Source organism: Astatotilapia calliptera, chromosome 9, assembly GCF_964374335.1.
Source record: "Astatotilapia calliptera chromosome 9, fAstCal68.1, whole genome shotgun sequence".
Classification (NCBI taxonomy): Eukaryota; Metazoa; Chordata; class Actinopteri; order Cichliformes; family Cichlidae; genus Astatotilapia; species Astatotilapia calliptera.
In genome coordinates, this window is record NC_137430.1 from 23,340,105 (window position 1) to 23,626,886 (window position 286,782).

General features: G+C 41.0%; 8 protein-coding genes and 5 long non-coding RNA genes across 63 annotated transcripts in view; 8 read left to right on the top strand and 5 right to left on the bottom strand.

The window, feature by feature from the left end:
* The first annotated feature begins 8,188 nt into the window (after positions 1–8,188).
* Positions 8,189–50,775, top strand: nrbp2b (nuclear receptor binding protein 2b). Its single transcript, XM_026179925.2, has 18 exons — positions 8,189–8,926; positions 43,103–43,225; positions 43,792–43,893; positions 43,981–44,070; positions 44,444–44,484; positions 44,571–44,665; positions 45,349–45,372; positions 45,470–45,556; positions 46,138–46,193; positions 46,277–46,372; positions 46,623–46,755; positions 46,840–46,942; positions 47,041–47,091; positions 47,167–47,302; positions 48,090–48,143; positions 48,314–48,377; positions 48,870–48,925; positions 49,085–50,775. The coding sequence occupies exons 1-18, from the start codon at positions 8,807–8,809 to the stop codon at positions 49,169–49,171; spliced, it is 1,518 nt and encodes a 505-aa protein (XP_026035710.1). The 5' UTR covers positions 8,189–8,806; the 3' UTR covers positions 49,172–50,775.
* Positions 50,776–52,388: 1,613 nt separating this feature from the next.
* On the top strand, positions 52,389–54,089 carry LOC145431131 (uncharacterized). Its single transcript, XR_013911477.1, has 2 exons — positions 52,389–52,530; positions 53,410–54,089. It is a non-coding gene; the product is annotated as an uncharacterized LOC145431131 (long non-coding RNA).
* Positions 53,697–55,815, bottom strand: LOC145431130 (uncharacterized). Its single transcript, XR_013911476.1, has 2 exons — positions 54,984–55,815; positions 53,697–54,253 (listed from the first exon to the last, which is right to left on the bottom strand). It is a non-coding gene; the product is annotated as an uncharacterized LOC145431130 (long non-coding RNA).
* Positions 55,816–56,255: 440 nt separating this feature from the next.
* Positions 56,256–68,943, top strand: LOC113029199 (poly(U)-binding-splicing factor PUF60). 21 transcript variants are annotated; one of them, XM_080306558.1, is made up of 13 exons: positions 56,281–56,373; positions 56,575–56,669; positions 56,883–56,945; positions 59,555–59,650; positions 61,963–62,052; positions 62,595–62,645; positions 63,806–63,967; positions 64,055–64,147; positions 65,610–65,823; positions 65,909–66,141; positions 66,621–66,735; positions 67,878–68,125; positions 68,213–68,943. In XM_080306558.1, the coding sequence occupies exons 2-13, from the start codon at positions 56,610–56,612 to the stop codon at positions 68,510–68,512; spliced, it is 1,725 nt and encodes a 574-aa protein (XP_080162684.1). In that variant the 5' UTR covers positions 56,281–56,373; positions 56,575–56,609; the 3' UTR covers positions 68,513–68,943. The 21 variants fall into 21 exon arrangements, with proteins under 21 accessions (XP_080162683.1, XP_080162685.1, XP_080162686.1 ...); XM_080306557.1 differs by having other exon boundaries at positions 56,256–56,669; XM_080306559.1 differs by having other exon boundaries at positions 56,256–56,669; positions 65,909–66,099.
* A 4,940-nt stretch (positions 68,944–73,883) lies between these two features.
* On the top strand, positions 73,884–152,267 carry scrib (scribble planar cell polarity protein). Of its 21 annotated transcripts, XM_080306547.1 has the most exons (44): positions 73,884–74,920; positions 105,129–105,246; positions 110,846–110,924; positions 111,495–111,584; positions 113,391–113,447; positions 113,715–113,778; positions 115,666–115,740; positions 115,937–116,081; positions 116,761–116,879; positions 117,036–117,235; positions 118,028–118,194; positions 118,310–118,440; positions 118,556–118,678; positions 118,869–119,054; positions 119,144–119,500; positions 120,873–120,935; positions 123,260–123,349; positions 123,434–123,511; positions 123,610–123,927; positions 126,035–126,115; positions 127,643–127,882; positions 128,244–128,354; positions 128,453–128,746; positions 128,856–129,044; positions 129,257–129,376; positions 130,588–130,644; positions 131,197–131,253; positions 132,478–132,558; positions 136,840–136,911; positions 137,583–137,636; positions 138,120–138,242; positions 138,903–139,013; positions 140,287–140,337; positions 140,558–140,722; positions 142,346–142,505; positions 142,596–142,791; positions 142,874–142,963; positions 143,149–143,331; positions 144,695–144,834; positions 144,940–144,980; positions 145,498–145,572; positions 147,570–147,627; positions 149,358–149,387; positions 151,480–152,267. In XM_080306547.1, the coding sequence occupies exons 1-43, from the start codon at positions 74,762–74,764 to the stop codon at positions 149,372–149,374; spliced, it is 5,385 nt and encodes a 1,794-aa protein (XP_080162673.1). In that variant the 5' UTR covers positions 73,884–74,761; the 3' UTR covers positions 149,375–149,387; positions 151,480–152,267. The 21 variants fall into 21 exon arrangements, with proteins under 21 accessions (XP_080162673.1, XP_080162663.1, XP_080162679.1 ...); XM_080306537.1 differs by lacking the exon at positions 149,358–149,387; XM_080306553.1 differs by lacking the exon at positions 145,498–145,572.
* Positions 152,268–155,302: 3,035 nt separating this feature from the next.
* Positions 155,303–159,263, top strand: LOC145431128 (uncharacterized). The gene is made up of 8 exons (XM_080306571.1): positions 155,303–155,744; positions 156,235–156,294; positions 156,645–156,683; positions 156,812–156,898; positions 158,038–158,073; positions 158,172–158,216; positions 158,879–158,962; positions 159,161–159,263. The coding sequence occupies exons 1-7, from the start codon at positions 155,661–155,663 to the stop codon at positions 158,939–158,941; spliced, it is 414 nt and encodes a 137-aa protein (XP_080162697.1). The 5' UTR covers positions 155,303–155,660; the 3' UTR covers positions 158,942–158,962; positions 159,161–159,263.
* A 680-nt stretch (positions 159,264–159,943) lies between these two features.
* Positions 159,944–162,972, top strand: LOC145431129 (uncharacterized). Its single transcript, XR_013911475.1, has 6 exons — positions 159,944–159,975; positions 161,846–161,934; positions 162,299–162,331; positions 162,447–162,509; positions 162,684–162,734; positions 162,864–162,972. It is a non-coding gene; the product is annotated as an uncharacterized LOC145431129 (long non-coding RNA).
* Positions 162,973–166,026: 3,054 nt separating this feature from the next.
* Positions 166,027–167,979, top strand: LOC113029343 (uncharacterized). Its single transcript, XR_003273389.2, has 4 exons — positions 166,027–166,136; positions 166,991–167,047; positions 167,648–167,698; positions 167,828–167,979. It is a non-coding gene; the product is annotated as an uncharacterized LOC113029343 (long non-coding RNA).
* Positions 167,980–169,601: 1,622 nt separating this feature from the next.
* On the top strand, positions 169,602–173,401 carry LOC113029232 (uncharacterized). Its single transcript, XR_003273363.2, has 5 exons — positions 169,602–169,737; positions 170,846–170,869; positions 171,123–171,194; positions 171,319–171,425; positions 173,241–173,401. It is a non-coding gene; the product is annotated as an uncharacterized LOC113029232 (long non-coding RNA).
* Positions 173,402–173,597: 196 nt separating this feature from the next.
* Positions 173,598–180,387, bottom strand: cdv3 (carnitine deficiency-associated gene expressed in ventricle 3). 4 transcript variants are annotated; one of them, XM_026179999.2, is made up of 5 exons: positions 179,894–180,387; positions 179,201–179,274; positions 176,754–176,887; positions 176,413–176,581; positions 173,598–175,255 (listed from the first exon to the last, which is right to left on the bottom strand). In XM_026179999.2, exons 1-5 carry the CDS (start codon positions 180,077–180,079, stop codon positions 175,129–175,131), a joined length of 690 nt encoding a protein of 229 aa, XP_026035784.1. In that variant the 5' UTR covers positions 180,080–180,387; the 3' UTR covers positions 173,598–175,128. The 4 variants fall into 4 exon arrangements, with proteins under 4 accessions (XP_026035784.1, XP_080162698.1, XP_026035783.1 ...); XM_080306572.1 differs by having other exon boundaries at positions 176,413–176,578; positions 179,894–180,345; XM_026179998.2 differs by having other exon boundaries at positions 176,413–176,578; positions 179,201–179,277; positions 179,894–180,345.
* Positions 180,388–187,536: 7,149 nt separating this feature from the next.
* On the bottom strand, positions 187,537–242,825 carry tmem108 (transmembrane protein 108). 3 transcript variants are annotated; one of them, XM_080306576.1, is made up of 6 exons: positions 242,235–242,825; positions 210,192–210,275; positions 192,146–193,357; positions 190,960–191,111; positions 188,822–188,869; positions 188,115–188,241 (listed from the first exon to the last, which is right to left on the bottom strand). In XM_080306576.1, the coding sequence occupies exons 2-5, from the start codon at positions 210,229–210,231 to the stop codon at positions 188,843–188,845; spliced, it is 1,431 nt and encodes a 476-aa protein (XP_080162702.1). In that variant the 5' UTR covers positions 210,232–210,275; positions 242,235–242,825; the 3' UTR covers positions 188,115–188,241; positions 188,822–188,842. The 3 variants fall into 3 exon arrangements, with proteins under 3 accessions (XP_026035736.2, XP_080162703.1, XP_080162702.1); XM_026179951.2 differs by lacking the exon at positions 188,822–188,869 and having other exon boundaries at positions 187,537–188,241; XM_080306577.1 differs by lacking the exons at positions 188,822–188,869; positions 242,235–242,825 and adding an exon at positions 225,222–225,398 and having other exon boundaries at positions 187,537–188,241.
* A 1,676-nt stretch (positions 242,826–244,501) lies between these two features.
* On the bottom strand, positions 244,502–258,468 carry topbp1 (DNA topoisomerase II binding protein 1). 2 transcript variants are annotated; one of them, XM_026179956.2, is made up of 28 exons: positions 258,040–258,468; positions 257,768–257,861; positions 257,540–257,674; positions 257,305–257,448; positions 257,042–257,223; positions 256,718–256,911; positions 256,458–256,634; positions 256,194–256,363; positions 255,895–256,058; positions 253,432–253,676; positions 252,969–253,303; positions 252,718–252,890; positions 252,118–252,329; positions 251,438–251,754; positions 251,158–251,343; positions 250,868–250,983; positions 250,258–250,381; positions 249,504–249,662; positions 249,251–249,347; positions 248,841–249,033; positions 248,267–248,490; positions 247,827–247,969; positions 247,492–247,585; positions 246,353–246,516; positions 245,984–246,112; positions 245,812–245,901; positions 245,274–245,435; positions 244,502–245,118 (listed from the first exon to the last, which is right to left on the bottom strand). In XM_026179956.2, the coding sequence occupies exons 2-28, from the start codon at positions 257,852–257,854 to the stop codon at positions 244,990–244,992; spliced, it is 4,545 nt and encodes a 1,514-aa protein (XP_026035741.2). In that variant the 5' UTR covers positions 257,855–257,861; positions 258,040–258,468; the 3' UTR covers positions 244,502–244,989. The 2 variants fall into 2 exon arrangements, with proteins under 2 accessions (XP_026035741.2, XP_080162701.1); XM_080306575.1 differs by lacking the exon at positions 244,502–245,118 and having other exon boundaries at positions 245,296–245,435; positions 245,710–245,901.
* A 596-nt stretch (positions 258,469–259,064) lies between these two features.
* dnajc13 (dnaJ homolog subfamily C member 13) overlaps positions 259,065–286,782 on the bottom strand; it is a 31,678-nt gene continuing 3,960 nt past the window's right edge. The window contains exons 3-58 of one of the 5 annotated variants that reach the window (XM_026179955.2): positions 279,878–279,953; positions 279,397–279,546; positions 278,953–278,994; positions 278,134–278,334; positions 277,813–278,019; positions 277,539–277,634; positions 277,263–277,354; positions 276,068–276,234; positions 275,289–275,368; positions 275,021–275,190; positions 274,891–274,923; positions 274,090–274,189; positions 273,582–273,689; positions 273,277–273,432; positions 273,098–273,154; positions 272,883–273,004; positions 272,625–272,700; positions 272,355–272,450; positions 272,120–272,260; positions 271,137–271,154; positions 270,121–270,203; positions 269,577–269,730; positions 269,259–269,362; positions 269,003–269,162; positions 268,859–268,921; positions 268,667–268,768; positions 267,806–267,910; positions 267,259–267,461; positions 267,051–267,135; positions 266,805–266,959; positions 266,642–266,687; positions 266,397–266,551; positions 266,070–266,271; positions 265,864–265,979; positions 265,612–265,690; positions 265,379–265,514; positions 265,064–265,248; positions 264,844–264,918; positions 264,617–264,736; positions 264,123–264,518; positions 263,904–264,017; positions 263,694–263,810; positions 263,422–263,599; positions 263,241–263,332; positions 263,061–263,160; positions 262,886–262,960; positions 262,659–262,771; positions 262,365–262,534; positions 262,225–262,267; positions 261,967–262,140; positions 261,700–261,879; positions 261,438–261,578; positions 261,214–261,357; positions 261,021–261,120; positions 260,665–260,769; positions 259,065–260,213 (exon numbers count right to left, since the gene is read on the bottom strand). In XM_026179955.2, coding sequence (XP_026035740.2) covers positions 260,714–260,769; positions 261,021–261,120; positions 261,214–261,357; positions 261,438–261,578; positions 261,700–261,879; positions 261,967–262,140; positions 262,225–262,267; positions 262,365–262,534; positions 262,659–262,771; positions 262,886–262,960; positions 263,061–263,160; positions 263,241–263,332; positions 263,422–263,599; positions 263,694–263,810; positions 263,904–264,017; positions 264,123–264,518; positions 264,617–264,736; positions 264,844–264,918; positions 265,064–265,248; positions 265,379–265,514; positions 265,612–265,690; positions 265,864–265,979; positions 266,070–266,271; positions 266,397–266,551; positions 266,642–266,687; positions 266,805–266,959; positions 267,051–267,135; positions 267,259–267,461; positions 267,806–267,910; positions 268,667–268,768; positions 268,859–268,921; positions 269,003–269,162; positions 269,259–269,362; positions 269,577–269,730; positions 270,121–270,203; positions 271,137–271,154; positions 272,120–272,260; positions 272,355–272,450; positions 272,625–272,700; positions 272,883–273,004; positions 273,098–273,154; positions 273,277–273,432; positions 273,582–273,689; positions 274,090–274,189; positions 274,891–274,923; positions 275,021–275,190; positions 275,289–275,368; positions 276,068–276,234; positions 277,263–277,354; positions 277,539–277,634; positions 277,813–278,019; positions 278,134–278,334; positions 278,953–278,994; positions 279,397–279,546; positions 279,878–279,953 — 6,709 coding nt within the window. In that variant the 3' untranslated portion in view covers positions 259,065–260,213; positions 260,665–260,713. The remainder of the gene's footprint in view (positions 260,214–260,664; positions 260,770–261,020; positions 261,121–261,213; positions 261,358–261,437; positions 261,579–261,699; positions 261,880–261,966; positions 262,141–262,224; positions 262,268–262,364; positions 262,535–262,658; positions 262,772–262,885; positions 262,961–263,060; positions 263,161–263,240; positions 263,333–263,421; positions 263,600–263,693; positions 263,811–263,903; positions 264,018–264,122; positions 264,519–264,616; positions 264,737–264,843; positions 264,919–265,063; positions 265,249–265,378; positions 265,515–265,611; positions 265,691–265,863; positions 265,980–266,069; positions 266,272–266,396; positions 266,552–266,641; positions 266,688–266,804; positions 266,960–267,050; positions 267,136–267,258; positions 267,462–267,805; positions 267,911–268,666; positions 268,769–268,858; positions 268,922–269,002; positions 269,163–269,258; positions 269,363–269,576; positions 269,731–270,120; positions 270,204–271,136; positions 271,155–272,119; positions 272,261–272,354; positions 272,451–272,624; positions 272,701–272,882; positions 273,005–273,097; positions 273,155–273,276; positions 273,433–273,581; positions 273,690–274,089; positions 274,190–274,890; positions 274,924–275,020; positions 275,191–275,288; positions 275,369–276,067; positions 276,235–277,262; positions 277,355–277,538; positions 277,635–277,812; positions 278,020–278,133; positions 278,335–278,952; positions 278,995–279,396; positions 279,547–279,877; positions 279,954–286,782) is intronic. The other 4 variants (XM_026179953.2, XM_026179954.2, XM_080306573.1 and 1 more) reach the window with 4 other exon arrangements.

Sequence of the window (286,782 nt, forward strand, 5' to 3'; positions counted from 1 at the left end):
CCCATGCTTCACAGTAGGTATGGTGTTCTTGGGATGCAACTCAGTATTCGTCTTCCTCCAAACACGACGAGTTGAGTTTATACCAAAAAGTTCTACTTTGGTTTCATCTGACCACATGACATTCTCCCAATCCTCTGCTGTATCATCCATGTGCTCTCTGGCAAACTTCAGACGGGCCTGGACATGCACTGGCTTCAGCAGCGGAACACGTCTGGCACTGCGGGATTTGATTCCCTGCCGTTGTAGTGTGTTACTGATGGTGACCTTTGTTACTTTGGTCCCAGCTCTCTGCAGGTCATTCACCAGGTCCCCCCGTGTGGTTCTGGGATCTTTGCTCACCGTTCTCATGATCATTTTGACCCCACGGGATGAGATCTTGCGTGGAGCCCCAGATCGAGGGAGATTATCAGTGGTCTTGTATGTCTTCCATTTTCTGATGATTGCTCCCACAGTTGATTTTTTCACACCAAGCTGCTTGCCTATTGTAGATTCACTCTTCCCAGTCTGGTGCAGGTCTACAATACTTTTCCTGGTGTCCTTTGAAAGCTCTTTGGTCTTGGCCATGGCGGAGTTTGGAGTCTGACTGTTTGAGGCTGTGGACAGGTGTCTTTTATACAGATGATGAGTTCAAACAGGTGCCATTCATACAGGTAACGAGTGGGGGACAGAAAAGCTTCTTACAGAAGACGTTACAGGTCTGTGAGAGCCAGAGATTTTCCTTGTTTGAGGTGACCAAATACTTATTTTCCACCCTAATTTATGAATAAATTCTTTACAAATCCTACCATGTGAATTCATGGATTTTTTTTTCACATTCTGTCTCTCACAGTTGAAGTGTACCTCTGGTGCAAATTACTGACCTCTGTCATCATTTTAAGTGGGGGAACTTGCACAATCGGTGGCTGACTAAATACTTTTTTGCCCCACTGTAGAAACATCAGAAATCACCAGTCATGGCAGATGGCTGCCCCTCTCTGAGCCTGGCTCTGTTGGGAGTTTTTCCTTCCCTGGTTTCTGGTTGTGGTAGTGTTCTCTGGTCTCTCTCTACTCTGTGTGTCTAAGAAAGGCTACACTTTATCTGAAAGATTATCTTCTATAATAAACACCAACGCGGCAGGACAGTGTGCACTCAACTTGCAACTACTTTGTTGACTCTGCAACGCAAATCCCACAGATATAAATAAAAGTAAGTAAAATTGAACTGAATAATCAAGCTGTGGTAGAAAACCTGTTACATTTAAACCTCTTTTCCCCACTGACAGACTTCCACCCATTCACCTACAATTTTAATCAATCTGTTTAGACCATTTTAATTTGCAAGCCACAATTTTACCAGATAGTTTTGTCTCTTGCACCTCTTCTGAAGTCTTCAACTCCTCATTAACTCGTTTAACTTATCAATTGCATACCACAAGTCCAGAAATACAAAGTCCATAACCGCAAGGACTCCAGTAACAATCTTGAACAACCAGGAAACACACAAGTGTATGTTTACAGACACTGAGACAAAGAGTGAGGGGAAGGTAGAATTATTTATACAGTACTCGCACAGATACTAAGGAGAAGTGGACAAAGACAATGACACAGGAAAAGATACAAAACACAGAAGACAAATGACTACCAAAATAAAACAGGAAGTGAGGAACAATAACTAAACAGGGACATCCAGACACAGGACTAAACTAAACAAAGAGGAACTGATGCAAGAGGATAAGACAAGAATCGCCAAGACAACCAGACTAAATTATAACAAAAACTAAAGGCTACAAAAACACTTAAGAAAACATGAAGTTAAATAAACAAGCCTATGGGCACCAAACAAAGAACCTCAAATCTCAGAAAGCCACAGTCACACCCCGATTATGACAATGAATTTCCTCATAAACTTTATTTTGAGAAACAGAAACGTTTTTTTTTAAATTGCTGAACTCTTTGCCCACACAGTCTTTCACAGAGTGATGTACCCCTCCCTGTCCTTACTTCTGAAAGGCTCTGCCTTTCTGTGATGCTCTTTTTATTCCCCAGTTACTACTAACTGAGATCTTCCATTGTTTTGTTAGCATTACATTCTGTTGGCCCCAAGCTTTTAGTAATATGTTGCAAGCATCAAATTCATAACAAGCAAAAATATTTATCAGTTTTGACCCAAGCCTGAACCTGAAATAACTGGCAGAAAACTGAGCAACTTTTTTTTTCAATTTATTGCTCACACTAGCACTGCATGTATCTTATTTTATACATCAAGTTTTCCCATGAATAAAAATCACACTGATGATGCAGAGGTCTCAAAAACTCATACATTAAATATCAAACCTATACTTGGTGTTACAGGATTAGGTAATTTCTGCGAATAATTACATTTTTTCTTATTGTTTAATTATTGTTTAACCTTTTTTTGTTACTTTTGAATTTCAGATATGCACAAAAGAAAGAAGGGTAACTAACCAAACCAACAATAATTACATCAGCCTCGAATAGTCTGGATTGCTTTGTCTTTACAGTTTGTTTCGGTGACATCAGTATTTCTGTCCTCACTCTGTCATTGATACATAAACACAGTCCCATTCTTCCATTTTTCTTCTCATGAAAGTCTTTTCTCATGAGTCAGTTGCACCATAACAGAAATTACATTCACTGTTTTCAGTCATTCGTCTTGCGTCGGTGGGTAAAGTGTCACCCTATTTTTATTTGTTAGCTCAGGGCAATCACACAGAGACAAGCAAGCGTTCATGGTCACGTTCACACCTACAGGCAATTTAGAATAACCAGTTAACCTAACCCTACACTTGTCTCTGTACTGAAAGCCCATGCAGATGTTAAGAGAACATGCAAACTCCACATAAAAAGGACCTTATTGCTGTCAGGTGATAGCACTAACTCCTGCGCCACCATGCTGCCCTCATCATATTTTATTTTCATCAAAATGCAAACCTTGTAGCTTTTTTATGTTCCCTGATGATGCATTAAACAGTAATTACTTTCTCATAACTATAATAAAACGCCTTTCCAGACTTTAGAAAAGTGCAGAACCAGTCAAAAAGTAGGCCTCAAGATGTAGGACAGGGGGACAAGGAATAAAATCACTTTAGTCCTGAATATACAGGGGAGCAGAGACTAAGAAAAAACACATGAAGGCCCTTTGCAGCGAGGATATATTTAGAACAGATTTTCACAGTTGGTAAACAAGGCGAGCCGTTTAAATATTGCCGCATTCATGCTGGCGCTGCTCCTGCCCTTGTTGCTGCTGCCATTTATGAAAGACCATTTTGTGTCCTAGATGTGGTTGGTCTAGACATCTCCATTGTCTGCTCTACGCTGCTCCATGTGCCAAGAGTAAATCTCATTAAGAGTGAGAGGGACTGGCGGAACGGGGGCTCGCTCACAGGCTCGGCAGCTAAAAATAGAGAAAGAGGGTGATTATACTCCACAAATCTGTGATTACACATGAACTGGTAAGTGGTGATGCAAATCTACAGGACTGATCCCGTCCAAAAACTTGAGTATGCAGGCAATGAAGCAAACATTTGATATTTATTTTCCTCATTAAATGCAAACACTAAGAAGTGATGCAGACTTAACTGTGAAAATTTAACTCCTGCACAGACAGTGTCTCTGTGATTCAAATCAGGACCACTAGATGGCAAACTAGGTTTATACTAAAAAATGTTCCCATGAGGTAATAAGCAGCTCAGCTCCATACATAGAAACACAGACTGAGTACCGTATTCTTTCTGGATTTGGCTCAAAGGACGTAAAACTGCACAGCAGCACTGTTACAGGTTTAGTTTTGAGGGATGTGGTGATTTTAATTTGAAAGAGGAGTGCTGTCAGCTTCAATTCGTCCTGCTGTGTGTTTGGCATTTCCTATTGTGTGAGTTTTCATACTGTCAGTGGTGTTAAAAGGGCATGGATGTCATTTAAAATTAATGAATTCATAGCTTAAAAGAACTGGCGTTGCATACAACTGTAGAAATGCAGCCCTAATTGCAAAAAGGTTTGGATGCTGCGTAATAAAAACAGAATACAATGATTTTCAAATGTCATAAACCTGCATTTACAGTAGAATATACAAAACATATCAAACATTTTATTGTTTCATCAGAGAAAATTTTGATTTTGAATTTGATGACAGCAAAACATTTCAAAATTTGAAACAGGGGCAATGAAAAGCTAGAAAAATAGAAGCTGCTAATTGGAAACAGATTAGTAACATGATGGTTTAAAAGGGTCATCTTAGAGAGGCAAAGACTGATTAATCTGAAAACACTACATCTTTATAAATAACAGAACAATTTCAGAAATATGTTCCTCAGCATAAGATTGTGAAACCTTTAAAGATCTCATTATCTACAGTGTATATTATCAAAGGATCCTGAGAATCTGGAGAAATCTGTGTGCAAAGGCACAAGATGAAAAATCAGTAATGCATGCCTGAGATCTTCAGGCCCTCGAGTGGCAAAACATTAAAAACAAGCATGAATCTGTCGTGGAAATCAATGCATGGGCTCAGGAACACTTAAAGAAATCACTGTTTGAGAATCCAGTTCAATGTAAGTTCAAGCTCTTTCATATAAAGTAGAAACTACGTGTGAACATGCTCCAGAAATACAGTGTTTGAAAAACATGTCGTGAAGAGGAAGACTCAGAATATCAGGAGGGTGAGCAGTTTATTTAGGCTGAAGAGTAAAATCCAAACGGGAAGTGAAAATCTTTGATTGACAGAACATAATGCATGAGGCGAGAGACCATCAAAGTAAAACAGGAAGCATAAACACAGTCGGACTCTAAGACTCATGAACTTGACACAGACAACAACAGGGGACGCTAGGAAGGACCCACACAGACACTGGACTAAAATGAACAGGACACAAGAAGGAACTAATTAAGTCAAGAGATTAAGAACTAGAATCATGAATAACTAAACTAGGAAACGCTGGAAAAAAGCAATGAGATAAAAGAACTTAAACAAAAACGATTCAAGACCACAGAAGCTAGGACTACTGGGAAAAACCTAGAAAGCATGACACTGCCGTCTTCTCTGGGCCAAAGTTAGTTTATGATGGATTCAGAGAACGTGTAAAAGAGTTCGGTAGTCAGATCGTTCACTTTTCTGGACTGGAGAGGAAACGGACCATCTGACTCAGTTTATATATAGTTCATATGCTTCCATCCAGACAGCGTCTTTAACAGGGAAAGCCATGATATTGTTATGGTTTAGCCCCTGCAGGTGGGGACTGGTTGATCAATGGGCTAAATATGTTTTAAGGATCAATAAAGAGAGAATGTTTTATTAGATCTTTTAATGTTGACCTTTATCCACTTGTGTAGGATGCGATGCATAAACTTTGTGTTGGCTGTTGAAGTGGGACATGCCAGAGTTCAGAGGTTTATGCCGACAGTGCTTAAATTCAAAATCTCCTACTTTTCCTTTTCTTTCTGTTCTTTGATCCTAAAAAAAACCCCCAAGGTGGAAATAATCAAATAACCATCGTCTCCTACAGTTTCTATGCGTGCACGTTAATATGATGCAGTTTCATTTAACAAATCTTTCTCTGAGTGTGAGCCGTTTGTGCAGAGAGTAAACAAAAGAACAATCAACTCTTGAGACGGCTTTGACCCTCTGTAGCTGGAACAAGCCTCCTCACTAGATATGCATGACCAAAGATTACCCAGGAATCAGAATGTTATGGGGGCCCTATAGGGGTTAAAGCTGTGGTGCACTGCTAAGGAGTTTGATCATCTTGAGCAGGATCTTGAGCACTTGTGTTTATAAAAAAAAAAAAATCATCCCATTGCTGTAAATAATGATTTTCTTCTCCAGTTTCCTGTAATTTTCCTCAGATTCATTGTTCACATATTTCTCTTCTATGGGAAAGTCTGATATTTATTATCATTGTTTCGAAATAGTCTTGCATGCATCATCCTGCTGGTTCTGTCCCTCTGTGGTCTCTGCTGTACTGCACCGTCCTTCCTGTGGGAGGGTTTAATTGTAGCTTAGCCAAGAGCACCTTCTGCTTTCTAATTTCTGCCATATAAAACTACAGTCCACTCCCAACATTCAGGCCTTGCTTGATTACAAATAAGAAGAAAACAGCACCTCAGCCTCAGGCTGTAATTTAATAGAGAAATGTTCAAAGCCTGTAACTTTGCCGAGTCTTTAAACAGAAACTTTCCTTCTTATAGATCAAAAGCTTCATTCTCTTTTTTTTAAAATTAGGAAATAAAAGCACAACAAGCTGCGGGAGCTGCTGTGGTTTCTGGTTTTGTTTCATTTGTCTGGGGCTGAGTCCAAATTTAGTTTTGGTTGCTGGTTTAGGTTTAAGCTGTTAAAAAAACAAAAACAAAACCTGCATGAAGAAGATATATAAATTCAAACCGCAATGGGACTTGGCAAAACAAAGCAACATATCACACAAACAATGTGTTTGTTGAATTGATACACATGATAAAAACATGTTTCAAATATTTCCACAGTGAGTCTCGCTCACTCTGATTGGGCTTTCGACCAATCAGAAGGAAGCTGCGTGGATGGGTCATTGGACAGACCCACTGAGCAGAACATCTGTTGCTTGGAAAACAGCTACAAATATGTGCGGTGACAACAAAAGTGAAGCAAAACAATCACCAGCAGACAAAATCCTTTCTTTCTGTCTCTCTGAGATCATTTGGGGGAGCGCTTGCCTGTCACTGCCATCGAAAACTTCAGCATATGAATGTTTACAAAGAATTTGATAATGTTGATTGAAATGCACTGGCATTTAAATCATTTAAATTTTCAGACTTAATTATGCATGTTTGATTGTGAACAACAGATTCTCCTGCTATAAAATACAGCTGGGGGTCGATTTAATGATGTTTCAATCATTTCAAATTAAGACTGGCCCCAATCACAGCAAAGCTACAAAACAACATTGTGAATATGTTGCATTAAGTTATAAAAACATTACATGATGTAGAATAATAACTCTGCCCTGACTTACATTAGTCAAATACTTTGTACTTAGATCTTTCTGAGAAATTATTGTGGTTGCGTTGTTGCCATAGTTTTGTGTCCGTGGGGTTTTTGTGATATTTGGGGGATTTTCCAGTTTCATTGCCTTTCTGGAAGTTTGAGTTCTGTTTAAGGATTATAATTATCAGTTTACTAGCTTTAGAGTTGATTGATTTTTAATTTTTTGTATTTTATTTTGTGTGTGCGTGTGTGTTTTATTTGATTGCAGCCCTCCTTGTGTATCTCTAAATTGAGTATTAACGTCTTGTCTCAGTCAGATACTTCCTGTTTTAATGTTCGTTCTCTCTTAAGATCTTGGTCAGACTGCGTGTTTGTCTTATTTTTTTATTCTGTTTTGTTTTTTCGACTCTTGGATTTTTTGGGGGGGGATTTTTAATGAAAGGTTTGTCTTTTGGTTCCTTTTACCTGTGAATCTCACATTTCAGTTTTGTTTTTTTGTTTTTGCCAGCCCTGGACACATTCAGTGTTGGGCAATCAGCAGTATTCTCACAATGTCTGAAGCTACTGTTGCTTCCATCCAATAATTTTGTTAACTGTTTCTCCAGCCCCAGCTGTCAAAGGCTGTCGCCAGTTTGAACCTATCCTCTTTCTTGTACCCAACGGTGCTAGCCACTGCTCCACTGTGCCACCTTAATGCCATGTTTCAAACATGGCAAATTATGACCTAATGCAACATTACCATTAAGTGATGCTGAAAGGGGCCGCTCCCGCTTTGCTCTATTTATATCCTGTACAAAAAGCTGCCGTGTTGGAAGCTCATTTTAAATCTTGCAGAAGTTTCAGATAATGAAGGCAGCGTATGTACCAAAGCTCTGTGCTAAAAACTTAGGCTTGATACTGCTCTAAACCCTCAGTTTATGATAGTTTTTTCTGCTCTTGTGTCTGTTTGATGTCATAGTGAGCTTAGACACACAACCCCGCCCACCTGCTGTTTAAGCCTTTGTCAGGGGAAACCTATTAAAAGAGTCCAAGGTAAAATATGGAGCTGAAACGCGATAATAGCCCACCTTCTGTCACATGCACCTCACTCGGGCCTCTCAGTGCGACAGTCTTCAAACTGGCTGAAATATCATAGACTCGAGTAACTTTCGTGCATATCGATTCTAGAAGTTTGCTTCCGGCTACCGGTTTCCATGCATACATGAATATATAGTGCGCGCATAGCGGCCACTTTACGGTATTTTGCTCCATCCCTCTGCGCGCAGTGCCTGGCAGGAGCCCACAGCTTCAGATCCTGCAACGCCGACAATGACGCGTGTGGGAGATGGTCGACAAAACTGAGTCTCCTCCATAAAGCAGACGACGTCTGCGGTGGGAAATGAGTGCACTGGACTCAGAGGGAATTCTTTGGCTTCGCCGATCGAGCTTCGCTTGATTGTAAATGGACAGATTGGCAGGAGAGCATTTCGCAACCTCTTTTATATGCAGCCTATAGGGCGCATGAAGTCTGGGGATATATTTTCCACCCCGTTTAGTCCGGCCAGACGCTCATTGCATGCACTTGTGTTTTTTTTGTTTTTTTTTTTATCAAAGGAGGGTGTTGGATTCCTTTTAACTGTCTGAGGATTGCAAACACACCGGTTTGTTTCTGCAAGATGTTTTGAGCGCCAAGAGGGTTGAGAGAGAGAGAGGGAGAGACGTTGGCTGGCTGTTGGAGGGGGTTCTTACTGCGCACACAAGCGGCTCGCCTCCTCTACCCCACAACAACAACAAAAACACACAGAGGCGATAGTGAAGGAGCGAGGGAACGCGGAGAAGTGTTGGTGTTGAAATCTGGAAATATACGGCGCTAAAATGACGATGTCCGTCCCGGAGAGGAAGTCAGGATCGGAGGGAAAGGAGGAGGAGAGCGAGGATGAGAGCGAGATCCTGGAGGAGAGCCCCTGCGGCCGCTGGCAGAAACGGAAAGAGCAGGTTGGTCGGTGTGCATGAAGGATACGTGTGAGTGAGCACGTTTCTGCGCACAGCAAAGGATCTGCTCCCCGATCGGGCGGTAAATCAATTGAGCTGATCTCTCTGGCCATGCTGGACCCACCGTGTTATGCAATGTTTGAGCCCGGCCGAGGTGGTATTGCCCAATGCTGTTTGGCACCATCCCAGCAGCATAAATCTCACACAGTGACATATTTGTTGATCAGATTATAGTCCACAGAGTCCATTTGAGCCGGTCTGGGTGGCAGGAGGAGTTTCACAGAAAAACTGTAGCCAGATTTCTGCTCCTGTGCAGGATCTGCACAAACATTCAAATCCACATCTGGTTTTATTATTGCACACTTAGAAATATCGTTGACATCCATGTATTTGCAGATGTTTCACGAAGACGACAAACTGGAATTGCTTGTTCAATTAGACCCACTGATTAGTCAGCCCAAAGAGAATTACTGGACAAATTAGTTGCATGCTTAAATGTCAATAATTTTCTGGCCTCTTGTTTGTGAGAATCTGTTGCTTTTCTTTTAAATTGAATGTATTTGTGTTTTTGAGCTCTGAGCTATAGTCATCTCTAAATATAACGACTAAGGAAAAATTCTTACAAAGTTTATAAAGAATTCAATGGGCAGTTGTAGCCTCCAAAATCTTTTTTTAATACTTAGTATTATTTTCTGGTGTTTGTTCTGTGATATCTCCAAACGTATCTGCAACAGTGTCCACATAATTGGTGAGACTGGTCCTTTAATTCAGGCTCTGTTTCTGTGCAGTGGTGCGGGCGCTGAATTAAAGGAGCAATCTGACAGATTTGAGTATGCAGACTTTTTTGGCCCTTTGCCTGTAAAATGCTGATTTAGTTTATTCCAAAACAAAATGCTGCAACTAAGAGAGTTGCGTGCCAAAAACACGAATGGATTAAAAAAGTGGCTGCAGAGTAATTTTCAGTCAGTTAACCAATCTATGAATTATTACATTTTTAATATAAATTTAACAGTGGTGTCAAATTTAGCGCCTGGGGGCTGGAAATAGCCTGGCAAAGAGTCCAGTCGGAAAATGTGAGAATTGCAAAGGAGGGGAAAAATTCTGACTTTTAACTGCATTTTCAGACGCGTGGCCACTAAAGTTTACTAAGTAATATATAAACCATTAAATGACAGAAACTTTTATGGTTAGTATGTCATTAGATAACAGGAAGGTTCCTGTTTTGACAGTTGATGGCACATTTTCTGTGCTTTCACAGTAAATGTCTTTTAATTGCAGGAAAAACTCTGGATAATAAGCTGCCTGTGTGATTTTTATAATTATGCATTCATTTCTTAAAGTGTAATCCCAAAGAGGCGTGTTGACGGGTGTTTTACATTTACTACAACAACTCAGAGGCGTTGTTGAAAGTGCACTTCCTTTTCTTAAAATATCTCGGGGTGCTCGTCATTACCTACACATTTTATAACTGGATGGTTTGTAGCTCATTTACACTAAAAGGAAGGGAAACAATTTGCAGGTCATTTTTGTTTTTGTATTATGTGTTATTATGCAATCATTTTGATTGGGCTGGTCCTCTTGAGATCAGACTGGGCTGGATATTTGGCCACCCAGAAACCGCCCGGGTGGGTCAAACGTGTATTTTCCTGATTGCTGGAGGTTGCTGCTGGGTTGCAAACACAGAGTCCTGGACTGAAAACGTACTTGCAGTTGCTTTGGTTGCTAGCAGAAGTAGAAGTTGCACCTTTTGAAGCATTTTTGTCACTGTGGTAAAAGCCCAACTTTTACTTTAACTGTGACCAGTGTAAATTTCCACTTTGCAGCACTTTTTTTGCAGGTTCATTACTGCTTAAGTAAGTAGTTGGCAAGTGTTTGCATACGAGTCTGAGCGACTGGTCGACCAGCCTCGAGGCCTGTATGAGTGACTCCTCTAAGTGCTCTTTAATGAATGACATTAGTGTCATCATGTGTTCACTATATAACTGCTTCTGTTTAAAAATGTGACATGGGTGAAGGAGGGAGGTGCATAACTGTAACAGCATCGAGAGCAGATTCACAAATCCACGAGTCGTTCTTTAGCAGGAAAACTTTCGCTTAATTTACAGCAAGTTGGACAAGTTGAAGCTTATAGCAAATAGTCAGCTGCAACTTTGAACATTGTGAATTTTCATTCATTTGATCAAACAGGTGCTGATTCTCTGTGTTAAACATGCAGATTTGAATGTTTTTCTTAAATTTATGTTTCTGTGTTTGCTGTTTGAGGCTTCGTGCTGAAAAAATACCAATAAACCCAAAACCATTTAACCCATTTCTCCCAAGATGGCTTAAAAGATGATGACAGCTCTTAGCTGCAGTGTTCTTGTCCTTGTGAGCATCAGCACTTCAGCTTCATTAGCAAAAGTAAATAAACCGTTGGCCTCACTAGAAGCGCCCTCTCCCTCATGTGGTCTCCATGTTTGTTCCAGTATGTGTGACATTCCCAGCTCTCCACATCGGAAACGTGTCCGCACGCACGCTGTGTAAGCCAAACAACCGCCAAGATCCTCAGTCATTATCAGAGAGAAGAAACAGTTCAGCATCGTGAATCTGTGGGTGTCGCCTCTGCTAACGGCTCCAGATAAGACTCAGAATTTAAGTTGAAGGTTATCTCTGGTTCGCACACAGGCTCCTCGGCATGCACAAACCACCTGACCTCGCTGCATTCTCACTACCATCAAGTGTTTTTCATGCTAGAACACACACACATATACATAAACCCTACCCCACCCTAGTGATTTTCCACCCATTGATTACCCATCTGTGTGTTTTTCTGAGCCACCCCCACTGTCACTTTTTCATTTGCCCCACACTGAGAGCATCAGTCTCTCATGGCTGGTAGTAGAAACCCACATGAGAATACTTTTCTTATGTAGCTATGCATGCTAATAATGTAATGTATTATATCTTATCGATTGATTTGTTTTAATTGTAGATTACACTATCAATTTCTATTTATTTATTTCTGTTTTATCTCAGAAAAGTGGAAAAATACCAGACTGCATAAAACTCACAGTCTCCACCCACACTCCAGCCTTTGTTTAGTTTCTTTGTGCTATTCTGAACAGAAGAAAATTGGATCAACCCCAGATGTCTGTAAGTCTGGGACAGGATCTGCTCTGCTGCTGAGTTACACCTGAATCACCCAGTAAATACAGGACGACAGGCTTAAACACTTGAACTCGCTGGTGTCCGCGCATCTTCTGGTTCAGACAAATTAACACTTGTTGCTGCGGGAAAAAAAGAGATGTCGTCACATCCATTGATGCTATTTGCTCTGCTCCCTGTCACTTCTCTGCTGCTGAGCTCTTTGCTTTCCTCCCCTTCTCTCTATCACACACAAACACACACACACACACGGTAACAGCAGAGAGAAACTATAAGCCATGCACCTACTGGCTGCTTTATTAGTTACATTTTGCTAGTACATGGTTGCACTTCCCTTTTCCTTTCCTTTCAGAGCTGCTGTAATTCTCCATAGCACAGATTCAATATGGATTCAGAGACTTTGGTTCATGTTGGCATGACAGCATCACACAGTTGCTGTAGATTTGTTGGCGGCACATCTGTGACACGAGTCTCCATTTGCACCACTTCTATTAAATTGAGACTGGTGGCTGTTGAGGCTGTTTGAATGCAGTAAACGAACTGTGATGTGGAGCTTTGTGAAACAGCGTGTTATCCTCCTGGTCATAAAGAGATGGACATGGTCAGAAACAACGCACAGGTAGGCTGTTTTCTTTACCAAGGCAGGATGGTATGATGCTTTAGTGACGCTTACAGCAGATTCTGACTCTATCATCTGAATGAGAAATCGAGACTCATCAGACCAGGCAACAGTTATTTAAATTCTCAACTTCTGTAGTTTTCTACTCCTGTTTTGGTGAGCCTGTGTGAATTGTAGCCTCAGTTTCGTGCTCTTAGCTGACAGGAGTGGCACCAAGCATGGTTTCCTCTTACTGTAAGGTTTTACATCTTGTCATTCATAGATGTTCTGGCCATTCCCCTCTGACCTCTGACATCAACGAGGCTTTTTCACAAAGAGAGCTGCCGCTTCCTGGATATTTTCTCTCTTTCAGACCATTCTCTGTAAACCCTAGAGATGGTTGTGTGGGGGAAAATCCCAGCACATCAGCAGCTTCTGAAAACCCAGACCTGAAAACCCAATAATGCCATGCTCAGAGTCACTAAAATGACCTTTCTTCCTCATCCTGATGCTCAGTTTGAACTTCAGCAGGTTGTTTTGACCATGTCTACATACCTAAATGAACTATTTATCGCTGTGTGATTAGCTGATTGGATATTTATATTGACATTCAGTTGAATATATGTCCCTAATAAAGTGGCCTGTGAGAGTATATATATTTGCATAATGCAGTGGAGACTCACACTGCACTGAAAGGAAACAAAGGCAGTTAAATCAGGTAAACGCTGTAAATAAAGCCCAGGGTCTTTTGCTTATTTTTCCACTTTTGTATGCAAATTAATTTTTCATCTGTGTGAAAATCAGCACTAATGCTTCTGATATGCTTTTATTTGAAGTCGGTAAGCCAGGGCTTGATCTAGGAATTTTTATTTTTTATTAATTAATCTTTTTTTGCATGTGTAGTTCACTCTTATAGCGTTATCTCAAAAGGGACGCTTGAGCAACAAGCAGTTGCTTAAAGTCAGTTTGTCCTTCTTGACCCAACACAGAGTTGTGATATTCCTCTCGGACTCATCGCTGCTGTTGTGTTTGGAAAGCACAAAGTTGTGCGAGCAGAATCAAAACAGCCGTGACGTTTTCCAATGTGGTTCGTCGCTGAAAGTCTTTCCAGGCAGATTTTTTTTAAGTATTTCCATTTCAGTGTTCGTGTGAAAGGAAACCAGAATTGTTCCTTGAAGCAGCGCCACAATATGACACGAGAAATCAATCAAACTGAAGCCGGTGGCCTTGCTTATTATTGTCTTTGCAGGAACAGTTGAATTAAAATGGGTGGACAATTGTTGCAATTGTGCTGAGCTGCAATCCCGCCGCTCTTTATTAACACGCCTATAAAATCTGCACATCAGCAGCAAAATGATTTACGAGCTCGTGATTTACATTTCTGGCTGCTGCCACGTATCGTCTGATTGAGCCATCTCGAGATTCTCTGAATGGGAACCTTCGAGCTCACGCAGCACATTTAATTCCAGTTTATCTCAGATTTGTCACACGTTTGTTTTACGGATCTTTTTGTGAGGAAACGTGTTGCGTAAAATTTTGGCAATTGCACGCCGATTGCTCTAAAGCAGTGTGTTTTATCAATGAGGTGAAAGAGACAAAAAGACAAAGACTTGGCCTTCCTTTCAATGTTGCCCTGCATAAAAGTCAGTGAATAATCATATAATAATAAAAGTGTTCTCGTAAACCTGCAGAACTTGTCTTAAGATGATCCAGTGACAGCTGTATGAACATTAATGGGTTCATTTAACATAGTTTCAATGGTCGCAGGTGCAAAATTGAATCTAATATAAAACTAAGTTGTGATATCTGTACAGTAGGAGGCTCATCCACCCCATCACACTGGTTTATCACGGCTCTCCTGTGATCTCTGTTTGATAATGGAGCAGGCCGGTGCCTCATACCCTCTCCACCTCTCCTCCATAGTGCACCCGGCAGACTCGGTGCTCATTCCAGTAATTGCTCCATCTTCTATTTCCAGGATCTGCCTCCATCTGCAGACTGGTGTTAATTCATGTATGAGTGTTTGCTGATGCTGCTTTTTGTGTTCCCCCTGTTTGAAACTCACATGCATGTGTCAGGTTTGAGGAGCTAGAGGCCTGGTCAGATATGTGGAGCTATGGGTGAGGCAGAGGCAGTTGTTGGATAGAGCACAGCAATGGTTTTTATTACGCCTTTACTTTTTCTACAGTGAAAAGTCAAAGATGTCCGGAGTGAGACACCTGATTATTACATCTGTGGCGTAATTATGTGACGATATTCAGGGTTTTCCCAGAGAAATGTTAAGCAACTTGACACCACACCCAGATCTTGTCTCAGCTATCGGTTGTTTTTACTTGGTTAGTCAACGGTTGCTTAAATGAGAGTCACAATTTTACATCGTGTCAGTTTTGTGATCCACTTCCCTGAAGGTAAGTATACCTGAACATTAGTTAGCCCGTGTTTGCTGTACAGTATGTTCATCATAAATCGTGAAATGTACACAAATGATTGAGAAAAATATATTTCAGATGTTTGTTCAGGATAGTCTGGTTTCAACACTGAGGGGGATTTAATAACGCACCAAGAAAACTAGTTATACTAGTTGTAGGGTTACCAACCTGTGGGATTTGGGCAGACTTATCTGATTATTGTGAGTTGTCCAGTGTCTCAAATCACAGTTTTGGGGAAGAAGTGACGATGCCTTCATCCAACTAATCCCAAATGTCAGACACATCTGTAAGAATACCACGACAGGGGCAAGCCATCATCAGTGCAGATAGCGTTCACACTAATTATTAATTTTATGGGTTTTTTTGTCACTGATTAGATTTGGGTCAGGGGTGTCAAACATATGGCTCGGTGGCCAGAATCGGCCTGGCAGAGATTCTAATCCGGTCCACTGGGTGGCTTTGGAAAATATGAAGAAGGTCATCGATTTTGGACTTTTAACTGTACATTCAGTATTTAAATCTTTTCCTGCAGGTAAACCCGAGACCAAAATGACAATAAAGTTCCTGATTTTTTTCAGTCTGGGCACCTTTTTCTACCTTTTCTGTTATATTACACATTTATTACTTACAAATTAATCCCCCAAAAGCTGCACTGATAGAGTTCAACATGTAGAAAAATTGAGACATGCTGTTGAATCTGCACTTAATAACTGAAGGGTTTAATGTGTGGTTAAACTTACTTAGGCTTATGTGGCCCACGATGTAAAATGAGTTTAAAAACCTCCAGCATATTCATAAAAAGGTTATGAGAAGCAAAATATGAGCGTCATTCCCACACAACTCAAATTACAGTGAATTTACACATTAACGTAGCTTGTAGCTAAGAAGGTGGATATCAAGCTAATGTAATTATTAGTGGATAATAAGAGAAACTTGAGTTATTACTTGAAAGATGTGAGATACGTTAAAAAAGGAAGGAATCTCTGTAAATGTAAGCTCGTATCGTAACCGCGTGTCTGAAGTTGTGAAGCCCAAGTGCCTGTGTCGCCTTTGCTTTTCTCATCAAGTCCTCTTCACGCTTTGGGGGAGTGTTGCTAGAGATACAAAGAAAGTGAGTGTGAAGTCATTAGCAGGAGCATATCCTCATGTTTTGGTTGAAAGTAGTTAAAGTTTCATTACAGCATATCATTCGTCTAAAGGGATTGTCATTTAAAACGTTTACCACAGTTATAGCCGTTTCAGGACTGCTAAAGAAGAGACTTTTGGAAACACTCACCAAACCTTCAGTTGGATAACTCCGGGGTTATCATGTGCAGCACAGTGGTTTATACTAGTACATCACACATTGCTTGGGTTCAAATCCACCATCTGGCTGTGGTCTTTCTGTGTGGCGTTTGCATTTTCCCCCAGTGTCTGTGTGGTTTCTCCAGGTACCCCGACTTCCTACCACAGCCCAAAAACAGTTAGCGGGCTTATTTTAAGGTTAGTTAGTGATTCTCAATTGCCCGTAGGTGTAAATGCGAATGCGAATGGTTGTTTGTCTCTGTCTCCGTGTTAGCCCTGTGACAAACTGCTGATGTGTCCAGGATATTGGATGAATTGGAAAAGCAGGAGAGGATGGATGAATGGATGGACAGAAAATAAACTTCAATCCACAACATCAAATAATCCTTCCCTGATGTCATGTCTTCCTCTGGTGATGGACGCCACCTAGATTCAGCGCTGTATTCGCTTTCTTGGTTACTTCAGGTGTATCTTTTCTCCCACCATCACTGTCACCCAAGCAAAGAAGAATTTGTTTTCACTCTTCTGCCCTCGTACTATTTAAGCCTCTGTTTCCCAAAACATGCGTGCCTTAGTGGTCATGTGATGTTGGTATATACAGAGATTATTTCTGGGAGCTAACTGTGAACTTGTGTAAAAACACACATTTTCAGCAAAAGCACATTATGTGAATAGCCTCAGGCTCGCTTTGGGCAGGATGCAGACACAACAGGTCGGTTTTGAACAGCTCTGTTTTGACCAACTTAGAAGATTAACCTTTAGCACAGATCACTTCCCCTTCTAAGTCCACGTCAAGCTGTGGATTGCTGCCCGTCCTCGGGGGTCCTCCTATTAACTGACACCTTTAATCAGACATGCAGGCTGGTTTGACAGCTGTCCTCTGAGGAATGACTTCAGCTCGGGTTTCCTCTCACTGGAAATGGAGAGCAGGGGTAGCCGGCTTTTATAAACCTGTTAATAGCGGTACTCTCCTGCTGCCACTAAAGGCTTAAAGCCGTGCTGTGAAAAGCCATTTACACCCATCAATTCTTAGAAAAGAAAATCAGTTGTTGACTGTTTCATTCATGCTAGGAGAATGGCCTTAAAGAGTGCATTGCAGGTGTGCATGCCAGTTGGTCTGTTCACCACTTTGAGTCTGACCTAACCTAAATATCTCAGCATATAGGACAGCAACCACCTTGCAACCATGAAAAAAATGTGGTTTCCTGCTGACTGAATTTTCCTGAATTTGGTGACCAAATAATTGCAAGTAGTAGTGACAAATAACCTTGAGGCTGATATTTGGGGTGGGAACCATCGAAATATTACTCATTTAATGTGTCTAAATGCATTAAAAGACCTACAAAACAGGTAACACTTTGTGTTTCACACTTATTACATGTTAAACTAATATATTGTTGTCACATTAATACAGACCATAAGTGGACCAACTGTAGTGTCATCACACAAAGTAAAGCTGCACTGCTGCTGATCAACAGCTGTTCCAGTCTATTTCGCCTCCTTGTGTGGGAATAGAAAGAACCTGCAGCTCTGCCTTCTCTGAACACACGGGCTGATTTATGAATGACTCACTGACGCGCTGTAAATTACCTTTTTATGCGTGATGACATTTGTGTTTTACAGCTGTCTTTGACCCAGTATCCGAGATTGCGGCAGAGACGTGTGCTATTTTCATCTCTGCACTTTTTAGCCGCAAACCTTTACTGCACGTTTCTCAGTAAAGGTTGTTTAAAATCAAATCGCGACTCGATGTTTACCCACAGCGTTAGGTTCATTGGAGCCAGTTGTTTTTGTTTCAGTGGTGCCTGTGAATGGCGGAGGCCTGTTCGCACAAAATGTAGCACCTGCACGATGGATTACTCACCGGTCGGCATGTGGATGAGAAGGTTGGTGCTAATTCATCCACCCTCTCATATGCACAGACAGTCATCATCATCATGTTGAGTGCAGTCTTGCAGTTAATTAGAGAGTAAGTGTTGTGGCTGTCACTAACTTTTTTATGTCTGTTTTTTAAAGATGTCCATCTTCACTGCAGGCAGGCACAGTAACACAGTCTTTGAGGCCAGTCAGCAACCTCTGGCAAGCACAGATAGCTTGTACATGTGTTCCCCAACTGGTTGGCAAGTGGTTGCCTGCCGTTGCAAAGAGTTTACGCTGCTGCAGTGAAAAACCTCCTTGTGATTCCTGCGGTCACCTGTAGTTTGCACAAATACTGATCAAAGGGTATTAAAACAGTGAAAAGTATGATGCAAAGCAGAAACAGTGAAAGTAAAACTTGCCTCTTTTGAAATGTGATGATCGCAGCGGTAAGCCCCATCTTTCACTTTGAACTTTGTGCGTTTCTGGTTTGTGTTGCACTTTTTTGAGAAGAGTTGGGGAGCGTTTGCAGACAAGTCGGCGTCTTCCAAGCAAACTATGGGCGATCAAAACAATCACAGGGAGATTTCTTAGTTTTTGTTTGGGGAATACACGTTTTTCTGTACTAACTGGTGTCTGGGTCTGTGTTACTGTTGCCTTGTTTAGTTATTTATATTTTAAGTCTAAAAGGGAGAGAACATGATTTTAATTACATGATCAGCAGGACATAATCAAATGTTTAAAATCTGATTTTTTTTTTAAGTTTACTATATTTGTCCCAAAACAAGTAAAAAAAAAACAAAAACTTTTTTCCCCCAGAGTCAGACTCTGTAGTTCATCCAGTCATTGCATTAAGTAAACAAACAAACAGACTTTCAGCTAAGGCAGCTCACTCTCTGGGCAATATTCATTTTTAAGTAAATAGTATCTTATTTTGCGTACATTCATTTTATGTTGTAGTGCAGTAAAAATCAGATAAGGGAAACATGACAGATGTTTACTTTGATTACACAAACATTATGTAGGAGTAGGTAATGGATAACGGGTATTAATTTCCATGAACGCATAAATAACTTGAGCTTATTGTATAATATTATACTGCACTATATTTCCCCATAGGCAGCTTGCTCTATTTCGCTCTTTCTTTAAAGATATAACGCATTTTGAGTTCAACTTGGAAAAAAAGGCAGATGTGAAATTCAAAAGTGGGGTCAGAGGTCAAATGTGATGTGATATTTATAATTCCCAAATATCTATATTCTCAATATAAATAATAGGAGTAAGAAACAGATTTAAATACCCCTATATAGTGTGTAGTTTTGACTTTCAGATCAATCTGTTGACCTTGAGGTCAGAGGTCAAATATGACAGGATGTGACATGTTAAATCTTTATCCGGTATGTTGACGATATACACCACACTGTTTCTCGTTTCTAAGGCTTTTTCCGAATTTTTGACCAATGACTCATTAAGGTGACCTCGAAGACTTTGGTGGATGTGAGCCAAATTTGAACTGTTAACCCCACTCTGCATGCACACCCCTACAAAGTTTTATCAGAATTCGTTCGTAATTTGTTGAGTTGTTGTGTTTACAGACAGAACGATGACACAAGCGCAAACACGTCCAAAAACATGACCTCCTTGGCGGAGGTAACGACACGCTGATTCATGTGACGGATACAGAATGGAAAAAACAAAAAGGGAAAATTTGAAAACAAGAGTGAGCCAAGAAACATATTAAGTCCACTTACTGATAACTTTACTACTATAACAAGTCTTTCGGCTGCACTGTACAGACATTGGTAGATCAGGGGTTCCTTCAGATTAAAATGTCCTTAAAATACTTTCCTCATTTCCTCACACTGCTTCCAGGTACTTTGCACAAGTAACCAAATAGAAAAAAGCTTTTATGTTTACATTTACATCAAACTCTCAGTTTGTCCGTGAGCTTCACTATTAACACTAAAGATACCTGTAGTTTACACTGTGATTTGTCCTCTTAAAAAGACTTTACTACTCTGTAGCACTACAGAGCACTATTTTATGATGGGGTCTTGAGATGATTACACTACTCCAGTGATGGAAAGTTACTTGCAGTAACAAAGCCAAGGAAGCACACAAAGCAGCATTTGGAAGATTTCTGTGCAAGTGTTTTTACAGGGAGGAGGAAAACATTACGAGCCTGATTCAAAAATGTGCACATTTACACTTCCTGTGAGAAACACTGAATACAGCCTGGATGTAACGACACCATGTGGATTTTAAACCTTTAGAGAACGATTTATTGCAACCTTTATCCCTTGACCTTCACTCAATTTATTACAGCCACAGTCAGATGAGGCGAGTCGCCTGGCCTTCTTCTCATGGTTGGCATTTGTGCTTAAAGAGGCTCCTGCTTTTAGGGTCTCAGACATTAAAACTTGACTTTCTGCTGTTTTGAATCGTCTTGATGTAGAAAAATGCTGTGTAGCTGTGCTGAAAATGTCGGATCTGGACAGTTATGAATTAAAAACACACAACAAAACTACAAATTAGTTCCAGGGAAGTTTTAAATGAGGCATTTTTGTGCTCATTTCCAGCTTTGCTAGAGTAGCTTTGCATGACTTTTCTTATGCTGGGCCTCAGTGCGTGCACTGTTCTCATTTTCAGTTTACTTCCTTTTGGCTGCCCCTCGCAAAGGCAAGGTTTGAACATCAGCTTGAGTACTTCTACGTAGCCTGACCTCATTTTGTGAAACTCTAACCATAAGTAAGCACGTTTTTAAATCACTGCAGTCAGAACCACTGGAAACCTAAGAGAGGGTGCACTACATAATCGGGAATGTCAGATCTCTGCCGCTGGTTTTGTGAGAAGTGTCCCAGAAGACCAGAAACACTGTTTTCTTAAAACATTTTCAGGTTACAGTTTGCGAATCATGGGGTCATGTGATCCCGGGGATTCCTGTGACCTGGCTTTTGAAACACGAGCCAGCGAGGCCTCTCGGGGTCCCCGGGTCTCCGGGGATAGGCGGAGAGGTCGTTGTCAGCATTTTCCACTTCAGCTGTGTGAAACGGAGCTGCTCGGATGGGGAAAGCTGGCATGAAAAGGACTCTTCGAGGAATACCCGTCATGTCCCCTGGCTTCCACTGAGCTGTCAAAGCAGTTCAGCGTCACATGATATCCATACCTCCGAGGAGCGCTTTCTACCTCCTCGAGCATGCTCTGTACACAGTCGGCGAGATCTTTGAAACATGCGTGTAAAAGTCAAACAGACTTTCTTGCATTGATGGATTCAAAAGAGGAGAGCTTTTTGGCGTTTATCACTCAGAAACAGAAAGTCTCAACAGTTACCGGGGTCTTTCTGTGTGGAGTTTGCATGTTCTCCCCGTGTTTGCGTGGGTTCCCTCCGGGTACTCCGGTTTCCTCCCACCGTCCAAAGACATGCAGCTTGTGGGGATAGGTTAATTGGATAATCCAAATTGCCACTAGGTGTGAATGGTTGTCTGTCCCTGTGTGTTGGCCCTGCGACAGACTGGCGACCTGTCCAGGGTGTACCCCGCCTCTCGCCCTATGACAGCTGGGATAGGCTCCAGCGCCCCCTGTGACCCCGAAAATGGATAAGCGGAAGCGAATGGATGGATGGATAATTCGTACTGCATAATGCCGTCATTATTCAGCTCTCTTTTTCCCCCTTTTTTTATAAGAGACCGCTCAAGTCAGCTTTTCCGTCTTTTCCTCCTTTCGCAGGCTGGAGGACAAATCTCCATAAAGCCTGAGCTTTCTTTGTCTAAATCTTTTCATAGTAAATTGGCCAAATGGAGGCACTCTGACTTCACAAAGACATGAGTAAAGCATTTAACTAAATTTACTTGTTCTGGGTTTCAATCCTTCAGTCTTGCAGAGCATTTCTCCACACCAACCATTGCACAGAAAGAAAAGCTTGCAGCGAAGTGCCATCTTTCAAAGTTGCAGCTTATGTTCTCAAACACAGCCAAGAAATCTGCTTTCTCCATCTGAAATCTGCCTGCGCTTAGCCAGCTTTCTATAATCCCTCCACCCAGTTTAAGATAATAGGTTTCAGCAGTCTGACAGTGACTGGGATTTGACTTGTCAAGATCAGTTTACTGGTCACACACAGTATATAGTGTCCTCTGTAGCTGTAAAGAATGAGGAAATACCTCAGGTTGTGGTGTTGGGATTATCTCAGTGTGTTCACGCGTGTATGTGTGTAACCTTTTCTTTTGGAAATGCGCCTCTTGTGAGTCTTAAATTGAGTGGAACATTACATTGCTCGAGGTCTCCGTTAGCGCACGAGTAATGCAGATGTATCCACCCCTCAGATGACTTCCACACCGCTTCTTTTTGCTGCCCTTTTTTTAAAAAAAATAAGGCTTTCATTTAGAGCCATTTTCCACTGTTTATTTTAATAACACTTAATGTCAGCTTGAATAAATGTCATTCAAATAAATAAACGTAATCCACATTTACTTAGAACAAATGTGTATTGAGACCAAATAGTTGTTTTTTGCAAAGTATGAAAAGTCCCACAAAGTCATGACGAATTTATCCTTTTCTCGAGATTGCATCACTACTCCTGGTGTGTAGATGATGACACAGACATGGAAAATTAAGTCCTATTTGCTGTTCAGTTAGTGCACTACAGGTGAAGGTGAAGGTTGTGTGCCCCCCAAGGATCTGCAGTACAAATGAGAGATTGACTAAATGCAGAGTGACCCCACGGTTGCTATGAAGGGGAAATTGGCCATAGAGACAAAAACAACGTTGTTGCTGAGATCGGGCGTATTAGCACCGGAGTCAGTTGGGATTTAAGAAACTTGAGTTTTTCAAGTACAGATTTCGATGTTGGGAGGTTGTTAGCTCACTTGTTAGCACAATCGGCTAAAAAGCTAATGAACACGCACCATGTCACAGTGTCCGTCAGCTTCTCGGTCTGCAACACTGGCTGCTCCTCCGAAAGGGTTTGCGAAATGATCACCGAACGAGTCATCACCAAAATTACGCTCAAGGTCAAGGTCTAGTTGGTTGTTTAGGGTCTGTAACCTGTGACGAACTGCGATGAATCATGAGCGGATGAGCTGCTATGTCACTGACATTCTGGTTTTTTTTCTAAAGAAATTTCAGGCTGTTAATCATCTGTTTTGTAAATGGATGATTCAGGAAGTGTGAACATTCTCTGAAGGTGATTTTTCACACTAAGTATGAAGGGGAACATTCGGAAGTATTTCCTTTATGTTATTATGTCACAGTTTTCCTGTTCCACCACGGTGGAGATAACACGGGGCTGTTTGTTGAGCTGAACAGCAGTGCAGTAACTTTGTTGTGATTCAGTTGAAAAAGAAGCTGCCACCACTTTAATCATATAAAACAGTTGTGTTTACTGTAGTGTGTCCACCCTTGCTGCTGTGTAATTAGCAGCTTGCAGAAGTAGCCTTTGCTTCATTTAAACAGTTTAAAAGCCAAGCAGCCCTCATGGCTAAATGCATGTGGGCATGCTGCTGCAGCAAGTCCTAAAGCAAAGCTCAGACGTTTCTTTTCTTGTATGTTTTTGTTCTTCTCAACACACAGGCTGTGTCTTCGTGCACAGCTTAAATAATTTTATAGAGCTTTTATATCACCTAAATGTCTGTGCGAAAGTGGCCGTTCATAATGCACATAAAACACGATACATGGTGGAATTTTAATCTACACTTTGAGAGCTTTCTAAGTATAGCCTTATGGTTTTATAATACACTCACATACAGTGTTATAATAACAGCGTAAGAGTTTATTTCCTGCTATGTCCTGTAATGTGAATCCTTTAATAGATGTTTAGTCTTCCTGCTGCTTGCAGTCTGATTGGCATAATGGATCCTTTAGTACAAAGCAAAGAGCCTGTAAAGACATTAAAGACTCCTGCAGCCTGGTTGAAATTGCTTGTTTTTTTCACCCTCCCTTTGCTCTAAGGCAAAGGCCAAGCTTCTCACCTCCTCGCAGCTGGCCCAGTGCTGTATGTGGCTTTGATCAGTGAACATGCGCATGTGCATAAACCCTCCTGATGCTCCGAGGTTACCGAAATGCTCTATGAACAGGGTTTAAATCGACAGTAAAGCACATAAGGTTTCATATGCATTTGCTTTTACGACTTTAAATGACGCTCTCTTCACCGTGTTGACCAGCTAGTATGAAAACTCTGTTTACTCAGGTTTCATTCCTCCTGCATTTCAAAGCTAGCAGCTCATATCATGACCTTTGGAATCAAATATGCATATCCTTTTATGTGTGCCAAATGTGCACAGAATAAAGGACATGCACCGAGGCTTGTGCAGAAACACAAAATCTGCAAGATTTTCGTGATGAAATGTGAAGGATGATTTCAGAAATCTCACAGCCTGGAGAAAGAAACGGCTTTGAAGTTTGGAGCGGCAGTGACTACTTCTGGGTGAACAGGCTGTGGCTGAACTGGGTTCATGTGGAGAACAGTATTAGCGAGTGGTTGCTAATTAATTTATGTGACATAAAAGTGAAGCTGTGCATTTAAATCCAATATGATGGCTTTTTGGACACAGTAGATGCGATGAGAGGGTTCAAAAGCTGCACCTCGAGATCATCTTCTCATTCGTCTCCGTGGTTCTAGTTCAGCTGCTGTCTCCTGAGAAATCTCATGGTAGAGTCGTATAACCCTTTCACCTTTTACTCATGACTTTGCAATGGATTCTGGATCTCAAAACCGGGATCTTTTAACTCGATTTTCATTTTTAGGCAGTGGATGAAGTTGCAGGGAGCCAAATTTTATAACTAGCCAAGGTGTTGAAGATATGTTGGTGTGTCCGAACAGCATCTGTCGAAAACACAAACCTTGCTCTGTTTTCGAGGGAGTGATCTGAAAATAGCTGTCTGAGCATAACAACAAGGCTGCTTTTCAACAGGAAGTTGTCCATATTTCGACTCGGATATTATTTTTTTGTGTTTATGGACCAGTTCCTGGAATATTTTTCATTGATGGCGCCTCGCATATGGTGTGATGTTTTCCAGCTGCCGTGTCTTTTCTAAGTGGCAAAATTTAGCAGTGATTTTATTTTTCAGCACAAATAATTGACTTGTCGATCGCCCGTGTATTTATTTCTGTCTTCATTTGTTACTCCTGTTGTGATCACTTCATTTAATCAGTAACAGGGTCTCTGCAGAAAAACTGGAATCATTTTTATGCTTGCTTACACTCTCAGCCCTGATAATAACCCATCAATCAGTGCAAGCTAATTTAGTCATCTTGATGCCCTTCATTCAAATTAAATGAAAAGAAAAGCAAACAAAATCTGGCTAATACGCAGGTTTGGTCCAGAGATATTGATTGGGATCTCCTCCTCTTCTTCAGCTAAAATAACAGCTTCCTCGAGGTTGTGGAAAATCAGGTTACCACAACCTCAGCTGCTGTTTGTCCCTGTTTGGCAGACCAAAGTTAATTTGCATGCATAATATGTGTGTGTGTGTGTGTGTTTTGTTGTTTATGCAGCGCTCAGAGGGGGTGAAAGTAAAGCAGGTCAGTGTGAGGCAAGAGCTGCAGTAACTGAGGACACACAAGTTTACTGTAGGAGCAAAGGAATCTTTTGACACAGTGTTTATGATAGCTGTTCTCTGTTTGGGCCAGGGGTTATTTTAGGAGCGAGCGGAAGTTCATGTCTCATTTATTTTAGGAGCGAGGGAAGTTCGTGTCCCATTGATATAACTTTTAGTCAGCAGAAAAGCAGCGCGTGCAGTGGGTAGGAGGAAGTAATCCACCCTGGGTAGATCAAAGAAATGTATACATTTTTGAATTTATTTAAAACAGCCCTCCTGTTACTGCTTTTGGTGTTTCAGTTTCCGGTTAAGGCTCGGATTAAGATAGTTTGCTGGCCTATACAGAGGGATATTTTATTTGATTCTTTTTATTGAATGAGTTGCATTTAAATGTACATTTTAAATTAAATATTTATACTTCCACCTTCAGATTCACTAAATTCTATTTTTAGAGATAAGCTTTTTATTCGTAGGAAACTTTAGAGCACCCAGTTACTGTGCATTCAATGCAGAAGGATATATCAAAAATAAAAATCAGTGCCCACAGAGAAAAGTTAAATCTAGCTTTGCATCATGAATTTCCCTTTTGATTTGTTTGTGTGTTGTTTTTTTTTTACTTTATTATAAGGAATAAAGAGATTGGCTGAAAAAGGGTATTATAATTTTGATGGCCCCATATTGGGTCCCTTTTATAGTTCACTTACTGGACAGATTTAACCTTGAATATTTGCACTGGCACACTGTGAGTCTGGCTCCTTCACTTCCTCCTCAGGTCCATCCTGTTTAGGGCGACTCTGAGGTGTGCAGTGACATTTTGGCCAAATGACCACTTACCAGCTGAAAATGCCAAAAGTAGCCCAGATTATGTGCGAATGAGTCTGCTTTCTGGAAAAACAATGGCTAATTGTTTTGATGCCTGATAAAACCTCAGTTTCTTACCAGTTTGGGTAAGGAAGTCGTGCACCACTGCGGAAGCAGCTCGTGCGTGGCTGTTCTCAGTGTGAACAGCTTACTACTGCTTGTCCTATAGCCCTATAGTGATGACAGCGCACATTGCAATTGTTGATGCCTTGTGCAGGAACTGCGGACGGGTAGGTGAGGGTTAGATAAACATGCGCTAACCCTCACCCAGTGGTGCTTTCACAGACACTGCTATTGAGCTTTGCAATGTTTTGTAACAGGCCGTGCATGTGTGCCAACAAGCTTTTGTTTGAACACGTGCTGAAAAGCCAGCTCAGGTTGACTCTCACTTTCTCAGTTTAATCCCCCTGGATGATAGAAGCCACATGATAAACACAACTCTCTCTCTGCTTTGTCATCCGATTCAAGTCTACCTCGCCTTAGCCTTGCTCCTTTTCTCCACATGGGGCTTTCTTAACAAGCTCAACATCACCCACTTGACTAATTGAGGCCCGTAAACTCAACGGTAGCTGCGAGACAGAAACTTTTGCTTAAGTGAATCCTTGCATTCCTCTTAAGTGGTTTCTTCTGCCTGACGGTGTTGGGTGTGTTACGAGCTAACGTCTAAACCAACATGTGTGAGCACACCGCTGCTGTGCTCAATCCATGCTTGTAACTGTTGCTGGTTGGCTACTCTGGCAGGTACTCAGTAAGCCTTTGCGCTGCTTGCCAGTGCTTTTCGGCATTTAGCTTGAGTCACCCTTTTGGCCTGCTGGAAAGCCACACTGCAGTAACCCCTGCTGGAGATGTAGAGGAAGGTGTGAGGTAGCGGTCGGTGAAGCTCACTTTACGTGTTGCTGTTCCGCTGGTAGAAGTGTGCGCGGATTTACGAGCGTGAGTTGTGTAATCCAGTGGGCAGAAATTAGCCTGCTTTATGGAGAACTTTTAGTACTAGGACAGACTCAGCCAGACCCTGTTAAGCTTCTCCAGAGTCAACTGCAGATGGTTTTAAAGAAACAGGAAAGGGGCCAGTTTCAAGCTGCTGCGAAGACCCCACAGACCCACGCACAAACACACACACACACACACACACACACACACACACACACACACACAAATACTCTTTAGCAACAGAGTTAGGAAAAAGGAGCAACTGCAAAACAATCAGTCCTTGTTTTATAAAGCTTCTTCTGTCGTTATCAGTCTTTCTTAGGTGCCAAAACACTCTGGATGTGTGAGCAAGCGAGGTTGTGTTTGAAACAAGGTGCCTGTATTGTTAATACTGCGGTCTTTTCTGGAAGCCCAAGAGTCCGCTGTAGTCCAAAACTTGCAAACCTCCATCGACGTCGATTTGTATTTCTGTGCAGCTGCAGCTCAATTTAAACGTGCACTTCCAAAGCACAGATTTCCTCACCTTCTAAATGTAATTGAAACGAATTAAAATGCATCGAGATACCCGTGAACTAACTTAGTTTTTTTTTTTTTAAACATCACATGGCTTTGAATCCTCGGCATTTCCCTCATGCAAAGTCAGCTGCAGCACAAACACTGCTGGAAAATGTCCTCAGGCCATTTATTTAAAGAGAAGCAGAATGAAGGCATGCAGAAGCATATTCCATGAAAGTTTGAGTCTGTCGTAGTGTCTTCAGTAGTCTTGCAGTTAGCAGCTAAAGAGCAGCTATGTTGTGAGCTGGAGGAGACCAAAACAGAGCTTAAAGAGGAATTTAAATGTTACCCTTTAAATGGTTGTTATCATTCCCATAGGAGTCAGTAATAGGGCCACCCTGACCTACCCCCACCTAAGTAGGCTTACTGGGCCTAATAATGCTGCTCTGTGTCTTCTTTTGGTACTTTGATTAATTGATTTTTTTAAAACTCTATTAATGTTAAATTCTAAGTGCCAAAAAATGATATTTAAATGTGTCTGAAATGTAGTAGCCTAAAAAGTAAAAAGTGTCATAACATAGAAACTTTACTCGAGTACACGAGCAGTATTTAAGTAAATGCAGTTAGATATCACCAGAGATTGCAGACTTATGGAAAGTATTCAGACACTCCTCTGCCTGCAAGAGCGGCCTTAATAGTTTGCCATTTTCACCATGGGAAAACCAGGAGTTTGTTTTTGTTTGCGAGGCCGCACACTGTGGTCAGGCCAAGAGTGTAAAGAGCCTCTTCCTGTTCAGAACGGGACACTGGAAAAGCGACTTTATTCAGAGATTTATGTTTATGGATAAAAAAAAAAGCAATTCTAGCTGATGGAAGAGTTGGGAGATGTATTGACATGAAAAGCGAGCGTGCCAAGCAGTTGTAACAGCCATCAATCAGCCCCTGGGAGAAAACGGAGAACAGAGGAGCGGCTGATGATTCGCACAGATTCACACAATTATGACTCAGCATGAGTGTGTACCTCTGCAGGCGCCGTGAAATTAGAGAATGAGGCTTTTACTGATAGTTTATGCAAAGATGTTGGTCTGCAGGAATTTTCCTGCCTCTGCGAAACCGCTTGTTGTTGCTGCTACAGCACTGATAACAACAACTTATTTGAGTGAATACAGTAATTTAAAGAAATCAGAAAAATGCTTCAGGATCTGTACTAATCTATAAGATTCATCTACAGCTCTTATTCGGCGAACAAATAAACTTTCTTGAGCACCCACAGAGCTGGTTTGTCTCCTGGATTTCAAGACGTAATTTTGTAACTCCTCCAGAAAGACACTACTGTGGACAACTTAAAAAAAAAAGAGTTTTGTTACGAGAAATACAGACGTTTTGGCCACAGTCTTCCCAGGAGTGACATCCCAGGAAATTCACCCCAAGCTTAGACCATGCGGTGAACGCAGAAACTGCCAAGAGCTTTATCACAGACTCTACAGGCCTCAGCATGTTAAATGTTAAAGGTTATGACAGTACAGTTTAAAAAACTGAACAAGTATGGCTTTTTTGGAAGGGCTTTGTCTTTTCTAAAAAGAACTGCTTAGGTTTGCAAAGTTTTATCTGAACAAACCACAAGACTTCTGCAACAATGTGCTTTGGACACATGAGACCAGAGTGGAGATGTTTCACCATAATCCACAGCACCATGTTTTGAGAACAACCAAACACATCAGCACAAATATCTCATACCAGCTGTCAGGAACAGTGGTGGAGGGGTGATGGTTTGACCTTCTTTTGTAGCCACAGGACCTGGGCTGCAGTCACAGAGTCAACCATGAGCTCCTCTGTATATTCTATAGTCAAATGTGAGCACATTTGACTGACAAATCCACAACAGAACAGCTGAAAAAGAAAAGAATCAAGGTGTTGCAATGACCCAGTCAAAGTCCTGACATCCTGTGATGGGAATGTGCATAAACAAATGTCCACAAACCTCAGTGCACTGAAGCAACATTGTAAAGATGAGTCGGCCAAAGTCCCTCCACAATGATATGAGCGACTGATCAGTCATTTACTTCAAGTTATTGCTGTTAAAGGTGGTTCAGCGAGTTTCTGAATCATGGGGTGCACATGTGTATTCACAGAACTCTGTGGTTTTGTTTGCATGTTTAAAAAAGTGCAGCAATTGGTTTTAGACCCAGATAGGCTATACTAGTGGGTTTTAATCTTACATGTGGCTTTTTATCTTTTTCAGTGTAAAGTCATTTGAGAGCTCCTTCCATCCATCCTTTTTAAAAAAGGGTTTAAGAGTTTATCAGAACGACTGTGCACCCAAATATCCTGTTATAAAGTCTCCTAATCACAATACATAATAAAAAGCAGAAAAAGTCTGCTGGTGTGGCTGTGTTCCCCTCTTTCTCACCTGTTTCCTCTAAAATCTAAAATCATAGCTTCTTAAAACCACAAGTCAAAAGGCCGAGGAGCTTAGACGACGTGTTCCACTGCTGCAAAATCTGTGACGGAGATTTATCTTGTTACGTTACGCAGGCTTAATCTTTCACTTGAGGCAAGAGGCAAACAGAGACCCACGTGGTTACTGGAGGTGTGATAAGGCGGGGTGTTATTTATCCCACGTAGGCCTGTCCTCTTCTCTCCCAGCCCATAATAGTTGAGCCAAGATGCTAGCTCACATGCTTATCAGATTGCGCCTGCTACTCATATTCTTCATGCTAGATAAAGAGATAGAGAGGTGAATGCAGCATACAAACAAGATATACTTGTCATCACCTATTAAATTACTGTTTTGTTTTGTCTGAATACTAATGGGTTTTCTTAGCTGCATTTCACCTGATTACTGTTATAAATGTCAGTCAAGGCTTTTATCTTCTGCGTCTTAAAAGGATTAGCAGGAAACTGAGTAAACACACACTTGCAGGTTTGCCGATAAATTGTTCCCCGAGGGCTCCGACCTTGTAGGTTTTTCTCTTTCCATTTCAACACAGGAACATGTGATTGGTTGAAATAAATGGGTGTGTGTTTGGAGGTGAGTAGGGCCTTTCAGGAAAGTTCATGAAACATGACGTGAACGAAGTTTTGTTCAGAGCTCTCAGCAGACTGATTGGAGTGCACAGAGTCATCTGCTGCTGGCTGATTAATTGAAATTTTTGATTTTTCTGGTCTAGTCAGACAAAGTTATTAGAGGGCGTTTGTTTAGGCACGTTTCTCTGTTGGCTCACATTTTACAGATCTGCTCTTTAATCTGTTAAATGGCTACGATTTAGATGACAATTAAGACCAAGAGATAAACAAAAATAACACGGTTGTACAGGATACATTCTCACAGTTTTTGCTAAAACTGAAAAAAAACATTACTGTCATTACTGAACTTTTGACCGAGTATTTCCCCTCACTGATGCTTTTTTTAAACATTTTTAAATGTGATGTGAGATCTTTCATACTCTAAAATTGTGGTAGTCTAACTTTATCCTTAATCAGATTTACAGATTTTAACTCTGGCCCTTTATGGGTCATGATTATAGGCTATGAGTTGTCTAGTTGCAGCTGGGTGGATACTTTTCTCCTCCTATCACTGGTACAAGTTCAACTTGATTTTATGGGCCCAGAGACTTTTTGTGTGCGGGCTATTTTAGATGTTATCAAGTCTAATCTGGTCTTCCTGTCCTGAGTGTAACCAGTGGTTTGCACTTTGCTGTAAAACCTCTGTTTACATTCATGAAGGCGTCTCTTGATTGCTCAACACCAGTGTTTGTAGAGACAAAAGTACTAAAAATGTGGATTGTCTAAATCGGCTTTAGAAAAGTCTGCTTTTTTTGCCCCATAAGTCTAAAAATTAAAAAACCTTGTTGTGTGCAGGAACTGTCTTTACTTTAATTCAAGCAAAAAGAACAATTTTCTTTCTACTGTCTCCACCAATCGTAGAAACTCACAGCTCTCTTTGTTCTGTCTTCTTCCCCTCACCCCCAACTGGTCGAGCCAGATGCCTACGCCTGGTCTGCCCGAGGTTTCTTCCTGTTAAAAGGGAGTTTTTCCTTCCCACTGTCACCAAAGCTCTTGCTCATAGAGGATAAACTGATTCTTGGGATTTTCCCTGTTTTCTTTGTATTATTGTAGGTTCTCTACCTTACATTATAAAGCACATTGGGGATAGTGTTGTTGTGATTTGGCACTTTCTAAATAAAAGTGAATTGAATTGAACTGAATTGAGGCCATAAACACTGCGATCTGAGGTGAGAGTGATGTCATTCCCGAGTTGACTCTGTTCTACTAGTAGTAATAGTTGGAAAAACAACGCAGTGCTTACATTTTATGCATTTTATGCTTAAAAGCATGTTCATAATTAGAACTCAAAGAGAGTCACAAAGACTACAAGTCCTACAGTTTTACTCCTGCTTATGCTCCCTGCTACCATCTTGGATCGTGAAGTCAAGGTTGGTGCAACTTCCCCGAGTTTCTGAGTCAAAAGTCCAACCAGAGAGGGGGTTCCATGGAAAAAACCTGACTGAGACCCCGGGATTTCCCACTTCCCGTTCCAAATGGAATCCAGCGTGATGTTTGCATCCCGCTGTGCTGTCATGATCACAAGCCTCTAGTCACAGGTAGATGTGCGCTTCTCCCCTATTTTAAGTATGTGAGTTTTAGTAACATCTTTACTGAGTCATCATCCAGCACTCCCTGGGATACAAGAGGAAAACTGTGATTAATTAAAGCAGCCAAGCAAAGTGTTTGTCTGTATATTAGTGTCAACATTAGGAGCTGCTGGATCCATGGGGGGAATGATCAATTCTGAGTTTTAGTTGTTGCTTAAAATAGTTGGAAGATAAATTGGTAACACATTCATACGTACTTAAACCCGACCTTGGAGCCTGCCGTTGCTAAGTAACTAGCACATGCAGACACATATGTTCAGCAGTCACAAAACCAAACCACGTTCCCTGCTCCTGTCAAGTAAAACCTTATTTTCCAGGAATGACAGTCAAAATGTTAACGTGTTATGTAATAAAGCACTTCAGCGCTTCCCATGCTTATCATGTCCCAGTGAGAGCAGCTTCTTACTTCCTGAAATACAGCTGTGGTCTGCCATCTCTCCCCCACGCCGGCCCTATAAATGTGTGCTTTGTCACAGTGACAATGGGAGCGAGCACAGTGTGGACAGTGTAATCTCGAATTCCTGGTACAGACCGAAACACGCCACAGACGATTACCTCTGCAAAACACATCTGCAGAAATCAGACATTTTCTAATCTTTTATTTTTTCAAAACTTCCAGTTTAGACCTCTGTGAAGGCTGTCTGCCTTTATTGGTGCTTTATTTGGTTTTTATCCAGACCTTTTAAAGAAAATAGGTCCTGTTTTGAAGCACAGTAGTGCATTCATTTTTTCTTTTCTATTTTTCTGTCCTTACAAACGAGGCTGATGAACATTTCCGTCTGTGTCCTGTTGCAGTTTGTTTCAAGCAGCTCTCCCCACTGTGTTCATCTGCTCGGTTAACCCGCCTTGATCCTCTGCATTCCTCTTCATGGGGAAGCTTCAGCTGCTTTTATGAGAACATGAATAAGTGAGACGCGATGAGGGATGATTTGCCTAATATCTCTTTGTGAGCCCGTGTGACCTTGTGCGTATTTTGAAAAGAGGTCAAACCTTTTAGGCTCTGAAAATCCAAGATCACAGCTGCAGTTTAATTTAAATAATGTGGAGTATGACGGACGGTAATTTGAGCTTGCTCCAGATAAGTTAATGTGAATTTGCCTGATAGTTAGAAATGCCTCACATGCGCATAATCTGCCATCTAAATAGGAATCGAACCTGCTTGACCTGTAACTACTGGTGCCATCATGTTGCGCTTCACGCTGAGCAGACACACATGCTGTGTGCGACGATGACCTGATTGTGTGCTGCACATCTGACATCCGGATGCGAGGGAGAGCGATCTGGTGAGACAGCCTGCACGGCGGGGCGGGTAGAGGTCAGCAGACGGTCGTGGCTTAAAGACCTGACAGGAGGCAGGTGGAAAGCACAAGATCGCTTATGGAGCAGTCGGAGGGCTTGATGGCGGTAGTAGTGTTGAAGTTTCTGTGTTTTTTTTATGCAGATGTTAAGGGAAAAGAAATATTTTTTACTACAGAAACAAACAGGTTCAGTGTTGAAAAAGGATTTTTTTTACAAGCTGGATAAAGAGCTGTATAATATCTCCTGTTCCTTTCCAGTCTGGTTTGTTTGACTTGAGCAAACTTGCAAAATCATTATGAAACCATTAGTAAAGTATGCCAGTCTCTCAACTATGACGTCTCTTAAACCACAGCAGTCAAAACAAACACTAAACCTATTTTGCACACAGCTGGACAGAACCTATCCAAATATGGGTAAGATGTAACCAGGCCCAAAAGCCAAATTTAAATAGCATACAATATAGACAAGTACCTGTTTCCAGCAAAGGCAGGAGTGCTTGGTGGCAGCTCATCATAAGTCAAAGTGTTGCTTTCATCTGAGTGCACAGTTATGGCTAATACTCCAAATGTGACAGCACTCAGAAGTTTAGGCGATAAAATGTCTGTGAGAACATTCGTAAGAGACACATGTGCAAATTTCTTTGGCATCATGGTCGACCATAACCATGATTCTAATCACAAGTTGGGGAATGATGGTCGGATGAGGCCAACACGGGAAGAATTTCTGGAATTTTCAGGAGGGTGAAGCTCCTCAACGCGGTGGTCTTATGTTTATAAAAAGACTTCCAGTCCTATAGATGTCTACGGGAAAACCGTTCAAGCTCTATAAGCACTTTCCTACTGAGCGTATAGGCTCAGTCACTCGTGTTGTGTCATATAAACAAAAGAAATAACCCTGTTTTGCAAATCTTGGTGATCCATTGTGTTAAAATAGGCGATTATCTGTGATACGAAACCACACATTCATAAGTCGTTAGCCAATGAGCATGCAGTTTGACAATCTGACCCGCCCCTCCTCCTTTTGCAACCAAGGTAGTCTCTGCAGAAGTGCTCGTCTCGAACAAAGACTGTAGAAAACTGCAGTCATTGTTCTCAAAGCTTCAGAATGGGAGAAACTAGAGGAGGGCCAACACAGAGTCCACCCCAAGTGGCCACTAGGAGAACTGCAGTTTTTGGAAGCTTTTGGCTTCATTTACTCCTTCAGATGGTGCTGGTTGGTTCAAATGGTTTGGTTTTTTTTTGGCTTTGTTATTTGAACTTTATGCAACTTTTGTCTTGTCTAGGACCAGATCAGAGCGGGCAAAGATGTATGTGTGGGATAATTGTTAAATATAGAACATTTTTAATGTTGATCTCAGAAAACTTTGACGTTGGTTGCTGTCTCATCTAAAGTTACTTAAGCCTGTAAAAGTGTGTCAGTAAATAGGTGATAAATACAAATATCTGTAATCAGATAATATCATTTTAAGCTGGTAATGCTAAATGTCAGTGTGCTTAAAATTAAGGTGTGTCTGTTCAGTTTTCTCACATTCATATTTCATATTTTTCTCTACCTCTTCTTGCATTTCCTGCAACATTTCAGTCCACCTCCTTGATGTTGCTCCTCTTTGATGCCTCAGAGGGAGAGGGCACAAAGCGACAAAGAAAGATGCCTGAGCTCATTTACATACACCGGCACCGCAAGTATCTAGCATAGCTTGATTTCTTGGGTGTGTTGCCTTCGCTGTTCTAGATGTGGTTATTAAATATTAATGCGGTGCGGTGTAGCAGCTCATCGTTGAGGTATGAGGTGTGGGAAAACGCAAGATACCGAGGTGGTGGAGACAAAGCCCTTTGTAAGGCTTGGTCCCACACATTGTCAGACAAAGACCCCCTTTCATTGAAGAACCCTCTGCTGAAAGGGTTCTGCCGTACAGTAGCTTAGCCCTCTCGTTGCCTGTTCGTCTGCCGATGCTTCCTCAGTCCATTTTCCCTCCAGCTGACTCATCAGGCACCTCATTCCCATTTTTCGGATAATTCACTGGCCTCGAGCCAAAAAAAAGAGGAAAAAAAAGCTCAAACTGTCACTACAGATGCTCCAGCCGGCATTTGTAATCATGCTGTAGAGGAAAACACTTGCAGCTTTGATTTCAGCTGTGCACAGAAAGCCGGGTGTGTCTTTCACCAGGATACTTATGAATTATACTGTGAACCGCTCTCTCTGTACAGTTTACAGACATCCTGCAGCACTCACTCAATGACTGTACAGCTGAATCATCTGCTTTTCTCTAACAGTTTTAACAAAAACTGACAAACATTATAACCTTGAAGGTTTGAATTATTGTCTGTGTTAGACTGTCTCAGTTATTCACACTCTGAGCTTATGATGTACAATCTGAAAAAGGTCTATAAACCCAAATCTGTCAGAGTGCTCTTTTAAGTAACTCTTTAGTTTCTTTTTTGGGACATATAAGAAGCTGTTCCATCAAACTATAAGAGAATGGTGACCAAACAGCTAAAAGTATGTAAGGGTAAGGCTGTGTGAATCTCCACGTGTTATAGTTTGATCTTTAGTGCAACCTACTGTCCTTTTACTTATTATAATTTATTATTATAGAGCAGCTTTATGTTTCTTGGTTAAGACACATTTGTACTTACACCCATAATAAATCAGCTGTTCTAATTAATACACATCTGATCAGATCCAGCAGGCAATGAAGCCATCAGCGTGTTCTCTATAAGAGCACAACATGTCATTCTCAGAAAACAGTCGGGTCCACAATATGCGTCAGAGTAGCTTTAGGTGGCTTATAAAGTTATTGTGGTTTAGATTTGATGCCGTTCGCTGAAAAGCTCTGTTGTTGTTGTTGTTGTTTTTACTCAGAACTTCATGAAATGTTAGTAAGTGTTAGTTGATTCTGCTGGTAGTCCACCACACCCAGGATTTTAGCCATTTTTCAGTTTTTTTCTATCAGCAGTGAATTACTCTCAGCTCTCTTGTGGGCGGGATCTAAATACGCTCAGTCTCCATGAGATTTACTTTCGTGGAAATATGTTGGTTTGTTTGGTTTATTTAGCATATTAAAAACTGGCAGTCGATAAAGTTGTATTTTTCTCTTTAAAGAATGAAAAAAGGTGTTCGAATCAAGGAAGAGAATATCTGAAAACGTTACCATGTGTAAGTGAGATGTTTACACGTTGGCTAAAGTAGTAAGAGGTTTGTGTTACAGTCCTCCAGATCCGGTTTTAACTGGCTCACATGTAGGTTTAACAAACATCAGAATAGAAGCTGTTTTGACATGAACAGACGATCCTTAAATCCTTTTCCACACCCTATACCCACCTCCCTTAAGCCAGCCAATCAGAGCCCAGCATGTAAGGTACTGTTTATGAGTCTCACACTACCACGACCGAGCTGCATACCCCGCTTAAACCCCTGGGGCGTCGAAGCTGGGACAAGTGACGGAGTGTTTCACAACCATCAGAGAAAATTAACAACAGCTACACATTGATGGCAGAAGGGAAGGAATTCCCCCTGCTGTCTGCAGGTCAGAGTACTGCGCTCAAGTAATCAGATTATCATCTCTCACTGAGTAGTGAGATTATATGTTATGTCTCCTCCACTGCCCAACTCGAGTATAAAGAGAAGCTTTAAGAGAGCTCTACAGTTGCACTGCGTTTGAGGAGTAAACAAGCCACAGTGAGGCTCGCTCGTGTCGTGAAGATATTTGTGGAGTCTGAAATGTCAAAATGTGAAATCTTCATATTTACAGCATTGCTTCTCGTCTTCTGCCTGTGCGGTTCAGTTAACACACGTCCTCCTGTTAGACGCGGATACAGAAAGCTGTTTTGACTCCATTCACCGCGGAGTCAAAGACGATGAAGCACGGCACAAGCGGCGCTCTGTCGAATACATCAATGGTTAGCATTTAACAGTAATAAGCAGTAATTAAGGTGGAGAGACGGGCCTAAATAATAGTGGTTTAGTTGCTACCCTGTCATCTAGCTTTGTGTTGGTTCTCAGCTGTTCTCCAAAGACACCCAGATGAGATTTTAAGATGATGGTGCTGACAGGGAGGTATCAGGTTAGCTTTTTATTTTCTTTTAAATGTATAAAACTTGTTATCCCAGCTGTTAGAGAAGAGATGAGAAGAAGCAACATTAGATTAGTGGATGATTAAATTTGATTGAATTTGATGGCAGGAAATTGTCCATCCATCCATCCATCCATCTTTGCACTGATCCAGGGGAACACAGAGGAGTTTCCAGGCCAGTCAGGGGATATATGTATCCCCCCAGCATGTCTTGGGTGTGGCCTCACCTAGGAGGCATCCTAGTCAGATACCTGAATCACCTCTGCTGGCTGATTTCAATGTGGAGCAAGAGCGGCTCTACTCCAAGTCCCTCCCAATAGGGCTGGGCCATATCATACCGTTCACGGTAATACCGGTATAATTTTGGGCAACGATAGAAAAATGAAATATCTCGATAGAATATGGGTAAAATGCGCATGCAAAGTGCCTTTGTTTTCATACGCACACGTCGGAAAAAGCATGGCAGCGAAAGCAAATCGTTGAATGATACGAATGAACCAGAATTGGTTTGTAAAAATGCTGCAACTTCAATGGTGTGGAACTGGTTTAGCTTTTGTCTGTCAGATACACAACAAAGCACTATTTTTGGTAGAGCATGCTTTTTTGGAAAATACGGCACACTTAAAATCAATCCTTTGACTTTTCTGAAAATCGACAGTGCCCCTTATAATCTAATGGGCCTTATGTATGAATTCTGGTTGTGTTTACTGACCTCGAAACGATTTTATGTACACGGCGCTCGAAAATCTGTCAAATGTTTTAGTACGACTTTGCTAAGCTACGAACCAGCACTGCTTGATGGATTGTCGGAGCATTACGGCTATCGTAGGCAGGAGCCTGGCGGAGTGATACGTACTGTGCTTCAACATAATATTACCGTATTGTGTGTGTAATACCTCTTTTTAAGTTTTGTGGATATTCTACATGGTTATGCTGAGGATATGTCGGCCAATTTCCACTGGAAATGCCTTTCGGTTAAACTGTCAGCAAGGAATTTGCATTTGCACTGTTAAATTTGTATATAACTTTAATGCACTTAAAAAACAGCTGCTTGTTTAAGTGAAAATACATTGATGTTTTGTTTTGTTTTTTTTCCACTAATAAAGTTGTGGAGTTGTAAAGTATTTTGTCTAGTGTCAATTACATCGTCAGTTATATCGTTATCGCAAATTTTCAAATGTATATCGTGATAAATATTTTTGGTCGTATCGCCCTGCTCTACCTCCCAAATGACTGAACTCCTCACCCTATAGCTAAAGGAGAGGTCAGCCACCCTTTGGAGAAAGCTCATTTCCGCCGCTCAGCACTTGAGGACAACTTCATAGTAAAGAGGTTGAAGCCCCCAAATCTGTTCAGAATTCATCCTGCCGTCATGTAAAAGACCCCAAACATTCAGCCAGAGTCGTGTATTCAGCAGTAATAAGAAACAGGAGTCCTCGTAGGCCAGCACGGCTGTAATGATATCTCGAGGGCAGCAATAGGAATTCACTACCACATGCGGTCTTGTTGATTCAATCCATATGCTCATTAATTATGATTTGAGTCCAGAGTTCTCTCTGTTTGAACAGATCTCAGCAACACTGTGAAGACTGTTTAAGCCCTTCACTTTTCTTTTTATTTACTGTGGTACCGTTAAATCAAAGTAAAGAGAAACAGACCGTCAGCTGAATTGGTAAACTGTAAAAGAGCTGAAATCTCTGGCTCGTCTTGAGTCCACATTCCAGTTTTATGCAGTTTTTTCTTGACTTTATGTAATTGTGAGAGCCAACGGCCAATCAAATTGTCACTGTGATGACATAATAAAATCTATAATTGTGCAGTTTTAGCACATTTAACCAAATAAGTGTCATCACATCAATAAGAGCCTACACATGGTTCTGTTTGGGCTCTTGAGGAACCACAGCAGTGGAAACGGACTGAATCAGGAGATGTGCAATTCCGGGAAGGACAGGGCACAAAAGAGTATAAGTAGCAAATAAAATCTAAAAACTAAAAAACAAAAAACAAAACCCTTTTGCAAGAATTTTATGAATAGACCTCTCAGCTGAAGGCCTCAAGTAGATGCTGAGTATATTGCAGTTTGCTGACAGTACTGATTTACTGATAACTGTGTAATGAAAAACTCAGTGCTTAGACTGTGCTTCTGAAGTTCAAGGTACAATATAATAGGATAAATTATAAATATAGACTATAGAGAACTAAAAACCTACTAATATAGTTTATTGATCCTCATGAGGAAATCTGAAAGAGGTCAGAGGTTCAAATATCTGCTCGATTTATCAAGATATCATATATTTCCAAACGCGCTCCGACGTTTTCGGAGACGTCTGTGACCCGCCAGCTCCATAGCAGACAGCAAGGTCGAGGATTATTAGAGCCGGCGAGAACAGCGGACTCCCGGCACATCGTTTTTTGTATTGGGTGTCCACTAAAATAAAAATAAAAGCGTTCTAACATCTCACCTGCTTGTTTTTATTAAGGTATGTACACGTATGTACATGTACACTATTTTTATTAATAGAGATTTCACTACTGAGGTTAAACATGATATATAAGTCACTTAGATCACTTCTAAATGTTAATGTTTGGTTTATTTCAGTGTTTTATTTGTTCCTGAGTAAACCGGTTTGGCTGTGATTAAAGTTAAGCTTCATAACATATTACTCGCAGTTAAATTAAGAGGGGATGGCAGTAAAAACTCTGGACCTGTGACATCATCAAGTACGCTGGTGTTCCAATTGTACAAATCGCAAGTCCCTACTCGCGTTCTCGGCGAGTCTGTACTCCCGTGTGCCGAGAACGCGAGTACGTACTCGCGTACTTGAGAATTGACAAAGGGCCATTGTTTTATACTGTGCTGCTGATGAGCCACACATTGCTAATAACATGCCAGGGGTGTATTCTGTATTTCCCAACATGCAATTTAGCCAAGTAACATTTTTCCATATTAGAAACTATTATACTATATGCTATATATACTATTATAAAAACCTTTACCAACACCACATATAAATGTTGCATTTCTATTAAAACAACATAACCCTGAAATCCTTATTAAAACACCCCCCCAAAAAAACCCAGAAGCAATTCAGCGTACCCAATTCATCCCTGTTTTCTTCTAACCCTCTAACCCTCATTCAAACCTCCCGGGGACACATTTGCCCAAACACCCTAGAGAGGACAAAGTAGAAAACAAGTTAGTGCTTCACCACAAATCCACAAAAAAACACACAAATACCTTTTGTAATCAGTTATATTTGTGGCTAATATTGTCTCTTTAGCTTATAGCCACCATGTCCACCGCACACAGAGTAGCTGCTCAAGTGCCTGCCAGACAGAATCACACCAATCAATAAAAAAGCATGAAATATTTATTGTTATTTATATAGTGCTTTTCTACTCTAAGCACTGGCCAGACGCGGGATTAGCAGGAACTGTGGATCCTGCATTGTGCTTGTTGCACTGGACTTTGAACCCAGTGCAGCCTTTCCACTCCCTGCACCAGCACAGCTGCTGCATTAAAAACATAGCAGGAGGTTAAATCAGGTCTTCCCAGCCGAGGCAGCAATATCCTGTGATGAACCCTTTGCCTCCGTTGCCACCTCATGCAGTGACAGAGCTGCAGGCTGTCTGCTTCTGCCAGTCTCTGCCTCCTCTTTCCATTCCACTCCCCTTCATTTTTTTCCCCCTGTGTATTTCTTGGAGCTTTGATGCCACCTCCTCCATCTTGTGGCATGCGTCTCATCTCTGTAAATCCCTCGTGCACAATCCCTTCACTTCTTTCCGTCTGTCTACCTTTAATCCATCTCTTCTCTTTTCGCACAAGCTGCTCCGCATCCTCTCGGATGTCTATACCGTTCATCACGTTATAGCCGGCCTGTCTGCATTTATCTTGGCCTCAGTAGAGTGAATTAACTCCCATCTGTCCTGACTGATGGATGCATTAATGGAATGAAAACTGAATTTGCTTAGTACTGCACTCTCTTTAACCCAGACACCCCGATTTGCCGTTTTATCAATGGAGCTGTCAGTGACATAATTCTGCGACTGTGTTATGGGGCTTTTAGTAGATATTATAGACTCAGCAGGGGGTGAAGTCTAATCATTTCAGCCCTGCTTTTCTGTAGCTGAATGTTTTAGGGAGGGCTTGATAACGCTCTGCTCCTTTGTTTTTTTTTTATATTACAGAGAATAATAAGCTGTGCATCGCTCAGGGACGCCAGCATGATCTCATGCTCGTCTAACATTGGGTTTTTTTGTGTATTGGAAACAATAGCACAGAATGTGAATTCCCACCTGGCAGCTATAGCGATTGTCTGTTTTATCAATGGCTACAAATCTGTAAAAGAGTATTTTTATTCTTTTTATTGATAGCTTTTATTGCCAAATTTTAACAAAAACTTTTTTTTCATGGTATTTGTTCAGCAAACAATAGCAGAGAGAAAAAGTTAAGCTCAGTTAAACACACTGGAGTTGGTAGAGACCAAAAGCGGTGAAAAAAATTTATTCTTGATTTAAATATAATATTTTAATTTTCTTACATTTTGTTCTTACAGTATGACAAAGATTTACCAAATAGACCTAAAATAAATGAAAAAACCTCGCAGGAGAGTGTTTACAGAGGTCAGGAGAGAAAGCCAGCGTTCCTTTAGACGTCTACTGAACTGGAAGTCTTTTTTTCCACAACTATCGCCACCTAGAGATCTTCGGATAGATTTAAGAGACTTGCCTTCATTGTTCCAACCTTCAAGCTACGTCCTTGTTTCATGCAGTCTGTGGTTTCGGTGATGTTTACTTGGATGTCTTCCTGTTGTGTAAACAGGCAGCTGTTTGTTATCTATTCACTTTCCATAATAACTTTATAGTTTGACAGTATATTCATGTTGTGTTTACAGCTTTTTCTTCTGTTCCAAGTGTCAAAAAAACTTAGTTATTGTCGTGGTAAATTGTGTAGAACGATAAATTAATATTAGCTGTTGCGTTACATTAAGTCCCGTATGTGTTTCTGTTTGCCCCCTGCAGGTCAGTCAAGGTAATGTTCCAGGTGTGGAAAGTGCCTCTTTGGCCATGGACACGGAGGAAGGAGTGGAGGTGGTGTGGAATGAAGTACTCTTCTTAGACAAGAAAGTCTTTAAGGCACAAGAGGTACCCAAACTCATATAAACCTTTAACTACGAGATCTGCAAATTAAATTCTGGTTCTATTTATTGATTTGTCAACTAAAAAGCCTGGATGAAGCTGGAAGATTTACTGTTATATATAGACACCGGTCATATATCTTTAAGCTCTTACCTTCCTTTTATCACTGCTTGCGGGTTTTTTTTCCTCACATTGATGTAGCAAGACTGACGTTGAACTCATGGCAGTGGACCTTTTGGCTTTTTTTCTACAGTTTTTTGCTGTTTCTTAGGGGGTCAACACTTAAACAGCTGGACTGGTGCTGACAAAGCTGTGTAGGCCTTTTTTTCCATTCAGAAAACTGATCAAGGGAATTGATAAAGTCATATTTATCCTCACAAGAGACCTATTCCAACAGATAAACACCAGCAAATATAAAAATTGCTGAACTTTAAACCACTCGGGTGATTTTCGTTATTACTGCTTACAAACCACTTGAATTATAAATTGTTAAAGTGTCCCTGATTGATTTTCTAATAGTGTGATAGACTAACGTTTTTAGATGTGAACCATCTCTGATGTGTGATGTTTAGGAGAAGATCAAGGAGATGTTTGAGAACCTGATGCAGGTCGAACACCCCAACATTGTCAAGTTCCACAAGTACTGGCTGGACATGAAGGAGAGCCAGGCTCGAGTAAGGTTTTCAACTTGCTTCCTCTTTTTCACGCACACAAACGCTGGTGCATGAACAGGTTTTCTCTCCTCTGTCTGTGGCACACAGGTTATATTCATCACTGAATACATGTCGTCAGGCAGCCTCAAGCAGTTCCTGAAGAAAACCAAGAAAAACCACAAGACTATGAATGTGAAGGTCAGTGTTTTACTCTGGTCACATACTGAGTCTCACGGTGGCAGCTCAGGGTACTGCAGTCCCATCGCTATTCAGATCCATTTTTCCAGCAGGATTTGAGATTACGTAACACGACACCGCTCAGTCTGCTCAGACATGCATCTTATCCTAACCTGGTGGATTTCAAATATTCATGAGGTTTATTCACAATATCTTCCTTCTTTAAAATAAATTGTAGATAAAGTTAATGTTATTTAACTTTAATTAGCTTTTGGTATTTTCATGCACATATCAAATTAGTGCATTTTATGACAGTGCATATGTTTCCATATTACTCGTGTCTGTTAGTTTAGAGGTGTAGCTCTTCATCTTTCTCTGTTCCCCTTCGTTTCAGGCCTGGAAGAGATGGTGCACACAGATTCTCTCTGCGCTTAGGTACTGACTTATTTGTTCTGTGTGATGTAATCGTGTCTGTTATCTCAGTGTGAGCATTAATAACATGCTTTATTGTTTGCTGGCAGTTATCTGCACTCTTGCGATCCACCGATAATCCATGGAAACCTGACTTGTGACACCATCTTCATCCAGCACAACGGCCTCATCAAGATTGGCTCAGGTCTGCTCCCAGCAGGGACTTTAATGTTACTGCAAGTAGTCGATCAGCTGGTTTTCTTTTTTTGTACAATAACTTTATTATGACTAATGAAGCCTCTAAAGTGAATTTTCCTCCTTAATATTCGTGCTATTTTTTTCCAGCTAAACCCTCATAACTTCTAAAGCACAGAAGATATGAACATTTGATTTTTAGGACTGAAAAACACCAAACTTTGAGGTTTAGTGTCATGCAGGGCTGTAACCAGGTCGAATCTTTCCCACATTTTAATACCAGATTCTTCTTAACTATAACTTTCTTCTGTGTCAAAACCATTTCCAGCGTAAGTACATTTTAATACTTGTGGTACAGCTCATGGCTTTGAAATCTCCTCGATCTCCACGTGTTCTTTAAGTTAGATTGGTCATACCACAATAATCAAACAACTTTAGGTACAGAAAAGGTTTTTCAAGGTCCTTACAGGGTCTGAATCAGCGAGTTTCAGTGGATAATCAGGAGGGCACTGCTCTAAACACAAGTCACAGCAGTTATTCCTGTATTATGTTTTAGCATAGTCAGTCAAAGGGACACATACACCTTATCTTACACTAAATAACAGTACAGTAAAGTACAAAATCAATTAAAATTTTATTTTCATGGCATTAAGCAGAATGAATATCTAAATTGTATTAACTCTCCTCCCACAGTGTGGCATCGGCTATTTGTTAATGGTAAGGGACCTTTTTTGTTTAGTGGTTTAATATCAATTCATTAGTTTTATCTAATATTTAATATCTAATATATTTGTGCTCTGCCTTCTCTTGCCAGTTTTCCCAGATGCAAGTGTTCACAGCAAAGCGAGGCAACATCGCGACGAGCAGAGAAATCTTCATTTCTTTGCTCCAGAATACGGAGGTAAGTGGCATTTCCATCCAGCTTTCTGTGACGTTGCTTTTATTTAATCGGTCTACATTGATTCCTACCTGACTGTTTGACCTGCAGAGTAAAAATTCAGTCTTTATGTTCACAGTTTAATGTAGCTCCAGACCTCAGTTACTACACATGAAGATATTTGCACGTTGTATGAAATGGGAACCGCTGAGAAAAAGACTAGTTGTCAGTAATCTGTATGCCAGAAGCACCAAACGGGGCCTTCTATCAGATAGTTCTGGGTATTTTGTGACCTGTTGTCTGTAATTATTGTAGATAATGAGGTAAACGTTGGAATTAGTACTGCCAAAGTGAAATGGATGAGACACAAATTACTTCAAGACATTTAGTAGATTGTTTGTACCTATTTTGCAGCTGCCAAAAAGACAAAAGGATAGATTAATCCCTTTGTAATGAGGATAAACTGTTTACCTTCTTCCCCTTTTCAAATTGATTTTTTTTTTTTTGATGGCACATTGCTACCTTTTTAATTTGGGGTAAGCTTTTTCGTTAAGTTTTCCTATTTTTACCCTCCTCTCACCCTGCTTCTCTTCAATCGTTTCCAGCTGGCGAAGATGGTTACGCCATAGACATTTTCTCCTTTGGAATCTGTGCTCTGGAGGTAAAAGAGAAGTAAATCTGCTGGATTTCCATCTTTCTGTGTGTGTGGCTGTTTTTCTTGACAGATTATTTGTACCCTTATAGATGGCTGTGCTGGAGATCCAGGCCAATGGAGATAGTGCTGTGTCCAAGGAGGCCATAGTCAATGCAGGTCAATCTCTGGAAGACCCTCTCATGAGAGTAAGTCTCAAAAATACTTTATGCCCTGAAATGCAAGAACAGCTGCAGAAACATGTAGAAAAGACAAACTGTCCTGCACTACTCTAGCAACGCTTACTCACACTGCCGTCCCTCTAGGCTTATTCAGACCGCACAGCAGGGCTCCGTCAGTTAAATATGCCAGAAAGAACAAAGTGATGCTCAGGAAACTGGGTCACACTTTACAGTTGCATGGTTATGTGTTGGATTTACTTCCTTATTGCTCCTGCAGGAGTTCACCCAGTCTTGTTTGCATCACGACTCCAAGCTCCGTCCTACAGCTCACGACCTCTTGTTCCACCGAGTCTTGTTCGAGGTCCACTCGCTCAAACTGCTCGCCGCCCATTGCCTCATCAACAACCAGTGTGAGTTTCTCTCTTATGTGCACTGCAGCTACTTGTGTGCATCAGATTTCTTTAGTAACGGCCACACTTGTGATGCATCTACAGACTTGCTTCCAGAGAACTGTGTGGAGGAGAAAACCAAGTCATTTGACCCCAATGCTGTCATGGCAGAGATTAAACATGAAGACAGACAGGGAGTTCAGCTCAAGTAAAATCTTATACCCACCTCGAATCTTCCGCTGTCTGCCAGAAAGCATGACAAGTCAAGATCATTGCTCTCTGTTCTCTTTTGTGTCCCCTCTGCAGGTATTCCCACGTGTCCCCATTGGAACTTGACAAGTTTCTAGAGGATGTCAAGTAAGTGTTACTGCAGTGCTTTACTTTCTCAGTTTACTTTCTCAAGTTTAACATCTTGGCCTTTTCTCTCTTCAGGAATGGAATCTACCCATTGATGAATTTTGCCTCAACGCGGCCTCACCCCGTCCCCCGAGCGCTCTCCTTGTCTCAGGAGCAGGTTGAAACGGTCAAGACGCCGACTCCTGAACCCCAGGAGACGGAGACAAGGAAGGTCGGCACCTTAGATTGAACAACAGTAGTGTTAAATGCACAGACTTGCTGGCTACATCTCTAGAGAATGACTCTGTGTTTACAGTAGACTTTCAGCAGTATGTCTGGGATGTTGCAACACGTGAGATATTTACACATGGAAATCTCCTCATATTTGTTGTTGCCCGCATCTGATTTCAGTGAGACCGTCTCCATGCAGTCAGCTTTGAAGGGGAACAAATTTTGGACTGAGAGGTCTCACTGTGAATCAGAGCTGACTGCTTGCATTTAAATCCAATACTAGGAATGCATCAGGAGCAACTTTTTAAATTAACCAAATTAAGCAACAGGGCAGTGTTAGACATTGCGCTTATGTGAACAGCAGCTCAGACCTGCAAAACACTGTCACATCACAGTGTGACAGTATCACCTTGTGTGTCTTTGATTAAGATTACTTTTCATTATTTCAGAGCACAGCATATGAGCATGAGCCTATCTGAATATCAATGATAAATGTCTAGTTTATTATGTTTTAGGTTATTACCTTAGATGGTGTCCCTGCTTAGCATCACGTGTATCAGTGCCAGATATGTTGGGAAAGTGTTAGCAAAAGTTGGATTACAAAAGCTTTCTGCTGCCCTTTAAGTTGTTGTGTGTGTCACTTGTGTAGGATAAGCACATGCACGTGTCTATGCATGTCTCTCTATTATTGTAATAATAACTATTTATTATCACTCCAAACACTTTAAATATTTAATACTTTGCTTTGCCTTCATGTTTCAGTGCTTCTTACTCTGTTGTCATTGCAGGTAGTTCAGATGCACTGTAATTTGGAGTCAAATGAAGAAGGGACCAAAACTCATGTGAGTCACATAGTGTTACAGGTACTTTGCCCATTTCAGTGTAAAAACCTGGGCTCCTTAAAGATGAATCCTACTGCAGCGTTGCTTTAGCAGCTCTGCATTTCAGTCAGTCAGAATGAATACATATGAATTCAGTCTGACTTTAATTGAGCCTTTTGGTGTCTCCTTAGCTCTCTTTGTTTCTGAAGATGGATGATAAACTTCACAGGCAGCTCAGCTGCGACATCCTTCCAAGTAAGTTGACATTTCTGAAATATCACAACAATGTGAGTGTTCCTAGATCATCATCCAGATTGATTCAAGCCCAAACTTCACATCTGGTTGCAGTTTTCATGCAAATTTGTCCATTACTTTCAGAGTGATCCAACTAACAAACATAAACAAATGTAATAGCCAGATCAACTTCATAACTCACTCTAATGAATTTCCATGTGAGGCAGTGAATCAGTTTGACATATTTATTTATGTTTTATTTTTGTTTTTTTTGTTTGTTTTAACCCATCAGACATAAATTGCTGATGGGTTATTGTCATGATTTGTGAATACGATAACTTAAGAACAAGGCGACGTGGGACTTTTAAATTGATACTATAAGTCCATTTAAAGCACTTGTTTGTATAGATTGATCTGGATAACCGTTTTGTCTTTTTATTTGAAAAAAGACACCTGTTGTTTTATTTTTCTTGTATATTTTTCTAACTGAATTATTTTGTATGAAACTTTCAGCTGACACCTCCAAAGACCTCGCCAGTGAACTTGTTCACTACGCCTTCATAAATGAGGTAGACGGAAAAGCTTCTTTGTTTTTACATTTTAATGATCTGGGAACAAGTACAGCAGTAATTTATTCTTTTTTTCTTTTCTTTTATCTTTTGTTTTTTGAAGAGTTTTAACACTTTTTTTCCCAAATAAACTTTGACCGCATCTTGGTGGCTTTGTAGGAGGACAGTGAGAAGGTGGCGGGGTTCCTGGAGAATGCCATCAAACAACACCGGGTCCGAGCACTCGCTTCTGGGAGCACGCAATGAGGAGGGGTCCCGACAGGCTCTGGCCCAGATGGAGGGTCCCGGGGCATTGATCACTCAGATGGAGAGAGAGCAAGAGAGGGCAGCGGGTAGGACGAGACAGCCGTGGACCTGAGGAAGCACAGGGAGCTGACCCAATGGGGAATAAAAAAAAAGGGACAAACACAGATGGATGCTGCACCTTGACAGACAGTAAATCATCTCAGTGAGAAGGCGCCTCTGGCTGGAGGACCAGAGGAATCACGGCTGCGTCCAGCAACCCCACAGAGCAGAGGAAGATTGACAAACTCCCTGCCTAAAAGGGCTATCATGCCTTAAGATATCTTACAATCTTAGGTTTTCCATAATGCCACTATCCAGAGCAGATATGTTATACTCACAGATGCAGCAACTACATACTACTACATACAAACAGACATTTTGTTCCTCAAAGCCTCATTTGCACACTTTTATTGCTGATTAAACCTCCCTCTCCCTCACAAGCCAGAACCTTCAGTTCACAAGAGTTTTAGGGAATTTAAGATTCCGTCTTATGTGCACTGTTGATACCCATTCAGCTGACTTTTTTTTTCTTCTGTTTAACTGTGAACAGGACATGCATTGCACAAATGTTTATTTTTCTTTGTTCTACACCTTCAAAGTGACACACCTCACTGCACTCTCCGACTGAATGCTATCTCCACACAGCTAAACATGCTACGCCTGAATGAGGTGATAAGTAATGAGATGATGCCTCTCTGTTTTAGCCTGTAGTGCTCTTACAGGTTTTCCACCGTGAAAGCCAAAGACTTGCAAAGTGCCTGTTATGGCAGTGAAATGGCATCACCCACAACTTAGCAATTAACACGTTCAGGTTGACTTTAGTCTTAAAACAAGATCAACTTTGCAATTCTTTATTATTAGTCCACAAATTCAGCCTGTGTGGAAGTGAAGAGGAAGTCGAGGCTGAGTAATGGAAGCTTGATTAAGAGCTGCAGCCTTTTTTATTGGACTTATGGATAAGATGGTTATGGTCTCTGCTGCCGTCAATATTAGTAGCCTGTGTACAAAAATTGGAATAAATCTACGTGTGATTTGAAAGCGTAGTCTTACTTAAACATGAGCAAAGCTGTGACTATCTGATGTTAAAATTAATTATTAAAAAATTGCCATTTTGTTTATTAATATTCCTGCTATAGTTACTATTATTGTATTTCCCAAACCATTTGAAAATATTAGTACATGAATTTTGTTTTGTAAATATTTCCGTAGATCTTTCAAAGGTGAAATCCACCCAAATCATTAGAATTTGTTTTTCCTGTGAGGTTTTCATGGACTCCAGATGTTACAGCAGGTGATGAGAAACTGAATTATTTTCCTTTGCATGTTTTTATTTCCCAGAACCCCATCTACTCTAGTTTTATTTCACACAGTTCTGGTGTGAAATGTGAAAACGATGGCACTGCAACCCACACAAAGACAAAAATAGAGCTGGCTGTGCATCAGTGCCTGATTTTTTTTTATTTTTTTTATCAAGAACCTGGTCTCTGAAACATAAAAAGCTGCCATTTGGGTGGATTACTCCTTAATAAAACTGTAGTAAAAAACAGTAGTGATCATCAGCAAAATACTGTTGTCACGTTTTACATAGCTCTGCGTCATTTGTTTTATGGGTTTGTGAGGTTGCAGTTTCATAACAGTTACACTGCTGTACAGTCATTGCCTACAATACTTACTATACTCTGTGTCGAGCCTACTTATCAGTATGTCTCTGAAGACAGGAGCCCTGAAGCCTCCCAGACAGTCACCTGCTACAGGCTGTGGTGTACATATTTGTTTGTGGCTATCAAAAGAGGCGTATGTTGGACAACACAAAGCAGTGCCACTATTGCTCTTGTTTGATCCTAGTAAGCTGCATGTCTTAAAAGCCTGCAACCGTCCAGAACTGCATTTTGCCTTTGTCAGTCACAGTTCAGTTCCAGAGAGGACCTGACCATGAAAATGAATGTTTAGACTGTGCAAACATGGAAAAAAAACAAACCCTTCCATATCAGTCTTATTTTACGTCAAATGACTTCTTCTTTTTTTATTTCTGTGACTCTGTTGAATAAAACTTGCCTTCGGATGTGTTCTACTTAAACCTTTGGTAAATATTGTAGCTACTGCAATTAAATACATGACAATAAACAAGATGTAATATGCTGCGTGTGTTTTGATGTTTCCATGCATGCATTACCAAAAAATTATTTAAATAAGAAACGAGGAATGGTGAATTTAATTTAGTATTTATGTAGTGTCTTGGGTTGACATGACACGTTAAGACAGAGTACAAAACATTTTATATGCATAATATCAGGATGCAATATGATTTATTAAGAATAACAGATTTGTGATAGTGACGTTTTTAACATTGTTGCTAAATTCAATCATGTTACTCTAATTTTAACTCATTCAGTATATAATTTTTGACTAAAGTAATTACAAATGTTTTTAGCTGTTAGGTTGCAAGGGTTTTATCTGTTGTCTGTTTAATAGTTAAAGTTTTTATATGAATAGTGAGCAAAGATTAGAAAATAAATGCTGAAATTCAGTGACCCAAATGACTCAAAAAATCGATTCACTTTGGTGAGTGACTCATTAAAACTCGATTCAGTAAAAAGAATCAAATTTACCATCACTAAGCTACACTGATCTACGGATATATCCCTAGTGAAACCTAAAGGCAGGGCGAGTTTAGCAAAATCAAAGCACCCCCAAAGATTTCTTACTTTTTTTGACAATATTTGCTGTTTGTGTGACACACTACTAAAAATATAAAAAAGTGTTATTGATGACTTATTTATGACGACGTTTTTGACGTGAAAACGCCTATTGCTCGTGTTCACACCGAACGCGATAGAGGCAGGCAGAGCGTCAGGCTTACATGTAAAGTCAATGGAAAGGCGCGCTGACCCGCGATTGCGGCTCACGCGAAAATTCGGAAGCAGATTTGCGTCGCGAAAACGTCAAAACATAATAACGCCTGAAACGCGCGTGAGTGTAGCGCGTTTCAGGCGTTTGACTCGCGAAAAAAAACACGCGCGTGAGTTTATGTGTTGCATTTTGTGCATACACGCGTTTCGCGTCCCCGGCTCGAGTTGGAAAAATCTGAACTCCAGCGTCAAATCGCGCCGCGACAACCAATCAGGAGCCTGGTGACGTGGCTGTTACCTAGTTCAAAGGGGCAGATCCAGCCAAAGCCCTTTATTCTTCAATAGAAGGAAGGCTAATCAATGCCGTAGCAAACAACCCGGAGCCGTACGACACCAGCTGCTTTCTGTACCGAGACAGGAATATAAAGGACCGAGCTTGGAGGAAGATATGTAAAGAGATCGGGCAACCTGGTAAGTTCATTCATTTTTCTCAAGTTTTCTCTAAAGTTTTCACTGACCCGGGGAAGCCGCACAAAAGCTAGCAAGCCACCGCTATTTTCCCACTGACATACAAATACCGTTCTGCTTTTAGGCATGTTGTCATTTAAGAATATATTTTATTGCCTCTTTTTTCTTAATTTTCATTTTCATACCGGACAGCATTGCATTCTGCAGCCTGATTGACAAATCTGCTCCGTGCCGTGTCTCCTGCGCTTGCCAAATTTATCATGTTTGGTTTTGATAACCATCACGTCCAATAGAAAAAACAGCACAAAAACACCCATAACTATGAGCCTCATTCGGAAATACACACCTGCACCGCGAGGGAAAAAGGCGCACGAAAGTGGCAGGCAGATGAAGACAAAACACGGCATAATAATACTTTTACGTTTTGCAATCTACAAAGGTTTGCACTTTGAGAATCAATTGTGAGAACTGTGACCAATGTTCGTGTGTGTGGAAAAAAGTGTATAAAGTGCGTGGCCAGGGGCTAGTTATTCTGAGAACCCCTGCTGCAATAAATGAGGGACCACTGTCTACTCTATGATTATTATATTCAACCTGTTAACATTTAATACTGTATTGATAGAACCAACTGATTCTGAAGCAGAGCATCCCCTGTTGCTTCTCCTGGCTCCCCAGTCCCTGAGCTCCTGCTGCTGCACCCACAGATATGTACAGCAAGCACCGATACCTTTTTAGTCGGTGGGATTGCCTGTGATGACCTTTACTAAATATCTACAACCAATCTGATTATATCCTGTTTTTAGTTTGTTTGTTTTTTTCAATGTTGAAATTAAAATCTAGTAGCAGCCTTCTCATTTCTTTGTGTTTTGTGCTGTTTTACAGGCCCACAGGGGAGGACGGCTCCGAGGCAGATGAGGGACGGGTCCCAGGACGGTCCATCGGTGGTGGAGCTGGAGCCACACCAGTCTCCAATGGAGCATTTCCTCCTCAGCCTGGTTCCTGCTCTGGAGAGCAGCTGGTCCTTTTTATTCCTGTCTCTCTGTAAATTCTTATATTTTATATATTTATGTTTAATGTATTTCTGTGTGAGAATTTTAATATTATTTCAAATAAATTTTTATAATGACTAATGTCTCAGTTCTACTACACAGCAAATGTTGGCACACGACTTGACACATGTAGAATTTATTTCATATTATACTAATGACAAAATATACTAATACAGTGGGATGTAGAAGTTTGGGCAACCTTGTTAATAGACATCATTTTCCTGTATAAATCGTTGGTTGTTACAATAAAAAAATGTCAGTTAAATATATCATACAGGAGACTCACACAGTGATATTTGAGAAGTGAAAAGAAGTTTACTGGATTTACAAAAAGTGTGCAATAATTATTTAAACAAAATCAAGCAGGTGCATAAATTTGGGCACCACAAAAAAGAAATGAAATGAATATTTAGTGTATATCAATGTGTGTGTCTCCTATATGATATATGGGGTGCCTTTGTCTGGACGTGCTTCCCATCCAGAGCTGCACAGCACAGAGGAAAGTTCCAGCGCTCCTGGAGTCCCTCTGTGATGGACCGCCAGTCTCCAGGTGAAGGCACAGCCATGAAGTCGTCCACTAGACAGTCCCAGATGGCCGTCGCTGCCTGGGGGTGATCTGACACACCGACTCTGTAACTGAACGCTTGGTGCTGAAGGAGTCCGCGGTGACAAGGAACCTGGACAAAATTGTTCAAAATCAGTATTATGTGTACTGCAGTTACAAAATACATTATTCAAATTCCAAAATACTTTTGTGATGTCAGATTTAATCACAAAACTTAAATCTTACATAAAACCTTTTGTAATTATAAGGATAATTACAAAATGTATATTAGATAATATCTAAAACAGTTGTGTTTTGTTTTAACTTTAACATATTATAATTTGATTGGTAGCAACTTTCACAACTACAGTGAGCCAATCACTCATAATTCCTAAACATGTCAATCAGGTAGGAATGAAGTGAGACATTAATAGAAATAAAGAGTTGTATGTTGACATGTAGCCCTTTCCTTGCTTAAATCATTAATATTTTTGAAAAATTAATCTGTGATAAAACAGCTTATCAAGATAGAACCATGTAACTAGAGATGAACCAAACTGTTCACAGTTTTATCTAACTCTGTTTTAATAAAGGCTGTGACCCCTGCTATAGAGTCTGACAGCTGCAGGGATTATATACAAATATTCAACTATCCCAGAATTAAACCAGGTCTAAATAAAAAGGAGTGAGTATCACTACAAAGGTTAACTCAGTGGTCCTAATGCTACAGTTTGATATCAGCAAACACCGAGGGCATTCACTGTTAGCATAGCACATCCATGTTAGCAGTGTATAAATGGATGGTTTAGCATATATTAGCACAGGTATCAATAAAGGACTACGTATTAAACACTTTTACTAACCTCAGGCAGACGGACAGGCGCTCTGCAGGTGGGATTGAGCGCCTGTAGTCGGTGTCTAGGCGGGCGATTCTGGGACCGACGCGGGACAGCAGGTCCTCAAACTGGCCGAGTGAATGACGGTGATAGCGCTGGAATCGGCCGTCATCCAGGCGCAGCTCCTGGAGCAAGTGGTGAAACTCACCAAACTGCTCACGCCTCTGGAGGACCTGATGGACCCAGGTACGGCAAGGATGTCCTTTACGCCGCTACTCTGCTCTCCACAGTAAATAGAGAAGGGAGACTCTCTCTTCAAGCGCTAGCTCGACAGCTGCCATCTTGCAAAGATACCGGTCTTGCAAAACTTCCTCCCACATCCCTCCCACATTTCCGGTTCACGCGGTTAAAATATGATATTTTGGGGCGCGATGGATTTTTCTTGGACACGCGTAGAGGTGCGAATGTGCACGCGTCAAGTTAGGGGCGTTTGGGGCTTTTTTCACGCGCCCATCGCGTTCGGTGTGAACACACCCTTAACAAGCAGCGGTGCTGCCATAGGCACCTCACCCGTGCCAAAGTGCTCACAGGCGGAGGATAGTCCTCCCCCAGCTGCGAGGTACCCACGGCAGCACCCGCTGCTTTTTGAGAGTAAAAGCGATACCCGCTTTCACGTCAAAAAGTCGTCATAAATAAGTCTCCAATAACACCAGAAAAAGTCGCCAGATTTGTCGCTAGTCGCTTTTTAGAAAAAAAAGTCGCTAAGGGGGTCTGAAAACTCGCTAAATATAGCGACAAAGTCGCTAAGTTGGCAACACTGCAGCAGACGTTCGCACCTATGCGTCCGAACTGCAAATGACTCGCGCATGAGCGAAGCCGCTGCTCCCGCACTGTCTGTAACCAGTCAGTTCTTCTTTTACTGTTATGCTGTTTTGTGGATCACAAGGTTTAAAGCTACTTATAAACACACACCCACACACACAAAGTAACTACACCAGAGTGCCAATTTCGGGTCACTTTTGCCGGTCCAAGCCCGGATAAAGGAGCAGGGTTGGAATTGTGACATTATAAAACAATAATTGCTAAAACAAATTTAATTTGTACTTCTAAATAAATTCTAAATGCATTTAGGACATTTTTTACTCACTTTATGTCTCTTCCACGCTGTTATTTCTCTCTCCAACAACGTAGGTTACAATTACATTTGCATGTCCAATTATGCCAATTAGGCGATGACGTAATTTATCGACTTTTAGTACAACCAATGGCGATTTTCCTTACTGAGGAGTTGGCAACACTGCTTTAGCGCCCTTTCTGCCATGGTGGCTGAGACACAGCGGAGCGGAGGTGGAAGTGCCTGGCTTAAAACAGGACATATTAGCTGCATATAACCTTCAGTTACTCTTTATATAGTTAGGTAGGAGTCAGACCATGTTTCTTTTTAGCTGAAAAACATTACACCCAGGTAACCTGCAGTGTTGAAAACGTGTTCTCCGACGATGTTTGCTACAATACAATTCGTCCTCGTGTAGTAAAATCAGCGACATTTGACCGTCCTGTTGCTCCCATTGAAATTTATATAGCTTATTTAAAATCTAAAACTTAAAATTGTCCGTAGGCTGCTGTTGTTGCCACTGTCCTGTTTGAAATGGAATGAGAGAAGCTGGTTATTTTGTCATATGTGCCGATATTAAACCCCGGAGCAACATTCAGGTAAAAGTGTAAGATCAAATGATCCGTCAATAAAGTATAATGTTGGATCAGTGTTTCAATATTTATATCTTTTATTAGATGTACATGTGGTTTGGTTATTTGCCTTTTGTTTGAAAGTACACTGAGAGAGGAGAGTGATCTTAATAGTTTTTTTTCATATCAATGTAATTTTTTCATCCAACTGAATACAATCTATTTGTGTATGATTGTCAGACCAAAGAGGGAGAGAGGAAAGAGGGGAACGTGAGGAGAAAGAACAAGGTCAGGAAGAACCAGGTAAGGAAACTGTTACAGGAAAAATGATTCTATGTTTCTTTACCTTCTTTTAAATGTACAAAGATGCCTTTTGTCTGCCCTCTCCCTATGGTTAGATTAGTTTAGAATTATCTTTTTAGACTTTCCCAGCAAACACATCTTGTTTCTGGGACATATTGTTTTAGATTGTTTTATCTTCCCTAGCTCTCTGCTGACGAGACTAGCACCATATATGGAGTTGTTTTATTTTATCTGTTTATTATTTGTTATCCTGTTCTCACTGTCTCTGTGCTCTGTGCCTATAAAAATTACCAAGCCACTGTGCATGGTGTGAGTTGTTCTTAGCAGCTCACCCGTGTACACGTTTGATAAAGAAAGTAACTTTGTCTCATTGTGTCTTTATTTCTCCTGGGTTTTTTACAGAGTTTTCCCCCAACAGAAACAGAGAGGGAATAGTGACAGGCAAAACAGAAACTGTAAACTGCTTGAGAGAGTTGACCACCAAAATTGATTTGCCAATCTCAAGGTGAGGCGACATAGGTTAAAATAAAAGAAAAAAAAAATCTGCAGAGCCATAGTAGTATCTGCAGTAAAGATCTTTTCATACATTGTATACATTGTACCATAGGCAAAGTTGCCTCCATTTTTATAATTATTTTTTATCAATATTTTGTTCATTTCAAGGACTCTATTTTTGGAGTGAATTTTTATGTATCTATTGTATTATACATACATATTAAAAGTGAATCTCTGTCCAAAATATGCACTCGGTTTACTTCTTACTCACTATGATCATCATTCATCATTTTCCAGTAATTAAGGTTACGATGTGTTTTTTTTTAAAATTCCAATCCATTCTTCTTTTGCAGCATTTAAATAACCTTTAGCAGATTTGATGGTTTTGTTACAGACTTTAAAAAAAGTGTTTTGCTTTTCTTTCACAAATGTGGGGAATGTACAAAACAATGATGTCATGTTTTGTGACGAGGACCCAGACAGAGAGAGACTTTAATTTAAGAATCTTATGATTTAATAAAGAAATCTGCAGACTTGCACAGAGATGGTAAAATGATGATGACTGATAACGGAGATGAAGACAACAGATGACGAGGACAGGGAGGAACAGGGGTTTAAATGCACCAAGGAGACAGTCAGAGGGAACTCAGGACAACTGGAGACATTTAAGGATGCAGGGACTCACAGAGACAGGGAAGAAGTCTCGCTGTGACGAGTTAAGTTTATCTTGCCTGGCTGGCCAGCTCTCTGGGTGCTCCTGCTAAAGGTTTACCGGATAGATCATCGGACAGAGAAGCAACTGATGTAACAGTTAGTGTAATATAAATGCAGGAGAATATTTTTTTTAAAAATAAAATAAAATTACAAATTATGTTTATTGTGTTTAATTTAAGGAGATAGTGATTTGACCCTTACACATTGAATGTCAGTCCTCTAACCTGGATATACAGGACTGGCAAAATAGTGTTCATTCTTTAGGTTTTCTGGGATCTGGTCATTCTAGTGCTATCTAGCTAGAGTAATTGATTAAAAACAACACAATTGGAATGATATGATACATTAAATTATGAATAATGTCACAGAATAATAAATATAGCCTGAAGGTTGCATGGATAAAAGTGCGCATTAACTCCCGCCCTCCAACATCGCGAGAAATAGTGTTCTCGCGATATCTTTCATTGAAAATATGCAATTCTCGCGAGCGTTGACGTGTGCGGGCCTCTCCGAGAAGGTGTGCTTCATGGCAGTTACGGACACTGCGGTAAATAATTTCCTTGATAAAGAGGCACATTAACAGATTTCAGCTGTAGCGGTCGCTACGTAAGTAAAATGCGATGTATCTTAGTATTTAGGTGCACCGTGTGTTCTTTAAATTTGACGGCGTATCCTTGTGGAGAACGTGCAGATTAATTCACGCGCCATAGCAATGAATGCCTAGCATTAGCTAATATCAGCTAGCAGCAAAGATAACGCTATCTGAATAGAGACCAGGCCTTGCTAATCAATGCGGAGCTTCTTGTACTGATTGTGCCGTTGTAAGGTCATCCAAGTGCAACAAAGAGGTTGCAGTTAAGATTTATATATTCCTCAGTTAAAAAAGTTCTTAGGGAAAGGTTGAACTTTAGCCCACTTACTACTACTTCACTCAGCTAACGTATACACAACGCGAGGCTAGCGTTCATGCGCATTACCCTGGCTCACTAAAGATCTGATCAAAGACGGCTGCTTATAGATGGAGTTCATTGTAAAATGATGCTAGCGCCCTGCTTTTGTTATTGTTAGTCTGAAGACGTTTTTTATTTCCCCTAGAAATTGTTGACTTGTTAAAGCTTCCCCATCAGTGCTCATCCCCTTGGGGGCTTTTCCGCCTCAGTCTGGTGGACCCAGCGATTAGCGGGTTGCGTAGGTAAGGAGCCCATCCAGTCCCGCCTGCTTTAAAAAAAAATCCGGGTGTATGTCCTTTAAATGTTGACCCATTTAGCGATATCCTGTTCATTTTGAGATGATGTAATTTCTCATTGAAATTAAGTGCGAATGAACAGTGTGCACGTGCAGGGGTTTACGCTCTTGTTTCTCAGTGTTTTGTTTAAAGTGCTCTGTTCTCTCGACTGCAGGGTGGTGAAGCTCTGACGATGGAGAATGGACAGGGCACGGGCTCCAAGCTTGGCCTGCCGCCTCTCACCCCAGAGCAGCAGGAGGCACTTCAGAGGGTAAGACGTTAAACTATCTGCTAGTGATCATGTTATAAACAAATGTCCGATGTAGGGGTGGGCGCTAGAGCCTCAAAATTAAATCACAATTTTTTGCAGTACTGGTTCTTATGATGAAAGAAACAAAAGCTGTGTATTTTTCATTCTTCTTTTCCAATGAAGCTGCAGTCACTGATGACACACTTCCTCATTTGAAGCGTGAATCTATTGAAACAAGGTGCCAGTGGCAGCATTATAGTGCAACAGTAATGACACAGCATAAGTCAAATGTAAGCACAAAAGTAGAAAATAAAATAACTGCTGAACTCCATATTTTAACAATAACTAAAGGAACTTAATCTTGTAACTCATCAGGAGCTGCACAATATTGGCACATAATAAAAGTGAAAAATATTTTCTGTCTGGGGTGTATCTTTGGTCGAGCTTTTTAACCAGCTGTTTAAAGCTATCCTTTTCCGCAATGGAACTGCATCAGTAATTTCCATTTTTCAATTTCCATATTCACAAGGGGTCAAACAGCAGATAGTGCTGCATGTTTGATTTGTCAGATTGTTACATTGCGAGGCGCATAAATGAATGACATTTGTACAGCAATCATATTGCGATATGACACTCTTTTTTTCTTTTTTTTCTTTTTTTAAATATTGTGGAAAATTTTAAACCCGTGTTATCCCAGATCATATACTATGGAAAAGGCCTAGTCCAATGTTGTTTTTCCTTTTCCACTACTCGCCCCCTGAACTAGATTTACTGGCCCTTTAAATATATTTTTACAGGCACAAAAGGAAACAAAACCTCATCTGCAAAGTAATCAATCACTTCAGCTTTTAAATAGTTCATTACACCCCCTAGACTCATTGCTGCATGGTGCCGTCGCTGCGACATAGAGATGAGGTCGCTGCTGTCAGCTTGCATCAGAGTTTTATTTTCATCTTGTTCTTAATTCATCATCTTTATCACTTTGTCAAATAAAAGTTAGTGGACGGGAGTAGCAGAAAATACTATAATTAATTTTTAACTTAATTCTTTACTGCTGTTGTGTTATCATTTTTATTGAGGAAGAACACGTCATTCTTGGCCTTAATCTTCTAATGTTTAACAGCCTCTTTACTTCTGTAATGTTTCTTTTCATGTGAAACTTGCCATAAACCAGTTATTAAACCAAACCAGTAACTTGCAGTTAGCAACAGGTAATGTGCTATTAATTTGAAATTTATTAACACTGGTTATGAAAATTTTAGATTTTTGTTTTTAAAGTTACCTCAACTATACCACATTAAGCACAGGGATATGTCTACTTGCAATACTTTTATTTCTTTTATGTCACATAAAACCCAACTTTCATAACTTTTAGTAGGAGATTAGAAGCCCCTTTCAGATGTTGAATGCGTTACCATGTGGGCTTCATCTGTCTGTTAACATGACTGAATTCAGACAGTGCTACAAACTTTATGGGACAAACCACAATACACCAAAAGACCTGTAATGAATTAGGTTTTAGTTTAATGACTCAAGTCAGATCCTGTTGGTTCTTAAAGGAATGTCAGTCTTCTTCTTTTGGCTAATTTTAAATAAGATATTAATGAAGTTACAGCTGTTGTTCTTCATGGTTAAACATGTGCCAATCTACCTGAAATCTTAAGGCACATCAGATAGGAGCCATTGATTTTGCTGCGGTTTCAAGATCAAGCAGTATGCAGTCAGACTTTAAGTGATACACCTGTTATTGGCTCTCTTTTACTAAGGGTTCCTGTAGTTACTTATAGGAAATAGTGGCTGTAATGTAAAGGTGTGTCTGAAAGAGCTACAGATGGCCGATACCAAAGTGTTTAATGTGCTTTTTAACTGTATGCATATTAATATCCAAGACTGAAAGTAGAAAAAGTAGCTTTTATGTGGGTGGATGAAACTATTACATCCCCGTATTTAAAATGATTTATCCCCAAATCTGACTAAAATTTGCAAAAAGAAGTTTCTAGAAGTCAAATATGCCAATGAACAATGAAACATCAAGAACAACCAGACTTTCCAGCATTTCAAGTATTTATCTTAACTGCACCATCTGCAAATATCTCCCAAAACCTGCAGTTATTCAACTGTTTCTAAACTGCAAATAATTAGTTTATTATTATATGGGAAATCCTGTTTTGTTTTGGGGTTTTTTGTTTTTTCCTCTTATTATACTTTTTAAAAATGTAGGATTAAATGAAAGTTTGGATTTTAGCCTAGTTTTTGCATGCCGTGTCACATAGATGAACTGATCTTTTATTCATCTGTGGAATTTACATGTAATTTCGCTTCTCCTCTCCCAGGCTAAGAAGTATGCCATGGAGCAAAGTATTAAGAGTGTGTTGGTGAAGCAGACCATCGCCCATCAGCAGCAACAGCTCACCAACCTCCAGGTGAGATGTGTGAAACTATCTGGTAATGTGCCAAACAAAATCTTTGTTGTGCATGTGTCACCTGTGAGTCTTGACTGTAGACAGAATATCATAGTCTTTTCTCGCACTGGTAATTCAGCCATCTCTACTGTCACAAGTCGGTTTGGGCTTAGCTCTTTGGGAAGTCTTGCCTTTCTTCTACCACGTGCTGTGAAAAAGAACGCATGTGTAGACCTTTTGCCCTTTGCTTTTGCCTTTTGTTCTCTTTCAGATGGAGACGATCATCATGAAGGCTTTGGTTATCATGTTAAATGCTTTGCACTTTTAAAGGGAACTTGCTTGTATTTGTTTATTGCTGTGTGGTGAGCTATAATTTAGCTAAAGGAGGTAAATCCTCTCTGTATATTGTTTAGAGGGAGGGTCTGATTATAGTGTAAGCCTTACTGCTTTTGTCTATTTAGCAAAGCAATGACCTTTTAAAAAAAAAAAGAAAGAAAGAAAAGCAAAGCTAAGGGATATCTAACCTACTTTTCAGCACTTTTTTCATCTTTACTGTCTTTCAGATGGCAGCAGTGACAATGGGCTTTGGAGATCCTCTCTCACCTTTACAATCGGTCAATAGATTATTAAATTTTTTTTTTTCTGTGCGCATTCCCAATGGAAAGGACTGTTACCCTTCTTTTACTGTTGCAATAGCAACAGTCCCTGCCTTTTTTCCTAACCAAAGAATGCATATTTTATAAGAAAACATGGCTTTCAACACCTAACGTACCTGCGACTTTACTGCAATCTCTTCTGAGATGACTGACTGTTGTTAATTGTCGAAGCGCTTCCTTTGCTTTCTTGCGTTGCAGTGGGATATTTTGTTTGTGTATTTTTTATTATTTTTTTAAAAGAAGAAGATAGAAAAAAGGCTGTTTAAAACACTTTAAATGGCTTTTATAGGACTTTATTGGAGGTTTGTAAATGTGAGAAAAGTCACGTCTTTTTGAAAAATATGCATTTGCTCATTTTACAAAACAAAAAAAGCAAAGCTCTTGGCATGGGACAAAAGAGGGATAGCAATCCCTTTAATGGACCAAAATGAGAGAAATTGTGGGACAGGGCTATTTTTTGGCCATCTCAAAGTCAAGCTCTTTTTTTCTGTTAAATGAACAAGTCATCTTCCCTCGATGTTATACTTTACGAACTTATTTTTGTTGGTGACACAGTGAAAGTTAAGAGAAGCAGTAAAGGCGTCAGTAAAACAGAGCAGCTTTCAGGGATTAAAGCGCCCCTCACCTTAGACTTGAGAAGAAAGTTTCAAATGCTTTCATCAAGACTTTGTATGGATTTCGTTTGAACTCCACGATTACTTTTGTTACCTTACTTGCATCCCCGGACTACAGGTCAGTTACTGAAGCCAAAATTTTTGTGAGGGCTGTGCATGTCAATCACATCAATGTGTTTTCCTCCATATGTCTGTTCAGTAGTAACAGAATAGAGGACATACTGTAATCGCCTCTGATGACATCAGTGTTTTTTTGTTTTTGTTTTCTTTTTATAAATGTTAATATTTTTCCCACAAAGTTCTGTCCATTGCAGTATCCCATTATTACCCTATTTACCTGTCCAGACCCCCCTTTACTTGGAATTGGCCTCTAACAATTTTGGGGAAAGCAAGCACAGTAGAAAATACACATATATTCTTTCTGTGTGTGTGTATGTGTGTTTGTTTCTCCTCCTTTCTTTTACTCTCTAATGCTTATTATGTCTTGTTTCCCTTGGTTGGTAGGTGGCAGCTCAGAGGCAGCGCGCTCTAGCGATCATGTGTCGGGTGTATGTGGGCTCCATATACTATGAGCTTGGTGAGGACACCATCAGACAGGCTTTTGCCCCGTTTGGTCCAATCAAGAGCATTGACATGTCTTGGGATTCGGTTACAATGAAACACAAGGTCAGTGCTGAACTTTGACTTGAGACGTGGCGTAGATTGCAAAGAAAGTGTGTGCAGGTTATTCTTGACCTTTGTCTGACAATGCAGGGATTTGCCTTTGTGGAGTATGATGTACCAGAGGCTGCTCAGCTGGCCCTGGAGCAGATGAACTCAGTCATGCTGGGAGGACGAAACATTAAGGTATGTTGGTGTGGAGAAAAACATCTTTTAAGTGCTTAAGATCATGTGGACAGAGTTTGAATAGTTGGATACACCTGGGCAGGATTTCTGTCATAAAAGCTGTTAAGATCCAGTAGCTATACAGCAGTATCATTATGAATATTTTAAAACATTCAGAAAGCAAGACAAGAAATACTGCTCCTCTTATCGATACACATGGTTATCCATATCCAGACTTTTATTTTATTTTAATGCATATATATGTTGCAGTTAAGCAAAAAAAACTTGCAGGGAAAGAAGGGTGTTTGGCTTTACTGTTAGCTTCCTTTATGAAGAACAGGTCTGGAACAGACCAATGTCTGATTGTATTGTTGCAACCCTAGTTATAAGTGAACAGGTAAAAGTGTATCGAGACTCAACATTTCCATGTGTTTATTTTATTTTTTTATTCTTTCATAACTTCATAGTTTTTTCCCAAGCTGTTTTTAGGACTGATGGCCCGCCGGTCGGGTAATACACTGGTGGGAACCCTACTGGTATTTAGATTACTTCCTGCCATTAGGAATATGAAGTCCTGATATGCAAAATTGCTTAAATGTATAATCTCAGTCACTTTATTTAAGTGAAAACACTAATTTGTGATTGTGCTTGTGTTTTTGTTAATTTTCAGGTGCGTGTTGTATGAATGAAGATGCGTGTGTAGTTTTTTTGTTTGTTTGTTTTTTTGTGTGTGTCAGTGCGCAAGTGTGTGTTGGCCTTCCATGATGCCATCAAGGCTTGTGTTAGTGACCAAGTGACCAGTGGGATGCCTAGCAGCAAATAACATCGCTCTGTGCCCATGGACTGCTGATGATGGGTTGCGTCTGGTTGGTGTTACTTGGCCGCCCCATCTGTAGTACAGATCCTAGTCTCCCTCAGACGCTCGTCTTACTCGGGGAGCTCAGTTCTTTTGCAAAGGAGAGTCTGTGCAGCGCTAGCACCAAATATTCAATGCGTTCCTTTAGCCACTAGTTCAGACTGCAGAAATGTTGTGTTTTTAATACAAAGTGTAGTTTCTCTATAATAGTATTACAGCTATTTACAGGACCGGATTTGCATTGTAAATGAGTTGATATTTGACACCCTTATAGTCAGGTTCTTTTTAATTATTGATCCTCAGCTAGTAGATGTCTTTTTGTAATATCTGGCTTTTAAAGAAAGAAAGAAAGGGAGAGAGAGAGAGTTAAGTTTGATTTGGTTATTCTTTTGTCTAATGATTAATGTAATCAGTATTTTATCCTTGAAATTTTCTCCTGTTGGGAAAATGCTATAGTGTTTTGTAATTTAAAAAAACACTTATTAGAGGAGACGAGTGGCTTTGACTGAGCTTGGTGGCTGGTGAAAGTAAGCCTTGCAGGGACATAGAGCTTTGTGGTAGGTGCGTTCTCAGGTAATGCAGTAAAGGCTTTACTCAGTAGCCCTGGTGGTTTGATCTGTGCTATAGGTTGGGCGGCCAAGTAACATCGGTCAGGCGCAACCCATCATCGACCAGCTGGCAGAAGAGGCGCGTGCTTATAACAGGATCTACGTGGCGTCCGTCCACCCTGATCTGTCAGATGACGACATCAAGAGTGTGTTTGAGGCCTTTGGAAGGATCAAGTCATGCACGTTAGCCAGAGACCCCACCACAGGGCGACACAGAGGCTTTGGCTTCATTGGTGAGCTTGGGGGGGTGTCGCATTCTCTCGTACCTTCGTGTTGCTATAAATCTGCTACTAACTGCGGTTTTTATTTCCTTTACAGAGTATGAAAAGCCTCAGTCAGCCCTGGACGCCGTGTCTTCTATGAACCTGTTTGACCTGGGTGGTCAGTACCTGCGGGTGGGCAAAGCAGTAACGCCTCCCATGCCCTTACTGACCCCCACGACCCCAGGTGGTTTGCCACCTGCTGCAGCTGTGGCTGCAGCGGCAGCCACTGCTAAAATAACAGCCCAGGCAAGTATGAATCCCTTCCAAAGGGATTTAATGGCCTTCCAGGTAAATATGACACAGAACTAGCTAGCTATGACACCAGTACAGATAACATTAGCATTTGTACTTAGAGAAGGCCACTTTGTTGTCAGTTTATTATTGGTATTATTAAAAATTAAAAATGTAACCTTATTTTAATGCAGTTTGACGTCTTCAAAACTCAAACAGAACCTATAAACACGGTGAAAGACTCATTTGTTTTTATATGCTGTATATATGTTAACCTGAGTGGTAAAAGTTCCTCACCTTTACTGATTAGCAAAGCTCTTCCTTGTATAATGTCATAATTTTAAAAGTTTAGCATCACTGCTTAGATATTTTTGACTTGCTAAGAATACTTAATTACTTTTTAACCTCGATTCTCATTGAAGAGAGGCAATGTTGAGTTGATTGTTTGCCATGTTGTGTGATTGTTGACTGTGCTGCCTTGTGTTGTGTTCTGTGTGTTTCCTTTGCCTAATGTCTTCGGCCCCCCCTCTTTTAAGGAGGCTGTAGCTGGCGCGTCAGTCTTAGGAGCGTTAACTGCACCTCAACTTCTCAGTCAGCAAATGGGAATACCTCAGGCTGTTATGGCTGCCCAGGCACCAGGGGTCATCACAGGTATGCACCAAGACATGAGCAAGTCCTCTTTTTGTGCTAAAGAAATGGTTTTAATTTAACTTAGTTGTGCTGTTAAAAACATACAGCTTTAAAGACAGTGAACACACTGTTAGTTTGAACACTTTTAACTGCATGGCATCTGGAAAATGAGAAAATCAGAAGTGGCTGTAAACTTGCTTTCCTGTGAGAGTTATCTTAGTGACTTCATGTCTCACCTACACTTGAACTTCAAGTGACCCAGTGGCATCAGCCTTGTTTATTTGTGCCGTTGTAATATTTTTAGTCATGACAGTATTTCCTGCCATGAATTTATTAATCTGTTTCTCCTATAACTTTTTATACTTTACAGGAATTGGCTCATTGGTGTAATATGGATAATGGAAAATTGTGTGAGGTTGTTTGTGACCTCCTAATTGGGCATTTTAAGTATTTTGAGCTCTGAACTTTTCCGCATAAAATATTTTAAAACAGATGGATGAAAGGGTGAAACGGCTATAATAATTCATAGGGTTTTTGTTTTCTTTAACAGATGATCTAATACATTTCATAATACAAATAAGACCCTAATTTAAACAGGAAGTATTCCTGTATAAATGACTCTGTTACAGCAGTCACAAAAATAAGGGGTTGAAGCTCCTTCAATCAAGTGGACTAAAGGAGAACGGCGCGTTAAATTTTCAAATGATGGATTTTGTGTAGTGATGTCAGCATTAATCTCATTAAAATGATGTTAACACCATAACCGCATTAACGCAGCAAATCTCCGTTAGCGGGTTAGCGTCAACGTGTTAGCGCGGTTAGCTCATTGACGCCGTCCAGCCCCACGCACGGGGTGATCTGCCCTAACTCGCTTACTGAAATTTATGGCATTAACTTCATTTTAACGAGATTAACGCCGACAGCACTAATTTTGTGGTAGAAATTTCAATAAATGAACCACATTTTCATTAGTCAAATTCAATTAGTCTGACATCTACCCTGGTGACTTGGTACTGTGTGTAATTTTTTGTTTGTGAGTTTTTCTGGTTGATATTTTTGACGTTGAGTTGATGTTATAGATGATGGGATTGTCTTATCCAGGACTAATAGTTGTACTGTGGACCTGCCCATTGTCACTGACTGTGTCTGCCTTCCCTGGAAAGGTGTGACTCCAGTGCGTCCTACCATACCAATGGTTCCCCAGGTCGGTCTTGTGAACCCCGTGCTCGCGTCACCGCCAGTGCTGTCTAATCAGGCTGGTGGCTCCAACCAACAAGAGAAGAAAGAGGAGAAAGAAGAGACGCTTCAGGATGGTACAGGGCAGGAGATGCTGAGTGATCAGGAGCACATGAGCATCTCAGGCAGCAGTGCGAGACACATGGTGATGCAGAAACTGCTTCGAAAATCAGAGGTGATTTAATTTTTTTAATCTAGGAACACTTATTTACTTCCTTATCATCACTTGTGTTTACTTTATTCCTGTCCTTCTACTCTGCAGTCCACAGTGATGGTGCTTCGAAATATGGTCGGACCAGAGGACATTGATGATGACCTGGAGGGCGAGGTGACGGAAGAGTGCGGGAAGTTCGGCTCCGTGAACAGAGTCATCATATACCAGGAAAAGCAAGGAGAAGAGGAGGATGCAGATATCATTGTCAAAATCTTTGTAGAGTTTTCCATGGCCTCTGAGATGAACAAAGCTATCCAGGCACTCAACGACCGCTGGTTCGGGGGTCGCAAAGTTGTCGCCGAAGTGTATGACCAAGACCGTTTCAACAGCAGTGACCTCTCTGCATAAAGTGTCGGAAATGGCTCACCAGCACCCATCTCCCATAACTGTCGCCCCAAACCCATCTCAGCCACAGTCACTGCAGCTAAAGATGCGGGCCTCTGAAACCTATTATGGTCTCCTCTTTGTTTTTGTTTTTTTGTTTTTTAAAATTGCTCTTGATATTAATGTTAAAAGCTCCATTTGGGAGATTCATTAAGATATTTCTGTGTCAGATTTTGTTTTTCTTTTTTTTTTTCTTTATTTTTGCTTTGTGATCTGTGAAGACTCCCTTTTGGTGCAAGTTTTGAATTTTTGTAATCCAATCTGGTAAAAGTTTAAAAGAAAAAATTAGTTTTTGTTTTCTTGCTTTTAGTCCCTTTTATTTTCTTTCCTGAAATTGCCGAACATGTAAAACACTTTTTCTTTGTACAATAAAGGTTATTGTTTGTCCACAAAAAGTGTGGCGTTTATAATCTTGTAGCAGCGTAACTCTTCAATTTATTTAGATGTATGAATAATTTCTTATTCAGTTGCTCATTAAGCCATTAAGTACAAAAAGGCAGCTACAACTGCTGGTCTAAACGAAGCAAGATTACTTATGTAATTATGTAATTATATATTAATTATTAGCAAGATACATTATGTCAGCTAAGTCAAGTTCAAAGCTGGAAGGTGCCTTTGTTTTCAAGGGCTCGATCACTATGGTAACCCATGCTGACCATATAACCTGGTTCAGAGTAGGTTATGTTCAGATTTGGGTCTAAAATTTGATTCAAATGCCACATTTACATTAATTTTATTTACAATACACTAAAAGTAATGTGTAGGGTTTTTGTTTTTTTTTTGTTTTTTATTTGGGGGTTCTGTCAAGCTAGCTAAGCTTTAGCTGGATTGACTTTTTTCCCCATTCATATTATGTTTTGAGCCACATGCTGCCTAAACTGATCTCGATAAAACCACTGCACAAGATATTTTCTGCTCTCTTTAGTATAAAGAAGTATTCATAGTCAGGCCTACATCAGTAAAAAGCCATATAAATATGTGCAGAGATTTTGCAAGTAAGCAAAAACTATTTAAAATTTTAAGATTCAAAAACCTTTTCTAGGTCTAGAAATACTTTTAACTCTACTAGACTTTTTCACTCGTGTAGTGAGACTGGCATCTGTGCAAAAGGAATAACATTTTATATTTATTTATTGAATTTTAAACTGGAGTAGTTAGTGACTTTGTGCAATTTTCTCCCATTGAAAAACCATCCAGTGGGCTGAACTGAACTTTGGCAGGCTGGTTGTGGCCCCTGGTGGCATCGTGGGCCTACAATAGTGGTTGGTTTTCAGACCTGAAACACACAGGATCAGAGAGTAGTAAAATCTTTTTGGTGTTTTCAGGAAAGAGTGTGTGATTTCACATGATGCCATGGTTAAATTGTTTGGGGATAGAAATAAGACTCATTGGTTGTAAAATTGCGCAATATTAACATTTTATTGCTCAGAATTGCCCTCAGGCAGCCCCATGTCCAGTAAACGTTTCATGAATGAGGGCGTGGAAGTCACTGCCAGGCATCAGTTTAAGGTTAGGCTTCCTTTTCTAACACATAGTTTCAAGAGCACATGATGGAAAACGGAAGCAAGATTATTAGCTTTAGAAATCTTGTGTATAAAGGTGTGCAGAAGTCTTTCATTATGACAGCGATAAGTGGTTTGGACAAAAGGTTTTGAGCATGAAGTGAAAAAAAGGGGGTCTTTAAAGATTACTTCTTTGGTTATTGAAACTGTACATATCTACATCTGCGTGATAGTCAAATGATATCTTGATAGGTAGTCCTCAATCTAAATCACTATGCAGATATATTTCAAGTCTTTTTCTTCTTCTTTCAGCTGTTTCCTTTAGAGTCACCAAAGCAGGTATTGTCAGTTCTGCGATATGTACAGAACAAACACAGGATCAAAATATGATCTAGTTGTACTGTGTGCAACTAGAAAGAATTAATAATAAAATAAAATAGAAAGCTGTAACAATATGACATAAAACACAGTGGGATGCAAAAGTTTGGGCAACCTTGTTAATAGTCATTTTCCTGTATAAATCGTTGGTTGTTACAATAAAAAATGTCAGTTAAATATATCATATAGGAGACACACACAGTGATATTTGAGAAGTGAAATTAAGTTTATTGGATTTACAGAAAGTGTGCAATAATTGTTTAAACAAAATCAGGCAGGTTCATAAATTTGGGCACTGCTGTCATTTTATTGATTCCAAAACCTTTAGAACTAATTATTGGAACTCAAATTGGCTTGGTAAGCTCAGTGACCCCTGACCTACATACACAGGTCAATCCAATAATGAGAAAGAGTATTTAAGGGGGTCAATTGTAAGTTTACCTCCTCTTTTAATTTTCTCTGAAGAGTAGCAACATGGGGGTCTCAAAGCAACTCTCAAATGACCTGAAGACAAAGATTGTTCACCATCATGGTTCAGGGGAAGGATACAGGAAGCAGTCTCAGAGATTTAAGCTGTCTGTTTCCACAGTTAGGAACATATTAAGAAAATGGAAGACCACTCAGTTCAAGTTAAGGCTCGAAGTGGCAGACCAAGAAAAATCTCAGATAGACAGAAGCGATGACTGGTGAGAACAGTCAGAGTCAACCCACAGACCAGCAGCAAAGATCTACAACATCATCTTGCAGCAGATGGAGTCACTGTGCATTGTTCAACCATTCGGCGCACTTTACACAAGGAGATGCTGTGTATGAGAGTGATGCAGAGGAAGCTTTTTCTCCGCCCACAGCACAAACAGAGCCGCTTGAGGTATGCTAAAGCACATTTGGACAACCCAGCTTCATTCTGGAATAAGGTGCTGTGGACTGATCAAACTAAAACTGAGTTATTTGGGCATAACAAGGGGCGTTATGTCATTCCAAGAAAAACACCTGCTACCTACAGTAAAATATGGTGCTGGTTCCATCATGCTGTGGGGCTGTGTGGCCACTGCAGGGACTGGGAATCTTGTCAAAGTTGAGGGACACATGGATTCCACTCAGTATCAGCAGATTCTGGAGACCAATGTCCAGGAATCAGTGACAAAGCTGAAGCTGCGCCGGGGCTGGATCTTTCAACAAGACAACGACCCGAAACACTGCTCAAAATCCACTAAGGCATTCATGCAGAGGAACAAGTACAACGCTCTGGAACGGCCATCTCAGTCCCCAGACCTGAATGTTATTGAAAATCTGTGGTGTGAGTTAAAGAGAGCTGTCCATGCTCGGAAGCCATCAACCTGAATGAACTAGAGATGTTTTGTAAAGAGGAATGGTCCAAAATACCTTCAACCACAATCCAGACTCTCATTGGAACATACAGGAAGCGTTTAGAGGCTGTAATTTCTGCAAAAGGCGGACCTACTAAATATTGATTTCATTTCCTTTTTTTTTTTTTTTTTTTGTGGTGCCTAAATTTATGCACCTGCCTGATTTTGTAGCATGGGAGATGGGTGGTCTCGTAGGGTGTCTTGCATTGAAATCTGCTGCAGTGACCCGGTTACTGAGTTCACCAGATATCAACACAATTTCGATCCGCTCCTCACGTGTTAACTTCTTCGACATGTCAATGGCTGTGAACAAAGAGAAACTTGTAAATAACTCACGAAAGAATAAAGTTACATTGAAACCAAGCACACCATTGTTTTTCTTGTGACATTACCAATAAGTCTGATGTGTCACATGGCCCTCTTCCTATTGAAAAAAACAAAAGTTATGTCCAAGATGGCTGACTTCTAAATGGTCACCATGGTCACCACCCATCTTGAGGAGTTTGCCCCCTCACATATACTAATGTGCCACAAACAGGACTTTAATATCACCAACCATTCCCATTTTATTACGATGTATCCATATAAATGGCCCACCCTGTATATTACTTTCAATGCTGATCATGACATTTTAATTCAAATGCTCTGTGATTTGGTTGGTTTTCATCACACCTAAAAGATAGAAGTGTTTATGGTCCAGTTAGTACCTTCAGTTAGATCTGGAGAAATAGAGATTCAGTCAGGGGTTCCTCAGGGATCAGCTCTTGGTCCAGTACTCTTTAACCTTTACATGTTTTGCATGGTACTATCAGAAAGAAGTTAATGGCCATTAACTTAGAAGTTTCTAAGTTAATGGCATTAACTTAGAAAAAAAACCCCAAACTTAGATAATTCATATCTCTAACTGACTTCCGAGAAACTGTTTAATTTGGAGGACTATCCAAATCATCAGTAGGATGACTTCAACTCGTTTGGAATGCAGCAGCCACAGTCCTTACACACACATGGAAAAGTTACCATCCAGTTAAAAGATCTGCTCTTGAAGACCTGACAGGTTTAGTAGGGTTTTAGACACTGAGCAAGTCATAGACGATAGGTGCACCCATCCATTTTCTTCCACTTTTCCAGTTCAGGGTCACAGGGAGACAGCACTGCAGCCTATCCCAGCTGTCACGGGGCAGGGTATACCCTGGACAGGTTACCAGTCTATCACAGGGCTAACAGAGAGAGACAGGCAAATATTCACACATTCACACCTAGTTTAGAGTTGGTAGTTAACCTAACCCCACTACCCAGATGTCTTTGGGGTGTGGGAGGAAGCCGGAGAACCCAAACAGACTGATATTTGACAGTATTATCTGTTTGATCCCAGTTCAACACAAAATTACCTTTAAAATCCTTCTACTAGTTCATTAAGCACTCAGTGATTTGGCCCAATAGTACATCGATGACTTGCTCAGTGTCCATAACCCTACTAGACCTTTCAGGTCACCAAGTCCGATCTTTTAACTGCTGCCAGAATTAGATCTAAGTGTGCTGATGATGCTTTTAGTTATTGTGGTCCTGTTTACTGGAACAATCTGAACTGATCTCTGCATACATTTAAACACAGACTCAGACTTATGTTAAAAGCTCTACATTTAACTCTCTTTGTGTGTGTGTGTTTTAACTTATATTTTACTTCTTTGTAAAAATGTGCTATATCAGTTTTATGGTATAAAAATTGTATATTCGTTGTATATTCCTGTTTATGCTTTATGTGTAAAAATCTGAGCCATACAAGGATTCTTGCAGATATATGCATTATTGCAGTTTAAAATAAAACTAAAGCCTAAGTTAAATAGTAAAAAGCCTATAAGCATTATGACCATTTTGACCATTAGATGAAAATATAATTTTCTTTTCTTTTACTAGCATGTGTTTGAAAAGCTTTTCTCCTTAACCTTGCTGAGAAATACCGCTAGGTGGCGTAATAAAGCAAGTCGTGGCCTCCGTTACAGAGGCGCAAAGCGGCGATGCTCCAGCTCAACCGAGCCCAGCCCCCCACACGGCAAACCGGCCTGCCTCGGTGCAACAGGGGAGGTAAGCGCGGCTGCGCACGGAGCTCCAGCACTTGCTACTGGCATTTTCACGCACGTCGGACTAAAAGAAAACTAACTGGGAAGTTTATTTGGATAATTTTGAGATGTCGCTAATATACCCCAAAGGCCGGCGTTTTCCATAGGTTTTATTATATCAGTATTAGCTAACGGCAGCTAGGCACAAAGACGTGCAGTCATCTATACTAGCCGATGCTGGCTAACTAACTAGCTTGAGGACATCCTACTATCATACTCGGGTTAATCTCTGCTGACTCGCTCTCTGTGCTGCGTTAGCTGTTTCGTTGTAGCCGTTTTATCTGTACCACAAGTCAAGTGGCTGTGTGTGTTTTTTGCAGTCGCCACTCATGAGTGCGACACTTGGAGCAGCCTTTCTGCGTAGCGGGCTTGTTTCGTGGTGCATGTTTTCCAGCTAGCCGCGGCAGAGCTCGGGTCTGATTCGGGGGATGTGGTGGCAGTAGAAAAACAAGCTAACGATACTCTCGTCAGTACGAAGAAGTGAGGAAACACTTGATCCGAGTGGGAGTTCTCGTTTTCTTTTTTTCGTTCATTCTTTCTTTTTTTTCGTTGTTGTTTACGTTGATCGTGATCCCGGGCTGGATGACGCTGACGCGGACCTGACAATCACTGGACACGGCTGAACTGAAACGGGGAATATCGCTAACAGATCGAAAGGATTATTTTGTGTCCCTTAAGTGGATTTCGGCCTCTTGTTAAGGATCTTCGTGTGAACACAGCAAGTGTTTGACCCTCCAGCAAAAATACCCTCTCTCCTAGAGCGACCTTTTACCCCCACAGCTTCACCCTCCGATGCGGAGATTGCAGTAGCACCGGCAACCAGACCCCCCTCCCCTCCGGCGGCCGGACATGCTGAAGTGTATCCCCCTGTGGCGCTGCAACCGCCACGTCGAGTCGGTGGACAAGCGGCATTGCAACTTGCAGACGGTTCCTGATGAAATATTTCGATACAGCCGCAGTTTGGAGGAGCTTCTCCTTGATGCCAATCAACTCAAAGAGCTACCAAAGGTATGCAGAGAATTTAAAACACCCATATACCAATACCCAGAGGGTGAGTCAGTACATGTCACTGCGCCAAATCCACATTTGCTAACAGTTGAGAATCACTCACCTGTTGTAGAGAAAAAAGGTGACATAACCAATAAAGCAGTTTGCATAATGTCAGCTGCTCAGGTACTTCCTCCTTATCAGTGCTGCCTCATTCCTTGCTTGGAAATGAGTTGCAGTGTTGTAACAACACATTCATTACAAAGTTGTGCTGCACATATGTTAGTGGATAGTGGGGCCAGTAATCAGTCCTTCTACAGTCAAAGCCATTAGTTGGTGTTACCTTATTTGCAATGGATTTATCTTGGCTTTTCTATTTTTTAAGTATATAAGTGAATTAAATCCTAAGTAAAAAAAAACAAAAAAACCCCAATCCAGTATCATTTGTGTGTTTTTTGTCAAGAACAGTAGAGTGCTGATAAGCCAGAGTTTATCAATAGAAGAAAAAGTAGAGTATGGCGTAAATACTGGGGTGTTATTGTCTGTTAAGAAGAGTATAGAGGGTAGATGGACTAGCTCGGATCAAAACAGCTGGCATGCACAGTGTTGCCTGTAGCATTGGCCAGTTGGATTGGATGCAGCCTCTTGAAGGCATGCGTGGAATGACTTGCAAAGCCATCCCCACCCACACTCCCACAGTTTGAAATATGACAAAAGTTCTCTTTGCACTGCTCAGTTTATTTTAAGGGGAGCAGGACTGCTGTCGGTATGATTTCTTCAGACTTGCGGAACAAAACATTTGCTTCTTGCCTCTCAAGTGTTTAGTTGAAAACATTGTTCATCGGTAAGACCAGTGATTATCGTGATCGTCATGTTGCTGGGAGTATGTATGAATAGACATTGTCTGTCTTTATTTCACAACTTTAGCTTTAGTGGTGAAAGGGACGAGTGGCATATTCACCGATAAAGATTGTTAACAACTCAAGGTCAGCCGAGGCTGAAGTGTTGGCACCGGACCACCTGGGAATCAAAACACAATAGAGCTTTTTGTTATTTTCTCAGAGCAGTAGATACACATTCATTGCAGGAACCACTGTTGACCATTTATCCTACAGTCTTTTGGTAAATAAAACTGATATTCAAGACAAGAAAAAGGGGACAACCATTATCATATTTTCATATAAAGTAGCTTTGCATGATTGAAAGTTTAAAATAATCCACATTTATCTTACACTGTGCATTGGTGCAGCCCTTGAGATTGTAACCGTTTGAAATAAGCCGCTTTAGTTTCCTTTACTATCCAGTCAGAGCCAGGTTTTTGTGATTGGCTGTCTCTTGCAAACAGAGAGACAGCCTATCACTGTCTCGCTGTAATCAGTCATCAAGGATCCAAGTTAAACTTTACATAAATAAGGTAAAAAAAAAAAAACCTTAAAATTTTTCTGTTCCACCCCACAGTCTGAGAACTACAGGTGTAGACTTATTTGGGCAATTTTTGTATTTTATTTCCTTTTCTTCCCTTAGTTTTTTTTAAACTACACTCTTACTGCCTTAGGAATTAAAATCTTGTAGGTTTTCTATTGTGCATGGAGAAAAAAATCAGCTGAACTATCTTAGCCTAGTTTGCCTGATCAGGTTCACTGGCAGACAGAGTGCTTTTCCTCAACTTCGTACCTGACAGACATCCACGGTGTACCTGGTTCCTGTCCTCTGAAACACAGAGTGACAGGCTTTAATCGAGAGACATAAATGTGTGGTGACAGAATGTCTCCTGTGGTCACGGTGAATGCGTAGCGTGCAGACACGAAGCATCTGGGTGCTCTGTGGTCCTCAGAATCAGCGGGGCTTCAGCGAGGAAGCGGCACGAGGGGGTCAGGTCAATACAGGGTTGGAAACAAGGACACTGACTGTATGATGAATGGCATTGCCACTATGAGCTCACAGCTGAGTGCCTCTGTGCAGTTCTGTGCTCCTGCCCTGTCACTATGTATTCAAGTCAGAGATGACTCTCTGGACCTACTAGTCAGTCTTCAGCTATTTTTAGACTCAGTCTCACATCCTAGTTGTTTGTTTGTTTTTTCTTCTGTTGCTCATCAGTTCATCATGTGCGTCTGTGAACGAGCCAACCTTTCATATGACAAACAGCCTGGACAGCCTGGCCTGCTTTTTTCCTGCACCACCATGTACAACATGTGCCATAGATGGAGAATAATTGGCTCAGGGGGTGACACCTCTGCAAACTGTCACTTCTTTTAAATTAGCAAAGACGCGCTGGCCAGGTGTGTGTGTGTATGTGATAGGTAACGTATTGAAAAAGATTCAAGCACCTTTTCACAAACTATAGATGCTGAAATGCAGTTAACTGCTTTTAAATTGGTAGTGAAGAATAAAGCAGTCAAGATGTAGCAGTAATTAGTGTCACGCTGGGTGTGCATGGGTCTGGATGCTGTTGGTAGGGGTTTAACGGCGTGAACAGATGGGAGATTTGCACGGCCCATCCTGACAGTTTCTTAAGTTTGCTATGACTCGGCCCCAACCGCACTGCTCGCTGTTATCTCTGGTGATGATGTCTCCCATTTCCTAATTCAACAGCATCTTATCCGGGCACTGATTATTTTATGTAGAACAGTAATAGCATTAAGTTTGACTTATGTGTGTGGACTGGGTTTAGAGAGCCTTTAAGTCAACCACTGGATGGGGATTCCCCACATGTTCATACATCCTTAGTTGTTAATGCCACTCTCTTTCTCATGACAGGGAGTCCTTAATCATGCATTTGTTTTGCTGCTGGGTTCCTTATTGTGTAAATTACCATGTAGTTTGACTGTCAGGGTTTTCCTGACTTAAGACGGGCCTTTGGTGGGTGACTACACATGTAAGCTGGATTTGTCTGCAGAAAACTTCTAGGAAAACCCCGAGTATAAAAGGCCAAATTCTCCTGAATCCAAAGCAATGCTAGAGAAATCATTGATCTTAATTAAAGTTTAATAAAAGTCATAAATTGTAAAATGAAATTTAGTAGTCTCTCTACTTTCAGCTCTGTATTCTCAGCAAGGATGTTTGCTGTCTGAATTTCTTTTTAGCCGCTTTGAAAAACTAGCCTAGGCTGGAATATCATATGGAGGAAGAGGGAATAATCTTTTTAGCCACTCTCAAGTCCCATGACAGGTTACAAAGAAGTCCATTCACCCATCTGATTTCCTCCCATATCCAATGTCATAGCTCTTCATGTTTCCTGTGTGCTCTGTGTTGGCCTTCACCAGGCTTACACTAAATTTGCAGGCATATCATGATTCAAATGATCAATTTTAAGATTGTGTATGTGTGTGTGTATCAGTTACACCTGCCAAAATCAAACAGCAGGTTGCTGCTGTTTGCAGCTTTTCAATATATGCACTTGCTCTTGCTCTTGCTCTTGCTCTTCTATTGTTGAACTAGGGAACAAATCCTAACTGGGTGTGCCCCGGTAAGACTTTGCCAAACAGGTTTTATGCATGTCACTGCCGGTGTTGTTGCCTAATAGGGCCTTCCAGGTACAACTGAAGGTAAATGTTACAATAATTTATATGATTTGCTGTCTCAACACTGCTCAAAACCAGTTGTATGACGAATATGTTATTAAATAAGTGCATTATTTAGTTGTCTGTCATAGCTGTGAATGCACTGCTTTCTTGTTTATCTCCTTGACTGAATAAACTTGTAAGGTTTTATTTTAACTTGGTAAAGTTATGAGTGCAGATATTTAGTTTTGAATGGAGACAGGATGTAAACATGCTTGTTAAATAGGATGGGGGACGTTGTAGTCTTTTAAATCCTCAGCTGTCACCCTCTCTGTATGTGCTGACAGATCTGTGGCTAAAGGGCAGATTAGGGCTTCACCCGGCCATGAAAAAGCCCCGCAGCGCAACAGTTGTGACCCCTGCATGCAAGCCAGCTCGCCTCTGCGCACACTTCCTGTGGTATCTGCTTCTTTGCCACTTTGCGAATGTAAAATGCATTGATAAACATCTTGAGCGCCATTCTCCTGACTCCCTTGTGTTTATTCGGCCTTCGGTCAAATGAAACCCAAAGTGGCCTATTCACTTAACCTTGACTAAATGTGAATCAGTTTACACGAGTTTGAATGGGCAAGTGTATCTTATGGAAAAGCGATTGTACCCATCTTCTGTGTAATCCTTAATAAAGGTGTAAGAGAACATCACCCTGACTGGAATTTATAGCCTGAAGTGGGATGCTCACTAAGTTTTAGTGTCATAATCTAGGACGTGTATATTTCACCCTGTGTCCTCTTGAGTTATGCATTCTGTCTTGCCTCCCCGAGTTTCCAGTTAACTTTACAGTGGAGTCCTGGTTTGTCTCTCCCCTGCGACTAGCTGAAGTAGGCTAGGGCCAAAGATAAATTGCACCTGCCGGTGGCCTCTCTGCGGTAAAACGAAATCTGGCTTTTCTGCTTTCCTGCTGTTCATAACGTAGGGTAAAGCCGTTGTCCACACAGTGTAAACGTGTCCACATCTTAAGACAAACAGTAATATCTCCTCTTTGTGAAATTGACCCACCCCACTGTGGTTGTGAGAAAGCAGAAGTAATATTTTGCAATCACCGTTATCGTCATCATAATCACCACCCCGCTTAAAATTGAAAACACATCCAGAGCTGGTGAGACTATGAAGAAAGAGCAATGTGAGAGGTTGGTTTCTTTTCGATGCACAAGCTCATTCAGCAGGTTTCTTTGTCTGAGCTGATGACCAGCTGGTCTCACATCCTGCCTGCCCCTCCCCCTCAATCTAGTGGGACAGAGGGGTAATGGGAGGTGTATGTCTGAGCGAGAGAGTGAGTATATAGTGGTGATTGGAGGGGGTTATTCCGGAGATGGATTAACAGTAGTAGGGGGGTTCTGTGAGTTGAGCTGAGCTCCACTCATCCTCACTCCTCTGGGGGTCTGGTGGGGTCATTCATCAGTCCATGACGTGCAGTGTCAGGTGGGAAAGAAGAAGTCTGCGAAGTGGTCACAGATCCCAGATCTGCATTACACAGCTACAGGTGTGCATTCTCCTTCCCGCCCCCATTTCAAGCCCAGTATCAGAAAAATCTTAAAAAGGGATGGTAAAGTAATTTTTTTTTGTTTGCAGTCATGATCAGGGTATATTATGCACCAATCTTATAAGTAAAATGCATTCAGATTGAAATATAATATTGGTTATGTTATTAACAGAGTTGTTTTTCATGGCTAAACCAATTTTTTTTCTTTGCCTATACCTGTCCAAATCAGATTATGTATTTTCAATTAATAGTGGGGTTAGGCTAATTTTATTCATACATCATATTTTAAAAAGCAGCTCTCGCCTCCAAATCTGGACTTTTTTTTTGCCCTTTATTAAAGTGGAACTGAGACAGAAGGAACATGGAAAAAACATTAGATTTGAGGTTGTGAGGATTCCACGAGCCGGCATGAGACCGTTTGGCATTTTAAAACCTTCTTTCTGGGAAGTGGCAGCGTTTAACTATGTAAAAGGAATCATAGAGTGCAACACGTTGCTTCTGTAAGGCATGCATAAACACACATCTGACTCGGTGCATGTTACTGCTGCTCAATTATGGCAAAAGTCCCAATGAGAATTTCTTTTTTTTTATATGATTACTTAGTCTCATTAATGCTAGATTCATGAGTGAAACTTAATTAAACAAAAACCCAAACAAATGCTAACTAAAATGGGAGGGACAGTATTTGGAAGAGGTGTGCCTAAAGACAAAAGAGCACCATCATAGTGAAACAGGTTGTAGTGTGATAAGTGTTTCATCTTGTTTTTACTTATGAAGAGAAGGCAAAATGGTAACTGAAATTAACGTTTGAAGTACACAGCCTAGTTATATATCTAAAGTATATGTGGACCAACAGCCAACATGTACTTGGAAAGGGTATATACCTCTCATATTGCTCTGTGCCAAGAGAGATTATATCTGTTTTGACCTGAATGAGTGTTTCATCTCAGGTTATTTCTCAGAAAACAATGCTGAACGTTTTCTGAATCCAGCAGCTGAAATGCTTGACTTGTGAGTTGCTCTTCAAATTTAGCAATTACTAACAGATGATAATTGATAATCTGAATGAGTATTGCTTGCAAGTCACCTTGATATGGAGAATAAACGCAATCTACAACTCGTAGCCTCGTTATAATACGATCCGAGTCCGATCCTGTGTGTTTAAATTGACTTTGAGCACAGTAGCACATTGCTCATCAAATGATCCTGTGTCTTCAGTGTGATTCGGACTAGATGCTGGTCTGTGTGTTGCTGTCTCACACCACTCTCCCGTGCACTCTGGCCTCTGCCTCAAAGGTAAACACAGAGGCAAAGCTCTGGTGAATAATTGATGGCTGTGGTGGCAGTGGCAGCTGTTTGCAGTAGGGGAGAGTCTGTAGCTGCTGGTGCAATGAGATAGGAAGGATACCTGGTGTTGGCTAAAGACAGACATGATGTAAGGTGACACCATTTTTTTTTGTCCCTCTGTATTTATGTGTTGATCTTATCCTGTAAACAGTTGGTTTAGAAACATCAGAAAGGCATAGGGCTACTTGTCTCTAGGAATGATGTTTATTCTGCATGAGTAAACTGTCTATGGCATTTGCACATCTTCATCAGGTTATGTTTAGGCTACAGACTCCAAAAGGAGGAAGAAAATCACTGCTGTCAATGAGCATATGAAGTTTGGAGCGTTTCAATTCAGCTGTGACATTTCTTCATGAAAGGATGCTGTTTCTGAACTTTCTGATCGTACAGAAGCTCAGGGGCAGCACTCCCAGTCACACAAGTGGCCCTTTGAGGCTAATCTGTCAGGGTGTCGATGTCCCCGTGGGGGGAATAGGTCATCCAGGATGGCATTAAAAACCAACCACAAACAAACGCTGCCCTTTATCTGTAGGCCACACACAATCACTGAGGGCCTATCACTCTGAAAAGTGATAGGCCTCACATCCTCTGTCCAGTGTACTGTCTGTACCAGTGGTTTGTGAATGGATTGCCGCCCTTTATCTTAAGCCTCCTTATCTCAGTCTAATTTAATTTTAATAGTTGAAGAAACCTGGCAGATTTGCATAAAAACTGTAGTTGTGATGCATGCAGAATTAGGCTCAGGCATGAGTGATCTCTGTGGTGACAATATGATGAGTAGATACATTTTGTAATCTTATGGAGCAGCCTAGGTCAGTTCACCTGACCTCGAGTCATTTATAAGAGAAGTTCATTGTTCATTAATTTCCTCAGTCATCTTACCCGCTCCACTCCCAGGTTAAACCAGGTTAAGTTCAATATTGCAGAGTATTTACAGCCACGGTGTGAATGAGGGGAAGAGAAAGAGCATGAACTGTGTGGATTTATTCCCTAACATTCCCTAACAGCTGTGCCGTTATCAGACTGATGGAGCCATTTATACCCGCCGTTAAGGAGCAAGAAACTGCTGTGCTCTCCTTAACAATAGATGTCGCCACTTAGACAGCATCATGGAATAAGTGTTGATATGGAGGAGAAGAAGTCAAAATTGAAAGGCAAGACTTTGTCAAGTGTTTTTTGGGGGGGGGTTTTTGCAAAATTTTTTCCACAAACTCACATTTTCAAACATTTGGAACATCTCTGTGAGCTTCTGTGCAACATTATTGTTAAAAATGCGGTTGAAAACTGGCGCGATCGTACACTAGTATCTTTGACCCAACCACGACGGCCGCTCGCAAAGCACCAGGTTACAAAACTCAAGAGTGACATGACTGGTCGGTGTCACAGGATGTGATGTGAAAATCATCATCAGACACAATCGACACGTCGAGCATAAAAGCGCCTCAAGTTCAGGCCGGTCAGATCTGTTAACGGCTGTGTTTTTTCTTGTTGATTGCTTTATGTTGGGAGCGTCTCTGTGAGCAGGAAGTGGGATTAATTAAGTTAGTCCTGGAATGGACTGTTTTTGTGTGACCATCTTGAATCTGGACCTTGTTTTTTAGAGCATTTAGAAAACGCAGCGTTTTAGAAAAATTGGGTTATGTTTTAATGCTGTTTGTTCCAGTACTCCTCCAAGCACAGCATTGTTTCTGTTTGTTTCTTGCCCCTGCTCCTCCCGCTCTCGCTCTCCCTCTGTCTTCCATATACATGCTCACAGTGCATAACTGATGGTGTTTCTGATAAAGGACGTTAAGCACCTTGTTTCTTTGTAATCCTAAACGATGTAGCATGAACCATGAAGGAATGTTAAGCTTGAGATCTCAAAGGTAACGATAAAGAAGCATAAATAACACAGCCACAGCAGTGCTTACTACTTTGATAGCATTGTCTGCACACCAGTTTAACTCTTCATCAATTGATGTTACTGCCATCCAGCCACACTGGTTCAAAACCAATACTTTTCACCTTAACCCAAATTTTGAGTAAATATTGTTTCCAAGCCATAGACTGAGCCTTGCATATTTTTACCTTCCCATTGGAGATGTTGATGAAACCCTTGCATTTTCCCTCCCATCTGCTATGTTCAGCCCTGACAGTATTACAACTACAGCAGTGTTTTTTACTATGATGCCCATGTCTACATACTACTTCAGTGCTCTTTACCTAATGTTAGACACTCACTGATGTCACACACATTCTGCACTGTAGACTGTATATAAGTGGGCGAGCAGCTACGTCCGTCCTTTATACAGTCCGTATGTGGTTTAGCTGCTTTTGCTCTGTGAAACACAGAAAATAAAATCTTTCATTCCCGAAGCAAATTAGTGTCGGTGCATGCAGATTTATTAAAACAAACCATTTGTGTACTTTTGTTCAATATCAAGTATGTTCTCAGAGTTCAGGATTTCCTTAACATTAAAGCTATCACTGACTGAACAATCATTAACAACTTATCTAAATTGCCTGCTTCTCTTCCTTATTGATCACAGTATTGATTTTCCCTCCCATTAGCTGGTATCATGAGTGGGTTTTGCAGCCAGTGTTCTGACCATCTACTGATCCTTAGATAAATCAGCTAATACATCTTTATTTACCATTTGCAGTTTTGTATGGCATTTATCATATTTATTTTACCCATGTTTGCACAGCATCTTCCGTTTTTCTGCACTGATGAGCTCTTTAACTAATATATTACAAAACTTTCTGGAAGTGCAAACTTTCTACTTTTGAGTAGAGGGTGGAAGGAGCATATGGATGTTTCCTTTGGTGGATTGTTTTCCGTTGTTGTATTGACTTGAATTGACTTTTTTTGTCCATTTTTGTGTAGGATTGGTAGTATTTACTATTTCTATGTGTGCTTTGGCACAGAGAAAAAACATTCAAACAAAGAAGATATATTTATTGTTCTCTCTAAAAATGTAAGGCCCATCTGTGTGGAAATGGTTTTGTTACTGTGTTCATGGTTGGTTTATTAGTTTTTAAGCAAACACAATGTAGCACAGGCTGGGTGATGCCACACTTTCAGGCCTCTAATAGAGAGGTGCTGATGGGTAAATGTTTGTGTGTAATACAGGAAGAATGAGTGCAAGAGGTCAATAGAAAAAAGCACAGCAGGGATCTTTGGAGATGACAAAGCGGCATGCACGCATATATGTGCCATGCTCATGCCGCTGATGAATAATGAACGAGGCTGTGCCGGGTTTGTGTAGGACGCGGTGACGCTTTGTCCTCTATGGGTGCGTGCACATCAGCAGCCCCTCCGAGCACATATCTGTTCATCTCCAGTGCTACTTTTTCTAAAGAAATGCGTTTGTCTCAGCACTTAAGCCTTTCCTTTCCTTTTTCTTGTGTTGACCTCTTAGCTTTGAAGTGACTTGATGTGGTCACAACAGAGCTGCCAAATCTGATGACTGATGCAGTAAGTGTTGATAGACATGGCATTGTTTACAGTAAAAGGTCAGTTATTTTAACTTGAGCCGTCGCAGCATTTCACAATACAACTCTTTGTGCTCATTTTCTCAGAGGGTGGCTTTCTAATAATACTTCTCCCACCAGGCAAACTTGACAAATCATTTATAGACTTCTGCAGCTTTCCAGAAAATGGGAATCTTTTGAACTCAGGGTGCCCTTTTACATCTTTTCTTATAAAAGGCTGGACCATTTACTCCTGTTTTAATACAGTTTTATGATTAGGGGTAGGGCTGCTCGATTAAGGCAAAAATGATAATCACGATTATTTTCACTGAAATTGAGATCACGATTATTTGACGATATTTATTTCGTCCACCAGAGCTTATATTATTTTTTTACATGCTGTAGTGCCATTTGTGGGAGCATTTCAAGTTGCTATACATCAATACAACTGTTATAGCCCATATTTTAAAAATGTGTATGCATTAAGTCCATAGTAACTACATTAATTGCAAAAAAGTGCAATAAACTACAAAAAAAATTGAAAATCGTTTTTGTTTTTACATATATTTCTACTTGGAGAAATTTAAGAGGTTTATCCCTCAAAACTTTAAATACAAAAAAGTTGCAAAAAATAGTTTACAACAACAGGAAATTTATTTTGAGTGTCTTCATAGTTTTATTTTTGGAGATACAGCAATTTTTATATACTGCAGGAAAAACAAAAAAACAATCCTATGATGCAAATTTGCAAAGAATGTGCATCAAAATAAACTATTTCCAGCAGTGCAATTCGAGTTCTAAGGCCTACAAGTAAAAAACTAAATTTTCCGCAAAAACGACGTCACTTGCGATAGTTCACGTTGACGTCTTTTTCAATGTGGGAAGTGTTAAGAACAGCTGATCGGATCGGCAAAGCGTGTTTCTGGAATATTATGTTTTTGTTCCTGCAAGCTCTTTTTATGCAATTTTTGCAAAGCTATATGTGGAAGGAAACCGTGACCGAGGACAAGCTGATGGCATAAGATGTAAGTACAACTCCTCCGGTTTCATATGGAAAAAAATTTATTGTGCTAGCTTAGCGTTCAGGTTCTACAGGGATTTAAAAATAGTTACACAAAACGAGCATGCTGCTCTGACCGGCTTTAAAGGTTTAACAATAACAATGTATTGAATAATGACTTTAAAAAATAATATAAAATAGTGTGCAAATACTGATAACAGTGCAAATGTTTGCAATATAAGAAATAAATGAAAAATGTGAACTTTGCAGTGTTGCTCTGTGGTGCAGCTACGACACCATAGCAAAGTTTACACACTGTGTCTACTTGATCCACGTCTGACTCCGCGAAGCCATAATGTTTCCACACCACTGAAGTTTTTTGTTTTTAACCTCTCTTTTCAACCAACGGCAGTCCACTCCTCTCCAAATAACTTCTGCTTAGCTTTCCGAGCTTCCCTCGGGTCCTCTTAATTGTTGTGACGCGTGTTCGAAATGCAGAGCAGTGCGCTTGATTTGCCACATGGAGCAGCGCGAGAGTAAAGCATGAGGGAGGGGCTAATAATCGGCTCAGTCATTTTTAATGATCGTTGAAAGCCCAGATCGTAATCGTGATTAAAATTCGATTAATTGAGCAGCCCTAATTAGGGGTCATTTTTAAGCAGATTTGCCTCAGCTCTCCCATAATAATGGTTTTGCTGAGACGTTGTGAGTAGCTCGATGTGTTCTGTGTAATTAACGGAGCGTAGCTGTGTTTGCACTGCAGAACGTGACTTCCTAGGAAATTCAGGCATGTCTGGAATCTTCAGGAGTTTGCCCTACCCTCTGGAAGCTGAACGGACTCTCCCCTCACTCTCACACACACTTGAACTCACTGATTTCACATTCCTGCTGGAAAAGCCCACACACAGACACTTCGCTCAGCGCTGCAGCTTGGCTGATACGCATAACATGCTTCAGTTCAATTCTCAAGCTAATCAAGCTTAATTTTAGTCTCCTTGTTAACTGTGAGCTTCCTTTAATCGAGTAGAGTTTTAATTAACCTAGCCTATGTTCTTCTGGGACTTGAAACACAACTGGGAGCACTGTGCAGAAGCTGAACTTGAAGAATAAGATGAAAATTCAGTTTCAGCTGGTCATTTTTTTCAGATTAAAGCCCAACAAGTGACAGTGATGTCTGCAGATGGATAGATATGTTTTTTGTTATAGGTTGTGTAAGAAATGCTAAAATAAAAAGGTTGCACCAATGTAGAGTGATCTGACGGATCATCATCTGTGAGTGATTGCCGATAAGATTCCAGTCAAGGTCTAAATTTACTCTTAGACTCATAATGGTTAACAAAAAAGTTACCGTAATGGTAGCACCTCTTCCCTCTTGATATGAGTGTGCATGTATGCCATAGCTGCATTGATTCGTAGTTGTCTGTTGACTTAATGGAAGCCTAGTGTAATTTCCTTTCTGGATGTGTGTGTTAAGATTCTTTGTGGAGAGCCATTTTTACATGCAAACACTGAACTAGTTAATGTTATTCTAGGTGCAAGGAGGAGAAAAAGAACCATTCCAATGTTAATATTTAATATCATTTTAGTAGTCCAGATTATGGTCAACAATTACGGTATGCTAAAACATCCATCGCCTATGCTCGTTCTCTTCAGGCTGAAAATCGGAAATAAACTCATAGGGTGAACATGCTGTGATAACCTGCTGCATTGAGCATTGACTGCTAGCGAGGACTTAAGAACTGCAGAAGGAAGGATGGTGCTGAGTATAATTAGCCGAGTTTATACTAAAAGTCCCCGGAGTGTTTAGTTCCAGGAATTGAAGCCATGGAGCTTTCAGAGAAACTAAAAGGTCCCTCAGCAATTTATTTGTTTTTGCTGTAATCTAAAGAAGCTCTAAAGAAGGTGTTGTCATTGTTCTTGTTGTTATTTTATGATTTGTATATTTAAAAGCGATGGCTGTTTTACTATGTGAGTTTTGCATGCACTAAAATAGAATGATAACCTTAACAAAAAAAAGCCAAACCTTTTGGGGATTGGTTAGTGGGTGGATGTGTTTTAACAGCAGAATTTGGCATCTTTCTGTACCTACTCCAGGGACGGTAAATCTGAGAGACCCCTGGAAAAACTACAGCGCAAAGTTTGATGCATTGGTTCAATTTGATGAGGACCATTTAAATTTTTTTTATTTTTTACCAATATATAAGTTGGAAAACAAACAAACAAACAAATAAAAAAAAAATAGTGGACTGTTGCTCTCCCAAAAGTCACCATCAGCAGCTAAAAATTTGCTATCCCGATCTCAAATTAACGATTAAAACTTTCATTGTTCTGCTATGTTTGGAGTTGACATCTTGGTTAAAGTTAGTAAACCCTGTGGATCCTGCGTTGCCGCTAATGAGGCAGCGGTTATGGTCAACAAGTATAACCAAATATACTTTTCCTTCAGCTACGTGTACCTTGCTGCAGCTTTCTCCTAAACGATAGGTGTTGCAAATAAGAAAAAATAGTGCTCGTTGCAGGAATGTGAATTAAAACTGATTACATTTCTTGGCCAGCTTGGGAATGCCGGTGATCTCACAGAAGAGACGGAGATGTTGCCCTGGCAGTACGAGTTCTGGGCTTCAACTGCTGCCCACATTACCCAGATAAACATAAAGTGATTGGATGGATGGGTGGATGGAAGCAGTGGGAAGGATTTCTGTCGAATGTATCATCTTTACACATTGCTGCAATACTTAACCTCTGTGCCACCAAAGAATTTATATTGATGGATCATAGGAATGCCTGCGGTGAGTCGCCTGCTCGCACAATCTAATCTGCAGCCTCTCCGTTTGGTGCACACCAGTTTAAAAAGTAAGAAAAAGCACAACAGTAGGTGGTTCATTCTAGCAACCTCGTGCCTGCTCCAAGTTCCTTTGGTGGATAGAAAGATGATGGTTAACAAGCTCTGAGCCTTGATGCTGGTCCATATATCATTGGATTTTAAAAATACTTAGTCTTTAGAGCAAGTTCCCCTGTTGACACAGGAGCATTTTTGTTTGTAAAGTGTGTGTGTGCACGCGCCACTAGATGCCTCTGGTTTGACACAAAAACATGTCAGATAAGATCAAGCACATACTGATACTTGTACCCTTGTTGGCTGAACTCATACTTCATAAGACACAGCTCATTGGCGACAGCACAATTCAATCAGTGCTCTAAAGAATGATGTGTCTTGCTTTTTTTCCCTTCTTTTTCTATTAATCTTTCTTACATGCATCATCGGGTCCGCCAGTATTGTATTTTTAGATCGGTTATTATAATCAAAGTTCACAACACGGGACGTGTAGAGGAGCGTGTTTCAGGCAGCCAATGGGAGTCGGCGTGTGAGTGCCTGCGGGCTTAGAGCTCATGTTTTGGTCGCTCCTGGCGTTGATCCTCTCTGGAGTCATGTGGGAGTGGATTGTAGACAACTCTGTAATTACACTGTCTACATGACATACTAATAGGGTTTGGCTTGTAATCCTATGTAACGACATCCTTTTCTTGCATCTTGTATGGAAGGTAACAACTGCGGCTGTGGCTTAATGTATATGGAGAAAAATCTGTAATAAAATTGTAATTAGTATGAAGTCTTCACAGCGATGTTTGTCCTGCTTAAGTGGTGCAGAGGTTCACATGCTGCCATCTTTGGGCAGATAATGTGTCTGAATGAAGCGGTGCTCTGTTTTCATTTTATCGTCACTAGGGAGGTTTCTGCTTCCTCGATTCCCCCGGGCTTTTTCGCTGAACAAACGCTGGTCTCCAAGGTGATGGATCTCCCAGGCCAGCGGCTTGCCTGATGCGGGGGCACATTTATCCTGTGTTGTCAGGGAGAGCCACCAGATTGGCTGGGGCGTCCCAGGCACTGCAGACCTACTCTAGCTGCGTGTGCACACAGAGGCCGTCGATAGTCCAAAACTGCTTTTATCAGAGAAACCTTGACCTCTGTTTGCCCGAGCTAAAACTGTCAAACAGAAGAAGAGCGAGAGAGAGAAAACAAATGGGCTTGTTTCAGAGCCGCATTTGGTCTTTGGGTCTGTGAAGAAGCTACAGCAGCAAGTCAGAGACACGTTACAGCAACACCTAAAGTGGAGCAGTTATTTTTCCACTGGGGGTTGAACGCTAGATGGGCGAACGACATAGAAATGACTTTGTGCTGCTCTTGTAAACCACTTTTTGAACTTTTGTACCTTTTCTGAATATCTACACAATCACATGATGTTGTGCAAACTAGATTTCTTTTTAGATATCTGATTAAATTTGGCTGCTGGGTTTCAAAGTCCTTTTACTTGATTCCAGGAAACTGAGCGATACTGCAGTGTTTCCCACAGATTTAGACTATTTGTGGCCAGTGAGGGACATGTGCATGCATGTATGTGCAGCTGAGGTTTTGTTATATTCATTTATAGAATAATTCCTTTCATAAGTTTCTACTCTGGAAATATTTTATAAGCCAAGTACTTTGTGACGGTGAATAACTGTACAATAAATCAGCTGCTTCTCCAGTGAGTCTCTAATCCTGCGGTTGTCTGACAGAACCGCAATGTGTGAAATTGTCTCAGGATGTGGGATGGGTGGACAAGGGATAAAAATGCCTGGCCAGCAAGCTGGGCTGGAATTCACTGGCTGGTAGCGACTGAACTTTCAAAATAAGAGCAAAGTGACTGTACACGAGGAAAACTGTGGTTTGGGTCATTCGGTCACTGTCATGGACTGCAGGTCCTTGTTCTGTGCTGCAGCCTCAGTGAGCTCAGTGCAGTGGCACATGGATTAGTTCTCCAGGTGCTGCAGGTTCTGATTCAAAGTTGATTTTCAGGACAGGTGGAGCACAGAGAAGTGGAGAGTGTACAACCATGAGATGAGATAGGATCTAAGCAACCCCTAACTAAATTTGGGACTTTGAGGGACATTTGTCTAATGCTTAGAGGTTGTCTGAAATTTTGGTACTTTAAAAAACTGCTGCCCTTGTGACCCAGCCTTGAATAAGCACAATAAAATGGTGATGGATGGATAGGAAAAACTGGTTTGCATGTAAGTTTGATATTAGAGGGTTAGGGATGTTCGTGTAAGATAAATATAAGCTGTTGTGTTTTATATGAAGCCAATTTCCCTGGCTCCCTCACTAAGTAAATACAGTTGACATAAATTAAAAGTAAACCTTTTTTTATGATCTTACCAAGTAAGCTGTGTACACTTTATTTCACTTTGCTGTCTGCTAATCATCTTTGGCTTTCAGTAGGCAAGAAATCTAGAGATAAGCACATCTTTTTGAGGCACAGTTGTTGTGAGACTTATGTTAACTTTTGCATTTTAAACTCGATCAAAATGTGGGAGATTGACTTGATATGTAGGACAGAGTAAAAAGAGTATAAATGTGAACTCTCACATAAAATAGGACACTTGGACACCATAGATGAGAAACTCGCTGTGGAAACTGACATCAATGACTGCAGCTTTATCAACCCAGCAAGCAAGCAAGTGGGGCCTGGGCTAGCTGGTTAGCAGCAACTGCACTTTCAAAATAAGGGCAAGGCAATGGCTACGAGGAGACTAATGGCAAATGGGGCTTGTCTCTCCGAAAGATGAAATATGAAAGTGAAATGAAGGTGATCTCTTTTTAGTGTGTACATATAGGGCATCTCTGTGCATGGGTGAGGACTCCAATTTCTTTCCACAGTCTAAAGAGATGCACGTTAGGTTAAGTGGTTATACTTAAATGTGTGTGAATGTGGGCACGAGGGATTGTCCATCTTTCTGTGTTAGTGCTGTGATACACTGGTGACCTCACTAGGTTGTACCCCACCTTTTGCTCCATGACAGCTGGAATAGGATCAAACATCCCAACTGGACGAACAGTTGAAAATGGATGTTTACATATAATTTTTAGTGCCTTATTTACACATTGTTTGCTAGTAGTGGCTGTTTTGATGGAAAACTCTTGTTTCGTCAACTAAATTAAAATAAGAGAACATTTTCAAGGGTTAAAAATCTGAATTGCTAATTAGTCCAAAACAAAAACGGTGAGAATTGATCCCAATCTAGTGGATGAGCTTAAACATTGTCAGTACAAGTACTGTGTGTTTTGCATGTGTGTATATTTAAAAGCTAGCTGAAATGTGTGGCTCTTTGCACTTTGTAACGCTGCACATGCAATATTGCATGCAATATGTGGCTAAAATTAGCAGTGGTGGTAGAATCAGGTTAACACACAGGCCACTGCAGAATGTGGTTATGCATTGCTCTGGTCGAGTGGTTAATGTCTGCTCTGATGCGAGAAACTTGCAAACAATTTACAAAATTACTTGTTCACAACTTTCTGTCACAAAGAGAGAGGTGCTGCCGTCTGTCAGGGCTGTAGCCCTAGTACGTTGCAGGCATCAGAGACAGCAGCTAACTGGGGTTGCATGTTAGTAAAAGCCGAATAGTCTAATTTTTTATTTGGTTTTTTTTTTTGCATGCCAACTAGCAATGGCAGTAGCAACTTGTAAAGCCGGGCAACTAGATATACAGAACAATAAATTAACACTGTTTGAAATGCTCAGGGAACATTCCTGAAAGAGATGTGTTGAGAGAGGGAGACTAGCCAGACTGTTACCGGAAAACGATAGACGCCGAGCCACATGATACTGTCAGGGAGGCCACAACCTGGACACACACAATGAGTCAATTGTACCGAAGCTGTTCCTACACACTGACACTAAGTTTTTAAAGGAGTAGTACTCTTTGTTATCCCAGTCGCAGTAATCTTAAGGAGCTGCTTGTAGTTACTGAGTGTTGAGGAAGTATTTTTCATTGTCCTGTTTTCCAGTAACTTGTTACGCTACATAAGTCAGGCATTTTCTTCCTGAACAGGTTTCTTTTTCTGTTTCCACCGATCTTCCACTGTGAATCAATCAGCTACAGGAAGTTTTCTTTTGAGATACATTTAAGATATGAGGGTTAGCTCGTGACAAGTATTGACAGTATACTAACAAGCCAGAACATTACTTGTATACACAACACCTCGACCGTGCAGGACCGGAGATGCCGGCTGTCTTGATGCTCGCCGCTGAAGCACAGCTCCACTGTGAGACAAGCTGAGAGCTGGCATGCAGACAGGCAGCGCATACCGGATCCTGCCCATCCAGGAAAGACCCAAACGTCCTCTGTGGGCTATAAACAATAGGGCTTCTGGTTTTTTCGTGTCATGTTTGTGGGAACACAGAGAAAATGAGAGAGCATGTGACGAAGTCAGGGAAAGGGGAGTGGAGGTGGTGGCTCTACTGATCTGCTTGTGTGCTCATTCATTCCTACAGTGTGAGAGCATAGCGGAGGATCTCAGACCATTACTTAAAGTGAGAATCAAAATGCTGACAATAATTCACCCAATATTCTTTGGAGAAAAGTCTTGTTGAGGTTAAAAAAAAGAACCTTTTCAAGAGTGATTTGAAAATGTGATGAAGGGAGTGAACGCAGCATCTAAAACGAGTGCAATAGCAAATTGGGAACATAAGAGTACAGATTCAGATGAGTTTAATTGCAAATTTAAGATGACTTTCTCTCAGATGTGACCAAATCTGACACTTTCATTCTCTACTATAAATTAATCGAGGAAGAAGCAGCATATGAATAAGGTGTTGTTTTTTTTGTTTTGTTTTGTTTTTCCCCCAAATGTCTTCGTAAGATATTGGGAGAGCAAGATCATCATCCAGCTTCTTTGAGTGCTGGTCAGTTAGGCCCATCCCAGGATCAAAACCTTGGATGGATCTAACATGGAGATGTTACTGGAGATGATGATGGAGAATGCTCAGAATATCAGAGGGAGTCCACACAGGTTTACTTGAACAAAAGAGAATTCATTTAAAAACGAGGTGGAGGGGGCCAGAGAGTGTGAGTGCTTCATCTTTGCCAGCTTTTATAGCCTGGACGTCGAGTGAACTGCATCATCTCACAGCCCTCTCTCATCAGTCATCATGAAGAACAGCCTGCGACTAGACAGAGGAAGGGATGTCAGAAAAAGTTGTTTTGATTGAAATATATCTCTAAACTTCACAAATTCGTACCTGACATCTTATAATAATTAGGAAGACTATGACTACATGAATTCAAATTAAACAAATTGGAAAATACAAAATGGTAGCAACCCACTTAGCTTTGCTTTGACTCTGTCGTGATTTGCTCTGACCTCTCCGGGAACCGGCGCTACCAGCCGTCATTTACATTTCTAGGCTGTCGTGGTGCTGACGGAGCCACACCCTTTAGTTTTGTCTCATCATTAGAGGAGCTGTTTCCTCATTCCCTCTGGCACATAGCACTTTATACTTTAAAGGTGTGGTATTGCTTCCTGCTTTCTGTAATGTAGAAGTGGGATGTTGTCGATAAGGTTATTGACTGTTCTGCATTTGTGGGATGATTGATTGGTTCAGTCGGGTAGAAGAGGAGCTGTATGAAGCCTCTAATGAAAGCAAGCTGTAGCACTTGAAGCTTTCAGGCTGGCTGCTGCTTTGAATTTGAGTTTGGGTTGCAAATCTGCACCGGGACTCTTGTTCCTTCTATTTCTGTGTTTGTTTTAATAAAGTTGTGCACATGTTGTTCCAGAGCTGCTGGTGGAAGCTTTTCTATCACTGCGACACTTTTAGCAACCAAAGCGGTAATTAGCCCACCAATACAGCAACACTGGAGGGATTACTTGTCTATTTTTAAAAATACTGCCGACTGGAAATCGCTTTGCTACACCAAGCAATCATGACCAAGAGAGCCGCATGCCACATTGTTTCCCATCATTATACATGTGTCTTTGGAAAAAAGATGAAATGGTACTAGAGTGCCCCCCACCTCTTCACTTTATTTGTAATTCCTTACAAACATGGTATAAAACTACTTTTAAATGAGTTTCTCTACAGTTAAAACAAGAATATAGTCCGAGTGAAGTGTATTCGTGTGGAGGAGCCTCTTAGTCACACAATGTCACATCCACCTGTTCCTCCTTTAGTTCTGTGTCTACATCAGTTGACAGAAGCTGTTACAAGATAAAGATGAGATATAGGCTATATTTATCCTGGGAGTTGAGGAAATTACTAGTTTGAAAAGTCAAATATAGTATCACAAATCAAAATTTACATGAGAAAAGGCTCATTAAAATCTATGCACTCTTTTTAATTTTTGTAAAGTTGTCCCGTGAACCAGATTGCAGTCTTTGACTTCATGTTTTTTTTTTTATAGCTGCAATTTACAGATGACTCTGAATCTGTAAATTGCATCACATGCAGGCAGTCATACAGTTGCTATAAAAGGCTATGAGGATGTACTGAATAAAACGTCTGTGTTTGCATGATAGTGAATGCTGTGTAGAATGGGCACATTGTGGGTTGCAACTTCCTTGAGAAATGCTCGTCTGTACAAATATGACTTTAAGCCACTAGTCACAGGAAACCAAACATTACAAAATACAAGAGATTAAATAAAAATCTGCTGATCTGTTGGTTGGTATGTTCAATTCAAGGCCATGCTTATGTAGCACGGATCCAGAAAATAGCAAAGTGGTAACCGCTTGGAAGTATTTCATGTGAGCTACAAGAACATCTTTTCTTTGTAGGTTTGCAAAAGAATAGACTTGACTTCAAACTGTGGGCAAGTGAGTTGGCAGTGACCACTGAAAGCCATATGCTGTCTTTTTAATATTGTTAATATTTAAGTTTAAGACCTTGCTTTATAGTTTAGCTTATAGTTAGAATAAGGTTTATGATATGCTTTGTGACTTAGTTGAAATGGTTAAATTTGGGCGTAAGAGGCTTAGGAATGCATTATTGCGATTGAATATGCTTACAAAGATAGCCAAACAAACTCTGAGTGCGTGTCTTTTTCATACACGCAGAGGTCTGATAAGAGAATGACTTTTAGCTAAAGTATGAGAAGAGTTTATCCCTGCGACGTCAAACTACACTGTACTTGTGCATGTCCCCAGCAATACAAATGTCAAGTTAGAGTGCTGTTGAGCTACACATACGGACAGATTTCTCAGATTACCAGTTGATGCTATGAGATGGCAGAAACAGCTGGCTAATAGGAAACTTAAGTGCTGAACATTTGGTCCTCTCCAGGCCAATCCTCACAGACGTAAGTCCTGTGTAAACTCTGCAAAACTGAACCGCTCTCCCCAGAGGCAAAGGGGGGAAAGCTCCTGTCGTCACTGTTATTTATTACCATGTAAACTGTGGAGAATCCTTTGCACTCACAGTAGCTTTGTAGAAACCTCATCAGGCTGCGCAGTTACTACGCTGAGGGGTTGAGCTCTTACGTTGGGCCACATGATCATTGTTTCAGTTGAGGGTTCCTCTTTCCTCCTGAGCTGCTCCCTCCTGTTTGTACAGGCAAAGGAAGCAGTGACTCAGAAAGCATAAATACACAACTTTACTTGTATACACGCAACGAAACGCACTTGCATAAACTGTGTACATGCACTACCTCCGAGCCCTAACCCCGGCAGCTGCGCCCATCCGTCCATCTCTCACTGAGTCTGTGCTGACTCGTACTCACTGAAGAAAGCATGGCAGCAAAAGGAGCAGAACTTTTTGTCTACAGGACAGATGGAAGAAGAGAGAAATTACTATCAATGCCAGGATATTAGTTTGGGACATAGAGTTAGTAGTTTGGGGGTCTTGCAGAATTTATAAAGAAAGCTTAAGGATTCAGAAAGTAAAGGCGACAAGTAAATATTTCTGACCTTGTTGGCAGGCACCAGAAATAGTAGTTAGTTTAAATTAATAAATCTTTTAACATCCTTTTAACCTGTTAAAGGATTAATAAACAGGATAATCTGTTAAAATGTCACCTGAGACTGCAGTGTCACTCTCTCTGCTATGAGAAGTAAACAAACCAGGTCAAAATCAGGGCAGTTGAAATTTGTACTTTTAATGGGGAACTGTGACATACAGCCGCTTGACTGTGGTGATGTGTGACACCAGGAAAGACGGCTGCACATGTCAAAATTGGAAACGGATTCAAATAGAAATACATACTCCTTTTTCTACGGCCAGTATTTAACATTGACCATTAAATTGTGCTCGGTTTTGACTCGTTTTCTCTTGTATTTTTTTTTATCTTGAGGCTAAGCAGCTCCATTTTTGTTTTCTCTCTTATTAAATGCCTAGAAAACTGATCGCCAAAACCTTCCCTGGTGTCCGCTGAGCTTTAAATGAAGTGGAACAGAATACGCCTAGGAGCAGCTTTTTAAAAAGACATTTTAAATAATTTTAAAGTTTTAAAATTGCCTGCTTTTAATTTGAAGCATATCACGCTCTTATTACATAATAAATATTTGGCATTTGTGACTGAAAACATCGTTTTCTTTTGGATACTACACATGCGAGAGCAAACGTCCTCAATTCAGACGTCTTTAAGCTGCCTGATGTTAGTTCAGAGTCCGATTGCTCCCTTGTGATAATAACACAGGTGATTGTCATGTGAACTCACGGTGAGGGCGTGGGTGCCATTTCTTGTTCTGTCCAGGCAGCGCCCTCCTCTAAATCAAAAGGAGCGTTTCCACTAAGGAGAACACATCTGAGGCAAACTTTCTTCTGCTGAAAGAGCAACCATGTCCCAATCTCATTATTATGGCATTATCTGGGGTTGATGTGTGAAAACGGCTTAAGCACCCAGCATGGTTGGTAGTCCACAGTGACTATGGAGACCTTTACACAGCTTTACAGGCCTTTGTATTAAACAGGGGCGGGGGGGTAAATCTAGGTTTGTTCCATGTTAGTAATCAACAGCACATAAATAAGATGCAAGACAAATAAGAGATTATGAAATACAGATTACAGCAATGTTTAAACAGCTTTAATGGGCCCAGCACAGAAAAAAGAATGAACATTGATGCGAATAAGAAAAAATTTATTGGCCTTATTTGTATATTTGATCCAGGACATCCCAGATACCGTCACTATATTGACCAAGCAGTTTTTATTGAGAGGAATTTTTACCTGTTTATTTATGACTAATGCAGAGCTGCTGGTAAGTGGCGACAGGCTCAGGTATGTCTTGCCCTGGCTTTCAGTTGTGTTTGCGCTCCACACTGATCAAAGTCACTTAGACAGGTGTAAGCGCTGTAGATGGCAGTCATGCTGTCAGCCACACCACCGTCACCACGCCCTTCTATCTGTGTGGCCTTTTCAGCCCTCCCGGGGGAGCTGCTGGAACCGGATAAGGGTAGTCATGGCTCAAAGTACCACTTAAGTGGAGCACAAACACTCAGGCGCATATGTGGACCGTTTTTAAAATTACGCCAAACAAAGGCGTATGTATACATGCGCCTGCTTTTCTCTGTGCTTCCTGCAGATTCTGTGAGAGTTAATAGAATTAGATGTACCGTCTTAAATGAAATGCACATGACCATTCATAGATGAAATTTGCAGCATAGTGCTGGTGTGTTTGTGTATTTTGCTTCAGTCTCTCACACACGCAGACACGCAAAGTGGGAGATGGCGGGTGAGAGCAGAGGAAGTGGAATGATAGTTTATAGTTGTGAGTAGGTGGATGGTTGTATTGTTGGCTGATGCGTGTGTGGGTTTTCTGGTGAGGCCACTGGGAGCATTAAACTCCACACTGTGTTTAGACCGGAGTGGACTAGTCTAAACTGCATAATAAATACCATTACTCATTTGTGAGATAAAGGATGCGTGTCTGTAGTTCGTTGGAATTATGTTTTTGGTCAGTAGCTGAAGTCTTTGTCCCACTTAGTTGTGCAGGCTGTCCGGAGCACTGTGGGGCTCTATTGTTTACCCTCCATTCTTCATTAATAATCCACCGTCACCCCCTTTCTCTCGGCTCTCTCCTCTCCACTTTGCACACAATCTTCCTTTTCTCCTTGTGCTGTTCTCCCCACACGCCTTCTCTATCCTTCTTAGTCATTCCTTTCTTTTGTTATCTTTCAGCACTTTCTCCTTTAAAGTCTTGACCCCCTCCTCTTCTTCTCTGTGGTGCCCTCTCGGACAATGAAGGAATCCCCAGGCTGGGTCGGAGGAAGAGGGGAGAGCAGCTAGAGCTGGACTGTGACTGACAGCCCTGTGTGGGACTGGCTGTTTGGCCTTTGTCCCTCTGCCAAGGAAAATGGAGGGAACCCAGAGAGGTGGAACAGTGGGAAGGCGGAGGGAAGAAAGACCAGTTAGGGCATCATTCATGTGTAGAAGTTTTGGCCAAAGCCTCGCCTCCCCCTTCTCCTGCAGAGTAGCCCAAACATTGCTCCATGTGCTCCATTAGCACTGGCCTTGAAATGACCGAGATTGAAATCCTGCTGGTGTTGGTGCTTTTAGCTTCATATAGCTCTACACATACGAGGAGGACGAGAGCTAGGGAGCGGCCTTCTGTCTGTAGCCACTCATGTACTGACTGAGTTTATACCACAACAATGGCCACCGCTGTCTGTAGAGACAAGCGTCCAGTAATGAGCCTCTCTCGGGTGACCGACCAAGTTACTCAGTCAACCAGATCCTCTCAGCTTTTTATTTCCCCGGACACTGAAAGAGTTCAGGAAAGCACAAAAGCATGGGCTTTCCCCTCCCTTCTCTTTGAGCCCCTCACCCGATTGTGTGTGTGTATGTTTGTGTGTTGAGAGGGAATGGCTGTTTGGAAGAGTGGGGACATAAGGACTAGGCTGACAGGGCAGATTTGGCATGAGATTAAGGGGCCCAGGAATGTTTGGATAGGAATTTCAGTTGTGCATTAAAGAGAATTTTAATGACCGTATGTAATTTCCCTCTTTCTGGCACACTTGGGTTGATTTCATATGTGCATCCATTGATTAAGTGCTTTTTTAAAGCAAGCTAAGACCTGAACCAGTGGGTTCAGTTGCATAGTTTTTGTTTTAGTTAGAACTAAGCCAGAAAAAGTTTATTCGTATATCAAGCACAATGAGCTACCACAAAGCTTTAGCATTACACTGTATAGTACTTTTGCAAAATGCTTCATACTGATGGAAAAAAAACAACACAAAAGGAACAATAGTGTAGTAAAAATAATGAAAGTAAAAGTTAAATCCATTAAAGAAACAGAGACTCAGTAAGAGAGTTATTAAAAGCAAACATTAAAATGATTACTTAAGACCAGCAACTTGGTTACAGAAAGACTAAACAAGTATGCTTTTATTTTTGAATTAAATAGTCATAATGTTATAAGTTTAACAGGATTCAGAAGATTAAAAAGGGGCTCAAAACCAGGCGGCCGGGTTCAGATAATCTGATGGGTCGAGTTGCTGATGGGTCGAGTTGCTTCATAGCTTAAGAACATATTGACGTCCTCAACCACGCAGAGCCTAAAAAACTGATAATAAAGTTTTGAACTAAGTCAAAAACTAATTGGAAGCCAATTTAATGACCTCAGCACAGCTTTGAAGACTTGGATTGTTACTTAACTTTTCTTCAGTCTGAATTACAATTAATTTCTTGAAATATGTTTTTAAAAAGTAGCTTTTAGTCAACAAACCGACATTTTTTTTAGATTGAAGTTTCTCCCTGATCCAGTGCAAATACCCTTTGTTTTAAAAAAAAAAAAAAAGAAGAAGAAGGTTGAATTAAGTTTTTGTGTGCGTGCTTGTAGATTGGCTTGCTCCGTCTCTAGTCAGATGGCAGGATTGGAGGGAAACTAAAAGCTAACTGGAATCACTTGATTGGAACACTGCAGCCTCTGTAAACATCAGGCCTGGTCTAACGGTCGAACGTCACTAATACAAAGCACGTACAGTCCACCCAGATTTCCTCATGGTATAAGTAGCCACATTTTAATTGGAGTTAAGTGAGGTTGACATGTATTTCCAGTGTATGTAGAAATACATGTAGATTTAAGACTTCTTCAGTGCACATGGCTGCTGCCTTAATGCCCAGACAGTCTTACTACTGTAGCCGGAGTTCTGAAGCTGGAATATGCAACACATTTTTGACAGTATTAGACAAAAGAAATTCATAATAACCTTTAAGCATGTTGTAATTGGAGTGATCTGAGAGTGAAGTGGACTCCTGGACTCTCAGGATTTAGAAAATATAGCTTGGAATGGGAGACTTCACCAATTGCAGGTGTTTCCTCAGATCGCATCATAGCTGTGTAGACAGAGTCTGTGCAGTGGTGCGTGGGTTAAGCAGAGGACTTTAACTTGGGAGTGTGAGGTGTTTCAGTGGATTTAGGGCACTGTGGCAATGGGGCTATTCCTTCTTAAATAAATTATGTAATTATTTTTCCCCTGCAAAGAAGTTATTTGCCAAGTACTTTGTGACTGAACAAATAAAGGATCAAACTAATTAGCTCCACCATCCTGGACAGTAGCTGGAGTGGCCCTCCAGATGAGGACAATGACTATCGTTGCCATTTGCAGTGCAGTATGGTGGAGTGCAGTTTGGGACAAGACACTGAAGCAGCTGAATGATAGAGAAGACCACCAGGGCACTGACTTGCTGGAACTGAACTTTTAAAAACTTTAAAAAGAAGTGAAATTTAAAAATGCTAAAATTAGTTGCCAAATAATCCTGGGTGACTCGCCCATGTAGAGTCTGTGCGAACAACACCGGTGTTGAAGACTATAATACTCTGCATACTCATGTGCTCTGAGTTAAAGACCTACAAAGCAGGATCTCCTTTGGTATGCCTAAATGATGACTGTGATGAACAAGCATGCGTGCAAACACATCCTGAGGCACATAGCCCTCGTCTGAGTGCAATGCAGCCTAAACAGGACGAAGCATCTAGGGAGTTTCCATGCACTTAAAGGTAGCATGCCTTTAGCTTAGTGTTTGTTTTTGTTAGATGCATTGCTCTCTATAGCAGGCAGGGTGATCGGGCTTGATTTTACTCTATACAATGAGGAATTTCCTGAATAAGTACACACTGCACACAAAACATTTCACCCAAGTTAAACAGACCCAGTCCTCCCACTAGTGAAATCTTACCAGAATCCAACTGCATCTGTGCAGCTGTGTCAATTCTCATAACTAACTTGCATGCAGTTGGGTCACTGACCAAACGTGCAAAGTTGGTGCAAAAATATAAATGCAAAGCATAAAACCCACAAAAGGGAAAAACAAAACAAACCATGACAGAGAGGAACCTCGCCTTCAGGTTTTAGGTGAAGGGGGAGGCAAGAGGTTTTATTTTTTATTTTTTATTTTTTTAAGGCTGATCCAAAGTCAATTAAACCTAAACACATCCATGTGTTTGTTTCATAACTGATGAAGTCCAGCATGTGTAGCTTACCTTCTGTTCCTGTTTCAGTTACCTTCTATTTTGTGTTTGTGACATCGTGCCTCCAATAAAAACTGGCCCGTCTGCTGAACGAGACGTCCTGATCAAACAAATATTTAACCGTCTGCGTTTCTAGGGCTTGGCTACTGTTTCTAGTTTGAATGTTTTTCTGTAGGCACAAGTGAAACTTGAAAGTGGGCTGTATTGACTGATATGCTGCATATTACTATAAGTGTTCTGACACCCCGCACTGCCACACTGCCCTCTGCTGACGCCTGTGGTCTGCCCCCTTCACTCCCTGCTGCTATGCAGTAAAACATCCTCCTGTTCACAGCTTCGCTCTCTTCCTTGTACAAACAGCTCTTGTCGGAGCCTCATTAAAACACTCTGGTTGCAAAGTCGTAAAAGAAAAGCATCACACTGGTCTCGTTGTCACCAGTGTGTCATCTCGCTCCAGAAATAGTTACCATCACGTACATATTTGCAGTCCTGCAAATCCCACTGAAGTGACTGAACAGACTGCCACGCTGCGCTGAAGAGACAACAGTGTGGGTACACAACTTGTAATTCCTGATGACCCATTGACCAGTATGACACTGCTTGTTTTCCAGTGTTTGATTTGAAAATAGATCAGTCATGGTGGAAGCGTCAAAGACATCAGACCCGGGTCTCATTGAAGGAGCTGACATTTATTAGCCGTTCTGAAATTAGATGCATTCAAGAGCAGATTTTATTGTTGTTCTTGTTCTTGTTTTTGTTTACAACATTTTATTTAGTTATTCACCCTGATGTGGTTGCAGTGACAGATGGGGTAATATTGCACGGAGGGTATGGACTGTGTATGTAGACTGGATTCATCTGGTAACTTAGGTAATGTGAGGTAAATGCACGAGACCTGTTGATGCGTGTGTTCCAATTATTCAAAATAAACACTGAGACCAATGCAAATTCCAGGAGTTTGCTGGGAGTAATGGCAAAACAGGAGGGCGTTGGAGTGTTGGCACTTACGCTCTCCTTATTGATCAAATTCTGGGTAACAAGTGTGCAGAAAAAAGCTCCCTGTAACCAGTAGTCGTAGTGTCGTCTCCCTCCAGGAGCTTAAAAACTCTGGTTCAAGTGTGGGGGTTCTAACACCACCCTGAGGGGTTTTTCATCTTTAAGTTTTTCCTGTTCTGCCCAGTAAGGTTTCCTCCTCCCCTCCCAGAGGCTGGTTCCCACCTGGCTCCTGCACATGGTTACCTGTTCACATGATCACCTCTCAGCTCCTGTTTCTCGTTTCTGCCATTTGATCCCTCTCACCTGCTCCTCAATGAGCCAACGCCCACTCTCTGTTTATTTTCTCTGTTTATGTTCTCCTCCCATTTCACTCGCCATCAGGTGGGGAACTTCCAATCAGAATTTTGGAAAGTACCGGCGAGCCCGTCATTGCGCTGCCAGCAAAAGACGAGCCAAATTTTTGGGGTATAAATGCCTTTTAACCCCTGCCAAACGAAACGCATCGCTAGTTATCAGGAAATGTCTGTCATTGAGGAAACCAGTGGAGCTGAACACAAGCTTAAACACAGAGCTTTCTCTCGGGATGTTTGTTTTTACCCTTATGTCAGACAAAATCCTCATAATACACATGAAAGAAGATTTGGCGCTATCTGATTTATTTCATATTTATGCAACGGTTCGGAAGCTGTAGCGTAAGCAGGTTTTTTAAAATCTTTAATCCACAGTGGAGGAGGAAGAGCTTAGAAATTGTTTGGATTTTTCAGTTTAGTAAACGAATCATTGGTGATTGAAACACAAAAGTTGTTTTCAGCAGAAGATGCTGCTGATGGCTTGAGGTTTAATTTGAATTAAGGTCGAGGCTCCAAGCTTGCGGACGTGAGGGCACTCTATGTTCAGAAAAACAACCCGAAGAATAACTTTATACAAATTCCTTTTCCAGAATGCTTTAGTCTGCAAGTTCCTGAAGGCTGTTCCTCCCTGTCCGAGCAGTTGATGGGACTGTTGACAGGGTGGACAGTGGATCCTCTGTGGGCAGTACAATCCGGGTCTGATTGAGGGGTTAATAACTGCATAGTTCTGTCCTGTTACTCTTGCTGCTCCTTGCCAGCTTGTCTTGTCTGTCCATCTGAGCAGCAGATGACACGCACACAGTGCGGCTGGCGGAGGAATGTTTCTGAACGCTCGCCTCGCCAACAACCGGGCTCTTGTGAAAGCACTTGGCACGGCCACAGCCGCAGCACTCTTCCCAGCTCTGCGAACGAAAGCCACTTTGTTTGGCTGCCGTTGCCATGGTGTGGAGGAATTTTTTATTTTTTTTTTGGGAGAATATAAGGATGGATTTTAATCCCCCCCCCCTTTTTTAAACCAGTTGTTTAGATGCTGCCCTCTTTTGCACATAAAGGATGTTTCATGTTGAATTTATGGTTGGGCAGAGAGGAATGTCAACAACACTTGAGAAACACAACTGAAATCGTTTGTAGGACTTTTGACCAAAACAATGAACTAATTTATCTATTAGGTGTTTGTTGGAGTCATTTACTTATCTTGTGTGTCAATTTTTGTGCCACAAAAACACTAATCTGCTTATCTTTTGTTTTGTATCACCACACACGGTTTTTCCTTTCTCATAATGTGCCGTTGTGGGGGTATAGTTAAATTAAAGAGTCTGTGTTACCTTATTTTACAGAAGTTTCTGCATTTTCCTGTAATTTGATAATAATAACAAAAACTGGTTGGAAAATATTTTTATTACCGTCCTTCAGGGAAGGTTAACACTTCCTTGAAGAGAGGCAGTATTATTTTTGGGATTGCTGCCAGACCTTTGACCTTGTTTCAAGTTTGCTGTTGATATAATCAGTAGAATTAATCAATAAGGAAAGGAATCATTAATTGCGCCCTGTAATCATAACTAAATTGTGGATATGCCTGAGGCTGCATGTGGACCATCATCAGCTCTTAATTTTATGTGAGATCGCATTGCTCTTACTACTCCTGGTCTAAAAAGGAACATTAATAAAGCTGAAACAACTAGTACATCAGTTAATCCAGGGACTGAAATCATGAGATTTTTTTGATCATTAATTCTCAAATGCTATCATCCTGCTGCTTGTGCATTGAGCCTGATTGAAAGAGTTATTCTGACTAATGTTGTTTAATGTGTGTTTACAGCCTTTCTTCAGACTACTGAACCTCCGGAAACTCGGCCTGAGCGACAATGAGATCCAGAGACTCCCGCCTGAGGTGGCTAACTTCATGCAACTGGTGGAACTGGACATCTCCAGGAACGGTACAAGCTCACTGCGAACCATCTGTCATAACTCTCATAAAACCACCCTTTGACACATTTTTTTTAAAAGTATGTCCTCATATGGGGATAGTGACTTTAGTTTACAGCATAAAACAATAAAGTCACCACTGTTTAGCAAAGTATAGAAAACATTATGAAGTAAAAGGACTCAGGAGGACATAACCAGTGTCTTGATCGCCCAGGACCAGTAAGAACTGCATATTGGGCAAGTTCATTGGCCAACTTTGTAATGAAGTTTCCACCAGTGACAGTTGTGTTCACCCGTGAAACCCCTCTCTAACAAACATTTATCTTTTTATGCTGCCACCCACTTATTTTCACATTAAATGAAGTGACTTTGACTTAAAAGGTCCAAATCTGATGGTTTTAAACAACTAAACTCATCTTCATATCAATGGGACTGACAGTTTTTACCCGTCACTGAATGTAGCTTCCAGAGTATGACACGATGTGTGCTCTTTATACATGCAGAAAGTACTGATGCAGGGGTCACATTGGCTTCAGTTAAGTTAAGCTTTATGTTATAAAATTGGGGTCAGGGTGTATGAGATTAGTGAAATAAAGCGGTTAGTCTTATTGGGGTTGAAAGACAACATGAAGCCAACGCTGTTCATGGCCAGACAGCACAAGTGCTTCATTCGCAACGGTGACTAAAAATCGATGCATGACTACGGTAAAACGTACCACAAGTATGTGTAGAAATAAAAAGAATACAAGGTTAAAGCCCAGAAACATCTATTTTTCATATCAGCGGTCCAGCCTCGTGCCGAAGCCTCGTTTCTCTGACACACACAATGAGCTGTGAGGAGCTGCCTCTGTGCCTGAGACGGCGAACCCAGGTGAAGTCAAAGAAAACACTTTTCTAGACTTCACAACAGCAGCCCTTGTTACTCTAATCACAATAATCATAATAAAACCAGTGAGGGTAAAAAGCCAGTAGTAGCACTTTATCAAATCACCTGTTCCACAAGGTTAGACATGAAGCTTCAGCTTCTCCCATAAACCATCACTTTATTTAACACCATGATGAAGATTTTAGAAATGAAACCTGCCTGTATGCAGATTAATTGCTGGAGTAGTTTTCTATGATCTTTATATTTGCATTTTACATCTTTCGTTGTCACTGCAATACCTGCAGCATGCAGTGGAAACAAATTTTTGCACCCCAGTGTAAGGAGAGCATGGTCAGATCAGTTAAATATTAGCTAGCCCTCTGTGCCAGATTCAGATAGCCATCTGTAAATGTACGCCTAAATGACAAAACCATCCAAATCAAACTGATGATTCTGCCCTCGGTCAGAAAGGTAAGGTGAAACCCACGTCTGAGTTTGCCCAGCGATATTATTTTCTGCTGTAATGCGCACAAATATCTTGCCCTTTCCACGTCCTTGAATACTTCACATACACAAACGCCGTGGTAGTGGCAGAAAGGTCTCTGTGTTAGATAGGAGACATCTGCCCTGCTACACACTGCATCAAGTGCTGGGGGAGGCAGTGTGCAGTGGCCTGTGAGGGCCTTTCCCATCTGTCTGCCTGTCTGCTTCCCCACTCCTGCTGCAGGACAGTGCTGAGCCAGATAAATGTGATTGGCTGCTTGGCTCTGTAGGGATTTCTGAGTGTGCACCTGCAGCATCCAGTAGTGAAAATACACTTTGCAATGATGCCACTAGGTCATATTTCCTCCCCTGCCTTTTTATATGTGCACTAGACTAAGCAACCAAGAGTAAAGTAAACATTTAAGCTGTTTGGCACTGTACAAACTATTTTGCTACCTCTTAATATCAAGGTAAGGTGGCGTCGTTGACCTGCCTTCTGGATAGGACTAATTTCAGCAGGGCTGTGACGTACTCTCAGGGTGCCAGGCAACTACAGTGCCCAGGAGATGAGACTTTCTGCTCGTCCCATGTAAAGTTTTAATCATTGGCCCCAAAATTAATATGATTATATACTTCTAACTGAGTTTATAATATCACAGCATAGTTATTAGTAGACTTATATTTTAGCTTACGACAACAAATCTGCAAAAGGTTTAGTAACTGAAACCTTAAAACTAGAGCTGGGCGATAGAACGATAACGATATGTATCGCGATATATCGCGATAGAACCAATCACAGCCGCAGCGTCACGTAGCGTGACTTGTTACGTACAGCACAAGTGCCAAGCCGCACGTGTGTTTGTTTGGGAAGCAGCCAGCGGGTAATGGAGCCAGCGCGTAATGGAGGAAATGAGTGTGCCGACTAGAAAAATCAACCGAGCGTGACCGAAGAGAAAACAGATGATGGTTCCAACGCCGGAGAGATTGTCGAACGGAAGAGCCATAGAAGTTCCGTAGTGTGAAGGTATTTCGGCTATTTCAAGTCTGACAAAAACAGAGTAGCGTGCACTGTAAATTGTGCCGAAAGCAAGTCTGGAAATACAATAAACTGGTGCATGCGTCACACTGTGCGCCACGTTATTGTTTCGGTGAAATGAATTTCTACAATACTGTTACTGTTAATTCTACTCTCTGCAGTGTTTAAATGCTTACATATACACACAGTTACTGTCCCTCCACACATACGACCCGGTTCTGCTTCTATGCCCCAGCTTTGTTTACTTTTTCCCACCGAGGCTTCTAGACTTCTGATTGGCCAACATTTCGGCACGGTTAGGAATCTAGCGCCACCTGCTGCTTTGGCATGTTCATAGCAGCGTTTTCCTTCATTTCTGCCTTTATGTGTGGACGGGATTATTTTTTAAAACGAAAACGGAAAATCTCCGTTTTCAAAAATACCCGTGTACGTGTGGACGTAGCCTCAGTCTCTGACTGGAAGCGCTAATTCGTCATTCGGCTTTTGTCAGACTAAAGTAACTGTTAAAACTGTTTGAAAAGCTCAGCTATACAACAAGGAGAGATTGAGAATTTCCTTTTAGTTCTCAGTTTATTTGATATTGACAAAAGTTAGTCAGTTTTGTCTGTTCTTCTGTAAAACAAACTAAGATTTATTTTTAGAATTAATATTTTGTTTCTAAGTGGAATTGACAATTTAGTCTGTTTCGTTTGTTCTATTTTGAAACTTAAACGCTTTAGCGGCTGCCTTTTGTGTAGTTTGCAATATTTGCCTTTATTTATCTGAAAAAGTCTCATGTTCCTTAAGTACATCTACCCTGTTGAACTTATTATGGGAAATAAATATTTAAATAAAAACAAGCTGCTGATTATTTCACATTTTACTTGTGAGCAACGGCACATTTAAATCTTACAAATATAGTTATTTGGCTTATATCGTGATAGATATCGTTATCGCCTGAAATGAAAAAAACATATCGTGATATGAAAAAATCTCATATCGCCCAGCTCTACTTAAAACAACTATTGATGGAGTCTTGCTGCAGGTATCGACAGAGGTGGTCAGCTGTGTAAGACCTCGGGTGGATGGGAGCAGGTGGATGGGAGCAGGTGAACGGCTCGCTTTCATTCACATTTAAACTGTGAAGAGTCTGTTTGATGACTCATAACTGAATAGCCAGTTTGCTGCACACGTCGACTCCGAAGGTGGACATGCTCTGTGTTGGTATGAAACATGTCATGCTTTTTGGCATCTGTTGAACATAGTATTTACACGAAGAAGCATTGTTTTAATCATAAAACTACTATTATTTACTCATTTTTTTTCATTTTTTGCCTAATCCCTTAGATCTATAATACCTTAGGTCTATATACAGCAATAGAAGCGTGCACACCATCTGGCTGCAACTTTATTTTATATAATTTTGTCTGTCTTTAATTCCTTCTTTATCTTTAGCCATGAATTTTACTAGAGAGACGGGCTGCAATCAAGTCCCACCTACCCACCCACACCCCAGGGGAAAAAGTTTGTGGCTTTCCACTGACTGTATTGTACTAAACATAGGCTACTAAAATAATCCTCTGACTTAATGTTTTCAGTCAGCTTAAGGCGTTTTGTTAGTGTTTCAGCCCATAGTTGCATGTTGATTGTTTTCCCTTGTTGGGGGTGTGGTTTTCATAGTATTACACAATGCTCTCTGTCTTTATACTCAGGAAATGTAATGCAGTTAGATTCAGATGTATGTATCAAATGTAACTGATGTGGCCATGCACAGTCAGTTGCCTTCTTCAGAGCTGGTGTGTTTGGACAGATAAAATGAAAGAAAGAGTCAGTCTGCGATTAAATGGGACCAACTCGGCAGTTACATGTAAATTGTTCAATATGGCGAGTAAGTGTAATAAACTGGTGAAAACTGCAAATCTGTTGCTCTCTGCACACACAAAAACTCATAGTTACGTCTTACAGTCTTGCCAGAATCTCATAGGTTTGAAACTAATTCAAAAAAGGCACTCGGCAGTCTTGTTTTTATATAGGAATATAATAAGAATACACCAGTTTCAATCAGCTGACCAAAGTCTCAATCACACAGAGATGTCCCAGACAAGTTGCACTGATTGGCGGAGACTGGCTCGGATTGATTACACCACGCTGCTGACCTGTCTGCGTTTATGAATTAGACAAAAATCATTTGCAAACCCTCAGCAATCTATGAGTGATTGCAGTTAGTCTGAAGACGATCGCAAACACCTGTGTATCAAAAGTGTTCGCCCAGAATCTGCTCGTGGGTGTCGCACACTCAACTTGTGGGCAACCAGTTGGTCACCGCAACTCCTTAGACACAATCTCAAACGTTAAATGCAGTCTTTGGACAACCACAGATTTTTACCCTAGCCACAAAGAGGTCTTTTAGTGTGACTGAACCATAACTGATATGGTATTGTGTGCTCACCTTAGTTTTAATTTATGTTCATTTGGTTATTTTTGCCACCATAAGAAGTGTTTGTGATTTTCTTGAGACTGAGATCTCTGTGTAAACATAAGTCACTTGCTTTGAAAAGGTGTTTCCTTTGACAAGTGCTTATTATATCAAAATCATAAAAACTTTAATAAAAGAATAAAGGCTAAATATTAAGCAATAAAACATGACTAAAAACTGAAACAAGCAAATGTAGTTTTGAAACCTAATGAAACTAAATTGAATTGAAAAAAGGAACATGAAAACAAAATGCTAATGTAAATATTAAAATTATACCACACTATTAGAACTGGCACTGATATCAGCCCTGTTGAATGAGCTGGTTAAATTAATTTTGTACTAAATTTTCAAAGCTCATGCGATGAAGAGCTGCAAGATTTTGAAAAAGGATAGATATTATTTCATAATGAATAATTATTTGGTTCCTGACTCTAAATGGTCATTAATAAGAACAAAAATCACGTGAATTAGCTGAAACACATATGTACATGTGTCTTTAATCACCACTATTGGCCTAGATCTTCACAATCAGTGCATCCCTGAGAAAATCAAGATGTACTGCTACACTTTGACCTCTGCAAAAAAAAAAAAAAAAAAAGTCTCATTTTTCTCTCATTTTCTTTTCTCGGACTTCTCTGCTCTTTGGCATCTGGTTGTGGTTATGAGGAACTTTTTAAAATCATTCGCTCTATAGCATCAGCTCGTTTCACGATCCACATCTGTGCATCCACAACGCTGACTCCTCCTCCTTCTTCTCTTTTTCTCCTGCAGATATTTCTGAGATCCCAGAGAGCATTAAGTTTTGCAGGGCCTTGGAGATTGCAGACTTCAGTGGAAACCCCCTCTCCAGGTAAGTGCATTTCAACAGCCCATCATTTTTTATGATCAGTGTGGGGAAAATATAAGAACGGGGTATTCCCAGATACAGTAACGAGAGCAGAGTTGTGGGGGCAACACTGTTTTGACAGACGAAATGAAGCGCGAGTGTCATTTTCTTTGCTCTAATTACTTTGCTAAGTGTGCAGTGAACTGAACTTTTAAATATTGTAGTTGTTCGTGTGTGTGCATGTAAACAGTATATCGAGTTTGTGGAGTGTGACCCTCATTTCACTGCTAAGTAAGGATTAGGAACAGTAAATGAACACATGTCTGGAGCTGATCATTGTTTTGCGTGCTTACTACCGCTTGGCTTAACCAGGATACCAGTTAATTCCCATTATAGCCCCTTTCACCTTCATCACCTTCTTACCCCCTGTCATCAATATCTCTCCGCTCCTACTATGGAAAAGTGATTGAACAGCTGGCAGAAACTTTGATCCTGATTTCTTTAACAGATGTGGAGGGCTAGTAGTCAGTGTGTGAGTTGGCTGTTGCCATTAAAATCTAACAGACACCATTTTCCTCTTTCTCTCTGCCTCAGATTGCCGGATGGTTTCACTCAACTCCGAGCGCTCGCTCACCTGGCCCTCAATGATGTGTCATTACAGATGTTGCCCAACGACATTGGAAAGTATGTACACGCTCATTATGGCTCATAGAAGACAATCTGATAAGTTAAAAGGATTGTTTTTGTTTATTTTTTCAGTTTTTCCTCTTGGTTAGATTAAGAAAAAAATAAAAGCAACACTGACGCAAGTGGGAGCATTGGCTATCTTTTATCTCATTGTAAATGAAAAACCTTGCTCCTGGTCTGGGACGTCGTGAAAGGCCCCTTTGTCCTCTTTCCAGCACTGTGCCGATGCCGGTGCCTAATCTAGAGCCAGGTTCATTCCTTTTTTTACTGAAGAACAACCGGTGCCAACAAGCTGGTAGTTGGCAAAGCACAAAAAAACTCATGAATGGAAAGTTGGAACCACAGATCAGGGTATTTCCTGGCTTAAAATTGGCTTTTGGGAATGAGGGGTGGCTGTGAATGTATGCATGATTGGTTGCGCCAATAGTTGACAGTGAGTGCTGTGTTACTGTACTTCATGTAAGTGCGCATTTTTCTGCCATTGCTGGTTATTAGATGAAGAAAAATTAATTTTATGCAAAAAAAAAATGAAACCGAACTTAAAAGATCACAATAGTTATAGTATTATTACAAGCCTGGAGAGACTAAACTAAATTGAAACCAAAGCCAAATATTCTTGTGTTCAGGATGAACCGGGGCCATGTCAGTGGCAACAGGAAGGGTTCCCCAAGAAATGACTGAAGCCTGAAGGATCTGTTCACAATTACTTTCTTACAATATTACCCCAAATTTTGCTGTATCACATTTAGTTCTCAGACCTGCTGCAATGTGGGACCAGTTCTCAGAAGTCAGGCCGAACTGGCTTCGCACAGGCAGAGAAAGTGTTTCCATGTTGGAAAATGACAATCCCACGAGGGGCCAGACATGTACACTTTACTGACACGCTTTAATTTGACGTTAAATACAGCGCATTCTTACTATGATCCATTTAGGCCCTAAGGCGACCAAACAGTTTTACTGACTAAAATGACAGAGAGGTTAATTTATTATACATGAATACTCTTTGAGCATAAACCATCCACCTCAAGGCTTCTGCAGTTATAAATCTTGTTAAAGCAATGCTAGCCATGGTTCACTGCAAAACATTACAGTGGTAGTAATTAGAATTGGGACAATTGGGTAACGAGATGAAGAACAAAACACTGTAAAAAGTTGTAGGAAAAGTAGACTCGGACATTTTTATCATTAAAATATTGCCTATATTCTACCGTAAAGCCAGCTTAATGATCCATTTCTAAACAAAAGAAGGAGGAAAGAAATCCTGATGTTTCAGCAAAGTAATGAGTCTTCATATCTTTTATATTTGGACTTGCACAGTTTTTTTTTTTTTTTTTTAAGATTTGAGGCGCCTCACACATCTCTACTGATATCTGTCTTTGGCATCAGATTTCCTTATTTTGTGCCAAAAGCAGAGGGTGCAGCAGTCGCTGTGCACACTTTAGTGACAATTCACAGGCGTAAGATTGAGAACCTAAGTGCTTAAAGGTTGCAAAAACTGTAACCTGTGGCCACTGAGATTTACAGATGTGCATGAATAAAGCGAGCGTGCAGGTTCTCGAGGAGTACCGATGTGCTCTGAGGAGGCTGCGGGCCACTGCTGTTCTCAGACAGATGGAAGAGTCCCTCACCACGCCTGGCAGCCCAGACGAACAGACCCGCCATCTGACTAACCAGCCTGCCTCTCCTCTCCCTTCTTTTCCTCCCCCATCCTTTATTCTCTTCACCTGCCAACTCCTGCCCCTCATATTTTTTGTTTCTCTTCATTTATGTGCCTCGTGTTCTCTGTCATTCCTGCTTTTGTAGTTTGGCCAACCTGGTGACGTTGGAGCTCAGGGAGAACCTGTTGAAGTCTCTGCCCACGTAAGTTTTTCATCTCTGCTCATACCACACATACATATTTCACTCTCCGCATTTTTCATTGGGGTGTTTTGTCACTGCTACTTTTACCTGTCAATTACTGTAGACGTTTCGGGAAAGGCACACACCACGAGTTACTTGTAACAGCAGGTTTATGAACGTACATCACTACATGTGAATGAATGGTATGCTGTTACCAGTTGGAGCCGGAGCTCTTTGTTCTTTGAGTGCACATATTTGTGTGACGTAACCGGTTGTGCTTTGATACAGGTCGCTCTCTTTCCTGGTGAAACTGGAACAGCTGGACCTGGGCAGCAATGAACTGGAAGTTTTGGTAAGTCAGCGTCTCATCCCCTTAAATGATCATCATCGTGCTCAGACAACACCCTTGATTGTGTCTTAAAATAATATTTTTCATTTTCGCACAACCAGTAGACCAGACATACACACACGCACACACTCTCAAATTGACACGTATCACAAATATCCCTCTCACAGTCCCACCACAGTAATTATGATCCAGACCACATGTTTACTTCACCAAACGCGGCCCAGCCAGTCTGAAAGAAGTGAAGCCCTGCCTGCACTACCCCAGAGTGAGTGCCGGTTTTAGCCCGGGAACACCCACCTGTCTGTGTAGGACAGAGCAAACAATGTCTCATGTCCTGACGAGGGCGGAGGCTGAACAAACAGTTGACATCATGATGAAACCTTGCCTGCATGCCTGTCATAGACCATCGCTCAGCCAGCTTAGATGCTAATTAATTATTTCATATTTTAAATTTGAGCTCATTTCAAGATCCTTCAGTTGACTTTTTTTCCTAAAATCAGAATCTGATTTACCAACATTAGATTAAGAAATCTGTGTCAGACTAGAAGTCTCTGAAAGTCCTGAAGTTTCTGTTTCAGTACACTAATACACGGGAAAGATCATATGCATATTTAAAGGAGAGCTTTTGTGCTGATTCTTGTACTCACCTGTCATACTTGAATGGTTCAATCCGTATTTATCTTATGTTGGATTTTTGTGCAGCCCCTGTGCATCTATGAGATCTGAGGTTTACTTGTACATTTACTGACCTCATTATTACCATTGTAAAATTACATACTTGATATAAACCAAGGAACAGCATAATAGGGTCACCTTTAATTTTTATTTATCTTCTGTTTCAAAGTTTGAATTGTCCTCTACAGGTTTGTGGGGATTGTTGCCTGAAGTATCAAAGGCATATTTTTCCAACTCGGGAAAAGTGTAGAGTTGGAGATTTGAAGTAATTTTACTGGTGTAGCTGGTGAAAACAGAAGTAAAGGCAAAGCTGAAGCAGTACTTTAGCTAATTGAGCCTACCGGTTAAATACCCTCAACTATATCCAAGGGCTGTGGGTGGATTCCTCTGAAGGGTTTCTGGGCTTACCCTTAGGGATAAGTCTTTAGGAGAGACTCGGAGTAGAGCCTTTACTCTTCTGTATCCAAAGCAGCCAGTTGAGGTGTTACAAACATCTGACTGGGATGTCTTCTGGAAGTTGATAAGGCACTTTTGACTGGGAGGAGACCAGATTATGCTTCTTAGCTGTCTTGGGAACACCACACAATTCCCCAGGGAGAACTGGAGGAGGTGCCTGGCGAGAGGGAGGTTTATGGGAATGTTTTTTATACGATTGCCCATGTGACGTGGACAACACGGGACAACAGAACTTCTTGAGCTAGTGAACTTTTTTGACAACCTGCCAGATGGCCAGGACTCAAGTGAAGTGCAAAAATGATCAAATAAAACAAAAGTGATGAGTGACAAGAAGAAGACGGCACTGTTGGTGAGGCGAGGGTGTGTGTGTGTGTGTGTGTGTGTGTGTGTGTGTGTGTGTGTGTGTGTGTGTGTGTGTGTGTGTGTGTGTGTGTGTGTGTGTCAGCTGCCAGAGAAGAGAGATGGTAAGAAAGCACACCTGGTACTGATGTGTCAGAAAAGTCAAACTGGGAGTCGTGCTAGTCAGCGCTGATTTCAGCTTCAAGCATCTGAAGCGGTCTGTGGTATAACTGAGGCTGACATCAGATCTTTCTGTAACAGTCATCCACAGATGTCACATGATTTTTCTTTTCCAAATTCTCAGCCCCTCTAACAGATTTCAAATGAAGCACGATCTGCACAACGTGCCGTTTTAACACAAATTAGATTTTACATAAAAATATGGCCACTCACTCTCTTTTCTCCCCTACTTTCCTTTAGCCGGATACCCTCGGCGCTCTCCCCAACCTAAGGGAGCTGTGGCTGGACCGTAACCAATTGTCCTCATTACCACCAGTAAGTACAGCTTTTTCGTTTTTTTGTTTGTTTGTTTAAATGTCCTGATTTTCATGAAGTTCCAAACTGTTGCGTTCATGCAGAATTTACTCCCACTAGCAGTTTTCTTCTTTTTGTGTTTGCTGGATTGTATTGTGTCTCTATAGCTCACTGTAAGTGGTAATTTATGTGTTTGTGTGTGTGTGTGTGTGTGTAGGAGCTGGGAAACCTTCGTAGGTTGGTGTGTCTGGATGTGTCGGAGAATCGTCTGGAGGAGCTCCCGTCAGAGCTGAATGGCCTCCTGGCTCTCACAGACCTGCTGCTCACACAGAACCTGCTGGAGGTCGTCCCGGACAGCATAGGTGAGAAACACCAGGGGAAGGGACAGGCTTGTTTTCTGTGTTGGTGTTGGTGTTTATTACCTTTGTTTTGTAACTAACTCAGTAATTCAATAATAATTCAATAATGTTCTTCCTGTAAACTGTGTGTTATCTTGTCAGTGAAAGTTTTTGCACCTAATCATGAAGCCATATTAAGTATACACTGGGATATGGCTCTAGTGTGATCTTAAACAAGAACAGCACTGCCCCCTACTGGAAAAATAATGCCAATGAAGCACAGATATGTGTTTAATTGCAAGGACTAATTAGATTAACATATTTTACAGTATGTTGTCCGTGAGTCTTGCAAACTCACGTCTACATATTGCAGCTTAGATGGTGCATCATAAATAAGCTGTAATGTGGGCTAAGTCTGTGCTTCTGCTGTTCCTTCTTCTTTGCCCTTGCTGTGGAAAGAATACAAATAATTTCTTAGTAGTGAAGTAAAACAGATTTTAAGAATCGTGAGAACTGCCCACTGCAGCCTCTGTCTTTGTTTTTCATTTACGCTTTTCTGCATAAAACTCTTGCTCAAAATCACACACATCCACACACAGATATATTAAGAAACACGTATGTGATCTGAATGAAAAATAGTGCAGCCCAGTAGTGAAGTGTACAATGTTGTGTATTGCTAAATGTTACCGTGATTTGTCTGCAGGGTCTCTGAAACAGCTGTCCATCCTGAAGGTGGACCAGAACAGACTGACCCATCTGACTGATTCAATAGGCGAGTGTGAAAACCTCACAGAACTTGTCCTGACGGAGAACCTGCTACAGGTAGGGACGCACAGTATAAACTGCTTCCTGCAGCCCTGCATTTGATCTATTAGGGGTTCATGCACACCCATTAATAACTAAGTCCCATTAACAATAATTATGTTGAATCACTGATTCCATTAATGGCTTTCGTCTCCCTCCCTTTCGCTTTCAAAGTCGCTTCCTCGCTCGCTGGGCAAGCTGAAGAAGCTGACCAACCTGAATGTAGACCGCAACCGGCTGGGCAGCGTGCCCAAAGAGCTCGGCGGCTGTGCCAGCCTCAACGTCCTCTCACTGAGAGACAATCGCCTGGGCAAACTGCCTGCTGAGCTTGCAGATGCCACGGAGCTGCATGTGCTGGATGTGGCTGGAAACAGGTACCCTTACTTAACACCGTAGACCGTTAATAATGCACAGCAGCTTTCACAGCAAAGGTTGAAGACCTGAAGAGAATGTCTTTGCCAAAATAGATAAAACAAAGACGTTGCACCGACACTTTTGCCCTTGTAGTTCGTAATTTCATCACAGGTATGACTTTGTGCAAATTGTTTGTTACTAGAATGATCTGAAGCATAATTATCGCTGTCAAAGTGTTATTTCAGAGACTTTTATTCTTACATTCTCCTACAGTCTCTTTGCAAGTCAAAATAATCCCAGCTAGTCTTGTACTGGTGCGTGCTGCCCCCTCATTTCACTGTTTTAACGAGAGAGTGGCCTTACAGCAAGGGTTGTCAAACTGGGGTGGGGTGTGAACAACCGGTCACCAGGAGGTAATTTACTAATCAGAAGGTTGGTGGTTTGATCCCTGGCTGTTCAAGTCTGCATCCCAAAGTATCCTCGGGCAAGTTGCTTTCTGAATGCATGCGAGTAGGTGAATGAGGCATGTTGTGTGCTTAAGAGGAGTAGGAAAGTGCCATTTAACCATGACAGTGGTCCTGTAGACCACAGTATGTGAGGAAAAGTGCAAATGTCTCCCATGCCTGCTGCAGTCTCATTGGCTCTGACAGGCATGTTGAAAGAAATTCAGGTTTGTCTCACAAAGACGCCAGCCCAGCTGATGTGCTCTTCTGAGTGTACTGACAGGAAAGAAGGAAATAAATAATAGATCCACCTTAAAAATCTTAGAAATTTTAAGCTCATCTATCTGTCCTGACCTTACGTTTATCCAGATTACAAAACTTGCCTTTCGCCCTGACAAACCTCAACCTGAAGGCCATGTGGCTCGCAGAGAACCAGTCTCAGCCAATGCTCAAGTTCCAGACAGAGGACGATGAGCGAACAGGAGAGAAAGTGTTAACCTGCTATTTGCTACCCCAGCAGCCTTCCCCAAGCCTAGGTAAGCAACATGCTTTAAATAAGCATTTGAGTATTCAGACCTGTTAGACGCATGTATAGATGATGTTTATTTTAACTGGCACACTCTTTCTTCTGCCCTCTCTCTTTATCTGCAGAGAACCTGCTGCAGAACAGTGTAGATGGTAGCTGGACAGACAGCAACCTGAACAGAGTGTCGGTCATCCAGTTCCAGGAGGAGACCAAGGCTGAGGTGGATGAGGATGATGAGGCTGCTGCAGAGCGTAGAGTGAGTAAAAACTAAACAAAGCAAACCTGACCCATCAGCACAAAAGCTAAAAAAAAAGAATAATGTCGTGCTTAAAGGAAAATCAGATAAAATGCCTTTTTTTTTTCTTCTTCAGGGCCTTCAGCGCAGAGCCACACCACATCCCAGTGAGCTGAAGGAGATGAAGAAAGGGATTGAAGAGAGGAGGAATGAAGCCTACACATCCAGACAGGACGAGGATCAGTCCCTGGACCCACAGGTACATAACGTCAGAAATATGGTCACCACCAAATTAAAAAAAAAAAAAAAAATAAGCAAATAGCATTTCATTTCTTGCTGCTCAGCTCCAGTATTACAAACAACTAAACTCAAAATTTGCTCTAATACTGCCTGACTAGCTGCTGCTGTGGTACATGCTGATATAATAAAAATGATGTCATTGTTTTTAGGGAAAAAGGCTCAGTGACCTCTCCAATCAGAGCCATGACTCACAGGTGTCTAACAGCACGCTGTCGGCCACCTCCCACGAGGACAGACAAAATGTGACTGAGGCCTCTCACATGGAGAACCGTGTGGACGGCCCTTCCCCTCAGGATGAGGATGACCTTGATGAGATGGAGGTGGAGTACATTGAGGTAAATGGTGGATAGGTTTTCTCCTCATTTCATGGATTCAGTCTTTGTTTCTGTTACACTCTAAAATCCTCTCCCTTTCTTTTCTCCAGCCCACTGTGCACTTTGCAGAAGAACCCATCATCCGAGGTGGGGACGAGGACCACGAAGAGGACGGCGAGGACGGCGAGAGGAGTGACGAGGAAGACAAGAGGCCCATGGAGAAGCGTCTGATACGAAAGGACACGCCACACTACAAGAAGCACTTCAAAATCACCAAGCTGCCCAAACCCGAGGCTGTGGCCGCTCTGCTGCAGGGCTTCAGTCCCGACGCCCTCAACTCTTCTGCTCAGGCTGCCGAGGACGAGGAGGATGAGGAGGAAGAGCAGAGTGATGGCACTCCTCAGCACCGCCACAGAGTGGAGGAGGCAGAGGACAGCCGGCATCAGGTCAACTCCAGCCAAGTAAAGGTAAAAGAGAGATCCAAACACTGGCAGGGTGCAGTTCAGGAATGTAGAAAGTGTTATATATCATCACAGCAGGACATGCAGTACACACCAAGTCAGCATATTTTAGGATTTAAAACTTTACATATATATTTTTCCTTGTTTGTTGCCTCTTTGCAAACATTTGATATTGTATGCATGGAGAGCCTTTGCCACCTTGCAAGCTGCATTCACTTAAGATGGATGTGGCGTTGCATGCAGGGTCATTCCTGAGATGAAGCCGCCCTGCCCTTGTGCTATAAATCCAGGGTGATGCATTACATTCATCGCAAACTCACCAACAGCCTCATCTGGCCCCCTCAGATTTTGCCTCTCCTAGCCTGTTCCCCCACAGAAAGCATGCAGACATGTCGGCATAAATCAGCCACAGGCCATTGTGATCCCTTGTTTCCATACAAGACTGCATTCAGATCTTTGTCTAAACCTTTTTTTTTTTCTTTGTGGATAAATTCAGCCTTTCTTGCTCAACACTGGCGCGCCTTATCATCAGTTACCTGCTGATTTAATTGAATATTGACACTTGCACACTGCTTTTGTAACATTGTATGCTTGTAAAGTATGAATGAAACGAGTGAAGGATGCTCGGGAGCTGCTTATCAATGAATGTCCTTGTTGATCATTAGACTTATTAAATTGAGATCTGTTAATTTGTGTCACGCTAATTGTAGAAATCCTTTTTAACCTAATGATCAAACATCATCATGAATCTGTTTGGTGTGTGGGTATGGATGTGTGCGTGCGTGTGGGTGACTGAACTCGGACCAACCAGAACATGTACTGGCAGAGCTGGAACACAACATCGAATGAGCCTGGCTTGCGTCACATGGTCGTATTTTCTTTCACTGGATTTTTGTAGGGACTTTGTTCTTCTAGTAAATCAGTTTCTGTATCATTTCTTTTGTACTTTCTGTGAATCGTTTAGCTATGTTTATATTTTTTTTAGCTTGAAACTGACTTCTTCACCTAAATTTAAGTCTTGCTCCTGGAGGAAATTGCTCTTGATGGTGTGGAGGCTGGGCTTGTTGTGGTTTGGGAGCTTTTGCCTTCTTTTGTCCACTCTCTCTGCACTGTATTTTTTGCATTCTGGCTCAGCTCCTTGGTCTTGTCTTTCCACCTCTGCCTGTATTTTGCTTTTGGTGGCTGGGGAGTGAGTGTGGATTCGCTTCTGCTTCACAACCTGCAAGCAGACAGTGGCGTGTTGAGTGTCTGGTGTGTCTGGAGGTTTTTATATTTTTTTTGTTCTGTTTTGGTTTTTTTTGGGTGTGTCTGTCTGTGTGCATATTTTTATTTTGGCCTGACTAATCCGCATGCCTCTTGCTGGTTCCTGTCCTAACAGGGGGTGTCATTTGATCAAGTCAATAATCTGCTGATTGAACCTGCTCGAATTGAGGAGGAAGAGGTCTGTACCTACTCTTTCCCATCCACTCTTGTCTTTCCGTCCCTCACTCACCCATTCATTTGTCCACCCATACTCAGAAATGGAGAAAACTTCCCACAGAAATCCACGGTTAATCCGAGCCGATCACTAGGGAACCCCTCTAATCCCAGCTCATTCATAGGAGGGGCCAGTGTGGCAGAACCTGAATACAGGACTGAAACTGACACTATTTATTTCTTCCTTCTTCTTACTGGACAGCTGGAGTGTGGACACTTTAACCCTGTGATAGTAAACATGTAGTGAGAGTTTCATTCTCAGCATTTTGTGCTTTTTGGAGTCTAAAGCAGAGAGCCAGGCACTTGATAACATTTAACTTTTAATTTAATTTTTGGCCTTTTAAACGCAACATTTGTGGTTTTCCATTGATCCTTCCCTTCTGGGTTTTATAATAAACCAATCACAGGTCATACCTGAAAAACAGCATTTGTTTAATAAATTGCCTGAACTCAGTGAATGAATTAAGTTTTTTTTTCTTTGTAATCATAGTAAGATTGTTACTTCCACCTCAAAACAAGGTAGTCATCATTAACTGGTGATTAATTAACCCCGCCCCCTCAGTATTTGAACATACACACCAAAGAGGAAAAAATATATACCACCAGTTCCTCTGTTAAATAAACAGTGTGAGGAAAACACGGAGAGCAGGTTCTCAGCGAGGAGTCGGTATTCTTATCATTGCACGTGCTGCAGATTGATCAACCATATCTGATGTTTTTGCATATAGATTAAACATGTAGGTTAATTTCAGTGCATTTACAGCAGTTTTGCACAGCTTGCACATATTGCTATTTTGAAGGAAACTCTGGCCTTTCCAGTTATTGAGTAGTTGAATTCTCCTCTTCAGGCTGAACCAGATCTTTTTCTTTTCCTTCTATAAAAGGGTTAGTGCCATAAGGATTGAAGTTTGCAGATATTCAGTCAGTCCAGGTTCTGGCACACTCTGCCTCTCCCCTGCCTCTCCTCTGCTTCTGCTGCTTTGCTCCTTTTTCATCCCGTCCAGTGCCTTGTCACCCTGGAATGAATGGGCTGGTTACACTCTGATGAGGCAAACCCACTTTCCCAACTTCCTCCAGGTTTTAATCCAGCTTCCAAACAGGATAACCGGTGGATGGATGACAAAGTCGATTTTTGATTGTGTAAATCTGTAACACATGGCTGTTATTTCAAGTGCAAGAAAGAGCTTGTTTCAGATTTGCTTTTGTTTTTGTTTATTCCCTCCATCTACATTTTATTTTTTGCATGATTCACTGTATATCGGTACATTTAGTATGTTTAGTGTGGGTGATGAAAATTTGCAAGAAACATTTGTTCTCGCTCTTGTCACACTGAGCAACACTGGAGTCTCAAAGCAAGGACTCCACCTTTAGGGCACTTAAAACTGTTGTCTGTTACTTCCTTCCATCTGTACCTCATTTGTCTCCATTCCTCCCCTTTTTGCATGGCCTGCAAGTATGCATAATGTACACAAGTCTACACTCCAATTCATACATAATACACTTTGTTTTGGGAAAAATGTTGGTCTCACTGAGTCCAGCCGAAGCATTTTTACACAGTGTGTTAGAATTCATGTCCCATGTCAGTTCATTGGTTAATTGGTGGATGATTTGGGTCAAACTTTTTGTTCGTGCTTTAAATCAAATTCAGGCAAACACAAAGCCATCTGCCTCCCATTTAAACTGGCATAGGCCCATAAACTGACACTGAAGTCAGCGTTTATCCATCAGCAAAAACAAAGGGTGCAGCACTGATTGACGCCACCTTCTTGCTGAAAGAGGTTACCCACGACTTAAAATACAGGGTTCATCAAAAAGAATCATCCGATTTTAAAGTGCTTTAAACCTGCAGCTGTTCACCGATCAACTATCGAAACACGTACCGTGAGTAAGAGCACATTCGTGAGTTTCATGTGGTTGCCGGTAGGTAGCATAACAACAGCACTGACTCCAGACAATGCTCACTAAAGTATGGAAGGAGTTTGGCTATGTCATGGACATTTACCATGCGTCCGGAGGGAGGCACATTGAGCACTTGACACTGCAAGCTTTGCATAAAACTTTATATTCATGCATTTTAAAAATTTACCACATGGTTCTTTCTCTGTCCATTACTTAAAAAATCTAGCCTTTCAAAATCAGATAATTCTTTTTGATACACCCTGTATAAACCCAAACAAAACAAAGTAAATCGCCGTGGGCTCGTTTTCCTCTTAATCTGCCCTAAGATGAGTAGGCTTTTTATGGGTTTTCACTCCCAGTATTGTTGACTCCCCCGTCCTCAACTTGCAGCACACCCTCACCATCGTGCGACAAACAGGCGGCCTGGGCATCAGCATTGCTGGTGGAAAAGGATCCACGCCTTACAAAGGAGATGACGAGGTAGGGCTGGGTACCTGGGGTTTGTTTAGGTTTGGAAGTATTTGAGGTCACAGACTGACTGTGTTAATGTTTGGTTGCTTTTAGGGAATCTTCATCTCCAGAGTGTCTGAAGAGGGTCCTGCAGCCAGAGCTGGAGTTAAAGTGGGAGACAAACTGCTGGAGGTAAACATCTGCATGTCTGTGTGTGTGACAGGGAGGGTGACTAGAAGAGTGTTTTGTTTGTTTTGTTAAACAGAAAACAAACAATCTCCTTGTCTCAGGTAAATGGAGTGGACCTCCACGAAGCTGAGCATCACACAGCAGTGGAAGCTCTCCGCAGCTCCGGTGCTACAGTTTCCATGACAGTGCTGCGGGAGCGCATGGTGGAACCAGAGAACGCCATCACCACCACACCGCTTAGGCCCGAGGATGACTACTTCCCACGGGAGAGGCGGAGCAGCGGCCTTGCCTTTAACTTGGAGAACAGTCCAAGCGGGCCGAGGCAGCGGTTCTCCACCTGCCTCATCCGTAATGACAAGGGGCTGGGATTCAGCATCGCAGGGGGGAAAGGCTCCACGGCGTACCGCACAGGGGACACGGTGAGGAAAGAAAAGAAAAGAAATAAAAGAGCCTCAGCTGGCTCCTTTCGATGTGGAGGAGCCGCGGCTCGACTCTGAGCCCCTCCCAAATGACTGAACTCCTCACCCTATCACTAAGGGAAAGCCTATCCACCTTTTTCTCATCCTCTGAAGATCACTTCTTATATTGAGCTGTCAGATACACATCATAAAGTTCATAGTGCTGACATCAGAGGCAGAGAGGTGTCGGTTGTGACAGTACAGACATTAAATTCATTATGTGACAGATGAGGCAGAATTTATTCGCAAATGGAATAAAAATGTTGATATGTAGAAAAACAGGCTGCGGTTACGTTAATCTGTCTTTGTGGATTGACCATCATGTTGCCGTCTGCTTACAACCATTTATTGATCAACTGCTGTACGTGGAAAAGGCATCTGTCCGTCTATGGTGCACTTTTTGTTGTCATACTACAACCAGTTCTGAGCGGGTAAATGATTTAGCTGTTTCAAGTGTGTTTGCCGTGTATTTCTCTGTTGATATGCATGAATGCCAGCTAAATTATTGAGAACATAACTGATAGATTAATCCATACTTAGAATAATGGTTGTGGATTGTTCCCAACACCTGGTAAGCCCTGTCTGCATGTGAAGCGATTGATTTGCTTTGCTTCTGTAGCTGAAACTTGGGCACTACTGTAAGAGTCCAGGCCTCTTGTTGCCAAGGTGACCCTCTTATGTATTTACCATCCCATCATTTTCCACCCAGCAGCATCTTTTGCTCCCATATCAAACACCTCCCTCGTAGTTGACCTGCCCACTGAAATTATAGTTAAGTAAACCTTAAAAGTAAGAGTAATTTATATTTAACTGAGTTTTATTTAGCCTGATAGGAGACTATCAGATCACAGTGTCATGTCTGATGTTAAAATAAGCAGCACAAGGGACAGATGTTTGTCTGAGATCTGTATCATGTTGTAGTTCATTATGCAAGTTTGTGTAAACATCCAAGCAGAGCGTCCTCTGTTTGAATCAGTTAAATGGCATTACAGAAGTATTCCTGTCATTCATCTTTAGATGATTTAACACAATACTTCATTGAACTGACTCAGTTCTTTGAGGGAGTTGTTTGGTTCCTCAGATTGAGATGTGATGGCTGCTTTATTTTACTCGTGTGATGTATGCAACCTTCTGTCAATGTCCAAATCTGGGGAATGAAGAAGGGAATAGAGGAAAAAGACATTTTAAAAAAACATCCAAAACTGCAGACAGTGCCTCATACTATCAATAAAAGGGTTTTCAAAAAGTGTGGTTTGAAAGTTAGGAAGTGAAGTCACATGTTTGCAGTAACAGTCTCAGTCAGAGCGAATCTGTCTTTTAACGCCGTCTATTCTGGCCACAGCGCTTACAGTCATCTCCTGGGAGACGCCGATATGAATAGCCAGCCTTGACACTCGATAGGCCTGCTGTAATTTGGATATGTATATTTGGGCCAGCACACTGCTGCTCTGCAGCTCGAGCAGCTCCAGGAGCCCACAAAGAGGGAAGGAGTCATAAACATAAGGTTTAAGCGGGTCTGACTGTAAGTCTTTCCTCCCTTTCAAAAAGCCTTTTGAAGTGGATGCAGTGACTCACCTGGTGGATGTGAATTGGTGCACTAGACTTTGCACATGCATTTGTTTACACATTCTGTTCATGTGGGACAGGCTAGCAGCTAGGCTGGGTTTTTATTGGTGTACAAACGGTGTAATGTGTCTGAGCAAAGGGGACAGCGTTTCAGCGCTCGTACTTTGTAACGAGCTGCTGGCAGTCGAGGCTTTTAATGCGTTTTAACTATTTGGCGCTGACCTGTTAATCAGTTATATGTAGAGGTTGTTTGTGTGTTGTCTGGCAGTGTGGGCTGCTAATGTGTCGAACTATGTCAATTTTGCAGCAGTCATGAAAACAAATTCAGTTTTTCTTTCAGTGCGAGCGTTTACATATAGGTCTGTGGTTTGTTGTAGCCATCTTTCGGAATGATGCCGTTGTTAGTTGCAGTATATGAGAATGTTTGAGTAAAAAATAAGTTGCCTACAAATGTGCAGAAATGTTTTAAATCAGTAGTCGTCCTTGTCTTGTTTTGTTTTAGGGAATCTACATCTCTCGAATCGCAGAGGGCGGAGCGGCACACAAAGACAGCACGCTGCGTGTGGGCGACAGGGTGATCTCTGTGAGTACTACCATCCTTCTCCATCTGGACACTGTAGTGTTGACTGTGATCAAAGCAGGGCTTTCTTTACAAACAGGAATAAGTTTAGACATGAATCCCAAACAATTAGGTATCGTTTTTGTGTTGTGAGAATAACAGCGATACAACATTTTTCCTACATCTGGTAAATGCGGCATTTACTTTTTGACATTTTTGTTGCATTTTGTTCCATTTTTGTTGTGAAACTGTGTCATTTGTGCCAGCATCACTGCTTTCATAAGTCAGTTTTAGGCTTTGTGTGACTGACATGGTGTTTCCATCCTTAAGGTTATCTCATCAAAATCTCACACATCACGTCCATGAGTTAGTGATACGGTCCTCATATAAAGTCATTCTCTATTTGGATTCGATGAAGATTTTTTATTTGCTTTAGTTAAATATTAAAACATTTAGCCTTTGCATGATCTTTCTTTTCATCCCACTCCAAGCTTTGCTTTGTGCTCCCGTATCTTTCTGCGTATTAGCAACTCTTCTGTCGCATGTTTTTGTCTGGTCACATGCACATTTGCACACTTTGTTATTTACTGTAAATGAACTGATGATGATCAGATCTGTTTCTTTACTGCACTTCCTGCTCTCTGTAATCACAGAAAAGCTTCCTGAATGGTCCTCTTTGCCTTCTTTCTGGGTTTCCTCTTTTCTTTCATTGGCTTCTCTTTGGTTCTCTTTTCCTCTCTCACGCTCTCCTGTTGTGCATGCTCACTAATGCATTGAGTACATCTCCTTGCCTGCTTGGTGGTGGGTATGGTGTTGGGGGTGGAGTGGGCTGAGCCTGTTGCTCTGCTGATTTTGTGGAACACGAGTTACCACAACAGCAGGGGCTGCAGTGTGTCAGCCCGTGGTAAGAGCTGGTACTGTCGGGTCTGTGCCGACCTCTGCTTGTCACTTTGGACTAGACTGCATGCCTAAAAGCTACCCCTATTTATTTGATCCTAAAACACACATAAACAGTAATGAAATGGTTAATCTGTGGTGTCTGACGACTTCTTGTTGCCTTTGTGGACTTAAGATCAATTTTGGAGAAGCTACACACTTCCACTGAAGTTTTAAGTAAACAAAGGCAAGAAGTGCTGAACTGATTACATGAAAAGATAGCAGCATGGGCATTCATGAGCTCACTTCAGGCAGTTTGACGAAAAATAGTTCTGCTTGCTTGCAGCTTTTCTCCCTCAGGGACCCTCTGCCATCTTAAATTGCCTGCAGCACCCCTCACTTTCCGTATAAGATCCTGCTGCTTTGTGTAGGTGTTTGGTTCTTCTTTAAATAACTCGCTTTGGTGCACTTGAAAAATCTCAGAATTACAAATCAGATCGGTTTAGAACTTAAACATTCAGTTTTCATTTTGGGTAATGAATGGAGAGAGCGATGAGAAACGACTGTTGGCAGGCTGGGTTTGTTGTCAAATATTCATCCTATGAGTAGCAAATGACCAGTGGGAGCGTCCTGGTGGGCTGACACCCTCCGCGGTTGGTTTTACTGTGAATCCAGATCAATGGTGTAGACATGACAGAGGCCAGGCATGACCAGGCAGTAGCGCTCCTTACCGGCACCTCCCCCACCATCGCCCTCCTGGTGGAGCGTGACTTGAATGCACCAGGGGGCTCTCCAGGTCAGACCCGGGCACGAGCCCACTCCCCTCCACCCCCAGAACCATCAGATTCTCCAGACCAGGACGAGGAAAGCCTCGGGAACCATCTGAGCCGGATGGAGGACGAGTATCCCATCGAGGTGAGAATTCGAGGACTGACTTGTGTGTCGAATAGTTTTGGTTTTTGTTTAGTCGTTTTAGTAGCCATTGCTGTAGAAACGTCATTGAAGCACTCAGTGTTAATGCTTGTTTATGTGGCCTCGCCTTATCCTTATTGCTGTCCAGTTCCAGAGAAGATGGTGTATGGTATGAAGGCTTGAGTAGTTAGTAGCTGTCAATAAAGCACTAATGGTGTTGTTAAATAGAAAGTTGTTTTTGATATTTATTAGACTATAACAGATGTAGATTTGACTTGTGATGTTTGAGTCGTCGTCTTTACATTCAGGCTTTAAATTATTTTTCAAATCTTCTGCTAAAGCCAATCTAACCTAATCCTAACAGGAAGTTACCCTGGTGAAGTCTGGAGGCCCTCTAGGCCTGAGTATTGTAGGAGGCAGCGACCATGCCAGCCACCCTTTTGGTATCAATGAACCTGGGGTGTTCATCTCAAAGGTATTACTGTAAAACAGGTGTATTCTTACACTTTCATCTCCTGAAAGTGACTGACATCTCCTGTTGCATGACTCCGTGACTTCACCTCATTTCTTCAGGTGATTCCTCATGGGTTGGCAAGTCAATGTGGGCTCCGTGTTGGCGACCGGATATTAGAGGTGAACAGCATTGACCTGCGACATGCCACACACCAGGAAGCTGTGCGGGCCTTGCTGGCCAACAAGCAGGAGATCCGTATGTTGGTACGGCGGGACCCTTCACCGCCGGGAATGCAGGAAATCATGATCCAGAAGCAGCCTGGAGAGAAACTTGGTATCAGCATTCGCGGAGGGGCCAAGGGTCATGCTGGAAATCCTTTCGACCCCACAGATGAGGGCATCTTCATCTCAAAGGTTCTTTAGCAATCCAAAGCAACACATCTTGGCACGACTCAGCTTTAATTGAGGTTATTATCAACATGAGAAATGTGAACATGCTCACATTTTTGACTGTTTTCTGCAGGTAAGTTCGACCGGCGCAGCGGCAAGGGACGGGCGACTGCAGGTTGGCATGCGAATTCTCGAGGTGAACAACCACAGCCTGCTGGGGATGACGCACACGGAGGCGGTGCGAGTGCTCCGTGCTGTCGGGGACTCTCTGGTCATGCTGGTTTGTGATGGCTTTGACCCTGGCAAAGTGGCTGCAGTGGAGGTGAGATGGCATGAACAGTCAGATTTGGATATGTACAGTTTATTATGTACAGCAGGAACTTACCAAACCTCTGATCGTTCTGTCTTTATATCAGCTAATGTATATTCCCTTTTATCATGTACCTGGCTTGAGTGTTTAAGTAGAACTATAGCTTTCAGTTAAAAACATCTCCATTTTCAAAGGTTTAAACTGTACTCTGTGTTGGTTTTCAGGCATCTCCGGGTATCATTGCCAACCCATTTGCAACCGGTATTGTGCGAAAGAACAGTATGGAGAGCATCTCTTCTATAGACCGAGACCTGAGCCCAGAGGAGATGGAAATAATACAGAAGGTGTGTTTTTACTACAAGTGTACATTTTAACTTCTATACATAAACTATATATAAAAGATGGCCACTGCAACATTGATTTTTGCACTCCTTACGCTCAAAGTTTAGCGGTTTAGCTGGTGAATCTAAAAGTGAACTTATATGGATGAGAGGGCAGAGTGTTATCTGCTAAGACCACAGTCGCTCAGATCTAGAGTTGGTAGATCTGAGCGAGGTTACTGGCTTATGCCATGTGAAATCGATTTCAAAGAGGGCATTGAACAAAACCTTTAACCTTGTTGTTATCGTTTTAGTCACTACCAGATTGGTGTGGTTGCCTCTAGTTTGCATAGAAGACACACACTTGTCTCCAAATACTCCGTGATGAATAAACAGGCAATGGCGCATAATGCGCACCTACCAAATTATGCTTCCAATAGAATCATAAATTAGGATAATGAAGCAGGACATGCTTCAGATGCATTGCTACGTTATAACCATGCAGTGTCCCTCAGTTTCGACTCACTCTTTAACTCCAGCTTCCAAACATCCTGCGCCTTCACAGCAGGATTCACTAACCATCTGGTGGCAACACAGTGGCATCATTCTTTAATATATGGTCTATGATTTGAAGTTCATTTTGCTGCTTGAGAAGCTGCAGATTTTTTCACTTGTGCATGAGCTTCATTTTTTCATTACATTGCTATCACTGATGTACTTAAGGTCAGGTACTGATGGTGTTGATTTTAACATGCAGAATGCACTTTTGAGGCTCCTTAAAGATCCAGCAGATCCACATAAGTGCAGTGCAAAGCTGGTGTACTGACCAAAGCCGCTGCCATTCAGCGCAACCTGTGAATCGGATGTTTTATTCAGCAATTCTGCCACACCAGCACAGTGCTTCCACAGCAGTTTGGTGTTAGCAAGTGGAGTTGTACAGATTTACTCATTCTGGGCATGCACGCCGCACGTACCCATCTTTCTATCGGAGCGGCCAGAATGCGCCAGCCCAGTTGTTTATTTTGTCCAGATTAGTTTTTGGGAGGCTGCCCGTTCTAAAGGAATGCAGGGTCTGCTGGTTTATTGAATGCCATGTTTCTGCTGTTTCTCTGCACACGTTTAGCCGTAACCACGTTTGCCAGGGCTTATTTACAGAAACTGAATTGCCTCTGCTGAGCTTTACATGATGAACAGTAGCTTTTAGCATTGTAAGGTTAAATGTTGGTCTTCGTCAGGAGTCTGAGATGGTGAGAGAGACATCACAGTGGGAGCGAGAAGAGATGGAGAAAGTGGTAAGTGAAATTGAAAATCATTTGTTTTGGGAAAGGTAGAGAGCAGATTGATGAAGATGAATCAATGCAAGAAAACTCCGTTTTTCTGTGGCAGTATAGCTGAAAAGAAATTATACTGGGTCTGCAGGGTGGAGTTAGAGTCACATCCTCACGTTTGCCTGTTACCGGGTGAATGAAGCTTCCCCTCTGCACCCTGTGTGGGCATCATGTTTGACAGAACTGTTCCTGCAATGTCCCACCTTGCATGCTTTTTCTGCTCCTATAGCCGATGAATAGAATACTTTTTAATGTGTGTGGGTTCTATCCTTTCTTTCCCTTCTGTTTCTTTTTTTCCACCTATCCTCTACCTTTGGTGCGTTATGTATGATCCAAAATCATCCAATCATTCCATCTCCATACCACTTTCCTCACTGTTGTTTCTCTTCTCTCTAACACTACTTTCCTCGTCTTCCTCTTTATTTCAACCCTCATCGCATTACTGTGTGGCTGTGTGTGACTGTGTGTCTTCCCCTCTGTACTTCTCCTCTTCCTCCCCTTCCTCTCTTGGTGAAGGAGCGAATGCGCTTGGAGCGTGAGGAGGCAACTCGCCTGCTAGAAGAGGAGACTGAGGTGAGATACTCCTCATCAGCAGGTCCTCGGGTGAACTTCCTGTCTGCAGTTTAGACACAAATGCTAAATAAATGTGTCTTAAACTTTTATACATTTTCTTTTTTTAAGGGACCCACTTTAAATTGGAATAGTTGTGCTGGAGGTGCCCTGATAAGTGTCCACCTGCAAATGTAACCAAACAAAGGGTACAAACACTTAAATCATAATTGAAGCAGCTCCTAAAGGAAAAAAGAGGAAATTCCCAGTCTTCTTTTTGACTTTTAGTTTCAATTTTTAAAAAATTTAAATCCTTAAAAACAACTCAATCTCATGGAAAAACCACCCTTAGATTTATGAAACGTTCACATTTATACATTTAGAGTCAGGAGTTCCAGATCAGTGCAGGTGATTTAAAAACCCTGGAATTAGGCTTATTAAACCTCATCTGAGTTCTGGATTTCTCTTTGCTCTTCAGCATCTTTAAAAAAGCGCTTTAAAAAAAGATCTCTAAACATTTAAACTAAAGCGTTTCACTTTAAGGAAAATCTACTGTGAGTGAGGTCAAATACTGACTGTGAAGCACTTTTTGGTATGAGGGACTGAGCAGCCGTTGCCCACTCATTAAATTGAACTCTAGGTAAGGTAAATGACTTTAATCACACTGAAATTCCAACAAGAAATGTCTCAGAAAGAAGAGATGTAGTGTTATGAAAGGAAAAAAAAAAAGTATTGCTATAAAAAAAGCAAATTTAATGGAAATAAAACTCCTATACGAAGCTGTTTCAGCTCTAAAAGGCTGATGCTAGTCTGAGGCTTGCTACCTTTTTCCGCAGAAGGATATTATAGCTGTTAACATTATTTGTGGAGCTGTGCTATTTCACGTACTGATCAAACAATAACCCAATCCACAGATTTGAAGGCTTATTTAAGCTTTATAAAACTTTTACAGCTGCTATTTCAGCTGAACATATTTGATCGTCTAGTCTACATATAATGATAGATTATGCAACAACCCTGAGGTTTCCTTTGATATTAGACATCAATTACATGTGTTTAAATTGTCATGCACAGCTGGAAAACTTTTAAGACTATAGAGTAGGAAAATCACTCACAGTGAGACATACAGAAAGTGCCAGTATTGATCTTTCGCTTGATTTCTTGTATTTGTTATGTGACCACCTGCTCTTTGTAAACTAAACTTCAGTGCAGACCGTCTTACCTCTGGGTCTGTTTATTTCCCATCAGAGCATTGGCACTGGACCGCTAAAGCTCGACTACAAAACGCTAGCTGCGCTGCCCACCACGAGTCTGCAGAAGGTCAGCAGGGTGAGTTTTACTTCATGTTTGTCTGATTTTTACTTTTCAGAGTTTGTAAAAAGAAAGCAGTCTTCTTGAGTCAGCATTTTGGGAGCGGCCCATGCAGGAAGTCTCTTTAAAAGCTCAGAATAGACCCAGCGTCAGTCAGCTGGACCTCTATGAGAACTTAACACCTCCATGATCTTCACCGCAAGTCAACATTGCTGAAGACTAAACCTTGACTGCACAACACACAACAAGAGCAGAAGTAAATGAAGAGTCTTACGGGAAGGCTAAAGTAATCCGGGAAGAATCACAAACGAAAGACTAAAAGAAAAAAGTGCAGAAGATTTTGGGAATGGAAGAAGGCAAAGCCCGAAGTCAGTCTTTGTATTCTGCAAGTGCGAGAGGGGGAGCTGGTGAGATACTGGAAAGGGGACAGCTGTCCACTATCAACTGGCCTATCTGTGATATTTTAAACCAGCATCTGGTTCTGAATTGGATGGAGTCTCCCGGGTGGGTGGGATGCTGGCGGACGGGGGGTGTCGCCTAAGAGGAAAAGACAAGTGTTTCGGTTTGAGTTCCCAGTCTTAAGGGGAATACGTTTGAGTGAACATAGAGCTCTGTGCTTTTACCGTCCTACAGTGAGTATAACAAGTTTAACTGGAGGAAGTTTAAAGATTTAAAGCGACTCTGTTTTCTGTTTTTTCTGAGTCTTTCTGTCCTGTCTGTTCTCTCGTCAGTCTTATTTTAATCCAATTTTGTCTGTAATATGATTGTTTAAAAACATTTTTTAAACAGCAAATGTTAAATAATTTGCATTAATAATGCAGCTATGTGTGAAAGTTGTAAATTAGCAGCAGTACAGGCTTTTTCTCAGTAACCTGTGAGAGTAGAACTTAACCTACATATTGTCTGCAGCTGTTCCTGCTCTGTGTGCTAGAGCTGCTCTGCACACGTGGTCCTGTTCAGACTGTACTGTAAGAACAGCTTGTTGGTTAGTTACACTCATAGTGGACCAATATTTTAAATTGAAGGGGTTAGCATCTCATAAGCCCTGATTTTGATGGTGAAACACAAGTGGGTGTGCTTCATAGCACCGCTTTGTTGTAAAAATGTTTCAACAAAAGAACAGGTGCTGCTTAAATATTAGTGATACAAGATGTGATTTATAAGAAGTTGAGATTCAGACCTGAGAGCAACCTGCTAAACTGCCAATAGATAAATGTATAGAGGGCCTTGTTTTATTGGAACTGAGTGTGAAGACAGGGTTGTATTTCCCATTTGTTGGTGTTTAAATCAACCTCTCTCTACTGTTCCTTCATAATAAAACCTTTCTAAAATAAAAATAAAAAGGGTGGTTTAACCAAATTCCTAGAATTTTCCAAGAAGTTCATCCCGATTTTTAACTCAGGTTTACAAAGGTTGAATTTTGACGTTTATATTTGACATCAATTTTTTGTGATGTTGCCTAACGTATCCTATTAACGGCCCTAACCGATCCAAATTTTTAGAGTAGGGAAAACTAGTAGTGTTGTACTCCAGAAATTCCTGACTAAAAATGTGTTAGACCCATTCAGATGTCATTTAAGATAATCTGATACTTTCTGTTAGTAAAACTTTTTATTGGTAAATATGTATTTGGTTTTTAAGGACATCCCAAATCCTGATTAATGGAGCTATCATTTAATTTTACACAGAAAACATTTTCCATAAATTTTGTTCTGGCACTTCAGACTCTGCTTTCTGTTACTGATTCATGGCATTCACTTAAAGCCGTGACTGAAGTGTTTAAACGCTTCAGTTCCCAGGTTGCTTTGGACTTCCCAGACAGCTCAGCGCGTTGGCATGCCGGCGAACGAGCAGCCTGACTTTGCTCTGTCACAGCCGGGCCCCAGCTGTCCCTCGCAGTCGGTGTCAGTGCCAAAAGGGCACTCGTTCACATTCCACCTCGCTGATCCTCATCGCAGCGCCGACTCTGACAGTACAGAGCTGCCTTGCTGCTTCACAATGCTCGCTGTATTCTTAGTGTGGCTATTTCGATTATCACCAGACATGTCAAGGCCATGTGGGATAAATTCCACTGCAGTTTGTCTGAACTGACCAGAAGATTTTTAACGATTTTAAGGTCTTAAGTATGTGAAACAGAACATGGCCGAGATTCAGTTTCAGAGTGAACGTTGGTTTAAAAGCTGCGTATTCTCTCAGCTGTGACACGAGCAGTAGTCGTCACTGTTAAGTACAGGAGGAGCTGAAGGTGTGCTGGAGCCCGAATGTCTCACTGGTCTGATAATGTTTATTTAAAGCACATGCTAGGAGTGTGGGCTGCGGCGAGTCTTGAATGATGGCCGCTGGGAAACGTATCTTAAAGGCTTCGGGAAAGATTTAGTGAGGCGAGGGACTCTTTTTTTTTTAGCACCAAGACGCTTCTCTGTCGAGCTCATCTCACGTTTTAGAGAATGTATCAGATACTACATGAATGTACGTATTCAGTGTCCACATATTGTATTGATTGTACTTAATTAGTTTCAAGCTGACCCTAAAAAGCGAGTTTTTGTGGTCATAATGTTAAAATATTTTGATGACAAATGAGTCATTCATGCAACCTTCTATTTAAGCACAATGAATATAATATATATCTCATTACACAAGCAGAAAATTATGTGTTTCTTTGTGTTTTCATTCAGTTTAATCTTCTAACGACTGGCCCGTTGGGTCATTCACCATAAACAGCATCTTCATCCACTTCTTTCTAACAATGAGTTCAGGATCAAAAGCAGGGCTTAAATGACTAAGCCCTAATCCAAAGTCCTTTTAGGGTTTAGTAGCAAATATTTAATAGAAAAATCTATTTGATTGGCGGCTTTAAGGGTTAGAATTGATCAATATAAGTGCATCTTATCCTGTAAGTTTAATCCTATCAAAAGTTACGCATTTAAAATTTAAAAAACTGGCATTTTTATTATTGTTTATAAACCAGTCATGACCCATCTGGTGTACCTGTAACTGGGAGATTAAGCTGTAATATTTTGAAAATAATAGTTGAAGTCCTACAAACAGGCCACTAATGTTTTTTATGGAGCTGTTAAGTTGGCACTTCTATTGGAGGGAAATTAAAGATGAAGAGAAGATCATTGCACTTCCAGTACCTGCAAAAACCAGTTAGCCTGGGGGGGGGGGGGGGGGTGTTCAGTGAGTGTACCTGAGATCACATACAGTTAAAGTTTTAGAGTTACAAATTTAGTTTTCTGCTGTTGAAATTGGTGCCCCTTGGTCTCTGCAGTAACTTTAGTGAGAACAGCCAAACCTGTGAGGAGGGAATTGAGGTGGTAATCAACTTGTTTTGTCGTTTAATCTAACTGAGAGCAGCTTCCTTTCTTCTCTGTATTCTGGAGTTCCTGTCACTGGTTTACTGTCTGTCTGTCCCCCTCTTTCCTCTGCTGCTGTGCAGTTTTCTGTCACTCTGACTGATCCTATGGAGGCCCCCGTGCAGGCCCAGTACACAGCTCCTTTAAAGCCCCTAGGCTTTGGTTTAGATGAACCCTCTAAGTCCCTCAGCCACTTGGACCCTGAGTCCAGCTCCAGTCTGAACTCAGACCCCAGCTATCTTCAAGGATCCCATTTCTCCCCTGATGGGACCTCCACCCCCCAGAGTACTGGCTCCACGACACCTCTTAATTCATCCCTTGCACCTGAAGAAGAGGAGTGCCTGGTGGACTCTCAGTCGATTTGCTTCAGCGAGAACCCTTTCTTGGTGGCTAATCGCAGAGGAAAAGGTCTTCCTCCTGGAGAGCAGATCCTGTCGGGGCCTCCGGTGGGCTACGGCAGACAGGGGCAGCTGCAGCCCTGGCTGTTCAGCAAGGCAAGAGAGACGCCCGCCTGAGTGTGGTGTGGAGGCAGCATGGTGTGTTAACAGAAAGCTGCACTCTGAGATAAATACTCTCAGTTGGATGATTCATGTGAAAGAATTTTTTTTCTCTCTAGGACGCTCTTTGGCAAATTCATTCATATTAATCCTGTTTTAATAATAACCAGCTGAACAGTTGCATGTTTTTACTGTGAGCACAGAGCTTGTGGCACCTCGTGAGGTATTTGTGAGTCTGTGATGAGGATCGACTGAAATGTCTGAGCCGACAGCTGTGAGGAGGAGGAGGGTCACGAAGGAGCACGGCACAGAAAAGCGCATGTTTAGGGAGGCGTAAATTCACAGCTGGACTAAACAGTTTTTTGTTTTTGTTTTGTTTTCTGCTCTGTGTTTTCAGTGAAACTGAGCGGCTGTTAAATTTGTGTCCTTACTTTTTGTTTTTCCAGGCGCCTTCCTCTGATTTCACCAGGACGGAAAGCCCAATCAGGGAAGCCCCTTACTCTCCTACTATCCAACCGGTAAGCGGCTCTTAAACCCAGCTCTTCTATTATTTATCGCCTGCTCTCATACCAATTTTTTTAATTTATTTATTTTTTTATCCCTTTTCCATGAGTCACTTGTAGCTCTTTAGAGGAGGTATTTGACACTTTGACCTCTCCTCCCACCCTTAGCCCAGCCACCACTCCTCCAACAGCTCCCTGTGTGCAGGCAGGGAGACCCGCTTCGTAAGTGGGGCATGCGGCCCTTTCAGCGCTGGCCTGGATTTCTTTTTTAGCTCACGCTGCTCTGAGCTCTCTGACAGTAAAACATAACTAGCTGAGTGGTCTGAAAAGCATGTGACTGCTTCTCCGCAGCCAGCTGATTACTCATGGTTTGCCTCATGCAGACTGGAGAAATAGATCTACTGACCAGCTATGGCTTAATATCTTCTCACTGGGTGATCGTTTTTGTTCCCCCCTTGAGCTTTATCAATCTGCGTTGCATATTACGACCGCTGTCCCACATTTGGTGATCATATTAGCTCAAGGTAAACTCTGGTAGCTTCGAGTTTTCTGAAGAGTGTCTTTATGTGGCCTGGCATCATCCTAAAAAAGCCCCTTAAGTTTACATTTAGTGATTTTATTCACTGTGCTGCTGATCCATGCATTTCTGTGTCATTGTCATGGCTTTGTTTTAATTTTCGTTGCAGGCAAATATTCATTACACCTCCACTCCCACTGTCAAGGACAACCCCTCATCATCAGTGAGTGTCTCCAGAGCTCAGAAATAGCTGTTTTAGGATGATGTATTTTGCAGTATAAGAGTAGAGTCCAGTTTGTGTCCGTTTAACCACATATATGAAGCTATTTATGGTCTTGTATTTGATAGCCTACTGGTTACTATACAGGTGGGTGCTAAAGTGATGGAATTATTTCCCAGGAACAGTTAAATAAAGTCTAAAATCTAAACATATATATTTCATACATACAGTCTAGCCAGTATAGTAATGCATGCTAAAGTGCTAAACAGACCCTTAAAGTCTCTTTAGGTGCTCAGAATTGCCATGCCTGAAGTAGCTCTGGAGGAGGCGGAGCTTGATGTTAATTATGTTCTATAAAATCTGCAGACATGCTCAGATGTATTTCACTCATCAACTCCACCCACTTTTCATTCATTCTAATTAAACTTCATCAACTCAAGCAACAGTTCACTTATATTTTACTATCAATATTTGTTTTCCTTCCAGACGCGACCAGGTGCCATCCAGCCAGTGGGGCGTGTTCGGCCCAGCAACTCGCCCGCCACACCAGACGGCCACAGCCCCAACCCCTTTCAGCATGGCCCCTCCCCCTTCAACTCCCAGACCTCTGTAAGACCCCTCACCACCACGTAGGGCTGTTCTCTCTCTCTCTCTGCTGTTGGCGTCCGTGCCACATGCTGTGACTATACAGCCTAAAAAATAATGATAGTAATAATACTAAAAAAGTGCAGCAGTTACAGGTAATTATGGCACACAAATGAGGTTCCAAAGAAGTTAAAACCAAATCTGAAGTGTTTGAGTGCACAGGGGGGCTGAGTGTGTTCAGCCTTGGGCACATCTTGAGCTTGTAATTATTTGAGCTCTACCTGAAGACTCGACCCAGGATAACTCCTAAAAGTTAACCGCCTCGCTCATTTCATTCTATCGGCAAGTAGCTCAAGTGGATCAGAAAATACTGATGAACCTATGATTTCATCTCACGTCTTCCTGATTGTTTTATAAAGTTGCTCATTGACGGGAGAAATCTTCCATTGCTTTGAACTCTCCAAGCCCTACTGTCTGTCTTTTTTGGCATACTCCCTCCTCTCTCACATGAAACCAGCTGCCATGCTCTTCACCTGTTCTCCTCCACAGTCTTCTTCAACGTTGCTGGTTTTTTTCATAGTCTGTCCTCTCGTCCATGTCTCCGTCTGTCTGTCCTCCCCCCCGCCTCCTTTACCATATCGACCTCTCCCACCCTCCCTCCGTGACCCCCTCCCCACGCTGCAGCCTCGCGCCCCCTCCCCCTCCTCGCCCGACGAGTTTCCCATGAATGTCAAGCAGGCATACAAGGCGTTTGCCGCCGTGCCTCGCTCACTGGCAGTGCTGGAGCCGCCGCAGGTAGGCCGTGCTGTCCGGACTCAACCGGGTCACTACAACAACACAAGCATGCTGTGCTGCCTGGTTGGTCTCGTGCCGCATCCTCCTGACTGGAGCAGGCTGCGCTAAGTGAAGCCTGCGCCTTGTTGGGGGGGGCCTGTGACGTGCTGTGACGTGTGGAATGCCTTCGTTGCCATCATCTGTCATATTGGTGTTGACTCTCGATCCATCCATCCGTTCATGTGTGGCTCGTGTACCAATATTCAGTCACATTTATTTAAAAATATATTACACCCCTGTGCAATATCGCTTAAATGTCAAATGATTAAAAAGTGCATTGTCTCTGTCCTTTAGCAAAGTAGTTTTTCATCCCTGACTGATTGCCTCCCTGAGCCTGGTTGTGCTGGAAATTTCTCCGCTTGCTCATAGGTGGTCTATCAGCGCCTTATAGGTCATATGATTGTTGGGGTTTTGTCTGTTTTCTTTGTATTATTGGAGGGTCTTTAACACCTTGAGGCAACTATTGTTGTGATGTGATGCTATATAAATTAAATTGAAATTAACTGAATAGTTTTTGCCAGTTGTGGTTTGCAAACTAAATTAATATAAATATATATTGTAACATTAGTGATGAATTGTACATAGAGATGGTTTATTACCCAGCAGGGTGCTTCATAAAGTGCCTCATGGGATGAAGGTCACCCAAACTTGGTCTTCTTGAAACTATGTAGCATAATTAACCTAACATGCAAACACTAAATGTCAACAAAAGAGCACACATTGAACGCAGTTATAAGGCTGCTGTTCAGTACTCAGTTGAACTGTTAAATGTACAAATGTACATGATCGTGGGATTTTTATAAAACATTTTCTGTAGTTTCTGTCTGTATTTAGAAATCGGCTGACAGTTATTTGCAAACCTTCACCAGACTTTGTGACTATAGCAATTGTTCTGGAGACAAGTTGCCTCCCACCAGGGCCTAGTGGGAGGCAACCTGTGGCATCACCTTGTGATCAAAGTGGACAACAAGGTTTTCACTTCCTTAAAAATCCCAGGTGTGCTGAGTTCTGTCTCAGCGATCACACTCTACTGTGTTTGTTTTTCATTGTTCATCTTATTAGCAATGTAGTTACACTTTTCAATCATTTGACGTGATATTGCAGGGGGGTGTGCTGACTCCTGTACGTCCTGTGTATCTGTTAATCGGTCTGCCTGTCCTCTGTAGTCATTTCAGTCCTGAGTCATTTTTGTGTCCTTCATGTTGCTAACACTCATTTCTTGCACTACCAACAGGACCTTTATGGCACAAGGAACAACTTCCAACCAAAGCAACCTTCTCCAGAGGTGAGTAAACATATCACAGGTGTCTGCTGTACCACGTTGACCAGAAAATAAAGACAGCAGTTGTTTCTAGACATTTAGTTTCTAAAAGTCCCCCTCTACAGTTTCATTATATTTGGGTCAATATGGTGTTTAAGATGTGAGTATTGAAGCTGTAGCTTTGCACATCTGCTCAAAGCGTGCTGCACTGATCATCTGGTGATGACCTGTGTGGCCTTTTCAGCCTGATTTGAACAACGAGGTGTTTGATGACACCGATGGTCGGGAGGGAGCTGGCGAGGGTCTGACCGGCAAGGTCTCCCCTCGGCAACCCCTCTTATCAGACCGTCGTGAGTATATGAGCTTTGCAGCAGTGCCGCGCCGCTCCACGCCTTCCATGGACCTGCAGGTACCCACCGCCTCCAACACAGCTAGAGCATCCCTGTGCTCATGTGCTTGGCTTGACCGGTGGTGGGGTCTGTGCTCCTACAGGTTGGAGACAACTATGCTACTTCTGTCAGGAATTGGGAGCGTCAGTTATTTGATGTGATGCAGCTTAATGGTGCTGGGTAATATTTTATGGCTGTTCTTTTTTCGTCCTCCTTGGTCTGAGATGCTTTTCTTGCATCTTTAACGACATCTTTTGACCTTCTTGCGAATGTCTCTGCAGCTTTAATTAGTCGGAATTAGTGCTGCGAGGACTTTCTATGTGTAGATGATCCTGCATTTAACATCTTCCCAGACACCAGAGTTGTTTTTTTTTTTGTTTGTTTTGTTTTCCTTGTGCTTTTGCGTTATCACAGAAAACGAACTCTAACATTTGTTCTGTTCAGCAGTAGGGCTGTGCGATATGACCAAAATCTCATATCCCGATATAAGAATTCTGTCGTCTGATAACGATATAAATCACAAAAATTTAACATTTTCTGTAAATTCTGTGAATCTCGGGCAGCTCGACTTGCGGGAAGTGTTTCCAGCTGCGCGTCATGTAGCTGGAGTCGAGTGTTTTAACCGATGCATGAAACTATACATTTTTTGACATAAGTTGTAACGGCCGCCGTTTTCTTTGTGAGTATTTATTACACGGCGTGCTGCGGGGAAAAGCCTGTTCTAACGTTTGAGTCTAAGGTCTAATTTTTAGCACCTGGCGGCTTTTTTAAAATTCTCATCCGTAAATAATCTGCTCTTTCACGTGATTTAGTTTATTTTGAAAAGCCTCAACGGGATCTTGAGCTTTATTGTGAAAGGTTTATGTGGAACATAAACAAGCGGACACGCGATGCTGTTACCGTCGTTGTTGCTAACGACAACGCATAAAAACAGGCGCTTGTCTGTCCGTAGTGTGGTTATATTAAATATAAGAGAAAGAGAGAACTTTAAGAAATTAATATAGCCACTACAGTGACCATCAAAACGATGAAAAAATATTGCCGTAAAAAGTTTATTTTGCGACACCACCAAACAAACGATAGCGTAAAATGAAACGATAGATGTTTTTATATCGTCATCCGATATATATCGTTATATCGAACAGCCCTATTCAGCAGGATAATTTTCCACAAGTTGACACCACTGTTATGATTTTGAAGCATAAATGCAATTGCAACAACTTAAAGTGCCAACACGGGGTGGAAGAGAACTAAACCACAGCTGCATGACCTGAATTTCACCACAATCACTAACCTCCTGTGTTCATTGTAATAACTTTAAAAGTTCTTGTCGTCTCATTTAGCCACTTCTCTGTGGGATATTTACTGGGGTGTTGTATATTTTAGAATAAAATCTGTGGAACTGTGACGTTAACCAGACATCTTATTTCAAGCATCTAACCAAAAACCTTTATAGATTTAGAGACGAAGGAACCTGATGTGCAACAATGCTGACTCGTGCAGACTTCAGCATTCAATCTGCAGCACTATACGAATGTTATTATAATATAATTGCTTTTTCAGTAGGGAAAAATGCAAGCGCTCTAATTTCAGCATTTATCGCTTCTAATTTTGTTCATTTTGTCCTGATTTTGATGCCACAGAGCCCAGTATTTGGTGGTAAGCACAGCCCAGAGCAGCGCTCTTTCAGGGATAGACAGAAGTACTTTGAGATCGACGTGAAGCAACAGACGCCAGAAAAACCCAAGCCTCGAGTCTCCCTCGTCGGGGAGGATGACCTCAAGAAGATGAGGGAGGAAGAAGGTTTGTTTCCTGAGTGTCCTTCTTAGCCACATGCAGCTAAGGAATGTGTTCAAATCAGTGGAGTGTGTTTACATGATAATCTGTTACCAGAGAGGAAGTTTGAGCAGCGAGCGCGGGAGTACTTACTGGATGATGACGACGAGGATGAGGATGAGGAGGACCTGGCCAAGCAGGTGGCACAGATGAAGGCCACCGGAAAGGTGTTGCTGGATGGAGTGGAGTACAAAGTGGAGCCGGTGTCCACCCCATCGCAGCACTGCTCCACACCGCCAAACTACAGCTCAGGGTGAGAAGCTGTGTTAGACGAATCTATTTTTCTTTACACTTTCTTCCGCACACTGAAGACTAATTGTTCGTTTTGCATGAAGGCCTTCTTCAGTAGATGGCAAGGGAGACTCTCAGAGGAATTCATTGGAGGACAGCTTCAGGCTGGAGCAGAGGCCCAACTCAATGACTGGGTAATTACAACACACAGGACAACATGTTTACCTGCTGTTAGCCACTGATCACACTCCTCGCATCATCCTCCCAGTGCGGTGGTCAGTTTAAGCTGCAGAATTTTCAATTTCTCCCTCTGATGACTGAGTGGGTTCAGAGTTCAAAGCCTAGAAACCAAACTAACTGCACCCATCTATCCCATCAGTCTCGTCCCAGCCTACCCCGGGGAGTCAGCAGCTCCCATCCGAACAGCCAAAGCAGAGCGCAGACACCAAGAGAGACTTCGTATGCAGAGCCCCGAGCTGGCCGTGGCACCTGACAAGGACCTGTCCCCTGCAGAGAAACGAGCCCTGGAAGCCGAGAAGAGAGCAATGTGGAGGGCAGCACGGTAATACAACCATGCCACACGTTAAGCAAGGATAATAAAATAAGTAGAATGTAATGCTTTCAGGGCTAAACCTCGATTTGTGGATTTATTTCAGCAGTTTTTGAGTAACAGGAGACTTAACTTGGATGGTAACTTTGGAAGACGGCAGCATCCACACGCAAAGAAAAATGCGTACCGAAGGAAACCAAGGATCAGACCAGACTTTTATAGTTGCAAATTCTTTAGGGTTAGAGACACTTCTGTCCCACGTTTCCTGTTACAGTTTGTCAAGCTAGTAAATAAAAGGCTTCAAGAAGTTACTTTATGTCAAAGCAAACGTAAATTCTCGGTAGATTTAGTTTAGTGACTATCCTGCGTGTGTGGTCTGTCTCTGTCTCACTGTTACTGTGTCTAAAAATTGTCTTATTTATCATTTCTGGCTCTCCTACTTATATTGGTGTTTTACCTTCCATTCTTTGGTTTTCTTCTCTTTGTCTGTGTGCCTTTCTTCCTGTCCTCCACATTCCTCCGTCATCCTGGTGTACACTTTTTTTTATTCCACTCCCTCCCTCTCTCTGTGACCTTGTGGGGCACAGGCCCTATGGCCTAGAGGAGGATGTTAGGCAGTATGAGCAGGACCTGGCTAAGAGGCTCTACCAGGCCCGAGTGAGGGCATCTCAGGGCACGGCCGCGGCACCCCAGCCCCCCACTTCCTCCTCTACCTCCTCCTCTGCAGCCTCCCAGCTCAGGTCTGCTCCTCGGCCCCGGCCGCCAGGGCCAGATGCACGGCATCGTGGGGTTGTGCTGGGGTGCTTTGATATTTGGGGTACTTTGCTAGAGGCCGAGTTCGGAAAGGTCCAAGCAAGCACTCGCAGCAACACTGACAGTGCTTCCGCTGCCTTTCCAGTGCCGTACTGCTTCTGCACGTCTCTGCTGTTTCCCATCTCCAGCTCCTTTTGGTTCCCGCCTCTCTTTTCTTTTCTCTGTCTTGTCTTCCACCCTCGTTCTGCAGAACTCTTCGTTTTCATTTGTGCCTTGCTGTTCTTTTTGTACTGTTACTAACACGCGATCCGCAGTAAGTACGCAAGCTTTCTGTGAGCTGAGGGTACGCCTACTAGCAGTAGGTGGTCCCTTTTCCTGGAGTGCATCCTTAATTTTTGCTTTGAAATTACATTTATTTTATTTTATTTTTTTTAATCCCAGCAAACCAGGACAAGGAACACCCCAAAAATAGCAGTGATTGGCCTGCACCCACCCGTAGTGGTGTGCATATATGTGTGTGAGAGAGAGACGGTGTCAGTTTTTTGTCTCCCTATTTCTGTAAAAGTTGGACTTTATTAAATGCCTTTGAATATTTTTTTGATTGCGGTCGTTCCTCCTGCAGAATGAAGTCTCTGGAGCAGGATGCACTGAAGGCTCAGATGGTCATCGCCAAGTCTCGGGACGGGAAGAAACGTGGGACACTAGATCAACTGACAGAGTCACCCTCGCCTGCACCAACACCCTCTCCCACTCCTATGGAGGGTAAGAAGCTGCTGCTAAAGGAAACTGTGTTTGTCTTTTCACCTAAAAAGCTCATTTTCCACCCTTTTTTTCTACCTGCTCAAGTACATTTCTTTGTCTGTTTAGCAGAGCTCAGTCCTCGAGGATTAACCTCGCCCGGCAGGCTGGTAAGATTTAATCCTGAATTTCAGTTTCTTATTGACTGATTTAATTGTTGTTTTTTCCCCCACTTGCTAGTTTGTACTGACTTGGAGAGCTTGAGTCATCATAATATTTTTAAAAAAAAAAGCTGTAACACTTACTTTACAGTGTGATTTAATTGAATAAAGGAAACCGTCAGGCTCGTTTGTTCACAAGCTGGAAGAGGTACATTTGCATCAAAATACATTGACATGAATCCACCATCTTGCTCATTGCCACTCTATCCAATCAGAGCTGAAAACACACACACTGCTCTCCCATCAATGCCACAGCTGGCTGTTTAAATCACCCATTTGCCTCTCTGCCCTCCACTCTCCCTCTTCCATTTTATTCTGTCTTTTCCTCTTATTCCCTGACTTTTTCCCCTCTTCCGCTGTGTTTTCTCCTTTCTATACTTTGTCCCACTTCCTCCATTTTCCTCTCTTTTGTTTCCCTTATTTCCCCTCTTCTCCCTCTGCTCATTCCTGTTTGCTATCCTTCTAGTCCGTGTCAACAAAGAAGTTTGACTACCGACAGTTTGCTGCCATTCCTTCTTCCAAACCCGTATACGACATCCAGGTATTGGCTGCATGCCGATCTCCGGAGGCATCAAGCCTCCTCCTCCTCCCTCCCTCCCTTCCCTGGCTTTCCCGTGCTGCCTCTTCCGTCTAGTTTCTGTTAATCCGGAGGCCTCCCTGTGACTGCAGTCTAGGTTGTCGCTCAGTCATCGATCCGTGCTCTCTCTCCTATTCGTGGTGTGGCTCACTAACTCTCACCTGCACAATGAAGGCGGACTTTTAATCTAAATAACAGCACACCACATCAGCCTCCCTCCCTCCCTTCCTGCCTCACACCTGTGACTCACAAATGTAACAGCATCTTTAGCTGTATCCATTCACATCTATCTATCTCGCAGCCAACTAATCGGTTGCAAACATTAACGCTCAGCAGCTGCTGGGATGCAGAGAGGTCTTTGATCCCACTAACCTGGGTGGAAAACTCTGTATCTTATTCACTCTCACACTCACTGCCATCAGTTGTCTTGTTCCACGCATGGGTTGAACATCATGCAGAAGAATGACATGTCCTTCTTGACATTTCCTCTCATCTGCGCTCATCTCATCTCATCCGCTGATCTTCTGTGCTCTCAAGAGGATAACGGTTCCGTTTGTATCCGTCTGTTTGGGGAAGAGTTAATTTCCTCCCGTGTGGAGGAAGAGAGGGGAGAAGCAGGGGAATCTTGGTGTAGAGGTGGAGCAGCAGCGCTTGTTTGCAAGTGGTCGTTTATTTCTGAGTCGAATATCCGTCGTCTGTGACACCGCTGTCTGGGATTCTGGGATATTTATGGATATTACAAAAATTTTCAGTTTGTTTGTTTCCTGCACGGTCGTTTAAGCCTTCGGGGGTTTCCAAACCTATCTTCAATCTTCACAGAGAACAAATTATTCGCAGTTGTAGTTATTCCTTGACTTTATAGTGGCTGTGAACTGAACCCTCCACTGCAGTATATAATATATATATATACTTAATATAAAGCAAATTCCAATTTTGAAGTGTCAGGCAATGATTTTTACCTTTTTTGAAACAAGATGTCACAGATGAGGGTTGGATCTGACAGGCCTATGCTCCCCACGTGCTCAGTGAGACTTTGCTGCCCACGACCTTGCAGACTGGGAACACCCGACAATAGCTGCAGTTTTAGAGATCCTCTGACCCAGTCGGTTAGCCAGCAAAATTTTGTCCTTTCAAACTCAAATCCTTACATTTGCCCATCTTTCCTGCTTCTATATCATAATGTTATCTCTGATCAGTGTATACTGTCTTCGATCCCTGCAGACAAATTCAGTAGCTTTTAAAATGAAATTTACATGATGTCTACGTCGCAGCTGTATTTAAGTCAAGCGTATTATCCGGCCGAACAGAAGAATGCGTTGTACACTGATTGGTTGAGTCCCCCGCCTCCTAAAGTGGAGTGGAGATATAAAGGGAAGCCTTCACAGCTCGTATCATGGAATAACTCCAACCACAGCTAAGTCTGTGTTTGTGCATCATCTGAAAAACGTCTGAGCCTGTCATGTGTGTCGGCTTCAGTTGAGTGACACATTAAATTCTTTGTGTAGAGTGAATAAATAGATAATTCACTTCCAAGCATGATCAATTTAATTCAAATTAAGCAACAGATGACTCCTTACAGTTCTGCTTGTTTTTTTTCTTTGTTTTTTCCCCGTTGTGCATCGATGCATTAGTGCTGTTTCTCTGTTTGTCCTCTCTTTTGTGGGTGTGTCCACCTGACACAAGAAACCTCGACGCCAATGACTTAATCGGCGCCCTCTTCTTTAACACGCCCGTTTCTCCTGGGGGGAGTAGTTGAGTAGATGTACTCTGGCTTTGTGGCTCTGACAGATTAGGAGCTTCAGTGCTGCCTGCTAAACTGCAGAGAGCAGCTGACATGTTTCCTGACAGTCTCCTACCTTGCCAGCCCCACTACTCACCTGGTGAAGGCTTCCCCTGGGCTACACGCTATTAAACCCCAGAGTCAGTCCCTGTTAATAAGAGTCTCTTTTTATTTCTTTCAGTCCCCAGACACAACTGACACAGACTTAAAGTTCATCGATGACGGCTCCAGTAACCCAGGTACGTGGTGCTGATTGTTATGCCCTGAACTGTACCAGAAACCTCATTTATTTGTATGCATGGGCTTCTTCCTGTTTCTGACTTTCAAAATAAGTCTTTGACACAGAGTGCAACTACTGTAGTAGCGGGAATTCTTGCTGATAAACAATGAAAAAAAGAGCTTATGTCAAAAAAATTTGGCAGATAACAAGATTTTAAAAAGTCTCGTCTTTGGATTTACTTCTAAGAAGAAAACTAAAATTTTAGAAAATAACTTCAAATAAGTAAAAATATTGAAACAATAACTCCAAACTTTTACTTATGAAACACAAAATGATTGTTTTCAGTGTCAGAAACAAGCTGCCTAACCAGTGTATTGAGCCACAGTAAGAAATCAGCTGTAAGATAAAAGCAGACTTCTTTGAGGTATCAAGCAAAATATATAGTTTTTATTTCTGTATAACAAAGATATTGATGTGACAAGGGATGGGTACCGGTGTTCTGACATAAACGGTAGTAACCAGACCGAAAAGCAGCGCACATTTTGGTGCTTTTTTTTTCCTGAGCTGTGATACACTTTAGATTCTAGCCAATCATTTTACGTTTCCGAGGATAGTGGGCGGGGCCAGGTACGTACGTTCTTTTAGAGCAGAGCTACAGATTAAAAATGTCCAAGGCGAAGCGGTCAAAAGTCTGGCTGTACTTCACAGCAAAATATGCAAACTCAGCAGCCTGCAACAAGTGCTTTAAGCTGATACTGTGATACTGTCAAAGGAGGTAACACCTCAAATCTGATGAAACACCTGGCGACGCATAGCGTTTTTTTTTGTTTTTTTTTAAAGCCGAGAAATGCGCCGTATTTGATAGCTTGCAGCAAGACCTCACACCGAGCACATCTACTGTGCGTGGGTTGCCTGTTATCTGACCCGGAGTTAGCAACATCCCCTAAAAACCCGAAGAGGAGAGTCCTGGCCCCTAGCCCTGCCAGTGTAGCAGAAATGATGACGGATGATGATGCAGCAGCAGCCGTTCTTTTCTGCGTGAGTAGCTTAATGTTGTTCGTGTGTAATTTACGTTGAGTAGGCTAACCACGTTATTACATTAATGCATGTAAGGTGAACTAGCAAACATCATCATAGCTACATGCGGCTGTCTTCTTGTTTGATGGCAGATACTCCCTTCACCCTGGCCTAAAAGACTAAAATGACCAAAGAAAAAGTGGAAAACAGTTAAACATGAGAGGTTTTTGGACAAAGTTTGTGTTTTTTCCATTGTTTAAGCACTGCTTCCAGCCAAGAGTGATACCATATATGCCCCATAGCTGCAGAAAAGGCTAGCATTGTTATCTTTTTACAAAAAAACAGCTGAACATGAGAGGTTTTTGGACCAATTTTTGTGTTCTCCATTCTTTAAGCACCGGCACCGTTTCAAAAGTACCGGTTTGGCACCGGTATCGGATAAAACCTAAACTATACCCATCCCTAGATGTGACCGTAATATTCTGATGTCACATAATGATAGTACAGTCATTTTAATCCAACACCGCCAAGAAAACGTGGCAGGAAACTTCTCACATGTGTAGAACAAATAATGGTTTCTGGTACAGATGGAGTATACACTCCTGCTTTTATTTTATTTTATTTTATTTTTTGGTTTCACTTTAAAATCAAAATTAAAAAAAGCTTCACAAACAGGTGAAGTGATAGGAAAAGGAAGTTGTACCTCAACCTCTTCTATCCCCTTTGATTCAGGTGCCTACCTGGGATAAGCGGCTCCTATTGGTAGGATCCTGTGTGCATGTGTTTGTCGCTCTGTGTGTGTGTGTGTGTGTGTGTGTGTGTGTGTGTATGCGAGGAGCGTTTGTCGGGGTGTGTGTCGGGTTGTACATTTACACTCTAACCTGCTGTTTGTGTGGCACAGTTGGGGGTTTGGGTATAAGATGGGTGTGTCCACCTGGGTTTGCTTTGCCATCTGCTCCCCACCAGACAGGAAGCAGCTACTGATTCAAAGGGACGTTTTATGTGTAAAGGATCAGTTTAACCACAGTCCTTTGATTTGTGCATGGATTTGTTTTAAATATAAAGACGTGCACCAGAGAAACCACATGTGTGCGCTAAAATCTAATCAGAAACTTATTCGCTTTATTTTGAAAGCATGATTTGCTTATTAAAACTGAGTAAGTACAGTTGTGGTCAGAAGTTTACGGTCATCATGGCCATGAGTGTCTTGGTAATTTAGGTTTATAATTATTTCTTTGAACTGTTTTTTTTTTTTTCTGGGGTGGAATGATCGCATCTATCTTTAATTACTTTAAAAAACAAGAACCGGGTGCATAAGTTTGAATATATTCAGCCTTTTTTCTAGTCCACACAGGGTGAAATGTATACATAGATATAATATAACCACTAATATTTGGTTAAATGTCCCTTATTTGACCACTCTTTGAATTGTTTGGTAAATTGGTTTGTTTCTGGCTTTAACCTGGCTTTAAAAGCAGGATTGCGGTCAGGTCTTTGGGTAGGCCAGTGGTGTCCAAACCCAGGCCTCGGGGGCCGGTGTCCTGCAGGTTTTAGATGTGTCCTTAATTCATCACAGCTGATTTAAATGGCTAAATTACCTCCTCAACATGTCTTAAAGTTCTCCAGAGGCCTGGTAATGAAATACTCATTTGATTCAGGTGTGTAGACCCAGGGTGAGATCTAAAACCTGCAGGACACCGTCCCTCGAGGCCTGGCGTTGGCCGAGCCTGGGTTAGGCCGTTTCGAGAAATTTAATGTTAGCTGCCTTTATCCACTCCTAAATCAGTTGTGGATCGGGATCATTGTCCTGCTGGAACATCCAAGTTTTATCCTATTCCATCCACTTTGTGCAATGTACCAGTACCACCAGTAGCAAAACAGCCCCAGAGCATAATGCTACCACCACCATACTCGACGGCTGAAAGCTGCACATTTACTCCTCTTATTATTGTGGACAAATAGCTCAGTCTTTGTCTCGACTGGCCATCAAACTTTTCTCCAGAAGGCATTTGGTTTGTCCAAGAGGGCAACTCCAAATTTGAGTCGAGTTTGAAGGTGTCAATTTTGGAGCAGGGGCTTCTTTCGCGGTCGGCACCCACTCGGTCCATGGCGATTTAAAACCGGCTTCACTGTGGACACTGGTGCTGGTTTGGGTCTCCAGTGTTAGTATGTGTCAATCCAATGAGTGCTGTCAAACAAGCTTTTTATTCTGCAAAGAGAAACTACCAGCAGCACTTAGTCATGATGACTAACTAGAAGTGACCCTGCCTTGTCAATTTAAAAGACTAATTGTTGGACCTATACGATCATTCCACCTTGCAAAAAAAGAAGTTCAAAGAAACCACCTGAAACTACTACGACATTTACGCCCACGACGAGTGTACGTAAACATCTCACCACAACTGTGTTCATTGCTTTTATTCTCCTGCTCAGCTGGCTCAGCAAAGCTTTGGCCTACCTCTTTGCCCTGCAGATGCACACATGTAAAAACTCAGCTACATGATGGTTATGTGCTTCCTTTGTTTGTTTGTTTTTAATTTACATGATCAGCAGGACCAGTCACTATAGTAGAGAAGTGAAGGGATGTTTAAAACAAGGACTTGGCAGTGAAAACACTTAAGAAATACTGAAGTCATTGGTTTGAGTTTAGCACAGAAACTGGACGCATCTGTTTCCTGCTCGTTTCCAGCTGCTGCTCTAAATGTGGGGTGTCTCTCGCAGGGTCACGGGATTCACAGGGATCTTCTGTCCTGTCGCTCTGATCTTTTCTGCAGCAGATACTGTCACAAGAAAAGATGAGAAATTGCAGCAGCTCAAATGCATTTTCTCTCTCTTTTCTTTTTTCCCCTCCCAGGAACCACCGCGAGCCCCGACGTCACCCCGCTGCCTGCCACCTCCGCCCTGGAGGAGATGGCTCTGTACAGCAACAAGCGCAAACTGAGGCAGGGCCGCCGCAGCCTGGAAACCGCTGTGCCCACATAACACCTCACCCACTGAAGAAAAACCCTGCAGACGTCACGCAAACATACACAACTTCACAAACACTGTGGAGCACTGGCCTCAGAGGGGCGTGCGTCCACAGGAGGTGCAGATTCACCAAACACTACACATGCTGTCAGTAGAGCGAGATTTACTCTGCCGTATGTAACCACTGTAAAGTCTGCGACGCTGATAGTTGCCACACAGACACTTAGAGCCCGCGTGCCAGTCTTGCCTTTCCAGTCTGAGGGCCAGTTGCTCGACGGCCCCTCAGCGGCAAGAAAGCGCTAGCGTTGTTAGCTAGGGTTGCTACTTATTTTTTTATTTCTTTCCATTTAGCATTCAGTTTGCCTCGTAGAATCAGATCTATTTTAACTAGAGATCAAAGCTTTTAGGGGTTTTTTAAATTTTAATTTCTAAGCCTTCAGTGATTTTTGATGCTTTTAAACAAAACATACTGGAAGACAAACGCAGAAAAGAAATGGGTCATAGCTATACTAACTTCTTGAGAGACATTCATAGGCTTTCAGTGTTTTCTTCGGCCGACAGGAGTGTGTATGTGTATATATATACATACACACATATATGTATATTAAACGAGTAGGGAACATCCTGCTACCTTCACTGTCACAAAATGTGGTGAGCTTTTTTTTTAAATTTTTTTTTAAAGAGTACATATCATTTTTGCACTGCCACTGGTCCGCCTTTTAAAGAACTTATTCCTTCACCCTATCCCGGCCTGGAGGCCAGCTGATAATGCGACTCGCCATCTGTTAATGAGTCACAAAATCACAGCTTTCAGCCCATTATTTGCATATCACTTCATTTTATGTTCGCTTTTAACTCATCAGTTTTGTTCGCGACAGCCATATTTACAAATTCAATTGCCTAAGTTGTTTCAAATCCACTTCACAGGGCCTTTAGCAATGTCACATTCCTCTGTAGAGAGTATGACTGACTACAATGGAGGAAGCAGCATGGAGCAGGCAGTTTGGGAGCATGCATTTTGGCATCATTTTAATATTAATGGTACTTATCCTGCCCTGTTAAGGGTAATAGTTGTTTGTTTTTTTTTAAATCAATGTGAATCACCACTTTCCTTGCGTTATGAGGTTTGCCACAGTGATGTGAAGGTAGCAGGTGTGTGTTTTTGTTGTTTTTATTTTTTTGTTGTTTGTTTTTTTTCTGTCTATGGTTAATTTAAATCTGACGCCACTGAAAATCATTTATCGTGTGAATAATGTACAAATACTGAGAGGAAAAGCAAAATTTGGGGTGTGAAACTGAGCCAGTCTTGGACCTACACTAAACACGTGGACTGCTGATGCATCTGGGTTCAGGCAGGCTTGGCGCTGGGATGCTCTCTGCATGTATATTGGTTTGCTAATGGGAGAGGCCTGAGAGGCAGAACCGGTTAGTCCCTCTCAAGACATGGATCTCACTCAGACTCTTCAGCTTACAGCTCGACACAGTGTCAGTGACGGGTATTTCTGCAGAATCACAGCATCGTAGCATTTTGTGTTAATTTAATGTAGTGTCTTCTAATTAAAGCTTTCCGTGTTGCTCTCACTGACTGAAATTCAGTTTGATAACATTCGCAACAGCTAATATCTTTAAAAAAAATCTTTTAGTAGATAAAACTTTTTTTCCAGATGGGGTTCACTACATTTTTGATGCAGTGTTTCGAGTTTCTGTGTTTAATTCTTTTCGTCTTGAGTTCTCTTCGGGGGCTTTTACTTGCCAATAGGCTGGAGGGGAAAAGGGTCTCATGTCCTAGGGTTGAGGGTTATAGCTCATACAAGACTGTAACTAGTGAATTTGTACAACCAAAGAAGTCTATTTTGTGGTTCAGGAATAATAAATTTTACTTTCCATGTAAAAAGCTGACTGACTCTGTCGTGTGTTGTGTGCTGGGTTAACATACAAGAAGAACAAAGAACAGGCAAGAGGCTGCAAGACACTAAAATGTGTAATGATGTTAGGAAAACATATGAGACATGAGCAGAACCATAAAGTAGAGGGCACGGCTTGTGAGAGATGATGGCCAAATTTTCAGCTTTATTTATATATCACCAAACTACAACAGCAGTGATATCAAGGTGCTTTATATTGTAAGGTAAAGACCTTGCAATAATCCAGAGAAAACCTTAAAAATCAACGCTCCCCTATGACCAAACAATTGGTGATAACGTGAAGAAAAAACTCCATTTTAACAGGAAGACACCTCTGCCAGAACCTGGCTCAGGGAGGGGCCATGACCAGCTGGGGTGATGGGAGGAAGACGGGATAAAGATGGCTGTGGCAGACAGCCAGAGATTAATAATAACTAATGATAAAATCAGTGGTGTAGTTAGTGAAGAAGAAACGGTGCATGATGGGAAGTCCCCAGCACTCTAGACCTATTGCATCATAACTAAGGGACGGTTTAGGGTCACCTGATCCAGCCCTAACTATATGCTTTATCTGAAAGGAAAGTCTTGAGTCTAATCTTAAAAGTGGAGGGTGTCTGACTCCCTAATCCGAACTGGGAGCTGGGCCCACAGAAGAAGGGACTGAAAGCTCAGCGTCCCATTCTACTTTTAAAAACTCTACGAACTACAAGTAAACCAGCAGCCTGAGAGCGAAGTGCTCTGCTGGGGTGATACGGGACTAAAAGGCCTATAAGATGAGATTGGGCCTGATTATTTAACACCTTGTATGTGATTAGAGAGATTTTACATTTACTTTGGGATTTAACAGGGAGCTGATGAAGAGAAGCCAGATTGGGAGAAATACGGTAAGTGTGCTTATTTGCACAGAACTGGCAGATGGATGCTGCCTGCCGAACAGTCTTGTGAAAGCTTGCAAAGAGTGCAGTAATGTTAATGGGTTCATATCACTAACTATATGAACAAAATGACTAAAGGCTGCAAGTTTAGCTCGCCCAGTTGAGCAGGTGGTTCACCACATGGCTCGATGCAGAGACCAGGTGTCAAGTCTGACCACAGGCCCTTTGCTGTGTCTCTCTTCCTGCAAATGCTTTTTTTGTGTGTATTTGTCACTATTCTGTCTAAAGATGGACATGTGTGTAATTGGATAAGAATCTGGCTGTCAGATGGATGCAGATCCAGAGTTCAGGTCTCTGGAGAAGACATCAGAGTCTAGCTCCACTTTACTCAGGTTTATCATTAGGCTAGCTTACATGAACAGATCATATCAAGTTAAATATCAATTTTCATGTTATTTGAAAACATAAGTGCCTGGTTGAGCCTCCTGTGGTGGGTTAAAGGGAAGAACAAATTCCCCAGTGGTGAAATCTCTCTCAAATCAGTATTGCAAGAAAAAGAATCATTCATTGTTGCTTTATTAATGTTTCATTATACATGAAGCTGAATTTTTTTTTTTATCTTTTAGCATTTTTAATGTAATTAGAATTTTAGTTTCCAGTCCTGAATCTTCAGTTTTTATTGTAATCCAGCTGTGACTGTAACAACGCATTTAAGTGCATTTTTCTGTGTTTGATATAAAGTTGCTATCACTTTTTTCTTCTCTTTAAACTCTACTTCCCATCCTGTTAGTCCTACTTTTGCACATGAAAAATGTTAAATATAAGTAATTCAATAATTATAATTTTCAGTTGTTCTGTGGAAGAGGTTAGCTTTTTGATTATTTGTAGGAATAATCAATCACTGGTATGAGTTTTCTTATTAAAGTGCACCCTCCTCTTACTTCAGGTGCCGAACCAAAGCAGTGAAAATGCTGTTGAGCAAGTAGGTGGACTAAAATTTCAGAAAGCAAACTAATGATTAATATACGTCGGAGTTTTGTGGGAGAAAAATATGTTAACGTACAAGAGACTGAAGATTAATCAGCTGCAGAAAAAGATACAGAAGACAACCAGCTGTCAAAACAGGAAAGCAGTTTGACTAACAAACTCAAACTTGACATAGAGAGCGTCACGAGGGAAGGCGAGGAAAGTTGAGACTTTAACCTACAAGTGAAACCATAAATTCAAATTCCTCTTACTGGGACTGCAAAGCCGACATCGTGCACACAGGTGGCTGACTTGTTTTTAAGATGAGGGGACTCACACTGCTTATGGTGGGAATTATTCTGGCTGCACTGACAGATCTGCCTTTGACAGACTTTTCATTTGCAGAGGTAAGAAAAAAAAAAGTACTAAATGCCACCGTTCTGTAAGGTAGTGCAAATACAATCATTTTTATATCATTGCAAAATCAATTATGCTCATTCAAAGTTTTTACTCAGTTTAAATGTCTATTAAGATAAATATTAATTAAGTATTGTTGCTCAATACTGCAAACAAATACACAGCGAACTAATGCATTTAATCACTCCTGCAAGCTTAATAATGAAAATATATAAATAATTAAACAAATGTGTAATCGCTGCTTGGTTTTGGGTCTAAATATTTTCTAAATAATATGTTTTTAGATCTAAATATTTTCTGTTTTTTAGATGATAAATGTGTGCTTGATCACATTATGTCAGTTAAGTGACAGAAATCGATTTTTTAAGGCTCATTCTGTTATGCATTGAAATGTTTAAGACAAAAAAAGTCCTTTACATGATCTGCCAAATGGAAGTGAACATGTTATAACTAAAGCTGCTTTAAATATATATTTTTTAGGCTGGATATTTATCTATGAGGCCAATGGAAGGTACAAACGGGACGTCCAACTCAACAGAGGTGTGTGAACTTTGAGTGTTTCATGTTTTAATCTGTTTAGGTGAGACTTAAAATCAAATTAGATTTTGACAAATATAAGCAGTGCTGCTCAAATATGAGTAGAATTCTTACTTTAATTATTCTCAGTAAAAATGTCTTTGTTATGGGATTTTTTTTTCAATTATATAATCATAGTTTTCAATTGTAAAGTGTGCTAATTGCTGCTATTTCTAAGGGACGGGTTAGGTTTTGATTATTTTTCTGTTTTATTTGAAGTCCAAAGTCGACGACCTTGCAGGAATAAACAAACACATGATTACAAGCATTGGAACCTGTTTCCTCATTAAAGTTCAAATGTGCTCTTATTTTAGCCACAAGAGGAAACCACAGAAAATAAAGCTGTTGTGCAGGTAGGTTTCATAAAGCAAAGTAAGGACTGACACGTGAAAAGTGTTGAAATGCAAGAGGATGAAGATGCATTTATCATCTTACTCACATTAACCTAAAGTTTGGCTGACTTCCTTTTTAATCCCATCAGTGGAACGGCACCATTAGGCCAGTGGAAAGTGATTTTGGGTTCCCTCCTACAGAGCCCCTCGAACAAAGCCCCCAGAAGGACACCAAAGTAAGAAACTGCAGCAAAATAAAGACCTTTAAGTCATGTTAAAGTTTGAAAAACTTTATTTTATTTAGTCTTTTGAAAAACATTATTTTAATTAAAAAACAAACAAACAAAAGCTTTAATGTTTACCACAGAAATGTGAAGGCAGTTTCTCCAGCTCCAAAGTCCAAAATCCAAATGAAGCCTTTTTATTTTTGTTCCTGTTAAACAGGAGTTTTTCCCAATGTCGCCAAAGCACTTGCTCATAGGGGGTCGTGTAATTGTTGGGGTTTTCTCTGTTGTATTATTGTAGGGACTACCTTACAATATAAAATGCCCTGAGGTGACTGTTATTGTGATTTGGTGCTGTATAAATAAACTAAATTGACTTTGCTTTGAACAACAACAACTGACAATCTAAAGACGTTCACACAGAGCAGTTTATTTTGTGTTTTTCCTTGTCATTGTCCTTTACAGTAAATCTTAACATACATACACTACTACGTACTATGAATACAAGACAATGTACTGTTTTCAAACAAAGGAATATAATATTTACAGAAACTTAAACTTAAAAAAGTCATTATTGGAGGGGACGCCCATGACAGCAACCAGCCTCACCAAATTAACATCTGCCCTGTTGTTGAGAATAAAACAGACTTTGGGCAGGTAAGCAAACAAATCTGAACAAATTTGAACTTTGATGTTAAACAAGAGCTGAAGTAAAACAGCCTCCACCTACAAACACATGCATCATAAAACAGGCGTAAGCGCTCACTGGAAGCTGATTACAAAATGAGAGGACTCACACTGCTCTGTTTGGTGGGACTTATTCTCACAGCTTCGGTAAGAAAATATATCACTGTTTGATGTTCACAGATATGTTGAAAGCTTATAACAAATGACAGTCTACATAAATATTTATTTAGACATATTTATCATCACGAATCAGCTGAAGTGTGTCTCATGCTGCTGCTGACTCACTGAGATTAACTGTATCATTATTTTGCTGTGTTGTTTGATTTGAAATGATCTTCAAACATGGAGTGAAAAACATTATTTTAAAAAAGAGGCAGAAATTAAAACCTCCAGCGCTGCGTTTTGGCTTCATATTGTAGGATTTTATGAAAGTGTTCTGAAAGTTTTATCCATTCTAATTTCAGCTGCATGAAGGAAGCACAGCACCAGCAAAGAATAATGTAAGTCAAAATAAATACATAAAAAAAAAGAATTACTGATTATATATTAAATTTTGAGCTTTATATGTTATTATTAATGTCACACACTTTCATTTCAGGTCCGTCATGAAAGCAACTCAAAAAAGCCTCCAAAAAAGCCATCGGTACGGTAAAAATTAAATAAAATCTTTAAAAAACTACCAAACTATATTCAACTTTCTCAACAAAGACTTAATATTTTTCACTATTAAAGAGGTCAATCTGGACTTTATTAACTAACATATAAGTGAGACATAATTCTTATCATCATGAGATTTTTGTTGTTTTTTTTTAATTGAAAAAAACAACAACCCAACAATAAATATCAATTGCCCCACGTGTGTGGAATTATATCTGTGACCCCTTTTACAGATATAATCTTTGCCCCGGGCCTTGAAATACCAAGAAAATAAACAGATCTATGACTTGCTTCAGAGTTGATCATCTATTACTAAGTAAAATTAGACTAATATTCATTTTTAATATTTTGTAATATTTATATTTAAGATCATTCAATCATCCGCATCAACATTTACTTTGTGTCGGCAAATATCTACACAAATTGTGTGAATTCTGTTTTATGTTGACTCCTAAAAGCATTTTTACTAACACAACAAGCTCAAACTGCTTATTTCAATTTTATGCTACAGTGACACAGATGTGCTGTATATTAGTGTAACCTTAAAACTTGACTTAGAATTTCTTTGTCTTTACATAATTATTTATATGCATATTTCATGTATAAATGTATATTATTGTAGATTATATTTTATTTCAATGTTGATAGCAAACTGAGTTGTGCCATGGGTGCTGGAGTCCCCTTGAAGGTACACGTGATGAAACTGAATAAGCCGAGGGAAATGACACACAGGTAAAAAACCATTGACAACACTATATTTACACATCTATAATTTGTCATAATTTCACGTAAAAGAAAATTATCAAAGTGCCTTGAAAAATTGTATTTTAAAACAAATGTCTTAAAAAAAGATAGAAACCTGTCCATAGGTGTGATTTTGTGACAGTTAAGTGAAATCATTAGATTTTTTCCCCTCTGTGTAATTTACAGACCCTTCATCAGAACATTTCAGTGGAAGCAACAGTGGACGACCGTGATTCTGCTCATGTTACTGTCTTACCTAAATAATCATTAAAAGTCTGTTGTGAGAAAAGTTTCCTTTATTTGTTAAGTGTCTCTTATTTGTTGTTATGTGCTTTATCCAAGGTCATTTAGAAACGTAGAGCTGGAACTTTTGACAAATTATCTGCCAGACACACAAAAAAACACCTATTCTGACAAAATGAGACAACACGGGAATTAATTATCGAGGGGAGACACAAATGAAGACAAAAAGAACATTTTCTTTAAAGAGACGGTAAATTTACAAAACTAACTTCATCACGTTTTACTAACACAAAGGCAGTGGCTGCTTATTTCAGGCCTGTTATAACAAATGCACGTGAGCTGACGTGTGCCATCGTTGCTATGAACTCCTAACTGTATTTAATGATCATACTTTGTCCTGCTGCTTTTTTAATAAACAAATAAAAACAGTTCCTGATAAACTAACTCGACATCCTGTTACGGGCATTTTTCTTAATAATTAACATTGAGAAAAATTACAAATAAAATAAGCTTTTTCTTTTAAATATGGCATTTTACGAAAGAGAGAACAGCGGATTCATAAGTATGTGGAAGAGTCTGAATTACATTAATAACAAATTCAGTTTTGAAGAGAATAAAGCAGACTTTTTTTTTCATTTGCTAACAAACAAAGTTGAACTTTGATGTTAAACAAGAGTTGAAGTCAAAGAGGCTTCACCTACAAACACTTGGATTATAAAACAGTTTGAAGTGCAGACAGGAGGCCGATCACATCCGAGGTGAGACGACTCGCACTGCGCTGTTAGGTGGGATTTACTCTCACAGCTTCAGTTAAACAAAACAAAACATCATACTGGCAAATTAGCCAAATTTTTAAAACCTTTTCTACTGGTTTCAATAAAACTTCTATCATACAAAGTGTGAATATGTGTAATGAGTGTAGGGAAATTTTAGCTTCACAGATCAAATACTATAGCTTGAAATTTTCACTGGTCTTATCAGGATCTTTCATTTGGGACAGATACATTAAAACTAGTGAACTAGTTTACTAGTTAATTCTTAACTAGTTTTTGACTTGTTAAGTCCAGCAAGTCCTACAAACTCCCATTTTTGAGCAAACACTAATAAAAAAAACTGTCATTTATTGTCTTTTTAAATTTCTTAATGGTTTCTGGTTGAATTTTACAACTGCAAAACAAAGCATACTTAGTCATAAAAAGTAAGAAAACACCAAATTCATTCAACTTTCATGTTGGATTGATCAAATTTGAGCCGTTGCACCACAAAACAAAAACATCAGTATAAAGTTTAATCCGATGGTACTCTAATATGTGAAGCTAAAATCTTCCAGCAATCATTATATATGTATTTATTTCTTCGCGGTTTCATTGTAGGACTGTTGTTTAACTACCAGATAAACGAGACTGCAGATTTAAACTTAGGCTTGATATAAATGTATTTTTCTACCATAAATCAGCTGGAGTGTTTCTCACACACTGTTGTTAAAAAACAAAAAAACCCAGCACTGAACTTGAATTTGTATATCTTTATTACATTTGAGGGTTAGCACCTGAGTACTGCATCTAAAATGAGCAAATTCAACAAAATAGAGTAACTTTGACTGTATCTGTGTAAAGTAACCAGTTCTTGAAACATTATGATCTATAACATCCATCACAGGTTTCCACTTTCCACTTTTCTCTATGTAAATGTGATTAAAATGTATCATTTGACAGGGATTAGGCAGTTTTACATAAGTCAAGTACTAATGAAACAGATGTACAGAGAGGTTATAGCAGTGAGGTCAAACTCGTTTCACACTGACGGCCACGAACAGTCCACCATGACTTGAGTGGGCCAGACGAGTGAAACTCCACTTTCTGTCCGTGTAAAGGTGTTTAACTCCACATTTAATCCCTGAGATATCGTACAATAAGATAAAGATCTGCAAGTTCAACACCACATCTCAGTGTTTCTATGATAAATGTGTAAAATTACAGTTGTGGTGCAGCTCACTGCCCAGAGTGTCTGATGTTTGTACAACATAGAGTTTCATGGATGAAAATTTTCTTTCTTTTTTTATGTCATAATGGTAGACAGTGAAAAACACTGTCTACACTTTTCTGTCATTTAACTATTTATCTATTACTTAACTTCTTTGGTGTAGAATGAACGGCTGTTATCAGCAGGAAAAGCTGTCCAACGATTTATGCACTTCCTCATATTTTCTGCAGTGTTTGCCTGGCCGATTCTGGCCCCCGGGCCTTATTTTTGACACCTTTGGGTTATAGCAGAATATATAAGGTGTCTGTCTCCCTGCTTGTTACAAAATGACACCTTCAATACAAAATAAACCGACTGGGTCCACGAGGACAGGGTGAGGCAATCAGGAAGTAAGAATACATTTTTAAAAATGCATAAATATTATCAGCCTTTTCTTGTAAACGTCAGGTGTCACAGGGGATGTTTAAATCTTCACTGCTGTTGAAACGTCTAAATTAAACTAAAAATGTTGTTTTCTGAAGAATAAAGCAGACTTTGTGAGCGCAAACATATTTACATTTGCTAACAAACACAGTTGAACTTTGATGTTAAACAAGCGCTGAAGTGAAAGAGTCTCCACCTACAAACACTTGCATTATAAAACAGGAGGTCTGTGTGCAGACAGGAGGCTGATCACATCCACGATGAGAGGACTCGCACTGCTCTGTTTGGTGGGATTTATTCTCACAGCTTCGGTAAGAAAATATCATGCACCTGTTTGATGTTCATGGATTTCCTGAAAGAATTAACAGTCTCACTGAGTTTATAACAAGTGATAATCTACATAAATGTTTAGATTTCATCTTTAACATTGTAGGACTGTTGTTAGTTAGTTAGTCCAGTATGTTTTTAATTTCTGTTTATTTATTTTGACCAAGAATCAGCTGGAGTGTGTCTCATGCTGCTGACTCGCTGAGATTAATTGATTAATGCTGCTTTGTTTGCTTTGAAATGTCAATGACCTTCCAGCACTGAGGGGAAAAAGGCAAAAATAAAAACCTCCAACACTTAAATCTGTATATTGTTATTCTATTAAAGCGTTTTCCATTTTCTTTTCAGCTGCATGAAGGAGGCGCAGCACCATCATCGGATGTAAGTTAGAAAAACAAAAAAACAACCTGTTGACACGAGTGGCATTATTCACCAGTAATTATAACATTATAATATTATATATAAATGTGTGTGTGTTTATTTTTTTTTACTTTAGGATGCTGGCAGCTGGCATCCTCTTGAAAGCACTGGCAATTTTCCAACTGCTCCAACTCGTGTAGTAAGTAACGCCACAAAAATAAGCAATATTTATATGTCCGTGCGTGTCCTGCAAGGTGTAAAATGATAAAAAGTATCAAATTATTTGTTTATTTGTGCAGGTTATATTTTATTTAGATGTTGGGGAAGGGTTGGGTTTAAAGATCTGTAACTAATGTAATCCAACATATTTCAGAACGAGACCTTGCATCCAAATAATTCTACTCATGCTGGAAATGCCACAGAGGTAAAACACCATCAGCACAGCTTTTATAAAGTCGGACAACAGCATTTAATTTGAAATAGCACTGACGAGAGAACAGAGAATATGTGGCAATTTATTTAAAATCTTTTTATTTCTCTTTACACTTTATAGGTTGTTCATCACAACAATACAGCTGCAGCAACAGTGAAAGAAGACGTGTGATGCTAAAAATGTGGAAACAAGAATCTTACTGTCTTCTCTGAATAAACACTAAAATTATGGTGTGAGAAAAAGATTTTCTTATTGTATAGGATTTAAAGTGTGTTTTTAAACACATTTAAGATCTTGAAAGGTCGTGTCCAAACACACATAAAACACCAAATCCACAAAAAAAAAGTTTGAAGGAAGCACCAGCAACAAATAAGTTAATTTAAAAAAAAAGAAAAAAGAGCGAGGGCAAAAAAGTGTGTATGATAACTTTTGAGACAAGTGCCGTTATTCACCACTAAAATAAAACAGTTAAGGTTGTGTACCTCAACTTGGGGGTGAAAATCAAACAATTATAAAATCTAAAATAATCGAAACAAAACTAAATACAATAACGTTTTTGACTATCTTGTTTCACGCTCAGTCATCCAGGTAAGTAAAGGTTGATTCTGTAGTTTTCAGTGGGAGAAACGTTTCGTCACTCATCCAAGTGACTTCTTCAGTCTCAGCTGACGGCAGGTTTCCTCAACCTTATAAACAGTAGATTTGCATAATGACTGAAACTAGCACCACTGATGAACAGGCTGTGAGGTCAGTTCCTTGATCAGAGTCTTGGGTCGATTTGTGGCTATTTTCAAATTTCGATTACATGCCATTTGCACAGTGTTGAATGGAATATAGCGAAAGTCGGCAAAAAAAAGTTCGGTCACATTTACTGTTAAAATTTCAGTATGACTTCCGGAAATTAGCTTCAGTGGCTAAGCTAGCGATAAACTTACACTATCGGTCCTAGTGGTCGATTTGTGCCCCATTGAAACCCATTATAAACGCTATTTTTCACGGCAAAAAAATTACGGTCAAATCGATCGTGATCGGTTATGTTTCCGCTTCCGCTTGCAGTACTGGCCTTAGAGTTGTAATTTTTTTATTTGTCCACCGGGTGGCGCCCTTGCTCCACATGTGACGCCTGCTGGAACATACACATGTTCTCCAGCGGCCTGCTCGAGACAGATACCCGGAAAAGGCAGACTAATTTCCCGCGTACAGCAGCAGCTTGGACCGCTGCTCGTTTCGGACCATTTTCTGACCTTAGGATCGTTTGAGGGTGCATTAATTTTTTTTTAATCAACAGGAAATGACGTATTTGTTTTCACGTGGTAGCGGAAGTGTGTGCTGCAGACACGGGAACCGAACCATATGCTCCGGCGCTGCGCGAAACACACCCGCGGCAGAGGCACTCCTCCCCGGGGGAGCAGGAGCAGCAGTGCCGCCTGGGGATATTTTTGGCTTCTGAAAAAAAAATTAAAACCGGATCGAAATTAATGTTGGTGCCAATCTTTTGTCCATCTAAAGGCCTAATTATAATAACAATAAAATATTACTTCAAATGTTTTTTTTGGAAAATATTTTATGTTTTATGTTTTATGTTTTTGGGGCAAAAAAAGCAGTGCGCTCATGTGACGAAACCGGGATATAAAGGGTTAAAATCCGCGAAATGTAATTAAAACTTGACATGAATATTTCAAGGAGAAGTAGGTCTAAAAGATTGGCTAATTTAAAGTGGAATAAAATATTAATATATAAATTTTTTATAGCACTTTTTGGGCGTGGTCGATAGTGTGCATTTTATGAAATGCGCTCCTGGAAAAAAAATAAAAGGCGATCGAAATGACTGTTGGTGCCAATCTTTAGTCCATCTAAAGGCCTAATTATAATAACAATTGAATATTACCTCAAATGTTTTTTTTGGAAAATATTCAAGTTTTTTGTTTTTTGGGGCAAAAAAAGCAGTGCGCTCATGTGACGAAACCGGGATATAAAGGGTTAAAATCCACAAAATGTAATTAAAACTTGACATGAATATTTCAAGGAGAAGTAGGTCTAAAAGATTGGCTAATTTAAAGTGGAAAAAAATATTAATATATAAATTTTTTATAGCACTTTTTGGGCGTGGTCGATAGTGTGCATTTTATGAAATGCGCTCCTGGAAAAAAAATAAAAGGCGATCGAAATGACTGTTGGTGCCAATCTTTAGTCCATCTAAAGGCCTAATTATAATAACAATTGAATATTACCTCAAATGTTTTTTTTGGAAAATATTCAAGTTTTTTGTTTTTTGGGGCAAAAAAAGCAGTGCGCTCATGTGACGAAACCGGGATATAAAGGGTTAAAATCCACAAAATGTAATTAAAACTTGACATGAATATTTCAAGGAGAAGTGTACAGAAGACCTAAGCGAAAACCCTTAGTGATCTCTTATGTGTCAGGAGTATCTCTGAATCGAGGAGGGGGCCTAAGGGTACATCTGTCACCATCTTACAATGCTGTGATTGCAGCCATTCCCCAACTCTCTGGGAATGGTACTCATGGCCATTGATCAGTGGTCTTTGATCAATGGTCATGACAATTTGCATATTCCCCTGGAGGGTCTTAGAAAAATGCATACACTATCGGTCTTAGAGCCACAAATCGACCACGCCCAAAAAAGTGCTATAAAAAATTTATATATTAATATTTTTTTCCACTTTAAATTAGCCAATCTTTTAGACCTACTTCTCCTATTTAAAAGTTGATGTGTACCATAAATCAACAAATACAGATCAGTATTTAAGGTTTGAGTCTCATCATCCACTGGAGCACAAACTGGGTGATGCCAGGACGTTACAGCACAGAGCGAACACCATCCCCACTGACACAGCGGCCAGAACATCACATCAAGAAGGCCCTGAGTTAATGTGGTTATCCCAGACGGGAAGGCACCCAAAGAAAGCTCCAGGCGATCCAGGAGAGGACAACTGCCTGAAGGTCTCCACAGAACCTGCACATTCAGCCCCTGACAAACTAACATGACAACATCTGTCTGAACAAAGACTAAAGCTGGTTTTGGTCTTTTTAACACTATTAGTTTATATTTGGATTATTCAATTTCAATAATTCATTAATAAAATGTTTTTCACCAAACATAACACTTCAGAAATAAACAAGAAAGAAAGGCCTGAACTAAACTAGTACAAAATGTTGTAGAGAATAAAGAAAAGTAAAGAATGCAAACATATTTACATTTGCTAACAAACGAACAAAGCTGAACTTTGATATTAAACAAGGGCTGAAAGAGTCTCCACCTACAAACACTTGCATTATAAAACAGGAGGTCTGTGTGCAGACAGGAGGCTGATCACATCCACGATGAGAGGACTCGCACTGCTCTGTTTGGTGGGATTTATTCTCACAGCTTCGGTAAGAAAATATCATGCACCTGTTTGAGCTTCCTTTAATGAACTGATTTCCTGCCTAACAGTTAAGTTAGACTTCAGATTTAAACACAAGTTGGACTTAAATGTGATTTTTTTCACCACGAATCAGCTGGAGTGTGTCTCATGCTGCTGCTGATCTGAGATTTACTGATTAATTATTTGCTTTGAAATGTCAATGACCTTCCAGCACTGAGGTAATAAAATAAAAATAATTAAAAACCTCCATCTTTTAACTTTGGTTTATCATTATTTTGATTATCATTATGTATAAAATTGATCCATTTTCATTACAGTTGCATGAAGGAAGCCCAGGAAGCACAAGCAAAAAGTGTTTTTGTAACTTTTAAAACAAGTACTATTATGCACGACTAAAGAAGCCGTAAATAAACAAGTTATTTTGTGTACCTTAGCTTGGTTGTAAAAATCACCTATGTTTTGATCATTGAGATAATGATCAAAACATAAGCAAATATAATGACTTTTTTGGCTGTGTTAACATGTGCAACTGTGTAATTTACGTTTCTGTCTGTGTTAAAATGATGTGAAGTCATTATTTGACAGAAACAATTCAGTTTTACAAAGTTAGAGTACAGATAATGAAACAGTTGCACACAGAGGTTACAGCTATTGTTAGTTTTAAACCTTTGTCTCATAATTTACATATTCAGTTTCAGTTCTCAGAATCCAAAGAGAAGAAGCAAAATGTTATAATTTCTTTCTTTTTTGTGTCAACTTCTGTCTGCACTTATTTTTGTCTCTTTTCACACTTGAAAGGATTTTTGTAAAAGAGCAAGCTCAAGCTTCTTATTAGCTTATTGTATATATTTTCTATTTTAGGCCACACACTGGCACCCTCTTGAAAATCCTCTTTCTTTTCCAACTGAACCAACAAGTGTAAGTACTGCAGAGGTACAACACCAGAAACATGACCAGTATTTATGTCTTATAATTTTATATTTTTAATTTGGTCGCAGGTGTGAATGCTAGCATGTTTGGTTGTCTGTGACAGGCTGGTGATGTATTGAGATCATGCTCTGCCCTTTGCTTCATGACTGCTAAGATAGACTCTGAATCCACTCTCAGTTAGCCGATGAACCTGCTCTACCTCCTGAGCTACAGCCACCACGAGTCGAGCTACAGTTTCTAGACTCTGTAAAGTTTTTGTTCAGTCAAAAAAACCCATTTGAATAGTTTTTATTATCAGTGTAGTGTCACTCAGAGAAAAACGTACGAACAATAAAGCTGATAGTCCCAGCCACAGATGAGCTGATAGGTTTTTTAAAAAAAGATCTGTGCAACTGCTCAACCCGACTGCCTGGAGCAACAGAGCTGTACAGTAACATGACTTTAAAAAAAATGGAGAACAATTTTAATTAGCACTGCCCTTTCTTTAAATATGTTCATACACCAATGATGTATAAAATCATTTGAGCAAGTCATATTCCATTAATTCAGTTTAAAGATCTGTAACTGATGTAATCCAACACATTTCAGAACGGGACCTCGCATCCAAATAATTCTACTCATGCTGGAAATGCCACAGAGGTAAAACACCATCCGCACAGCTTTTATAATGTCGGACAACAGCATTTAATTTGGAATAGCACTGACGAGAGAACAGAGAATATGTGGCAATTTATTGAAATCCTTTTATTTTCTCTTTACACTTTACAGGTTCATCACAATAATACAGCTGCAGCAACAGTGAAAGAAGACGCGTGATGCTAAAAATGTTGAAGCGTGAATCTTCACAGAGACAGACGACCGTGATTCTGCTGGTGTTACCGCCTTCTCTGAATAAACACTAAAATTATGTTGTGGGAAAAGTTTTCTTTATTTATTAAACTTAATAAAAGGTCTTTTAAAATGTGTTTTTCAAGAGATGGAAAAAAAGACCTACTCTAACATAGGGATTAATAACTGACGTTAAATTTTCACGTTAATCATATTTCATTAACAATTAAGCACTGCCTGGTTATTTAAGGTCTAAGAAACTGAATGCATCACATCAGAGTCGGAGCTGTAGGGGCGTTTCTAGGACTTTCTTAACAAGGTGGCAGAGAGGGGGGCAATAATCATGTGTGATCTCAAATTTAATGTCCTCAGCTTGTAATGTTTAGACTTTGAAATGCAGTTACTTTGATTACAGTGCTTTGTTCTCTCACAAACCACAAGCTTTACATAAAAGTACATACAAATTTAACCTATTAACAGTTAGACAATTACAAATCAAAAATAAAGTAAGCTAGTCACACGCAGTAATGTAACAGCTACACATTTTAAAATCAATATTAGCTCATAGCTTTAAAAGTCATTTTAAATGTAAGAGTGTTTTTTCTGCACATTACTTGCAGAAACGTGCAGATCGAATCACCGGTGTTGTCAAAACGCGACTGTGATTCTGCGGAGTGATTGACAGTACTGTGATCCAATAAGATAAGGCAGTTTCAGATGGACAGTTTTCTAAACCAATGACGGTGGGAGTTAGAGGGTAGGCGATCAGATTCCAAGAGGGGTCTAGAAGGGTGGGTCTAGAAAGGGCGGTGCCACCCCATGCCACCCTTTTAGACTCACCCCTGCTGAGCTGAGCATCAGCCAAGTCGCAATCAGCCAAGGTTTCGGGTGAACCCATTGCCCCACCCTATGTGATTTCCTGAGGTCAGATGGCCCAGGATGTGAGTGGGCGTTAAGGCGTCTGGGGAGGGAACTCAAAACTGGATTATAGATGGCAGACAGTTGGTGTCGTAAACCACCGCCTCTGTTCAAAGATGGTCATTCACAGTGGACATAGATGGCTTCTTTCACTCCTCTTTCAAACCATCTGTCCTCTCTGTCCAAAATATGAACACTGGCATCCTCAAAAGAGTGACCTTTGTCCTTTAGATGCAGATGGACAGCTGAGTCTTGTCCCGTGGAGGTGGCTCTTCTATGTTGTGCCATGCGTTTATGAAGTAGCTGTTTGGTCTCTCCAGTGTAAAGTTTTGTTTAGGAGGCAAAACTCCTAAACACAAACTTAACAACTGCATGCGGTACAGTGTAGAGAGGAATGTCCAGACCTCTACATTTTGGTTTTAGAGCTGAGAACCTGCAAATTCAGCCCAATACAAACTAACTCGACATGACAACACCCGTCTGAACAAAGACCAAAGCTGGTTTTGTTCTTTTTTTAACACTATTAGTTTACATTTGGATTATTCCAGTTCAAAAAATCATTAATAAAATGGATAAAAAAATGAATAAAATTAATAAAATGAGCATTTTTAACCAAACATAACACTTAAGAAAGAAGCAAAAAAAATTTTTAAAAATAAAACGAAAGAAAGAAACAGTAAGTAAAAAGGGCCTGAATTATATTAAACTAAAAATGTTGTTTTCTGAAGAATAAAGCAGACTTTGTGAGTGCAAACATGTTTGCATTTGCTAACAAAGTTGAACTTTGATGTTAAACAAGAGCTGAAAGAGTCTCCACCTACAAACACTTGCATTATAAAACAGGAGGTCTGTGCGCAGACGGGACGCTGATCACATCCACGATGAGAGGACTCGCACTGCTCTGTTTGGTGGGATTTATTCTCACAGCTTCGGTAAGAACATTCATATCCCTGTTTGATCTTCATGGATTTACTGAAAGGAAGAAATTTAAATGGTTGAAAGGAACTAACGGTCTCACTGAGCCAATAGCAAATTATAGTCTTCATAAATATTTAGATGTCATTTTATATTTTTGTAGTTTTGTAAAGCTATTGTTTAACTGGTAAGTTCGACTCCAGATGTAAACATGAGTTTGAATTAAATATATTTTTTCACCAAGAATCAGCTGGAGTGATTCATGCTGCTTTGCTTGCTTTGAAATGTCAATGACCTTTCAGCACTGAGGGAAAAGAAAGAGGCAAAAAAAACCCTCTAGCACTGAATTTTGTATCTGTCTAACATTATTCTGTTTTTAAGTTTTATCAGGTAGTAAATACAAACACTTGTCATTACATCTTAACCTCCTAGGACCTGGCGTCCACATATGTGGACATCACATTTTGGGTTATTTAGGCCAAAATACTCAATTTTGCTCTACATGGGCCTGATATCCACTTACGAGGACATTATGCTGCTACTGTTCTATCAAAATTTTAAACGAATATCCTCATATGTGGCTCTTATTTTTCTTAAAAACAAAAATAAGGTAAAAAAAAACTTTGTTTTTACATTCATCGGGCCCCAAACAGCCCAAATATCAAAGAGAAATTAAAAATGCATGCCGTTTAAGAGTTCGGGTCTTAGGAGGTTAATCCAATCTTTAAGAAACAACATCACCCAATCACAGCCTCTAAAACGAGAAAACAAAAGTAGATAAACTCAACACAAAAATAAGGAATTTTTGCAGCTTAAAGTCATCTTAATTTATTATTTGACATGGATGGTGTGATCTTATATAGGTCATATACAGATCATGAAAAACATATTCTATAGCTATTTTAATATTAAATCTTTGTCCCTTTAGTTTTTGCAACTTACATTTCCAACTTCAGTGTCATCAATGTCCAGAAAGAGAGAAAATATGAAATCTTTTTATTTCCACCTTTTTTGTGCAGCTTCCATAATTACTTTTTTTTGTTTCGTTTTATTAAAATGTTTCTTCTTCTTAAACATCAAATGGTTTATTTTAAGAAGACTTAAAGTTGTTCTTTGTCATTCTAGCATTCAGCTAGAGCTACAACTACCGTAAGTACTACATTAATAAAACACCAGAAACATCAACCAGTATTTCTAATGTTTTATATTTTCATGTTTATCGGTTTAAGTAAAGATTACCAAAGGTACCCTGACGAATTGTTAAAATATTACAAAACTTGACATATCTTTCATTTCTTGGTTTGATGGTGTGTAAAACTATTTGTAGATTAGATTTGATTTAGATGTCGGGGGAAAGGTTAAGTTTAAAAGCCTGTAACTAATGTAATCCAATGCATTTCAGAGAATACCCACCTCTATCTGGCATGCTCTATCCTCTAATAATACTCGTTCATCACCTAGAAATGGTACACAGGTAAAACACCTTCAACACAGCTTTCATAATGTCTTACAACAATATTTAATCTGAAATAACACTGACAAGACAGCTGAGAACGTATGGCAAATAATTTTTTATTTTCCTCCTGTACATTATATAGGCCATTCATCACAACAATACAGTGGAAGCAACAGTTGAACCAACAGTGAAAGAAGACGCACCAAATGTGCTCTAAAAACTTCAAAGAAAGACACCGTTCGACTGATGGTATAGTCTTCTCTGAATACACATTAGAAACCTATAATTAAAAAGTTCCTCTTATTTGTTATTATGCTTTGTATAAGGTCATTTAAAATCTATTTGTTACTTAGGAGATGAAACAACAACAAAAAAAACACCTACACTGACCAAATTCAGTTTTATTTATTTTTCTGTTATTTAATCCTCACAATGTTACTGGAGGCCAAAGTAATACTATCCAGAGTAACTTTCTGGTTAGATACCATAACCAGAAAGTTACAATAACGTCTGTTTTAACTGGATTTAGAAGCAGGAAATTAGAGGACATCCAGATCTTTATGTTATGTTATGTTAATAGAAATTCCTGCAGTTTAACTAATTGGTGTGTGTTACGTGGCTCCAGGGATAAATAAAGTTGGGTGTCACCTGAATAGAAGTGAAAATGTACGCTATGCCTTCAGATGCTGCTGCCTAAGGGAAGCATGTAAATGGTAAACAGAAATGGCCCGCGCAGGGAACCCTGTGGTACTCCATAATTAACCTTAGTGTGTGAAGAGGACTCCTCATTTACATGAACAAATTGGAGCCTATTAGATAGAAATGATTCTAATCACTGCAGCGCAGTACCTGTAATACCGACTGCATGTTCTAATCTGTGTAATAACATATTACGGTTGACAGTATCGAACGCTGCGCTGAGGTCTAGCAGGACAAGCAGAGAGGAGTCACTGTCAGAGGCCATAAGAAGATCATTTGTAACCTTCACTAAAGCTGTTTCTGTGCTGTGATGAGCTCTGAAACCTGACTGAAACTCTTCAAATAAGCCATTCCTCTGCAGATGATCTGTTAGCTGTTTGACAACTACTCTTTCAAGGATGTTTGATATGAAAGGAAGGTTGGAGATTGGCCTATAATTACCTAAAACAGCTGAGGCAAGTGATGGCTTTTTAAGTAGTGGCTTAATTACTGTGAGCTTGAAGGGCTGTGGTACATAGCCGATTATTAGAGATAGGTTGATCATATTTAAGATTGAAGAATTAATTAATGGCAGGACTTCTTTGCGGAGTCTTGCAGGAATTAGGTCTAAAAAACACGTTGATGGTTTGGAGGAATAATTACTGAAGTTAAGATCAATTGGAGAAATAGACTAAATAAATATTAATGGTATTGAAAGTAGCTGTAGATAATAATTTTTTCTATAAACATTTTCTTTTAGAATTTTATTTGCAAATAAATTCATCAAGTTATTAATAGTTAAGGTTAAATGAATGCCCCGCTCAGAGTTGTTTTTATTTTCTTCAATCGGTGATGAGTAGCTTTACGGGGCTTTTTACAAAAATACAAATAAAACAAATTAATGACACGCCAGTTCCACAGCAGCTTACGAGTCATCTGCTTTAAAATGCAAATTTAAGAGTCAAGTATGTCTGATTTATGGTTTTGCTTTGTTTTATTTTTTTCCTTTCAGAGTCATACGCAGTGTAGATGTAAAAGTATTAAGACAATCAACCTCTGTGGGAGGAGACTTGGGAGTAAAATGTTCGAGTTGTACGTCAAATCCAGACCCTGAGTGTGTTGGGTGGGGGTTCTTTTAAATTTTGAGTCAGTTGAGTCATTTGGCTGTCAGCGGATGCACGATCCTATGAGGCGTTTCCTCATAGGATCGTGCATCCGCTTTAAAAGTAATTCTACTCCCTCAACAGAGGTAACAGACCATCAGCACAGATTTCATGTCTTACAACTGCATTTTATCTGAAATAACATGGACAAGACAGCTGAGACTGTGTGGCAATTAACTGAAATCATTTTATTTATTTATTTTTTCCTCTGTATACTTTATAGACTGTTCATCACAACATGTCATTGGAAGCAACAGCGAAAGAAGACGTATCCAAGAGACGCTAAAAAGATGAAAACATGAAACCTCCCAGAGACAGACCACAAAATCTGTTAGTTTCACTGCCTTCTCTGAATAAACATTAAAAGGCTGTATTTAAAACAAAGAAGACGTTTCTCTTATTTGTTGTTATGCATGTATAAGGTCATTTAAAATGTGTTTTTCACCCAAGAGCTGGAACTTTTGTGTCGGGACAAAAAACATCTACTCTGACAAAATGAGACAATATAGGAATCGATAATCGAGGGGACATCAGATTAACACAAGTCAGGCGTTTACAGCTTCAAGGATTCAGACAAGACTAAATTCACAAGGATCACTTTATTTTTTTTCCTGTGTTGAGGGTCTTTTTCATCACAAATATTACCCAGCAGGATGTCCCAGCAGGTATCAATGCTCCCTAACATATTCATGGGAAGAACATACACAACATAACTTCATTTCTTTATGTTTCTAAACACACTGCTTTAAAGCCCACTGGATATTAACTGGGTGTCGCACAGCTGCACAAGCTACCTGTTTTACATGAGGACTGCGATTTTTGGATTACCTGTGAGGAAAAAACACAAAAGCCTTAAAAATCGGGGGGGTTTAGTCAGTATGGTCAAACATCATCAAGAAATCAGCATTTGAAAGTGGTTTCCAATCACTCAGACCACAGGAAAGCATTTGTTACCAAAAGGCTGGTTTCAGATTAGAAACAAGCTTTAATGACTCGTCTGATGTTCAATGAGAAAAAGGGCAGCAGAATCAAACAGTGGATATGAAAGACAGTTAGTAGTTGTAATCATCAGGCAAACTAAAACAGCACTACATTCTTGAGTTTGTTTTTCTTTTGCATGTTTTTTGTGTCTTTTTTTTAGCAAAGTGGTGAGATCCGGAGGCAGGCAACAGCCCGTTGAGACAGCACTTCACTTCAGATGACAATGCAGTTTCTTTCTACCAGTAAGGCCACTTTATAAAGAAACATCTAAATGAGGACCGCAACCTATCGCTTCTTGTCCATTGCTCTCTGCAGAGTGTTGTCATCGTGAATTTAAAAGGAAAAGAGAAGAAGAAAAAGAACAATGTTTCAAGTTTCTAAATTAAAGAGCCTGATGGTCAGCTTGTAAGCAGAGGGAGGGGAAGGGGGTGGGGGGAGGTTGGTGTTCGCCCCTCCCCCCTTCCCATCTCCACCACAGTGAGGGTAGGAAAAAAAAAGAAAAAAGAAGAAGCTCAGTCCACATGGTCACCACCAGCTATGCTGCTGAGGTAGTATCCCCGCTCTCAAAGTCCCAACCGCAACTCAAGAAAAAAAGAACAAAAATACACCTCAAAATAACCGCGGGTTATAGCGATCTTGCAAAAAAATAGATATTCTCACATAAGTTTGTAAAATCATCTTGCCTAAAGTCATCTTCGATCCTCTGTGGCTTTTCTCAAAGCAAGTCCAGAGAGAAGTTGCGCCACACAACCGCTGCTCTGAGTACAATCCACAAAGGACACCTGTGTCGCCTTTTTGTTGCTGCTGCAGTGTCGTACGTTTGGGTGTATTTCCTAATTCCGTTTCGGTGGTTCCCTCTTTCAGCCCCTTCAGATGCAGTCCTTCAGTTTTGCCAACCAAACGTATGTGAAGTGTGTTTACTGATCTTTTTAAAGGGCGTGTCACTGTATGTGCTGCAGTGGTGGGGTGTTGTGTGTGTGTGTGTGTGAATGGGGCTGTGTGTTGTGTGTGGTGATGGTGGCATCGTGAGCTCTGTCAGGACTGCAGTCCACACAGCTTTGGGATCAGCTTCCTTCAAAGGGGCTGGGCAGGACCGTGCTGGAGGGGCCAGGGGACAGAGGGACGCCGCTCTACTTATCCCCCAGGATGGCGTACTGGTTGTCGAGCTGCAAGTGCTGCATAGAAGCGCCACCGGTCTCCTCTCTGCCACGGTTCCTGTGTTTCACAACCTCGAAGGTCTTCTCCATTTCTCTGTCCCTGAAACAAAAACATCAGGTCATTCAAGGAGCGAAAGCAGCATTACTTACTGTAATTATGGTGGCACCACAGTATAATCATTCCTGCATAACTGAGCCTTTAGACACTTTATGTCCAGTGAAAAACTAAGTACCCCCTTACTACTTTCGTAGCTATCGAGAAGATCAGTAGCAGCCGGCTGCTGCTAATCAAATGACTTTGATCAACTGAGCATCAGTAAGTGTGAGCACCTCTATAACATGAGAAGCTTTGGCAGTTTGCTGGTCTGGAGCATTCAGGTGTGTGTTAACACAAAGCCAAGGACGAAAGACATCAGCAATGATCTCAGAGAAGCAACTGTTGCTGCCCATCAATCTGGGAAGGTTTACGAACAATATGAAGTCCATCACTCTGCAGTTAGAATGATTATTAACAAGTGGAAAATATTCAGTTGCTAATATGGCAACTTTTCACTCAAAGGTCACCACACACCACACCTCAGACTCTACAGGCCTCACTTAGCTTGTTAAAAGTTCAAAGTTCATGAGAGCACAAAGACTGAACACGTTTGGCTTGTTTGGAAGGTTGCAAGTGAACAAACCACAAGACTTCTGGAACAATGTTGTTATGACAAAGTGCACAGAGCCACATTTGGCTAATCAGCACAAATGGCTCACGCACAGTGGTGAAGGGGTGATGATTTGGGCTTGTTTTTCAGACTGTGAGTAACCATGAACTTGTCTAAATACCAGAGTATTCTAAACATGAGGCCATGTGTCCAATAATGAAAGCATCAGGACAATGATAACAAGCCTAAGAACAAAGTTTAGTACATATTTAAATACCATATTGGAAATAAAAATTACAAATAAAATAAAGCCAGAAAATCAAAACAACTACTGTTAACAAAAATGGATTATGTGGCACACAAAGGCTAGATGCTACAGCACAAACAGGAGAAAATAAGGATGTGATGACTACAGCGCTAACATCATTGTGAGACAAGAATACACTGCCACGTAAAACTAGCATGGCAGAAGTCAACCCTAACACAGATGCGAGAGTGAAATAAGTGAACTACAAAGAATCGCCAAGCAGTTCCCAGAGCTGAAGAATATTTTGCCCATAGGCTCATCCAGATACGTTATTATAACGGTTTTCCTGTAAACTCTGCTTACTTGCGTGTCTCAACGTGCTTGGCGGTGGCCAGTAGAGAGGGGAACTGTGTGTCACTGAAGATTTCAGGAGGGCCCTGGGTCGGGCCTCGTTTGGTGGTGGTAAGTCGAGCTCCCGGAGGGCGATATACACCAGCGGGCTTCGCCTCAGGTACCTCTACATTCTCTACTGCTGAAATGAAATGCATCAAAAAACAAAAATCACTGTGCTGCTCAAAAAAAACAATGGAAAAGCTGAATTTAGATGACTGAAACAAAAAAGGTTTTGAGGGTTTCCTTAACAAATAAAGGCCCTCAGGTCCCCCAGGAAGAAAAAAAGGTCGATTTTACATCGGTTTACTCACCCACAGGAGCAGGAGGAGGCGCGGCACCAGACTTGTTCCAGGGACCTTTTTCACCTCGTTCTCCACTGACGAGAATGATCTCTCCATCCTCACCAACCTCCTCCTTCTCGTACTCCTCTTCCTCTTTCTCGTCACTACAAACAACCAGGAGGCAGTAAAGCATAGGTGAACACATGCCCAGGTGCCCTGCTGCTGATACAACTGAATGCATCAAAGCTGATAAGGTTAGGACAGAAACCTCCATGTCCTGTGTGTCCCTGTACATTTACTACACAGCAAAACAAAGATGCTTCCTTTTATTTCCATCACCAGAATGACAGCATTCAAATATGGCTGATTTAGAGTTTTGGGTTCAGAGCCAAAGACTCACAAAAAAAACAGATTTGGCTTCCATCCCCACTGCAGTGCACCTCCACGCTGTTTTAATACTATGGATATTGATACTTCTTGATCACTCTGTGAAAGTCCTGTTCTGGGCCATCTGGCTTGGGCCCTTCAGTGTGCAGAAACCTCCACCTCTGTGTCAAACTGACCTGTCATATTTAATCGCTGGTGATGCTGGACCTCCAGCTACATATCAACAAGCAACAAGTAGTGTCGACCGTGCCCAGGCCCAAAAGCGTTACATCGGATGCCTGTTCTGTGAAGTAGGACCAACCCAATCACTGCTTACGACCAACTCTACTCACCAGACTTTGTCTTCTTCCTCAAAATGAAACAGAAGATTAACAGTTGCTGTTTTAATACAGTGGAGGAGACATAGTGTGCATTGCTGCAAGAACAGGACTTCCAGGGAATGATCTAAAAATAGCAGGAACACTGGAAGAGGTCCAGAGGTGCACAAGGACATTGCCTGCTATCCCCTTTTAAGGTCAACTTAAATTGGGCATGATTTTTGGATCTTGAGGTTAAAGTTGCACCTTGCGAAATGTTCGGAACTGTTTGTGTGGACAAATTCGTCCATCCTATTTTAGGGAAGTCCGATTGTGAAATTCTAAGTCGGTACCAATAAATAACAATCAGGATGGCAGTGGAGAGGTTTTTTTGTGTGTTTGTTCTGTTTCTAATCAGCCACTGACAGTGGCGCATGTCAGCTGATTAGCATTTCTTTCACCACTCCCTCTGTTTAACCTCACAGCTAAAACAGCTGTTCTTTTATTTATTCACTCAAGGGTTCAAATTATTTATACTGTGGAGGTTCAGAACAGAAACTCTTAAAAAAATAAAACCAAGGCCCGGAGCCCAGAAACAGCCCGGCGGGGCTTCAGTCCACCCCGCAGGATGCCTTAACTCTTTACTCCTTGAAAATGTTCTAGGAGAAAACCTTGAGGCTCTTTTCTGAATTGAGTGGTTACTGGCATTTTTTCAGACCTTCTTGTAGAACAAAACTGCCTGTGAATCAGAAGTTAGAGAGGGTGGTCTCTGTCTATGCAGTTACCCCTGGAAAGACCCGAAAACTATTCCAGTGGTCGTCAAACCACGCCTTTAATGATATATACTGAGGTGTCAAAACTCGCCATTGAGGGTACAGGTGAGGTCGTCAGATGTCGCCTTTACATCTCGTTGTGATCCAAAGTGATGATCTAACCTGAGCCAGAGGTCTGACTCAGAATTGGTTTTACTACCAAACACCAGCCATTGCCCGCTATACTACACCAATGTATATGAGTAACAGATTCGGCTCTTCACCTGTCACAGATTTATTATCGTTTCTATTTATTAAAAAAAATAAATAAATAGGATGTTTTTGACAGTTTAGCACAATATTTCTGTTTTCACCTGCAGAACAAACTCCAGGTAACGAGTTTCTGATGGATTTCTTGGTGTTACCACAGTAGCATTTTTCTGTAATAACATTTGACTGAATGTTGAAACGGCACTAATTTTTCTTAGGACATAATGTTTTATGAATTAACAGTTATTATGAAATGTCTGAACTATTTTAAATCAAACTGAGCTGTTTGTGGCTTAGTAATAAAATAGTATGACATCTGTTCTACAGAGGCAATTTATTATAAGTTCAATTAAATTGTATTTATCTAGCAGCAAAAAACCCCCCACAAAACGGCTGTCTTAAGGGGTTTTATAATGTAAAGTACAGACCCTACAATAATACATAGAAAAACAACAATCAGATGAGTAAGCAGTTGGCGACAGTGGGGAGAAAAAAAACAACCCTTTTAACAGGAAGAAATCTCCAGCTCAACCAGGTTCAGAGAGGGGCAGCCATCTCCTGCGACCAGTTGTGGGTCTGCTGAGGGGGTCAACTTGTGTTTCCCAGCATTTAATCCATGAATTAATTCATTGAAAACAGGAAGGATGCGCTGTTGCTGTTTGAAAATTTGACTTCTCTTTCCACCCTCTGTCCCAAAAACATCTGTATGGGAGTGTTATCTCCTGCAAGCTTCTGCTGAAGCACAGCTTAACCAAACATGTTTTAACCTCACCTTATCTGCAAAGCCTGGAGTCGAAGCCCGCTGTAGTCCACTTCTTTGTGCTCAAATTCTTTCCACTCCTCGTCCTCCTGGGCAGAGGAAAACATTAATTCGTGCACCTCACAGTGAAATCACACTTTAACAGGCCTCTAAGATCACTGTAGTCCAGTCATCATTGTGTGTGTGACAAGTCGTCAAAGCTAATCGATAACACAGCTGTATCACCTGATCATATCCTGATGTTATTAAGTGCTAAAAAGATGCTGATCTGCTAACAACTTATAACAAATGGCGGCTCGGCCTTGTTGAGAAACCACGATACAAAGAGGAGGGCTGTCAGCTTTACCTCCTGCCGGAACATGATTAACATGTGGATTTAAAATGTTTACATCTAATCTTATAAGTCAGAACATATTTAAAAGATCGCACTCGAAGTCAGAGATCGTGAAAAAAAAAAGCTCAAAACGTGCGTCGTGGCACATTGTTGTGCCACTGGAAACCATATGCCGGCTTTTCCTTACATCATCCTAGAAAATAAACTCACGTTATTACCCCGACCTTATAAAACAACGTACGGGGGGGGAGGCTGCCGCCAAGCAGGGCTTCTCTCCCAGAGGCTCTAATTCTGATCCGGGAGCAAACACCCGGCCGGACACCGGTGTGTGGTAGCGATGTGAAAAGTTATCGCAGAGCAGCGCCGGTTACCTTATCGATCTGAGCGTCCTGGTTCTCGTTTTTAGTCGATTTCTCCTTCTCCTTCTTGGTCTTCTTCAGTGCCGCCGATGTGGGCCCCGCGGCGGACTCCTTCCCCTTCCCCTTCTCTTTCTTCTTCTTTTTATCCCTCTTGGCAAAGAAATCGTCCAGGCTCTTCTCAGTTGGTACATCCGCCATTTTCAAAGAGCAGCGTTAACTAGCTTCAGTCAGACAACCGAGCAATGACAAACGTGAAAATAAGCACTCAGACCGAGAGGACAGCGGGTGAAGCGAGCAGAGGAGATGGAGTTACTCTGGAGTCCTTTCACTTCTTAGCTTCTGTTACAAGCTGACTTTAAAAAAAAAAGGTTCACTCCGGTCCTCTGCCCGAATCGTTAGCTATCCTGTCAACCATGCCATGCAGAGGCTATTTGACAAATCTGTACCGTCAACCGGAAGCACTTCTCCTCGCTTCCGCTTTCTTCTTCTTCGCGGTTAACAGCAACAAGGTGAATTAGCGCCACCTACTTGCCCAGCAACTTGCCTGGGAACGTTTAAGATCAAACAAAACGCAGTTTTAAAAGTAAAATTGTGTTGATTTATTATTAATGGAACCTACTTGGCCCTATGTGGAAAAGTAAACGTCCCTTAAACCTAATAACTGGCTGTGCCACCAATGGCAGTAGGAACTGCAATTAAGAATTTGCAGTGAGTCTTTCACATCACTGTGGAGGAATTTTGTAATAATAATAATAATAATAATAATAATAATAATAATAATGATAATAATAATGCATTTTATTTGAGGGTGCCTTTCTTAATCTCAAGGTCACCTTACAAAGAGAAAAGAAATCAATAAAACAGTAGATTAAAATAGATTCTAATAAATTAAAATACAGAAACCAGCAAAATACAACCACAAACAACAAATAAAAATAAACCCCCCCCAACAAAAACAGCAAGCAAAATCTGTATTAAAGCGAGTAAGCCAGTTTAAACAAGTAGGTTTTGAGTTGTGACTTAAACAAGGGAAGGGAATCTATATTTCTTAAGGCTGAAAGAAGTGAGTTCCCGAGCTGAGGAGCAGAGCGACTGAAAGCTCTGTGCCCCATAGTGGTAAGGCGAGCAGGTGTGGCAGATGAAGATCTGAGAGAGCGGGAAACTGTGGTGATATGAAGCAGATCACAGAGATAAGGAGGGGTAAATCTTTTTTGCAGAGTTGTTTTAATTTATCTACAATGGAAGGTTTTCCAGCATGAACAGCCTGTTTAAGGTCATGCCAAAGCAAGAAGTCCCAGACCATCACACTGCCACCACCACGTTTGACTGTTGGTATGAATTTCTTTTTATGAAATGCTGTGTTAGTTTTACTCCAGATGCAACGGGGTGAAAACCTTGTAAAAGGTTCAGCTTTTGCCTTGTCGGTCCACATATTTTTTTGGAAAACGTGAAATGACTCTTTGTGTTCTTTTTTGGTCAGCAGTGGTTTTCTCCTTTGGACTTTCCCATGGATACCCAGTCTCTTTCTTATTCTTGAATAAAACTATTGTTGTATTGTTGAATGCTGCATGGTCTTTAGACGTCTTTTGCAATCTCCTGGATGGGTCATCAGTGTACTCTTAGAGTAATTTTGGTAGAGCGTTCACTCCTGGGAAGGTTTACCACTGTTCCCCTAATTATAAAAAGCAGAGCTGGGCTCATATGTCAGCACATGTTATCCAGAAGCAAGGAAAGAGCTTAAACTAACCACAAGGTGTGTAACAAATGCGATCACTGGTGTAAATAAGTGCATGGGTGAAGAAATGATGTATGCAATGTTGTTTATTTGCACCAAAATCCAAAAGATGTCTCAGGGAGGGGAGCCACACAGCATCTGAGCACTGAGGGCGTTTATAAAGAACAATGGCTCACTGAGCCCTGGTTTAACCATTGTCACCAACTGGAAATGAGCCACACCACCTCTGCAGATGAGACCAGCCACACAAACAGGCCAATAGGAAAGCAGGGTGGAGTGTGGCATCACAATAGTTGGAAAAAACGCTTTAATTGCTTTTATTTGTCCTTCATTTGAGTGATGTAGAACCTGTAACCACAATAGTTTACCTCTTTTTTTTCTTAAAGTTAGGTATATCAAAATGTCATGATTTAAACAAACTCAGGGCTCGACATTTAATTTGGTGGGATCTGGTCACCCCACAAAGTCTGTCGAGCGCAGCTTTTATTTGCAGTACCCTCACTTGCACTGTCTGCAACCCATAAAACAGAGGCCTGTCCTCTAGAAGCAAGTCTCAATACTGCTATCTTGGTAAAAGCTCGGGTTAAATATTTGGCAATTATTTTGAACTCCGTCTAAATTATCTTTAATTCAGTTGGTTAACAGAACATAAAATCTGCATATCTGGAATAAAATTTGAACAAGTTTGATGATTTTGTTCTATGGTAAGGTTTAAAAGCTTTTTTTTCCCTCCACCAAATTTCAATGCCAACTCCTTGCTGTATTTTCCTTCCTTCCATCCTTCTTGGGTATTATGTCTCTTTCTTATAATGTCTTTGGCTCTAATAGCTTGTATGGGTTGGTTTCTATTATATAAAAATAATGTTTATATTTTTGCTGTACTGTATCCACATAATAGTAATTATAACTTGCTTGGATAAACTGATTGGCCAATTTATTCCTGGAAAATTGAAAGTGGCAAAATTAGAAATGAAAATAAAATAATGAAACAAGTAGTGCTGTGATTCCACTGGGACGACATCACAATGGATCGTATATTTTAACATTTTGTATTTTTTTTTTCTTCCAGAATAATAATTTGGACAAAATAAAAGTGTGTGTTTTTGTCAAGGACCAAACCAGATCTGGACTCAAATACAGGAATAAAAGTTTAACAGGTTTATTGAACTCACAAAAAAGTCAATTGTTTGGTGTCTTCTGAGTGAAGCAGGTGGGTGATATCTGGAGAGTTTCTCCTACACAGACTTCCCCTACATGTGGCGAGGGAGTATCTGCACAGCAGAGAATCATTTAAGCTCAAAGATAAAGCTGAATTTCTCACAAAATCTAACGCACTACCCATGCTGCACCTCATGTGCTCCCACTACCACAGCAAGTGCAACACCCCAGCAATTTCTTCTGGGAACTGTTCCACCTTAAGTAGTCGCTGAGTAATCATCAGATTGCACCCAGGTGAGTGATTGCTCAACAGCTTGCAGGTGTGGCCTGCCAGCAGAGGACACACAAGAAGGCTCAGCCTCTGAAGCCGACAAGCAGAATTACAAACACACACCCCCACGTGCACACAGCGAGATAGAGGGAAATGTAGGTTGGCACAGGAGGACGAGGGGACCATGACAGTTCCTTTGTTATGAAGATTTAATCGTTCTGAAAATTACTGCATTTTCAAGCACGTCCTGAATGCAGATAACATGTTGTCGTGTCCCTTTTAGTTATAGATAATTCAGATAAGAGAACTGTTCTGGAAGTTGTCAGAGTGTTTTTAAGAAAGAGGCTATTCCAGCTTCACAGAACAACTCAAACTGGCTCCAACCAAACCAACCAACAAAACAACAAACAGGCCCTAAAGAAGTACACAACTGGCTTTGTTAAGTGCTACCTTCAAAATGCATGCAGTCACTGGCATATTTAAAAAGACAAAGCCCAACCAGACTGACCAACAAAAGGAAGAGATTACGGTGGGCAAAAAAGACAAACCCAAGAGGCCTTTACTCCAGAAACTAAACTAGCCAACAGTTTTCAGCTGGCCTGACATGAGCGGTGAATGATTGATTAGTCTTTTAATGTGCTGAGCCTGCATTAGGTAACACAGTCTACTGCTGGAAAACAGTAATGACCGTTTCTGGGTCTCTGATATGCCTACGCAGAATAATTATTAATGAGTATGATTCATATCTACAGTTATTGTTATGGTAATTTGGGGGCTTTGAAATGTTCTCTTTCCTTTCACGTCAGTGTTTTTTTTTAAGGTTTTTGTGTGTTTCTATTTGATGTGACTACTAAGAAAAGCTGGGATGCAGTTCAAGATACGAATAAATCAGAACGCAGAATTAGTTAAAGCTTGTGTTAAAAAATGAAAAATGTTGCAAGGACAAAATATCAACCTATAAGTTTGCTTGTTTGTTTTAAATAAATTGGCTCATTTCGAATTTGTTGCCAACAACAAGCTGCAAAAAAGTCACATTGTGTCTTATTCTAACATTTTAGTTAAAAGTTTTCAAATTCTTGCTTGATATAAGATTTCAGCTTCTCAACGGATGAGAAAGATGAGAAGAAATGTCCTCCTGTGACTCACTTTTTGTTTTATATTAAGTCAGATGGGTGATTGTGGTCCATTGTTACCTGGACTTCTTTACATTAACGCAAAGAAAAGCTGTATTGTTTTAATTCAAGCAGAAAAGGTGTTATTAAATATTTTTGAGCCCTTGATTTGAGGTTGATTTCTTGATTTTTGGTCAGCTATCTAGGTGTGCCGAGGACACAACAGAAGCTCAGAAGGAACAGAGCTTTTGCCTGTGACAGTGGTGGATCTTAGACGGGCTTCTTCACTCTCCACTTCTTAAAACCCGTCTCTTTTCATTGGCAAGAGTGTGAGAGCTGATTTTTAATTGTCCCTTTGGTCAGTACTTGCTGTTTTAAAGCCCTTTATGAATAAAGTTAGCTTGACTTTGCTCTTCTTGGCAGAATTGGTTCATTTAAATTGATTGCTTTTCTGGCACAGACCTGGCTTTTAAAAATAGCCCACACATTTTAATAGTGTTGAGGCTGGGGCTTTGGGGAGGCTATTCCAGAAGCTTAATGTTAGCCTGCTTTATCCATTGCAAAACCAGTTTTTATGTGTGGTTCACTCAACAGTGTCCACGTTTCAACTGTTTAACTGCTGTTTGGGGTGAAGTTGAAGAATTTGGAGGTAGTACTACTCCCAACATCCAGTACAACCGGTAGCAAAACAGCCCAGGAGCATGATGTTACCACCACCATGCTCAAGAGCTGAAAGCCTCACCTTTAATCCTCCAAACATACATTCTTGCCATTGTGGACAAATAGCTCCATCTTTGCTTTATCTGTTCATGAGGGCAGCTGCAAATTTCAGCCAAGTTTGAGGGTGATGATTTTGGAACAGGGGCTTCTTTCTTGGTTGGACAGTGACGCTGGTATTCCAGCAGCTCCCAGTTCATGGCAGACTTGTGCTTTGATGGTTCATGGGTTGTTCTTGAACATCCCAACCAGTTTCCTCTTATCTAAGGATGACGGTTTGGGTCTTCTTCCAGACTTCGGCAAAGTTGTGACACATCCAAATAACTTGCACTTACATACTTGGCTCCAGGAGACCGTCCCAAGTTGTGTAAATATATAATTCGCCTTTTAAATGTTTCTCCGAGTTCTTTGGACTTTCCCATTAATCTCAGTATTGCTCAAACCAGTGAGTGCTGTCAAACAAATCCTTTTTATTTGGCCAAGAGAAAGTACCAGCTGTAGTAAATAATGCCTATGTGTATGTGTGTGTGAACTTCTAACCCCAATTTTATATTAAATATCAGTAATGATGGTTAAAGTTAGAATGTGTTTTCCTTTCAAAAATAAGGATATTGAAAAAAAACTAGCAAAACAATTAGTCATTAATTAATTTACAAAGACTTTCTACAAAGCCAACAAATGGGTGAATAACACTGACTTTAAAATAAGCTTCCTCTCAGCAGTAAAGCAGGCTTGTAAACAGATTACCGAACTGACGTCAGCATCCCGAGCCAGAGGTCACTTGACCAGATGCAGCACCAGTGCACAAAGAGAAAAATCCAGCTCGCTGCCTCAATGGATGTGCTGTGCTCGGCAAGACTGTTTACAGTGCGCGTTGCGTAATCAACAAACAGGTAGCAGCTAACTAGTCAGAACAAATCAGACAAACAGAGTAATCCATGGGTTTTTTCCCCATTGTTTTATTGCTCAGCAGTAAAAAGTACAGTGTGTATACGACAGTACAAAAAATACATAATGTTGAACACTGCTCCACCGTGCCACTGAACATTTTTGTAAAATATCCACTTTTTGAGCGTGCAAAAAAACAACAAGCCCGGCTGTGAGCATCCAATGCGGGAAATATCAATTAGCTGTGTTGTTCGCCATCACCTCTTCACCAGGTGATCTCAGAACAACATCATACAATACGGAGAATCTTCAGCGACAGTAGAGGCAGACAGCATTGATTACTGAAAAAAACGGCAGCGATGCAAAAGTAAAAACAAATGACAGAAGGACCACAGATTTAATAATGAAACTAAATAACGCACTTTTGATTAAATCGCCTCTGTACGTGCTCACAGCATTCTTCATTTGTCTCAGCATATATTTTTTTAATTTTTTGTTTTTATTGCCTCTAACACTGCCTTTGACACGGTTTGCAATACTGGATAAACACGCCGTCTATGGAGGGAGACACTTACAGTAGCAAGGGTGGTCTAAATGTTTCCTACAGCAGCGAGGAACTCTTTCTCGCACATGACCGGTAGCTACTCCACGATATACACGAGAGACAAACAGACGGGACAAACGTACAGAGGCACCCACAGGAACGGACGCACAAAAACTGAGCTGAATTAAACTTTAAAGTAACCGTGACATTTGGTTAAAGGGGGCGGCACGTCGCAGCTCGCCTGCTCACACGCACGCCTCAGTGCACCTACATGCACACGCATACTGATATATAAAGGGCCAACGTAAGGAATTAAGACATCTATGTGGTCCCTCTTCGCAGAAGCTGGTGACGCATGAAGGGGAAAGGCCATTTTAAGTCCGCTCCATTTTTATTGAGAGCTGAAAGCTGCTATTCAAAACTGCTGGATGCTGGACTCCACATCGCCCAAAGACCTGCTCAGACTGACCGATAAGATCCAAGCCTGTATTTATCAAACTGCCGAGGGTTAAAATTCACCTAAAAACAAACTGCAGAACTGGTGAACTTGTGTGTTTCCATGCTATCACTGTCTGCTGCACAGCACAGCTCCGGTCTTCACTGTTTTTGACTGTTTTTCTGAGGCTAAGGTGTTTGGAATCATCATCATGCACTGCTGCCTGCGTCAAAGCCCCTTAGCTGCTATATAATTCCTAGAATGTATCTCAAAGTGTAGCAGCTGTATACCTGATTTCATCTAATGTTTAAATTTCTGTTTAGAATAATATTTTTTTTAAAAACCAAAGTGAATCAGTGAATTCATAAAGGGCCCAGCTCCCAGAAACATCTTTTCACTTTAGCGAGTTTTTATTGCTTTGCTTAAATTGTGACCATGAGGTTTAATTCTTACTTTCACAATAGAAACGTATTGACTCTACAAATTAATTTTAATGTTTTATTTTATGTATGTTTAATAACCAGGATGCCACTACAGCTTTACACCGTCCCCTCAGACCCCCTAGTCCCCTCGATACCTGGCAAAGCTTGTCTGTCTCTGTGTTTTAGGCCTGTGATTGACTGGCTCCAACCTCTCAGTGAACCCGGGCTGGATAAATGGCCAAAAAAAATAGATGGATGTTTAATCATCTTCTTAATTAGAACATTACCAGATAAAAGAACATACATTTTTAATATTAAAATCAATCTGTGTATCTGACTAGTCTGAGCAAACTGATCATTTGAAAGCCACTCTTAAGGGTTGAGTCATTTTAACGCCAGTCTTTACTTTTAGTTCTAAATGATCATTTTTAGTAAGTTTGATAAATACAGGCTCAGATTTCACAACCATTATTCCTCCACATATCCCTGCCTCTCCTCCCCCCGACTTATCTAGGTGCTTATTCAAGTTCAACAGGCTGTAAGTATTCAGGGATTGATTTTAAAGGAAAGTTAAACTTACAAAGAACAGCTTTAATCTTTTTTATAGCACATGTGTCTCTCTCTAAAGCAGATTTTGTGTGGCAACATCCACAGTGCACTCACCATCAAGCCACTGCAAAGAAACAAAACCACATATACTCTGTAATTTTATAAAGACAATAAAAACCTTTATCACAATTAAGCCTTTTGTAGAAAATGTACATCAGAAAAATACGCAGGTGCATCCTCGTAGTAAATAAGCGTCTGTTTACGCCGCGCTTCTTTCAGGTTGCTCTTTGTGTTTGTGATATACAGTATAAAGTCGAAGTCTCTGAATATTTACCACATATATAAAATAGACAAGAACAGCAGGGGGAGAGGAGGACGAGGATCTGCAGAGCTTCTCGCCCCTCTGTGTCTCTATATGGCAGAAGCTTTGTCTCTGTTGATGAAGAGGGTCTCCTGGCAGAAAGGGTTAACCAGGACCACGCTGCTGCCGCTGTAGTCTCCATTAGGGGGTAGACAGGTGTCATGATCCTGCAAAAAGTACATGCACAAAATAAGACGTAGTGGAAAAAAAAGGAAAGGAGGTGTAACTGTTAAGCAGCAGCTCTAATTCATGATTCACGCTTCAGGGCTCACCGTTAGCGCACACGCTACTGTATCTGAGTCTCTCTACAGGCGACGAGCAGCAAGTTTAGCGTGGAAGAGGACAGATAAAATATGGGTTTTGTGCACATCAGGGCTTTTAAGGAGATGGTGAACAAAGATATGTGGAAAAAAGCTCAGCGATCAGAGATACAAAGGGGAGGTGGTGGGGAAGATGTAAGAGCCTCACAAGTGGAGGAATAAAAAGGGAGAATGACTCAGAAGAAGGCAGCAGAGGGTGTTAATCTAAGTGTGCTGGGTGATGGTGAGTCAGCAGTAATGAGGTGGTGCAGGAGGTCGTTTTGAAAAAGTCCTTTTTCATCCAATCACATGGAACTACAGGAACACCATCATCATCACCATCACCATCATCAGGTTTACAGTCATTTCTGTCATTTTCCTATAGCACCAGGGAGGCTACAGTACGAGGCTTCTGCTCTACGGACACGTGCAAAGCTGGAAACAACACCTGGGTGTCACCAAGGGCATCCTACACACGATCCTCAGCTTCCCTCTCCTGACACCTCCGACAGGCGGCAAAGGAATGCAAATTGAGGAGGCAGAGAAATAAAATAAAGGAAACACACAGAGAAGATAATAAACATGCAAAGAGAGCAAGCAATGGTACATAAAAATATACGGTTAAAAAGAATAGAGGGGGGAATTTGCAGAGAGTATAATATGCCTCTGTTATATCCCATCTTTTCCAACAGATGGCGCTGCCATGCACCTAAAAACAACATATTACACTTTCTGCTTTGAGCTGGACTTGAGCCTATAAAGCCTTAGTTTTGCATAAATATGAATGGGTTAGTTAAAAATAAAATAAAATAAAATAAATAAAATTGCATGCTGCCTAAAAGTTTCCAAGCCCCCTTTAAAAAGCACACCGATTAGGGGAATGTGTGTAAAATTATCATCATTAAGTGCAGAATATTTCTAATTAGTGGGAGACAGTAGCTTAAAAATGACCTGGTTTGCAGATTTTACAGTGTAAAAGCCTCATATCACTTTATTAAAAACCTGGGAGCTTCTGGCGTGGAGCGTGATATCAGATATAATGATTTGCAGAAGCAAAGAGGATACACAGGATTTAAAGAGTTTAAAGTGTCAGATAAAAATCTTAAGTCAAATATGTTGGACATCTTGTTATATTTATAGGCAATGTCTGACAAATTATAGGAAAGTGAGTTTACGGAAACTTCATGTAGCTTATGGACGACGCTGTGAGGTGAATACTGAAGAATCCAGATTTGTCTTTATCTTGTGTTATGTGATTTGTTTTGGAATGAATAAAGACTGAATTCATGCCAGAACACTATTTTAAACAAATGATATAATACAGTTGGGAACAAGATGATTTTACCAATCCCAAAGCTACTTACAGCAAAAACTAAGTGGGAACACGTGTGCTGAAAGATTAAGCTGTGAATTTACTGAGTAAATGGAAACGCTGCCAATTAGTAGAATTTCTTGGTTCAGAAGATTTCTACCAGAGCTCAAAGCGACATGAGAATTAAAGAGACCAAAGTTTAGCTTAGATTATCCATTTGTTCACAACAAAACATAAAATACGTAACATGACGGAGAAGGAAAGATATGGAAGACATGTTATTTACCACAAGAAGATGATACAGACCTTTTAAAATGAAAACGCAGACCTCATCAGCTGTTGTTTTATTGATCTGTGAAGCCTAAATGTGTTTTTCTGTTCTGTAAAGTAATTTTTAAAATAATATAAACGCATCATTGCTTCAAAGATTTTTTTTATGTAGTCAAAAATCCTCAACCAGACCAAAAACATTATAAAAACAGCTCAGTGTCATTTTATTAAATATACATACCCGATCATTAAATTTCATCATTAAATGAGTCTTTCTGATAATTTGAGAATGACTGAATATCTTTGATCTTTCTTAAGGTTTATTTATTGATTAAGCTTGACAGATTTTTGTCTTTTATTCACATTTTTTTGTCTGCAGTAATCTGAAGCACCTGCAGTGGGTCCCACCACTCGTGTTTATGAAACACTGATCTTGGCTTATTAATGCTTTTCTTTTAAACAGATTTAAATATAATGAATGCTTGTTGGATGCCTCAAAAATATCAGAAAATTAACTTTTAATCTTTGGATTTTTATACACTGGTTTCTATCTTTTGAGCATGCACAGACCGATATTATTGATAAATATAACTAAAATGATGCTTCACTGAAAGTTTGCAGTCTTGTATGTAATTAAACCCGCTCAGCTGAGGTTTATTGATTACTAATACCAAGTTACTAATAATGTATCAGTAAAGACTACTCAGTATACTGACACTGAAGCCAGTCTTTGAGATTCAGTTGCTGCTGTAAGTTTAAGTGAATACTTGATGTGAAGAACTGTCTAAGAATCAGATGCCCTGAGGAAAAATTTGAAAAAATCCTCATTAATCGCAGCGGCACAGCGTCATGCTCATGGACATGGATCCTCTTGTTGTTTCCATATTCATTAAATGCATTCTGCTGACTGATAGCGAAACATCAAGTAAATGTGCGGCCTCTTTAAGTGTCTGCGGTGCAGAGCAGTAACAGAAAGGCAGCCTAACAGTGTCAGTAGTTTGTACCTCACTCTCCAGAGTGTGTATCTCTCTGGGCAGCTCCACGGCGTGTCTGCTGAAGTAGTCCATGGTGATGGCGTTGTTCCAGTAACTGAGGTTGTTCTCCTGACTTGAAGACTTTTTCTTCCTCCTCATGCAGCACACAGTCAACAGCACAGCTACAGCGGGCAGAGGAAAAAAACGAGGCTCAGCACAGAAACGGGAATAGCTGCTGCTTCAAAAAGCCTCTGAAATCACCCACACCTGCTGCTCAGCAAGAGCCTGTCATGTTTCAGGACAACATGCTGCAGTTGGAAATCAATACTGCAAATTCTGAGCTGCCAGTCGTTCGGTGAAAATATACGAGAAGGCTTTCAGGAACCAGAAAGTAAAAGTACTTCATTTTCAGTGGGCTGGAGTGCACAAAATTATATTTTGCCTTGGGTGGAATAGCTTTTCACCAGTGAAAACCTTTTAAACCAAATTAATTTCATAAGGAACGGCCCTGAAGTGTAACTGGAGGCAGTCAAAAGGGATTCTGGGAAATCTAGAAGCTGACTGAGATAAACAAAGACAAGAAAAGTCAAAACTTAAGAATGAATTAAACTCACTTCAGAAATGTAATAAAATTACTAATAATGGTTAAAATATGCATGTGTTATAACAATGTGATCTACAATATAAAATACTGTGACCTGGTGCGGTGTCATTTTTTCCAATAGTGAGATGAGAGGATTAACACATAGGCTGCTGCTAAACCATTAAGGGTTGAGCACAAGCACATTAAAAACCAAAAAACACACAAGATGTTACCTTTTAAATGATTTTCATGCAGCTTTTCTTAAACTTTTTAACTATGGCATGTGTAAACTTAAATTGGATGAAAGAAGGTGGAAGCTAAATCGATAAAAAACAGGTCACCACAAGCAGGTGAATGTAAAGAGGTTAAATATGAATCTCAAGCCACAACCAAACAAGGGAAACCCACTAACTTAGATATGCCTATCTAACTAAGCCCATTTCTCTTTTTCTTCCCACTCTTTATGTGAAACTACACAGTGGCTTCTGTGGCTTCTTATTAAATATACAAGTGTGAAGGTGGTATAAACTCTCTGCAGTGCAGCAGACGATTGAGATTCTTTAAATACCAAACCATTTCTTTCAGACAGAATGTGACTCTCTTTGTTTTCCAAGCTGTTCTGGTTTTACTTACAACACGAGGACACGAGCACACTGATGGCCAGCACGATCCACACGATGGCCATCCTGCTAAAGCAGATGTCCTTTTGGGATGACGTGGAGTCGATAGCAGTGCCTGGGTTGTGGCCAGGTGTCGCGGTGGTGATTGGCAACTGTGTGATCTGGAAGTTCCCGCTGGTTGTGGAAGTGGGCTCTGAGCTGTTTGCCTGCTGTTCCATCTTGACTGATGTGCTCTTGGAGAAGTGCTCCCCATATGCAGTTGCATTCCCTAGCAGGTCAGTGCTGTTACCTTGAACAGAACCTTGAGACTGACTTTCCACAGTGGGGATGTCGTTCGCTGCAGTGCGAGTGGCGGGCGTGAGTGTTGAATTCTGTGTTGTGACGCCCGTCACGGTGGACGGGGCGCTGGACGCAGTGAAAGTTTGATTCTGTGGTGGGCTCTTGACAGTGACAACCAACTGAGCAGTGGGGGGCTCGTCCACTCCATGCACCTCGCGAAGGGTGATGGCGTGGTGCGAGGATCCTACAGCGTGATTCCTGAGTTTCAGGCCTCGTGCAGCATCAGCATCGACTGAGAGTGAAGAGGGGGGCTGCAGGCGTGGAGCATACCGCTGCCCGAGTTCCTCTACACTCAGCTTCTGAGGCCCTGTGTGGTTTGCATCGAGTGCATCCCCTTTTTCTGCTCCAGAGCTGGACAGAGGTGCTAGGGGGTTTGGGGCCCCTATAGCAGCAGATTCCACATCTATATTTGGCCTCTCTGCATTAGGAAATTTAGGACTGCTGCTGCTGCTGGCCTGGTTAGTGCTGACTGTAACTGGGTTATGGGCCCTGACCAATTTGTGCATGAGACTTCTGTTTACAACATCAGAGCTGGGCTCTTTGGGGTGATTCACATGACTGCCAGTGCTCACAGTGTTTGGGGTGACTCTGTCATAACTGGGAGGATCCTCACGAGCTAAGTTGGAAGCTTGGGCAAGCCGATGCAAGTGTAAAGGGGGAAGAGCAGACGTAGGAAGGAGGGCATTTGTGGGTTGCATGCCTTTGGGTGACCATTCCCCGCTACTCGACCCCTCCTGATGCCAGTCCAGGGGTGGAGGTTTGGGCGAGGACAAGGGGCTGCTGTGTGTGACTGCCATGTAGACAGAGTCCTGGGATGTGTGGCTGAGGTACAGCTCCTGTGCTGATGACACCAGTCCTGCTGGCAGTGCTAGGAATGCTAGAACACCTGCAGAAGCAAACAGAATAACATAGAAATCCTTTTTAGTCTCACGAACTCTTGATTGTTTCCTGTAAAGTTGATTTTTTAAAACTCTTTTTTTTCTCCTGTGTATTTTGTTTAGCAAACCTTGATGAAGCTGCAGCCCTGCGGCTATAACTGACTGCTCGGCTGTTTAGCTGATAAGTGTGGCATTGTCTTGCATTCATTATGCTTCTTAGCCTTTAATCTACTGAACCGTTATGCGTGTCAGTCACCTAGTTTAACTAGATTGCTTTATTAACTGCATTATTCACTAGAACAGCGCTACTGCGTGTATCTGTGCATGGATAAGGTGGCAGCTGGGACGGAGAGGATGCTTCTCTCCTTGGACACGCAGTTCTCTTGTAATAAAACAGTAAGATATAGCTGCAAATAATATTCTTAGCAATCCAGTTTCTATAAATGTTCTTGTTAAAGCAAGACATCAGGAAAAAAACAAGTTTTCTCATGTGTAAGTCATTAATTTGTCCTTTCAGACAACATTTAGATTTATTTTTTTACACATTTACCATTGGACAGCCGCACAAAATACCTGAGTAACCAGTAAAGTACCACATCTATATTAGTTAGTCCATCAGTTAAAACTTGGTTATTTCCTAATTTATGAAGTGTTACAAACCTTTGAGTTTGGAATGTCAACAAGCTGAAACTAGAATTTTTAACCTTACTTTAACCAAAGTTTACGGGGAATTATGCACTCTGGTACATTAAATATATAAGGTCTCATTTGCATATTTAGACATGACATAAAAAAATAGAAAAATAGTAATAGAAAAAGATGATTTATCATAAAGGAAAAATGCTTACTCTGTTCACCTCTTACACTGTCCTTTGTCATCATAAAATAGAGTCAACAGTCAGATGGTGAAATGTGTCTTGTTAGTAGACATAATGACTTCTAATGATTTTCCTACAATTAATACAGTAGATTGATTTATGACAGTCTCAGTGTCAGTATGGCCTACTTAAAATGCTAAAGCCATCTCTAAGAGCTTGACAGATTTGCTTTCTCAAGCTCAATCCCGTAAGGAGGCTGCGTAGTGACAAGACATTAGCAGGTGCCAGCGGGGAATAGTGTTATCTAGACAGCTAGAAAGTCATAGAGGGAGGAATGTGAAAGGGCTTATTAATTTCCACATTAACTCTCTCCTTTCCACCCCTTATTTATACTTAATCACAACTAATCCGACACATTAGCAGAGTCCCCACTGTGCAGACTCTATATTCAGACAACAGACTACGCAACAATAAATATCATCTAAATTCTTGTCTGGTATACAGTCATAGCACAAAGAAAGCACAACACGGTCTTCAATTTGAAGGTTTTACATATCAAGACATAATAAAAACATCTAGTCCTTAGCTGGTCTTATAATTAGGTAAATATAAGCTCAGATAAATTACAAAACAAGACATATAACAGTTTCTGAAAACCTAAGAACATCCTCATTGCTTCCAAAGGAATTAAGAGACTAGGTAGAAGCCAGAAGCTGCTAATTAAATGCTCTTGATTAACTGTTAATCAGCAAGTGTGAGCATCTTTATGAAAGCAGAACATCTTGTCAGATGCTAAGGAGGCATGAGAAGCAACTGGTGCCGCCCATCAATCTGGGAAAGGTTAAAAGGCCATTTCCAAACAATGTGAAGTCCATAACTCTACAGTTAGAAAAAGATTATTCACCAGTGGGAAACACTGAAGACAGTTTACAATCTTTGCAAGAGTGCACATCCCAGAAAATTTACCCCAAGGCCAGACACTACAAAAAACAAAACCCACAAGAACTACATCTCAGATTCGAAATTCCTCAGTTAGCGTGTTAAATGTTAAAGTTCATGAAATTACAATTAGGAAAACAATAAAGAAGCATAGGAAGGCAGAAGAAAGCCGCTTTTTTTTCTAAGAACATGGCAGCACAGCTTAGGTTTGCAAAGTTGCATCTGAACAAACTACAAGACTTCTGGAACAATGGCCTTTGGATGGATGAGACCAATGTGGAGATGGCTGGCCATAATGCACAGCACCACACTAGCCAAAAACCAAACAGCATATCGGCACAAACACCTAATGCTGACTGTCAAGCACGGTGGTGGAGGGGTAATGATTTGGGCTTGTTTTGCAGCCACAGGACCCGGGTGCATTGCAGTCATTGAGTTGAAGTCCTTTATATAGTTAAGTGAGTAAGTAAGGCAAAAAATTATTTATAATCACAAAGTGTTTCACAAAAAAAATAAATAAATAAAAATCCAGGGCATTTAAAGCAACACAGACAAAAAGTAAGACAAATGCAATTCACAGAGTCCACAGATCGTAGCTGTATTAGCAACGGTGTAAAATGCGAGTACGTAGCAGATTTGGTCAGAAGTCTCTGCGGCGTTTGAACAACCTGCAGACGTTCCAAGGAGTTTTTGCTTAGACGTATAAACAATGAATTACAGTATGCTTGGCCCGATGCACAATGCACAGCAGCAAATCTGCAGAAAGGATGAAAAAGAAAAGAATCAAAGTGCTGTGATGGCCAGTCAAAGTCCAGACCTCTGCCTGACTGAAATGCTGGGAACTTTAGAGACAGTAGAAAGTACATAAACAAATGCCTGCGAAGTACTGAAGCTATGGTGTACAGAAGAGCGGGCAAAATTCCTCCACAACTATGTGAGAGACTGATAAAGTAATACAAAAAAAGAATTACTTTAAATTACTTTTGCTAAAGGTGCCTCTACAAACTACCGAATCATAAGTGATGTTTAGTTTTTGACACAGTGCTTCTCCAGTTTGTCTTCGTTATTGTTAAATGAATATGACATGGTGTGATATTTCATCCGTGACTGATCATCTGAGGTTTATTTACCTTATTTTAAAATCTGTTAAGGGCTGGATCGACTATATCTTGATCATTAGGAATGATACAGGATGATTTCTTTTTAAAACGACTGCACGTTAGTGTGTTTTAGTCACGGTTACTGAAATAGGGAAGCGATTAAGTTAGTCTGACACCAATCACTGGCTTATTGCTTCAAGGTTAAGACCAGCATTACTTAACATTTATCTTAATGACAACAAATGCCACAAACAGACCATTATCAGTGTGAGATCACTCTTCAACTTCTCAGACCTGTCTGTGGCACTTGGGTCAAATGTCATTCCTTCCGTCTGCGGATGTCCAAAGTAGGAATGTCGAAAGATTCCCTAAACACTCAAGAAATAGTGTATTTGATAGAGGCCATATATTTATTTGCTGCTGATAAAGTGGGGTTTTATGTTGTTGTTTTTTTGTCATTAATAGGAAAGCATGTCAGCTTATTTTAGTGGCTCATTTGAATGTTTCTACCAGTTTATGGTAAATCGAGTGCTGTGACACATGCGAATGAGCTCTATCAGGCTTTAGTGGGATCAGATTTGACTGATTACACTAACGATCATCATTCACAATCTTTTATTAAAAACTGGCTTAAAGATTAGACGGAAAAAAGGAAAATACAAAATATTTATTCTGTTTAAATCTTATTCAATTTTTATGTCTATTATAACCTTAATAATATGCAATGGTCATGCTGATGACAAACGAAAACCTCAACAAATAAAAATGGAAAGGGAAAGAAAACAGCTTGTGTACACAGGCAGAGCTGTAGACCCTCAAACAAGTAAATTTGAGGTTAATTCATTAAAAAAATACCTCAAAACACAGTCACGAGGTACTAATATGACTGAGAGGTTATGACCATCATTAAGGAGCAATGGATAAAGACAGAAACAGAAATCTGGGTAGAATGTACAACAAAGAGCTGCAGTAAGAGATCAAATATTATTAGTAGTATAATTTATTCGCCACAGGAATATTTTTTCCATTTTCTTCCATGAGGGGTTTAAAATACACTCGGGCAGAACCCCAAAGCACTGACTATTTAAACTCAGCCTCTGAATCATTAATCATATTCCTCCATACTCAATCACACAGACTTGCAGGAGAGAGGGTCCAGGCACTGCCTTCCATTAACCAGGTCTGTCACGTCTCTAATCCACAGAGCCCGCTCCAGACCAATGTCTGGGGAGACAACACGCGGGGCCATTGTTGATTTATGGATGCTCTATTTTCCCTCAAATTATCTTTTAAGCAGGAGAATAAAATGCAGCCTGTCAACTGTAAGGTGTTTAGTCTTTTACTGATGCTGGGTAATGTGAATCGTGTGCATATTAGGACAAAAATCAACCTCCAAAACGAGGCCGAATCACTGAATCGGGACGAATTAAATAGTGACTCCTTGGATAGGTAGGTGTAAGATGTCTCCGTGCAAACTGAAACCACGTAGATGCAAGAAGGCTTTAAATAAGGAGATAAAAGAGGTAACGGAGGCCGATTAAGAGAGAGGATGTTTATCATGACGGGGTCTGGCTTGAGTCATGCCTTCAATCAGTACACAAGCCTGGCTGTCACAACCCGGCAACCTGACACTCTGCTGCTGAATAAAACATAGCGTCCTTTTATAAAGTTATGTCAGAAATGAACAAACTAAATGCACTGGCACAGATTCTCCCGGCTAGTTCAAACATGGGCTTCTCTGATCTGTAACCAGCGTGGAGATTAATATTCATTTAGGACTTTGCAGTTTAGTCGAATTATATTTTATTAAACATCACATCTAAAATGTGAAAAGGGCCAAAACTGATTTTTTTTTTTAAAGTTAGCATGCACTGATGTCTGACTGCCCAAATATTAATTAGTGCAGGACACAAAATGAGGTCAACCTTTAGATTCTGTTTTAGAGGTGTGGAGATTTATGATTTATTAGCTTTTCTGAGTGGCGCTCTTTCTGATGTAACCATGACATTTACTTTTATAATTACTGGGGACCAGTATGCTTTTACACTGGTGGATTCTCATATTAAACGTGGCTAAAGGTTCAAATATTAAGGTCAGTGCAAGCCGACCTGCTGTAAACACTCGACACTTGGCTCTGTATGATGTCAAAGAGAGGATTCCCTTAATGTCGTCGTGTCAGGTGCAGAGCTCTGTCCTCCAGTGAGGGGCAAAGAAAGTTGGCTAAAATGGATCAGGTGGCCAAAGAAGGCGGCAGGCATGCTTCCAATTCTGTGATCATGTGAGATGAAAGAAAAAAAAACATTACAGGACTCCTTCAAGGCTCTCTAATTGAAATTAGTTTTGTGTGGCAAGGTGTTTCAGTGGCTAGCACTACTGCCTCACAGCAAGATGGTTCCTGATTTGAGTCTGTGGCCTTCCTGTGTGGTTTGCATGTCCTCCCTCTGCCTCCATAGGTTTCCTCCAACAGTCCAGAGAAAATTAGGTTTAACTGGTGATCCTAAATTAGCCGCCATCGATGGGCAGAATCAGAGCTCTGAATGGTGCAGAGAAATGACACGTGGTGGAGTTTCTCACCGAACCAGAAGAAGTATAACTCAATAGAAAGGAAATAGATTTATTTGGAGTGACTGCATGAAGAGTCACTGCTGCTGAGTTTCTTTGAAATACATTTTCTGAACACCACAAGGCAACTTCAATTTAGTGGCATTATATTTAAAAGAAGACGGGCATCTCCACAACAGTTATCTCCAGATACCATAAATATCAAAACTGGACAGCTAGCAACAAAACAATTCAAGTAGTGCCAGAGGCCAGAGGAAAACAGATATTTGATTTTGTGGGGAGCAGTTATGAGACCCTCATGGCAGATAACTTATGCAATAACTTATGCTATATTGTGGCTGTAGTTTTGCCTGTGCATAATTAATACATTATTATGAACAAGGTGGTTTATTATAAGAAATCAATGGGCAGCCACCAAAAAGGCTTTACTGCACCTCAGCACTGATCATTGAACCTGCAGGCCTCTGCAGGTGGAATTCTTACATTATTCCCTCATTTTGCTTTGATGACTGTGCTGCCTAACACGTCGGTCAAATACAGTTTAAATCTGGGGATGTCCACAACACACTCATCAATCCATTCTGCTAGTTTTAAGGGTTAGTTTGCAGTGATCCTCACAGCAAATGAGAGCCAACAGGTCCCCTCATTGTTGACTGCTTTGGATTTTTACGTTTTGTGATATTTTTCTATGCAGTATAGCATAAACTGACTTTCTTATTAAACAGTGGTGTGTTTGTGGTTTGAAAAAAAAAAAGAGCTGAGACATGAGGAGCACCTCCAACGTCTTGCTTGTTGCTGTATCCCTACAACTGACTCTTCTGTGTTCAGCTGAAGACTAAAAGTAGCAGCAGTTAAATATAAAAGCATACACAATGACACAGCACGGCTGAAGGAAAATGTCGGCACTCCAACTGATGGTTTAGCCTTATTGGGCAGATTTAATAGGAATAAAATAAATGGAAGATGGTGACGGGGTAGTATGTTTATTCCTTTCTCTCTGAAATAGACTTTATATGCAATGCACCCTCTGACGTCTGCTTTACATAAACCCAGATTGCACAGGAAAAGTTACGTGTTTAAAAACAGGAAATATAATAATATAATAGGTGAGTTATCGTATTTTCTGCCCTCTGCTACACCTGCATCTTTATTTTTTTCTGAAAACAGGAAATCAACCTATTCCCGACCTGTACAGTCTGTGTTGTTGAATTTCTGTGTCTGCAGTGATTACATGTACCTGCTTGTCTTTACACATACACTGTGCTGCACACTGAGCCAAATGGGTGTAATTTGTCATGACGGCTGTGTGTCCGGCGAATGGAGAGAGAGTGTGAGCAGGCAGAGAGCCTGGACTGGCCTCCACAAAGACACATAGAGGGGTATTAACAAGAGAAATTATTGAAAAGACCAGGGAAGTATCCTGAGCTTCACAGACATCCATTACTGAGTAGAAGCACTGAAAAGAAAATGAGAAAACGGAGTGCAAAGAGGGGAAAAAAGGGTGGAAAATGTGCACGAGTGGGCCTGATCGTGCACCTTTTCCTGTGTGTTTGATCATGCTAAGACGTGGACAAAAGCAAAAAGGTTAGACATGAAAAACTGAGCTGGAGCAGGGCACACAGAGAAGCATTTGTCATAGTCAGCGGCACCCGTTTACTCAGCATGCTTTTTTTCCCCTCCCACCCTCGTGCATGTTGGCTGTTTTCAGTCTGACATGATATTTTCTCGCAAGCAGAAAAACCCCCACAAAAGGAGTCAGACCACTTTCAGTGGCGATGATGAAAGAAGGAGTGAGGAGGCGAGTGCGGAGTTTGAACCTTCGCTGGTGAACTGAGGCTTTTTCTCCTTTCACGAGGAGGAGCCCGTTTATCACTCGCACCAACCTGTTGCCTTCGCTATCTATGTCACTCAGACGATCACCATCAAGAAAAGCACATGCTAATATCATGAAGACAAATAACGGCCCGGCTAAAACTACTGCGAGACTGTGCCCTCGTTTATTTGACTAATGGTGTCAACCTGTTTTCCATTATAAAAGCGCAGGGTGTACAGAGGCAGAGAGGGAGGGAGGGGCAATTTATGCAAGAAAACCTGCTGAATTAGGGCTCTTTTGAGTGCATAGGAAAACCGGTGACATTCGCTGAAGTCCTCCATTGAAGCCACGAGGGACATCAATAAATCATGTTGCAAAGCAGGCACCTGTGCGCTGATCCAAAGCAGGCTTTGTCCCACTACTCATTCACAATTAGATTGAGAGGCCAAAGCCTCTGACTCCGAATCTAAAGTTACACTGTGATAACCTAACATTTGCTCCTGAAGCTGAGGAATCCTGCCTTATGTTTTGAAGCCACTCATAAGCTAAGACTTCAGTCCCACGGAACAATAATCTTCAGGTGCAGTGCATCATGAATCTTTTGGCTTAATCAATCATACCGATGCACTTAGTGTACGGCATGCAGGCTATCAGTGCTTATGCACTAGCCTGGCTGCATGATCAATCCTAAAGGGGGGGGGGGGGGGGGCTACTCGCAGAGGAGGCTGGGATATTTATCTTTCTTTCCAGGGGTCACCTCCTGCTACGTGCGACGGAGAATGATGTGGCTATGACGTGTACGGCGACAATCTGCCTATGAAGCGGGTTCTGGAGGCAGGCTGGTTGTGCCGTATCATCAGTGGGCAGCTGCCAGTGCCACTATTCAAACTGGAGGCTCTACAGGAAGCCAAAAATAGGAGCTGCAAAATCATCCATCAGTAAGACTCGTGAGTCGTGGTTCGTCAGGCTGTACTTCTGAAATCCTTCTGTTCTGTCATCTCCCTGCTCAGCAGCATAGCGGGGAGTAACAGAACAGTACGCAGGGAACAAAAAGCCTAGATTCAATGAGAACCTAGACCAAGGTCAGGTTTATAAAGAAAAAGAACTGCAGCGCAAAGTTGCATTAAGATAAAATACCTGACAAGATAAGAGATAAGATAAGATAGAACTTTATTAATCCCTCGGGTGGGTTCCTCTGGGAAATTCGACTTCCAAAAAAAAGCACAGCAACGACCGAAGTTACAGTTACAGAATTGTTATATATATATATATATACACACACACACACACACACACACACACACACACACACACACATCTGTAAATACAGAGACAAATATAAATAAAATATACAAAGGGGATAAATAGAATAAATAGGAATAAAAAATAAAAATACAAGTGAATTGCACATTTCAAGTATTGAGTCTATTGCACTGTTGACTATTTACAAAAAGTATTGCACAAGGTATTGTACAGTGAGGTGAAGAGGCACTACAGCTTAGTTGTACATTTTCTGTCTATTTCTGCTCTGGGTGCTGTTAAAAATAACTGTATAAGCAGTCTGTCTGTTATCCAATAGAAAAATAATTTGGGTGTAAACTGAATCCTTAGTTAATCAGTTAGGATAACATCTATTGATACCAATACTATTTTAACTTCATTTCAACTTTTCTGTCAGAAAACATTTTCTGTCTCTAAACAAAGTACAAAAACAAACACCTGTGATGTGATTTGTGACTCTCAACGCTTTATTTAATACTTGAGAGGAAATAGATGAAAAATAAATATAAATATCAGGTATTTATATAAAATAACATCACGTCACAGACTATTTTAGCTCCAGACTGTGGTGGTTCTAAAATGTCTTATGTAGACAGTAGTTACCAAAATTATTAGATTAGAAAACTGTCAAAAACTTTGACAAAACTGAAAATAAGATTTTTATTTATTAGTCAAATAATGAAGTGAATTCATCTTTTTATACCCAAATATTGTGCTCAGTTAAAGTCAAAAATTAATCAAGCACAATATTTAACTAAATTTGTCTCTTCAGGAATGCAAGTAAATAACTCTAAGTTGACATCTTAATAAAAATAATAATAATTTGCTTAACTATACCATTTACAGTTATATATTTATATATTCATTTATTTATATTTTTCCATTAAAAGTATAATTTCCAAACCCTACCAACCCTACTTGTGGATTAACCATCACAGAAACATCAAAAATGATTTTGGTAATTACCAATACTGGTACTTTAGGGCAGCTGTGGCATAAACCTTACATTTTGTGCTGGTCTAATACGTTTGTTAAACTTTGTATTTTGATTTGTAAACCAATAATCTGTCTACATTTTCCTAGTTTCCAGCTTAGATAGCAGCTGTTTTACTTCAGAATTTCAAGAACTTGGTACATTTCAAAGGTTTTACTCCTTCATAAAAACCTCTTCAGAGCTTTTTGGTGTCAATTAGAATAAAAAAGGTTGAGCTGACATGTTACACGTCGCTCCAACAGGCCGATGACACGTGCAGGTGCACAGTGCTGTGCACGTCTGAGGATTACCCTTTGATGGCTCTGTGATATACACAACTAGATCCAGTGCCAGTTTAGTGGATTTCATCCACCTCTCTCATTCCTGTCATTAATTAAAGACGGAAAACCATTTACTGTCACACCGACGGCCACTATAGGATCACCAGTTACACTGACAAGTATCTTTGGACAGGTTCAAAGATAGAGGCTTCCTCTGGAAGGCGACTGACGCACCACTGTGCTGCACAGCTATTTGTTATATTGGTTAATTTAACTACACTATTAAGGTTATTTAGTCTTCTCTGCTTTCTACCTTCTCTTAGTTTAGTCCAAGGTAAATGGACTGTAATTTATACAGCCCTCTTTTACTATCACTGTGAACCCAAAGCTCTTTTTACACTGCAAGCAGAATCCACACACACATTTCCAATCTTCACCCAGGTAAACATCAGAGGGTACTTAGGGTTTAATATCTTGTCCAAGGACTGTTTGACCTGAAGCCCCGCGGTGTTTCTGAGGTTCCTCCTTAAAAATGACAGGCCCAAAGTGAATCAACTGTTTCTCTGCGATTACAAGCTCTGTGTAAACTATATTGGTATCAAAATAAAGCTGACACTTGTGAGACTTCATCAGCAGTGCAAGCAGAGGCCATTCTGTCAAACTAACTGAGGATAAAACACAGAAAAGTATAAAGGAGTTTTTCCTGGCTTGGTCTTTTATAGCATATAGCTCTCTTGAAAATTTGATGCAGTAGATCCTTTGGGGTTCAACAGGTTAATACAGAATTTGGGAGCTGGGGATTGAACTGTCAACCTTCCTAATAGTAGGCAACCTATTCTAAACTCTAAGCCATCATAACTGACAAGCTTTTGGGTGGAGGTGGGAGCTCTGTGATTGGAACAAATAGAATTACTTGCACTATTGCACACTATCCACACATCTGTTAACCTATTTTTATTTACAAAAACAAACAAAGAAACAAAAAAAACAACAACTTCAGAGCAATTTCAGATTCTAAAGTCGACTTCCACAGTTGATTGTGCATAATTAGACTAGACTAGATTAGACTAGATAATTAGTCTTGATTAGACTTTATTGAAAAAGTGGTAAATGGGCTAGTTCTTTGCTGAATAACGCTTCTCTACTCTACTTGAACAATTTAAAGCACTTTATATAACATGCCTCACAAGCACTTTTTTCTGTCATCCACACATTCATACTCTGATGAATGCATCGGAAAGCAGCACAGGGTTCAGTATCTTGCCCAAGGATAATTAGGCATGGAGAGCCCGGAGCACTCTGGGACAGAACAGCCAACTTTCCAATTAGTAGATGGCCTGTTCCACCTCAGGAACAACAGGCTAAACCACAGGGAAAGTCACAAAAAGTGACGATAAAAGAGTATTGGTACCAATTTTTGGTACTTTTACCTGCTTGTGAACAATTCCCTTGGAATCACAAGTTCTTTACAATCAAGCTGAACAAGCAGCAAAAAGAGAGCCGTTGTTTTTTGTATTCAAATGTTTTTTTTAATACATGTAAATGAAGTAAGTTTATTACAACCTCCGTGTCCTAAAGAGTGACTAAAGGTTGAGATCTATCTTTCTTTATAAGAGGTGTGGCAAAGGTTTTTTAAAAGTGTTGTTAGTCAGAAATAATGCCCGTGCTGCATTAACAACCATAAATCCACAAGCAGATTATTTCTTTGTGATCTCACTGAATAAAATCATTAACCAAAATGTCTGATATGCAAATGTACAAGAACGAAAGGGAATTACTGTATGTCCACTATGTCTCGTAGTCTAATGGGATAAACATGCCAAACCGCTGGTTTAGAAGCTCCAAATCACTAAACCACAGCCCATAATTAAAGATGTCCTCCTCACCGCCCAGCCGACCCTCCGTGGATCATATTTAGCCTCATTTATGCTAATAAAAACCACTCCACGGTAGCAGACAGCCCTCTGTGGGATTCCCCTTCAATCCTCTGGGGCAAACGAAGATGGCTTTATCTGCAGCTCTCATCAGAATACCAATGAGCCCATATCACACCACGCCAGCACACACACAGCACGGCTCGTCTCCCCCAGTATAAAATCAGTCCATATCTCAACTTTTGAGGAATAAAAGCGGACAGAGCCGAATCAAAGTAATCATAAAGCTTAAGAGAAGTTTTGTTAAAGGTAGTCCAAGCCTTTAATTTAAAGCTTTGACGTGCTGTCACAGAACCACAGAAACAGATCGGATCCATCAGCTTCAGGCGGACAAAACCCTTTATCAGCCGAGAGCTGTCTGACTAACTGCTGCTAAGATTTGATTATCTCACCTGGACAGCGAGCCATCAGCCCCGACTGACTTCAGTGGTCCCACTGCACTTCTGTAACAGTTTCTAGTAGGCCTGCTGTGGTACTACTTCAATGTGTGCCACTACAGCTGCTACCATTGGTTACTGTACCTATGATACCACCAATATCTGCTTTAATATAGTTGGTAATAATAAAAAACAAATAAAAAATAATAAAATAGAGTCTAAAACTATGAAGAAGTTTCACACCCCAGCTCCTCTGTGATTACTTCTTTTGAATTTGACCAAGTGGCCGCCTCTGAAGTTTAATAAGTTGGAGTTAAAAAGTGCCCGAAAGCTCCAGAATTGAGAATATATTCACAGAAATGTTGTAAGAAAAGTAAAGATCATTCCCAAAAGTGTGCTTACATTATATTAATAGAAGACAATAAGCATAAAAAAGCTGTGATGAGTATTGCTAAAGCATATAGTTAGGTCTGGATCAGGTGACCCTGAATCTTCCCTTAGTTATGCAGCAATAGGTGTTTGCTGCTGGGGGATTCCCATGATGCACTGAGTATTTCTTCTTTAGTCACCTTTCTCACTCACTATGTGTTAATAGACCTCTCTGCTGCATCACACTTCTTATTCATCTCTGTCTCTCTTCCACAGCCTGTCTTTCCTCCTGTCTTCCTTCTCTCGCCCCAACCAGTCGCAGCCGATGGCCCCGCCCCTCCCTGAGCCTGGTTTTGCCAGAGGTTTCTTCCTGTTAAAAGGGAGTTTTTCCTTCCCACTGTCGCCAAAGTGCTTGCTCATAGGGGGTCATATGATTGTTGGGTTTTTCTCTGTATGTATTATTGTAGGGTGCACCTTACAATAGAAAGCTCCTTGAGGCAACTGTTGTTGTGATTTGGCGCAGTATAAATACAATTTAAATAAATTTGAACTGAATTAAATCTTTGTAAATCTTGAATTTCTCATAAATGACTGGACTCGTGTTGTGATTCTACCATATGACAAAATGCCTTCACAAATCATGGTTTAGTCGAGAATTGGCATCCATCAAAAAGTGAAAAGCAAGCAAAAACATCAAATAACAAACAAACCAATGAAAAGAGGTTCGTTAGCGCATTTAGAAGTCATGGAAGTTCGCCAGAGGCTTCAAACCACATGCAATAACCGGCAGGAAATCACTTGGATCAAATAAAATACAATTATTTCCATAATCCCAGTGAGAGATGACATCCCTAATATAGCCATCTCACACGCACAGCTCCGAGTGTAAGTACAGATGCTCCACCCACCAGCTTGTTGTTTATGAGGGGCAGCCAATCAGAAGTAAGTTGGCTATAAAAGGATGAACTGTGAATTATGCAAAGCGCTGATAGTGGAGTAGCCCAAGAATAACAAAGTCGAGCTGGAAATCAACATAATAAGGCCCCTCGGAGACAAGCTTAAGATCAAAATCGATCTGAAGTCTGTTTCATAAATGAGTGGAGCGGCTCAGCAGACAGATGAAATTGGGGTTGTACTGGGAACCAGATTGCAATCAGTGAAACGGAGTACAAGGAGGTATTTTAGAAAAACAAACCGCCACACTATATAAAATTCGAAAGGAGAAAAAATGCTGATATACTCATTAAATGCTAATATCCTTTTACTGCATCTATTTGCCCCTAATAATGCTGCAGTCCACCTCCTGCTGCCGTTACACCTCCTTCTTCCCTTTAATATGTATGGTACTTCTATTCAGAGTTGCACTGAGACGTTTTCAAAATGTTTTTTTGTTCTGCAGCCCTCCTTTGTATCCGCAAGATACTTACTTTCACACAAAGGCAAAAAAAAAAAAAGGCACATGCCATGAGAGGAATCATGTGCCTAAAGCTGCTCAGTTAATCAGGAAAGCCACTCATTTTAGAATTAACATTTCTGTGACTCACAATAGAAGCTCAAACTTAGTATGAGCATTGAATTAGCTTGTCAGTTTGAATCTGTGTGAAAGGGCCTTTCAACTGTACTGCTGGGAAGCCGTTTTTATTGCTACAACTGCTAATCTCGCTCGTGACTTGGAAAACAAGAAAAATCCCAATATTCTTCATTTTGGAACGACATATGCATGCGTATAAATAAAGTGGCATCCTTACAGTAGCACAAAGAGCCTAATTCCTTTGGTTTGCTTCTGGGTGTGTCTCAGCAGATAGATGAGGCACATCCTCTGGGACCTGTGGGACAGTCCCGGAGAAGGCTTCGATATGGGCAGGGCGGTGGAGAGGTGGAACAGGGAGGTCTGCAGATGTGGGCTCAGAGATAAGCGGCAAAGCTTGGGTAACAGGATAATGGCTTCCTGTTTGAATTTGAATTGTTTGTCAGCTTATAGCAGCTTTGAACGGGGACGTGTTTATCTGAAAATCTGGTGGAGAGAGAATGCGAAAACAAGAACAACAAAGGGTCCTTTTGCTGTTTACTGGGATAATGATTTAGCTTCGTCGAGTGTGACAGCAGCACCGCACCTGACAGGAAGACGAGAGATTAAACAGGAAGTTGTCTGGAATCTGGGCGGAGCGCTGAGCAGCAAATCTGCAATTACACAGAGTCACAGACGCTGACAGCGTCTTCGAGAGAATTTTGGCATATTCACTTTGATAGTGGCTTTATAAAGATGACAAAGTATCCAACAGCACGTTTCAAAAATACAAGACAAGAAGAAGTCAGATGGGAAGATTTCTCAAGCCCTGTGTACTCATTTACACATTGCACCAACTGGCCTTTTCAAATTTTTATTTATTCTAGCTTTGGAGGCAAAAACTCAATTTTCTAAAACAAATTGTGACACTCACTGTCCCGTTATAATATGGGATTATCTGTCCCAGTTCTTCTCTATCTGAAGCATCCCTGTTCATGCCTGCAGCCTTGAGATGTTAAGGCACATCTGTCTCTAGCAGATGGCTCATCCAGAGAGAGAAATGAGAAACAGATACAGGTGGGTCTCTCGTCTCTGCACACTTGATTGGGGAAACTAATGGAAAAGTTATGCGCCCGAGGAAATTCAGGACTGGACTCGATCTCCAACTGAATGCATGACAGCAAACTGAGCTTTAGATTTACCAGGACAAATTCAAAAATAAAATCCACACAAACCTAGACGACAACTTCAACTCAAACTTCTTCTTTTCAGGTTAAACGGCTGCAGGGTGACCTCCCTCCACCTCTGCACCAGCTTAAAGCACTCAGCTCACAGTGGTCTAGTCCAAGTTTATCACTTCTGAGGGATTGAGACAGACTTGTCAGACAGCCTTGGGCTCCAGCGCCCTGAGGTGGAGCTTGGGGGTGAATACCAGATATCATCAGCCCTTTCAGCTAACAGTCCTGGAGCCTGGTGGGTTTCAGTGTGACCAACATGTTCCATATTCATGTGACATTCTGCAGCGGTAGCCTGCCAGAACTTTGTACATCGGGCCTTGATTCTATCCTGTGAATTTAAAACAGCACGGACCTAAACTGACAATAACGGGGGGTCCAGCACTGTATGTACAGCATCTGATGTCCACAAACAGGGGATCCCTGACGGAATGGCCTTCAGCTATAGAGGAATTTATATAAATAATTTTCTTTTCTTTTAGAAGATAAGTTGCCAAGAGATGCAAGACTTAAAGTTAGAGAAATTATGAAAACACTGGAATAATTTACTGGCAAACGATGAAGAAAGCTGCCTTCTGGTAATTACCACATTACAACAGCTAACATCTGGAAAACTTAGATTTTCTCTGAACACTCCAATATAACCAATTTGGGAATAGCAGCATAGATATAAACTGTATATCAAAGATGGACGTAGCCCCCTTGACATTAACTGTTGGTTAGTGAATTCGAGTTTTAAGGATTTTTATTTTGTAAATTCGCATTTGCTAAATTGTCCATAAGTCCACATTTGGATGATAGGGTGAAGTGGTGGTGAAGTTATCAGCTAACACCAGACTCCAGACTATATAGGGGGATTACACAGAAATGAATACATGTTAATTAGTGGACTGGACTGCTTCTTGTATAATGCTTCCACTCTTACTGAGCATGCAAAGTGCTTTTGGACTATGAACCAAACTCAGCTGCTCACACATATACAGACATCAAGCATTTGCATAAATTGCCAACCAACAACTCAGGATTGAGTATCTCGCTCAAGGATGCTTCGACATGCAGACCAGAGAAGTCTGAGAGTGACCTTCTGATTTTTGTATGCTACTTGGTGGTAGGATATAAATATTCAAAATGATATTTTGAATGCTATTTTAATTAAAAAGGTTCCAAAAGCAAAAATATAGTGAAGAAGTCAAATTCAGTCACTTGAGCGGTGATGTGACTCAGCAGAGAGCTAGTGGCTATACCCCTCTGTACTTAATAGAGGCTGTAAAGCTTTGATACACTTTCAATAAATTAGTCTTTTTGTGAACATTCAATGTCCATTGAAAATGTTAACATTGGGAGTCTATAGGGAGAGCCTCTAGTGCCCACTCAAGCAAGTGCAGCTTTAAAATGGCTTAATTTTTCAGTCCTCTAGGTTAATGCTTGACTCTAAACCATTTTTTGCTTTCATTTTATCTTCACCTCTATGTTTCTATGTTAATGCTCCATATAAATCAAGCATGATAAAGCTGCAAATAAATAACCGGAATGTTTTAGAACAATTTAAAAAATGGTCGCTTTCTTCAAAACCAACCAATCTTTCTGTTTTGCATGTGAAACGTCGACTGGCTTGCTGGGCCTCCCTTTTAACCCCCCACAGGCTTTACTCACTCAGCAGCTGGCAGCGCAGGACCTGTAGGCTTGTCTTCATGGTATCATGTGATCCGGCTCCTCCTCCACAGTGCTCATGGTTCTCTGAGAGAAACACAACAAAAAGAAAGCAAGGTGAGATGAAACTCAGGGCTTGGATATCAACTCGCATTTAAATGATCGTTAAACGCCAGTGTGATAAACCGTGACTATGTATGGAACGCTTTTAGCAGAACAGACAGGGGAAAGGACGAGATCGCAGACAACATCGTCCAGCTTAACCTTGACAGCTTAATCCTTGTAATGACTGCCACCCAGCAGTTACACCTGTGAGAGCAAATGAATTACATATTTCACAAATCCAGGTAGGACTGCAGTGGTGGTCAGCCTCAATGGTCGGGCTGCAAATCAGCATTGGCATCCTGCAGGCTGTGCTGGTCAGTAAAACCAATTATGGGGCATTAAACATTGACCAGTGAGCCTTGTTCTGAGACAGCCACTGCGTGTGTGTCAGCGAGACCAGTACCCAAGGGCGCTCTTTAGGAGAATGACTCACTGATGGCCTTCTGCTAAATAAAAGGCCATATATACACACACATATCTCTATTCACCCCCGGAGGAGTGTGCGTGTGTTCATGTTTGCCTCCTTTTGTGGATATGCCCCCTCCAGGTTTAGGGCTCTGCTTGCGGGCAACCTGTGCTTCTGTGGGAGACGTGTGAGATAAGAGGGACAGATAACAAAAGCACACTTTATTTCCCATAAATGTAGTCCCACTCAGAGAAATGAAAAGAGACAACACATTACATCTGAGTCATCCAGTTTATCGCTGTCACTGGAGAACATTTTAATGCTTGTAAACTAGTAGAGACCATAAATCTGAATGCAACCTTAAGCAATTTTATAATTTATTAAAAAGACTGTTAAGTAACAGGTAAGGAAGCAACAGATACATAAAATAACAGATACATAGATGGATGTTTTTTGTAATATATTATATGACATTCAAATATTTAAATTGCATTACAGCTGTGTTGCTAGAAGGATGCTTATATTGATTGACAGCCGGGTGCTGCTAGCTGTCTGCTAGGCTAGCAAACAGCTAGCAGGTGTAATATCTTAACTGTGTTTGTTGGTGTCATTTTGAGTCTTTTTAATGCAATTATCTGACAAATAGCATGGTTTACCTTGCAGTCACTGTTGCTAACAGACTGTTTAAGAAGTCTGTGCTTCAGTTTTATTTGATTATTGTATTAACTAGCGTCAGTTAGCAGATGTGATGCACCTGTATAGATGGACACAGCTTGCTAACCAAGCCTGCTAGTGTTAGCTAAACATTAGCAGGAACAACATTTACAGAAACAATCCTAAACAAGAGAAATCAATGGCTGGAGCAGTATGGCTAAAGTTTTAAATAGAGCCTATATATGGGATCAGAAAATAAATATATATTGTAAAACATACACCCTTAGCATTAGTACTCCAGTACTGTTAAGAGACTGGAGGATTAAGAGTAGCTCCTGCAGGTACAACTGCCAGACACAAAACGTGGCAGGAAAATGTAACTTGTTAAATTTAACAAGGGGAAGTCATAAACATGAAATAATGGAGACAAGCTTCTATCAAATTACAAACGAGGAAAACAACTGCAAAACTGTAATTCTCCCGGCTCTATTTCCATGTTACAAAAGACAAACATAGACTAAAATGACGGGTAAAAAGAACATAATAAAATACGCAACTAAACAGGCTATCGTGACACATCATTAGATGACATAGACTCTCAATTTTGCTCTCTTTGCTCTCAATGTTTAGAAAATGAAAACAGAGACGCTCGCTGCTTCACTGCTCTTAACTCACAGCTTTGACTATAATGATATGAGCTTGGTTGTAATGGGCTGCAAGAATACAGTAGTAGAAGCAGCAGCAGCAGCAGAAAATGAGTTTTTCAGATATACACGTATGAAGAAATGGAACTAGCTACAACAGTTCCAAACCCATCTTCACTTTCATATGACCATGAGGATGCTGAGATGATAGCATCTCACCACCATAGCTCCCTCATGTGCTTTAATTTGTTAGCGTCACGTTCCCGGCCTAATGAGCTCAATGGAAAGGTGCAAAGACAGCAGCTGAGCCTCTCTACATTAATTACGCTTCATCAGTGCTGCCAAACCGGTGCAGACTCATATTGGTGATCCTTAACTTGCAAGGCACAAGTAGTGAGGCTATGGGTAGGTGGATGGAGGAGACAAGATAATGCCAGGTGGTGTTTCATGTATACTAGTCATCACAGGGGAAAGGAAGTTTTTGTTGAAATGCGATTCAGCTCTTCTGGCCTCCTGTTGTGGAGCTGGCTCATGGTTCAGCTCTGTGCACACCAGCAGGTAAAAGATAATAGCGCATGACAGTCAAGGTCACGGCACTGCCAAAAATCCCAGACAGGATGAGAGGTTCATTGGGAGCTGTTGACAGATTTGATGCTTAACACTCGTTCACCAACCTGGATTCAATATCACTACCTCAGACTTCTTTGCAGCTGGGATTAGAAGGGATTGCAGGGTGGCTGTAAGTCACAAATGCAAGCAAAAAAACAAAAAACATCTGTTTGCAGAATACAGTATGCTTAAGAAAGCATGTCTGGTTTAAATCACTCTTTAATTAATTCAAGAACCAAATAATGGGGCAAACTAGAGCAGCAATCAGTGACAACAGCCATGATTTTGGCCAGTGAGTCTCTGCATGAAAGAAGTAGCTGGGATGGAGGTGGGTTACAAAATGGCTTGCAACAACTGTAGGCACATCATAGATTAGATTTGTAATGTGGGTATGCAGAAAGGTTTGGCACAGAGAACATAGCTACAAGTAGCGCTTTCTGCTGTGTCATGTCATTGGCCCAGTCCAAACCCAACTCTGTAGCTTATTTTTTGTATTTTTACTTAAAGCAATACTGAAAGCCACATAAAGGATGGATGTACATTCTGGGGTCTAAAAAGCGAAGACAGTGGAGAAGAGCCTTAAAGCCTGGACTTTTTCTAACAGGTGGTGACTCCACTGGTTGCAAAACGGCTGAAAATGAACCTAATCCTCACTTGACATATTGTCATGGTCCTGGGTCATTTTGACCCAGCGTTCTTAGTTTTCTTGTGTTTTTGTATTCATTCTATGGTTTCCTAGGTTGTTTAGTTTTTTGCATTTCCTTTCGTGTCTCTACCCTCTATGTGTATCTGTTTTTATGGTGATGTGAGTTCTTGTGCCATCTTGTTTTCTCCAGATTTGTTTTCTCTCTCTCTCTCTCTTTTTCCAGTCTACCTCTTCGTGTACTTCCTGTTTTACTTTGAAGGTCGGTGTGTTCAGTTTTGTGTTCTCCCTGTCTCGTCTGTGTAATCAGCGTCAGCTGTGTCTCCCAGCTGTTTCCTCTCAGTCCTGATCTCCTCTTGTATTTAGTGTCTGCGTCTTCCCCTGCTCGTCGTTGCATCGCTAACAACACACTTTAGGGTCCTAACTCCTTGTAAGTACTGCAAGTAGGGACCTTGATGTGAAGCATGTTTTCATCGGTTTATGAAAAATGCCTCTCCACGTGCATCTGATAAGCAACATCCATTCCCAGTTTAAAAATCCAATGTGTCCTAAACTGGTGAAATTGGGGGAAACATACAATCTTTGTCCAACTCTCAACAAATAAAAAGCAAATCAACAAAAACAATTCACTGATATACACTGGGATCTTTGCACATAGCCACCTAGCTATGTGCTTCCTCTGAAGAGGGAAAAAAGTTGCATGGCAACTGACATGCACACAGCCATCACCATAGCAACCCTAATGGTAGATTATATTGAAATTCATTCACAAGGACATTTTTTTGGCTCAAACACAATTGGGAAAAATGTTAAAAGAGTCAGATTTGGAAATTCTCACTCACCACAGGTAGAATGAGAAATCCAGTAGCAACCTGCTTGTCTCTGGGACTCTGCTTTGTGCTTGCAGCCCTGCTGAGAGGACCAGGTCTGAATAGTGTGTCTGGAGGGGGTACAGACTAGAGGCCAAAGCCAAGGTCACCCGAGACGGCACAATGAAATAAACCTGTCACTCCGTTGCACTGTGGCCACCAGCCGCAGGGATAACAATGCTTTTAATTTTGGACTTCCCACGATTCTGCGGTTATGTATAGGGGCTGTGATAGCAGGCTGGCTGCTTGCCCACAGTGGCTGCAGCCTGGCAGCTTTTCCACAACACGAGGAGGGAGGGATGAGGAGGAGGAGAGGGAGGGAGGGAGGGAAGTGTGGGAGTCGATGATGATAGTATGAACCACACTGTTGGCCTCTCTCAGACAACTGATAACAGGACTTCCAATCACAACTCTTCTAACTGATGCCTTTTTTGTCCCTCCAGTTTTGATGCTACACCCTCACGGTTTGGGTTATCTCTTTGTTGTGAACTGCAGGGAGCTTTCACATAGCTTCTGCTCAGGAAAGAGATACAAACACTAAATGTGGAAGCTGTGGTTTGAGAGTACATCAGTGTACAATTCATTGCGTCAAACCTCCTCCTTGGTGTGATCTCAGCGGGTTTAGCTTCATCTTAAATCGTGCAAAATCAACTTCCCCTCCACCCTGCCCTTCCAAGGCATCCCAGGGGACATGCCCAGTCAGAGGGCGTCCCTTTTCCCTTTGATGCTGTTTTACCCTTTGATGGAAATCAGCAAACTGCTCCTGATAGCCGAATTCATGTGTTTCCTGCATTGCCCCAGCAGAGACTGTGGCTGCGCCTGAGGAGCAGTGATGGGAGTAACGCCTTATTGAGTGTTACTGTAATTACATTTTTCTGTAACACAGTAATGGAACAGATTGCTCTGCTAAATCTGGTAATAACACTAAAGATACTAATGAAACAATTATGCTGTTTCGTTTTGCATTAAATAAATTCTTTGCTTTCTTTCTTGTGCTCTTTTCAATCCAAAAGTGATGATGGCACACTGGCACCAAAATGACCATCTACGTGCCAGCATTCGCACGAGTTCAAGCCTGACTGTGCAAGCTGATTAGCGATTACAAGTTCTGTTATAAAACTATTATTCATCAGTGAGAAGTTTTAAAAAAATAACAGTGGCAGTGACTAAAAAACGAGAGACTGGCTTACCACTGGGACTTTGAAAACGTAATTATCCAGCCTTTATACGCACAACAACTGAATGATTACAAGTATTGATTGGAGGCAACAACAGGACCAAATTGAATACAAGCAGCAGAAGGAGCTGATTTCCAGGTATCTTTTTTAATCCTTCGATCCCTGAATGCACTGCCGTACTGCCGAGTCACTGTGCTGTGCTGTGCATGAGCGCTGCCAGTCATGGCTCTGGATAACGAACCTGGCAGGATGAGTTGCCGGTGCTGTGTCATGAAGGCTAGCGGAGATTGTGCAGGTTATCAATCAGCACATTCACTTCTCTCCAGGCCCTCCTTACAATAAAGTAACACAGCAGCCATTAAAAGAACATTAGGCTCCCAGTGTGTCGTTCAGCCTGATGGTAAACTACCAACACATTGTCTTCCACGTCCTGTCCAGTCTCGTGGTTATAACTTTAAAAGAAACATGCATGTATGGTGCTCAGACTAACATTTTTGGACTATCTGAATCATGTTGAGGATAGAAAGCCAGAGACAAGATGTTTCTTCCCTTTTTGTTTGAGAACTCTCATTGGCATTTATTCATTTATTTTCCTTTTTTTTTGTTTTTTAATCTTTTGTGGACTTTTAAAAATCAGCTGTATGCATTTTTTTTTAAGAAATTCTATTTTCTGCACAGAACTAAAGTAGCCGGCTTCTAGATATCTAGATCACTGCTCTCATTTCCTGTTTCCTTATCAGTTTAAATAGGTCTGGTGTTTTGCTCTGATGGTTGTTCTCATGTTTGGAAAGACATCTTGTTTTGTGAAAATTACCACAACTGGTGCATCCGCTATGCAGTTCTGCCACGCAGTGCTATGACCTACAGAAAAAGCATCTTTCGGATCACCAAACACAGTTAGGTCCCTAAGTACAGCTATCTGTATACATAGTTCCCCATTATTAGATGCTCAAAGGTGACTGGACAGCTGGCTGACAAGCAGTCTTATGGCCATGTGAGGAAGTTTTCTCCAGTTGTTCAGCAGTATATTTCACATTTAGACTGTGAAGATACTGCTTGATTTTGCATCACTGTCAGACAGCAAATGGTAGAATCTGAGCAGCTCTGCTGGATAAACTACTCTTTATTTTTTAAATTGCAAAAAAGATCTGTTACTGTTTTTTTTCTTTAATAAAATATAATGGTACTGAACATCCATCTGCTCCACGACAAGATCATGATGTCAGAAGCCAAAGAGTATTAAGCTATAAATAAAGAGCTGTAAAGCCCCAACATTTCTTGATAGTAGTTTGAACAGTTACGAACTAAAATAAAAACAAAGCCCAACAACAGAAACGCTGCATCGTGATTGTGCACATTGATTTTATGTTTTTAGTGAGCAAGCTGTCAGCTCGTATCCTTGTCTTAGCCATCTGCAAGTTAACATACTGTATATGTCAGAGCTGAAAGGACAGTATAGCATTAAAGATGACATGCCTGTCAATGATCATTAATATAGAAAGCAGCACAGCACAAACGTGTCTTTGTGGGTATGTTATTACAGATGTGCCTCGTTGTCATGCGTGCCAAACACACAGAATGTCAGCGTCATGCTCGCTTCACGTCAGCAACGAATAAATGCGCTGCAGCTCTCGCCTGGATGAATGAATTGAAAATTGAAGAACTCCCACTCAGAAAGAGCTGAGCACCTGTGCTCAGGGGCAACTGAGGAGGAGTAGAACAACATCACCGGCCTCTTCATTACTCAGCACACACACAGACAAACACACACGCACACACAGCCTGGACCAATGACTAAAGCAATTCATCAGAGGACTTGTGTCCAGAGCCCTATCTGTGGGTGTGTGAACACATGTGAGACACAGACAAAGAGATAAATGGTAGTCGACCAGAATCCCTGCCGATTTGTACAGCTGCCGCAGAGTCCATTTATAAGCAGAATGTTTCACAGCATCAGCTTCCTGTGCACCTCAGGAATGTTTTTACTCTCCTGGAGGTGACGCAAACCAAGCCTCAGCTCTGTGAAAGCAAATCTGGCATTGAATGCTAAAGCTCTTTTATGTTATTGAAGCCATAAGCAGAGTGCAAGTCAAGATCTCACCAAGGCAGAACCTCAGGTGTCAAGTAAGCCAAGGCTCACATCACTCAAGGTGAATAAGTTTGTAAATCTTTATAAGTTAGGCTCAGCTCAAGTCAAAGTCTCAAATCTGGTCTTCGAGGAAACACGTCAAATGAGCCTGGCAACAATACAGTCCCACTGCTTTGTTTTTGGGACTTACGCTGCCTGAAGCCTCAAGTCTTCAAGTAATTATTTCTCCAAATTGCTTCTCAGATCCTAATCTTCCATTTTTAAACTGTGTCCTTGTCTAACATCTCGAGTTAGATCTTTCAGGACTAAATACTCAAGTGGATCAATTCTTTAGTAATCAGATTACTGTAAATGACTATGCAGTATTTGTTATCAGTATGTCTGAATCTGTTTGTAGACCCTTTGCACACAGAGTGCGAGGACAGAGGGATCGAGTTTATTTGAGGATGAATTAGTTGGGTTGTTTTTTGTCACATATCAGGACACCTTTGACCAAATGTCTCATCGGTGCTATTTGGATATCCAAGCTACACAGGAAGCCATGAAAATTCCCACAATAGGCAAAGTCAGCAAACTAACCAACAATTTCCTTCCTGATTCGTCAAAGTCAGGGTTTAAGTTTAATTTTGACTTTTGATCAAGTCTCAAGTCGCCATGCATTTTCCACACTTAAAGACAATCTGGAGTTGAAAAGCCGTCAATCCATTTATTTCATGGTCAGAGGGGTGCTGGAGGCGGGGAACACCCTGGATGGGTTGCCAGTCAGACAACCATTCACACTTGCGGCCAGTTTATTGCTGCTGTGAGGCAAACCACTGCACCACCGTGCTGCCAAGAAAGCAGCTGATTCTCAAATTCAAGCCTTTGGTAATAAAGTCTTAAAAATATTAAATCACGCTTGAGTCAAGTCATTAACTCTCACAAAGAGTGATCTTTACTCTTCTCTTCTCCCAGTAGGATGTCGAATTTTGTTTGTATATTTTATATTTATGTGATGTTACCTCAGCGTCAACACTTCCAGACACATCATCTTCAGTGATGTGTCTGGCACGTCTTGTTCATTTATTTAAAAATCAATAAATAAAATATTTCCAAATTCTTTCTCAATCAAGTTTAAATCTCAAAGCAGTCAAGTCTACAGAGCAGCTCAAGTTCTCATTTTGTTCACATAAATCCAACCTGAGCTCACGTCTCAAATAAGTGAAAACTCACGTAGAGCTAAATAATCTGTATTCTGTAAGAGAAGGTGTCAGCCCAGGCAGCATCACGCTGGGAACTGAGGGAAGGCTAGACCCGCCTGACATACTCCGGCACACAGTGTAACACACACCTAAGGTCGGGCTTGGTACAAAGAGTGAGACAGGTAACAGAGCCCCAGGGAAGAAGCTGTGACAGACTCGTTATGTCACTGGAAAAAGGACACTGCAGATTGAAAGGCACTTGGAATGATTGAGAGCGCTGTCAGTGGAGGGATTTGATTAAGTCAGACCTGACAGACTTCAGTGCAGAGGAAACACTTTATTAGAGATGCCCCAGCGTTTCTGTGCCCAAAGTTTTTGGATATTACATCTTTACATACAAATGAGTCAACAGACAAAAGCCTGATTTGATCAACCACCCTCTGGAGTGCAAAGGGTGGTTGATTTTGGGATGTTTATAACATAACAGCAAAAAAAAAAGAGGTAAATTACGAAGAACTTCAGTGTACTAAACATGATGCATATAGCAGCTGATTTGATCTACTATAAAATCTCCCCAGTGGGTGATATTTGGCTTTTTTGTTATTTATAGTGCTCAGACACACACACTCCTGGAGACCTTGACACCTGCAATACCTGCAAATCTCCGCGCAGGCATATACCTACTCTCCTGAGAGTTATTGAGCCAGGCAGTAAAGGAACAGACATTGGGATGCAGCTCACCCTCGCCACTGTCTGAGTCGTAAATATCCTTCTCTCCGTCGCTCGTTTCTTCTTCCTCTCTTTCTTCTTTTCGTCCTCACGTGAACCACACACTCCCCCCCCCCCGACTGAGTGACTGACTGATTGCTGCTGCGAGCGGCTCACTGATGATGAAGAGTAACGTGAAACTACAACGTGTCGTGTCCCGCTACGCTTGTCACAACCGGTGAGAGAATCAAAAAGTAACATCGCTGCAAAAAAAAAAAAAGGGGGCTTAGGATGACAGTGAAATTCACCACACTTACTGAATGCATAATGACACTTTCATCCGGGGTTTGAGGCTTCAGTCTGACCAAAATCCAGACACTCACAGAAATGCATGAAGAAAGTCCCCACAGGAAATAGTGACACACCTCCTTGCATGTAGATATTTAATCACACGCGAGATAATGTGAATGATCCGATTGATATTCATGAAAAAGGACATGAAAGACATCTAAATAAACTCTTAAAGATGGATTTCTAAAGTAAATTTTAAAGCTTTGCATCACATTTCTTTATTCATCTACATGTTTTCCTTTGAGGTTCTGCACTAATGAAGGAAAAAGGTTTTTTCAACAATAAGAAAGGACAAAATGGGACAGGTCAGATGTCAGGTTGACTAGTATAAAAAAGTAACAAGGTGTCTGATTGGCTGCTTTGAGAATAAGCGAATAACCAGCTGCATATAGAGCTGCCTTACTGAGTTAAAACGCTACTCTTTGCCCTTTTTCTCTTTCATATCTAAAACACTCGAGGAAAAACATTTGATCAAAGACTCCTTTTTGCCTTCTGTCTCAGAGCCTGCTCTCTAGGCCGTTACATCTCACAGCGTGGCTGTACGTGTCGGGTCAGCAGACAGACTGATATGTAAAATCTGTCTCTCCTGCCCTGTCACATTGATTATTGGACCTGTGTCACTCGGTGAGGCCACAGTAACGGATAACAAGCACATAATCCTTCTCGTAATGACTGTCTAAATTTATACCTGGAAAATAAGCAAGGAGAGCTAATCAACCAAAGACTTTTAATTTCTCTAAATCCTAAAGAATTATGGAGAAAAACAACTATTTGGATTCAAAGAGTGTGGTTGTTGACTTGAGCTTTTTTAAATTTACCTCCCCGGCAGCTGAGACAAACCATTCGCTGGCGATAACATTCCTACCTGTGTGTCCTCCGGCACACATCTTCAGCCATCTGAGTGCCTGAAGCTGGGAGACATCAGAGGCGGTTACGTGTCTGTAAAGTGATCTCCAACAGCAGTTTCAACACAGGCCTAAACGTAAAAGATCAGGGAAAATAAACCCTGAGCTGCAAGCACTTTCTCCTCGTTCATCTCCCATCTCTTTCTGCTTCCCACCTCTTTAATGTCATGTCATGCTTCCATCCAAATAAGTATCTTGCTCTTTCCCTTCTCTCATCTTTACTTTAAACTTGAGCTTCATGCTCTAAGTCCCTTAAAGCAAAGAGGGCGTTTTAATGCCGACTCTGGAAGCTGGAAAATGGGATTTTTAAATGATGAGGAATAATTTAAAGACTTCCATCCAACATCTACATGAAGAGACAGCTTTTATTTTTATTTATGTATGCTCTGTGTGCTCTCCTGTGCACAAACCGAGTTTACACACATATATATAGATATATATATATATAGATAGATGTGATAAAGAAAACATAGCTTGAGTGGCAACTTAACAGGTAGTTGGTCGCATCTTTAAAAAAACATTTTAATACCATTTTTACTTTGTATGACATGTTGAAAATTGGCATATAATGTGTACCCAAAGATATTCTGCATTAACAGTTATCCTGCAAATGTCAGATCACAAGAAAAAAAGCCAAAGTGTTATTACAGCTGAAAAATTAAAGGTAAATGTCAAAACTCATGTTGTATCAAATGCTCTAAAGACAAGAAAAAGCAGACAGGAAGAACCACAGGAGATTTATAAGCTAAATCAGATTAAAATTCAGGGTCCTTTGCTTGCATAACAAAAGGCTGACTCAAGAGCAGTGCAAGAGAGCGTTAGCTTTCCCCTTGAGTACATGTACTGTCCCCCGAATTCCCCGGGAAAGCTCCTTAGACAGTAAATGGATAGAAATTTAATTTGAGGCTATGCCTGTTGTACGTTCAGCTCAGAAAGCATTTTTACTGGCAAAAACAGCAAAGCTGGCATTGTTGTTGTCACCAGGTGAGTTCGTCTGTGTGTGTCATCCTGGGAAGATGGGGTCCTGGTCCTCCACTGAGATGTAACACAAAGGCAGCTTAAAGCACTTTCGCTGGTATATGTGTGTCTGTCTATGAAAAGATTTTATCACCACAATAGCAGCATAGCAGTGCATGATACAATAATTAAAGGTTACAGGTGTATTCACTTTAGCTTCTTAGGATCACTGTTAGTTACAGTAATGCAGTTCCTGCGGTTCAAAAGAAACTGAAGTGGACTGTAGTGTCAGATCCAAATGATGAGTGAATTTGGAGATCGGTGTGGTCTAACTCCTGGAAATAAAGCAGCCAGCATTCCTGTCACAGCTTCATTATTTAAAAGCATTTTGCATTTTTGACCCTTCAAGTTTTACTTGGAACTATTCACTTTTCTTATCTAAGAGAAAGCGGTGCAAAACTTTTGATTGGCAGTGCTAATCCGTCAGAGTGCACAAGGTTGTATGTGTGACTGTGGAGCTCAGCACTACATCAGATTTCCTGTAATGCCAGAGACGTGGTTGTCCTCCATCTGACAGCTCATCTGCAGCAGGTCGAACACCTGTCACACTTCACTGTCTGTCAGGGAAGGTGATGGCAGACCAGCTGGTGGCCAAACTGCCCTTCAGGGCAAGCTCACATAGTTTAAAAGGTACCCATCGGTGGACACAGAGTGACTCAGCTGGAGGCAGAATAAAGTATTTTTTCCCAATGTTAGACCTTTTTACCAAAACAATCTTTTGAATTTATTCAAACCGTACAACAGAGAATTTCTGTATGGACATATATTCACCTTTTTTAAATCCACATTAGAGCTGTTCGAGAAAAGAGCCGGTCTTTCTGAATACGATCCTGCACATTTGCCTTAACTTTTGAAATAAATTCAGCACATGAAAGGAAGAAAGGGACAAAATCCCCACACTGGAAAGAAGTTGAAAATTGAAAGCAGAATCTTTTGTAAAGCCCGATATGTGGTCTGCTAAATGAAATGTCCTTTTAGGTGAATACATGTAGGGAAAATGAGATTTAAAAATCAGAATCTTTGAACATAAAAGTAGCACAAGGCATAGAGACGAAAGATCCCCAGTGGCAAGGCATTTCAATTCAACTGAACATGAATCTTATGTTCCAAAAGAGCAGGCAAAAGAGGTTTGTTACAAAGGTACACCTGTTTAACTGCTCCTTTAGACAAATATCTAATGAGCCAATCACATGGCAGCAACTCAGTTTTATGTAGACATGGTCGAGACGACCTGTTGAAGCTCAAACTGAGCATCAGAAATGGAAAAAAAAAAGGTGATTTAAGTGATTTTGAATGTGGTGTCGTTGTTGGCGCCAGATGGGCTGGTCTGAGTACTTCATAAACTGCTGATCTACTGGGATTTCCCACACACAGCCATCTCCAGGGTTTACAGAGAACGATCGGAAAAAGGGAACATACCCAGAGAGCGCAGTTCTCTTGAGGAAAATGCCACTATTGCAGTATCTGAAAACACTGATTCGTGGATTATTTTGTCATTGGTTTGGGATAGTGTGAAATGCCACAAAATATTTCAGTATTGTTGCAAACATGGTGTGCCTAACAATCTGTCCAGATTCATGAACTCTAAAGGTTTAAGACAAGAAACTAAAGACCTGTTATTTCTTGTGTCTTACCGTATTTCCTTTAATACATTGTCATTTTTCTCATTTTGTGGGATTTTGTGGCTTTTGGTGGCTTACACTTTTACTTATTATGTTGTTTACATAACACTTTCTGTATTGCTATCGATAACATTCTGGTGATATTAATATACTAGTACAATTTTTCACATTTTCTGTAGAGCATGGTAGTATTTACAACTACGTTAAACCATGACATACTATCTTTTTTTATTCTGTCATGTTTTGATCGGTCTCACTATACATGTTTGAGATTGTAATTTGAGTATGATGCTAAATTTGTATCACATTAACAACAGGAAAGAGTAAAATGACTGGCAAAGAGGATGAAAAATGCAAACTAATGAAGACTTTACAAAGGAAGCAAAGTCTACAAATGAACTATGAACTTACAAGGTGTGATTTTAAAGCCTGTTTTTCATGTATAAAGATACTTTTTGCATTTGTCAGACAAACGTTAGCAGTCTCCGTGGGACAAAACATCCAATCACATCTTACCGTAACATCTGTTTTCTGCTCTGATTGTTAAGGGAGAGGGTATTTTTAGCTCCACATATTGAATAACAGCAGACACTTCTCCAGAGATTTAAAATTGAGACAAACAGACAAGCCAACAACAGAGCAAAATAGCATGACACAGCAGTAGTGCTGCAACACCGAGGGTGCTGTCAGCCGCCATCTATCCTCCGGCTACCCAGTGGACATCACGCTTCCCGCAAGGCCTCCCTGAATGCACCTTAGCCTTTTATACTAAGCAGGTAACTCAGAAAAATCAGCATTTAGGCAAGAACACAAGCTTTGATATAAATGTTTGGCCCTGCGACAGCAGAAACACTTTTTTGTGCACTGCAGCACAACTTGCTGCGACATTAAGCAGGACCATTTGTCAAAGTGCTTCCCACCAGAGATCCCTGATGTGACGCCGCTTCCGAGGAGTCGACACTTTGTAGCCTTAAAACTTCTTCCACAGAAGAAACGACGACCTCTGCGTCAGCAAAAAATGCCTTCGCGTCCACACAACCTCTGCAGAAAACATTGGTTGTTAAAAGCCAGCTCTCATATATAAGGACACAATTTGGTCTGATGTTACTATGTCCAAATGATTCGTGTCATCTAACCAAGTGTCATGCATGAACATGAAAGCTATTTTATTTGCCTTGAGGCTTGCAGATTAAAAATGCAGCGGTGCAAGATGACTAACCAAGGGTTGTGCCTCCAGGGTATGAGCCACTTCCTACTCTTCAAGTTTTTACTTAACGCAGAACAAAAGGCTCAGGGTAGCTACCATCACAGAGGGAATAATACCATAAACATGCTTAATCCCTTCAAATAAACATAAGATGTAGCAGAGTGGGACAGTGTGCTTATTTCAGCATCCTGGGGGGTCGAGGACAAAAAACAAAAGATAAATGTAGGTATCAGTGCTGCTTAACAGATGGCGAACTGCTGAATTTTTAAGGGTTGCAACCCACATAACTGATACTTGAATGCAAGTCAGGAAACTGATGTCACCACTGAAGGAAATAACTAACCTCGGAAATCCTCTTCATCCAGTACTATTCAGTAACGTAGAATTTAAAGATGTAAGTGAGTAAAAATGTGACAATAGGCAGCGAAGTTCACGCTTTCCTGTGGACGTATCATCTGATAATCCAACTGCGAGTATCTATGAACCACACGGCAGCTACGTCTGGAGAATGGCAGGAAACGGGGCCCTTTGGCACATTTAGGAATGTCCGTGAAGTAGACACAGCAAGTCCGTGTTGTACCCAAGAATTTGCATCGCAAAGCAGGAAATTCATAGTGTTTCCACTCTGTCTCAACGCTTCCTGTCTCAGTTAATGGGCCCCAAACACAGTTTCAGGAGAAACAGCAGAGCATACACCTCAGAATCTCCAGGACTTTCCACGCTCTGTACACACATTCCTGATTTTACCTCTTGACGCAGCCTCTTGTATCATGACAATGGCAGGAACGAAAAGCAGTAGGGATGTTTTTTGGAGGCATGGAGGGGGGTTGGGGTGTGTATTGTACCTCGTTTCCTTGAGTGGTGCAGCAGAGATTGCTGAGAGCCAGCTGGGACGAGCGAACAAGAGGAGCAACATCCGTACAGAACATCCAAGGTCCCCAGATTTCCCGCCGGGTGATGACCACGTGTCCGGAGCCCAAACAGCAGGAGAGACGGAGGGAAAGATGTCGCATTGTTCTCCTCTCTCCTCCTCCCCCCCCCCTCTTACCCACCACCATTAGTGAGACGGATTAACTCCAAGAGCTTCTAGTGTAGAGTGTGTCTGGCTCGCTGTATGCTGATACACACACAGACACTGCATCAATTAGACCTATTGTTATTCAGAGTGACAGGCGAAGGCAGATGCGCTCTACAACAACACGGCCAGGACAATTGGCCTGAAGCGGGAGAATTTACTTATGGATGAGCACCCCGGTTGCTCAGTTCACCAAACAGACTAAAGCTCTAATAAGGCAATTAAAGACTAAAACTGTGCGTACTGCAGCACCCAAACATGCCCGTGAAGGGCACACCCTGAGAGCGCCCTAGAGTCCTCACAGGGGTGACCTCCCCCTTCCAGCCACTACAGGAGCAAGCAGAGCAGCTGTAATGACTTGAATCAACATCTCCTGCAGCTCTGGGGCTGATGTTCACTCAGAGATGACAGACGATATGATGGCTTGGAGGCCTGACAGGGTTGACATTTTAAAGTGAGATCCTGCTGATGCTGGTCTGGTGGGACTCCGGTTGCAGTGCAGGAGGTGTCAGAGAGGAACATGTTTGACACAACATTTGGATCAATATCACTGAGCAGAAAGCGCCCGATGATGCCGGCGCTGTAATCGGGAAAGCAGCAAACGACAAATTAGAAGTGGCGGAAACTGACAAAGTATCAAGCAGGTGTTTTCTCTCTCTCCAGTCATGGGAAAAGAACAGATCCATGATCCATCACAGTTTGCAGATTTCTGCCCACAAAAGGACAAACATGATCCTGGCCTTGCAATTTGAGTGAAGACCCATTAGGTGATCATCGTGTACAGGTTTCACTGAAATCTGTACACAATGAGGGGCAATCCATTCATCAGTCTTTCTTCCAATTGAGCTATAAATGACTATTTTCACTAACAAATAATGAAAAATGGAAAAGACGTTTACCATCTTAGTTTATCTAACTGCGCATTTGTTTGTGCGGGAGTTTAAGTACCTCAGGATCTTGTTCGCCAGTAAGGGGAGAAGAGGGCGAGAGATTGGCAGACGGGTTGGGGGCACAGCTGCAGTGATGCTGATGGTGAAAAGGCAAGTGAGCATTAAAAGTAAAGCTCTCAATTTACTGGTCGATCTGCATCCCTCACCTATGGTCACGAGCTCTGGGTAGTGACCGAAAGAACAAGATCGCAGATATAAGCAGTGGAAATAATTTTTCCCTGAAGGGTGGCTGGCTTCTTCCTCTTCCTTAAAATACCTACCTGAAGAGCTCAGTCATCTGAGAGGGGCTCAGAGGAGAGCCACTACTCCTCCGCATCAAAAGGAGCCAGTTTAGGTGGTTCGGGGATTTGATAAGGATGCTTCCCGGGCACCTCCTGGGTGACGTGTTCTGGGCATGTCCCACACATTACATCTCTCTTAGTGATCCCCCAGATAGACTGCTGCTCCTGCGAGTCGTTCCCAGATAAATGGAAGAAAATGTTTATATACAAGTTGTTTAAAAAACAGATGTTCCTTGAATGGCCACTTGAAGCTGTATCTAAATGGAGACAGTCCATTCCCATACTGAAATGGATTAATTTTTTACATGACTCTGTATAAAATCTTAAAGAATACAGGGTCATGAGAGGACTGGCGCCTATCCCAGCTGCCAGAGGATGAAAGATGGCTTCTCCTCTAAAAATCCAAGTCGCTAAATTGGACCTCTCGACAGGATGCGACTTTTTAGAAATATTTTTATCCAATTATCTGATGAGTCACATGACTTGCTGTGCGGTTTGCTGTACTTCCAGGAATAAGTCTGTGCTCTAGTTTGTTTAGTGAGTGAAATTTAATGTTTATTTTATTTGTACAATAGTGTGCAAAGGTCTTGAGCCGCCCCTCATTTCTTTATACTTTGCTTCCAAGGAGACAGACTTTCTTGTTGTTATTTTAAAAGTGTTCTCGAGCAGCAGCTCTCCAGGCTTTCTGAAGGTCTCTCAGAGTTTTGACCATTTCAGAGGAATATTTTTGTTGGAAAGCTGCTTAGCACGGACCTATGAAATGCTCGATCTTTAAAAAAGTACCTAACTCAAGGGATGAACCAGTGATGTATCTACAAATAAAAGACAACTTAGCAAATAACCCATTTTAAATAGTATCTTTAGGCACTTTGTTACTCACAAAAACACAATTTGTTCTAATTCCTTTATATGAATCTATATAAAAAGCCAGTTTGACAGGCATACAATTGTGTTTTTCCACCAACAAAATGATTCCTAAAGAGCTTTTAGCTGAATACTTGTCATTTCTCCAGCAGAAAAATATCAGAAAGTCGTGTTCAGTTGATCCATCTACTGTTCACTGAAGCCTGATCAGACATGGTCTCAGTTGGTGGCTTCCAAGAAGCCAATCATAAAGAAGGGAAACAGGAAGTAAACTTAAGGTATGCCAGATATGCAATATAATATACAAGAACTGGACTGAAAATCAGTGGCAACAGCGCTGATGGAATGATGAATCCACATTTGAGATATCTGGTTGAAATCTGTAGTTGGCTATATATGTTGAGGAAGTCAGGAGAGAGGTACAACAATGAGTTTCTACAGCTATTTGTAAAACACAGTGGAGGCTTTGTCTTAGCTTGGGGCTGCATTTCACCCAGTGGTGTTGGAATTATGAACACAGAAAAGAACCAACAGACTTTGATCCACCATACAGTACCATCTCAAATGCATCTGATTGGGAACAGCTTTATTTTTTGTATGTCAATGTCCCCCTCAAAAACCAGCTGCCAATGGAGAAAAGCACAAAGTGGAACAAAATCAGTCATGGATTGGCCTCCCGAGAGTCTGCACCTCAGCATCACTGAAGCAGTGTGGAATCATCTTGACAGAAAACAGAACAAATGACAGAAACAACCAGAAAGAAGAGCTTTGAAGGTCCTTAAAGAAGCTTGGAGAAATATTTCTGAAGCCTGCTTAAAGAAATGACAGGAAAGCTTGTCTAAGAGATTTCTGGCTGTTAAAGAATAAAAATGTTCCAAATACAGACTGTCAAGCTTGTTAGAAGTGAACACATTGTTTTTGCTTTACATACTGTATGTCTTGTATGTATGCACATTTTAACATTCCCAATTCTCCAAAGCAAAATATAAGGAAATGAAGGGTGGTTCAAGACTTTTGCACAGTACTATATTCTATCCCCGGTTAGTAGCAGATATTTCTATCTGTGTTGCACACATACTTTGTGCATTTTATTAACCAGCTAACTGGCGTTAGCTAATAACTTGACATTTAACCTTTAAGTTAAAATGTGTTCAAGTCTGGATCCAAAAACAATACTGCAATGGCCAAAATAACACCCTTCAGGCTTCAAAACAGTTGTCCACAAATAAATGGGTGATGTTACCAAAGAAACCTCTATCTTGCATTTATTAATTGACTGTTTTTGATCAACAGTCTATTAGATAAACACTTAAGCATAAAATGTACTGCACTAAAGCCTTCATGAAACATCTAGCGCCTTATAAATTCTCAATTTTGTGTGCCTAAAATGTCCAATTACACGCAGCCACTATTTTCTTCGTAGACAAAAATAATCCTTGCGAAACTGGGTTGATAATTGCTGTCCTGCTTACAGTGTCAGGCCGAACTGCTGTGAACAAAACAAGCCAATTATTCTGAAACCATTTTGATTTTTTCTTCAGAACACACAGGATCTGAGCCTTGCTAATAAGCCTCGCTTTCATAACTCCAACACCCCAAACCAAGAGAGCACAAGTTATAACATGATCCGTGTGCTGAGTAACACAATGATGGTGGTTATTTTCACTGAGGTTTGGAGCTCCATTTAACCTGACGCAAGAGGATCAAGATTAGGGTGCAAGCGCCTTAGAGGAACATTTTTTAAATACATGGGCTTGTTCCTATAGGTGTGAAGCAACATCAACAACTGAAGAAATTGATGCACGTACTGTATAAGTGGCTTTAGGATGGATTACACTCAAACAATATCCATCATATATCTCCCGCTGATGCCAATCTGAAAAATAATGAAGCAATCAGTGCAACCACTCAGCATGCTAATTACCAACGCCAGCCCAGGACACCCACTGGCAGCTTCTCAGAGTGTGTGTATGCGCACATGTGACAGTTTTAAAAATCCTTTCCAGGAGAAAAATGTCTCACCAATAGACATTTAATTACCAGAGGATGAGGTGCTTTGGTTCTCCCGTGCCGTTATTCACGGCTGAATTAATGAATAGGTAAACAGCAGAGGAACAAGGCAGACTCTGCGTGGTTTGGATGAAATCTGCAACACCCCTGCTCACACAGTCAGCAGTGTTTATTATGAATGAAGAAGTGGTTAAAAACAAGAGACAGTTTATGATTAAGTGATGAACCACAGATGGTCCACGCCTCTTAGTTTTTACATGAAACAGGTGAGAAAATTAACAATGTTTAAAAAATGATTGCTGTTTTCATCGGATAATTACACGGGATTATCATAAATTTTTAAGACTCCCATCGGGGGACAAATAAGGAACGAGTGACAAATTACAGAAAAATCTACACGAAAATAGTTAACAAGCGACTGTAACTAAGTATCTGGAGGAATAAACAAGATTTTTAATCAAAAAAATTATACTGCGATAAATTTGTCATTAAACTTTGAACTCAGAGGTAGTTTGGATCTGGAAAAACACCCAAACTGTGAACAACATAGGAACCGCCAAGGCTCAAGCCTGCCATGAACTGGTAGAGTATGGACCAAGAAGGAAGATCTTGCTTCAAAATACCTTCAAGCTTACCTAAAATGTGCAGCTGCTCGCTTGGACAAGTCAGATCCTTCTGGAACACCGTACCAACTGTTAAGCATGGTGGTGGTAGCATCATGCCGGTGGTGTTGCACCATTGCACAAAGTGGAGGGAATAATGAAGGAGGGCGACCTCCAAATTCTTCAACTTAACCTCAAATCAACAGTTAAATGGTTAATGGGCACAGTTGGGTTTCCCCATAGGACAATGATCCCAAACACACATCAAAACTGGCTTTGGGATGGATGAAGCAGGTTAACATGAATCAAAACCTAATTTATATGATTCATAGTGATTTCCCTCCACACAAGATTTAGTTCAATACATTTTTTTGTTTTCAGCTTCAGGATCTTTGACATCCAGTTTCCAGTATTTATAGGCCAGTTAATTAATCTAGTAAAGTATCGGTTTAATAAATGATACATATACAGCCAGTACTTTAGTCAGTGTACTGGCTTACTCTCTAATTTACACTTTTGATTAGACAAATTTAAGGTTTTTCCTTTAGAGTTGCTCAGATGTCATTCTGACCTTGGATGAGGTTATGTAAAAAATTTACACAAGTGCCTCTCATCCATGCAGTGGAGCTGGGGCAGCAGTTGCTTCATTTTAACAATGATTTTGTAAGTAGAGATTTTAAGTTAGGTCAAGATTTCTGCCAAAGTAATGACATAAAAACAGCAAATCTACAGTTTTTTTTTAAAGTATGTTCAGCTCACTCCACATATTTTCAGGGCTGAATATTGTGAAAAATACCTATAATTTACCAGCAAGTAGGTGCTTGAGTTCTGATCTCTGCACACCTAAATCTAAATGTATAATTTTTGGAATAGTATCAGTATATATTTGTCTTTATATGTACACAACAACCAAAAATAACTCATGAACTCCTTTGATGACCAGTGAACAAAATGATTGATATTAGTCGTTGTTAGCTGCTCTCGGCTTGCATTTAATTTTTGGAAGAAAATTCCAGGGCTTACCAATGAGGAGAGTGACAAAAGCAAACAAACTGTTTCAGACAAAATGAATGTCAATGGCATTCCAGTGGCCTGTTTACAGCTAGCGTAGCTAAATGTCAGATGGTTGGCCCCGCGGGGAAACCGAGCTGGCTGGGAGCAAATTTGTAGGTGTCTCCGTGTCTCTGCCTCCATCATTCCACCTCTTCTCTCTTCTCTGTGATGCCGGACATGGGACAATATGGCGGCATGAGCGGTAGCATCTATTATTAGTTGAAGAGTGAAGAATGGAGCGAGTCCCCAGGGGAAGGCAGAGGTGGCAACCAAACCTCACGGACATTATTTTAAGAGTTTGTGTGTTGACAGTTGTGCGGGAGAGGAATTGTTTGCCACTAATGACAAAGCTTTGTTTGCGTCTCAATTTAAAGGACCATTCCAGTGGTTTTTTTTGCACATTGTTTCTGTTGATAACTATAACAACACAGCTAACCATAATCTAAAACATGCAAACCAAACTATAAATTTCTTACACATTCCAGACATTCACTACAGTCTGTAAATTACATTTACGTGTTTTAAGCTGTGGAAGTCGGCCTCAGCAATATCAGCAATGCAAATAGTCAATGGATGAATAAATGTCATCTGCGCTTTGGAGTGCAAACACAAAAAATTAAACCCAGGTGGAAGGAGAGGAGGCAGAGAAATGGTCCAGCTTTTATAACCTGGAAGGCCTGAGTGAACTGAATTACTTGACAGGCCTCCCACGTGAGCCAGTTGCCCTCTAAGGTTGGGATTATGCTGTGTACACACACAGCTGCAAAAACCACAGGTGCTTTGTTGTTCTTGTTATAATACCTTGTTCTTCCTATGCTCCTTAGCATGCTACTTAGTATAACTGTGTTGTCACAAAAAGCTGAAGAGCTTGCAGGCGTCCGCGAGTCTAATCACGACCCTCGCATTCTTCTGGATACAGAAAACATCCACTTCACACTACCAATGCAGAATGGCTTCAAATCATTTTCGATAAAGTCAGTGACATGAAGCTACAAACGGGCAGCTGACCAACTATGTTCAGCAGTGCAAAGATGCAAAGAAACTTCAGCCATCAAATGCTTCAATATTCACACACAAGAAGCCCAGGGATGATGTTGAGAATCGCTACAGCTGCAGGGACTTGGTGCCAACGTAGCTGCTGGTTGTTCTATAATTTTGATGCTTGTAATATAACTTTAGCATCGCATTTCAGAGGAGGGCTAGGACCATAGACTGTGTATAAAAGATGCTGCATCTTCCTGGTCTGAAAGGAGAAGCCTGTGTGAGTGGATTTAGCATGCATTTTTTTAAATGGCCAATTAATTGGTTGCAAAAAAGAACTCGGACTGTCTATGAGAAAATGGCTCTCGGGCCCTTGCTCTTTGACCTCAGCAAACACTTTCCTGACTTCCTGGGCTCATTTCACTAGTTTAAAGTCCTACTAAATAAAACATGCTGTCTCTGTCCCCACCGGAGACATCAAAGCAGCATCCACCCTGGAAGCGATCCACAGCGACGGAGCGTCCGGAGACTGTAGAAAACGAATAGCATTCAACAACGGGGCAAATAACTGCTGGCGGCGCAAAGTGGGCGGGACCTGAGATAAACTCTTCCTACTTCAAAATGCTCCCACAAGTGCTTAGAGGGGATTTGGGATGTGTGCTCATAACATACTGATTTAATATTTATTTTAATTTTACCTTTTAAAATTGCATCTTAAACTTCTGTGCTGCTATATCTCTATAGAGAAGGAGATAAACAGGGTTTGCTCATTGGCTAACAAATGTTCATTAAAATTGTCATCGTCAACGCCCGGACCAGGACTTCATTAACCAATGGGAGACATCATAGAGCCTCAGATGTTTGGAAATGAAACAGTCATGTAAAAATACTATGAAAATGAAGGAGCCAAATACTTGTTTATATGGCTATTTTTGTTGTTTTTTAGCTATGTCTGTGCAGCTCAGTTCAAATAAAATCCCATTGCGCATTCACTAGCAGTTAACATCCAGACTCAGTGCAGAAGACAGTACTATACAATTAACTTACTGTATAATGGATTAGATGTTTGCAACACACAGGGGTTCGAATGCATTAATTTCTAAAGGAATGTATAACTCTTGTTGATATCTTGTTATCTGTATTTACACGTGCTGCCTAAGCCAATAGAGAGATTTTAGGATTATAAAATGACAGAGCCTACATTTACAAAAACATACATATGGTCCTGCAAGAGCACATTATGCAGAGGAAACAAGAAAAATATGGTTATTACAGCAGCAGCAGATGCATAAACTCTCATTACAGCGCTGAAAGGGAGCAGAAAAAGAACTGCAGTTACTACAGCATGTTTGACATATCGAGCTGCAGTGTGTTTACAGCCCAAACAGCCCGTGGAGCGACCAGTGAGTCCAATTTATTTGCGGCTTCTGACAAACCCAAAACGTCAAGTCATCCCTTCTACCCAAAGGACACCCTCACTCTCCTCTTTTGCGAGGGAGCAGAGGGGATGAGAGGAGAGGAGTCGTTCCAGCAGCTTCAGCGGCAGTTTCATTGGGCTCGTGCTGCCTTTCATTCACTGCACTGCTATTCTGTATATGAGATAATCTGGGTGTGAACATGGATCTTGTGGGCGAGCGGTCCCGGGCCTTCAATTTGTCGGGGTGGAAATGTGAGAGACGGGCAAGGCCCACATCAATTTTTTTTAAACGGGCCTTGTTTATAAAAAAACAAAAACAAAACTGATATCTGTCCAGTTGCTGTCCAGTCAGACTTTGCTGTTGCTACAACGTTGCTTCTGTCTGCTGCCAGCTCCAGCATCAACATCCTCCCCACACAATAAAACCACAGTCTCCATGGTGATGTACCTGACACCGTTACCAGCATCACAAACACATTCACAAACAAACACAATCACAAAACAAACAAAATCCCACTGTGTCACTTGACAGTTTGTTTGTTTTTTGCCGCTCTGTGTATAGTAATTAATTTGTGGGGTCGCCTCGCTCCATCTTATTCTCTATTAATGCTGTCTCAGATTACCAGGCAGCTTTTTAGCCTCTGAAGACACAAATCTCCGAGCCTAGAGAGGCAGACGGGGGAGAGAATGGAAGGAAACTGTATAAGCCTCTCTGTCTAATTGTGGGTGACAAGTGCTGATATTTTCATATTTGAGGCGTTCTCCCAGAGGTGGTTAATGACTAGCTTACAATGAAATGTCAGCTCCTGTGACACCTTTGGATAAGAGGACATCAGAGGCATACTCGCCATAGTTTTGTTCAAATTTTGAACTGTTAGCTGTCTGTATAAACCAATTCCAGTGTTATTCTTACTGATTTTCATCAGTTGTACAAAACTGTAAAAAAGTCTTGAGCCATCCCTCATTTCTTTAAAGGAAGGAGGACATGCCAGACTTTCTCCTAATCTTTTTAAAGGTCTTTTATGGTTTTCCACTCTTTTTCAGTCCAGTCCTTCTACATGACCATTTTCTACATGCTTTTTTGTCTGATTAGCTGCTTAATCCTTACCTGTGAATCATTTCAAAGTGAAAAACGCACCTGATTCAAAGGATAAACCAGTCATATCGCTACATATAGCATATAACAGTTTTACATTTTGAATTGTATTTTTAACTGTATATTTTGTAATTTTGAAGATGATTTGAAAAAAAATATTACTTGAAAACTTGAATAAGTGGCAGATTGTGAAAGACATGTTCTTATGAAAATGTACATACCTGGATAGAAAAAAACACCATGAAATACTATGAGTCATTAGGATTACTGAAGCAGTGTGGGATCATCCTGACAGAGAATTGAACAAAAGACAGCCAAGATCCAAAGAAGAGCTTTGAATGTCCTTCAAGAAGTCTGGAGAACAATTCCTGAAACTACATAAAGAAATGACAAGAAAGCTTGACTAGAAGAGTTCAGGCTGTGTTGAAGAATGAAGGCGGTCACGTTGACTTTCAGGCTCATTAGAATTGTACAAACTCTGCTTTTGCCTTTTTGACTGTATTTCATGTTTCAATAAATCGCTGCACCTATATAAAGAAACAAGGGGTGGCTCAAGACTTTTGCACAACAGTGTATTTCATGTACTTAACCATTAAATGTAGCCACCTTGTTCTCTTGCTGATCTGTAGCCAAAACATTTGATAGTTAATTCTTCGCACATTTTTTAACAGATTACAGATATACTGTTACCAGTGTTGGAACTGTATTAACTGTTTTAACAGTACTGACTAGTATTACTCATGTATTTTAATATTTGTTTGTCTTTTACTTACCATTGTTTTTCGTTAACTGTTAACATTTCTGCTGAAACTTTTTAAGGTCCACATTTTACGATTAGCTGATTTAATGTTTTCATATACTGCTTAGCTGCTGCAAAGGTGCCCCCTGGGGTACTTGTATGAAATGGTGGAAATCCCTGATATAACCTTAAGGTTTCTTTGGAAAGAAATCTTTCCTGTTCTTTTGTGCCACATTGTGCTTCGTGACAAAGTGCACTCTGTTACACTCGAACAAATCATTTTCCTATCTCCTACATATTTCCTTTTACCTCATGCAACCTTGCTCCGGACTTGGCTCCCACTTTGCTAACTGTGTATAAAGAACATCAGTTCTGCTCTTCAGCCCTTCAATCAGACTCTCCAGCATCCATGAAATGAGCCATATGGGGCATGGTCAGGGCATAGAAAGAAAGCAACGGTTTTATATACTCCGGAGCTTTTCTTTTCCTGGCTCCCTCTGCTTAGATGCAGGCATTTTGAACAAGGGTAGTGTAAGTGCTAGGCCTGGCAGCTGGCTGTAAATACACATATTGTGTGTTTGGACAAGGAAATGCTTTGATTTGCAGAGCAAGAAGAGTAAAGATGACCCGGCATTTAGGACAAGACAGGGGAGTTGTTCCCCCTCATCACCTCAATCCACAAGAACAATTAGCTGCTGACAGTGACACAGGGGCCCAGTAATAAGCTCTAGCATGGCAGTGGGGGGGGGCACTTCATTCCCAAGCATATGGTGCCACTTTAATCTGCAGCCTCTATCAGACAAGTCTGGCTGGTAGACAAGGTTTCTTTTAACTGATTACGTGCTCAAAAGCTTTGAGGCGAAGATAAGAAGCAAAGGACACACAATGTAAGAAATTCAAAGTCAGACTGACACGGGTTAGCAATTTCCAAATCAGAGGATCTTTATGCTTTTTGGTGGTGCAAGAAGTTCAGAGCTGCTTTTGCACATATTCAGATTCAAGAAGTTGCCAAGGAAACTAGAACCTCCGTTTTTTTTTAACCTGATGGAAAAGCATTTTCCACAACGACAGGGCTGCGATTTGCTTCCTTGTTATCCGTGGTCACAACCTGCCATCCATTAGAGGTTCTGACTAATCCTCATAGGTGAGCCTCACACCTGGTAATCACTGGGCTGACACCTTCTAGTATTGTAACTAACATGCAGCTCCCCCAGGACTTCTCATAATCCTATTAGCCCCAGTCATCTGAAATGCATTAAAAAAAATGTGCTGATTGATCCTAAGCCACAAACCTTCGGCGTCTTGATCGCACCTCTCGATGTTTCACTTTTCACATGTGGGTTTAACAAAGTGGGATCCTTCTTCTGCGTCTAGTTTATTTTGCATGTGACAGAGAGACAGTTGGATTAAAGAGGCTCTCAGATGGTACCGAAGAAAATCAAACGCTGTTCAAACAGGATTATGTAAGAGCAAAATATGCTGAGCAACTGCGTCGTTTAAAGAACTTGACCGTTGAAAAAATAAAACACTCGTATAGACTGCAGGGGTAAAGAACAGAGTTATGAACCTTATGAACAAATATGCCTCATTTCTTAGATTTCTTACAACTTTATATTGACTAAATCTATATTAAATAACCTTTATGGCAAAGTATGGGGAAACACCAACAAGACTAAACTCATCAGCCACTTTATTAGGTACACCTTGCTATTACTGGGTCTTTTTACCTTCTTAATTCTGCAAACATGCTGCAAATGCTCTTCAGAGATTTTGCTCCATGTTGACATGAAATCATCACACAGATGTTGAAGATTTGCCTGCTGTACCTCCATAATGAGAGTCTCCTGTTCCACCACATCCCAAAGGTGCTCTACTGGACTGAGATCAGGTGACTGTGGAGGCCTTTTGAGTACAGTGAACTCATTGTCACGTTCAAGAAACCAGGAGATGGATATACTGTGGTCATAAAGGGATAGATATGGTGAGCAACAATACTCCCCAGGTGGTACTAAGGGGCTCAAAGTGTGCCAAGAAAATATCCCTCACACATTACAACACTAGCAATGTGAACCACTGATACAAGGCAGGATGGAGCCATGTTTTCATGTTGTTTATGACCATAATATTTGAATGAGACAGCAGAAATCAAGGCACTTCAGACCGTGGAACGCCTTTCCACTCTTCCATTGTCCTATTGTGGTGAGCCCACGTGAATTGTATCCTAAGCTTCCTGTTCTTAGCTTTAAGGAGTGGCTCTAAAAAAGGTCATATTTTGCAAAATGAATATAATGTTGCATTCAGCAGGACTCAAAACCAAAAACTGAGATCATAAAACTCATAAAGAAAATATTTACAGATCAGCTGAGAGGAATGATTGTTTTCCTTTAGGCTTCTTTACTATTAGACTTCATTTTTTATCCCCTGCAGGATGTTTAGAAGAATGGAGATTTAAGCAAGTTCAGAAATGGCTTCATTTTTTAAGACACAAAACCTACGTCCATCATTTATTACAGATTATCTGACACAGCACTTTACAGCGTTTTTTGACATACAAGACAAAATTCATTAGGTGCTAGAAACACTGGAGTAAATAGCAGGACATCTTCAGAGTGATTAGCATGCATCTGCTGAGAACAATGAATATCTGAACTCGATTTTACGACAACCCTTACAACAGTGTTGGATATATTTCAGTCTTGAGCACTGTTGTGGACTGAAAAACAGACCAACATTTTCATCCCTAGAGCCAATCTGACAGCTGGTCTAAAAATAGCACGTTTGCTGTTGGGGATGTTAAACATGCAGAGCTATCAAACAAAGTTGATCAAGCTAAAACCCCTGAAAGCACCATCATTTTGCAGTAGACTGACTGTGTGGAAAACAAAAGATTTTGCCATTATTCTCTCTGTCGTTTTTCGTTTATGGAGCTTTTAGTGCTCCGGACGCCATCAAACGCTCCTAAGAAATCGTTAACCCCTCTTACACAACACATTCGCAGCAGCTTTTAACTTTGATAGAGCTTATGGACCCTTTTACGCCCCTTGTGTCCCTCTTGGTATGGAGGGTGACCATCAGTGGATCAGTGGGTGGAGGTCCAGATTGGAGTGGCATGACTGCAGATGGGGAATGCGAGGAATTCCTCTTGTAAACACCTCACGCTCGGACGGTCCCCACACACTTATCTCCCCGTGCCCATCGCCCCCCTTTAATCATCGTAATGGTTAGTTATTCATTACCATTCTGTTTGAATTTCCTGTGACCTCTGCTTGCTGTGGGCAGGTGGGTCTTCTGCTGCTGCCAAGAACTGAAACCCTTTGTTTACCTGAGGCACCACATGGTATATTATTCATTTTGAACCCCCCCAGCGGGCAAATAGAGCCTGTTCTGATACTACTGTATACAGTATGCTGGATTTCAAATGTCAACACCCTGAAAGAGAGCCGCTTTTTCTTTCCTTTCTTCTTTTTTTATTTCGAAGTCAGGCTGTTTTTCTCGAGCCCCGTCTCCTTCTGGTCCTATGGGAGCACTCTTTAACCGATAGGATCATAACCGGCTCTGGGGTAAACTTTATTTTTCTTCTAGGTTGAATAGAGCCGCTTTTGGTTTCTTTCAGCGTGCCACCTTCCCCTGCAGTTCCTGTTTATGAATCCCCCTCTTGGTTTAATGAAAGTAATTTCCAAAGCAGCTAAGGAGCCTTCGTTAATACTGGATGGCATTTAGAGAACACAGGAAAAGAAACACAGGCGCAAGCTGGCTGGCTTTCCTTCCTTTGCTAAGGTAAAATCCTGTTTTGGCCACTTGCTGTTTTGTCAGACTGGAGGAAGGTGCAAAGTCCATTTAGAACACATAATGTGCAGCATGAGGGGGCCCATGAGGGCTGCATTCCAACTCATAGTGTACCATTCTCTACCAGTCATGAGAGACGCCTGCTTACAAGTACAGGACCAGCTCACACCGTCATAGCCACATTCCCTTAAAACGTTCCCATCAGTTTGACTGCAGTTTGCAAGAGTCAGAAACCAGATGTCCCTTTCCCAGGAAACTCCCTGATAAATTTGTGTGCAGCTCTGGATGTGATTGCTGATATTTTCTGGTTGTTTTTCGGTGTTAATGTTGGCTTTTCCTGACATTTCTGATAAGAAAGTAGCTGTGGATTCTGTTCAGCTCCTGGCCACTGCAAGTTCCTTCTAAAGTTGACAGCAGATAGGAGTAGAAAGGCGTTGAAATGACCGACACTTTGACCTTCACAATAATACAGGGATCAGAAAGAAGTGGCGGGATTTGTGGGCGGTAACCTGTCATGTAACCTATTGTTTGCAGTTTATGTATTTGAACAAGTTTCTGGAGGCTTTCTACCTTTGAGCAGTCGCATGTGACAGAAACATGAATGACAGAGTAAAAACAGAGAACAGATGGAAAAATGGCTAAATTTACTTCTCAATATTTGGTGTTTTAGCAAAGATTGTACATAAAAGATGTACTGTGACATTACCCATTGTAGGCTCTGATTTTAGAGCCCCAATCAGGCCATAACTATTTTGTCTTCTGAGTAAAGATACGGACTGAGAAACAGGGCTGTGCTATATCATATCACTCATAATAACCATTGATAAAGGTTTCATATGACAACATCAACGATGTAGCGATGCCATACGTTTACTTTTTCTTTGTTTTCTGTTTTATTATGTGATAATATTGTGCATCTCCTCATTATGTACAAGGTTAAGCTACTTTAGTTACTGTTAAACTTATGCTGTGTCACTACTACTGCACTACAATGCTGCTGCTGGTACCTTGATAGACTCACACTTACTAAGTAGTCTATCATCAATCACAGTAGCTCACTGTAAAAGAAAAATGTACTTTAATTTGTTTGCAACTATAACTCCATTGATAAAACACCCTTCAGTCCTTTTTCCCACATAACCATAAAAATCATTATTTCCTTTAAATACCTGGATATAATTTTAAGTCTATATCACCTCCTAGCCAAGAACAGAGCAAACTCAGTGCAGTATTAGCATAAGAATTACTCAAACCCTAAAACCGTACGTTGAATAATCATCTATTTTACTTTAAAAAGAAAGTATATCCTGTTGTGTTAAATAAGATGCCAAACTTGTGATAGCATAAACTCACTGGAAAGGTGTTTCCTGAGGTCTTGATCAAGTGAACACCAGAGGAATTTTCCTGTAAACTTCTAAACAATGACTGCTTTTTGTAACCAGAGTAGTCGCCACTCTATTGGCCAACAGAAATACTGCAGATTTAAGACACTTACTCAATTCAGTTCACAGCAGTGATCACTTCTAATATTATAAGACCTGACAATACGAGGCGAAAAGAAAAAAAGAAGAAAGCTCAAATATCTAAACAACTGTTCCCAAAATTGCTCAAAACAACAAACAGTTGATCTACCACAATGCTGTACTAATAATTCAGGTTATATGAAAGTTAACAGATCAATTAATTACCCAGTTTGAGCACTAGATTTGGGATACTGTGACTAAAACTTGAAGTTGTTTTAACATCAACCTCTAACTACAATCAATCGGTTAATTAAGTCCAAAAACGCTGAGAAATAAAAGGTCTCTGAACTCTTGATGCTAAATGAAGCCAAGCTTTAAACTGAGTGACCGCGTGACACGAGTAACTGTCCTTACTTCTAGTTACATTAGACAAATGACAAAAACAGCAGTATTGTGTAAAACTGGTGCCCAAGCATCGTGGACAAAGAATAAATGTCCTCATTAGTGTTAAGTGCTTTGCTCATATGTTTCCTAATACCCATTCATGGTATCACAGCATGTCAGCTCGCTCCTAGGAAGCTGTCAGCCGCAGATGTCAATACCCCTGCTGACCCTGCTCCCTCCCCCCCAAACCATTGCACACATGGCACTGGAGGATTGTCCCCCCAGAACAAAGGAGTGGGGGGTTTCTGTGGAGGACGAGCAACCAAACATTCCCGTTACAATGGGGAGAGTGGCCGGCAGGTTCAATTAGCACACACTTTAAACTGTTCTCTATACGAACCCTCTGTTCTTGAACAAAGCTGAACCTTCACACTCCAATGGGGTATTTGGTGATGCAGTTTGTTCTTGGCACTATGGCATTTTAAGAGAGTTTCTTCTATTATCTCCTTTGTTTCTGTCCATGTTGCCTGACAAATAAAGCACTCGGGACAAAGATGATCAGACTGGAAGACTCATGGCTTTTATTGTCTTCACAAACTTTATCCAAGAAAAAAAAAACTGGACAAATCAGTCTGTACTCTCTTCAAGAACTAAGTGTCACCAAAAGTCCATTGAAACCCTCGAAAGATGTTTTATTAGGTGGTAATGTTCATTCATTTAAGATGATTTTCAAGCCTCTTAAGCCCCCTAAGATCACACTGAATAAAATAAATAAATAAAAACTATTCCTCAATTACATGATGATTCTTCCAGAAAGCAACGCGAGCTCAACTTCTGACGATGGCATTTCCCAGTCTTGATATCAATATTCACATCGTGCAATGCATTATTGATGCTCTGAGCTGATAGGGCATGAATGAGGATATCTTGCAGTGACATGTTCTGCAGCACTGACAGTGATTTGAAGCCCAGACCTTCGTGTCTGTCACCGCTGCTCATAACTGCCCGGAAACCCTGAGCAGATTTCAACAAATCGGACGTTTAACATAATCAATAAGGGAGGTAAGAGCGATCAATAAAACTCGCCGGATGCGCAGAGCAGCTGGAGGGTGATGTGTGTAATCTGAAGTACAGGGATGAAGATGTAGCTGACTTACCTACTGCACAAGGTGCGCCGTAACGTCGGGCAGCCTGCTCGGCGTATCCGAGTGAAATGCAACCCAAAAGCCGCCGTGTCACACTTCACACCATCCGGGCGCACATGTTGCCAGTCCCCGCACAGAAATGTCCGAATCATGAGCTGCAGCGAGAAGCCAGCGGAGCCCAGGCAGCGGACTGCAGGAGCCGACCGTGTCGCTGTGGGTCCCCCGGCCCCTGGGAAGCGGCACTGTGCGTCCAGGCGCTGGACTACAACATGCGCAGGGCGCCACCCTTCGCTGGACCTCTAGACCCCTCTGCGTCCACCTTTCCTCTCTCAGCCCCAACGCCGTAAATAGCGGGACGTGAAGCAACCCCCTCCCAGCCTCAAGGCAGCGTAATCCGCGGCCACGGGTAATGGAACTGTGATCCGTGATCTCCCCTTAATGCTTGATGCGCAATTAAGAGGCGCGCAGGACGCCGGTGCCACCCACCACAGGAGGTTCTCGTGGTGAGCGTACGGACGGGGAATTTTAATGAGGACTGCTGCAGAGTTTTCCTCCCTGATCGCAGGGTCGCGCTGAAATCCCCCGTCCCAACACGAAACCCACAAAGTTAGCATATAGAAAGAGGACCGCGTGACGCAGTGAAACGTCAGTGAAGCTGAACTCTTGGCCAATTGCCAGTCAGCAAAGTGGGACGTTAGTCCACCTCTGTGGGACACCTGTTGATGGAAAACTGTTTCAGACATCCACACTTCCTGGAGCGGGACCTGTGAATATTAATATCGTTGTCGTGTCCAGCTGCAGAGCTCCGGGATTTTTATGAGCTGCAGTGGTTTAAGAAACGATGCGTTAACTCCTGAACAAAGTGTAAAAGAGAGAAAGAAACACTTAAAATCCTGCCTTCATTACTAGTTTAATAGACTTATTAGCAAACATTGCTTTTTAATGATTCTGTTGTTTACAGACAGATAAAATAAGTACATTACAGGCGTGATTTAGCTCTGTGAGAACATTTAGTTAATTAAACCATAACTAACTATTAATTTGATCTAAATTGATACAACACATAAAAACTAATAAATAAGCACTGAAATGTTTCCCATCACTGCTGAAAGTGTGATTCAGTGCAGGACTTATAGTGGCTCTCCACCTATTGAGGGCTATGCAAGCTTGTTCCCACGCTGATTGTTTTTTTTTTTTTATTTATTTATTTATTAATTGATCGATTACCAAGTAGAAGTAGGTTAAAATTTCGTGTTAATCTCTCAAAAATCTTGAAATTTTGAAATAAAAACCCAAAATTTCCACTTCCACTGGCATTTATCTCCAGCTTGCATGTTCACAAAACTAAGACTCAAAATATGAAAATACAACATTAAATAAAAAGATGTAAGCATTACATAATTTATATATCGCTTCTATATTTAATTTTTATTTTTTAGAGGGGGGGGGGGGGAGTTGCTTTATCTGCTTTTTTTTTTTGCTCTTTTGCCAGATTATGTTTATCATTATGTTTTTTTTAAACTTTTGTATTATGTTATTAGTTGTTAAACATCAGTGCAAAGTTACATTATACATGCCTTCCTCATACATTATAATTTAGCTTTGTCATTCTTTTATTAGTTGGGGTTTTTATTTTGGCAGTCTTCATCTTCCATATCCCTGATATTTAAGTCGCATATTGGCTATGCTGGCATAAAATTAACAGCAATATAAATTATACGATAATTTAACCCTTGCCTTTCCTGTAGGAAAAACTGTTCAAGGGTGGACTTGTTCACAGCTCACAGGTATGTGCGGTGTGCAAGAACAGGTCCTTTGCACTATAATATGCAGCTTAATTAAATACGGTTTGGTTGTTACCATTAAAATTAGTTGGTTGTAAAATTTGAAACTTGCCAAACTTTGTGAGTGACCTTAAGCTGCCCTCTGGGATCTGAGTCATGTTTCCCTCCCTGTCAGGATTCCTCCTCTAATCCCACACTTCTAAATACTGAACCTGTGGGGAGGCGGTCAGCTGGTCCATCTATTACGAGGTTAAACCACTTAACCATCTTATGAGAGAGAACCGAGGCCTCAAACCTCAGCTGGCACGCTGGTATGAAGCAACACATCAGTGTACCAGAGGCCTACATGAACAGCGTAAACAAAATCTAGTGTTTACTAGACTGGAGGGGGGATCGACAGATGATGCAAATGGGCTATAACCAGTGAAGGGCAAGAAACATGTCAATTTGACCAAATTTGTCAGAGACTAAGTTAATAAGCTGCCTTAGGCAGGATGATTTCTCAATAAATACACAGGCAGGTTTTATTTTGCAAAAGAAAGAAAGTTAACAACACACACTTATAACAGGACATTTGGAAAAAAAAAAATCATAGAAGGCTTGGTTAACCCCCCCAAAAAAATCCTAAACAATAAGTAAAGTTATTAAATATATAAATGTTAAAACAGCACTTGGGAGACTTGAGTTTACATTCTGCTGCTGAGAAATCAGACCTGAGGCATGCACTGACACACTACTGCCCTCTACAGGCCAGAGAGTAGCATCGCATGCAATTACAAAACGTGACTCAACATTTTCTGCAGACGTTCATTAACTCATCCATCACAAGCAGAGTCTCTCGGTGCAAGCAGCAGCTCCAGGGCGCTCTATGAAAAATGCAGTATTACAATACAGGTGCTACATTTATTTTATTTTCATACAGGTCATAAAAAATAGGGATTTTTTTTTTACAATCATCTTCACATTGTTGAAAATATTTAACTTCAGTTCACACGGCTCTTTTTCAGCCTGGAGGTCTCTGCTGCTGCTTTACGTTTACGTGACGGTGTGCCTGGAGCTTCTTCAGAGGGAGCTTCAGTCAGGTGGTACAGCTCGATGGGTGGTGTTGGCTCCTTAAGCAAAGATGGGAAAAAAGGCCATTGCTAAAAATCCATCTTTAACATTCAATTTTGTGTGGGCTGCAACATGGAAGACATCAAACGTCTTTCAAGTGAGAAATTCAGCATCAGACTCAGCTGAGAATATATAAATGAAGAGCCCTGCTAACCTGCATGAGATAGTCTGCAATGTATTCTGGCTTCAGGCATGTGACTCCTTGTGAGGTAGCCTCTAAAACATCAACTCTGAAGTCTCCGGGTTTGAGTCGACTGAAGTCTGCAAAAAGATGTGTGGCCTCTTTGTACATGGATGGGGAGGGACCAGGAAGGACCTGCAGAGAAATGACAGACTGTGTGTTTGCTGTGTTTGTGGAAAGAAGTCAAATGAAGCAGACAAACGTAAACCCGCAAACAACACAATTCTTTCCTTCAGCATACTGCTGTGATGGTTATTTACCTCCATCTAAAACAACAGCCCCATCTTCTTAGCTCTTTTTTTTTTCTCCTCGCTTTCTTTTGACTCACTAGCTCAGTTTTATCAAGGATTCCAAATTTTACATCACAGACATTTCTAAAGATTATATCAAAAAATAAATATCAACCTACTGAAGCTGTTGCTGTTTTAAGACACTTTTAGGATGCTAATCTATCTTGGCTAAAGACTGCATGCTCCTGGATGTGTCTCAGAAAAGAAAAGCACTGAGAAACCTTCGCCCCGCCAGACTGCAGCAACCGCCTGAATCCCGATTCTCTGCTCTGGTCGATGTTCAGCATGACTGTCCATCCACTGAAGGCGCCCTGAAAAATACAAATGCCTGTTTATAGAACACAAAATGCCTCAGAGCCGTGGTTTTTATTGTGTGTATGAGCCTGCTCGTACCTCGTGTTCAGAGTGACCCTGCAGGCTTTTTCTCCAGCGCATGCCGGCTAACGCTAGTCTCTTTTGTTGGGAGGTGATGGAGGGCAATGCGTCAAGGATGGAGCTATTGCCCCACTCAAACTCCTCCTCCTAGATCACAGATTTGGAGATTTTTGGGGACAAGTCAAGAAAACCTTTTTTGTGGTTTTTATTAGAAGTGACCCGTTCCTTGTCTAGTCTAAAATAACAGCCTAAGATGACGGCTGTGTGGTGATACTTGCATGAAGGACTCTCCTTGAAAGTATTGGTGTTATCCGAGCGCTTATATTCCACATTCCCAGACTTTCTATCATATTTACGTGTGGCAAAGATTGCTCTTCGGATTCTGACCTGAATGAAGAGACCCACAGAGCGGCACGCCTCCAGGTACGAGCGGTGCAGGATCCATTTCCCAGCTGCCATCGCTGCCAGGTACTTCTCATTACGCAGGGGTGTCCCGACGATGATGTGTGTGCAGCTGGGGTCAAAAGACTGCTTATCCAAGACTACACCACCTACAGCAACAGACAGAGACAGAAAACTACACACATGGTACACTTGGCCTGTGCAGGGATTATGGCTGCAACACTGATAACTGAATGGCATGAAAATGCAATATAAATATGAAGTTTATCCTATTCCACTGACTCTATCAGACCCTCTGATAACATGTTTCCAGCACCATGGATATAGTCACCATCTGTGCACCTATTTTAAACTGGTAAACTGGTTTGGATCTCGAAAGGTTGGATCACAGCACATTTTCCATGACCTCACATGTGATCGCTGACCCCAGTGAGTATTTTCATATTCTACAGGTTGGAAAGAGAAGATGTGCAACTCAAAAACGGTGGAAACAGACTGGTCTTTCAGCATTTATGGCTGATGAAGTAAATGCAACATTATCAGTGTAGCAGACATTGGTTGAATGCAACTTTTTGTTTGGTTGAAACAGGTTTAGTTTTGGATTACGGTTTGCCAATAATTAGTGAAGATTAAACTCATGTGTAAGAGGACTGAGAATGCTTTACTGTTAGTAAATGACCTCACAGAGACAGCCAAACAAACACGTCTTGTAGGGGAAATGCTGGTAACGAAGTGAACTTTTAGCCAATATATGACAACCGTTTATTCTAACAACCTCAAACTCAACGCTGCACTTATTTCAGTTCCCAGCAATACACCCACCAAGTTTAAAGCCTAGCAGATGAACGGCTGTCAAGCTATTAAGCTAGTAAGATGCGCTGAGGCAGAAATACAGTGTGAAAGTTTTAATAATGATATAACTTGTCATGACCAGTGAAGATCTGAGTCATGCTTTTTTTGACAGAGGAAACAGTGCTGGAGGAACTACTTCCATATCCTGGAGGCAGATCCTCAGTTATAGTCATCAGGGATTAGCTCCTCTGACTTCCAGCCTCTGATGTGCTGCCTTTTGTACTGCAGCACGATGAAACAGCGTTAGATCGCTAATTAGATGGGAGACTCACCAAGCTCCTCTATGAGGTGACTGTAATCAATGCGCTCCTGGGGGCTGAGGGAGGACAGCTGAAATCTGGGAGGTTGTTTTTCTTCCTTCTTCTCCTGAGAAAAATAAACAACCTTTTAGCACTAGTACTTTGCTTGAAAGAGACGTACAGATTGTACACTGCGCAGTACAAATGATCAGTTCATTATTATGTAACTGAATAAGCACCAGCATGCAGCTGTTTGCGTAACGCAGGAAAGTGGAGAGAAGTGTTACACAATGCTGAGCAATTAAATTTCATTTAGACCAGATTAAAGCTTCACGTGTTGTTGTCAGTGCAAATTTCGAACCCTTCACCTGTGGTTCTGGTGCTACTGCGGGGTTGGCGAGAGGAAAAGCAATGCTGGGAGCTTTAGGAGTGAGGACGTCATTCTCTGGCTCCTCGGGAGGAGGCGTCAGGACTTTCTTGTTCATGTGCTGCTCAATGACGTCACAAGCAGCTGCGGGAGCGACAACGGTGAAATGTTACCAACATATCAGAAACAGTGTTTCCCTATTATATGCATACACAGACTTTAAATAGACCTGAGACTAACTTGAGAGCTCTATACTAAGATGCACCACTTCTTCACCGTATCGCTACATCCTCCCAAAGCTTAGACCTTTCATTTTCATTTGCATGATTCACAGTTCAAAATCTTCTTTATCTGTCCAGGTAGGTGTAAACCCCTCTATGCATTAATTTAGCCCATTGTACACTTTCAGACAGTTGGTGCAGCTGGATCCTCATTTCTTACCCATCTCTACCAGCTCTGAGTCCGTCATGGAGTCCCTTAGCTGTGGTCCGCTGTCTGCAGTTGGAGGAGGAGCGAGGGGCTCAGAGTGCTGCGATGGGCTTCCAGGCCACTGTAAATTATCAGCGAGCTTGGCCCTCTCTTCTCTGGCTGTGGGGTCATCCCAAACTATCTGTTCACTCTGGGATGGCTCTGTGTTCATGTCCATAGCCGCTTCTCGAGGAACCCTGAAATCACAACAGAGCAGTCAGCTATGTGAAGCCAAAAGAATACCATCTATGGTATTTATATGGTTTAGATCCTGAATTTAACACAAAAGGACTTTTCAAAGCTCAACGCGCCCCTACTGCTAACATAGTTCTGTAGGTAAAATGATGATATTTACTATTTCTTCTGCTGTCACCACAGCTCTGTACCCAAACATGCATACAGCACCTTGCACTTTTTTTTTTTTAAACAAATAAAAAAGCACTTTAAATTTTTTATAGTGGACTCTGCAAAACGCCCTGAGCTGCTGCCAGATTCCTTAAGAGATTCAAGCTTCTTTTAGTTTTAACATAAGCAGCTTCTTTCATACCTCAGAGCTTCTAGAGTCCGTCTATTACCGCTCCGTCCAACTCTGCTCCCTTCGGGTGTGTGGGGGCCCAAGTCTGCCCCTCCGGATCCCATCCTAGCGAGCCTGACTGAGGTACGCCTCCCTGTCGTCAGTTTAGTGGCTGACATGATCTCCTGCAGTTGTCTTTGCAGGTTCTCTCTCATCTCTAGCGTTTCTAAAATATCAGGATAGCAAAAAATATGTAAAACCTCATATACAACCATGTATACTGAAGACCTTTTACTTCTGTGACAGGCTTGGTTTGTCAGGATTACTCCAGAAGTTATGGACAGATTTGCAGATTGGTGGTGAGCCTTGAGAGTCTTAGACTCGTTTCAAGTACATGCAGAAGCTCAGTGGATTTAATTACCAGCAACAGAAAAGACACTCACCCCTCCTTTCTGTGCTATCATTCATCTCTTCTTGGTCTGTGCTTCCATCACTCACACGGCGTTGGGTTGCAGCTTCTTGTGTGGGATTGTGCACAAACTGCGACAAAGAAAACTAAAGATCAATTAAACAGGAAAAGAAAGATAATTGTGACATCCCAGCATTAATTGAACAATACATCCTGATTTTCCTGAGAAATTCCATCCTAAACCAACACAGGTCCCCCACTAACTCTGACTTTCAAATCAGACCCACCTCGTCTTCCTTCGTCTCCCTGATGTCTTTGCGTTGTGTTCGTGTTACAGGTGGTGACCTCTGAGAGTTGCTGGGCACCTGGCTCAGGTTTAAACTCATCTTAGGGTTGTAGGTGAAAGGATAGAGAGACTCCGGGACGTGCCTTTGCTCATCAGCGCACTGCACAGGATGAAAACAGACACGTTACTGCACACAGTATTTATCTACACACCAAAACGTAACTAAATAAAACAATTATGAGGAGACACACCACTGAAACGACGATGCCTCTGAATTTACACATCAAAGACGTTTTTCATTTAGTATTCTGCTTTTGTTGATGAGATGCTAATTGCTTCCCCAGGGTGAAATGTTGCAGGAGAATACAAATAATACCCAAATGAAATCAATTGCATCTTAATGCAGCTTTGTGAATCTTTATGAAGACGTAATTTCTCTAAATGCTTGTTTAAGCAAAGGAAACAGAAGCATGTGGCTTGAACCTTTTATAGGCATGGTTTATGTGCTCAGGTTGAAAGAAACTAAAGACTGAATTGTTTCCTAACATGTGTGTGTTAATTTTCTGCAGATCAGCTGATGCCTGCCTCTTACCCACTAAATACTGGGATGGGCTTCAACAGTGTACTGTGTTTTACACTACCTTATATCACTTCAAATAACACGAACACAGCATCACTTTCACACAGCAGACTTAATCAGCTGTCACAAATGATTAGAAATCAGTGAGAAAACGCTACACTACTGGGAAACCCACCGCCTGCAACCAGTACTGGGAGACCACATGGAGCCCTCTCTCCTTCACTCCTCTGTATTCCCGGGTGTTGTCCCCCACACGGCCCTGGTAAATGTAGTGTGTTACTGTATCGTCACAAGCCCACCTGAAAAGAAGTTAGCAAAGATATGTTTGTACCGTTTGCATCATATTTGCAAAAAATAAAATCAATTGATAAAGTGTTACTTTCCAGGACTTTCTTACAACATTGATGGGTTACTTTTTGATAATTCGTGATCAGTAAGCAAAACATTTCACCCATTCTTTGTACAGGTGTCATGATGATTTAGAAGCAGTATACTTGGACTTTGGCCTTAATCCTTATGTAAGCCCAGTTTATGGAACTGATTTATTGCTCAGACTTGAAGGAAATCAAAGTGAAAAACTGTCATTTCTAAAAGTCATATGATGAAAAAATAAGAACAAACAGGTAAAACCAAACATTAATTCTCATTCTGTGGTTTTAAAATGCTGACACTGGGAAAGCATGCTTAGCTCGAAATAGAGGGAGAGTGGCGACAGATAGAACCAGGATTTGAAAGGTTTAAAAAAATGAAATACAATAAAAATCTCTTAAGTAAAGTTTACAAACCTGAAGTCGGCTCCAAGCGAGGCAGCGATGGCGTTTAGTTCACTCTGCATTTTGCTCAGTTTCTTTCCCACGCAGACCACAACACCATTCAGGGGCCCGGCTTCTTTTCGTGGACTCTAACACGCAAACACCATATTGTTTTTGTCTGTCTTTCTTTTGAGTTGTTATGTTTGTGACTGGGAAATAAAAACCTGTGTGTACTTCAATCTAACACTGATAATCGCTAAGATGTGCTGTGGCTCTGTAACCACCAGGCTCTAACACATTTGTATAGCAGTACTAGTGTTTACCTCCTTCTCAGCTGTCTTTGCAAGCTGGGGACTGGCAGAGACTGCTTGCATCTCTGAGACATTATTGCAGGTGCTATTAGCCAGCGCTACTTTCAGGTTCCTGTTGATGACATCAGTGAGTGGAGTCTCAATCCTCTTCCCTGGTTTCGATGCCCCACCCGGAGTTTCCATAGCTCCAAGTGCATCCTAAATAATATAAATACACATATTTAGAGAAACATTAATCAAATATCAGCAAACATGAAATGCCAGAAGTGTAAGCTGCTCAGTGAATCCCAACCTTGACATTAAAAGAGGGTCTGAAAAGCTGGTCTCGGTTGAGGAAACGAGAAGGGGTGTCCAGCTGCAGGGAGGCCTCGTTCTGTAGTGGGTTCCTTCTGCCACCCTCCTGGTTTTGTTTTGGGGTGCTGATGTCCTCTTTGGGCTTCATCTCATCCAAAACAGATCGGAACACTTTGCTCTGAAAGCGGCCTAAATCCAGAGGAGTGACAGCCTTACCGCTCCGGGGACCCAACAAAGGGATTTCTGGAGAGGAACGAGCCGCTGGAGGCATAATCTGTTTCTGCGAACCACCTACAAAACTCTCTTCATCCCTCTCTGTGGAAGAACAAAATAAAAACAGCCAGTCTCATTAATAAGCAATGACACACTAGACAAACTTGAGTCTACAATTACATTTAATAACAACATAATGAATTTAATAAATTAAGCGAACTGGAACTAAAACTAAACTAAAATTAAAAACCAATAAAAACTAAACTATCGTTCTTATAAAGACCCATCCCGAGCCAGGAAAATCTCTGGTGGTAGTCATTAGCAATCAGGTCAAACTGGTGCTACAAATGAATGCCTCTTAAAACTCCAGCCAAACTCCATCATACGGTTTAATTTAATGTAATTTATATCGTGTGTTGAGAATTACAGATCATAAAACAGATCTAGCAAAGTTAGTTATCTAACCTGGCGAGGGTGGCAGATCAACTAAAAATCTTCCCTCCTCTGCTCTCTTCCCAGTTCGAGCAGACTCTAGTATCCAGTGCATGGTAACAGCAGGAAGCCCCCACTTCTTTGCTGCCTGGTACTTTGTGCCCTCGGGGCTCTGCAGCACCAGATGCGTGCTGGCCAGCATGCCTTTCTTCTGGTTGGCCAGGCGCACAAAATAATCCTGGACGCTGCAGCAAGGAGACACAAAACAAATTTAAAGATTTAACACACATATCTCCTAATGAGCAGCAAGACTGGGCTATAAAGCATGCAGCAGAGCAAGTGAATTTAAGTTACAGCAATGCACACAGGCCAGGGCAGCTTCTTCTTTTATTAAACAGCTGTATCATCCTACTGCTCAGGAGCACATACAGATAGAAAAATGTACAGAAAACAGAAATTCATCCTCATTACTGCTCTGAACACAAAGCAACTGGCTTCACATTGAGTGTTCATGCATAATAATGAATGCAAATACCAGCTAATTTAAAAGTTTAATCAAACGTTCCTGCAGTAGTTAATGTTTATGGATATTATGCCTAAACATAACGACTGGTGCATGTAAGGTAGTCATACTCGGCTCCAAGGTGCTTGGCAAGCTCCACCAAAGACTCCCTCTCTGCTCCGGTGAACTGGCTGACAGAGAGGACGCAATCTTTGAGAGGAAACTGTCCGTCCATCACTGGGACAGGAGTGAACAAAGGGTGGGAGGACAGCTGCAGGACACACTCCTTCTCCACACACATGACCTGAGGTTTAATGAGAGAAATAGGTCAATCAAAAGCATAAGGCACTCTCATTACATGGAGCACTATTAACAAACTTACCAGCCAGGTATCAGTGACCACCTCTTCCACTGTGGCCTCCACTGAGCACCCCAAGAGAGGGACCACAGCATAGTCTGCGACAACCCGGGAGCGGCCCATCAGCACTTTGCCTCCATGTTCTGTCACCAGCAGAGAGAGCTGTGCCTCTGCCTCCGTACCAAACCCCACAAGAAGGAAACGTTTCCCGAAAAACAGTCCTGCCTCGCTGGCTTCCTGCAGGGTGGATTCTGTCCCATTAGTGCGGTTTGGTACCCAGGATTCAGGTTGGAGCTCTGCAGTTGTACTAATGGACTTCCTGCTTTTACTCTCTGCTGGTGGTGGAGGCGGCATATCAACTGGAACACAAACGGATATGAGCAGCTGTACCAATATGTAAAACTAACCTAAGTCTGAATCTTATTCATTCAGCTGTCTTATACAGACTCTTGATCCCATACGAACACCGTCAGCAACAGATACTTACTCACTGTAGGGTCATCATCCATGTACTGTGACAGTAGATCCTCGTCTGCTTTCTTTCTCCCCGGAGTGCTCGGGCTGCCAGCAGGTGGACCAGTTGAGATCCGGGATTTGGGAGTGTGGTAACCCGGCACCACTACATCAGCTGGAGCAGGAGGCAGACAGTCAGGGTGGAGGTAGCTGGCTTCTGGGAGCAGAGTGCCCTTTGAGAAGCTGTCTATTAGCCACTTTACTGTTACTACATGGGGCCTGTGAATTACAGAGAGAACATAAATTATATATTAACCACATTATGTCTTAATTAGAGATGGCACAATACCACTTTTTTATGTCCGATACGATATCATAAATTTGGATATCTGCCGATACCGATATGAATCCGATATAATGTTTTTTAATCAACAAAACAGTTTTTTAAATATCTTGCTGCATTTTGTATAAGTTCATACTCAAGTTTAAAACAACAACTACACTAAAGCTATTCTGTTATACCTGTATGCAAAAAAAAATATTTCATAGTTCAGCAATACTGATCAATCTAATAAACTTAAACCTACACCATCCTCCCTATTCTGGTATTTTAAAGAGTACTTAGCATAAATATTAAGCAACCTAACTAATAGGGTTCCAACTCCCAGGAACAACAAAAATAAATAAATAAAAAATAGGGAACCACCCCTCACGCGCCACCTCATGATGCTTAATCGACGTAATCAACCTTAATTTGATGCAGTGTGAAAAAAAAATGCACAGAAATCAATTATTTTTCAAGAAATATTAAATAGATTCAACATCTTTCTTCAACAAAATTGCAGACTGCACAGATGGTACCTTCCCAAAGGAAAAAGTACTATAGCTTACTAGGGTATATATATTAGACTTAATAGTTACTATATACAGTAATTGACTTCTATTCATTTTACATCAGATTAAAACTTTGGGTATAAGATTCAGATAAATATTAAATAATTAAAAGCTCGACATTTTAAATGAGAATAAGAAAGAAAATTATGTCTTTGTGCCCCCTTTTCCCTGTTAATGCCCTATCGGCCCCCCTGGCTAAACTTTGCTAGATCCGCCCCTGCACAGTTACCAGCGTCAGCTACGTAGAAAAAGATCCTGGTGTAGAAAGTAATATTAAATAAATTCTAACAACAGCTGATCAAGCTTAAACGTGCTGCTGTTGTTCAGCCGCTGGTTTCCTCTTTCTGGTGCAAAGTGGGCCAAAAACAAACAAGAGACACGGACTTGCGACAGAAAAGCCGATCAGCTGATCATTAAGCAGTTTCATGATTGAAGTAGCAGCCGGAGAGCGAGAGGCAGTCGCTAGTTAAGCTTAACGCAGGAATGCTTTACAAACATTCAGAGATGGACTTACACACTTGCTTTACTTCTCTCGGGGTAACTTTGTCAGAGATGAAATGCCGGGTTGCTAGCGAAGCTCCACATGCTATCCAGACCACCGACAGGTCCCGCATGCCACAGCCGCTCTATCACGTGATGCATACTGCTCCGACGTGCTAACGTTCTGAGGTGAGTTACGGCGTGTTGCAAGTTTTGTGAGGTGCTTTCGTGATATTTAATGGATCGGATTACATTTTTTATTTTTCTCCGATATCCGATCCAGTAATTTAGGTCAGTATCGGACCGATACCAATACGTAATATCGGATCGGTCCATCTCTAGTCTTAATCCTTGCCTTTCTTTTTTCATATTTGTGTTTTTAATTTTTTTGAGAATGCTGACATCCAAAAAGCTGGGATGTAGTTGACGATTTAAGACCCTGTTCTAATGGTCATCAAACCACATTTTTATTGACCTATGCTGACAAAACTTGTCATTAAGGGTACAGGGAAGCTCATTAAATGTCACCTTTATGGGAGAAAGATTTAAAGGCTACATTGAAAAAGTGTGTGTGGAAATGTTAGACAGATAAAATATAAACTTTTTTTTTTAAGTTTCAATTTTACCTGGATGATTGAGCATGCATCAAGACTTTTTTTTCCAACATTCTGTGTTTAAGAGCTGAGACGACCGACTATTTTAAAGACAAATGTTTCAGATTCTTGTTTAATATAAGATTTTAGCTCTTCAATGGTTACTTTGACTTACTTTTTGTATTATAATGAGTCAGTGGGTGATGGACCCATTTGCATCTGGACTTTTTTACTATAAAGCTGCTGTTTCAATACATGCAGAAAGGATATTAAAGTGGGCAAAAAGCGGCCACGATAGAGCTTTCACTCCTGGATCAAAGCACGCAATTCTCCCTGTTGCTGAATTCTGTTGAGAATTGGATAAACCTAGAATCTCCATTTCTCAGTGTGTAATAGCCTTTAGTCTAAATTATTTTGCAGTCCAACCAAACATATTTTGGTATGAAAGGAAACATTAGAATCTCCAAGTTATTGTATTAATACAGAGGATATAAATATCATGAAGGTTATTAAAGCTCTTTAGTTCAGACCTGTGAGTTGCTTTGGAAAGAAAATTATTGAGGTCCTGGTCCAGCTCGCCCATGACCACATGAGAGAGCTCCTCACTGGGTTGGTTGAAGCGCAGACCTCCTGCAGCATTTACAAGACGCCGTAACTTCTCCAGTTTATTCCCTGGCAGGCCACACAGATACAGCTGTGTGACATTTAACACAAAATGACAGAAAGCCTCAAGTTTATCATTTATAGACTCAACTAACTCCTACTACAGAATTGAAAGAGGAAATACATAAAATCTCTATAAAAAGAAAACTGCAGACCATCTACTTACCTTACAGCCATCCAATAAATCATCAGCAGGGCACACAGTAAGATCCAGACTCTCTATGGGGTCTGGAGCTTCCAGGTGGCTGACAGTGCTGTTATTGGTGAGAGCCGTGTCGTTTATTGTTCTGCTAGTGTTCACAGAAATGTTGCTCAAGCCCAACAGTGACGGACCCTCTGGAAATGAAAAACATAACTCTTCAATCATTAAAGACAAACAGGTTCTGAATTACTGTGGAAAACCTTTATCATCTTATCAAATGCGACTCACCATCCTTCTTGCTGGTAGCAGTAGGTGTGGAAGTGTGTGGTCGAGTGGTTTTTGAAGCATTGCGCTCCACAGTGTACCTGCTCTCATCTTGACAGTAGCCCTTCTCTATGCTGTCAAAGAGCCAGTGCAAAGACACGCAATACACATTCCACTTCCGAGCACACTCGTACTTCTGACCTAGAACCAAGTACGATCGATGACAATCAATGACGCACAAATGATGGCATTACATCATTTTTTTTAAAATACTGGTGACTTACCTGTTGGTTCATTAACAATGAGGTGTGTACACTCATTCATTTTGAGCTGACCGGTGTAGTTGGCCCCATGCTGCTCACAAAGTCCTTGTACTTCTTTGCGTTCTGTGCTGGACAGACCTGTCACACAAACACTACAGCCACGCAGCACAGGGCAAAGGTAGTCCTCTAAGGGCAGGTCTGTATATCTGAAAAGACTGGAAAAGCAGTACAGAGACACCATTCATGTTTTTGTAAATGTACAGTGATTTAAAATGTGAATTTGTATCAAACAGGAAACACAAGTCTTCATTTAATAGATGTAGCCATGTAAATCACAGTACATACCTATCCTGTGATTTCTCCCAGCAGGCTTTAACCCACGTAGGCAACAGGATGGGTTTACTGAGGCTGGCTGCTACCAGGTACTTTTTACTGCCCACCTCTTCTGCAATCAGGTGTGTAACAGATACGTTTAGATCTGAATAGGCCCATCCACCCATGAGCTGCACCAGATCCATCAGCTCTTCCTGGAGTGTGAGAGAAGGTATGGACATAAACATGTCTCAGTGCTTCATATTTTATTAAAATGTATATAGCAGATCTCTTACCCGTATTGCTCTGTCCATACTGGTGCAGCAAATGGTGACATCAGCCATGGCCATGTTATAGACAGGCTTCTCTGCTTTGGGGACACAACGCTGTTGCTGCAGGCAGTACAACACCACCAGTGGACTCACTATTCTGCAACCAAGCTGCACAAGAAATAAAAAAAACAAAACAAGAGTCAATCTCTGATAGAGCCTCAGGAGTGACATTTCACTGTTTAAAAGTGTAGAGTTCAACCTTCTTGCAGTGAAGAAAGGCTGGAGATGTAAAACTGGTGAACACAAACAGAGACTTGTCCTTCTTATCCATGCGCAAAACATCATCTTCTGTGATGGTTTTCAAATATTTTTCAGATTGCAGCTCCAAAATGGCCTGAATAAACCGGAGACAAACATGATTACCAATTTGTAAAACAAAGAGACAGTAAACACTAGAAGAAAGACTGGACCAGGCAGTAGAGCTTACCTCATAAGCTTTGGCAGCACAGTCTTTTTTTGATCCTTCACTTTCCACAAACTTCACAATGAAGGCTACTTTTTCTGCCTTAGACATGGTGACCCTGTACCAGCGACAAGACCTGGCATTTATTATAATGGCTGTGGCTGGCCTTAGCAGTAGCATCCAAATATAAAATGATCACCTACAAAGATTAAGTTATGACTAAGCACCTTAAGCACCGCCATACATTCAACACAAGCCTGCTATTAGCTTAAAATAATAACTTACTAGTTACTTACCTTTAATAGAAGAGCTCAAGAGCGCCAGTAAAGACAGTCTGTGTATTCCGACGGGAATCAGTATAAACTCTGATTAGTCATATGAAGCTAGTTTTACCTTAGTGCGGCTTGTCAGCGAGTTGACGCTTGTGAAGTCTGTTGTCACTTTTTAGAAAGCCTACACTGACTTTATGTTAGCTGCGCAACATAAACTTGCGAGCTAACGTTCAAACCTGCATGTAGCTCAGTTACAACATAAAAACATCCAAAAACTACCACTGCTCATGTTATCGTAAACCAACAGTCCAACCAACAGTCCCGAGATATGGGTTTAACTAACTGACATACATTTTAAAACAATTTAATCGTAATAGTTTAGATATATAAATTGTGATCTTTGTTGATAGTGTTCGCGCCTTTGGCGCAACTTCCGGCGTTACCTGCTAATCTGACCGACTGGAGTGAACGTTTCAAAGGTTCCGCTACAGACATTAGAAAGCGAATTGGGGGTGATAAACTATATATTAATGTTTTAAAAATTAGAAACTTGAAAACTTCACTGAAGGGACCGTGTTTTTTTTTTAAAATTCTGACATAAATATATTAAAACCGTTTTCATTTTTAGCACATTTTCCCTATTCACATTGCCCTCAATGGCAGCTGTATTGACAATTTTTATGAATTTCCTTGACTTACGGTCAGGCTTATGAGGTGAGACCTAGTCCCTAATTCATGGCATCTATGTAGCTGGTGTAATCCACTATAAATTCAATATCCACATCCGTGAAAAGTTATGGTTCTCAAATAGATTGACATAATATAAATGACATAACTCTATGAAACATTTGCACTTATAAGCAAACAAACATATTGCCTGAGGCCTCAAGTATATCACATTGATTCTTGTATAAAAACATTTAACTGCAAAAGTGATTGGATTGAGAAATATTTTGATACATACCCGCCCCCCTTTTCATCTCTCTCTCTCTCTCAACAGACTTAACATCTATAATTATTGTGAACAGAAAAAACAAGTAGAACAACACTGTGGGTTCCCTTTTATTCTTAAAATTTTATGTACAAGTGTCAACTGATTTTTTTTTTTCAATGTACATTCAATATAAAGTTTATATACGTAATATTACATTGAACATTTCACAAATTGCACTAGTCTTTCACATAGATTGGTAATCAGAGTCAATGTCATTCGTCATGTCAGCAGAAGCTCAGTTCAGGTGGTTATTATTCACTCATAAATATTCTAGTGCTTTTTGCATTCTGGGGGAGAGTTACTTTAAAAAATATGAGGCAGAAAAGGGTAGCCTTCAAAGAGAGAGCAGAATGAAGTATGAATAAGATCAGAGGAAAAAAAGGCTGGATATTATGAGAGCTCTGTGTCATCTTTGACAGAAGAGGACTGAAGCTGACCTGATCAAAGCAGACCAGAGGTCAGCAGAAGTCTAAGGGGTTAAAGTGGCATTTTCTTTTGGAGAAATAGGCCAGAGAAATCATACACATCCATTTCTTCATGTCCCGTGATTTTTTTTTTTCTTTTCCACATGAGAATGCGTTAATATAGACAAGTAAACAAAATGTTTATTTCAGTGGTGGATAGGTCCTGTGCGCTTGTTCGTCACAAATGAGGCCTCAGAGATGTAAGGTTAAGGTAGCCAATCAGAATATGCCAAAGAGAAAAAAAAATTAACAAAAAAGAAGCCTCAGTCTTCCCATGACTGTCTAATGGAAAAAAAAATCAAGAGTAAAAAATATATTCATACAAAAAGTAAACTCTTCTCTGTCATTAGAAGAAATAAGAAAAGTAGAACAGAAACTAAACAAATGTGGTCATCCATTAAAACAAAGCATTTCTGAAGACTTGAGTGTCATTTGTAAGGGGCAATGCAGAGTGACGCTGCAGGAGGTGTCGCAGAGGTTTTGGTGACAGTCAATGACGGCCCGCTCTCTCACTCGTCTTTTTTTCAGTTGTTTTGTTTTCCTCTCAACATCCCCTTCATGTGGGGAGCTGAACAGTCCCTCTCTGAGCTGCGGCCGTGAAGCTGCACTCTGGGTGCCTGAGCCTTTCAGTGTGCGTGTCCTTCAGCCTTGGTCTCCAGTGTCATTGTCCACAGGGGGTGGGACGTTGGGCATTACTGTGGTGCCCGTTCCTGCTGTAAGGTAACCTGCTACTCCTGGACCTACAATGACAGCAAGGCAGAAGAGACAGTTCAGATGTAAATTACAAGGATAGATGCAGGGCTAATGGGGAGCTAGAATGATGTACTACACACTAAGACACCAAGCATGGATGGGATGATCGCTACACTGGCTACAATGTTTTCCATGGGCTTAATTTAGTTTGACTACTGTGTAAACAACTAATGGATAATTTTCTAGAAAATCTGATTCTATTTTCTATGTTTTTCACTTGTAACTCTACATTTCAGCCTTTTAAAATGTGCTGGCTACATATTGCATACATAACACAAGCTGGCTGTTTTCCAATACATGTTGAGGATCCAGAACGGGTGTTAAGAGGTAATGAATTATTTTCAGTGTGAGTAAGATGAAATGGGTGGGAATGGAGAATGGCATGTGCAGCCAGGATGGAGGTAAAGAGGAATGATGGTAGGAGCCAGGACGGTCTACCTGCATCAGAGCAAAAGAGAGGAGGGCTGTGAGGGCCCAGTTCAGGAGTCTAGAGCCCACCTCGCAGTGGGCTGCTGGCGGCCAGGAGAGAAGGAGTGGAAACCCCTGAGGAGGAAATGTGGAGGAAAAAAGAGGAAGGGAAGGGCCAGGAAGTTATAGGACAGCTGGGTTTAAGCATAAGTGAGGAGTCAGCCATAAGGTGTTTTGCCTTTTTAGGGTAAAGCAAAGCATTAAGATCCATCATCAGCTCAGAGAAAGATGCAGAAGACTTACCTTTTAAAGCACTTTATATTTTAACAGTTTAGCTTGTTATTCAGGTTAATCACTCTTCTAATATGCAAAAAAGAAAACTTTACCTGTCAGGTAACCTGCAGTCTGAGACTCTGAGATGAAAAGATCGTGTTTCTGGTCTTTGAAGGCACTCCATACTGAAGACTTTGCAAGAATTTCATTCACCTATGGAAAAAAAAACAAGCAAGAGTTCAAATATTTGATTGTTAAATAAACAATCATACCAATCATTCGATGACTTTAATAATTCGATCATACCTGCTCTCCATACTGTAGACTACGAGTCATGGACTTCAGAGCTTTAACTATCTGGGCCTTAGTAGCTGAAGGGTTTTCTAACGTCTCCAGGCCGATTCCTTCCAGTAATTTCAAGAGGTATGGAACCAGCTCCACCCTCAGAGCCTGTTAAGTTGTTATAGAAAGTTCCATTAAGGACACATGAAACATAGTGAGGGATAATAACAGCAAGGGTGACAGTGCACCTGGGCAACTAGGTCTGTCTGCTCCTTCTGGAACATGCGGTTGAGAGCTTCACAAGCCAATCCAGCCATGTCCGCCCGAACCTTCATCCCTGTCATCAGAGGGCCAATAGTCTCCAGAGAAGCCATGGACCGTACACACAGCTACACGAAACAAAGCATATCTTAGTTGATGTGGGTGAGGTGTCACTTTTACATAAAACGTTTAAACTGGCTTAAGATGGTTCTGATTTTTTGTAGTCTTGCATTAAAATTAGTTTCTTACCTCATTATCTGAAAGTACATGGATGAGGCGGATGGAGCTCTTGGGCACGGCATTGTTCTTGTGGTTGAGTGCCGCCAAGATCCGAGGCAGGTGGCCCAAAGGAGGGACCTGGTCGGCCAGCTGGCACTGTGTGCTGAACAGGCAAACTGCCGCCGTGGTAACCGTCTCCAGGGCCTCACCCTGCAGAAGATAACAGAATAAGACAGAAAAAGTCTAACTTCTGCATTCACTAGAAATTTGTAGTTGTTTCTCAGTTAGGAAGCTCACATTGGGATTGTTCTTCTCCAGGAGCTCAGTCAGGGTTTCCAGAAGTGACACCAGGAACTCTCGAGGCTTGCGTAGCACCCACCCAGGCTGAGCAATAAAGATGCGCAAGAAGACTCCACCAACTTCAAGCTCGCCCTGTCCGGCTCCATAAGCCACTGTGAAGTCTTCTGGCAACTGAGCACACAGATTAGGAGTTTAGTTTCACATTCATAGTTCCTACAGATACACCAACTTAAAATAATGACTTTTCATACTTACTTTCCAGTTCACATCAGGATTATCTTTCTGCTGTTTAAAGTGCCTGGAAAAGATTTAAAGTGATTTAGTACAAGACATAAAACATCCTATTAGAGTGTCTAACTATTCTTTATCTGGTTAAAACAGTGTTTGTCACACACTCAAGCATCATCTCCCGGACAGTAGTAGACACTTTCTCCCTTGAGCTGTCATTCCAGATGAGCTCAGGGTTTTCGTGCGTTCCCTCAAATATGTGAACTGCTGCCTCAGCATTGTCCCGCATGGCATCCATGAATACACCAGGGAGGAAACGCATCAGTGTTAGACGCACCTAAAAGAGAAAGCAGAATATGAAACAGCAAAAGTGAGTTGAAGATATGTTGCGACACATCATAAGGTAAAAGGGAGAGGAGAGTGATTAAGTCTTTTATTTATTTTTTTAACTCCAATCTGACCTTTGGCCCAACCAGCTTGTCTGAAGTCATCTTTGAGAAGAGCTCTGCAGTCTGTGTGCGAACCTGGGGGTGTGTGCAATTACAGAAGAGGTCCAGCAAATAGATCAGAGCACCTGCAGGACATAAAGATTAACAGAAACATCTGTGATTCAAAATTCAGATAAATGTAGCCAGCAATCACTAAAAAACAAACAACAACAAAAACAAACAAACAGTAGAACACTGACCTTTGGCCATTGCCTCTTTGACGATCTTCGTGTTAGACGTGAGTGCATAGAGGGTTTCCAGCACCATTTGCCTGCCTGAAGGACACAAAGGAGTATTTCAGTGTGTGAAGATGCATTACAGGGATAGGGAGAAGAGGAAAGACAAAGAGTATGACAGTCAGTTGTGTTTTCTCACTGGAAGGAAGTGAGTGCAGCAGCACCAGAAGGTTGGACAACACTAGAGATTCAGCGATGTTGCTCACACACTCTTGATTTGATGTCACTGTATTCACAACCTGCAGAAGACACCAATATGATAACAATCCAGGGATTCACAGTAAGTACATGTAAGGACCCAAGACCTGTTGATCTCTACCTCCAAAACCAGCTGTTGCACTCTACCAGCTCCATGAACCCGCAACAAGGAGAAGAGCAGCTTGAAGTGACCGATGCACTCCGACTCTGATCCTGTAATTACACCAAGAGAAATACTTAGAAAGAAGCTCCAAACTCACAGCACTTAAATAAACATAACGTCAGTCAGTCTGGAAGCTCACCAGGGTTGTTCTTGATGACATTACGGAGGGCCTCTAAAGCCATTTCAGCAAAGCGAAGCCTTTCAGCGTGCTGCTGGGACTCTACCTTGTTACTCTGACTCATGGCCAGCAGAGTGTTGAGGTACTGAGCCTGGGAGCCAACATAGTCCAGCAGACTGGCTGCAAATGCTTTTGGGTACTGAAGACAGAGATTGTAAAACAAGTTACTTATGGATTACTAAAAGTCCAAACCTGAATTTGGTCCTAATTGTCTAATACTTTCTTCTCCTCACCTCCAGTGGAAAAGATGGCTGTTCATTGTAGACTCGGACAAAAATCTCACCCACTATGAGCTCCTTGCTGTGATCACTGAACACAAACTCAGCACCAAAGCTTTTATCATTTTCTCCCTGCCAAGAAACCAGAGAAGTTGCGTGATTCACTCCAGTTTTGGATCATTTATCGTGAAAGGCAGTCTGAAAGCACTTGTAAGTCATTCCTACTCTTTTGATGTTTCCCTCCTGCTGAATCTCTAGGAACTCCAGCAGCTCGGCTCGTGTCCCATTGTTCCAGATCAAGTAGGGATTCTCCGAGTTACTGTTCAGCAACTTCAAGACCTGAACGCAAAAAAGAGAAGTTTGCTTTGAGCACAGCATTTGGCCTCTGCTCACTGATGCTTAGCAACGTCCATTAATGTCTACTTAGCAACATATTCAACTGACCTCAGCGGGAGATGTCGTGCCCAGCTTCCTTGAGATGTATGGAGTCAGCATGGCTGCTAAGCTCTTTCGGATAGTGGGGTTCTCTGGAGGCGTACCCTCTATGCCATTGGTCTCTGAAACAGGGTTGTTTCCATCAGGGCTTTGTGGCGTTGGTGTGTAGCCTGCCAGACGGCTCAGGGCTATGAGGCTGAGTTTGGCCAAGTTGTTAGCGACCTCCTGCTGGTTTGTGTCCTGACTAGCCTGCACGCCACTCTCCTCTAGAGTGTAGTCGTAGTTGAACAGATAGACCAGCAGGTGCCAAAGCACACCAGCGTGGTACAGATGGGTCTGTAGGAAGAAATCCACCGCAAAGGAGCTGACGCACTGAACCGCCAGGGCTGCAGTCTTTGAGAGACCCTGAGAGGAAGCGAGGAAAATTGGAAATTGCTATTTTTAGTTCAAACTGCTGAAAAGAAAAAGAAGAATAAAGCACACACAGAAGATGCAAGACTGACCTTTCCATAGTACAAGATGTGACAGAGGTCTCGGATGATATTGGGCATTTCGATGATTTTTTCCCTGCATTCCTCAAACTGAGCTGCTACACTGTAGCACTTACAGATGTGCCCACACACCTGTGGTACGATTGGCATTTAGAAAGCGTGATAAAATGACAAGATCAAAATGTGCACATACAGAAATGTGACTGCAAGGAAAGGGAAATCATGTGTTTTGTCATCACCTGTACAGCCATGTCATCAGGCTTGCTGGACGCAGTTAATACAGCGACACACCGAGACAGAGCCTCCAACAATATCTGAATAAAAACAAGCACAATTTCATTATTCACATACCACAGCTTCTCCACATGCCCCAGCATACTTACACATAACCACATGAAGTACATTTTTTATTTCCCTTAAACTGCCTGATATTTCACAGCTTTTTAAGACGTTTAATACCTCAATGCCGTTGTCCCGTCGCAGTTCCTCTGCATTAAGAGCCGAGCAGTTTACAGTGTGGAAGGCGAGTTCAGCAGCAGCCGGGAGAAGAGGGGACGTTTTTGAGAAAAGCTGATTATCTTCCGTCTCCATTGTGATTGTTTTGATGAGCATGGGATAACCAGCATATTTGTAAGGCTCCAGTTCTGAGGAAGTAGTGAAAGAATCAGCAGCATTAGCTGAAAGACTGCAGCTGAAGGAACTCTCACTCTCTCTTCTTGCATACTGCGAGGCTATGTTTTACAGGAGATCGAATAAACAGCAATAAAAACAAACCTTGTTTATGCCGGTTGAACAGGATGCTCTGGGCTTTGAGGATGAGAATGATGTTTTCTGGGTCGGGGCCATCCACGATTCGCGCAGTCTTTGTGCAGAGGAACTCATAGGCTTTGTTAACTTTTTCAAACATATCCTAAAACACATTAAAAAAAAGTTGCTGAAATCAAATTCATAATTACTTTTAACCTAAGCAAAGTCATTTTTGTAGAGCTGGTGATGACTGTACGCACTCTGCCCTCTGGGTTTTTGTCAGGATGGTACTTCTGTGCCAGCCTGAAGTAGGCTTTCCTGATTTTACTCTCTTCGTGCCTAAAGACAAAAAGCCAAAAAAAGAGGGTGCATTTAATGACAGCAACTCAAAGCATTCTCTATATATCTATACATCTCTCTATATACCTGTATCTATCTATATATAGACATCTATGATTATAGTAAAAAATGTAATGCATGTTGCCTGCTACTTTGAAAACAACAACACTCACTGCCCCTGTCCTTTGGGGAGGTTGAGGACTTCAAAGGCATCGTCCACAGACATTGAAGGAGGTTTCTTCTCCACTTCCCTCTTCCAGGCTTCAAGAGTGTCTTTAAGCAGCTTCACCTGAAGGGACAATCAAATCATGATACTTTTAAAAACCAAACATTTTAAACACAAAAAAGAAAAAGTAGAAAATTTTCAATATTGACGTACGGCATCTCGGATAGGCCAGTCAGGGAAGCGGGTGCTGTCACACAAATGTCTGAGGTAGTAGATGTTGCAGAAGAGCTCATTGTCCAGCTGAGGGAAGCTAATGACTGGGATGGGACAGTACTGGTAAAGGGCCCGCGTGTTGCTCTGCAGCCTGGGGCTAAAGTCAGCAACATGGGCCGCTATCTTCTCTATCATCATCCGCCTGAAACAGAATTCAAAAAGAAACTTTTAAAACTCTCAGAAATTAGACAATGTCTATTGTTGCTGCAGTTATCTGTACATGATCTTTAAGTAAGCTAGTTACGCAAGACAGAGACTACTTCTGACCTCATCTCGCTGCTCCAAATTGCCTCAGGCGTGTCAAATTCTCCCAGAAAAATCTCAGAGAATCGCTCGGCCTCGTAGTTCTCCAGATAACACACCATGGCTTCAGGCAACACAGGTCCCAGAACACTACGCTGCACAATGTCCTGACCCTTAGACTGTAAAGACAGCGCAACAGGTCAATGCCATTTTCAAAAGGATCTAAGATTCAAAGGATATCATCTATTGTAAAATATAAGGAACTTCACCTCCTCTGATTTGAATGCTTGTTTCAGATGAGTGTACTTCAGGAATCTGAAGACATCAGACAAAAATCACAGACATCAGTATCAACACTACATACATACACAAAACTGTTATAAAACTCCTTTCTAGAAAAGATTTTGCCAGCTGACTGTGCCGTGCTTTCACCTTGCCACAGGAAGCACGTTGGAGCCTGTGTACATCATGATGAAGAAGAAGACACCAGTCAAATAGAGACGCTGCAGGTTGGGGTTGTCCTGCATCACCAGGTACAGAACATTGGCCACCTTTTCCACCAGAATGGGGTCAAAGGTTAGGAGCAGCTGCAGAGGACAAAGACAAGCATTTTATTCAGTTCAGTGATGAGTATCATCTGGTCATGTGACACAACTTCAAGACGAATTGTGCAACTACCTGGACAATGTGTGGGAGACAGGCATTGTCAGCAATCATCCTTTTGATCTTAGGTAAAGGACGGATAATGGCATTGTCTTGGTCCCTGAGTAAAGAAAAACAATTAATAAATCCTACTGTATATAATACATAAAATAAAGTTGTAAAAGAGGACAGGTGGTTTATTTGGCGCTCACACAACCATAGAGACAATTTCAATGGGTCCCACCTGCTGGGATAGTACGAGCACATCGTGATGAGCATGTTAAGGATGAGGGTTGCCAGGTCAGACTCATTCATCACTGCCTGCCCTGTAGCCAGGAGGCACCACTTCAATTGAGGAATGGCCTGCAGGGGGCGCCATCCGTCCATCCCCTGAGCCCAGCAGCGTGTCTTTGCTGTCAGCACACCTGTACTCCAAAACTCCTGCATCTGAAAAAGATAAATAAAACACAATGGTGAGCAGAAATAGAAGCTGAAAACTAAGCAACTCAAAACAAAGACAAAACCACACAGAAATAAATGTAGACAACTGCATGAGATCAACAAAAATGAACAAAATGTTGCACTGCAGTAACTGAGGTAATGCACTAATGTTATATTCAATTAAATTTATTTAATAATTGTACTTTGTTTTATTAATTTAACACAAATGATAAAAACTGATGGGATGTTTTTCAGTTCACTGAGTACTGTGGCATTTTCTTCTCTGTATAAAATGACTTTACAAATAAAATTGAAGTAAAATTCTAATGTTATATTTTTTAATTACAAACCTCCTCAAAGCTGAAAGGTCCTCTTCTCTCCTTGTCTGCATTACCAAAGTACCACTCCTTCTCGCTTTCCCTCTTCATATCTGGTGCTGCCTCCAACACGTTGCTCTGTGGAAATTGAAGACATCCTTTGAAACTGCGCAAACATTAGTTACGCAAGAGTCAATGCCATTTTAATTCATCTGAAAACATCTGGCTGTGCAGTTGAGCTCATCAAACAAATTAGAAAAATGCTACAGCCCTTTTTTTAAACAAGTGTTGACCTCTGGGGCCGAAGAAGCTGACGTTAAAGTGCTAAAATGCCATTCTCTCTGTAGGCGACTTGTAGATGGTTCAAAAATGGAGTCAATCCCAATTGTCGTTTTTACAAAGCCTTTTCACAGCCTGCTACAAAAATATTTGTCCTCTATGGATACTCTCCTCCTTCATAACAACTCTAAGGGAATAATGGAGTTAGGGGCACTACTGCTTTCATTGACTGGTGTCACAAAGCCTTCTGGAGACAATCCCTCTGTGCTAGGCTTAACTTCTGCTAACTCAAGTCTGTGAACTAAACCTCGACCCTGTGCACTTGCTTTTTTGACCATTTCATTGAAACTATAAGAAATAAGGTAGCTTCTTATGTGGCACAGCCAGTCTGTTACTGAGCACGTATAATCATGTATGTGCATGAGCGCATCACACCCATACATTTAGACAAGCAGCTTGATAATCATGCTCGACAGTGGTAACTCGTCCAACTTCTTTTTTAAATATGGTTATTTCTGGCACAAAAAAAGACTACTGTCGCATCTAAAGTCAGAATCTAAAAACAAAACGAAGTACAAACAGAAACCAATTAGCCTCTTTCTTTTTTCTTTTTACCTGTAGCGGCACGGTAGCTCTGCTGGTGTGCAGATGTGCCAAAGTGAGCAGGTCCACCAAAATACGAACTCCATTTGAGTCCATGACATCCTTCACGTTTTTCTATAGAAGAAAGGGGAATTAATGCACAGAAAAAACAAAACGATGGGTTAAATTAGCATGCAACGCAAAGAGACTAATTGTATAGCTTACCTTGTGGAGAATGAGCTTGTAGAGGAAGAGTATGAGTCTGTCTCTTTCCAGTCTGTCTGTACACTTTAATGACAAACGTGTGTTAGATTTCAGGAGTAATTAAACAACACAAAAGCAGAGTGAAATGAGTTTGCCAGCATTTACCCGGTCCAGCATCCCCACGATGTATTTTGTGTCAGTGAAGGGGCCAATCTCTTCATAGCACTTGCCGTAGACTATTGCGAGTGCCTGCAGGCACAGGCACTTCATTGTAACTTTGGGTGTAAGCAAAAAGCGGTGGTAGAGTTCGTTGAAGAACTCGTATCTGAAAACACAACGAAGGGGAAGCATGACTCCTCTTTATAGATTTGGGAGGGAATAATGACATGGGCGTAGCTCGCTTGGAGGTTAAAAATCTTACGATCTCTTGATAGCACTCGATTCTTCGTTTTCGTCCTCCTCAAGCAGCAGTCGCAAGTAATAATCCCCAATTTTTATCTCATCTGAAAGGCACTCATATTTCACCTGTAACAAAAAGATGACACATAGGAGCACGGATTTGAATAATGACATGTTTATCTGCATACCACTGGAATAAGACTGGATTACAATTTTCTGGTTTTACCTTACAATCTATAGTTTTCTTTTGATTTAAATATTATACAAGTTTACTATAAAATGATTTTCTAAAGTAAATGACAGCCCAGAGACTGAACCGTACTAGTAATTGAGCACAAACCTCAAACTCCTGATGGTTCCAGGAGATAACTGTGGCACTGCCCAGCTCGCGGTCCACGCCAAAGGAACGCATCTCCCCCTCCAGGGCATCGCGAAGTTCCTCCCTTGTTTTAAAGTTCCAGATGAGGTTGGATCGCGCATGGTCAAGCTGGAATCTTAATGAAAAAACAGGACCGAGACGCTTGATCATGTCCTTTTAAAAATGTAAGTGGATCATACCAACAAGCCAAGCTTTATGATGCCTACATACATCCTAACAACGTTTTAACGTTTCCATATATAAACTTACTTGCTCATCACTTCAAAGATGACAGCTGGCCACTAATAAGCATTCTAAGCTCTGGTTGTGTAACCGATATTTCACTCAACAGTGAAAATTCTGCCCACTTCACATGGTTAGTGGTTATTTCTCCACATTACTGCTTGTTACTTCCTGAGTGGGTGCCCCTTTATTGTGCAGTATTGGTACAATAAAGTACAGCAAAAGAAGGTCCCATACTCACATCTGATTGCAATTTTGGGTTACCATAGTTAGAAATTTCTACCTGTAGTAGAAGAGCTCCCAGTTTGCTTCAATCTTTATCCTCTGCCTCCTCTTTCTCAGGATGACAGGTTTTTGGTTTGGATTCTGAAATTAAATCACAAAGGGACATCTTTGTAAGGTATTCCACATTATTCACAGACTTCAGTGTTTGCTCTGTCACATCACGGCACACAGAGTGGTAAAGACAGCGACAACATGAGCAACATTTTAGACAGAAAAGAATAATAAAGTGAAATTCAATGAATGGATAATAACATGTTGGGGTGGTTTTTTTAGAATGGAGGAAGTCAGATATCAGAAAAAGTAAACACAAATATTAAAAACAAAACAAAACAATGAACCGTACAAACACAGAATAAAACAAACACAAAAAACCAAGGTGGGATCCCAAAGTTGGGTGTGTTCAGGAGAACCAGGTCTGTGGCATGTTTACGCTCTACATACCTATGTGAAGCTAATTTATGGTTTCAAAATTATGAACACAGTTCTCATGCATTTGATGAGTGCCTTTTCACAGCACTACCGCCAACTCCGAGTTTCAGAATGCAAAACATTGTAGTTTAGGTGCTAGAAAGGATAACAACAATTTTTCTGAAATTTCATCAAGGATATTAAAAAACACTGCTGCATGGGATATTTGTAAAGGTCTTATTGTTTAAGGCTGTGTGTGGTCATTATTTATTGATAACTAAATATGCAGGTAAGCATATATATAGCTACAAGCATACTTATAGCTGCAAAGATTCAGTTCAGCCTGTGCTCCACCCTGAACATGCCCTCTGTTGTCAAAAGGAGAAGAAAAGACATGACGTGCTCTTTCATCACACTTTTTTCCTGGGTTCTATTTTAAGACTCCTGGAAATCCCTTTTGGATGTCAAGATGCGACTGCCCGACTAAATAACACGAAACCAAACAAAAACACGCCTGATGGGTCTCGTGAAGATGAAAAATGGTTTAATCGAGAGAAAGAACATGGAGAGAATGGAAAAAGGATCCCATTGGTCAGTCCTACTTACCAGGTTATTTCTGTCCTGCTGCAAATTTTGACAGCAGAGAAACCACACAAGACAAGGGGAGGGAGGAGTGGAGACACACAGAGAGATTATTGTTCCTCAGATCAAACAGATGAATTGCAGCTAAAGGGTCACAGATCACGATGCTACTAATATACAAAGTGAGAGTCATAAAATTTACAACTAAATCTGTGATTTAATAGATGACTTTACACAAGATTTCTGTAGTACTGCATGACTAATTTTGTAATTATACTCATTTGAAAAACAGTAACAAATCCAAAAATAAAAAGGTGGCCGTGATTCACAGAGAAAGCAAACCAATCATTGTACTTCTCTGTTCAGTAAATCTGGGGTGATTATCATGCAGCCAGAGAAACAGAAAGAGAAGAAACGTAACTTCATTTTATTTTTAAGGGAGTCTTGATTTAGGGTGCACAAGGAGCAGGCAATACCTGATATAGCTTGGTGGCTGTCACCGCCAATCTTGACCCACCCAAATATTTTTTGGGTGTACAAAAACAAAACAAAACACCTATTTGTGTTCAGACTGAAACACCACGCATCCAAACAGAGGTTTTCCTTAAGAGTAAGCGGTAACCCTTCGCATTCTGCACCTCGCCATACAAAGAGTTAAGCAAAATTTTCTCCATACCTAAATAAAAGATTTATGGCAAACACATATGAAAGGAGCACAAGCAGTGTATAGAGCATATAACTGAGGCACATATTTTTCAAAGAAAGGTCAAATGTGATTGCAGCAAAGCTCTAACTGCCATACATGCAAAATACCAGCAGCAAGTGGAAAGTCTGCCATTGAGTTTGTCTTTGGATTCTGCAGCACTATTCAGCATCAGCACGAGAATAGAAAAAGATGAAAGTTAAAGCAACCTGAGCAGAACACACTTGCAGCAGCAGCTCTTTTGATAGCTCAGAGGTTAAACAGCCATGAAGTCTTTTTACAAATTAAAAGATATCATTCTCACCTCCTTCTGGGCTATGCCCATTTTATCTCTCCAGTGCATCAGCACGAGATCAGCTTTCTCCTTGGCAAACTTCTCCACTTCTTTGGCTGCTTTTCCTGCTATCCGCTGCCATTCAGGCACCTTGTTTCGATTCAGCTGGTCCTGTGGGAAACAAAGATATAAAAACAATTACAGATGGCAAACATTTTATTTTTTACTGACTCCATTACATTAAGGTGCATGTCTGTCCACATACCGTAGCGATTTTCAAGTTGTCACGGACGTGCATTCTGTCCACATCTTTCTCTGGGACAGGGTCAGGACTGTCCAGGTATGCCAACAGGCCTGTTGGCTACAAGCATAGAGATGAACAAGCCGAAATGAAATAAATGAAGACTTTAAACAAGCTACCTCAGCTGCCAGCAAAAAGTACAGGCTATTACCATCATCACACTAAAAGCTTCTGGCATGAGTATTGGAACGGCATCAATTTTTTTTTTCTTCTAAGAGTCTGAAATCGGCTTACCAGTATCCTCTTGAGAAGGTTTATTGCTACAGGGTTCTCTGCTGTCCACAGTCCCACCAAGTGACGACTGAGTTGCCTGAGAAACATTTATTGGCAGATATTTATCACCAGTAACAAGTAAAATTCTGTCCTATGATGCTTATCTGCATAGATTTTTACTGAAATACAAATACAGTAGAGGAAAAACCTGCAGCAGCAAAAAGATAAGAAAAAAACGACATTACTATGTGTCAGTGTTCATGTTTACTGAGATCAGACCTGTTGGTAAGCATCCGCTGGTCTGCACTAATGGTGAACAGAGATGTGTGCAGATGTCTCGGCAGCGCCCCTTCACTCAAGGCCAGCTCCTGCATCTTGGTGGCTATTTCCTTGTCTCCCTCCTGAATGTAAATAAAGCTTAGTTGGTTATTATCATAAATCCTGAGGCGCAACACATCCAGACGTCACTGTATAGCACCTACAAAAAGACTTACCTCAATAATAGCTTTCATCACCAGACCTGCTCCCTTCACTATAGCCATAGAAGGATGCTAAAGAAACGAACATCACCATTCAATATATTTTACATTTTTGTCTTAATCAGACTAATTGTTGACAGTATTCCTAATTTACTTTCCTCTCCATTTAGTTTCTTGCTTGTCAAGTTACCCACCTGGAATAGCTTGAAAAGTGTTCGCCCATTAGAGGCGACCATCTCAAGCAGCATGTCAAACTGCTGCCCCTCAGTGGTTTCACTGTAGGGGGCGCAGAGTGCAAAGGTTAAAAAGTCCAACAAAGAGCTGATGACCAAAGCTCCTGTTCCATGGTCCTGGAAAATATGAGAAAAAGAGAAATAACATTAGAAACATAGTATATATGATGTGATTTTTTAAATACAAAAAAGTTATGAATGTCCTTGTATGCCTGAGCTTCAGAAAAGAGAGAAAAACAGCTTGCTGACAATAAAAAGACATGTACCACATTAGTAATGAATTTTTCAAGAAGGTTTTCAAGGAACTTCTTGGAGGATAGCAGCGAGGCCTTGTTCAGCTGCTCCTGCCTCAGGTCATAATCATCATGCATCGGCTGGAGAAAAAGATCAAAGAAAAAAAAATCTCAGTCAAACTGCAAACTCCATGTCCCTGTACAGTCATAGCAAAAAGAAAGTGCACCCTCTATCAACTCTAATTTTTTTATGTAACAGGACACAGTGGGGGGGAAAAAAATCATCTGGTCTTTACAAAATTTTAAATTATTTAAATGTTGTGGAGGAATATTTGCTCACTCTTCTTTATAGCATTGTTTCAATTCAATGAGCTTTACGGGCATTTGTGTATGCACAGCTCTCTTAAAGGCCTGCAGCAACATTTCAATCACGCTAAGGTCTGGACTTGTCCAAAACCTTGTCCTTAGACTTGAAAGACGAGTGCTTTCTTTTTACCATGGGTTTAAATATGTTTGACATCTCCATACTTAGGTGACTTACACACATAAGAGCACAGAGCATGTCTATAGCAGCATGTGTCACGCCATTGTTGTTCCTTTTTAAAGCTTTTACCGTCTTTACTCCCAACTTTTCCCTGAACCTAAAACACACAGACAAATTAGCAGATTTAAAAACACAACTAAACATTCAACGTAAAGTTAACAGGAACAGAAACAGTATTATTTTTGTGTTTTTTTTTTTTTTTTTAACATACATTATAAAAACAGGTCTGGGGTTGGATACACAAAGAATTCATTGCTTCAGAGGTGGCTTGTTGTTTCTCGTGCTTTTCAGCCATCTTTCAGGAAAGAGTTTATTGTTTATTTAGCACAGTGTGTGTATTGTGAATCTGGCAGGGAAACACCAAGCTACGCTAGCAATGAATCTCTCAGGATAACCAATTCTGGCTCATTTGCTTCACAGGGAACAAGGAATAAACAGTAAATACAGTTCCTCTCATACATCTCAGTGACCCCGGAAGACTGCAAGGCTCCTGGCAATACAGAAATGTAAAGATCAGAATGACCGAAGCCGATAAAGGGAGAGAGATGAAGGCGCAAAAATGAGAGGAGGACATGGGGATGGTGGAAGGTCAAGACAAATCGAGGCAGACAGCTCGACCGAACAAAGTGAAGCAACACAACCTCCCTTTAGAAGTGCTCATCGTACAGCCTGAGATGAAAGCAGAACAAAGATAAAAGAAGAAGGCTGATAGACAGCTAGGACAGACTGTGGAAAAAGATCAAGAAGGATATGAAATACAGAGAAAGGGCAGACTGAGATGTATGGATTCATATTTACGTTGCATCTGTGTGTCCAGACCCTTGACCAGACCTTGGAATGACAGAGCATGCCTGTTACCAGCAGCTCAAATGTATACTTTCAGCAAGTAAAAGGAAATGGGCAAAAGTACATATGTGGACAATCTTACTTTGGCAGCTGGGTGAAAGCTTGAAAGCCAGCCTTAGATGCCACCAAGCGTCGTATGGCCTGAAAATGACTTTCCAGTTCAGTATTAAGAGCCGGCAGCTCTGTATCCTGGCTTAAAAGAGCCAGGATGGCATTGTTGATGAGCTTCTCTTTGTTCTCAGAGAAAAGACCCTGGAGAGAATGAAAAAGGAGACATACAAAGAAATTACTGTGACTCCTGTTTAGGCAAATGCATAGAGATTAATCATACAGAAAATAAATCCACTCACATCTTGGGTTACTGCATGCAGCACTCCACTGTAGGATATGTTGGCATTGAATCTGAATACTGCATCTGCAAAATTTCCATCTAAGCAAAGGGAAAAGGGAGGAAGCAATGTTAAAGAAATTAATAGGATGTGCTGTCTGACCAAACAAAAGTGTGTCTGTCTATCTCAGCAGCAACGCTGGAAGGCTGGCGATCATAGAGAGGCGGGTGAAAACAAGAGTAACCAGAACACTTTTTCTCACAATCGCTCCATGGAGATGTTAACAGTGTCATCCTCGGTTGTACAAATAACAGTGATCAGAAAAACCAAAGAAATAAAACGGACTCAATCACAGTGGGACGCCAGTGTGAATACAGGGATGCAGGTTCAAGTTAGAGATAATGTGTGACACACGCAAAACCAAATATCTCATTTTGGAAAGGCGTGGGGGACGGGAGGGGCATGTGATAAGCAGTTTGGTCAGGGAACGTTTTAAAGGTCTGTGTGGCTGTACTTAAGACACCGCGTGGTGCCGGTTTTTAACGTCATGTATAATAATTCTGTTAAAATTAGTGAGACAAGGAATTAGTGAAAAAAAACATTAAGGGGAAAAAATGTAATGTCAATTACATTTTTCATAAAAATCAAAGAGGTTGAGGAAAATATCACCAGTGCCACCGAAGAAGCACCACTTACACTACTGTGTAAAATATTAACATTTAAATATGACTGTAGAGCAGATCAAAAACAAGATCCATGAATTTGTATCAGATTTTATGAGACAAAGGGGTCTGACTCACTGGGAGGTGCTGCCAGGAACCTGAGATGCAAACTCTCCACTTCTTCATCCACAGGCATGCTCAGTAGCCCCCATCTCTGTCCTCGCTGGGTGGGAGCCATCTTGACACACACATCTCTGTTGCCTGATGCTCTGACTCCATCAAGTAAGCTGGCTAACAGGGAGTCCCTACAAGCGCACGTACAGACAGACTCAGCAAAATGCACTAATGATCAGAGGGAGTGGCACCGGAAAAATAAATTAACTTAGAGATCACGGATAGAAAACACGGATCACACATAACATCATGGCCACCTGCTTAATATTGTGTTGGGCCAACTTTTGCTGCCAAAACAGTCCTGAAATGTCGAGGCATGGACTCCATCAGACCCCTGAAAGTGTGCTGTGGTATCTAGCACTAATATATTAGCAACAGATCCTTTAAGGTGGAGCCTCCATGGATCGGACTCGCTTGTCCAGCACATCCCACAGATGTGCGATTGGACTGAGATCGGGGGAATTTGGAGGCCAAGTCAACACCTCAAACTCCTCGCTGTCCTCCTATTCTGCCACCTTTCTATCGGAACAATTTGAGCTACAGAAGGTCATCTGTTGGATCAGACCACACCGGCCAACCTTCACTGCTGGGGAAGACCCCAGAAGAGCTGCAGTTTTGGAGATGCTCTGACCCAGCCATCTAGCCATCACAATGTTGCCCTCGGCAAATTCACAAATCCTTAGTGTTGCCAATTTTCTGGCTTCTAACACATCAGCTTTGAAGAAAAAGAAAAACATTCACTTGCTTCCTAATATATCCCACACACTAGAACAGGGGTGGGCAACTCCAGGCCTTGAGGGCCGGTGTCCCTGCAGGTTTTAGATGTGTCCTTGGACCAACACAGCTGATTTAAATGGCTAAATTAGCTCCTCAACAAGTCCTGCAGTTCTCCAGAGGCCTGATAACGAACTAACCATGTGATTCAGGTGTGTTGACCCAGGGTGAGATCTAAAACCTGCAGGGACACCGGCCCTCGAGGCCTGGAATTGCCCACCCCTGCACTAGAAGGTGCTTTGATTAAGAGATAATTAATGTTATTCACTTCTTCACTTCACCTGTAAGTGGTCATAATGTTATGCCTGATCGATGTGCCATTACGGTTAAAGAGAAAAAAATTCTAACTGAAATTTAGCGTGACAAAAAACACTGTCGAACGTACCTTTCTGTGGAGGAGAACTTCCTGATCTGACCTCGGATAAATTCTACAGTAAACACCTGAGGATTTTCCACATCACAGATGAGAGCAAATATCTGAGGGGAGATGAGACAGAGCGAGAATGCCCAAAAGAGAGTGGGAGGGGATAGTTTAGCCTAATAATATATAATGAAGCAAAAAAAATAACAACATTTACCTCTCATTACAGCTGCACACAATATGCTTTTGAGTGAGTGACTTTTAGTGCCAAAATTATTCCAACTTTTTGTTAAGGCTCACCTCTCCAAAGGGTTTGATGGTGACTATGTTGTACGAAGCGGGGTCTCTCTCCACTAGACACGTCTCTGTCAGGGCCAGGATGCGCTTAACGGGTTCCTGGAAGAGACAAAAAGCACAAACATCTTAACATGAATGATACTCTCAAAAAATCAGCACATTTTTCAAATAATCCACTACATAATCAGATCAGAAACCTAGTCAATTTTTGGATAGAATGTTCACAACCACCACCCTACAACAATGAGAAGAGCAAAATAAACTAGAGCGTTCTCACCGGATGTCGAGGGGTGATCTTCTGCACCACAAACTCTGCTAGGGAAGTTATGCTCTCGTCTGAGCTGTATTTCCCCAACCTGTCTGTCATGAAACCCTCAAAAGTTAGAGCCTCCTTCCTCAATCGAAGAGTGATGCCAATAAAGTTCCCGGCATGCTCTATGGCACTGCGAATGATTTCATCTCGTTGCTCTGAGGCAAACAGATGCTGAAAGAAAGGAAAAGGAAGGTGAAGAGAAACTTGCTCATATGTTTTTAAAGAAATAATGAATTTTTAAAAAGCTCCTTAATATACAAAAACACAAACTTTATGAACACATACCAGTCTGCTGAAGCCACCGTAAAGGATGCAAAATCCTCCCTGGTAATCGGAGACCTCGACAAAGCCCTCTACATTTCGGTAATCATAGGAACACACCACTCGGTTAGTGTGGGGGTCGATCTGGTCGATGCCGCCTGGTGTCACCTCTAAACTCACAGGCTTCCTTGTGTCACTCCAGTGGTGCTTGTAGCAATTGTAGCGCTGCCAAGAATGTGGCACATGTGTTGTAAGACATTGAATATAATGACCCAGCAATGGTACACCTACGCTATATGGACAAACCTGGGCCACAACGCTTAATCTTTGAATTGTGGGTGTTTTGATTCCCATTGCTACTGCTGCATAAAACAATTGTGAAACAATAGGTTGTTTCAAAGAGCTCACTGAATTTGAACACGGTACAATTACAGGATGCCACCGTTGCAAAGTCATTTTGTGAAATTTCTTCCTTCTTAGATATTTCATTATCAGCTGTAAGTGGTATTATTGCAAACTAGCGGCATTTAAGAACCACAACAACTCAAAGTGGCAGACCACACAAGGTTACAAATTAGGGTCACTGAGTGCTGAGGTACACGATGTGTGCAAGTCGCCAACGCTCTGTTGGCAAACTGCAGAGTTCCAAACCTCATCTGACATTAACATCAGCACATAAATTGTGCACCAGGAGCTTCATGCCATGTGTTTCAGTGGCTGAGAAGCTCCTGTAGGTTTGACGTGTGGGTGGCCCACTACTTCTTTACATATAAATGTATATTCAAACTTTCATTTTGATCTTTATTCTCTTTTTTTTTTTTAAGCACAAAAATAAATACTTACCCTTCCTGTTATCTTCCCCTCAGAAAACTCTGTTCTGAATCGCTGTGAAAAAAGAATAATAAGGAAGTCAACAGTGTGCAACCTTACACAGCTAACTGTTGAATCATTAATGACTAATAATTGTAAAACACAACATCAACGATGGAAAAATACAACTCCTTCCATAGGAAATACTTGTTGCTGCTTAGTTCAGCATAATGACTTTAATTCTTTACAAGAACAACAGTTCCAATGATTCATATCTTTGCACAACACTGACAGCACATCAAACGTTGTGACTTCCAAGTGTTGCATTTCTTTAAAAAAAAAAAAGTGCATTGCACATTAAGTGACCTTGTTAAGACACTACAGCTACAATAGGCTACATCAAAACACCTCAGTCAGGATGTAAAGTCTATTCAGTCAATGGTGGTACTATAGTACTAGCCATGTGTTTATCCTCACCAGCGCTTCTGTGAGCAGCTCTGTCCGGTGCTCTGTTGAAAACTTGAGCGTTTCCGACTTCTTGCCGCTGCCTTTACGGAATGTGAGGCTGAACTCTGTGCCCTGACCTTTTCCTACCGGGCCAATACCGCAGATGTCTCCATAAGTCCACTACAGACATAGACAGTGAAAATACAGGATTAAACACATGTTAAAGCATCAAAAGACCAGTTCAAACATTTAAAAAGTTTCCAAGTGCTTCCAAATGTACAAGAAGCATAAAGATAAATGTCTTATAAGATGCAATGATGCAGCAGTACAGCAGGATCAAATTTTGTGCACCGATAAACACAGAAAAATATATTCAGAGCTGTGATACTAAACCGTTTAGAAAATGTGGGCCACAAAGTGCCAAGAGCAGCACATCCCACAAGCATCTGTGAGGCACTGGAGGTAGAAGAAGAGGTTCATACATCATGAAGGCGTTCTCATTCATACTGACCTGATTTGTTACTTCTAGCGTGGTTGGGTTGTAAGTGGTAATGCCATGTGTCCCCACTGAGAAGACTCGCTTGTACCTGGAACACAGAGATGGAATGAGTCAGAAACATAGCCTACCCATCACCAACCACACATCGAAGCAACACCTACACCAACCCAGGCAGTCACATAATATTCGCTGAGAGTGTGGGGAACAGGGCGAAAGTGTGGTGGTTTTTTATTATTATGCGAGATCCTGATAATCTTGACAGCCTTGAAAAGAACCACATTAACTTATCTTAAAATTCCCACTCCGTTACATGTGAGAGGGTAAGAATAATGTGAAATAATGTGAATAATGTGAAATGAAAAGCTCTATTTTTGGCCCTCTGTAAGCCAATGACGACTCAACCAAAGTAACTTTATAAAGACTGGGTTACCTAACGGCATCAACCATATTCAGGTTGGTTAGGTCAGTTCCCCTTTTCCTCAAATAGGAATACAGGATACAGCAGCATGATTTCCCATACCATTTGGGTTGCACTTCATTCCACTCCTTCAGGGAACGGAAGTTATAGTCATAACATTGTTTTCAGGTGTTTTGTGAGTCACAGGAAAACCTTAACTCCTAACAGTATCTAGCTTCACTGGCCCTATACGACAGTGAACGTGAACAATGTGTAGTTTCCAAACATTTACACACTGCCTTCAGTGGGTTTTGATTTTTGTCTGTGTGAGTCATCAAGGTTCCATACAAAACAGTGAGGCAAATTTTGGTTATTCATTGAATTTTAGGGCAGGTTTGCGCATAGGCAATACACAGAATGCATTTAAATTTTAAGGGAAAATCCAGATAAATCTCTTTAAATCTGTGATGCGGGGATTGGGCTCGATATAGGGCATGTCACGTCTAAGCGCACGTCCTCCGAAATCGCTTTTGTTCTAAGAATATTATCTGACATATTACAACAAAAGGTTACAACCTTTTGTATCTCAGCAATTCTGTGATGACTCATTGTTAAATAGTGATGAAAACACAAATTCAAGAGAAGTTATGAGTGGTGCTTTCTAACATAACAGGAAGGAAGTGCTGAATTATGATTTCTCAGTATTCTAGTATGTTACGCTGACAGTGTGCACATGTCAAATGTGGCAGATCAATATGTGCTTGGTTGGAGTTTTTTGGCAACAGCAACATTTTCAGCTGTTTTTGCCCAATTCATACATTTTCATTTTTAAATTAAGTTATTTATGCTGTGTTTATTAAGAGAAAGAGTGCAAACACAGTGTGTTTACATATAAATTGTACCTGGTATCGATGTGCTTTCCATAAGTCTTGAGCTACCCTTATTCCTGCATATTTTGCTTTTAACACAGGAAATGGGTGAAGAGACTAATTTAAACCTGCACACATACATGGAAATACACAACATAAGAAGAAGAAAAAAAACAGAGTTTGTACAATTCTAATGACCTTTAAAGTCCATATTTGGAACAAGCACCTTGATTCTTCAACCCAGCTTGAACGCTCTTAAACAAGTTTTCTTTTAATAGTTCTCTGTGTTTCTTGAAGGACATTCAAAGTTCTTCTTTGGATGTTGGCTGCCCTTGTTCCATTTTCATCACTGTGTTTTACCGGTGAGAAATTGTGACTGTAGCGTCACCTCCGGGCCTCTCGTGACGGCCGTCTGTGTGCAGCAACATGGCGATGGGCATGCCCACGTTCTTGGAGCGTCCGGCAACCACGACATTCTTCCCAAAAGTAGGAATACCTGTGCGTTTAATAATTTCCCAAACACTGTGTTTTACCCATGGCTGCACATACTCACTGTCTTACTGCTCCTCTGACCTCCTATGTACATATATGCAAGGATTTGAGTCAAAAACTTCAAATTTGTATTCATCACTTCACAAGATTTGTTGTCACTGATTTTAAGTCCAGCTCTTGTGTAATCTGGAATATATTAGCCTTTACTCATCATTTTTGTACCTTACAAACGGCTTCTTGACAGGTACCTGAGAGCATTTCTGCATCTTTGATTAGGCTTCACTAAATATATAATGGCTCAACGGTCTTTGCTCATTTTTTTTCAGTTTCATCAAATTTTTACAGGAAAATTACAAAAAGTCTGGTTTCTTTGAACCAAAATGTAAAGACAAGAGTGGTAGCTCAAGATATTTGCACAGTACACAGTACAGTGTGCAGACTGAACATGCTGACTTAGTTCCTTTCCTTTTTGTACATCCTCATTAGGTCCCGTTAACATGAGCTAGTCCAATGAGAAAGCCGAGTAAGAGGAAGTTAATATTAGTGGTTACTTTTACATAATCCATTTGCAATTCTGTATGAATGAAATGACTAACACAAGTTGACAGGCAGTTGCTTTAGGCAATGCCATTAGGCTCAGGCTCATCCCTCAGGCTGTCCCACCCCTTCTCCTTTATATACCAATGTCATGTCCTTCTTGGGAAGCTTCACCCTTAGAAAACTATATAAATTGCTTCATCTCTCTTGACACCACTGCCTCTTTTGCATCATTATGTTATTTTAAGGAATGAAGTCTAAAACCATGAGTCTGCCCTGATCTCAGGGTTCTGGCTCTCTACATGTCTTGACCTTGGTGCCAAATGGCTTGAATTGGATGTCAGCACAAACTTCGTTAATTATTAATTCTCTGTGGGCTGATAGACTAAAAAAAAAACAACAAAAAAAAAACAAACAATCTTGGTACAAAGGCAATATCCAGTCTTCTCTATCTGGTATACACGTGGAGGAAAAAAAAAAAAAAGCCAAATTTATGCCTAATTTTCTGATTTAACAATTAATTCATGTCTTTAAATTGAACCTGTGTTGAATAGTAGAATGTAGCTGCTAATAAATAAACTTAAACTTAAAGAACTTTATTGTCATTGTAGTTATACAACGAAATTTGTTTGGTAGCTCACAGAGGCCAGCAGCATTAAAACGAGAAACGGCATAGTAAACCAAGTAAACGTCAATGCCATTATCTTAAATGAAACAATAAAGACTTAACAAGAACTGACTTTCAGGATGAAGCACACAATAACAGGAAGAAATGAATACACAATGTAAGATGAAGCACAACTCAGATCAATTTAGGAGAGCAGATTATTAGAATGATTATTATGCAGTACTATGCAGAGATTATGAGAATGATTATTCCTATTATATTAAACAACCTTTAAAGCACTTTTGCAAGAATCCTTTAAAAACATTTTAAACATATGCTGTTGAATTTCAGATTTACATTCATACAAAGGTATGAAAATCAACTGGCCAAGACCTGGAACAATCATGTGTTTAGCCATCCATCATGGTAATAGAAGCAAAAACAGGTACAGTTTACACCACAGATATAATCACCATTCTCCTCTCTCCATTACTAAGGTTTCATAATCTTCCCATTAGGCAACTTCCTGTACCGTATGTGACTGAACACTTCTCAACCGTCTCTCCTTAAAACGTGCTCCATTTCTCACGAAGACATCTGAGCTTAAGAGTTGTTAGTAGGGCAACACAAAATAATCTTTCGTACAAGACTCAACATAAACACTGGATAACAGAGATGCAGAAAGCAGTGAATAGAGTGCGCTCCAAAACTATAATACTATGAAGGGAGGCAATGACAAGACCCCAAGTATAAACACAGAATTTTAACGGTGAAAAAGATGCATAGCTGTACTAGCAATAAGAAAATGACTGCTTTAAACTGAATAACAAAAAACAGAGATTGTGGCACTGTATTAACACACACCAAAATGATAACACTGTCAAAACGGTGCTCACACAGCTCCTGGATGACATTTAAAATTTTAATTCCTGTGGAAGCCGTAAGGGTGAGCCTAGTTTTTCAAAAGACTGAATAGAGGTGCTACACTTGCAAATATAAAGCAAGCTATAAAAGAAAATCAATTTGTGTAAAAAGTCAGGGAAACATCTTAATCTAATACTCTCTAAAACTAGTCACAAGATTTGACTAAATCATGTTCACAAGCATATTTCAGTGGAAAACTCTACAGCAACAGTGAGTGAACTCAAGTCTACGAGATTTTCATCACTGTTAGTAAATCTGAAACTGAATCTGAAATGTGTAAAAAAAGGAAGCGGGCAAAAATACAGAAACAAAACCTTTTCTTTTTTTTTAAATTTTTCCCACCACCATCCCTGCAGAAAAGACCACAAATATTGTCTCTGGCCCAATCCCTGTGTCCACACTGGAAAGCGAATGCCTGATTTATAGTACTGTGTTGAATCCCTTAAGTAATGAGCGACATTTATGCTAGTGTGCTGGTGTGTTTGTATCGCTCTGCCATCACAAGCGAAACTGAGCCATTCACACTGAACTTTGAGAAACTCTTGAACAGTTACTTTTACTGAAATGGAGGAAGGAGAGACTCTGAACAACCGGCCCTGCGTATATGGACTGTTAGAGCTATTATGAGGAAAACCTCCATCTGTCTACACTGGCAGAATACAAAGTATTCCATTTGAGGAAGTCGAGGAAGTTGAGGAAGACAGATACAGTAATAGCTTAATACATTTTGTTTCACTGCGAAATCATCTTTGTGCTAATCAATAAACTGTGTTTACTACCAAACAGACCAATCACAGTGGAGGTCTGCATCACTGGGATGTACAGTTACATTTCTGGGAAGGTACACATCAGGTACAGCATATGGTACACAGCTAAGCCATAGCCTACGCTGTAGATTTGTACATATATTTATTAGTTTCAGGTTGGCCATTCTTGTATTTTGCTCGTTTGTGTTGTTGTGTTTGCACATCTCTGTTGCTTGTGGGGCTCGCACACAAGAATTTCACTCGCATGTGCTGTGCCAGTGTGCCTGCACATGTGATGTGACAATAAAAAGTGATTTGATTTGGTGATTTGATTTGAGATTTACTGCAGTTCTATAAATAAAACATAAGGGCTGTCCTACTGTAATTGGTAAAGTGCATGAAGGCTTTCTTACAGACAATTTGAGCCATTTATTTATACTTTCCTTAAGTCTCTATTTCTGCAAGCTTTGCCTATAGGAAGTCAGTTTGTAGCACAGTGCTGTTAAAAAAGGGGTTGATGGAGATGATTTAGTAAAGTGTAAGAAAAAAAAAAGTTAAACAAAAAATAGAAAACCAACCAAAAGTTATAAGAAATAATTAAAGTTCTGAGAAAAGGGTTTCATTTGAAAATGGATAAATGCAACAACTCACATATCTTCTTTATTAAATCTTTTTTTAATTTTATTTTTTTCCTTAACTGTGATGTTTTGGCAAAAACAAACTGATTAACTGACAATTTGTCCTTTTATTCCTTCTGTAAGGCAACTGGCAATGTCACATGACATGTCACAAAGTCTGTCTCTATCACACATTAGAGTGTGACTCTGAGGCACTCCTGTGGCAACCTGAAACAGCTTCCTCTTACTGCGGGTATTGCAATTGCATAATTAAATAAAACCAAGAACATCATTCCTTGGCATGCTTCGTGGTGTGGCAAAAAAGTGCTTAATTGGTTGGTTAAAACCAAATGGTATAAGATATTTCTCACTACCCACTAAAGACAAAAGCCACCCACAATAAAGCTGGTATAAAGCAAGATGAAAACCTGCACCCTAATGAGAATCTTTCTCTCTGCTGATCTATCAAAGCCCTGTGTGGCAGATCCTCTAAACTGCGTTTGACTTGCACCAGAGAGACTGCTCAACTCAATCTCAGGTTGTCTACGTTTTCTGTCTGAGGCACAGAAATGGGTTACACAAGCACCAGCTCAAGTTTCATTTTCATTTCTCTGTGATCACCCACTCGCATAATTCTCTGCCGCCCTACTCTTAACTTTCTGTCACTTTCTCTCACTCTCCTCAGTGAGTCAGTAAAGTGACCTTCAAATGTTGATGGCAACAATTTATGTTTACAAAGGCCATTACATGTGATTCACATACTTTTCCTGCTCAGAAAACCATTCCCGTATGGATGGGAAGAGACTATAAGGATAGAAATTCCTGTTCACTAAAGCATTGACCTAATGACCTGCATTTAACTTGGGTCAGGAGGGTCATGACGTGAGCCTTGCAAGTCCGATAAACCACTAAAAGGACCTTAAATTGGATCCTCGTGTTGCTCAGGCATAAGAAGGGTGAAATCAGGAAAAAAAACACTTAAGAACATGTAAACAGATTTTTTAAACCAACAATGCTTATGGCTCACTGGTATGCTTTAGTTGCAGCTTGACAAAATTATATGAAATCTAAAACATCTTTTATTTTTATTTTTTGTTTTAAAGCCACTTGGCTACTATATGTTGCATTTACTGTCAAATTGCAGTAGTACAAATACATTTCATTCATGTTGCATGAAATGCCCTGCCTAACTTCACAGTTACTCCATTTCAAAATAATCCCAAACATGATCATATTTATTTTTTACCACAACTTCAAAATTGTTTCATAAGAAAAGTAAACATCTTATTTTATTAAATTTCTATGATTTCATAGCTGCGATGAAAAGTACCAAATAATCATAACAGGCTAGTCACAAATAATTTTCTGGTCAATGTTTTCTTTTTTTTTAAAAAAGCCTCTTCTAACAGATTCTTCTATTAGAAGAAGAGCTGCTGACCTCTGGTCTAGGATTGAGTTTAAATCATATCTGGGAAAATGAGCTCTGGCTTTCTTGTGATGGCAGTGTAGAGCACTAGCAAACATATTCGTCCCAAGTCTCCCATAGATGTTCAGCTAACATGGGATGAATGAAAAGGCCATTACATACGATTCAAATTTTCCCTGCTCAGAAAACCATTCCCAAAAGGATGTGAAGAGACTATGAGGATAGAAATGCTCAATCATAGGATATTCACTTATGCTTCCCACACCAACAAGATTCCTCATAGAGCATAAAAGAGCCACTGG

Coding starts and splice junctions, on each gene's coding strand:
- LOC113029199 (XM_080306557.1), top strand. CDS start 56,610: ATGAGAGAAGCTGGTTATTTTGTCATATGTGCCGATATTAAACCCCGG. Junction 56,670..56,882: donor AACCCCGGAGCAACATTCAG/GTAAAAGTGTAA, acceptor TATGATTGTCAG/ACCAAAGAGGGAGAGAGGAA. Junction 59,651..61,962: donor AGCAGGAGGCACTTCAGAGG/GTAAGACGTTAA, acceptor CTCCTCTCCCAG/GCTAAGAAGTATGCCATGGA.
- scrib (XM_080306535.1), top strand. CDS start 74,762: ATGCTGAAGTGTATCCCCCTGTGGCGCTGCAACCGCCACGTCGAGTCG. Junction 74,921..105,128: donor AACTCAAAGAGCTACCAAAG/GTATGCAGAGAA, acceptor GTGTGTTTACAG/CCTTTCTTCAGACTACTGAA. Junction 142,506..142,595: donor GAAGATGAGGGAGGAAGAAG/GTTTGTTTCCTG, acceptor ATCTGTTACCAG/AGAGGAAGTTTGAGCAGCGA.
- tmem108 (XM_026179951.2), bottom strand. CDS start 210,231: ATGAAGACAAGCCTACAGGTCCTGCGCTGCCAGCTGCTGA. Junction 193,358..210,191: donor CCTGCGCTGCCAGCTGCTGA/GTGAGTAAAGCC, acceptor TTGCTTCTGCAG/GTGTTCTAGCATTCCTAGCA. Junction 188,242..190,959: donor TACACACTCTGGAGAGTGAG/GTACAAACTACT, acceptor TACTTTTTGCAG/GATCATGACACCTGTCTACC.
- LOC145431128 (XM_080306571.1), top strand. CDS start 155,661: ATGAGGGGACTCACACTGCTTATGGTGGGAATTATTCTGGCTGCACTG. Junction 155,745..156,234: donor CAGACTTTTCATTTGCAGAG/GTAAGAAAAAAA, acceptor TATATTTTTTAG/GCTGGATATTTATCTATGAG. Junction 156,899..158,037: donor GCCCCCAGAAGGACACCAAA/GTAAGAAACTGC, acceptor TTCTAATTTCAG/CTGCATGAAGGAAGCACAGC.
- cdv3 (XM_026179997.2), bottom strand. CDS start 180,079: ATGGCGGATGTACCAACTGAGAAGAGCCTGGACGATTTCTTTGCCAAG. Junction 176,888..179,200: donor CTCCAGGCTTTGCAGATAAG/GTGAGGTTAAAA, acceptor GGTTGTTTGTAG/TGACGAGAAAGAGGAAGAGG. Junction 176,582..176,753: donor GCCTCCTCCTGCTCCTGTGG/GTGAGTAAACCG, acceptor ATTTCATTTCAG/CAGTAGAGAATGTAGAGGTA.
- nrbp2b (XM_026179925.2), top strand. CDS start 8,807: ATGACGATGTCCGTCCCGGAGAGGAAGTCAGGATCGGAGGGAAAGGAG. Junction 46,756..46,839: donor TTGCCTCATCAACAACCAGT/GTGAGTTTCTCT, acceptor ATGCATCTACAG/ACTTGCTTCCAGAGAACTGT. Junction 47,303..48,089: donor AGGAGACGGAGACAAGGAAG/GTCGGCACCTTA, acceptor TTGTCATTGCAG/GTAGTTCAGATGCACTGTAA.
- topbp1 (XM_026179956.2), bottom strand. CDS start 257,854: ATGTCTAAGGCAGAAAAAGTAGCCTTCATTGTGAAGTTTGTGGAAAGT. Junction 257,224..257,304: donor GTATGGACAGAGCAATACGG/GTAAGAGATCTG, acceptor CTCACACTCCAG/GAAGAGCTGATGGATCTGGT. Junction 249,034..249,250: donor TGATAGCACAGAAAGGAGGG/GTGAGTGTCTTT, acceptor CTGATATTTTAG/AAACGCTAGAGATGAGAGAG.